This window comes from Lonchura striata, chromosome 13 (assembly GCF_046129695.1).
Source record: "Lonchura striata isolate bLonStr1 chromosome 13, bLonStr1.mat, whole genome shotgun sequence".
In the NCBI taxonomy this organism is placed as follows: domain Eukaryota; kingdom Metazoa; phylum Chordata; class Aves; order Passeriformes; family Estrildidae; genus Lonchura; species Lonchura striata.
The window spans coordinates 4143592-4387384 of NC_134615.1; the positions used below are offsets into that span (position 1 = coordinate 4143592).

At 44.9% G+C, this 243793-nt stretch overlaps 8 protein-coding genes across 9 annotated transcripts; 6 read left to right on the forward strand and 2 right to left on the reverse strand.

Moving 5' to 3' along the window:
• Positions 1-55275: 55275 nt before the first annotated feature.
• Positions 55276-59739, reverse strand: RRAD (RRAD, Ras related glycolysis inhibitor and calcium channel regulator). Its single transcript, XM_021548756.2, has 5 exons — positions 59658-59739; positions 58795-59132; positions 58590-58663; positions 57807-58011; positions 55276-56284 (listed from the first exon to the last, which is right to left on the reverse strand). Exons 2-5 carry the CDS (start codon positions 59126-59128, stop codon positions 56007-56009), a joined length of 891 nt encoding a protein of 296 aa, XP_021404431.1. The 5' UTR covers positions 59129-59132; positions 59658-59739; the 3' UTR covers positions 55276-56006.
• A 15678-nt stretch (positions 59740-75417) lies between these two features.
• Positions 75418-77865, reverse strand: CIAO2B (cytosolic iron-sulfur assembly component 2B). The gene is made up of 5 exons (XM_077786255.1): positions 77685-77865; positions 77529-77606; positions 76603-76728; positions 76097-76142; positions 75418-75637 (listed from the first exon to the last, which is right to left on the reverse strand). The coding sequence occupies exons 1-5, from the start codon at positions 77817-77819 to the stop codon at positions 75540-75542; spliced, it is 483 nt and encodes a 160-aa protein (XP_077642381.1). The 5' UTR covers positions 77820-77865; the 3' UTR covers positions 75418-75539.
• A 1178-nt stretch (positions 77866-79043) lies between these two features.
• Positions 79044-90165, forward strand: CES2 (carboxylesterase 2). The gene is made up of 13 exons (XM_021548757.2): positions 79044-79210; positions 79737-79941; positions 80264-80402; positions 80666-80799; positions 81247-81400; positions 81657-81758; positions 84099-84197; positions 84677-84817; positions 86012-86092; positions 86910-87057; positions 87675-87824; positions 89481-89553; positions 89702-90165. The coding sequence occupies exons 1-13, from the start codon at positions 79132-79134 to the stop codon at positions 89889-89891; spliced, it is 1695 nt and encodes a 564-aa protein (XP_021404432.2). The 5' UTR covers positions 79044-79131; the 3' UTR covers positions 89892-90165.
• Positions 90166-95306: 5141 nt separating this feature from the next.
• On the forward strand, positions 95307-106818 carry LOC110473813 (fatty acyl-CoA hydrolase precursor, medium chain). The gene is made up of 14 exons (XM_077786256.1): positions 95307-95434; positions 96834-97026; positions 98765-98909; positions 99397-99530; positions 99865-100018; positions 100910-101011; positions 101821-101925; positions 102054-102107; positions 102583-102723; positions 102806-102892; positions 103867-104014; positions 104202-104333; positions 104650-104722; positions 105143-106818. Exons 1-14 carry the CDS (start codon positions 95362-95364, stop codon positions 105315-105317), a joined length of 1716 nt encoding a protein of 571 aa, XP_077642382.1. The 5' UTR covers positions 95307-95361; the 3' UTR covers positions 105318-106818.
• A 3700-nt stretch (positions 106819-110518) lies between these two features.
• On the forward strand, positions 110519-126890 carry LOC144247052 (fatty acyl-CoA hydrolase precursor, medium chain-like). The gene is made up of 14 exons (XM_077786257.1): positions 110519-110640; positions 112383-112575; positions 113220-113364; positions 113812-113945; positions 114280-114433; positions 115132-115233; positions 116044-116148; positions 116277-116330; positions 116822-116962; positions 117045-117131; positions 124671-124818; positions 125006-125137; positions 125460-125532; positions 125953-126890. Exons 1-14 carry the CDS (start codon positions 110568-110570, stop codon positions 126125-126127), a joined length of 1716 nt encoding a protein of 571 aa, XP_077642383.1. The 5' UTR covers positions 110519-110567; the 3' UTR covers positions 126128-126890.
• A 1183-nt stretch (positions 126891-128073) lies between these two features.
• PDCD2L (programmed cell death 2 like) lies at positions 128074-133653 on the forward strand. The gene is made up of 7 exons (XM_077786432.1): positions 128074-128200; positions 128244-128427; positions 128533-128602; positions 129617-130002; positions 131003-131116; positions 132857-133005; positions 133497-133653. The coding sequence occupies exons 1-7, from the start codon at positions 128074-128076 to the stop codon at positions 133625-133627; spliced, it is 1161 nt and encodes a 386-aa protein (XP_077642558.1). The 3' UTR covers positions 133628-133653.
• A 1331-nt stretch (positions 133654-134984) lies between these two features.
• UBA2 (ubiquitin like modifier activating enzyme 2) lies at positions 134985-152285 on the forward strand. Its single transcript, XM_021536707.3, has 17 exons — positions 134985-135160; positions 138589-138672; positions 138942-139012; positions 140133-140197; positions 140585-140685; positions 140831-140952; positions 141616-141683; positions 143933-144054; positions 144833-144932; positions 145466-145626; positions 146543-146636; positions 146728-146840; positions 147290-147445; positions 148029-148125; positions 148689-148794; positions 149574-149710; positions 150970-152285. The coding sequence occupies exons 1-17, from the start codon at positions 135017-135019 to the stop codon at positions 151251-151253; spliced, it is 2025 nt and encodes a 674-aa protein (XP_021392382.1). The 5' UTR covers positions 134985-135016; the 3' UTR covers positions 151254-152285.
• An 8606-nt stretch (positions 152286-160891) lies between these two features.
• Positions 160892-243173, forward strand: WTIP (WT1 interacting protein). 2 transcript variants are annotated; one of them, XM_077786258.1, is made up of 9 exons: positions 161834-161902; positions 162312-162420; positions 190587-190688; positions 220041-220108; positions 232755-232817; positions 235207-235337; positions 236411-236462; positions 238148-238216; positions 241005-243173. In XM_077786258.1, the coding sequence occupies exons 2-9, from the start codon at positions 162396-162398 to the stop codon at positions 241155-241157; spliced, it is 663 nt and encodes a 220-aa protein (XP_077642384.1). In that variant the 5' UTR covers positions 161834-161902; positions 162312-162395; the 3' UTR covers positions 241158-243173. The 2 variants fall into 2 exon arrangements, with proteins under 2 accessions (XP_021392381.2, XP_077642384.1); XM_021536706.3 differs by having other exon boundaries at positions 160892-162420.
• The last annotated feature ends 620 nt before the right edge of the window (positions 243174-243793 follow it).

The following is a 243793-nucleotide window of genomic DNA, read 5'->3' on the forward strand; positions in this document are numbered from 1 at the left end:
TGAATGTATATATATATATATATTTAGGCACATACAAAATGAAAATGTGTAGATTTGGGAGTACATTCTAACTTGCCAAACAGGGTGCTAAGGGATCATTGCTAGTTTACTGAGCAGATTGCTAACAGAAATTTGTCAATACAAATGCATTTGTACATCAGTTGAAAACATCAATACAGTGCTTACCAAACTCTTCCTCAGTTCCAGAGTAAACATTTGAATTATTGAAGGTGTTGCACCATTCTGGGGATGGAAAAAGGTTTAAAAATATGCTTCATGTTTACATTCCTTGTGTAGAGTGGCTCTATTCTCATTTTTGGTTTGTTTATTTAATCACTCGTTGCTCATTTTTCAAGCTACTTTTAGACTGGAAACTTGTCTCACTTGGCCCCTTTTGGGCTGGTGTTATTTCTAGGTCTGGGTAAATATTGCACATTTCCACCATGAAAGCAGAAATTCTGCACGAGAGGCTGAGACGAGTTGTCAGAACCGTCAGCACATCCCTGTGAATGTCTGACACCTGAACTGCCAGGATTTGCCTTTTAACAAATGCAATTTCAGCTCCCCTAACTGCTCACTGCCTGAATGCTGAGCTAATTCTGGCAGAATAGGCTTTCTGGACTGCTAAAAATAGGAAGTTTCACCTTAATGGCTTCAGTGGAATGCTGATGCCCTGGAGACACTTTGTTGAAGTAGTTGGGGAAGCTTTTGGTACATTTGAATAAAGAGTGCCTGGCTGCCCAAAGCAAATGCCATAGGGCTCATCAGTGTGCTTTAATTAATTAGGTAATATCATCAGAGTTATCGGCTGAGGCTCTGTAGTTACATTGGTTACATTTTGTGTAGCAAGGATCTTGTTTTGGAAATGACAAAGAATGGACTTGCTCCCTTCCTGCCATGAACCTCTGATCTATCACTCATGATCCTTTGATCTTTCATGCCAAAGTAGAGTTGTTGCTCATTTCCTGTTTGCTTAACCCAAGCTGTGCACTGTAATAATAAAGTCTATTTTTAATGTGAAGTTAATAATTATTTACACTCATACCCTTGAGGATACTTCTGAAATGGCATCAGATTTGCTTAGATTCTCTCTACAGAAAACAGGATTCTCCAAAAGGCTCCATCTAAACTGTGTGCCAAGAAACTTGGTTCACTTGTAAGTATTACCAAGTACACTTAGAAGTGAGTAAGAGACTTGGTTCACTTTTAAGTATTACCATTGTAAGGAAATGAATATTCGTAAGAAAAAGGGAATCCCTGAGTATCTCTTAAGGGAAGTTTTATCCAACTGCATCAAAACTGTTGGTCAAGTACATTAATGATGATTTTGCTGGGGAATACATCATTTTCCTGAAGCAAAATGTAAACCAAACTGTCCTCCACCTGATTAGCTTCTTTAACCACCTGACACAGCATGTTCAGAATCCTGTGCCAGGGAAAGATACCAATATTTTCCTGAACACTTCACTCTGACTTGGCAGAAATATATGCTAGAAGAAAGCTAAAACTGTTTTTAAGTCATTAGATTGCTTTTTCAGAATGAGGATCCCTGGATAAGGAGGGAGAGTGTTCCTCCTGCTCTGAATGCTCTTCATTTAAATTAAACTTGGTCCTTTTCTGAGTAAGCAAGATGAAAATTTCATCCAAGTTTTCCCTTCAAACTTCTGTCTGCTTTGTGGAACCTTTTTATTCAAGGTGCTAGTTCCTCCTCTCCCAGAAAAGCTCATTGGAATAACTTAAAGAAGTTTCTACCAAGTAGGTTATTTTTTAGCATTTTTTTATTTGGAAATCTCTTAGACAAAGCAGCCCCTCAAGCTTCCACAGGTTTATAAAATTAACTTCCACAATATTTCTACCTGATTTCAGTAATCTTTTTTTTTTTTTTTTTTTTCTAGATTGGATTTTTTGGTTCCAAAAGTGACTGAAAACTCTTTTTTTTTTCAGTTTGATTTCTGTGCAGGGTTCAGTACTAAGCCTAAACAGAAAGTGCTGGTGCACTTCCACTGTCTCTCTGCCCTATCAGCTGCGGCATTTCAGTTGCATTTCTAGTTAAGATTTACTAAAAAATAGGTTCAGACATACAGGTAGTGGATTTAATTATTTTAAAAGTTCAAAACTCTGAAATCAGCCTCAATTATAAGAATTATTTCCCCCCTTTATTAAAAGACAAGGGAAATTCCCTCATACAAAATTCCCTTCGTTGATTCAAAGGTGCAAAAACCATTCAGGATGGGTATTTATTTCCTATGAATTATAAATGAGAAGTCTTCATTCTCAAAGGCAATCTCAGCTGGCTGCCTGTATTTCAGTTTCCAAGGAGCATCATTCAAATGTGAACCCAGCACAAAGGAGCTGAACTTCCATTCTACTGCCCCAAAGTGCCTCTGTAAGCACAGGCCGCATTTACTGAAAGTCACTCCCTTCAGGCACTAAAACTAATTTTTCTGATGAAAATTTAGAGAGATTTCCACAGAAATCTGTTGATCATGGTCAACCTTAGGATTAGATAAAAGAGGAGACACTTAACTGCTACCATGGACAAAATGGGTGTTTGAATTCTTGCTGCTTGACTCCAGAGAGTTCTCTCTGTTCAAATCCCTCTTTCATTTGGAATATGTGGTTGCTGGCTTCTGGCACAGAAACCTCCACTCTGAATAGTTATTCAATGTATTTCCTACCTTGGGCTAGTGAGGCAGAATGTTCTTCTTTGGTTAAAAAGCTGTAGGTGCCAGTATACCTTTTTCTGGCGGATACAAGAGGAAGGGATTGACAGGTACAGAACACAAATGTAATAAAAACAATTCACAGAACCACAGAATCAGCTGAGTTGTGGGGAGCCACCAGGAGCACTGAGTGCAGCTCCTGGCCCTGCACAGAGCACCCCAGGGGTCACAGCCTGTGCTGTTTAGAGTGGAAGGGAGCAGGAAGGCTGGCACACAAACCAGCTCAGCTCTTCACGACAGCAGGTGTGAGGCTCTCTGGTTGTTGTCCTCAAGGAACAGGGGCAGTTCCTGCTGGCTCGGGAACCTCTCCTTTTTGGAAAAATTAGGTCCTGTGCATGTAGCTGAAAAAAATCAACCTCCCAAACACTCTGGCTTGTTAAGAGATGTATGCTAGAGCTGTTTCAGAAAGAGGTACCCTTATTTTCCCACCAAAACACAAGTTTTCCTTACATCCACAGATCCAGGGGTCTTGGGCAGCTGTCATGTGAATACCACTGAAGATCCCATGTTGTTGAAAGCACTTCTCTGGGTTTGGAGGAGATTTCCTCCTTTCTCCCCAGGTGTGCAGGTACAGATAAACATCTGTGAAGTCACTGATCTGGTTTGGCCTGAGAAGTCACCATCCCTCAGCTGACCTGCACCACGGCTACCCCAAAGCACACCTGCAAAGGAGACAGTTTAAGTTTACCCTGGTTGACTTTTCTCTGCAGTCAGGACACACATAAAATGTGTTTGTGTTGTTCCAAGTGACAGGAGGAGTCTTTGGAGACAAAGCAGCAGCAAACCTGTCTGGCTTCAGTTACAGAAGTGTTTCCTTGGCCACTTGAACCTTTGGATCATTGAACCTTTGGATCATTACATGCTTTTAGTGGTTTCTAGCTGATGCTTTAGGACTGTGGAGAACAATGTAGAACAAGAGTGTTTCTTACTAAATTTCATTACTGAGGGTGGGATATTGAAATGAGTGCTGATGCTGCTGCTTTAATTTCTGAGGATGCTTATCCATTGCCTGGCATTTCATGGGTACAGTTTAGGAGTAACCAGGGAGATATTTAGTGAACAGTTTAGCTTACAGATCACTTTGCTTATCAGATGAAACCAATCGGTCATTTCACTGCAATATTGAGTAAATCTTATTGGATTTATACAGTTTATAAAGCAATATGTTCATAAGCACTAATCACCAGTTCTGTTGATTTCCTTTGTGGTCCATAAATTTACAAAGTTGCTAAAAAGCTTCCCAGACAAATCTGTAGCTCTCCAGTGTTACTCTTTATTAAAGCAAATATCCTTATTTCAGAATTGTCCTGGACTATGGAGATAGAGTATTTTCTCAGCTGATAGTTGATACTATCAGGAGCAAGAAGCAAGGGGTAGAAAAGAGACATTCCTGCTTGAAGAGAGAGGGGTGAAAACCTTTTTAGCTGTAATGGTTGTTTAAGAACCCAGCCCCTTGTACTGTGACCAAGTACAGTGGATTACCCATGGCCAATGTGATCAGGATGTTCTATTGTACCACCACACAGCAATGCTGCTTTTCTCCTCAGGGGCACAAGGCTATTTTCTAATAATAGGTACCTCATGTGGGAGAAAGGAGAACAAATTCTGCCTAATTAGGCTGCCATGGAGAGCACACTAACTTCTCCTTTGATCCTGTCTTGAGCAAATACACTAAATAGGAAAAGCACAAGATCAAATTGGTTCTTTCCATGCAGCTCTGGGACTCCAAAATAAGGATGTGGAGCTGATGGAGCAGATGCAGAAGAGGCCACAGACATGTTTCAAGGGCTGGAGCCCCTCTGCTCTGGAGCCAGGCTGGGAGAGCTGGGGGTGCTCACCTGGAGAGGAGAAGCTCCAGGGCTCGGGCTCTGAGAGCTCAGAGCCCCTTCCAGAGCCTAAAGGGGCTCCAGGAGAGCTGGAGAGGGACTGGGGACAAGGGGGAATGGCTTCAAACGAAAAGAGGGTGTATTTGTAACAGGTTTAAGGAAATAATTGTTCCCTAGAAGAGTGAAGAGGCCCTGGCACAGGTGCCCAGAGCAGCTGAGGCTGCCCCTGGATCCCTGGCAGTGCCCAAGGCCAGGCTGGACACTGGGGCTGGAGCAGCCTGGGACAGTGGAAGGGGTCCCTGCCATGGCAGGGGTGGGATGGGATGAGCTTTAAGGTTTCTTCCAACCGAAACCGTTCTGTGATTCCATCTGGAATCACATTCTTGTCTGAAAACCTGGAGACTAAACTCCAGCTCTCTAATAAGACTGAGGTGGAGCTGTAGCTCTTAACAGAAGGAGGTCCCACCTGATAAAGTCCTAATACTAATAATTATTAATAGTCACCCAAACCTTCTAGCTCTTTTTGGTCATTATTAATATGCAGCAAGATAGTTATTTATACCTCCTTTGCCAATTTTGGAATAGGATGGAAAAAGATATGTGCAAATGTTTCTGAATAGTCACAGAGTAGAAATCCCCAGCTGGCAGCAAAATTCACCTTTGATTTTTTTTTTTGGGTTGTGTTTTTTGTGTTTTTTGTTGTTGTTGTTGTTTTGGGATTTTTTTGGGGTTTTTTTTGCAGATGAGCAGCATAGCCAAGCACAAGTGAAGACCTGAACACAGGGACCTGGTTTGGTGTGGACTTGGCAGTGAAACTTGATCTTAAAGGTCTATTCCAACCTAAAAGATTTTGTCTTTCTCCACAATTCCAGATGGATCAAAGTCTAAAAGACAGCTAAAGGCAGGGTCAAGCTGCACCCTAGTGCAAGGAGGAGGAGGGGGAGGACAAAAGAGAAGAAGGAGGAAGCAGCTGCCATGTGAGCAAGTGTCACACCAGGTGCTGTGGTGCATCCCCTTCTTTTGAGGAGAGCAGAGTCTTCTCAGGCTGCAATGGAACTTTATTCACAAGTCAGGAGTTTATCATTCAGCTTCATGGATTATTTTTTTTCGTGTTTCTTCACCCAGCCTCATTCCCAGCCAAGTATGTGGTTGGGCACACAGGATGTCAGCTGTGAAAACCCCTGACCATTTCACTGCCCTCACCTACTGCCCCAGGGGGAGTGGCAAAAATATTCCATGTATTTTTAGCTGTGACCAGCAATGTGACAGGCAGAGATACAGCAAAGGAATTGCTGGTAAAGTTGTTTTAAAATAGTAAAGAACTTCTTCAGCATAACGGCTTTCCATCCCCACTTAGCACAGTCAGCTGCATAAACCAACATTTTTGAAGCAAGATCTTGGATTAGGCTCAAGTTTATATTTAGCAGCCAAGTTTCAGTTCTGAGAATGAAGGTTTAACCCTAATATGGGGTACTACTAGACATTGTTAGAAGTGGATGAATGACTTGAAACAATTAAATAGTGATTTCTAGTTCATGTATTGCCTGCAAATGTCTGCACCTATAAAACTTATTGTCAGTCAAAAACATTTGGCAAATGTTTTGCAGGAGGAAAAAATAGCTCTGTTAGACTCCTCAAAACCTACAGGGAAATGATAAATAGATCTGTTAACTCTGATTTGAAGGACAAAAATAGTCTTTCAGAATTCAATCAGAGACCAAGTTATGCCAGAAGTGGAACACTTATTATATAGATTTTACAAATGCACTGATCAGTCTGTCTGTGGGAATTTGGTCCAAAATGCTCTTAACAAGGAATCCCTTTGTCTGTGTAGCACAGTGAATCCTAACCCTTGAAATTTAAGGACTGAGAACTAAGATTCAAAAGGAGTCTAGCTCTGTATATGGGCAATGTGTAAATTTACACTGGTTGATACTAACACAAGTTTAATTGTGTTCATCTCAAAGCTAGAGGCTGGAAGGAGTCTCCCAGAATTTATGGCATCGAGGTGAAGCTCTGGTTGTCACTCAGGGTGGCTGTGTGGGGTCCTCGTGCCACTGCCCATGAGCTCCATGAGCTCTGGTACCTCTCAGCTGGTGCTGGAGGCAGTACAGCTCTGATTTGGTAAAATATGCATATTCATATCCACAGAATCTGGATCAGGATCTTGTCTGCAGCACTGGGAGGCCATGTTTGGAACTGTCTGGTTTCTGCAACAAAGCCCATTAAATGAGATTTTGTGCTGCCTTTCACAGCCCCTTTTTGCTAACACAAGAACTGGTTATCAGATCTGCACAGTGAACTCACAAGCAGTTGTGGAGGGAGAATTGTGTAAAATTGAGGGAACTCTGTGAACTAACTTTGCTTCCAGGAGATGTGACCTGCACCTTCAGGATGTACTGAGAGCAGGAGCAAGAGGCTGATGCAGCTCAAAATCATGTTGGATACAGCTGTGGCTGAAGCAACCTCACTGTAAAATAGATGCCTGAGGATAGAAGAGTATTTTCTTTTGTATTTCTTTATTTCAGCATGGTTTCAGCACACTTTCAGTATTGCAAGTGTCATAGAATTGTGCCTCTGAATTTTTTTAATTAATTTACTTGTTTTAACAAGTTAATTATTGCTCCATTTTATTACTTTTAGTGCTGTCTTTTTAAAACAAGAGCTGTATGATAGTGATCTGATTTTACGTGACTGAGACACAGTAGAATAGCAGAGCATAAATATTAAATGTTTCCATTTATCTTTTCAGAGTGTTCACACTTAGATTGTTCCACTTAACAACCCTTAAAATAGCTACTCCAAACGATTCCCCTCCAAACAAAGAAGAAATACATGCAGATGAATCACTGTAGCAATTTTTATAACAAACATTAAAACATTAAAGGGACCATAAAATGCAAACATATATTGAATCATGAGCCCTTAAGAATAAGTGCCTGCTGACCTTGTAAGAGATAATTGGGCTTTGAAACATCTTAGAGACTCAGCCAAAGCACGCCGCAGTGCATTAGCTATTAAAAATCCTAAGCTCATTAAACTGGCAAATTGTTTATCAGACCATCCTGCAGCTTCATCTGTTTCCAGTTCATGTGGAACCTGAGATCAGGACCTAACTGAAAAAGAAATCTTATGGAATAATGGAATTTCACGACAGATGTGGTCCCTACAGCTAATGTGTCCTCATTATCAGGCCCTGAGTAATCACCGTGGGGTTTGTCCATGTTTTGCCTTCACTTTGGTGTCCTTATCCGTCCTTCTCCACCACCAGGACTGCCAGGTGACTCCAGAGCAGTGCCAGGCAAGGCCCAGGACAGAACTTCCTCGTGTCCAGCTTTGCCACCAAGCAGGTGGCAGTGGGTGCAGTGGCCCAGCTGAGCAGAGGGGTCCAGAGGAGCCTGTCCCCCAGGCAGGCTCCTGCTGCAGCGTGGAGCAGCCAGCCAAAGAAGGGAGATTCCATCGTCCCTCTGTTCCATCAAGCTGTGCTGCCAAGGGCTGGATGACTCCTTGGTCATTCTGGTTTCCTTGCTGGCTGGTGCTGCTGGGCTGATTTTTCAGGAAGGCACTGAGAGCTCAGGCAGGCATGGTTTACATCCTGCACAGTCCATGTGGGGTGAGCACAGGCACAGGACCTGAAGGGGGCTTTGTTTCTGGCATTTCTCACACTCACAGACTGTAGGTGCCCAGTCTGAGTTGGGAGCTCAGCATGGCCCAGAAGAGATCAGCTCTGGTTTTCTGCAATTACAAACAGGGCCAGAACACCTTATCTGAAGAAGAAAATACAGCCTCATTCCAAGAGGAACTCTACATGATAGATGGTATCAGTCCCAGAGGTGTCACAGGAGGGCTTCCTTTGGATTTGAGCCCGTGGAGATGCTGAAGGTCATCAGGGACAGTGGACTCCGTGGCTGGTACATTCCAAACTGTCCCATGAATGGAGAAACCAGACACCAGAAATCATCAATATCCTGGAAATAAGGAAAGGACAACATAGAAATCATGTAGGAAATAACATTTTAGATAGATAACACTCAATCTGTCCTGGATGGTGGTTGTGGCTTGGTAATACCCTATGCTCCAGCTTCAAACTCAAATGAACTTATCTAGCAGCCCTTCCTAATTTTGCATTTTAGTCCTGCCTTTCATGGAAACAGATATGAGGTCTTAATCAAGGACAATCAAGGAAGCTCTGCATAGATAGCAGTTGAGTATATAAGAGCAAAACAGGTCACTGACCTCTTCTCTGGGTGGAAAAATTTTCTTCATCTGTGCTGCAACAGTAACAGTCCTTGGCCTTTCCACTCTGGTGAGTATGGGCCTGGAGAAACTAGTGAGCAATATTTATAAATGGATCTTGTAGGTCACTGACAACAGCAGGGAAAAAAAAAAAACAAACACGTTTGCTATCTGTTCTTAATTCTATTTTAAGGTGCCACGACTTCTTTAATAGCAGATATAACAACTTGGTCCTTCAAGGCCAGAGGCAAAGGTCAGCATGCAAGATAAATTAAAGGCTGTTTTCCTTAGACTCATGTGATACAGATGCTGAAAAGTGCTGTGGTGCAGGTTCAGATGAGGGCCCATTCCAGACTTCTGTCATTAGTCCTTTTTCATATTTTACTGTTATATTCTCAGTATTGTCCTGTTGTTACCTCCACTTGGTTCTCCACAAGGCTGCAAGGCAAGAGATGTCTTTTCCTGAATGTGGATTATGTTATTCCCTGCCTTGGCCAGCCTCCTGTGTTCTCTGCAATTGCCCTTAAATAAATTTAATTAAGTCTGTTAAACAAGATTTACTATTTATGTAGACTTGTTTTTAACAGCTTAGATATCTTAGTTTTGTGATTTCATCCCTTATTTATGTGTCAATCTACCAACAAAAGGACACAAATTTCTCCTTCCCTCCTGCTTGCTTAGTAACTCATTTGTCTTCTGCAGTCCCTCTCTGCAGGTGGATACCACCACTGGAAACCCTTGACATTATGCCCCCAGTTTCTCCTAAATACACTTGAGCTGTTTTTCCACCCAGTTATCACTGCATGTACTTGAGTCTATAGTACAGGAAAAAAAATTGTTAATGGAATTATTAAGTACATAAATTCTATAAAGAGTTTTCATTATTAAAATGTGGTTTTTTAATTAAAATAAAGTATATGAACAGATAATTAGAATGGTGTAGTGTTGGGACATTGAACACACTTAATCCAGATTGAGATGCAAGAGAAAAGAAAGTCTTGGACAAGATTTATTCGCTTCAGTTATTTCCCGCATTACAGGTGTCAAGACAGGAACAAGGACAAGAAAGCAATTTACTGTCTAGATTCTGCTGAAGTTGCAGGTGATTTAGCAAATGCAAAGGCAGCTGCTCAGCAGCAACATGGAGATATTAGAGTTTTTGTTTTGGGACAAGGTGACAGAGAGCTCCCATGGCATGCTGTCAGATTAACGAAACTGCTTCTCCAAAAACTCTGCTTTGGCATGGAGAACAGCTCTAAGCAAGGCAGCCAAAACAGCATCAGTGAGAATGCATGGAGCAACCTTAACATAAAGCTGCCAAGAAGGCAGGGCTATAACATGCAGTTCTCTGAATAACATGTCTGGGGTTTTGTTTTGGTTTGCTTGTTTGGGTTTTTAAATAAATATATAGATATTTATCTAAATAGTCCTCAGCTTTTAGGGAATGAAGTGGGAAACCAGTTTCTTTTGGTTTGGAGTCTGGACATTGGGAAGCTCAGGAGGAGTAGGCAAATCATACAGACTAGTGAAATGTTCACTTTGAAGAATGCTCTTATTTCATAGATATAGAGATTTTAAAGGCAAAATGCACCATTCTGATCATGAGTCTGGTGGTGCCCTATGTCTCTGCAGGTGCAGATTAATCAGGGAAGATAAAGGAATGTAATTTGCCAAATTAGCCAAGTGTCCTCTGAATATCCCAGCTCACCCCTGAACATGCATTATAGATAGTAGAGACAAATATTTAACTTACCCACTTCTCTCTGGAGGGTGTACAAAGAGCAAAGGTGCTCAGTGGAGTGTTTGTGTGGGATTTCCACCTGTAACTGCAGCTATGGTGGGATCCTAACACAACCAGTCACTAGGAAAGGGAACAACATGAGATTTTTCCACCCTTGCCATCCAATCTGGCCAAGAGAATCCCAGGAACTCGACTGCTCTTGCACATCAGTGCATTTCCTAGAGACTCTTTCAGTGTGGGCTTTCCAGAGCAAGATGTTCACTGTTCCTTAAATACTTAAAACTGCAGGAAAAATACTGCAATGGTCTTTTATAGAATACCAATCCCACAAGAATAAATCCTTACTTGCACACACACAATCTATGGATTTTAATGTCCGATATTTTGTAAGCATAGATTTAGAAGCAACAGCTGAAAATGCAGACTCTGCTGTGTCATTCCAACATTGCTAAAAGAACTCTTACAATGTCTATATGACTCATGTCTCAGGTGATGTCATGTAATGTCTGGAAACAGATTTTGAAGCAGGAGAAAAATAATGACTTTTTGTGTTGCATTGATCCAACTTCATTTAAAGGAATATGCATAATGCTAGCCTCCCACACTGCCACCTTGATTAAATCAGAAAGCAGAAACAAGGGCAGAGAAAGGATGATCAGAGGACTTCAAGAGAAGTCTCTGCCATGTGAGTCCATGGATTCCATATGATTCAAGCAGTGTCTGTGATTTGTGTTAGTATTTCTCAAGTTACGAATATAACTTACATGTCCAACAAATCTCTTCCAAAGCTAATGGACAAAAAAGGGATCCAAAACAAGCAATGAATTCTTCTTATTTGCCAACATGAACAGGTGATGGAAGGAGTAGTGTGCTGCTCCCCTTTGAATCTTGGACTGGGATTGACCTTTCAAAGAAAGAAAGTTTTGGATTAGCAAAAGGAACAACCCAAAATCTGTTAGGCCAATGTGCCTAATCCTGCTCCCAGTACCCAAAGTTGTGAGTGAGCCCTTGGAGACTTCTTGGGAATGCAAAGCTCAGCTCCTTCCAGTCCTGATTTTAAAACTGTTCAGGACTGGGTTTTTGGAGTGCTTCCTATTGATACTCAGGAATGAATCATCCCATTTCATTCTCACTGCAATTGTCTATAAAGAAATGTGGTCATAGTCCTGCTGTTGACCTTGCCCTCTGCAGTCCATTCTGGCAGTGCTTTAGCAGCTGGGGTTGGCTGGGGGTGATTTGAGTGCCAGCCTCCCTCCACAGCAGCTTGCTGTGGCACAGGCAGGTTTAACTCAGCACTGGTCTCACAGATGGTTCCTTCATTTACAACAGCACAAGCAGATTCCCCATCTGCTGTCACAGCTATTTGTGATTCAGAGGCTGGGAAAAAGCATTCCTGTCCAACTTGGAGGGGTTTTAAGGTAAACTGGTTGGTGATGTCACTGTGTGTGAATCAGTGGGGAGAAGCGGCTCCTGGAGCTGGGCATGGCTGGAGCTCAGTGCTGCAGGGGCAGCCTGCTCCTCACACACAGCCTGGCACTTGGCACGGCTCTTCACAGCTTCCCCTGACTGCAAAGCAGCACCTGGGGAGGAGAAGTCACTGGAGTTTTGATGTTTGTGACACTCAGTGTAATCTGGACGAGATGGCTGCCACAGCCTTGACTCACACAAAGGAGAATTTCCAAGGTGCTGCTGTCCCAGCCAGGCGGGCAGGAACGCACTTGGGAATCAGGGGGAATTGCTGCTAAGGCCTTAAAGCCAGCAAGAGCTGTTCAGCTTTTCCTTGGGTGCATTCCTGATGGTTCTCATGATATAACACATTAAGGGACTCTTCCTCAATTTCGTTATGAAACAGCAAACTCAATTTTAAAACAAAGGAAAGGGCTACCAAAGAATACTTGTTTTGTGTGAAAGAAAATTCTTTTAGTCACATGGCTATAGGCTGTTGCAGTGAATTTTCTCTGTTGTAATCAGGAATAAACAACCACACCAAAAGTTTCTAATAACCCTTGCAGTACCCACAGTGCCACAAAATGCTCATCACTGATCTAAATGTGTGCAGGTACCCTGCCTTTCTAGGAATAAATAACATACAAAGGAAGAATTCTATGGAAAAAGGATCTCAAATTAGTCAGGAGTTCTCTATCAATTTTGATAATTTCATCTAAGGACAGAAAATAGAGGCCAGAAACCTCTATCTTCATGTTGCCCTCAAAAATAATGGAATCATAGGAGTTTCCCATGTTCATTCTCTCATAATGTTCTTGGCTATTATTCTTTAGTTTGATTTTTTTTTAAATGTCCTGGCTCTTGAAATAATTTTGCCATCTGTATATTGGGGTGTTGGAAGCTGGACGATTGTGTGTAATACATCCTTTAAAACAATTTTTTAATTTGATTGTCTGCCTATGAAATAGTTATTACAATTCCTGAAATTTTTCTGCACTGGACAATGACTGTAAAGGGTTACAGCTCCATCACAGCAGAGAGCTGTGCTGGGTTGGTGGGATGCCCACCTCTTTTATGTGGAATTGAGATGTCCAGAATATTTGAAATGGTGGAAAATGCAAATCACTGTCTTAGATAGAAGGAAGTTGAATTAAGGAGCTTGAAAAGGAAGAATCTGTACTAAGCAGTCCAGGAAGAGAAACATCAATGCTAACAAACTTTAAGTCTGAGATAAAATGCACATGTGGTAAATTACATTAAAAGGTCTACTGCTGGATTGGCAGAAAAGAAAAATCCAGATTTCTTTAAGTTCCTTTGTATGGTATTCGCCTGTATTCAATTCCTATTAACCAATGATTTATCTGCTCTGAAAAGAATCTATGCTCTTGTGTTAATGTTGTTTGGGCACTCATTCCCAAGGCAAATAGAAAGGAATTTGAGTTCTAGATTGTGCTTTGAAAGAAAGCAATCATTATCTCATTAGTGCCTGTGTGCTTACTGGCAGAGTGCCAAAGCATCTCCTTCAGACACTGCCTCAGTTCCAGCCAGAATTCCAGATTTGTGCTTTTACCACATGGGAAACCTTTTCACTCTTACCCTGGGTGCTCTTTCAACCATTGCTGTGTCCACTTGAGGTTCTGTATAAAAAAAGAAATATAAAAATGAAATGTGCTGTGCTATCAAAAAGCCTGTGGCCTTTAAGGCTGACCATGAGTGTGATAAATGTTTCCAGAGAATCAACACCTTTTTCATCCTCTTTCCTCAACTGGCAGCATCCAGGTGCTACTGGAAACAGCTCAGACTCTTGTGTGGATCTGACAACCTCCCCAGCATCATTAAGGAAACAAAGTCCACACATCCTTTTGAACAAAATTGTTTCTCCAATTGCTTGCCTTATTGATTTTGGCTATTTTAATCACTGGACAGCAAGATGTACAAATAAGGGTGTAAGGAAAAGTAAATAATACATCAATGATCTCAGCTACAGCTCTGAATGAACCCCTCATATTGCAGCTCTTGCCAGAACAGCCTTTACTGCCAAATCCAAAACATTCTTCATAATTTATTTCTCTGCCTCTTGATATAAAGCTGTAACTTTCCATGAGTTTATGGAATAGATACATAGATTTGACTAGAAATATTAGTGAACATGCAGCAATGCTGTTGCTGGTATTGATGAACCTGTCCATAGCCCGGCTGTTCTGCATGGAACAAAAGTGACTTTTGCTTCAGATGTCCCATGTACTTGACTGGCTTTTAAAGGACCACATGTTGCATTTTTAGCATCACTGCCCAAGATAGTGCCAATTAAGATAGTGACAAAATCATTAGCAGGAAGAGGCACTTTCATCCCAATAGTTCCAAGAATTCAAAAGACTGACATTTAATGATGTTTCTCTCATTCCAGAGGAAAGAACCTGAAATTCACCAGGTGAGTGTGGCCGGCAGGTCTATCCCCAATCCCTGATGGGGAAAAATGGGCTTGATATAATTACAGAGAAGAGTCAAGGGTATGGTCCCATTTTCTCCTTGGGCCCTTCTACAATTCTGGATGCTGTTTATGCTTTTGATAATTTAATGCCTTTGTTTTTTTTTTTTTTCAGATATCACAATTAAACATTAAAACCTTCAAATTAAATCTTAATTCCCTCTACCTAGCCTCTGTCCTCTTCAGATAAATATTATTCTGAAGGAGAACAAAAAACAGTAAAGCAATTGGATGAGTATCTCCCAACTAAGAAACACTGGCTACAAATGAAAAATACAGATCAGAAGCAGTAAGGACAATTTGTCTGAATATTACAATAATTTGATGGACAAATTAATTCCCAGCTGTCTTGGATGGGATGATTTATCTTCAGAGGTACCTGGCTTGGCATCAAGGCAGTGCACAAACCACAGTAAAATTGTAGAGACAGTGCAGAATCATTTTGGCTTACCAAGCACTGAAACAAAGTCAGCATTTGTCTCAGAGATGGTAAATGAGGTTATGGTAATATAATCACCCTCACTCTTTGAGGGCTGCTCTGTAAACAGCTCATACAAACTCATGTGTGCTGAGGGACCGTATTTGGGGTTACCTGTAGCCACCTGTGGCTTTCTGTGATTCATGAAAAAGTGGAAAACAATTACTGTCTACCCCAGTTTGGCCAGTTTTAATGGCAGTTACATAGAAACACAGAGTGGGTTGGCTTGGAAGGAACCTTAAAGGTTTGTCTGATTCCAACTTCTGTAGCACAGGCTGGGAACCTCCCCCTTGGTTTTAACAGCAATGACCTGACCACTTGTGTTCCTGTGGGTCCCAAGGAACAGCCTCTGCAATCCCACAGTGAAGGCACAGAGAATTCAGGAGGACAGGCAGCGTGCTGGGGGACCTGTCACAGGCACTGTGCCACCTCAGCTCATCCCTCTTTGCTGCTTGCAACTCTCCACCTGCCATGAGACAGCAATTCCTCTCTGGAGCTCTCAGGGGCAGGATGGTGAGAATGCTTTTCCCCTTTGGATATCCTCCCCAGAGAGAGAAAACTGACTGTCTCTTTCTTAGGAAGTTACAAATTTACCCTTCAAATTCTACACCTCAGAAATCTGAGCTAAGCTCATTGAAATGAACATAATTAAGCACTCTGGAGAGTAAGACAAATGTAATGTAGTTTAGTTTAGGAGAGTGCAATGGATTTCTTCCTCAGACTTTGGGATCTAACTATCTAAACTCCATTCAGGAATTTGCCTGATTCCAACCCAGCACTTTGTGGACCACTGGTATGTTATTTATAAGTGTGCTGGTGTGTTTTTTTGAAAAGCACTTTAGTCTTTTCCCTTTGTTTCTAAGCTTTCAGGCCCTGGCACACATTTCCCACTGGGAATATGTTGAGCCCCTTTGGATTTATGTTTCCAGGCCTGCAGTGCATGAAAACACAATCTGATGGAGAGCTGCAGCAGGGCATTCCCCACATCCTTGTGTGAGTGCAGCTGAGAGCTGGAACTTTCCTGCCCCCAGGTTATGCCATCCTCTGAGAGAGAGACCAAGGGAGGAAGGCAGCCAGGAGTGGCATCTGAGCAGAGAGATTAAGGTCTGGGGAAACCTGTGAGGCACAGGTAACTGTCATTTTTTAGGTATTTGAAAAGTACTGGCTCCTGAGGCAGTAGAACCACTGGATAAAAATGGATTTTCGTAGTCAAAACCATGTCTCTTGGATATAATGTTTGCCAGCTCCTTGTTTTACTGCAGAGTACTTCCTGGAATCTGCTGGGATTCAATAGGTTGTGTTACATGTAAAACACAAAATGTCTTTTTAGTCAGCAGCACCAAGCTCTGTACTTTTTTAATTTGCAAATTGGATAAAACACTATTTTAACTTTTCAGATTTAACCAACCATTTGAAAGCTCAGTTCTGAATGAACAATTTGTGTTTTGAACAGTTTGTACTAAAATTTTACTTGATAGCTGCCAGCCTGTATTTACTAAGTTATTGACTGAGAACGTGCTGGGTACCTGGGTCTAAATATTCTCTTTTACCTTATGCCACTATTGTTAGAAGCTAACATTTCTTTGAAGGTGACATGCAGGGACTAAATACAGCCTGTTCCAGCTGACCTCACCAACAGGATGTCATCACTTACCTGGCTGGCTGCTTAGGAGCATTAGCACTTTCAGTGATGACACCAAAAATCCCAGGTTTTACCCTTTCACTGACGCCAGCAGCAAGGCAAAGCTGGTTCACACAGAAATAAACCAATAAGGATGTACTGCATTACACAATTACTAAAAGATAATCTTTATTTTTCATTGCCTTTATTAGTGACTCATGTGGTCCCAGGACAGAACAGACACCGTGGTTTAATGACTGCTGTCACTGCCACTTAAACCTGAAGGAAAATGAATCTCCAGGGCTCAGTTCCTATCCCTCACCCAGGAGCATTCCAGCATTGGGGCAGAGGTTGCACCAGGAGTGCTGGGCCAGGTATTCACAGCCCCATCTACTCAAGGGGATGACTGTAGAAATAATTCAGCTTATTTTAACAAGAGCAATGACCCATTGGTTTACTTATTCTGCAGCATCTCTTGCCACTTCAATTAGAGCCAAATTGCCTGATTAAAGTAGAGGAAGAACTAAACACTAATTTCCAGGAGCTTAAGGCTATATTTTAGGAAGGAGATAATTTAATTTTAATTTTTAATAAATAAGTATTTATATATCCCTTTTTCCTTTTGTAGCTTTATATCACATTGTGCTCTTTTCCACACAGGAAAAGGGGGAACAGTCTGGATTTCATATAAAAGTGGACTTACCTGGAAACTAGATTACAACAAGCTGAAGGATTTTTGTTTTGTTTTGTTCTTTTTATTTTAATAGTGTTTCAGCTCCATGGAGAGGGATAATGGCTGGCTGTGATTCCAGCAGACTCTAAGTGATACGCAGGCATTTTGTAAGGACTGTTGGTAAATCAGAGTTCCAGCCTGGAGCTTCATCCAGTCCTTCTCTCTACATTGCAGGACCTCTCCAGTTCTGGTGTTTGATTCACCCTGATCAAGCAGAAATACCAGTACAGTAAATGGTTTGGAATGGGGACTTTTGTCCTGCTCTGTCTTTGCAGAGTGCCAAAGTCAAAATGTCCTGACTGTGGAGCAGATTTTCCTGTCACAAATACTTATGAAAATGGTACTGTGACAGTAAGAGCAGGGAGATATTTCAGTGCATAATTAATTGCAGCAGAATGGATTGGGAAAGTTTAAGCAGAACTCTGCCTGCTCTTTTTGGCAGCAAGCCACTCTCCATCTGCTTTGGGTTTGTGTAGATCCTCATCTCAGGTGGAAAACCATGGGGAAAAACCTTAGTGATAAAGATGGTTTAGGATTTGTTTCTCAGATATTCCTCCTGAGACACCAGGCATGGGAAACATTCCTTTTAAAACACAGGACAGGGAAAAAATCTCTAGGGCTTTGATTTCACACCCACATAATTGTGGCCTTTATTGTAAGTAATTATTGTAAGTAATTTTATTGTAAGTAATTATATGTGAGCTAAATAGAGAGTAGAAAATATTAAAGGTAAATTCTAGGAGACGTGAGCATAATTCATACCCTGGGTGAGGCCATAGTGTTGGCCTTGGTTACTGTATTTTACTGTAAGACTAAAGTGCCTTTTACCAGAGGTTTGGTGTTTGTTTTGGGGTTTTTGTTTTTGTTTTTGTTTTTTGGTTGTTGTTGTTGTTGTTTTGCTTTTTTGGGGGAGGGGAGAAAGGGTTGTTTGTTTTCTTTTTAATTGCTTAGTTTTGGGTTTGGGTTTTTTTGGTTTTGGTTTTTGGTTTTTTTTTTTTTTTGTGAGTTTTCCCCCCTTTTTTGTTTTTCGTTTGGTTTGGTTTTTTGGGGGGGGGCATTTTTATTGTTGGGTTTGTTGGGGTTTTTTTTGTCCTCAGAAGGTCTTGTGTTCTTTTCCCTACACACAGGGAAAAACCACAAAACCACATTTATAACACTGAAAGCAAGGCCCAAAAGGGTCATTAAATCATTTTCACAAACCCCAATTGTTAGAATCCAAAGTGCAAGAGACTCTCAGAACTTTAAACCTGTAAACCAAAGCTTAGAATTAAACACAGAATTTAATCTAAGGCCTTGAATAAAACTTCCAAACTTAGGTAATAGAAACAAGAATGTGGATTTATAGTTTAAAGCAAAGATACATTAAATTAAGAAGAAAAAAAATTCACATTTTAGAATTAAAGATGTAGAAAAAACAAAAGTAGTTACAAAGGTAAAGAAGTTTAAAATACAGTATTATAAATTTGTGTATCATAACATGATCAACTAAAAAATCTTATACTGTAGCATAAATTCATAAGACAAAATATTTAAGGATTAAGTCAAAAACATACACATCCTTATTAGCAATGTTTTATTCATCAAATCCTTAAAAAATATAAACATAAATCCTTAAAAAAATGTATAACTAGGGGTCTTGTGACTTTCAAAACCATACAATAAAGGTGTGAGGTGAACTCACCCTTCCTACCTACGTAGAAAATAAGAAAATAAACCACATAATCAAAAATAATTCAAAAGTCCTATCTCTAACTCATTCAAAACTCCTTCAAAAATCCCCATATCTGGTTACCTTAAATCTTCAGAAAAGAAGATGTTCAGGTTTAGAGGCCAGTCTGAACTGCTTCTAAATATCCCTTATTGGTCTTATGCTACAAAAAGGCAGGAGTGATGTACAAGATCAGCCCACAGGCTGGTAAATATCTTGGAATAATAACTTAGTTTGTCATATTCAGGCAGTTTAATATTTATATAACCTCCCTTGTTATATGGTACTACAGTAAGAGCAAACTATGGACAGAGGTGATTGAATAAAAATGTAATTTAAAAAATTATCATGCAGGTATTTCTATTGGGGTTTTTATGCATCCACTGTTAGAAATAGCATTTCTAGTTCTATAGCTTGTATTAGGAGATGCCTTTATTCTAGTATTTATTAGCTGAATTAGTCTAATATCTGAGCTGAAAACACAGTAAAATTCTGTTTTCAATTCCAAGAGAAACCAAGACTTACTCTACAAAACACAGTTACTCTGGATTGGGGTTTTTAATGGCACTTTTTATAGTGGAATTTACTGTCTAGCCCAGAGGTTTAAATGGAAAAATTAATTTACACTGGCAAATCTCTTCTGCTAGACACTTTGACCTGTGAATTATCCCATCTAAAAATACCAACTTTGCAATGCAAGTGTAGCTTCCCACTTTTTATGTATCACAGCACAGGTTCCCTAAGTCTTTTTAAGGACCAAGTATACAAACAGCTCCTGGCTGAATTCAGGCTGTGGTTTTAATCATAACCTCTTAGTGTGAACAAATTTTAACCCATTGGTTCACAAGCTTCGAATTATTTTGTCCCTGACTCAAACCCTGTGGTACCTTTGCAGACAAGGTCTCACAGTGCATGTCTGTGGTCATTTACACTTTTGAAGGTTGTCAGAATCTGAGCTATTGATGATCCCAAGATTGTAGAAAGTCTTTTTCTGCCCCACTGCCAAAGCAGAAGCCGTAATTGGTCTGTGCTGGTTCCAAGGTTGTTTATTCTGTTTCTCTCTCACATGTTCTGCTGCCCTGCCCAGCTCTGTCCTGCAGGGCAGCGTGTGGGGCTCTGCCCTCAGTGGGATGTTACAAACATTAAATACCAGAAACTCCCTGGGCTGGATTTACAATAACATGCCAATATCTGTCACCTACGTTGGACAGTGTGTCCCCAGCCTGAACCAACAGAAAAATGCCAACACCACAGTGAGACATGGAGGGCATGAAGAAGGAGAAAAAGGACAAGGCACACCCAATTTCCTCCAGCTTGTCCCCTTTGGGCCCCTGATCTAGAATCCTAAAATTTTACTTTTGCACCTGTGCCACACTTAATTATTCCTTATATCAAACACTCAGAGCTTGTAATTCATCCTGTAAGATTGAAAACTCTTTTCCATGGACAGAGATCACAGCCAGTGTCTCTGGGGCCTCTGTCCAGGGGGATTCCTGACCCCTGCCAGGGTCCCAGACCTGCCAGGGCAGCCAGAGGGATGCCCTGGATTCCCACAGAAGGTTCCACCATCAGAAGAGTGAATGAGCTTGGCTTTGCCTGCTGTGTTCGTGGTTGTTGTCAGCCCTGCTCCTGCATCCTCACAGGAATGAGTCACTGCTTCACTCTGGGCAAGGTTTGTGCCTGTGCAATCTGATTTCCAGCTCGGAACTCAGCTCTGGGACACAGCACCACACTGCCTGTGGAAGAGGTTTTACAGCAGCTTCTGTGAGCCAGAGAGAAGTTTGATAAGAGGATCCATGTTTACCCCTGAAAAAATTTTCTCTCAAGGTCATTGACATAGAAACCAAGAAAGAAAGAAGGATAAATAAGAGAAACCTGCAAGTCTCTGTTCCTATAAGCACTTTGTCTTTCCTGACCAATGAGTAAGGTGTAAACTTATGAGTTTTTAAAGAATGTACAAAAAAGCATGTATGCTATAATAAAATAAGGTTTAAAGCCTTCTGAAAATGGAGTGTGTTGCTTTGTATTGTGACCATTTCAACTGCAACAACTACAACTGTGGGAAATGGATTTGTAGAGAATTCTCAAAGCCTGACAGAAGGCTCACACAGTGTGCATCTGTATGTAAACCTTGAGATAAGAAATGCTGACTTAGAAATGCCATGGAATAGGACAGACATGGTTGAGAGAGAAATGGAACTAGAAACAAGTTTCAAAGGATGGCCTTGCAAATGAGACTGGATACTTTGGAGAAAGAGAACTATGAAAGATGGATTGTAGTAGGACCCACATTTACAGCATGGTGTGGCAAAAGCTGACAGGCCAAGAAACACTTAGAATGTATTGAAATTAGGAAATAGTTGGCTTCTCATTGTGATGGCATGAATTATAACACCTGCATTGTCTCACCCTTCTCATGAGACTGAAAATGGAATAAAAGTTTTTAAAACACCTCTCAGTATCCCCATCTCTAAATCAGAAAAAGCCATAATCCAGCATACATCTAGCCTGATTCTTCTCCCAGTGGAATTAATGAAGATTTTATCACTGACTTTAGTGGGAACAAAGTCAGGTTTGCCCTTACCCTGTGTCACAGCTGTCTACGTGGAGAAGTGCCTAAGCTGGCAAGTGGATGAGCACCGTGGGCCAGTGCAAGGGGAGCCCTCGGGGGTGTCAGCACTCCTGCCACAGCTGCCTGTCACAGCAAAGTTTCCAGTCTGGGGTGTTAATCTGGCCCCTCTGAGATCAAACACTGCACCTTCTATAATAAGCCTGACAACATCTTAACGGGTCAGATACTTATCAGGGGTGCTTGGAGCCACTGCTCTGCTCTGAGCTGGGTTTATCTTGGCCTTAAGCCCTCACAGGCTCTTCTAAAAACAACAGAGAAATACTGACATTGTGAGAAAGAGCTGTCAATCTTACTGAAGCTGTCAAGCTTACTGAATTCTCTTGGTTTTCAGAGCATTTTTCTAACCCGAGCAGGCCATGTCTTCAGAAACCAAAGGAAAGGAGACCTTGACACGCCTGGATGTGCAGGTTAAAACTCTGATCTGCAGTAAAAACCTCAAGACACTTGGTATTTTGTCAAGTACATACAGGTGTGTAGATATCCAGGCTGGTATGCCCACTGCTCATGCTGTTAAAACCTTCTGGAGGCTGGTACTTTAATAATGTTTTAACTCCCACAGGCAGCGTAGAAGTGTGAATCGATTGAAATGCAGTGCTTTTAAAAACAAACAGCATTTTTTCCCCCTTCTCCCCTTCACAATTTGTATGTAAATGTGTCTCTGTGTGGATGTTGGACTTGGAATAATGTCATGATCTGGGAGCCTTCTCTCTGATGTTTTTAACATCCAGAGATGATTATCCATGGTGCAACTCACCCAGTCACTACTGGGTGCACAATCTGTACAAGCAGATTCTTGACTACATCAAATACAAGCCCATGCAAGAACAGATAAATCTTCCTGCCTGCCTGCATAGATGGTACACACACACTTCCCACAGCAGCAAATAGATGGACTGCTAGCAACAGAAGATACTGAAATACATGCTTAAAGGTGCAAAAGCAGACCTGTGAATGTATGTCCAGTCCCTCCAGCCCCAGACTGTGCCTCTGTACAATCACAGCCAGGGCAGCTACCCATGCATTGGCCAACTGGTGTGTGCCTATTAACTCATAAAACGTTGGCTTGTTGTTCATGGCTGATAAGTTTATTCTAAATTTGAGTCCCCATTTATTTCCCAGTTCATTGGACTGTTCAACAGTGTGTCTGGGCTTGCTTCATACACAGAACAGAGAGGAGACAAGCCCACGGCTGCAATGATAATCTCTGTGGAAGCTGCTTCTGGGAAGCCTTTGCAGCAGAGAGCACCTCCTGGTCACTAACACAGTGCTGTGACAGCACTCAGCACGCTCTGCAGGGCAGGAATTCCCTGACAGCAGAAGAGAGCAGTCCTTTGTGAGAATGTGGGAGAGTTTACCTCCACCTTATTAAGGAAAATGTCACAAGAACTTCTAAGAACTGGCAAGGAAAGTGAAGTGAACTTCTTGAGCCAAAAGGTTTTTGCAGAAGCAGAGGTTCTTTAACTGTCCTGTCTACCAAAAGGTCTGTGAGGTTGCAAGTTTGACAAGAAAGAATCTGCTCTTCTGATTCAAGATCTGTTCTAGATGTGATTTCAAGAAGGTCTGGTTAACAAAGTTTGAGTGATCTGTTGGGTCAGTGCAGTGTTAATTGTAGAATTATCTGTAAGTGTAGAATTGTGTCTGCCTGTGGATACTCTGTGAAAGGGATTTGTGTGCCAGGCTGGGCACTGCAGTGAGTGCCACTGGTGTTTAGCAGGTTCCTGCAGAAGTGCTTGTGTCACTGGAGCTCAGCAGGGCTCTGTGCCCAGAGCAGGGATCTGGAGTGAGGATTTATTCCTGCAGGCACTGCAGGATCCTGCTGTGCTCAGAGCCAGTGCCAGGGCTGCTGCTGAGCAGGGAGGGGACGCAGCCCTGGCACCCACACTGCCATCCTGCAAGGTTATCTCTCCAATTTCCGTGCTTATCATTCAGATGTCTCTTTTAAATGAAAAGCCATTTGATACCTGAGGCTTCTGGCTCAGTATCCCACAAGCAATTAGTCTATTAGTCTTTGAGTCATTAATATTCTCTGCTTGCACCGTGATGATCTCACTTCTTGCAAACAGGAACACTGAGAGTGAATTAAAAAAACCCAAACAAAAATACAGCTGGTAGAAAGGTTGTTTTAATTATGTATATTCTTTGATCACTTCTCTGCAAAAAAAAAAGTTGTTTGGAGTGGTTTGAGAGGTTTTATAACATATATTTTATAAAGAAAATGATAACAAACTGCCTTGTGGAAATATAATTAAATAAGATTCTTGTTAAAAGAAACAGAAATGAGAAATAAATAGTGAGTATTCAGGAATTGTAGATTCATCTCCAATTATATTAATGAGGTCTTTCATAATTTTCAGTAAATGTTTTCCCCATTGCTGATCTCTAAGCTTTTCCTTAAGGGTTTTTTGTTACTTCATGGATGATTATGCCTCTTGTAGATCAGAATCAATGAAACTTCAAGTGCTCTTCCAAGTCCTGTGCAAAAACCACTGGGATTCACTGGTTTCTCTCATTTAGCCACTTCTAAGGGAAGATTCTTACTGAAGAAAGTCTGTGCAGCTGAGTCCTAATTACTACTCTTTCTCAGAGTCGTGGGGGGCCCATCCTGATTTCACAGCCTGAGTTACTGCTTAAAAACCATTCTCACGTTTGGCTGTGCTTTTTGAGTGCTGCCTGATAAGAGTCCTGGGTGGATGCTGGCAGGTTCTCATTCCCATCCATCCCCATTATCAGCACCTCAAGGGGGTCACTGTACAGCAAGTACAGGGCTGTACTTGCTGTCCCTGCTCCCAGCAAGTACCTGAAACTCAGTCTGGTACAGCTCAAATGAATGAAAACATTAATTTATATGTTTAAAATGTTCTTTTTTAATTTTACCAAAATTTTCTATGAATAATTCCATTTGTATTAAAACTCTAATGTGATCTGCAGTGTAGATATATATAATATTTATCTGACTATTAATACTAAAAAAAATTTGTAAAAATGGTAAGGACATGAAAGGCATTAAAATTGTTAAAGTTCTATGTGGAGCTGCACAGGCAGCTTGTGTTTTATAGATATATAAAGATAAATATCTATATTTATACATGTATATATTTATATTAAAATAATGCATAATATATTATAATACTATATATTATGTATCATATAATGATCATATATTATATATATAATGTATAAGATATATGATATATGATATATTATATCATATACATTATATCATATATCATATATCATATATCATATACATTATATTATATAATGTATTATCTAAGATATATGTTTTTATATATTATATATATATATACACATAAGTTATTTTAATAGATTGCTCAAAGCCTGGTGCTGTATTACCAGAAATAATGGAAAAAAGAAGAAGAGAGGAGAATGCAATAGGGGACAGCTAGTGTGTTTAAAAGAGGAAAATTGAAAAATTTTTATATTTCGTCCTTTTTTGCCTCTGTCAGTTGTGTCTTCAGTAAGAGGGAGGCATAAAAATTCACTCTTCAGCTAGTCTATGCATTCTGTGGGCTGTGCTGGTAGATGCTCTAAACCAGGGAGCCTGTCTGCTCTGGAAATGAAGCCTCACCAAAACAAGCTGTCAAACAGTCTTGTCCAGAAGCTCAGAGTCTTTCCCATGAGCTGGGCTACAAAGACAGAGCTAAAAATACTTTCTATTTATAAATCTCTCTGACAAGCATTGATCCCATATCAAATGACCCTGTGAGAGTTTAAAAATTAGAGTTTGTTAATAGAGATCTTCAGCCACAACTTGGTTGCATGCACTGTTCTCAGTTTCAAGGATTCCAGAGAAAAAACTAAAGTTCCCTGGATGCCCCCATCCCTCAGGGGTGTCCCTTCACCCTCAGCTTGGTGTCACCTATGGGAATAAATCACGTGGGGCTCCATTTTCTTCATGGTGGACAAAGCTCCTTCTTTATTCACTTAACTCCTTTTTATACAATTTCACAGGCCTTGTGTGTGACTCCCATTGGTCAGGAGCTTTCTTGCCAATTACTTTGTTGATTAATAACAAGTTGTTACCCTCTGTTGATTGGTCACTCAAACCCCTGGAGTGTACGTGTAGGAAAAGTGATAGTTTTCATTTTTCTAACGGTGTAAAACCAGTTTATGGGAAAAGTGATAGTTTTCATTTTTCTAACGGTGTAAAACCAGTTTATAGAGGTGCTAGTTATTTTTCACTCAGGAATAGATTGTCATGTTAAGCAACTGCTCACACCAGGATTCCACATGGGAGCTAGCTTGACAGGGCCAGGCACATTTTGTGTGATTTTATGAGACCTTTTTCTTGTAACTTTTCTACCTTACTGCAGCATTACCTGCAGGGTGCTGAGATGCCCTGTCTGTGTCAGATGCAGACACTCAGCAGCACTGGGCCAGCACAGACCCCTGGGGACACCACTGGCCACTGATGTCCAGCAGGGCTCGGAGCCTTTGGCCACTGCACTGCCAGAAAATGACTCCAGAGTCCCAGATGGCAGCTTGCAGGCCTCCCTCGTGCATGGAGGTCCCAGGGCTCTTTCTAAAAATATCCAGGACCATATGTTCCTGCATCTCTGAAACATCACTAACTCTTTGCCCTTACATCCCTTTGGGAAAGTGGGACAGGAGCATCATAGTTAGGACATCAGAAAATCTGAGACAAGATGGTTTGGCCAGTAATGTCTGTACTGTGTGTCTACCCAGCTCAACATTTGGCTCAGTATTCTTGCTTAATAACACTTGTTATGGGCTGATTGATTCTGGGATCAAGTTAAGGAGGACATGAAAGAGTATTTAAATCCAGATTTGGAGCTGCTGCCAGACCTGTGCTGCTGCAGGACTGCCCAAATTGCTTTCTGTGCTCTCCTTGCCCTCAGAGGGCCCTGGGCAGCACCATTAATCCAGAACATGTTTTGGTCCCCACATTAATCCAGAACATGTTTTGGTCCTCACATTAATCCAGAACATGTTTTGGTCCCCACATTAATCCAAAACATGTTTTGGTCCTCACATTAATCCAGAACATGTTTTGGTCCCCACATTAATCCAGAACATGTTTTGGTCCCCACATTAATCCAGAACGTTTTGGTCCTCACTGGGCCAGAGGCTGAGGCCTTCATTCTGTTCTCAGGTTAAGTTACAGTTGGTATCCTTGGTATTTTGGGGGAATTGTCACTAATTTCATAGTAAAATATCACAAGATATAATCCCATGGAAATCATTATGAAAGAACTATAAAGGAATGCAATAGTGTTGTAAAACCATACACAAAGTTAATGCTCTAAATAAAAAAAAAAAAAAAAAAAAAATCTGAGTTATATGTGAGAAATTCACTGGTTTCAAAGGGCAAATCCCTCTCATAACCCAATCTGCCTGCACTGGAAAGTAGATCTGCTTTCTGCCATTGGTGTCAGGAGCTTATTCCTCCAGGGAGTTGAGTGGGTAAGCACTGAACAGGGAATAATTCCCAGGTGAGTCACTGCCTGCCTGTAGGAATTTGGGTGAGCAACTCTACCTGGTGCCTTTCCTTTGCAGGATGAGATAATTGCATTTCCCCACTGCCCAGAAATGCTGAAGGGCTCTCCATTAAGGTGAGCATTAGGGTGGCAGGGGCAGAAATCCGACTGCTGTGAGACAAGGAGTTATTAGCAAGCAAAGGATTGTTTTCCTGGCCTTATCTTTCAGAACCCTATTGTTTCACAAATATGAAGTTTCCTCAATCCATATTAACAAAATCCTCTCTGTACTCAGCTGTTCTGAGCAGTACTTGTAGAAGTCATACTACAGCTTTAGACCATTCCTTGTATTGTTCCTTACCTCTGCCTGACTTTCTCTGTCCTTAACTCTCTGGTGCTACATAAATATTTTTTTCCTGAGGGAGCTCCCCTTCCAACTCTACTTTGCCACTGAACCTGGATTCATGGGTAAAGCCTTAATGTAAATGGAAATAATCCAAGTTAAAAAAAAAAAAAAAAAAAAAAAAAGGAGAAAAGAAAAATATTGGAATGTTTAAGTCTCAAGGACAAAGGGTCCCTCAGAAATGGCATTAAAATTTTGCTGGCAGCTGCAGGAAGTTGCTGTTCAGAATAAGCAGGCATAGAAATGAAACTGCCCTGCAGAAATCATCTACTCAGTGCACTGCCCTGTACTGAGTATGAACCAACCTTGTCTCTGGTGTTAGCAGCACTGGGTTTGTTCTTATCAAAAGATGAATTAATCTTTTCTCAGTTACTGTTTTTGGAGAGGCAGCAGACCTCAGAAGGAGGCTGGGGACAGCAGAGCTCTGGCATCTCCCTCCAGTGCAGGGTCTGCTCCCAGAGCAGCTGTGATGGAGGCTGTGCCAAGGGCTTGTGCCAGCAGAAGCTTCTTAAGCACTTTATTTTATCCAAAATGTTGAGATGTGGTCTGCTGGCTACAGAAGGCATCTGGGAATCACAAGTGCTGGGCTTGGCTCATTCTGGGCATCAGTAAGCAGGGTAGTTATGACTCTGAAGTTAACTGGTTTGTATTGCCTTTTACTGGATTTGTGAATGAATATCTAAATGCCCTGCATCAGTATAAAATATAATAATTTATGCTTGTCTTCTGCAATATTGCAGGACTTTTATATGCAATTTTTTTCAATCTGCTTTGAGATACTTTTGAATGTGTAAAGATGCTATTACTCAGACCTCTGAAGATATAGTGCAAACCTCCACAATTCCCCAAAGAACAACATTTTATATCAAATTCAAATGGGTAAAAATTAAATTGAAATGAAATAATGAAATAATGGAATTATAGAACTTTGGGATGCATTTCCATGTTGTTACATGGTGTCATCTTTCCATCATCACAAGCCAAAGCAAAACCAAATCAGTGAAAGCTTTGCCTGACAGCCTTTGGCAGACTGAAAGGTAACTCATTTTCAGATTGATTTGAATATGAAATTAAATTAGTTGAGCTAAAAATATTTCTGCAGTACTGCACTGGTGAAAAGCAATAAACCCTTTTATGCTAGATGGTCTGTGGAAGAATGGACAGCAACCTCTGAGAAAATGATAACCCTATTTTTGCTGTTACCATAGCAATGCAGCTACAAATGCTTTTGAACTGTACAATCCTCATGAAATACAGCTTGTCAGTTCTTTTAATAAGCCATAAACCATTTCAACTCCATGGATGCAGAACAGCTCCTAAGAAGGAGAGAGGAGAAGGGGACCCATGGGAGGTGTGCAGGTCCTCATCAGTCCTCAAAATGCCAGGGCAAGGCCCTGATAGAGGCCTCATTCTAACTTAAACACCTATTGTTTATGCATTAATGTGTTTCTTGGGTCATTTTGTTTAGATTTTGTGCCTCTTAACCCCTCTGATCGTGTTCTCAAAGTATGTGGGAGCTCACCCCCCTCACTGCATTACTTGCTGCACTATGAGGAAAGTCAGGACAGTCTCTAATCCATGCTTAAAAGAAGATTGTTATTTTAAGCAACATTTTCCTACCCCTTTTGAATATTTGTGTGCTTGTGGGATTCCCTTTGGAGTCCCAATAAATAAACCAGCAGGCTTTACTCTGCTTTGGGCAGCCCTGTGCTTCTGTCACTGCTGAACAGGCAGTGAGGGCTGGAGCGAGATCCTGGGAAAATGAGCAGTGAATTTAGTTATTCCCAAGAATGTAGGGGTCAGAATGCAAAACCGTGGAGTTCAGCATTTCTCCTTTAGCCAAGGAGAACAACCAGACTGTCAGCCCAAAACACAGGCATGTAGATGGTTTTAAAGCGTTCCTGTGAGTGAACCAGGCTGCCATTTCTGATCCCCCATTAAAATGGGTCACGTTCCCCTGCTGCCACGTTCCCCTTCTGTTTGCCAATGTGCAGCCCACAGCAAATGTGCCTTTCATAACAAACCTGTGCACATGGCAGCATTTCTGCAAATGTACAAAAAAGGGCTGAATTTAATGGGGTTATTCATAAGCCTAAATTAATCACAGGTTTACAGCATCAAAGCCAATGTTCCTAATCCAAAGGGTTTACCCCGAGTAAATTTAAGAGTAGATTTAGGATTGTGGGACAATCTCAGCTCATCTGAGCTTAATGATCTTGAAAATCAGGGTCTCCTGAATTACCTTGGAAATTATCTGAAGATAACTCATCTTCAGAAGTACTGGAGGGAAAATGGCACCTGAATATTCTCCATAATTGCAATTTCCAGTGTTGCTAAGGCACAATTTCATCGAGGCTGATGCCCCAAATCTTTGACTCACACAATCAGATGACAATTGCTGACCCAGGATGTGTCTAGCATAAAGCTGTCTACAAACAAGGGAAACTTATCAAATACATTTATAATTCTTTTGCAAATGCATGACAGCTGGTCCAGGAACATGGAACTAAGCTGCCTTTCTTGTTAATTACCGCTTAATAATTACAGCAGCTACTGACCGTGAGGGTGTTTCTGTATTCTTGAGTTTGTGTATTTTTCTGTATTTCTGCGCTCATGGTTGACCCCACTTTTCTTACTGCCAGAGGCAGCAAGGTCCTGAGGAAGCAAGGAAGAATTTGGGGTATTCCCGGGACATATCTGTAGCACAGTTCCCATGACACCTGTGTGTCATTATTGGCCTTTCAGGGATGTGTAATGATTACACTGATCACCCACTGGTGCCAGCCCGGGGTTCTGGGGCTCAGTGCTCCCTTCCAGGTGCCTGGAAGGGGAGTGAAGCCCTGTCAGGAGAAGCTCTGCAGGAGAGAGACAAGCTCAGCTCCTGGCTCCCAGGACAAAGCTGCTGTGCTGAGGGGCAGGGGAAGGGGCTGTAGGTGAGTGGGGAGCAGTCACCCCAATTTCAGACTGATCTGGTCCTGGCCAGGGCCTGGCCTGTGCTCCCCATCCCTCCCCGGGGTGTGGTGGCTTTGGTGACAATGCGCCTGCAGCCCACACAGCCTGGAGCTCTGCTCTGCTGCTGCTGCAGGCAGGGGAAAGAGCTCCCCGAATCTGCATTTAGGGAAGTGCCCCTTCCCATTTCCAGCGGAGGGATCCATTTGGACAGGCTAGCAGCAGCTCTTGAACCCAGCAGCAGGATGTGTCTGATGAGCCTGCAGTGCCGGTGTGAGGGTGAGCGAGGCTGCAGGGATGATGCCAGGCTGACTCAGGGTGACCAGAGCTTCCCCAGGGAGGGCAGCCTCAGACCCTGAGCTCCAGAAGTTTGTCACTGCTGCCTCCTTCCTCTCCCCCTGCCCTTCCAGCAGAAGGTAGCCTTTCCCTTCCCTTCCCTTCCCTTCCCTTCCCTTCCCTTCCCTTCCCTTCCCTTCCCTTCCCTCCCCTCCCCTTCCCTTCCCTTCCCTCCCCTCCCCTTCCCTCCCCTCCCCAGGTGCTCTGCAGCTCAGGACTTTGCTCTGTACCGGTGATCTCTGACTGGAGTGAGGAATGTCAGGTGTGGGAGGGGGTGGAGGGCTTAAGATTGTCTTGAAGGAGCCTGGAGGGGGGACAGTGATTTGTCTTTGAATGTTCTTCCCTCCTACATTTCTGTCAAGCTGGTGATGCAGCTTTCTGTAATGACTCTGCAGTGACTAATACCTGAAAGCCACGGAAATTTCTCTGAACTTTTGAGTGAGGGAAGATGGGCACTGCTGTTATCATGAGGGAGGCAGAGGATGATTTGCTTTTGTATCAGAGGTGAGATTGGTATCAGGTTGCTGTGTCAGTACAAAAGTTATAGCAGCCAGGAGAGAGAAGTTTTGAGAGCCTGGTGTTTTTTCCATCTGCTCACCCAAAACAGAGTTATCTGGATGATGTGTTTCACTGTTAAACTGTTCCTGGAACAAAGGAAATCAACTGAAGGACAGCTGCATTTTACATATAAGAGGAGCAGTATTAGACTAGAAAACTGGCAAAATCTCTCATTTCACGTGAAGCTTTCTTTTTGGTGTTAGTTGCTTAATTTGACACACATGTTCAGTGGTAGTTAAGTTACAGCCTTCCTATAACCTAAGAAACCATCAGATTGTCAGATTGGACATTGTTCCTGAGCGTTACTCTGACCTTTAGCTAAGGCCTTTATCTAAAACATAAACAAAGATCTCAAGTGATGGCTATCAGCTGGTTTTCCATCAGAGCAAACTCTTCTCCCAGTTCCATAAAAACACTTAAATTACTGTCTCAGTATTGGGATTTTTTGAAGTGTTCTTCTCATTGTGGTGGTGAGCCTTGCATAGCATAGGGAAATGTAAAAATAAGTGAAAAATACATTGAGAAGCAGTTCACTGACCAGCACTTTTAATTTATAATAATGAATGGAAGTTTTCCATGCTCTTGCATAAAGAACATGGAGAGATGGCTGGTGGGTTGTTGTAACAAAATGCAGTGCTGTACATTTAAACAGGGCACTGTGACCTGGGTTAGCTTCTTAAATGCTGAGATTATTCTGCCTTACTAGTTCTTTCCATTATTGTTTTGCATTGTCCTGTTCTACATTACAACTTTGAGTTACTTTTCTCTGTATAAAAGGTCATTTTCAGAATGTCCAAGGAAGGTGAATCTACTACAGCCCAGCTCCTTGAAGCCCAAACCAAAACATTCATTCTTCAGGCAATATAGCATGTAATTTAAAAACTTCCTAGGCTGGATATCCTGTTTTGGGGAGCAGATATTTGACTTTTTTAGATCTCTCTTGCAATGTTTGACATTTATTATTTCAAGGGATTTTTTAAAGGAATGTATTTTTTCTCTAAGTATTTTTGCTCCCTTTCCCTTCCTCTTTTCTTTCCCGCTGATGTAAAATAATATGCAGTTTGTTGGCACAATTCCAAATTACGGGTTTAAAAAAACCCAGATATATTTATTTAATCCTCATCCCATACATCTATCTTTTAACTGAACTTTCCAGAACTTCTTGTGGTTGTTATGTCAGCATGGATTTAGTCTTTCAAGAATCTCATGCAGCACAATACAACTGCAGGCACACAAAATGAACTTCAAAAAAACCTTTCACTGCACTATAGAACAACTCAGTCATGGGTGGTGGGGCACTGTGTGAGTGTACACAGAGCACCAGGCAGTGTTTTTCAAGGACAACAATCTGCACATTCTCAGCTGTACTTTATGGTCTGCAGATTCAGAAAAACAACCTACTATAAAGTAAAACTTCCTGGATTTTATCCACAAAAGAAATGAGGGTAGGACTCATCAGGGCAGCATCATCTGGTGGGAGGTGCACGGGGATGCAGTCTGGTGCACAGCTCCATGCCTGGAGTCACGAAAATCTCAGTATTACTGAGATCACCGTGGAGCCCCAGCCAGTGAGTAATGCCAAGGCATTGTGCTCCTGCTCCTTTGGTAACCTGCCATCGGGACCCAAAACCTGATGGAAAATTTTATATCACAAATGACTAAAGGGCCTTGTTTTCATACAAACCCAAGGAGTTCTGTGATGTCACAGCTCTGTTGGGTGCTCTTGTTTCCCTGCTGTGTGTGAATTTGGTTATTCAGGGTTTTATCACTGCAGCAGGGCAGGAAGATTAGGAGGTTTTCTTTATGTGGTAGCAGCACCCAAACAGCTCTCCAAACCTAGAGCCTTACTCTAAAAGAGACAGTACATCCTTGAGCCTCTAAAAACATTCCTTTGTTTCGTTCACATGCTTGTCTGTGCCCTACAGGGTCTCAAAATAGAAAATTGACTTTTGTTTCCTAAGACTTAAGATCTATAATTGTTCCAACACTTCAATACAAACCAAGAGAGAACTACCCAGCTGTATCTTACCTTCTACAGATAAAGAAATAGCTTTTGTCCTTGAATGTCTCTGAACATATGCTCTGAAGGGTGACTTGGAGCCTGTGGGAGGGTTTTGTACCGTAACTAAGTGTTTGGTGTGAAGTGTCGTGGTTTAAGCCCAGCTGGCACCCACAGCTGCCTGCTCACTGCTCCTCTCACCCTCAGTGGGATGGGGAATGGAGCCAGGGAAAAAGTGGGCTGAGATAGAAACAGATTAGTAGGCCAGGAAGTGAAGGGAAAATAATCATAATGATAAAAGAATGCACAAAATGAGCAATGCATAATACAATTGCTCACCACCTGTCCCCAGGCACTGGGGATTCCTGCCCCATGGCCAGCTCCCCCAGTTTATGTGCTGAGTAGGATGTTCTGAGGTCTGGAATATCCCTGTGACCAGTTCAGGTCAGCTGTCCTGGCTCTGCTCCCTCCCAGCTCCTTGTGCTCCTGCTCACTGGCAGAGCACGGGAAACTGAAAAGTCCTTAACTTGGAGTATTGGCAGCAGCTGAAACATCAGTGTGTTACCAACATTGTTCTCATACAGAATCCAAAACACAGCACTGGACTGGCTACTAGGAGGAAAATGAACTCTTTCTCAGCCCAAACCAGGACATCCAGGGGAGCTGAGCCAGTGGCACAGCCAGGCCTAAGGATGCTCCAGGCTGAAGGGCTGCAGCTGGCTCGAGTGGCACAGGAATTTGTCTAAAACCCATGGGGTCCAACATGATAAATCCTTTGTTTTCCCAGTGAGCATCTGCCTACTCTGAAAGCATTAAATGCATTGTATTTATTCTGAAAACATTAAATGCATTGTATTTATAGGCATTTTGTTTGGGTCTTTGGTGTTTCTTTTCCAAGTGGAAAAGGCAGAGCTGTGTGTTCCCTTCCCATCATCACTGTGTTCCAGCTGATCCTGCATTCTCTGCCTGTTTATTTGATTCTTTTTTTAAACTTATGTCTCTTCAGTTCTTAAATCTTGGGGCTGCCTTGGTTACCTTCTGTAAATGAGAGACTCCAGCAAGAGAATATTGACAGCACTCTTTCTCTGAGGCATTCGAGGGCCTTACTGAGTTCCTTACCAGCACCATCTTGGAGGCTCAAAGTTTCCAGCTCTTACAGTATTTGCTGTCTTTCCCACTAACTCTTGCAGTATTTGCTGTCTTTCTCACTAACCCATCTGCTGACAGTTTTGACTGGGCTGTGATGGAACAGCAAGTTTTCCTGATTGCACAGAAAACCTTTAAAGTGCAGCCCGAGGCTCTGGGCACAGGAGGTTCTTTCCAGTTATTGCTCTTTAAACCCTTTAGCTCCGCTGGAGGTGTTTCTCACAGGGTGTGTCTTGTGCCTTGGAAACATGTGGAGATCTTACAGACAGCTCCTTGCTGGTTTTGTTCTTAAACTGTCAGACAGAAAACTTAACCTGAGAATCTGGGGTCAAAGAACTTCCTATTTCTTCTGTTATGCTTGTATGTGTGATGTGTGGAAGGAACCCAGCAGTAAATAGGACAAATTTTCAGTCACCTGTGTCTGTCTCCTTGTGCCAGCAGAATCTCCTGGTGGCTCACCAAAGGTACAAAATTCAAACAAAATACACTGTTTAGTACAAATGATGGAGATGCAGGACACAGATATTGGTGAGCCTCATCATCATCTGCACCCCCCCCATTTGGGATGGAGTATTTCCTGCTGGATCCATGGGGTTTCCTTTTGCCCTCACTGAGATCAATTATGGCACAAGAAGCCCAGCAACAGCTCAGACATCAGTTCAGGTCAAGGACTCTCACTCAGGGATGGCAATATTTCAAAAACATTCATCTTCTGCTCTGAGTGAAACCAAATTCTCCCATTTCTCTAGTGAAAGTGTGAAGCGGCCTCCAAAGAGATGTTCTGCTTAGAGTGTTGGTTTAACTCAGTAAGTTTCTCTGATGTGAACAATGTCCATTCTTTCCTTTCTATATTTTAACACTGTGCTCCTTACTCTTTCAAAATTAAACATAGCTTGAAGTAAACAGTCCCATTTTTGTCTTTGTGTGTGCACTAAACAGCTGTTAAATGGCTTTTGTGCTCCACACTAGAGGCAGCTGTTTCTGTGGTCAAAACCTAGCCACACTCTGCCTTTGCCTACGTGCCAATGTAAGTGGGATTTTCTGGACGTTGTGGAGAACTTCCACGTGTTTGTGCCTTATGAAATCAAGTAATAGTTGCTAAATGCAAATTCAATTGTATTGTTGGAATCATGGGGTTTGACATTGGTGGGGAATCCCAAAGGACCTGCCAGGACAAAAATGTGCCTCTTCTTATGTAGAGCAGTGCAGGTCCAGCAAAGTTGTGCAGAATGGCTTTGAGGTTCAGCATGAATAAATCACCCAACCCAGTACAGTGTATTTGCACTGATATGGAAGTGCAGACAGCCCCTGGGAGGGTCAGGACTGGGACCAGCAGTAATATTTAGCAAATGGCTTTAAGAAAGCACTGTTGTATGAAATGTCAGTAATGTAGCACTGTGGGTTGGAGTCCTCCATTTCTTTACCCATTTTCCCTTTGTTCTCATGACTTTTGTTCCATATTGGAGCAAATGACAAATACCTATTAAAACTAATTTAGCCTTCACACTATGAATCCCTCTGCTGCTGTGTTGGGAAGTGACTTTTTCCGGTCTTGCAAACATATGGAAATGCACAGCAAACCCTTCACAAGGTCTACAATTTAACAAATATTGCTGTCAAAAGCCACCTTCTGTGACAAAATAATACAAAACAGCATGACCAGTGCAAGCCAAAAGAAGATATTGAGGAAACCTTCACACTGAAGACAACTGAGTATTTCAGACAGGAAGAAATTTCTTGTGATTAATCAAGGATATTATTCTCTGGCTTACACCTCATTTCCATCAGTATAATAAACCAGAGCTCGGTGGAGTTACTCCTGATTTATAACAAAGCAAGAGGACCAGAGTAAGTACCAAGTAGGTCACATTCTCTGCTGATTGCTACCTCACATCATGACTGCCTGACATCTCTGCTGGCTTTAAAATACTTTCTGTTTCATGTAGGAGCTTTTTATACCATTTGTACTTGCTATGTAGGGGAGAGGAAAATTAATTGCAGTCTAAATTAACTCCCTTTGGCATGCATTTAGATGTGACTAAGAGGACTTCTAAAAATATGTTAACTAACATGCTCTATTGGAAAAAAAAATAGAACATTTTAATATATGCTTGCAGGTAAAGGTGATCTACAGATTGAGCGTGCCTTTTGGGGATCAGCTCAAGAAATTAGAGTATTATCCCGACTATCACCTCTCCAGTCTTTGACAATGTCCATCATTTGCTATCTAAGGTGGTGTTAAACCACCACTTGTGCTTTGTGGTCCAAACACATTCTTCTGTGTTGTAAACATCGACAAATAATAAAATCAAGTGCACCTGATTTTGCTGCTGTCTGCCATTATCAGACCACAAGCAGACACAGTTAATTCAGTGGAGCTTTTTGCTGGGAAGCTGACAGATCCCTCCAGTTTAGCTCTCTGGAATGTTTCCAGCAGATGAGTGTCATGCCCTTTGCTTGCTGTTTGGAGCTCCTGTGCTGGGACAGTGAGCACAGAGGGCCCCTCAGGTACCCCAGGTCCCAGGGATGGGAATCCCAGAGCAGGGGGCCAGCTCAGGAATGTGGCACAGGAATCAAGTGCAGGGTCCTGGAGCTGGCTCGGGGCAGCCCCCAGGGTCAGGGCAAGGTGGGGATGAAAGGATGGAGAGCAGCCCTGGGGAGAAGGGCTTGGGGCAGTGGGGAGGGAGGAGCTCCGTGTGACTGGTGAGCCTGGAGAGCCAACCCTGCCCTGGGCTGGGGGGACTCTGCCCCTCTGCCCCTGTGCTCAGGTGAGACCCCACCTGCAGAGCTGCCCCAGCCCTGGGGTCAGCCCAGGAGGGACCTGGGTTGGCTCCAGGAGAGGTGTTCCCTTCAGGGAAGGCAAGGCGACCTGGTTCCAAGGGACAGCACGGCAGCCCGGCCTCGCCCGGGCCACTCGGGCCACCAACACACACTGACACCAATGTGGTGGATGGTCAAATGGCATTTATTATCTTATCTCATGGGGTTAAATAGCCTCAGGGGACTTTGCTACGTCAAAGGAAGAAGGTAGGGTCTTCTAGGATTAGTAAGGAGTGGAAAACTACTGATTTAGGTGGGGTTATATGTGTTGGGGGTAATTGATCACGTATTACAGGATGAGGGGGAAGGATCTTGCTTTCCGTCACATCCCGAGATCTTCCGTTTGCCTGTCCCTATCTACCACAAGAGGATTACAAAATTGATCTGAGGGCTGGAGCACCTCTTCTGTGCAGAAAGGCTGACGAGGTTTGGCTTGCTCTGCTTGGAGAAGAAAAAGTTCTGAGGCAACTCCATTGTGGCATTTCAATAGCTAAAGGAAGCTTGCAGAAAGATGGGGACAGACTCTTCAGTAGGGCCGTGGTGACAGGACAAAGGGCAGTGGTTTCCAACTAAAAGGTGGGGGGAAATCTTCCACAGTGAGGACGGTGAAGCAGCAGAACAGGCTGTCCAGAGAGGTGGTGGATGCTCCTTCCCTGAAACATTCAAGGTCAGGTTGGACAGAGCTCTGGGAAGTCTGATCTCACTGAAGATGTCCCTGACCACTGAAGGACTCCATGGCTTTTAGAGGCCCTTCCAGCTCAAATCATTCAATGATTCCATGAATTCCTTTTACTGCAGAACTGAGACTTAGCGAGAATTTGGCCCTTGTTTACCATTCCATATAATCTGAATGCTTACTTGAAGATAGATAATCTCCTTTCCACTTCTGATTTATGTCCTGAAAATTTAGACTTATATTTTCCCCATTTTTCTGACAAGCAGAATCATTTTAACATAAAGGCTTAAATACAGCAGCAGCTTAAACCACCAGCCTAACGAGTTTAAAGTATCTCCCCTAAATGAAACACTCTCTCCTTTTGACTTTACATTTGGCTAAGGAAAAACATTTGCTCTTCAAAAATATGTTGGGAAGTTTATCTATAGAACTAATGATAGAACAGACCATGTTTCTAAAATAGTCTCCTTTTAGCCTGCTTATCTCTTCCCTGACATTTCTTACTGAGCATCAGTGAGCAGCAGCTTTGTACTGACATCTGAAAGCAAGGCTCCAGCAGCAGCGTGCAAAAGGCTATGGAACAAGCAGTCACATGGTTTCTATATTTTCTCTCTTTGTTTACTGTGCTCATAATGCCAAATGGCAAATTAAAAGAATGCCCTAATCCCAAAGAATAAAGCATGGTATATCTCCTTCCCACATGGATGGTTGTGATTATCTTTGGGGAGGGAAGGCATTTTATATTTAGTTTTTTTCCTAATGTTCTGTTCAAGTCTTATCCCTGGTAGTGCAAATAATTTCTGAACTTATTAGTATAAAAACAATGTAACATATAAAGTGAATTATTATAATGAAATGTTTGACTAAATTTAAAAAGATTCATGTGTGTGGTCTGCAAAAACTTTGAATGTAGGAGAAGACACAGGAATGTCCCTTTTTAGAAAGGAGCTGAGAGGTTGGTGTTACTTTGCTAAGTTTTGTTAAGATCTGCAGAGAAGAAAGGCATCTTTGGTCATATTGCCTTTTTTCATCTTTTACTGCTGTGGTTATGGTCACGGAATTCAAAAATTCTGGCTGCTCACCTTCATCTTTTCCAAATGCCAATTTTTAAAATGAGTTTTATAACACATGGTGGTACTAGAGCAGTAGGAAAACTAATATCAGCTACTACTAATAAAGGACATGTGATGTTTGAAGTCCAATTAAGAATATATTTAAAATACAGGGAAAAAACCAGAATGAGGTGTGGAGAGAGGCTTTGTCCTGTCTGAATCTGTCCCTCATCCCCCCCTCAGAAAAAGATGATGGGAACACAAAACCAGGCTCCAGCTGAGACCTCCAGGCAGCAAAGTCTCTGGACAGAACTCTGGAATTGCGTGGGGCTGCTTGGTTTTTCCACCCAGTGACCTCCAGGGGCAGGGCTTCAGGTCTGACAGGACATGACAAACACAAGAGAAAAGGGACATGGATAGAAACATACTTTTGATACACATGGGCAAAGCATACGTTGGTTGTAATAAGAATTTCCGGGGATTTTTGCACAATATGACCTTAAGGATTTTGCCTATATTCAATAGCTATAAAGTTTACAGAAATAGATGCATCTGAAAGTAATTATAAGGAGAAGGCAAACTGGTATCAATTTGTCATTTAAAGGGGTTCCATTAATATTTTTCTGAGTTGTCTTTCAACAAAGATCCAAAATATCTCTAGAAATACTTTTCTACATGCATTTAATGTCTATTTCAGTGCACAAAACTCTGCACTCACACTTGGACAATTATGCAATGCAAATTCACTTTTAGCTCATGAAAACATTTTTAAATCCCCTTTTAAAAATGTACTTTGGTTTCGGTCTGTGAAAAATAGCACAGTTGTATTTGAATTATATTGTTTCTCAGAATTCAGAAGAGAACAGGTGGGGAAAATAGTATAAGATTGGGCATAAAGTCCCAGCAAATGTTACAGAGACCTGGAAAGAGTTTTCAAGGCTATTGACATTCTCAACGATGACTTTAAGGGTCTGAGGAGCTGCTGCAAAGCACAGCAGCAATAAAATTGCAGTGTTCTGTGCAAAGTCAATTTAAGTACAGATTAATGAGTCACTGAAACACCTTTGAAATTGCAGATGGTGCTTATGGCTGGGAAGGAGGATTTCCATTTGTTATTTTAGCAGAGGGAGGTTACTGAAGTCAAACTGGTTGTTAGGAATTAAAAGGCAAACAGAATCAATGGCATTTGTTTTGTTTTGGTTGCAGGCTCCATGATAAGATTATGCAGGAAGAGAAAATTTAAGTTAAGGGGCTACATTTTTTTTTTTTTTTTTTAATGATTGTGGTGCTTTCTGCAAAATCTCTCTGTGCCTTATGACACCCCAGGTACCCATTATCCATTGTTTTCAAAATGTATTTTAAGTGAGTGACTCCAGTCAATAGCATTTATCCTTACAAATGTAGGATATTGTGGTTTATTTCCACCATTTCCACATTCATTGTGCAAAGGTTATGAAGTACAGTAATTGTAGAACTCAAGACAGGCTGGGTATGTAAAAATCTTCATTGAAAATGTGGCTGCTGACTAAAAACTGAAAAATTACAGCTCCAAGTAGTAATGAATATATTTGGGGACCCTCAGAGCCTTCTAGAAAGTGCTCTCTTACAGTTCTCCTCTGCTCTTCTGATGTGGAAGAAGCAGGAACACTTTGGTGCTTTATGGCTCTTGCAGTAGAAGAGAGTATGAACAGTGATTTCTTGGAAATACCACAGCAACAAATTCAGACCCAGGTTTTCAGGAGTTTTTTTTAAACTATTCTGTGAAATCTTTTTTTAATGTTTATGTGTTTCTGTTGATATTTTTTTTGGAGGAAAAACGTTTTCTAAATACTTATTTTAAGCATTTAAATATTTCTTTTAAATAAATAAAGACCAAACAAAGCTTTTGTAGTCCCTTATTTACACTGAACTTTTATTCAATGTTATCAGTAGAAAAGACTTTTTGGATATAAAGCACACAAGAGGCTGCTCAGGATAGAGATGTTAAAATCAATATATTTTTATTTGATACTAGTGGCTTTTTCATGTATTTCCTGGATACCAGCCGTAGGGACCTGGAAGAACAGAAGGGAAAGCTCACAGCAAGCTGAGATTGAAAGTTTCTCTTTATGTGTTTGAAAGGTTTCCTGTCAGCAGCACCAGACTGTGAGTGCGGGTGAGCCAGCTCCGTTGGTTTGGCTCATTCCTGGGTGACAGTGGTGCCATTTCATGGACTTGGGGGTGCTGCTAAACTGGAAATGAGGGGAGAACAATAATTGTGTAGTCCTGGGTGGGTTTTATGGCAGCACAAGGAGCACAGTGAGATTGAGGCACCATACCCTTCAGCTTCCTCCACATATTCTAGTGAGATCTATTGTCAATAACAGCATAAAAGCCTAAAAGATAAATTATCTTCTTAATTCAGGAAAAATCAATTGCAAATAACCTGAATGATGTCTTCCCTCTCAGCAATGAAACCAGTACCAAATTCATTCAGTGCCATAACTCTCTGAAAATTACTCCTGTTTTTCTGAAGTTGATTGTCAGGGATTAGAGCAGACCTTAGTCTTCCTATCTCCTCTTTCTAGTCAGAATAATTGCTTTTTTATTTGTACAGTGCCCCTAAGCACAGAACAGAAATGATCCTACACAACAGAAATGTTTGCATAGGTTTAAAAGTTAAACACAACTTTGCAAGTTTAATCTTCCCTTTAAATGTGACCCAAAGGCTGAAATCTGGCTGTACTCCAGGAAATGTCCAGACTGTTTCTGGCAGTAAAAGGATAAGCTCTGACTGTCATAGAGGATTTAATCTTGAGTACTGCTGGACATGGACAATGTCCAGTGAGTCACCTGGCATCCAGAATGTCTTTGTGTCAGTTACTTGACCTCATCTGCCTAATCTGGAGCAGCTTTTGATGCTCAGGAATGGGCTCTAGACCAACCTGTAATTGTGCATTTGGGTTTGGTCTGAGCTCCTCAGTGTCTGGCACAGGAACCACCACAGTCAAGTTCTTGTGCTCTAATAAACTCCACCTAGCAGGTTACTGTAGTTACAATGGTCAGAATAAAAACTGAGCAATAAAAGCAATAAAAACCCTGCATTTCTGAAAAATTCTGCCTCAGGGTAAGTTTGTGGTTGATGATCATCTGAATAATCACCACTGACCTTAAATCAGGTCTGAATAAAGTCTTAGGGTAATTAAACAGACGGGCAGATTACACAGGTGGCTGCTCAAGTGACAGCATTCTGCACTTGTAAGGGTCATGTGGAATAAATTCATCTCATTGCCATCACTGCAGAAACATTTGTTTGTAAAATCCCTGACCATCAGATGACATGAGGAAGCAGAGAATACTTGAACTGGGAGTCTGATAGGCATTGCACTTCCATGATTTGGTTTTGATGTTTTCCATGGATTACATCCTAGGCAAAAAGCATAAAGAAAAACTCTGAATTGAGTCGCAAACATTTCATCCCATTTAATAATATAATGTCATTAGGACTCCTTGATACAAACACCATTACTTACACACTGCTAAGACATTACTGGTATAGCTCTGTACTAGTATAAACTGCATTTCTCAGATATGGGGTCCCTATTTGAATTAAAATAACCCACAGGAAAGATAGGATATCCTACATTAATTGTAAGTAAGTTACCTCCTTTTATTTACTCCCTAGCTGGGTTAAAAATTCTATGCAGAGTAAACAGTGAGAGAAAAGCTTAGGCCATTACCACTCCTCTAAATGAAGGAAATAGGGGTTTAAACAAATCCTGGATAAAACTTTACATTGTACATTTGTATGATGCTTCTCCAATGAAAAAAATGGGTCAAAACAGCACAGAGTTTCCCTATCCAGAAAGAAAAATTTGGAAAATAACTTTGTGTCTATTTGCTGTATTTTGAACTACCACAGAGAGAGAAGAAGAATATGAATAATTATGGGCTGCTCCTGTAACTCTTTGTAAGGATGAAGAGACCTCACAGGAGTGGTGTAAATCTTTCTGTAATACCCAGAAGGTGTGAAGAGCAGGGAAATGGAGGCTTTGCTCCTTTGGTGCTGATGTCACCACACAGGCAGACGTCAGCATTGCAGGAAATACCAGTGACGTTTATGGGATGAATCTTCCCCTCTTGGGAAGTGAAGGGAGACAAAGCACAAACTCACTCCTGCAAAGCCAGAGAGTGGCTGTGGTCCAATATTCTGTCAGCTGTGAGATTTACTTCAGTCTTTGTAAGTCTTTTTTATGATCTCCTACAGTGTTATCACCTTATTTTCATAATTTTCTGCTTTACTGGGACATTGCCTTTGTCATCCTGCACTCTTTTATATCTAATTATGGAACAAATGCAACAATAAGCTGGCTGGGGATAGGTGTGATATAAGACTGTAACGATGGGGTTTCTTTTCATGGTTCAAACTCCCAAAGCAGATTCATTGTGACTTTAGGGACAAAACCAACTCACACCTTTTGTGATCCAGGAAGGTTATCTGTGGGACAAAGCACTCTTTTGGTCCCCTGTTCCTGTCAGATCACAGTGTTATGATCCAAATATCCCTTTATTATTACTGTGAAGGGGTATCTTGTCTGAGCACCCTAAATTCCTGAATATTTGTGTTTGGCTGGCCCTTGCTGAGACCTCAGTCTATTCAGAGAGCCCAGGACTGAACTGTCCCAGCTCTTTCCCTGCTGGCACAGCATTCCGTGCAGTGCTGGGAAGCTGCAGCCTTGCCACGTGTGAGTCTGGCTGGCAGTGGGGTGAGGAGAGAGGGGTAACCTGCAAAAATGGGATTTCCCAGAGATTGCCTCCAGATCAGGAACAGCACACCCAGGCCTCCCTTCCTCTGCCCTCTTTTATCAGCTGGCACCTCATCCCAGCCCTGAAACTCCCTTTGCATAAAATATAAAAGAGGAGTACAGAAGGGGTCCCTGGCTATTCTATTCTGATCTCACAGCAGTGTGAGTTCAGCTCAATAGAATAACTCTTGATTCAAGCCATGATTCACCCATTTCTTCAGCAGGCATCCGGTTTTAGGCACATGAATAAGGCAACTACTCACAGGAGGATGACAGCCCTGCGGTGGATTTTTTTTGTTGGAAGGGACTTTCCATCTTTAGAATGGAGCATAGCTGGGATCATAAATCTGTACTTAACACTAAAAGCTTATTTCCTTATTTTAATGCTCATAAAATAAGTTGAAAAAATGAATGCAGTTTTATTTCTTGTCAGTGACAAGACCACACCTATTATAATATTCTACTACTTCTCTTAACAAGGGCTTCTGTTGAAATTCCTCCCTGGGAGGCTGGGTGGGATTCCTCCCTGGCAGTGCCCAGAGCAGCTGTGGCTGCCCCTGGATCCCTGGCAGTGCCCAAGGCCAGGCTGGACACTGGGGCTGGAGCAGCCTGGGACAGGGGAAGGGGTCCCTGCCATGGCAGGGGGGGCACTGGGTGGGATTTCAGGTCCCTCCCAATCCAAACCATTCTGGGATTTTGTGATTGTTTGATTTTATGCTGCACGTGGAGTCCCACAGTATCTACTCTGTGGAATCCTAAGGTATGTGTCACAGCAAACTGCTTATATTTCCAGGTGTGGAAAGGAAATTATCAATAAGTGGTCAGTAACTTTTATTTAAGACACTCTGAAATGAAACAAAAGAACATAATTAGAAAATGTTTATCCTATTTTAATCTTCTGGTTTTCTTAGAAAAAAACTAAGAAAAAAAATTCAAAATACATTAATGGAGTAAGACGCAAATAATACGTTAAAATTTTATCAAAATACATATAGTTGCCCCTATGAAATAATAAATGAACTAGGAATATCCAGCACCTAAATAAGAAATAGGGAGGATTCCTGCTTACTCCACTGGCAGTAAGTATCCTACTGTGCACACATCTAGTGGTAACTCTGCTCTTTAAATTTCCTCTTGAACCCTTCAGTCAAAAGAAAGAGTAAAGAAAATAAACACTGACTTCCTTCTAGAAGACCTAACTCTAACCTACCATGGTTCTGGATTACTTTTTAATTTACAGCTTCAAAGAATTAGTTTCTTTTGGGGGCTTGGAGTTTTAACTAAAACAAAGCAATCCCCCTTGAGCAGCCTTGAACAGAGGTGTCTGCCAGGGGAGGATTTATCAGGGATCTCAGCTGCCACCTGCTCCTTCCAGGGGGGCTGAGCTCCCCAGTGCTGGGCTGGACATTTCTCTATAAATGAGGCTGGTGATGGTTCTGTTGGCACCAGCCACACACCTGGAACCTGACACCTAAATGACCCCTGAAAGGGATTTCAGGCTGAAATAAAAGCTCATTTATACCAGATAATTGGAAGTAGCAATTTGATCAGAATGGAACAGTAAAGAAGAATATTTATTGTAAATACTATTTATTAAAATTAAATGGAGGATTATTAGAGTTGTGTGGAAATGCTTATGTTTACTGAAAGTGAATGGTAAAACAACAATGTGTGGAAAAATTATTTTTAAAGCCAGCTGTGCCTACTCTCTGGCTCAGTGTCAGAAAACTGGCTTAATTTTACCCCTGGTATAAACTAAATTAAAAGAATTGATTAAATTTAATTGACCATTCCCATTCCCATAAAGCCAGAAAATCCAACAGCAGATGTATGCTTTTGATTTCTTCTGTTTTCATATAAATATTGGGCAGCATTTTAATTTATCAACATTATCCTGATGTCTTTTAAATAAATTATTCTGAAATAAAAATATTGCTTTGCACAAGATGAAGAGCAACAGTGCAGTGGATGTTCTGCTCAGTCATTGGAGCAGCAGCTCTGCAAACACATATGAGCAAATTACTTTGAATTTTATTCAAGTAGCATGGAGCACAAGGCCAAATGTCAGCAAATCAGGGAGGGAGCAATAATAAAACTGCATTTAGTAAAGCTGCCCATCAGTTTCAGCTCTGATGCATCCTCTAACACACACCAGGCTGTGCAGGAGAGCTCAGCAGTGACAGCTGAGCTGTGGGGAGCTCTGGGACACTGCTGAGGATCTCTGAGATGCTGTTCACAATTCAGGATGGCACCTCTCCGCTGAGGAGCACCCAGGTCCTGCTTCAGCCCTGCTTTTGCTCTGTGCCCAGGGGTGTGGGGAGCAGGGAATGCTCCTGCTGGCAAAGAGGTGTGGGGGAGAGAGCTGGGGTAGGTCAGCTCCCCTAAAACCCCAGCAGATGTTCAATTTTTTTAAATTAAAATTGTTCCTCTGAATTCAGCAAAGCTCTTCTGCAGCAGGTAGTGTGGGGGAAGTGTTTGTCTGACCTCTGCTCTATTTTTAATCAAAATAGAATGAAAGACCTGTCCACAGTTTTGTTGTTGTTAATTGCCTCCCAGACATAGAAACATACTTTTGCTTTTAGTCATTCAAATATTTGAGATGTTGGAAACAAAAATAATCAGGAAACATTAATTTTCCTAATTTCTCTGTCTGAATGCATCCATCTGTCAAAACATTCCTTTACAAGACACATAACATGAGGTACAGGTTTCAAATTCTTTCTCTGCACAGTTTGCCATTTTGTCCAAAACACCCTTGAAAATAGAAGCATTTTTTCCATTTGTGTTTTTGCAAGGTACTGAATCTTTGCTGAGAGGAAATGCAGCTATAGTCAGGTCTAAGGGAAAGCTCTGTGTCTGCACTGGGGTGGTGTTTAACACATTGCCTGCAAGGCTCAGCAGGAAACCATTGTCCTCCTGCTCAGTTCTTGGGGACATTCAGCTTTTCTCTTATTCCCAGCCTCAGGACAGCCCCCCATAGATTCTCTCTTTGCATTAGAGGACTGGAAGAATCCCATCAGGCAACAATTCTGGAAGCTACAGCAGCTGGATCCAGAACCGTCCATTCTCAAAGATGCCCTTGCAATGGGTCTGAATTGAAAGAATTGTGTCTGAAAGAAAAGAGAAAAACCAGAGCATTCACCTTTAAGGCTCAGAATGTTCCTCACCAGTGGAGGAATTGTTTGGCTTTGGTTCTGATCAGTTTGGAGAGCTCTGCTTGCTCATGTCTTTGTCCCAGTGTGGTTGTGTCTCACAGAAATTGCCCTGCAATTATTTTGTTTATGAAAGGCAAATGTACCTCTCATTTTCACTAGGTGATGAAGACCCTCTCCCAATACCAAGTTCTATTTTTGTTTTTTCCATAGTGTAGCAGTACACAACTCTAAACTGACAGCCTCTGAAATATTAATTCAGTTTTACAGATGTAATGCACTCTGCTGACAGGACACAAGCGCTGGTGTTTCCAAAAGCAGGGCTGGAATCTGCTGACTCCCCAGGAAAGAGCAGGGTCTGTCCTGTGATCCTAATAACATTATTTGCATAAATAATACTGGGCTGAATAAGGAATTACAGAGCTGTGTGTTCATCTAACACTGGTGCTGTGCCTTCTCTGCCACCCAGGCAGGGACAGGAGTATTGGGAATTTCAGCCCGGGATGTTCTTACTGCTCATCCTTGTGGAAATGATAAATTGAAATGCATTCAGTGTTTTTTGTCCATATTCACCAAGTGACCTTTATAAGCATTTCCAATGTCATGTAAAATGTTTCAGAGATTTGAATGGTTTGGGCAGTTTTTCTCACAGAAATAGAGCACGATTCAAGGAAGGGTGCAGAAAACTGCCTGAACTTCATCTCCTGGGTCAACCAACCTCATCAAGGATTTATTTCCTGAAATGGATGGATTTTGCTGGATTATGTTAGTACCAGGTGGAGTTTTAATTAAACCTCCATCCTGCTGTTTGGAAACAAAGCTTTACAATCTGAATAAAAAATAGCTTTCTTGGGGGAAAGAGGGAGGGGAGAGTAGGAGGGATGGAGGTGATGCTTTGAGATGCAGGAACTTCCCCACCATGGCATGGAACAGCAGACTCCTCTTAGAGCACTTTGGGGACTTTTCACTTGGTCTTCTTCAGGCACAGCTCCTTGATGAAGTCAGCAATCCTTGTGCTGTTCTTGGGGCAGCTCAGAGACCAGGAATTAGTGCAAGTGGTGCTTGTATTGCTTCCCTGTCCTGCCCCAGCCCCAGAAGCCCTGGATCAGGCTGTGGAGCTCGGCAGCAGGAGTGAGCCAGGTGCCCAAAGCACCTGGACCTGCAGGATTCCTGTGTGTCCCCTCCATCCATCCAGCTCCAGCACCACAAACCCTGCAGCTCTGCCCTGGCGTGCAAAATCACAGAGCTCACCTCAGTGCTCCCCTTCCTGCTCTGCCTCTTGTGTGTCTCCAGTGGTGCCAGCACGGGGCCAGTCTGACCGTGACACCCAAATTAAAAATCCCAGAAAACTCCATGTCAAATAAATGTTATTTTACAGAAATACTTCATTTTTGAAGCTTGCCACCAAACTTACCCTGCTCAGCACAAAATTGAAAATTTAGACTACTTGAATGCTTACAAGCTCTTAAATGAAAACAAAGCTGCAAAATACTGACATATTTTCTGTAATGACTATACATTTATTAGTGAGAGTACTCAAAGTCTTTCTCCAGCCAAGGATGACCTGAAGTTACCACTCAGAATACTAATTTGCTTTTACAGCACTCAAACTCCTGTCAAAATTTGCCTGTGGTTTGTTCTTTTGGACTGGACATCTGCTCTACATCAGACTCCTCAGATGAATACTGTATTAGCAGTAGTCATTCAAAAAGAAATGAAAAAGCAGAAAGGCAGGAAAAACATTTGACTGCAGAGCTCACTTCAAAGTCTGGAGATGTCCTCACTCACACTGGAGGTAAAGGGGTCCAATCCAAGCCAGCAAAAAAAGAGAAAGTCCACCAACTCACAATTTCTGTGGTTAAAATGCAATAGTACTTAGTCCATCTTACCCTTGAAGTTCAAAGCATTACTTTGGGACTGAAATAATAAAGATTTGTTTATTAATTATTTACTCAGTAGAGAAAAATGAACCAGTTACTAGCCAAGCCAAGATCTGTAAAATTTAAATAATAATTTATTTTACTACTAATTTTCAGAAGGCTGAGTATAAAACTGTTTGTTAAAAACAGTTTTTTATATATATAACTGTATATATATCACTTTATATATATATAGATATATATTTATAATGCAAATATATTTTAAAATATTATGTACAGTTTTCTAGAACCCTCAAAACCTTTCTAAACAGAGCTGGACATTCTGCTAATGAAATCCCTGGGAAGGTAGGAGGTACAGTGATGTTTATTTGCAGCCTAAATCTTTGTGCTTGTGGACTTGGCTGTTCAAGAGTTTTGCTCTGGTACTTGGCCAGTTCAGCCTTTGGATAAATGTTGTGGAGAATGCAGGGTCTGAAAACCTGACACTGAAAATGAGACAGATGTGCAGGAGGCATCATTTGCTCACTCACTGCTGTCTGCTGCCTTGTTTTCATGCTTCTTTATTTTTGTGCTATAACTTAGACCTCCATTGTTTTATTTTTTTAGATTACTACCTAAGAAGAAAAAAGAAAGGAAAGCAGTTCAGCAGTAATGACCACATACAGATGCATTTGTTGTGTATTTATCATACATATGAGTTGAGGGTCATTATTTGCACAAGTGAAAGCTCGTTATTGTTAATGACAAAAATGTAGATTGGAACAGCCTGGTCCTGTAGTTTCCATTTTCTCTACTTCTGTGCAGTCTACTACAGACTTAGGTCTGCTGTAGAGTATCAAGAAAAACACAGAAACATTTATTATTGATGAAGACTAATAGTTATGTGTTTTCTATAACATAAACTTTTTTTTACTTTAATAAGCTACCAAAATGCTGTAGACTGTGATTTATAAACCCTGCACAGAAATGTTGATTTGTTGAATAAAATGCTTTTATTAGTGCCTTTCAAAATAATGCAAACTTTGCAATTGCTCATATCTTTCACTTTATTTGTTTTCCCTGAGATTTCATGTGTTAGACTTCTAAGAAGATTTTCTATATGGGACTGGGCAGGAAGGATAGAGATCCAACAATTCATGAGTAGTGAGAGGGCAGAAGAACAATATTCAATAGCCAAAGCTATTTCCATTGGAAAAAAAATGGCTGGAGGGTAAAAATGAGAGGTGACTATTGGATTCCATAAGTTTTTCTTTCTTTTCTCCATACACAGATTAGCTGGAAATCTTCCATTCCCTTTGCCTTGCAAATACAACCACAGCCCTGACATTCAGGAGGAAAGTAATTTAATTAGCTATGCTGTCTTAACCAGGGACTTAAGCGCAGCAAAATGTGCCATTTTTTCCCCAGACAATATTCTGTACAGCATGAGCTGGGGCCCAGGTTGGTGTTGCAGCTGCTGACTCCCAGGAAGTCAGGCAGCAGCAGAGCAGTGCCAGGGTGGCAGAGATAAAGCTGCAGCTGCCATGGGAAGCATGGGACAAAGTGCCCCACAGCTGAGACACCAAAGCTGAAAAATCGGTGAGAAAGTCATCCAGCACCTGGCTGATACCCACAGCTCCACTCTTGTTTTCATTGAGGGACAGTGCTGGACTCTCCCCTCTGAATTCCAGGGGCAGGCCTGGGAGAAAATAATGGATTTAAAGCTGCCTGTGTGTGAGAGTCCAGCCAGGCACCCCTGGCCTGCAGGAGGGATGAGCAGGGCAGGAGCTGCAGGCAGTGCCAGATCCCTCAGCTCTGGTGGCCCCAACGCCTGCAAGGAGCTCCCTGAGTCCCTGCCCCCAGAAATGCAGAGTTTGCTCCCGTGGAACGCTCCCAATTCCAAACTGGAATGGAGAGTTTGCTCCCGTGGAACGCTCCTAATTCCAAACTGGAATGGAGAGTTTGCTCCTCTAGAGTACTCCTAATTCCAAACTGGAATGGAGAGTTTGCTCCTCTAGAGTACTCCCAATTCCAAACTGGAATGGAGAGTTTGCTCCCATGGAACGCTCCTAATTCCAAACTGGAATGGAGAGTTTTCTCCCATGGAATGCTCCTAATTCCAAACTGGAATGGAGAGTTTGCTCCTCTGGAGTACTCCAAATTCCAAATTGGAATGGAGAGTTTGCTCCTCTGGAGCACTCCAAATTCCAACCTGGAATGGAGAGTTTGCTCCTCTGGAGTACTCCAAATTCCAAACTGGAATAGAGAGCTTGCTCCCGTGGAGCACTCCAAATTCACCCTGCTGCTGACTCTTTGGTTGTCCAACAAGCTTTGCAGCCAGCCAGGAGACAGGCAGATGTGGGGCCCCTCTGCCTTGGGGCAATGGCATTCCCACCTTTCTGAGGCCACCACTTCACCAGGGGAGTGTGGGAGTGCTCTGCTCCTTTTGCCAGCTCCTTTTGCAGGGCTGCATTTCCCACTCTTTTTTAGGCACGAGGCATTACAATAATCCAATTTAGACATGGCAAAAATTACTGTCCCTATGCCAAGGCATCTCCTGAGCTGAAAACTGTCATTCCCAAAGAAAGGGTCACAGCCTTCAGTGGGGCTGCAAGCCTAACATCATCATAATAATTTATGCTAACAAAGTGAGGCTGATGGAAATGGGACTTACTGCCAGGAACAAGATGAGGAGATTTTCCTGGGTCTTACCAAACTGTTCTGATCGGGAGCACTTGTGGTCCAAATCCTTTCCTTTTTCCAACCCTATGTAAGAACTTAGTGAGGCTTTTTTAGGAGAGTGGACAAATTAATATTTTCAAACAAATTCTATTTATCCCTGTCTCTGACCCCTAAATTGTTATTCAGATTAATATTTTCTTTATTTCTTGTGATAAATATGGGAATTACTAGGGGAAAAAAAAATCATCTGTAGGCTCCTAAATTGGTTTCTAATGATTAATTCAGCAGCACGTTTATAAATAGGAAAAAAGGGGAGGAGGAGAAGTCAGCAAGAAAGAGGAAAGTCTTCAAGACATACAACTGCCATTTTAACCAGTGGCCAGAACATTTCTGTGGTATTAACTGATACTATTTTGTTGGTGAAGTGGTTGCTTCCCACCCTCTAGTGCAGGAAGCCTTAGTACATTTTTAAGTTAAACAAAACTCCCTCCTGAATTCTGAACAGTGGCTACAGAAACATCATTTGCAGACATTCAACTGGGAGTTGTTCTCTCTTTCACTGCTCTGTTCAACATCCATGGCATAGAGCACAAGGACAGTGGATGCAATTCACTATTTCAAGTTTTAGGGATTCATATCTTCACCAGCATTGGTGTTCAGGTGCTCCCTTGTGCACAGAGGGAGTCAAGGTGCCCATTACAGGCCAGAGGTCTGAAAGGAACCTCCTGGAATGCACAGACATCACCTTTGATTGCAACTGCAGATCCATTCAGGTCTCTGGGATGCACTTGAAATTAAACCTGTATTGTCTTTCAATAAAATTAAAGAGCCCTGAAGTAAATTTCAGCATGATATAAGTAAGTATTAACTCACTTTTTTTGGGCTACATCTCACCAGTTTTCTGTCATATGCTGCATTCTTAATCACTGTCAACTCACTGTATTTTCCTTCTCAGTGAGGAATGCTGATGTTATGCAATGTTACTATGTAGATCATGCTCTGCTTTTTCTACTCCTATTTTGAGAAAATGCTTCTGAGTAAAACTTCATTTTTGGCCAAGTCTTCCCCAGCAGATAACATTTTGTCTATATTTATGTGACATGATTTTATGCTTCATGGTTTTGGCAGGTGGAAGAATGCTATTTTTCACATTTTTCATATGGTGAAGAATGTACAGAGTCTAGTTTAGCACAGCAACCACAGAGGGTTTGATTTGTTTTCCTAGCACGTGTGTCACACATAAAAGGCAGTGTCCTTGCACTGTAGTTGTTAATAACTGGCTGCTCCAGATGGATTTGTGCCAACACAGAATCCACCACCACAATTAGCAGTAGTAGGAACTTCAGCTGGCAGCAGCAGAGAAAGCAGTAAAGATTAAATGACTGTGTGAACTGTCTCACCAAATTAAAAATGATGTGCATTGGCAAAAAATGAGAAAACTCACACATTACTTCTTATATTCTGTTCTATTTGGGTAATAATTAGAGAAAACATTGGTGTCTGGGACTCACTATTTTTCACATGACACATTCGCCCATTAATGACAAGAGTCTGAGTAACCATACCAGGAAAACATCTCAAATTATAAAAACTTATAGATGACTTTCAAATGCTTGAGAATACAGATAACCTTTTGAAGAAATTTGATTTTTAGGGACATATCTTAGCCTGTTACTGGTTTTTATCTAGTGCTGCATATGTACTTCCAAAAAGTCTGGCTGGAAATTCCACTAAATTGCATCCAATAATTTTGTTTTCCTGGGAAAAATATCTTCCAGGAGCTTCAAAATCTCTGCAAAATAGTACTCATGATAATACTTCTACAGCATAGAATATGATCTTGGTCTAGAGCAGATAATTGTCAGAGCTGCAATAACAACAAACCTTCCCCTTCTCAAAAGCCATGGCTGAATTATGCTAATACCTGTACAAACAAATGAATGAAAAAACTTAGTACAATGAGGATTTGAATAAGTTTTATTGTACAATATTAACTGAGAGAAGATGTTCTAGACTAGCCTATGTTTCTTTAGAGTGACTCACAGTTTATTGTCTCACAGAGCCCTATATGACATACATCCAAAATACTAATTCTCTTCTACAGTTTAAATGAGCCACTAGGAATGTGCTAGAGCTCCTCAGAAATGCCTTAGGCTTAAGAATTGGCCTAAACTGACCTTTGAGTTCATGAACAGTAAAAACCATCTGATTTATATGTCAGTGTGCAAAATCACAGCTGGTAACCACAGCCTTGCAGAGGTTTTGCAGCTGCAGTGATGCAACACATCATTGTCCCTTTGTGAAACACCCAGTCTTACACTCCGGGTGTGCATCCCATTCCTGGATTTATTATGGACAGGATTTCATCCCATAAATCAATCAGGCAGCTCAGTCCTTTCCTGGTCACTGTGAAAGCAAAGGGCAAGCAGAAGACCCAGGCTTTGCCAACACAATGCAGCTTTGTCATTAACTTGGCCCATAGGGATGTGCCAAATTTTGGGTACTCTGGCTGTAGAATTGTCAGGATTAGAGCAATTACTTTGGTGCTGACATTAAAAGCCCCCAGAGATACCTGGTGCCATAATCTGACAGTGTTCAGATGTCCCAAATGGATAATAATAGAAATATAATAGATAATTATAGATATGTAACAGAAAATAGCTTGCCAGGAAGCAAGGCTAGTGGAAAAATAAAGCCAAATCAAATTAAAGTGTCTGCTCAGGCAAATGTTAGCTTTGACTGCAGGACAGAATCATTCACTTTAGACCACTCAGAACACAAAGGCAACACTTCTTTTCACAAGAAGTGCGACCTGTTAGCAGCAACACAAGCTAAACTGGGCATGTAACCAGCCAGGCTCGCCAGCAGCACAGCAGGAGCTGCTAATTTGCTAATTCTTGCATTCCCCATGGGAATTCCTGCACTGCTCCCTGAGGAGTGCCTGAGCACTGGGATAACTCCATGGAGAGTTGTTTGCCCCACCTCTGGAAACCCAAGCTATGAGACCTGAGGAAGCCTCCCAGAGCTTTGGGAAAGCTCAGCCCTCTAAAGCCATGGACAAGCTGGGCTCCCAGGCAGCTGGAACAATCTCTAATGAACTGAACTCAGGCAGGGACAGTGGAAAGAGGCAGAGGAATGTGTGTTATATGGGTTTTGAGAACAGAGTTTATGGATTATTTTTAAGAGAATGCATCCTATGAAGCAGAATTTATAAATAAAATGCCGTAAGTCCTAGTTATTGTACTGCAGTGTGTTTGGTTTTAACTTCATTAATAGCAAATAGGGAAAAATCATGGAAAAACACCAGTTATAACACACTAAATTGCCACAAAAGCAGCACTGAAGGCCACTGTACACAACTGAATCCTACAACTCCTTCATATACCCTTGCCAACCTGCTTTGAACTTCTTGAAACCACTGGAAGCTATCTACAGGAGTGGGACTAGATTGGACAATTATACTGCTGCCAAAAAAGGAAAAAAACAACCTCCTGCATTTGCTTATTGGCTGTAACACAAGACCTTCAAGCCAGGAGAGGACTTCAAACATTCCAGGGCTCAATTGATCAATACAAACACAGCACATCAATCTCACTAAGGCAGTATACAAAGCCCTGCTCCTGCTAGAGCTGATGAGAACCAGGTTGAGGATGAACAATAATATGAAAGGTCAGGGGCTCCCTTCCCAAGAAGAGCTGTAGAAATAGTGTTCATAAAAGCAGCGTTTACTTCTTAAAGAAACCCTCTATTAAAGAAAAGGACAAAGGATTTTCCCAATTCATCTTGTTCCAGAACTCTATCACATGTGAAATCTTCAGTCTATGTGTAACATTTTGTACAGTGGAAAAAGGTCAGTATAAAAATACTGTTCTCTCATTCTTTAACCACACTACGAGAAAAGCACAGTTTATTATAAGAGGAAATAATATTTTATTATAAAATCTGCATGTAAACAAGTAACCAATTAATTGAATAACAGTTAATGGAAGTGCAAATTAACTTAATAAAATCATATCCGTTCTGTATTTAAATATATATATACTTTGATTTCTCCCATTCTACTGTGGTTCTACTCCACCCTCCCCACATTTAAGTTTAAAAAGATTTATCATTGCTTGCTTTATACTTAAAAAGAGTGTACGAGCCTGCGTACAAGTTTAAGTTTTGCTCTGCAAATGAGACAAGTCTATGGTGATAGTTATCCTTTCTTATCTTTGCATCTCTGGTATCCACAAGACAAGAAGATATAGAACATATGTACACAGTGGGCATGTCAAGCCTCATATTTCAAGTTAGTTCATTTACTTGCACACACTGAAACTTAAACCATTTATCAATGAAGCACTGTAGTGTAACTTCCAGACTTGCTTGAGCACCTTAAGGCATTAAGGAGAGTCTCAGTGGAAAAGCCACGGCTGTTTCCACCACGAGGAGCATCCACACGCTGCCGGGCAGCCAGGGGCTCGTTCATCCCGCGTGCCTGCCCTCGCTGAGGGCTCCTATAGCACCGACAGGTCATGGCAAGATTTGGATTTTGCTTTGAAAGCCATCTTCTTGTTGTTCTTGGCCACAATTCTGCCCAGGAACCGCTTGGCCTTCTTGCTGATGCTCTCCCTCCGCTTGGCGTTGGCCATCCTGCGGGCGTTGTCCTCCTTGCTGTCCTTGCGCAGGCGGATCTGCCGCACGATGCCCTCGAACAGGTCCTGCACGTTGTGGTGCAGCGCGGCTGAGGTCTCGATGAACTTGCAGTCGAACACCACGGCACAGGCCCGGCCCTCTGCACGGAAAGACACAAAGGAAGATCAGGGGAGGCGTTTTCTCTTCGCACACACCGTCGGAAAAGCAAAACAGGAATTGGCTCTAAGTAAGGGAAGTGCCTTCAATGCCATGAAAGAGCTTTTACTGCAAAACAGGAAAACCCAAATTTGCTCTTCATGGTTTTGCCCCCTTACTCTCCTTGGTCTTGTTGTGCTGTGGTCAGAAATCTCATTCGATCAATGGAATTGAACACATGCCAGCAATAGTCCTTCAGGCAGACTGTGCCTGTGCTGTTTAAGAGCTAAAGCTGATGTAGGAGAGGCCCTTGGAAGCATGCTTGCAGTCTGATATGGAACAGTGAGAGAGTCCTGGTTTCACATTAAACTGACTTTGGGTAAATGCCCCCTACAGTGATGTACAGAAAAAAATGGGGTTTATTTGGAAGCTGTTGTGCAATTCTGCACCTCTGCCTTGCTGTAACAAGTGAGTTTTCCACACCAGTAGAAGTAGAGCTGATACAGGCCACAAGGTCAAGTCATTGAACACATCAGTAGAGGTCACAACGTTGTGCACCACTGAATCTGACCAGGGCTGAATTTGAAATAAAAGATGTTCTGTGTTCTGGGCATAAGCACTTAACCCTGGAACATTGCTGCAGCACAGATTTCCACAGCCAGCTGTGGTAAATAATGGCAGAGTTGTAAACCTGAAGAAAGTACAGATGTCAGAACTAGAACAGTCAACAATACCCTGCCTCAGCCTGAAAAAATAATCGTCTGTGAACTCCAGTCAATTCACTGGGAGCATGGCAAACCAGATAGGGAGAGATGGTTCATCATCAAGGCACCAATGTTTCAGAGTATTCTTTCCAGTGGAAAACAAAAAAACCTACCCCAAAACAAAACCCAGCCAAAGAAAAAGCCTCACAAAATGTTTCAATAAGCAGAATCGAGACTGTGGTGTTGGCAGTGGTTTCTGTGCTCTAAGTACCCAAATGCCAGCTGGAGCTGGATGAGAGAATTCTCACTGATCACAGCTGAAGAACACAAAAAGACTTTTGAGTTGTATGAGCCTGGTCCCACCAGCTCAGCTCAAACGTGATGGAGTCACCTCCAGCAGAAAGGGCTGCACAGGCTGTGTGGGATCCCCTGCCCTGAGGCTGCCTGGCTCTGTGACATGGCACTGTGTCTCCTAAAGAGCACAGCTCAGACTGTCACAGCCCAGGCTTGGCAGGTGCTGCTGCACACATACCACACAATTGAAGCCTGCCTTCAGTAGTCCTGTGCTGAAGGTGCAGCTCGGGTGCATTTTTCTCTCCCACTGCAGCTCAGAGCTCTGCAGCCACACATCTTGCCCCACACCCATCTCCAGTGCTTCCTGTGGTACCCAGCCCTTCAGCCCCAGCCAGCTGGCTCCATTTCCCCAGCAATCCTCAAATCTCACATTTTTCTACATCAAACCAGACCATTCCTATTGGCCATGATCCTGCATAGCCTTTGCTACTACTTTAGACAGCACTTGTAAAATTCAGTGTCTCTTACCATCAACAGAGACCTCCCGGGACCTGACCAGGTCACTTTTATTTCCCACAAGGATAATAGGAATATCCTCTGTCTGCCTTGCTCTTCTCAGCTGGATTCTTAGCTCAGAAGCCTTTTCAAAACTAACTTTGTCTGTCACCGAGTAGACAATAATATAGGCATCTCCCATTTTCATGCAGTGGTTCTGGAGCCATTGGCTGTCATCCTGAAACAACAGACAAGAAATGGATTAATTGTGCTGAAAAATCTATTTAACACTGAGTGATGATTTATTACTCTAAGTGCCTTAAAGATTATCTTCTTAGCTTTATTATAAAAAATAAGCAATAATAATAATTTACCTTTATGCTCTAATAATTAACTTTGCTTTTGACTTTATTATAATAAGTAAAAGTAAGCCAATCTCCTAAAAATTCCAAATATTTTGTTATTTAAAATACAAAACAAAAGAAATTTCTCTTGTTTCTAGAAGTAATATCAGATCTGCACTGCTCAGATTGACAACCTCTAATTTTACAGCAATTCCATGGGCTGCTCATGTAAGATAGCGGTTATTCAAAGCCTTAAGAGAGTCTCACTCAGCTCTATTCAGGGTTTTAAACTGCCTGCCTAGCTACAAGAAATTAATTGCAGAGAGAACAAAAACCAGTATGAATTCTGATTTTTAATGTCACTTATCTGATTGAACAAAAAGGCATAGTTGCTCCATTTCTACTTTTTTTTTCTTAAGAGTACTACAGACCAAGCCATAAAGCAAAAGCATGAGGAAAGAGCTTTAAGTACCTGCTCCCATATATCAAACACCACGAGAGATGCTTCTTCTCCATCAACTATAATTGATCTGTCGTATGTATTTCCTACGGAGAATTAAATAAAATTTTAAAAAAAGTTCAGCAAAAGAAATTCTCCTCCTCCATCCCTGCCGGTCGCAATAGGGGATGCTCCGAGCCGGGTGTCCCCGGCACCTCCGCGCTCGCTGTGCCCTCACCGGCCTCCTCCGCGTCCGCGCAGTCCTCCACGCCGCCGAAGATGCGCGCCAGGCTGGTCTTGCCGACGCCGTGCTCGCCCAGCAGGATCACCTTGTAGAGGCTGCCGTCCGAGTCGCTGCCCGAGGAGGTGACGGAGTCGGAGGAGTCGGAGGCCCAGCTCTGGCGGTGCTCGCCCCCGGGGCTGTACGAGGTGCAGCGCACCAAGCCCGACAGCTCGTCGGGCGGCAGCGGCCGCAGGTCGCGCTCGTCCACGGGCATGCTGCGGCGGTGCAGGTGCTGCTGCGCCGCGAACGGCGTGCTGCCGCGCCGCTTGTCCCCGCGGTTCAGAGTCATCGGGCTGCGGGCAGGGCACGCCTGTCAGCCCGGGCTGCGGCACAGCGGGGCCGCCAGCGCCCCGGCCCCGCACAGCCCCGGCCCCGCACAGCCCCGGCCCCGCACAGCCCCGGCCCCGCACAGCCCCGGCCCCGGCCCCGCACAGCCCCGGCCCCGCACAGCCCCGGCCCCGCACAGCCCCAGCCCCAGTCCCGCACAGCCCCGGCCCCGCACAGCTCTGGCTCCTCGCAGCCCCAGCCCCGCATAGCCCCAGCCCCAGCCCCGCACAGCCCCAGTCCCGCACAGCCCCAGTCCCGCACAGCTCTGGCTCCTCGCAGCCCCAGCCCCGCATAGCCACAGCCCCAGTCCCGCACAGCTCTGGCTCCTCGCAGCCCCAGTCCCGCACAGCTCTGGCTCCTCGCAGCCCCAGCCCCGCATAGCCCCAGCCCCAGCCCCGCACAGCCCCAGTCCCGCACAGCCCCAGTCCCGCACAGCTCTGGCTCCTCGCAGCCCCGGCCCCGCACAGCCCCGGCCCCGCAGCCACGCTTACCTCGGGGCGCTGCGCGGAGCGAGGGCGCGGTGAGGGCGCGCTGAGGGATCAGTGAGGGATTCCCGGTGGCCGCCGCGGGAGCTCCCCGAGCTCTGCTGCCGCCACCGCGCTCCGCGCCGCTCTTTATGTCCCGGCGGAGGCGCGGGGCCCTCCCCGCCGTGACGCTCGGCGGGCGCTCCGCCAGCGCATCCTCGGCAGCGCCGCCGTCCCCGCGGGCTCCGCCGCGCTGCGCGGGGGCGGCGGCGGCGCGGGGAGCCCGGGAGGAGGCGGGAGCCCCCGGGGGTGGGGGCAGGCACGATCTGCTCCGCTCCGCTGCCAGCGCGGGGGTCCCGCCCGTCGGTGCGGCTCTGCCGGCAGCGAGCGCGGGGGGAGGCGAGCGCCGGCCCCGGAGCACGGCTGTGCAAACCGTGGGGCTGCCCCACCGCCCTGCCCTGCCCGGCCCGGCCCTGCCCTGCCCCGCCGCCCGGCGCCCCCCTCCCGCTGCCCCCCGTGCAATGCCCGCAGCATTTGCTGTGCGTGTCCCTCGTTTCCCTTCCCAGCCCGTGCGAGGGAGCCTCCCTCGGCTCTGTCACGGGCGGGAGCTGGGGCGTACTCCTGGCGTGTACAGCAGTGTTAGGGGGAACAGCCGCACCCTGCATCCCCAGGCCGGCTCTCCCGGCGCTCGGGAGCAGCGCCCGTGCGCGGCTCACACGCACACGCGGCCGTGCCGCGGCCCCGCGGGCGGGGTGAGCGGCCCGAGAGGCCAGCGGCGACATAAAGGTCAAATTCTCCTCTCGCTTTCACCTGAGCAGCAAAGCGAGACAGTGAAAGTCTTATCTCATGAGTGGCACAGTCATGCGCATGTGATCGGGTGAAGAAAGGACTCAGCAGATAACTATACTCGTCTCCCGCATGGCTCACCCGGCGCCGTGTATACAGTTTGTGGTTCACCTAGCAACCGAAACATGTCAGACATTGTGCGGCCAAAATAGCCCCGGCCTCTGCTCCCGAAAGATTACAGCCCCAGCGGAGCGGGAAAATCCCGGTGGCTCTGGACAGCGACGGCTGCCATCAAATGCGTGTCACTTCTAGGCTTTCCAAATCAGCGGCAGAAACAAGGTTAAAGAAGGCAAGAGGGAGGGAGGTGATGGAAACGAAGATAAAGATGTAGGGAACAAAGTAAGGGAAAGAAAACTGTGCGATTTGGCTTAGTGGGTGAATATCCTGTTATTTTCAGGAGCCAATTATAATTCTCCAGTCTACACTTTTGGGGTGGTTTTGGCCGCTTCGCAATGATAAACTGCATTTGGGAGTGTTAATGTGTAGTTAAAGATCATCAAGTGCTTGCAGCAAGTTGTCCCTGCCTGTCTCACAAAACAGCAACCAAAATAGCCTTGTCAGTTCAAATAGACAGAGTCTGGTGGCAAAACGTGCATGCTTCAGCTAACTGAACTGGGTTAGAAACCTCTGGCTAGCGTTTGGAACCATATGTTAAATTAATTATGGGTAGCATTGGAACTACCCTGTGGTTACTTTGGTTGGACAAACTGGAATCTCCCAAGTGGCCTTGATCATTCTAGATTTCTAGACAATTAATTATGTAAATATACTTCTAGAATATGGCTGGTCTTCACCTGACTTCCTTAAAACTTGGGGGTTTTCTGCCTAAAATTGTCACCTGAAACTATTCTCAGGGAGTTTTTATGTCTTTTGCTCCAGATTATGTTGCATACCTTTACTGTATCAGGGTCACACTTTAGAAATTGACATAGGAAGTGGGGGTATTCTAAATTATTTTCTGTGTGAAAAAAGAAAAATCCGAGAAGCAACAGAACCAAAGAGACAGTGCCACTTCTGTGCCACATAGAGCACTATTGGATTGGAAACACACTAAAAATAGGGACTTCATTGACACAACTTAAAGAAGTTGCATTTTATTCCAAGCCTTTTGCTGATGAGAATTATGAGTATTTTCATTATGTAAATGTGAGATAGACCACTTGCAGGAAAACTATCAGGAAAGGTAGATGTGAAAGTGATGAATAAAAACTTTGAGAAAACAGTGTTTCAGCAGGAAAAGGGACTGAAAAGAAAATTATACCCAGTGGAAATCATACAGAAAATTCAAGATTCCATGACAAACACTGGACTATTTTGCCAGCACCCGGGTACAAGTAATGAATTAACTTGGGCTATAGAATACCACCATGGTCACAGGATCTGGCTCTTGGAGTGTCCTTTACTGGAAAGTGAGATGGCTTTGGACTGTGCTGGTTCCTGGAGGGATGAGCAGCACGGTGCCAAGGCTGTTCCTGCTCCCCTCTGCCTGGGGCATCACAGGGATCACCAGCTGGGTCACCTCCTTTGATCTTAATAGGGCCAGAGGTTCTGTGAAGCTGGGAGGAATTATCTGATAATTCAGGTTAATCACTTGAGAAACAACATGTCTCTTCACATAGCAGGTAGTTCAGTTTGCTGGTAATTATTGCTGTATTTTTCTTCTTTGCTGGTAATTATTGTAATTATTGTATTTTCATGTACACATTACTGTGGCACTGATTTCAGTGGGATGCATGAGTTCACAGGCTTCAAATGGTGATCTTGCAGTTTCTTTGAAGGGCTTTAAGATCATCTCCTTCTCACCTGCTCTCCATTTCCACTTTTGCGCCACCCTGCTTCTAACAGATGAACTAGAACTTATTTCTATTTAAAAAGATTTCCATTACTTGTTCTTTTCTACCCTTAATTTCTATTGTTCTAGCTTCTACTTTTCTCTGAAAAGGATATTACAATTTTTGTCTTTTCATCTTTGCATTATTTTAATTTTCCTCATTTCACAGACTTTCCACTCAAGGTGCTTTTTTCTGTATTTCACTGTTGTAGTATACCCAGTTTCTTTTTTTCTGTTATCTCTTTCCTGTTCTATTCTTTCTCTGTTTCTTTTCCCTCTCACTGTTCCTCAAGCTTTTGAGAAGTGCCAGTGTTCATTTCTAGTGCGCTCTCTCAGCCTGAGTACATTTCATCACCTGGAAAATGCAAAACATGCAGTTTGATCCTGTTTTTCCAGTTATGTCTTCCTGGGGTAACAAAACCAAAGGAGTTCCTTTATTCTGTATTAGCTGCAGGGGGCATTTCATGGTCTTAATGACAAGCACAACTTTGCAGGGGGTGCACTGATAAACTAAGTTAAACTAAACAAAACTTAACTAAACCAAACATGTAAAACCTAACACCTAACACCCTCCCCTTTGAATTTTCAAGTTAAAAAAGAAATATTTGGAGGTTGAATGAACTTTATGTGATTCTTCCTCATCAGTGTTTGTTCAAGGTCAAATGCTGTATTATAAAGAGCATTTATATTTTTTACACCAAATTAATATTATTACTGAATTCCAGTTTTTGGGGTTGCTGCTGTCTTACATCTGATTTTTTTCACAACTGATTAGGAATAATAGGAATATTTTGAACATTCCGAAGGCTGGATTAGCAGCAGTGAGGTTTGGGGGTCAGCATTGTTCTCGGTGTGGCTCTACACTGAAGTTGTGGGTTTCTCTCCTCCTTACTTTTCAACTTAATCTGCACTGCTCAAGTCTAATTAATCAGCCATTATGTGGGTGAAGTTATTTCTATGGAAATGGCAGAGATACCCACAAGTGTCTGTTCTTGCCAAATTACATGAAGCATTACTCCTGCAGAAGCCTGAGCCTGGCTACCTGCCAAATACCTGGACTGAGAAAGAAATAGCAGCATTTATTATTATTTTTTATGACAGAACTGACACACAGGCCACTGGGAGAAGAGACAGAGGCAGCAGCATAAAATATGTTGGGTTTTAACCTAAGCAAGAGAGCTAGAGGTACAGGGAAACGAAAAACCTTTTTTTTTCCTTATCCTACAAGAAGTAGGATATAGTGCAAATATGGTATCAAGTTTTCCTCACCATCACCCTTAAAATCACAGATTAGTGTGAGCTGAACAGCCCTGGGCTAACTGGTTCAGTCTGTATCAGACCTTTCCATGTGAGGCTTATTTATATTCCATTGTCTTGCAGTTAATGTATGGGGTAAAAGCAAGGGGCTGTTTGAGCTGTACAATAACCAGCAGAGGTGGAGCTTTCAGCCCTGCACAAACTCCTCTGTGGGAGGGTGACAAATGTCACATCCACGCTGACCCTGCCTCGGGATGCTGCCAAGGGAAGGCAGCACAACCTTTCAGCCAGGGGCCAAGCTTTTCCTCATAATTACTCTTGGATTTAATGGCAGGTAATATATTTGATCGAGTAGTGGTAGCCATGAATTGGGGCTGAAACAATAATTTTGGAAATATGAGCTTTGGAGTCAATAGAAATCTATACAGTTTAGAAAGCTCACGCAGAGTGCCAAGGGCGAAATGCAAGCAGAAGCCCGACTAAATCCATTGCTATAGCTACAAAACTAATAAGCCTTTCATGGTTGCTGTGCTTCCTCTCACCTCCAGACCAGAAATTCTAAAGATCACCACAAAAGAATGCAGAACTGTTTGCATTTTCAGGTAGAGAATGATAAAATAGGCACATTTTAAGTCCACGGCTCATAATGTAAAGCAAAGGCCTGTCTTTCTTAAACTCTTGCAAATGAGTGCAAAAAAAACCTGGGACAAGAGTAACTGGAAATGTGGTTCATCTTTCAGCTGCTCTGAATTTCTCACAGCTTTGAGTAAGCTACAAAACTTCCAGTACTGGATAAGCTGGTGACCAGTGGAACCAGGTGAATCACAGCCCCGGAAAAAAGGAGTTGCACAAGGGGCAGCTCCAATTTCACTGTGCCCATGGAGTTTCTCCGCTTCCTTCCCACATTCTGCTAGTAAACTGCTAACATATGTTGGGGTATACCTGGGGAAAGCATTCTGCCTTCGTTTAACTTCAGACTCCCAGTTATTTCCGTTTTTCAGGTTTCCTTCTCAGCTCCTGCTGCCCCGGCTGCTGGAGGCAGAGCCTGGGACCCCCCTGGCTCACAGCACGTACTGGATGTGGTCAGCTGCTTGCCCCTATTGCATTTCAAGTGCAGAGTAAAAGCAGAACATGACCTAAGACATTTCCATAATTGTTTTCTTCAATCACCCCTAATTCCTCTTTTTCAGAATTCAACCTGTCATAGCCAATGTGTGTGACATACATCATCCCTCCGTGACTGTAATGCTAAATATCCCCTTACAATTCCTGCATGATGTATTCTCCTTGGTGGGGATTTCAGAGCCCCTTCATGAGAAATACCTGGAATTCAGAGACCATGAAAATGATTCTGAATTTACAGACAGTTGGTTTAGGGAGTGGGCAAAGTGGCTGTCTGTCCTACTGAGAATTACATAGTGCTAAGGAAGCAACTGAGAAAGGAAGATTTACTGTTGGCCAGCAATAGCTCCTGGCAAGAGGAATGAGTCTATTTACAATAACAAATTACAGGAGCCATCTGGGTCAGACTCAACTTACAGCCAGTTTCCAGCAGCTGTCTGTAGGAGATATCTAAAGAAGAATGGACAATAAGAACATGATAAACCCAATTAAAACTCCACACACACACACAACCACCAAAGGCTCTTGATGTAGGATTTTTCTACATTTTTTTTCTAATTGTTTTTTAACACATGTAGATTTTCAATACCCTATACCACCCCCATTTACTGTATGGTGAAGCATAAAATAAGATTTCCCTCGTGTCTCCTTTACACATGCTGTGGTTTTATGGCTTTCTGCAGCAGTTTTCTTTTGTGGCTTAGGAACCTGGAGTTCCTCACTCCATGTATAAACATGAATCCCTGCTTGCCCTTCTCTGTCTTAACTAATGCATCTTTTTGGACATTAGGGGACAGCAAGTACAGATTAGAAACATGGATTATTTAAACTATATGTTCTTGTGGACTTTCAGAGGCTTTCTGCTTTCTTTGTCAATCCCAAGAATTCTTAGCATCTGCCTACACTGTCAGTTGAGCACTAATATTTTTGCAGACCTACTTTGATTTTATTAAGGAGCTAAGCATTTAATAGCTAGCAAGCAGCCTAAAGTCACCCTTGCTAACCCACAGAACACATTTGTCCATACACCTGCAGGACAGAGTCTTCAAAAGTTGCCAGTTAGCAGCTCTGAAAATCTGGATAGAGTTGTCATAATGTAGATATTTCCATTAAAATGACAGGTGGAGAAAGAAAAGTCTCCCTGGACTGAAAGTCCGTAAGAGGAGCAGCCCTGTGAACCTCAGGGGAAACACCCAGGAGGCTTCCAGCAATCAGAGGTGCAAGGATGCCCTGCTGAGAAAGGACACAGGGCAGAAACACAACTTAGAGTTTTTATGGCAATATCGAGTGAAACTTCAGCCGTGCTGCCCTCTTCTGTGTGCCAGGTAAGGAAAAAGGGGCAGGGAATATTTAATGTATTTTTTTTACACAGGTGCCTTCAGTTCTGTGTCCAAATGTGCATTTGCAAGGCTGAGAATCACTGTACATTACGTGAGCCCCTGGTGGGGACCTGTGGGGGCAGAATCAAGCAGAGCTGCCCATCTGCTTTGGGGGACAAAGCTTGCTCTTGTCTCCTTTGAGGGGAAACCCCGTTTTCTTTACATTTCAAGAAATGAAACCTTGAAGTAGGGACAAAAACTCACAGTCACAGGAAAGACTTAGGAATTTGAATTGGAAAAGCTTTGTACTTCTTTATAAGCCAGTGCAGAATTTATGATGTCTTTTCCTGTGGTGGGTGGAATCACCCATGTAAAGTGTGTGGGAATTTGGATGTGAGAGATATTATCATCTCTTCCAGGAAAAACTCAGAATTTGTCCAGTTGGAATGTGCTGAGTTTGGCAAATTCCATATTTGCATCCTAGCAGTAAAAGGAACCTCTACTTCTTTTGAATGTCACGTTTCCTGCTTTACCTCTGCTGCTGTACATGACATTCTGGTAAAAACCTTCTAAATTCTATTTGTAGAGTTATACTAGAATTAAAAGAATTCTCTTTTTTTTTTTTTTTCCATTTTAAATTGCCGAATTTCTTTCTGATTCTATTCTTGAGAAATTATGTCATTATTATAATCAAAATATGCTTCATTATCCACCACTCTCTCTCAAAAAAATATTAACTGGTCAGTGTTTAGGCTCATGATTAAATACAGAGAGCAAGCACAAGCCTAGACTGAGGTAAGAGAATGGTATGAAGTCTGTTTCTTATATAAAGGGGCTTATAGGCAGTCGACTTGAAAAATGTTATCTTGTGAAAGCAAATGCAGATCTTAATTTGGAAGCCAGCCCTAACTAGATAAATCTGAATGAAATCTCCAGTGCTAGAAGTCTGTCAGTCCTAGAAACAAAACTGCAAAATCATGATGTGTATCAACGACATCCTACACCCAAACCAGTCACAATGAAGCAGGTAAGAAATAACTTTATTTCCCTGTTCATCTTCCCAGAGGCAAACCCCCACATTTAGGGAATAGCAGCACCCTGGAGTCCTCAGTGAGGCTTTCAGCTCAGCTCAGCTCACTCGGACATCCTGAGCTGCCAGTCAGTGAGAAAGTGGGAAAGTGATAGGCAGTGATTGCTCAGCTCCCAACCCCTGCACGTCTCATGCACGAAGATTTTCCAGTCAGAGGGTTTTTTGACAGGCACATTACCATGAAAACCTTTGGGCTTTAGGCTCTTAATTTCCCAAGTCATCAAAGCTGCTTATATTCAAGGAAAGACTTGGATCATCCCATTCTCTGTTGCTAACGAAATTCATCACATTGGTTGCTTTTCATGGCATTTTTCCATGTCACAGTTTTGGAAATGAGATCAGAATCAGGTCTCAACATTCTTTTCCCTCCTCTGCATTTACTCACAGCAGTAATTAACGTGAACCAGGCAAAGGTTTCCTTGGCATCAGACTCTCATGTTAAAAACATCAAGTGTGTGTCAGTCAGTCTCTGCCTGCTCATGTACCCCGGCCGTGGGGTGAAATGGTCTTTATTCAACAATTAATGTCATAAAAGAATATGACATACACAGTAAATTGCTTTGCTGCAAAGCCTTTCTTTCACACTCAGCCCTTTCTTTCATATCTTTACAAGGGTTATAAATTTGCATCACTCCTCTGTTCAAGCACAACAGCTCCACCAGAATCATTCACATGAATCTACAGCCTTCTAAGGTAACAGCAGCACGTAGCTAGGCAACAAAAAAGAATATAGTTTTTTACAGGAAGGAGGATTTTTCTGTATGATCTCATACAGATGCAGTGCTTTTTTGCCATATAAGAAGAAAATGGTTCATTGGAGAAATGAGTCTGTCATCGTGGCACCATCAAGTCATGTTGATGTATAGGATTCCCTTGATTAGCTGTGATAGAAAATAACTATGCAATCTATACTGTTTCTGTTTATTTCTCCATATTTATTACGTATTTGTGAGGTTTTTCTACAAAGACTAAAGCCACAAACGATTTTATGGTGGATTTCACTAACCATCACCCAGATTAAAATGGAATGCCTCAATAATTACCATGTCAGCTGAAATAAATTGTGTCTCAGTTCAGCTGAAACTATGTCAGCTTAAAAAAAAAAAAAAAAAAAAAAAAAAAAGGAGAGAGAGAGAGAGAGGTTTTATGAATGGAAAAGACATCCTGTTGTAAGAACAGTCCATCACTATATGCAGGAAAAGAGCTGCTGTGGATAGCATACACTGATTTTTTGCTCTTGAAGGGATTTGGTCAAGTGCAAGCGGAAAATCCGATCTGACCCAGCAGGATGATGCCTTGGATCCCGGATGAGGGAGATGAGCCCGGCCAAAGGCGCCGGCAGAGGTGCCCGGGCAGTGTCTGTGCCCCGGGGCTGGCCGTGCCCGGCAGAGCCGCTCCCGCGGCCGAACCTGCGGCTCCCGGCCGAGAGCGCAGCTCCACCTGCCGGGGACCCGGGCCCGCCCGGGGCCCCGTCCCCATTCCCCGTCCCCATTTCCCCATTTCCCGTCCCCATTCCCCGCGTTCCCCGCTCCCCGCGGGCCGGCTCTGCTCGGTCTGTCCGAGCCGTCCCACGGAGCCCGCGGCGCTGCCGAGCGGGGCCGGCCCGGCCGGGCGGCCCGAGAGCTGCGGGCAGATCCCAGCGGGCAGATCCCACCGGGCAGATCCCAGCGGGCAGATCCCAGCCCGGAGAGCTGCGGGCAGATCCCACCGGGCAGATCCCAGCGGGCAGATCCCACCGGGCAGATCCCACCGGGCAGATCCCAGCCCGGAGAGCTGCGGGCAGATCCCACCGGGCAGATCCCAGCGGGCAGATCCCAGCGGGCAGATCCCACCCGAGCAAATCCCAGCCCGGAGAGCTGCGGGCAGATCCCAGCGGGCAGATCCCAGCCCGGAGAGCTGCGGGCAGATCCCACCGGGCAAATCCCAGCGGGCAGATCCCAGCCCGGAGAGCTGCGGGCAGATCCCAGCCGAGCAAATCCCACCGGGCAAATCTCACCCGGGCAGATCCCAGCGGGCAGATCCCACCCAGGTAAATCCCACCGGGCAAATCCCAGCTCGGAGAGCTGCGGGCAGATCCCACCGGGCAAATCCCAGCCAGGACAAATCCCACCCGGTCAAATCCCACCGGGCAGATCCCAGCCAGAACAAATCCCACCCGGAGCGTCCCGAGCTGTGCCAGCGCTGCCAGCCCGGGCTCCTGTGGCGAGCGCTTTTCCCGATCCAGACCTGACTGCTGCTGACCATGACAGGTCAGGACCATCACATCACAGCTTGGCAGCTCTCCTCTCCTTGGCATCTTGTTTGATTTATGTATTCCAGAGCCTGCTCCGCGGGCTGCCTTTCATTCTTCCCAGCTGGACCGAGGCGCGGTTTGAGTCTCGCCCATCCTGTGGAAGCAGGGATTGCCCAGAGAGCCACGCCAGCCGGCAGAGAAAACACAACTCATTTGTAGCCAGGGAAAGAAATACTCCAACAGGATTAAGAGGCTGAAGCCTCCAGTCAGAGGAAGGTGCACCGGCTTCATGATGCTCCCAGCAAAATTCCTGCAGTTTTAAGGATTAGTAGAATATATTGCAAGGACTAATGTAATATGATGCATTACCTGATGTGTACAGAATTTGCATCTAGGCTGCAGTGTTTATTTATTCAGCCATAAAATGCAGAAAACCAGTTAATTGTGTGACTTGCTAACTGCACACAGAGGTGTGCAGCCGAGTGCTTAAACTACAGAAGAACTGAACTGTGTGCACCCAAATGACACACACACTTAAAGGAAGGCAGATACGACTGAAATTCAAGTTGATACGATGCTTACTTTTTGCTTGAAAAAATAAATTCACTCTCTTGTTTTACTAGGAATGGTCCAATATTGTCCTTACAAACAAAGATAAATGTGGTAAAACTTCATCACTTCTATGCTAAAAATATAATCCAGAGTATGACCTCAGTTAAAGGTCTTAAGTTTTCAAGATCAGACCTAAAATGCTAAGTGGGAAGGGGAAGAAATTTTTTAAGCAACAGCTCCTGTTTCAGGCTCCTAGTCAATTTTGCATTAATAAGAAGCATTATAAAGAATTTGACAGACTCTTTATAACACTGACTTATGTTTCAAAAGACCCAGTGCATAAATGTGTTGTTCTGAAAATAAGTCAGTACAAATTTGAAGAGAAACAATTTATGTGACTCAGTCCTAATTATTTTCTTTCTGCCTAAAAAGCAATTGTTTTTTTTTGTTTTTGTTATTTTTTTTAAATTGGCTGTAGTGTTAGTGAAACAGTTTTCTGATTTTCAGTAATAAAAACTAGTTTTGTTGTATTAGAACTGTTAGGGAAAAATAATGGAATCTCTTGGCATTGATTGTTTTTCTCTGCGAGATTTCAGATTATGTGGATGATTTATTTGTCACTTTGCAAGGGAAATAAGAAGTATTTTGCTGCTTAGATACCTTCATAATCCTTGGGCAGAGTATGTGCCAGCTCTCCCATTAGCAAAGTGGGGAAACCAAGCTTGAAGGGTTAAGCAAGCTCCTACCTCCTGAGATTATTTCAGTCAAAGCCACGTGTGGCACATCTGACCGGAACCCAGATGGAGCTAATTTGAGTAGATTAGGGGAAAAAAGTGCTATGACAAACAATCATCTCCAAATTACACCAAAATGAGAGGGCGGGTCAGCTCCAGAGGGGTTTGGCAGTGATGCCTCTCCAGCCACTCAGGCACTGCTCAGCTCAGCAGGGACACAGCTGTGCCCAAAACCTTTGGCCACTGCACTTAGAGCTGGCCAGTGGGGTCTTTGTCACCTAAAGCACGGGGTTTGTGGGGCTAGTGGCTGTCCTGACCCTCCTGCTGTGTGGCCCACCCCGGTGGGGCACCAATGCCCTGCAGCAGCACAGGGCACCCGGGATGTGCCACAGCCCAGCCTGGCAGGGTATGGGTGTGTCCTGGCTTGTAACACAAGCATGTATTCTATTGCCATCTGTTGGAGGTGGGGCATTTTTCTTATCTCTTCCAAGAACAATGTCTCCCTCTGGGGAGATCTCTTCTGTTAATGGACCATTGAATGACTCACTGCATGACTGGTAAAGTTCCATCATCCCATTGTGAGATGCTCCGCCCAGAGGGAGGAGCCAAACATTCCTACCTGCATAAAATCAGCAATTCGCTGGATTCCCAGAGGAGCAGTTCTCTTCCCCCTGGATCCCCAGAGGAAGACCAGGCCCACCACTCCATCGCCAGACCTTCAGAGAAAACCCCACCCTTCTACAGAATCACTGCTTCAGCAGCATTTCATCTGCCACTCCAGGAGGAGCAGCCAGCATTTAACTGGACTATCACCAACACCCTGACTCCTCAGGGTGTCAGGTTTCTGACTCTATCACTAGTTTTGTTTGTACTAATTACATTTTTTAAATTATTTTTATTTACTTTTTTTCCTAGTAAAGAACTGTTATTCCCATTCCCATATCTTTGCCTGAGAGCCTTTTTCAAAACTGTGGTAATTGGGAGGGAAGAGGTTTACCTTTTCCATTTCACAGGAGGCTCCTGCCTTCCTTCACAGACTGCTGTCTTTGCAAACCAAGACAGGGTGCCAGGCTGGGCTGCGCCCTGGGAGCCTCCCTCCGGGCAGGCAGCCTGCAGGGAAGGAGGAGAGCAGAGGGAGCTGCTCAGCACGGGGTGGTGGAGCTCACATCTTCCCTGCCACCAGGACACAGCCCGCTGTGAGCGCAGCGGCAGCACAGGGAGGTGGGGCACATCCCTGCCACTCCTCTCTCTCTTCCCAAAGGTCCCTGCCAGCAGCTGCTCCTCATTCCCAGGTCGTATTTTTTCCACAGATTTAGTGGGAATTAACCTCTGGCCTGTTCTCTCCCTCCTGTCCTGCTCTGGAAGCTGAGCCACAGCAGGAAGCAGAGTCTGTCCCAGCTCCTGCTCAAGAACCTTGCTGAATGAAGGCTGGGAGTGCTGCAGTGAGGTGCTGCAAGGCAGCAGACTGATGAGACAGCTGGTGAGAGACCCTGAGCAGTGGTAGAATTAAACTGGGAGAGCAGGGTTTCATCCATCCTAAGAATCAGGATGTCTTCATCACTGCAGACAGGGCTGTTCCCTAGATCCACAAAAGAGAAGCTAAGGAATGGAAATAACTTGTGTGCAGTAGGATGCAAAAGCTCTTTAGAGGTAGGACATAAAATAATAAATGTGTGAATTGATAATAAGAGATAGGTAAAAAGGTCTCAGAGGATGACAGAATGTCTTCTGCAGATACTGAAGTGTGTTGGACAAAATGAGGGCTCTCTGCTATTTGTACATTTTGTAAAAATGCCCTGTATATTTAGCATTTTGTGAAATGAAAATTTTCTGTGCTATTAAATGTTGCTGGCAAATGGCTGTGAGACCAGCAAACTCAAACACACCTCAACTTTCCCTACTTTGGTTCTCTTTACTGTTACTTAGTAATATCAGAGAGATTTTACTACAAACTTTTGCCTATGGAAGAACACTGACTGCCACTTCTTCAGTCTGTATTTATGCCAAATAGCCCATTTGGTACAGGAAGGGAAAGTGGTCCAGATCTCTGCTTGACAGGCCAAAGAGAAATGCTTTTAACAGCTATAAAAAAATTGTAAAACACAGAATTTATAAATCAAAGCTCCAGAGGAAGATCTTAATCAAAGCCCTCTATTGACGTAGATACATCACTCTTGAGCATGGCCAGAATACTGAAATAGCTTTTATTAATTAACATTTCCAGTGTGTGGCACACACTGCTCCACCCAGGGCCAAAAGAAACAATGCCATGCAAGGGTGAAGCTCTTCCATGGACAGTTCAGCTGCATCTTTGGACACAAAGCTGCTGAGCTGCTTCCCTGCCACTGCTGAGCCTGGGGACGCAGGGGCTGCAGCAGGTTCAGACCCTGGCACAGCACAGGGACACGGTGGCAGCAGAGGGGCTGCCTCAGTCTGTGGCTCAAACACTCCCCAGAGCAGGGACAGCACAGACAGCTGCCCTGGCAGCACCCTGGCAATGGGCAATGCCATCCAGCTGCCCTGGGAGCACTGGGAGTGGGGAATGCCATCCAGCTGCCCTGGAAGACTCTGCCCAGAACTCAGGAATGCAAAGCAGATGTCTGCTCCTGGCATTTTTCCTGGACTTGAATGAGGCTGTTTGGATTCAACACAGCTGCTCCAAAGGGTCATAGTTTCTCATGGAAGGTGTCCTATTACAAAGCATTCCAGAGACTAAATTTAGGGGTGGCATTTTGGCCTAATAAACATTTGAAAATAAATATTTCTAACAAATTAGTGTTTTCTTCTCCCACTTTGTCTCCATGCAATAGGAACCAGCTAATGATCTTCAAGAGCAGGATGGAAGGTTTCTACCAGAACTGGTGGTACATTATCAGCAAGTACAGAGCTAAAGGAGCCTGGATAGGAGGGCCTGGGCCTTCAGCAAAGCCACTGTGGTTTGTTCTATGATAAATACAACATCCACATCACTTAAACACACCAGATCTAAACTAATCAGATTCTCCATCCCTAAACAGCAGAAGTCAGACCTCTGCTTTGAAAATCATCCCTCAATGATTAACGGTAAATGCAAACCATCAAACACATTCTATTGCTTCTCTGAGAAGGCAAATGGTCCAAAGTGCATCCCCGGGGCTGCTGTGCACAGTGTGTTTCATAAGGCAAGTGCCAACATTCCAATAAATTATTTAGCACTAGTATTATGAAGTGATGAAAGCCAAGCAGAGAGCTTCAGCAAAGCACCATTTACTGATCCCTTCTCTGTTTGGAGTGCAGGTTGAAGCAATCTGTTGTCAGCTTAGTCATCCTCCTGTATTCCCCCTGGCACATACTTGCATTTCTTTCTCCCCCCAAAATTTGGGGGCAAAATTTATTTTCTTTGTAAAAAGCCACCAAAAACCAGAAAACAAAATCAAACCACCCAAGCGTGGTGCCTGGGAGCTGCCAGCATGCATTACCATGGCTGGAGTTTCATCTGTGGTGCAAATGCTGGCAATGTCAGAACTAATCAGTTCAGTGACTCAATAAGAGGCAGAGCAAAGCTGGGTTGTTCTGTTCCTTGCCCAATATTAATATTACATAAATACTGTCTTTATTTGCAGTTTCATTCATACATCCCAGCCCATTCAAAGGCTGCTGAGCCAAACGAGCAGGCTGAGGCTGCTGCAGAGTTGGCTTTCTGCAGCCCTGTGCAGACAGGGAAGCTCAGCTCTGGACTGGGAAGGTCTGGCTTTGTTCCTCTCCTGCTTTGCTGTGTGACTTTGGACGTCACACTTGGAGCACTCAACTGGACTGCCAGGCTGAGCTTCACACAATGTCCATAAGCTTCACCCTTTTCAAACAGCATCTGAGACCCTCCCAGGGAAAATACTCCTGGAGTGCAAAGCACTGCCATCAAACTGGTGAGCACAACCTATATTTTTAGAAAGTGTATTTCTTATTTTCCAGATAACTGATGGCAAAGAAGGCAACATCGCAATGGATGCATGTACCAAAACACCCAGCAGGATTTCTCAACAGGTTGTTATTTTTCCATGTGGTCCAGGACTAGAGACATCCTTTACAAAAATTCAGATTAATTTTTAATGAGTTTTTCTATTGTCAAGGTCTACCAAAGACAACAGTTTAATGAATGGCGCAGTTCCCAAATAGGAACCAGAAGAATAAGTTGAGTTTTAGCATTAAATCTCAAAGCACTTAGAGCAAAACTTGTCAAACACTGCCAAGACAATCTTTCAGCAGAGCCTGCTGGGCTGCTCATACTGAGAACTGGTAATGACTCCTGTATTGCAGGTGCACAAATAACACCTCTTCAAAGATACTCTATTTCCTACCACAATGAAGCAGTAATTAAAAATAAATCATGTTTTACACAGGTCTAAAGAGCCCTCCACATTTGGCTAATCTAAGGTAAGATAATTAAAATCAGACGTGATTTGGAAGTGTGGACACGTACTGCTAAATGTCCTCCAACTCTGCACACACCAGCTTGTACAACTTGTGATGTCTGAAAGTGAAACTGTATTAACAGTCCGAAACTGTCACAGGAATGTAAAGATTTTACCTAAAAGTTATCTTGGTGTACTTGTGAAATGCAGTGTGCAAAATCCACTTCTAAGATGCAGTTTATAACTTATTTTTAATAGTGAGAAACCAGTTAAAAACAGGTTGAAAAAAATGGTTAATGGAAAACTGTACCTATGCAATTACTCAATACAATTAAAAAGCTCATTTTTATTATATTTTTGTAGCTGTCTGTAAGCTAACTCCCCACACAGTATTTTTTAAAAGAGCAAAGAAGCATTTCCTCAAGAGAATTTAAGTGATTTTATTTTGCTCACAGTTTTATATAATTTGTAACATCACCGCATATATACAAAATTAGTTAAGTAGATCAGAACACCAATGATTTCCTCACCAGGCAATTATGACCGAGCAGACAAACACTGATTCACCACTTCCAGCAGGTGAGAGTTTTCCAAAGCAGCTGCCACACGTTCCTTATCAGCGAGCTGTTTATTAACTGTGCAGGAAAAAGCCCACGAGAAACCAGTCAGGACACTGGGACTCGCTGTGCTCACGCCGAGCCCCACCATCCCAGCTGCAGGGCTGGGGATGCCCAGGGCACCCAGCTGCTGTCTCAGCACGGAGCCTCTCTGGCACAGCAGCTGTGCAGGAGCTGCCTGGGATTCAGCAGCAGGAGCTGCTCCACGGGTGTGACACAAAAAATCCCCGTTTCCTCCCCTGTTCCCAGTGCTCAGGCAAATCAGCAGTGATGTCTGAGAGCACAGGCTGCCTGAGGAGATGTGCACAGAACACTGCAGCACTCCATGTTCTGTTGTGGAACATCCCCCAGAATCTGACGCACAGAAAGTCCCAGGCACTGAGCAGCTGCTCTGCAGCTGTGGGAATCTCTCTCCTCACTAATTTTCAAGATTAAAACAAATATGAAGGCCACACGAGAGAGGACTAAAAGTCTTACCTGCGTGCTCAGAGGCATGTGTTCCTGGTGTTATATGAACATCCAGCTGAAACAGCAGCACAAAAGAAACGGGATGAGTTTGACAAAGCATCGGAACATTAAGTTCAAACTAATACAAATGAAATAGTAACAAAAAGAAGAGAGAAAGGACATTCTTGCCACTATCAATTATTCTATATAACAGAATAAAACAGAAGTGTACAATTGCAGAGCATTCTGCATTTGTACACGGTTAAACCTGCTTCAGACAAGGGTGAGAGCTCCCCTCCTGCTGTGCTGCAGAGCACTGCCTGCAGTGATTGCCCCTGGCCCGTGACAACCCCCAGAACTGCACGCTGGTATTTCACCCACTGCCCTCTCTGCTTCCTGCAGCACCCCTCACACCAAAAATGAAAAAACCTCTAGTTATTTTTCACTGCAAGCTGCTTAGCTTTTCTTTTTTTTTTTTTTACCTTTTAAAACTTTTTTTCCAAACACAACCCCCCTCTTTTGCTTTGACTGCTCACCTTGAACCTGTCGGGCAGAGAGCGGAGCAGCTTGACCTTGATGGAGAGGCCGATGAGGGTGGCCATGCTGCAGTGGGGGATGGTGGGCGTGAACTCCACCGACACCGTGCTCTCAGCATCGTTCACCTGCGGGCACAGCGGCTGGCACCACAGCCCCGAGCCCCGCTCGGGCACCGTCAGTGCTACCTTTACGTGCTACCGTAAATATAGTTCAATACTATAAAACACGAGAAGTCTATTTGAATGTTAGAAATTATTAATCGACAAGTACTATGTTCAATATATTAAATATATTAAAATATTATATTGTAATGTGATCATTAGAATTATAACTATTGTAAATACATTTAAATATTCTATATTTAAATATTATATTGTTAATTTATTATATATTCAAATATTATATTATATCTTATTATATAATAATAGAATATAATACAACACAATAATATAATATAATATAATATAATATAATATAATATAATATAATATAATATAATATAATATAATATAATATAATATAATATAATATAATATAATATAATATAATATATATTATAATATATAATATATATAATATACTATAATACAATATCTAATATATATTATAGTATGTATATGATATTATATTATATATATTGTATCGTATGATAATATAATATTTATAATATAATATTATAGCATATATATGGTATTATAATATAATAGTATATTATATATTATATTATAATATTACAGTATATATATAGTAATATGATATGATATGATATGATATCATATCATATGATATCATATCATATATCATATATCATATATCATATATAATATATCATATATCATATATCATATATCATATATCATATATCATATATCATATATCATATCATATCGGACGGCTGAGGCAGCACATCCCGGCGGGATCTCACTTTCACTCGCGCTTCCTCGACGACGTTGAGCTCCTCCAGGGTGAGCGGGTGCTCGGGGTCATTGATGGAGCGGATGAGATGTGCGGGTTAAGGAAAGCGGCGCTGCCCGCCCCGGCCCGCCCGCCCGCCCGGCCCTGCCCGCCGCTCCCGCAGGATATCGAAGATCTCCCGGTCGTCGATGGCGTCGGGCAGCTCGTCGTCCTCCTCGCGGGCGGTGACGGGGCGCTCCCCGGAGCGGCGGTAGACGAGCGGGTTCGCGTTCTCCAGCGGCGGCGCGCCCGGGCCCACCATGGCGGCAGCGGAACCGCCCGCACCGGAACCGGCCCGGAGCGCGATGGGCTCCGCCCCGCGGGGCCGGCAGCGGGGCGGGGCTGCCGGGCGGCCCGGGCCGGGCGGGGCTGCCGGGCGTCCCCGGAGCTCCGACCGGACCGAGCGCCGGGTTGGAAGCCAATGGAGTCGGCGGCGCGGTGTCCGCCGCTGGAGATACACCGACGCACACAGACACAGAGGCACACACACGCACATACACGCACACACAGACACGCGCACACAGACACAGACACACAGAGACACACACATGCACACACACACAGACACACAGACACATACAGACACAGACACAGAGACACACACATGCACACACACACAGACACACGCACACACACATGCACACATACGCACACACAGACACACACACATGCACACACACACAGACACACGCACACACACATGCACACATACACACGCACACACAGACACACTTCAGTGTCCGCCCAGCTCCGGGCTGGGCCTGGCGCCGCCAAGGATGCTCCCATGCGACTTGTTGAAATGTTCTCTGCTTTGAAAAGTCAAACAAAAGAACCCCACGCAAATTTAAACTGAAGTGGCAGAGTGTAGTAATGACACGCTTTGGCTTCATACACCCCTCTAAAAGGGGATTAAAGCAAGTCTTAACTATTTTGATTTGGTTTGCTTATTTTTCTATTGTTACTTTTTAGTTATTTGCAATCTCTCCTCCCGGTTGTTGGGGCGCGGAGGGCGGATTAGGGGTTTTGTTGCTTTGTTTTGCTTGTCGTGGTGTTTTGGTGATACTTTTGTTGTTTTAAGAGGGTTTTAAAGAACTTCATAGTATTTAAGCTCCGGAGTGCGTTCAGACTCGCCCTCTTTCTCCGCCGCCAGCACGGACAGCCGGTGAATGAGCTGCGATTGCCGCTCCGTGGCGCCCGCCGGGCGGCGCTGGGCACCGCCGGCACCGGGGAGCGCGGGGCGGCGGTCGGGGCCGCGCCGGTGATCGGGGCTGTGAGGGTGATCGATCAGGGGCTGTGCGGGTGATGGGGGGGCCGTGCCGATCATCAGTCAGGGGCCGTGCCGATGATCAGTCAGGGGCCGTGCCGATGATCAGTCAGGGCTGTGCCGATCATCAATCAGGGGCCGTGCCGATGATCAGTCAGGGCTGTGCCGCCCCCGGGTCCGGCACTCCCGTTTGCCTTCGCCCCTCTCGGGGCGTTCCCTGCAGGTTCCGTGCCCCGAGTGCCCTCGCTGGGACCTTTGTCCCCTCCTGTTCCGCAGGAGAGAGTCCCCGGGAGCCCCACCGGGGCTGAAAATGTCTCCTGCGAGCCCGATCGCGTGGCTTTGCGCCTTGTTTTGTAGCGCAGCCTTGTTCCTCGTGTGCGGGACAGAAGGTGAGCCCCGCGACTTGCTGCTGCTGCCGGGGAAACCGCTGCACCAGCTCCCGATGGTTTTTACGAAGGCGGTAAATCTCTTGTGCCTTGGTTACCAATCTGCAAAAATGCCTTCATGATGCAAAAATTACTGGGTTTGAGATGATAAAATGAAAATTAAGTTTTCTGTCCTTTTTAAAAAGTAGAAAGCAGCAACATTTGTGAATTCTCTAAACAAAATATTTTTAAGATCTTGTTGAATGATAGATTTAGCAAATGCCAATGGTTTTGCTGTTTGCTCTGAAATTTGTTCTTGTATAGTGACAATATCCTGCCCTACATGGCTCCAGGTATAAATGGCAGGAGGGTTTGGCAGGGGGTGTCTCTCACTGCACCAAAGCAAAATGAAAACTGAACAAAATTGAAAGGAATAAACTGAAATGTTCTAAATTAAACAGTCAGTTAAAAATACTTAATGGGATAGTCTGTGAGATAATTATGAAGATGCAATTTAATTCATTATTTTTTTATCTATTGTGTTACTTAGGACAGAGTGGTGCTGAGCCAGAGGTGACTATTGCACTTGGACGGCTCAAAGGAACACAGACAAGCGTGAAGGGCACAGACAAGCTTGTAAATGTTTTCCTTGGAATTCCTTTTGCAAAAGCCCCTCTTGGATCCTTGAGGTTTTCTCCACCTGAACCGCCTGAACCCTGGAGTGGTGTGAGAGATGCAACTTCTTACCCACCGCTGTGAGAGCAGTTCTTTTGTAGCCAGAAGCTGCCCGTGCTGCAGAGTTGTGTTTATTGGGGTGCAGAGGCTGCTTCTGCTGAGTTGTTGGTACTTGGTGGTGGATACACTGCCAGTACTGGAGTATTTCTAGTACAGGTGTGGAGATGTGCTTTTACAGGCTGTACCTCTCAGTGATTATAGGTAACACAAAATTCAAGCACCCTGTGGGGATTCAGCTGGGACCAAAAGAAATGTGTTTTCTCTACTGTTGTTACTTTGATGCTATTGTAGGTTTAGTACAAATAATTGTGTTGTTTTTTTTTTTTTCTTCCCTTGGTGAAGCTGTCCTCAAGATCTGTCCCTGTTGAAAATAGCTGAAAAAAACTTTAAAGAAAAGCACCTTGCATTCCAAACTTCTGAGGACTGTTTGTATCTCAGTGTTTACAGCCCCGCTGGCTCAAGCAAGAAGGACAAGTTACCTGTATGTAAACCATTGAACAAACTTGTGATTTATAAAGCTTGCAAGTAATGATTGCTCTTAAGAGAGTTAATTGCTTTGAAAATGTGATGCTGCACAAGCAGAAATAATATTAGCATGTAAAATTCCAAGATCACCAGTCTGAAATTCAGCAGCCATCGTGCTTCAGTGATTTGGTGTTCCTAATTATCTGACGTTGTTTTCCTTTTTCAAGTGAAATCTGCAAACCAGCGCGTTAAGGTGTGTCTCACCCTATTGTTTCCAAGGTAATGGTGTGGATCCATGGAGGCAATTTTATATTTGGTGGTGCTGCTCGGTATGATGGCTCTGCACTGTCAGCCTACGAGAATGTTGTGGTGGTATTAATTCAGTACAGACTGGGACTCCTTGGGTACTTTAAGTAAGAACACTTATTTCACTTTTTACAAAGTACTTGCTGTCACGTTTAAAGCACGGGTAGTTCTGTTTGCTAAATGTGCTGAACTTTTATATCAGCTTCCCACTGTTAGAGTGGTTTAAATGTACAAAATTCACTGACATCAGGACTTCAGAACACCAAGAAATGTCTGTGCATTCCACCTGCATGGCCATGTGATTGCAGCCTGCTTATTTGATGCTGGGCAGGATGTTTGTTCTGGCCTTTGCTTCCATGCTCTGCTGTGTAAAGCAAAGCCTCGGGTGGAGCACAGGCCAGGGGTCTGCCTGAGCCGGGGTGGGCAGGGGCTGAGGTGTGAGCGTGGGGGGCTGGAGGTCCCTTTGCAGCAAACACAGATTGCTGGGGTGGCCTCTGCTGTGCCACTGTCACTGTCACTGCTGCTGAGGAGTGGCTCTGCTGCTTTCCTGTCAGCACTGGTGACGAGCACGCCCGCGGGAACTGGGCGTACCTGGATCAGGTCGCTGCTCTTTGGTGGGTCCGAGGAAATATCGAGCACTTCGGTGGAGACCCAGCATCTGTCACTCTCTTCGGGATATCTGCAGGAGCTTGCTCTGTTTTTGCACATGTAGGTATATAGTAGATAAAAATAAAAGTCTTTGAAAGCTTAATTAATGTAACATTTCATGTTTAATCTGGTTTTTGACCATAAATTTAACAGCGCATTGGGCTAAATCTGGAGATATAGGAAATAAAGATGTATAAATCCCAAGATGTATAATTCCCAACTGAATCCATGAGTTAATAGACTATAGCTAGCATTAAGTTGTAAGGTAAGGATGTTAATGTAGAATAAATACTTTTTGTTCTTCCCTTCTTGGCAGGTGTTATCTCCTTTATCTAAGGGTCTCTTTCATAAAGCAATATCAGAGAGTGGAATTCTAATTCCCCCCAGCAAAAATTTACATCTTTCAACAGATCTTGAGGTAAGCTCATTGTTTTGCATTTAAAGTCTTTATAGCCTAAAATAGGCTTTTCCTATGGGTAGAGGAATACTAAATATCTATCCAGGATATCTAAAGGATACTGAAGTATAAAGGATATATAAGGATATCTAGGGGATACTTCTATGTGATAATTTGTTTAAAAAAGAAAAGGGGAAAATGTCATTGTATATTGTGCAAGAAAGTTGATCCAGTTCATTGTTGCAGCACACCTGTTTAATTTTGGTCTGGTTGGTGTTAGAAATAGATTGGACAACTGTATGATTCTAACAGTTGTGGGCTGACAAAGGCATTTTCAGTCACACAAATGCCAAGCTAGGCAAATGTTCATTTTTATATCCACTGTACTCTACACAGTAACGGTGGCATTTATTATGGAAAGCTTAACAAGAAGAAGAATTCAGTTTTTTATTAATCTACAGCCCTTTAAGGAGGGCCTTTATGTGAAGTAAATTAATTAAATATAAAAAAAACCCAACAAACAAACCAAAAAACAAAACCCAAACTTAAAATAAAATCACTTTCTATAAGTTCCTTTTAATATCTTTTCCTGTCATGCCAGATAGTAATAATGTAAATGTTTCTGAGTTTTCTTTCCTTATCTGGTTTATTCTACAAGCTTGTATTATCTCTACAGAAAAGTTTGAAAAGACAGTGAATGGAAATACAACAAGAAAGAGAAGTACACCGGAATGATTTCACTTTGTGATTGATATGGTTTGACACTGGCACAATGCCAGTGTTTTTATGAAAATGTGATTTTTACTTTGAATGCTGTAAAGTGGAATTTAGAATACAATAAAGTAGGCTTAAATTTGATAATAGGAAAAAAAACTTTATTAAACTACTATTACAAAAGAAAAGAGAAAACTAAAGAAGGGAAAAAAAACTACACAAAGATCTAAATGAAAACTTTGCAAAACATTCCTCCCCCCACCACTTAACTCCAACAAACTACAGTGAGACACAATCTGGACCCCAATCAGGTTTCTACCTTTTAAGCAATTGATATTCAGTCTATTAAGGGAATAGAGTTTTTCCTGTGCTACAGACCTCTCAAGAAACACAGCTTTATATCTTGTGTTTTTATGTTACACATGGCACTGCCTGGAGAAAAAGTTTGCCATGGTGACCTTTCTCCTTTCCATGCACAGTGCTCTTACTATTAATGTATGGATGGTCACTGCCTTTAGGATTTTTCCTTTTAAGGATGCCCTGCCAAGAGGGGAGAAAACAATAGTTTAGTTTTTCATTTTTTTGGGACCAGAGTCCCCCCCATTTTCCCTTGGGGCTGAGGGCTCAAGAACAGAGATCTTCTTCTCTTCTCTTTTTTTTCTAGGGCAAGGGGGCGCTACTACAAACCTCCTAACTTTTTCTTTGTTCACTCTACTTTTGTCTTTTTCTTAGCTGAAGTAGGTTTCTTGACTCACTGGCATCCTCTTAAAACACAGTCCTTCTTGAAGGAGAAGATTTGGTTCAGGTTGTGGCTAACATGGAAAAGTCCAGCTAAAAGCTACTCCTTGTCCCCCTCCTATCTAGAATTCCTCCTTCCAACATCCCATCCCAGGGTCCAAGGTGTCCCTCTTCTTTTTTTTCAAACTGAGGAGGGGAAAGGAAAATTCATAAAGCTTTTATTTCTCAAGGAAGGGTTAAAAGTCCGAAGTCCCAGGACGGCTCGATGCCCAGACATCCAGCAACTCCCACGCGACTGGGCACCTTGCAGCAGCTCCCCCCGCTCCTCCTTCCTTGCGGCTTTCTCTCTCCCTCTCGGGAGAGGAACTCTGAGGGAGGAAATAGAGACATCCCAGATTTCTTCCACCCTTCTATCTGCAGGGGCCAGCCCGGTTCTAGTCTTTTTACCACCCTTGGGGCTTTCGGCCTTACCTTTCTCAGGCCATGGGAGCTTCCCCTCCCCCACCCAGCTCGTGGCTGGGCAGGGGAAAATCTACACTGCACGCTGACTGGAACTAAAAAGAGCAAGTTTCCCTGAAAATTCTGCTTTTAACCCCTCTGTGTTCTCAGAGACGTGTCTACTTTCAATTAGTCAATATCTAAATTGACCTCTTCTTTCCAAGAAAAATTATCTTTCCGTGTCAAACCACGACAGTGATCAAACTGTAGCATTTCTAGTAAAATAAAGTACTCAAAGATCTATCAAGCTCACTTAAATCTGCCACTAACAAACTGTATAATATACAGTATATAGTGCTGTATATTATACTTATAGTGCTGTATACATACTGTATAATGCTGTATAAATCATTATATAGCAGCATGTATAATGATTTTATAACAGTGCTTGACTTTGTTGATAATTTTCAGAAAATTGCCAGTATCTTCAAGTGTGAGACAAGCAGTTCCCTCTCCCTGCTGAACTGCTTGAGGCAGCAGGAAGCAGAGCACATAGTCCTTAAGAGCAAGGTAGGTGAGGCTTCATGGCAACAGAACTTTTTAATGGCTCACTTGCAAAACTTCAGCTCGGCCTCTGATCAGAGTTCATTGATGGTCTGTTCCAAAGTTGATTTTTCTTATCTTTTGTTAAAATACTCCCTAAATGTTGAAGTAATTTCACACATCAGTTCTTTCTGGAAGTTTGGCAGTGTCACAGCGCCTGTGACGTTGTGAGCAAGGTCTGAGCATCCCTGTGTTTTAATGTCAGAACAGCACAGGATGAGGAATCCATTACATTCCTCTACATCTTGACCCAGCCAGGCCTGCATTTTATACTCCTGTGCCAAACTAAATTTATGTTACAGTGGCCGTAGATACCTGAATTTCTTAAAGCACTTTTTTTGCAATTAGGACATTTAATGTAGACATCATACATGATTTGAAGGCAAAATTGGAATTACTATTAACTACTGATTTGATCTTTCTTTTTTTTTTTCCTCTTCCTTCAGGAAATCTCATTTCTACCCTTAGTTTTGGATGGAGTGTTTCTTCATAAGCCACCTGAAGAGATACTGGTTGGAAAAGAATTCAATGCAGTCCCATTCATGATAGGAGTCACCAACAATGAATTTGGCTGGAATATTAGATCTGTAATTTAATGTCTATTCTTTATTTTTAATGTGTTTCTAATGTTTATGTTAAGTGATAGGACAAGTCTTTGCATTGTTGGAAATACATACAAGGTAAATATTGCTTACATCCTGGCTCTGCAGTGACCCAGAACCACTGGATCACAAGAGGGTGAGAGAGGCTTCATCCTGCAGCTTAAACTGCATGGACACATCAGTTGGAACATCAATTTTGTACAGTGTTTTCTTATCCTACAATTTTAATCCCTCATCCAGGCAGAGAGAGGAAAAAGAATGCAACAATAAAGGACTTATTACTGAAAGTCAAATAAAGCCAATCCTTTCCCCCACAAGGCTCAGTAGTCAGGGTTGATACACAGTGTGCTTAAAAATGTGCCACTGATCACCTAGACCAGCTTCCCCTTGGTATCATTACCACCCTGCAGAAAGAGCTTTCATTTGAAAATCTCATCTGGGGCAGAGTGAGGGGACAATGCAGGTGTCCAGCCCATTCTCCTTTCTCATAAGAACTCAATGGGCAACTCTAAAACATGAGCAAATGCTCTCAGAGCACAAAAACTGCAGGAGATAGATTTGTCCTCTCCTTTATTGTCCCTTTCTTTTATTTCCTAAATATTCAGGTTCCTTTGTGTAGTACCAAGCATTTGTTCTGAATCTATGAAGCAACTGTCTCTGGTAGTAAGTCCCAGAAGAACAATGCAAAGTGAAATCTGTTTGAATTTATTTTGCAGACAGAAGAATTTTATGTCATGCTGTAAAAGAGCATTAAAACAAGGAAGAACACTGCTTTATCCTTATTTCAAAGGTCTCAGACAACTGGACTAGAGACAGACTGCCAGTGACTTAAGATCTCCCCCAACAGAATGAAAATAATCCTGTGAGACAGAAGCAGCTTTTCACTTCAACTCTGCTCTCATGTTTTCTAGTCTTACAAGTTTCTTAATGTTGATTTAAGGATAAACTATGTATTAGGAGTGGTTTTTGTAGAAACCTTCACCAAGACAATATTTACTGCAATAAATACGAGTTTTCAAGACAGCTGCTGCATTGTGCTGCACTTTTGCATATGATATGATGCTTTAAAAATGAACACCAGTAGTAAGAATTAATGGAATAATGTAGTTTAAGTGTTTAAAATAATGGAGACACTGAAAGGTATGCTAATAACATTGTTTTTTTTTTTCCTCTGTACAGACATCAAAAATGAAAAGTTTGAAGGAAATAGGAGATAGAAAATCAATTGCCTCAACTGTAGAGGTTTTTCTACCAATGATTGTAAGTACTGCTGCACAAATCTAATTTGAGAAGTGAATTTTCTTTTTTCATGTATGGAACAGATTTGGGTCTCACTGCTCAAGTCATATTGTACTGAGGGCTGAGGTCATGGTAGGCTTGGGGATAATCCCAGCAAAGTTGACAGGACCAGGGTGTATGAAATTACACAGAAATAGGATTGAATCGGGCCTGGGATTTGGGAAAATACCTTTTTCATTCTAGACCTCAAACAATACTTTTATCTTGCATATTTGTGAGATTACTGCAATAGCTTCCCTAATGTTAAGGTATCTCATGGCTAATCTCCTGCTTAGAGAGTTTCAAGGTGTATTTTTCAGTATGTTTACATTAAATGAAGCTTTTAAAGTAGTTATTTTGCACTCCTAGCTTTGAGGTCCATCTTTCAACCAGCAAATTCTAACTTTGAAAATTTACACTGTGTTTGGAGATCCCATTGGTTTTGTCCTCTTGTCTAATGGTCCATAAATCTTTCAAGAACTGAGAATTTACTTTTGTGATTCCCATCTCTCTTCTCCTGACTAAAACAGAAGCTGAATATACTATCAGGAGAAATTGCTGGATCTACACTTATTGCTGTAGAGTTTTAACCCAAATAAATCTGGGGCAAATTTCACCTGAGGTGGTTGGTTTGTTTGATATTTTTTGCCTACAAAAAGCATGAATAGATTTTGTTTCCCATCAACATGGCTGCTGTCCTGGACAATTGTGCCTTTGCAGAATCTCTGAAGTTTAAGATGGCATTTTTAGCTACTAATTGAGACAGTGATTGTTTGTCTGTTTGTTTCTTGTCTCTTAGGATGTACCCTCAGATTTTCTGCCCATGATCTTAGATGAATATCTGGGAGACACAGAGGACCCTGCAGAGCTACGAGATGGATTCGTGGACCTGCTGGGGGACATGGCAATTGTCATGCCAGCCATTAAAGCACTGAATTATCACAGGGGTAAGCTGATCAACAGCAGTGGGACACTCAAACCTCCTACTGCAGGCTGGATCAAATGATGCAGACACAAATCCTTCATATGTAGGCAACCCTTCTTGAGACTCCCACTGGGAACATGAGGAATGACACAGGTCTGCAGGGTTGTGTACAGTCCCTTATCTCTGTGAAAGGGTGCTCATAATCACAATATATTGAGAGCAGAGCATGATAACACAGGTAAATATTTACTAACTGAAATATACAGGCTTGAAAATTAAAACATATCAAAGCAACCTTTGTCCTTTGGCCCATGGCTATTTGGGAAATCAGCAGCTCTGTGGTCTGTACATTTTCTGGTGTGTAGGTGTAGGCAAGCCATGCCATGATACTCAAAAGTGGAAATAATTTGATATTTTGTTTTCTGTACATTATCTTAGGGTGGATCTTCCAGTTTTTTCTGTGCAAGTGCCAAGTTCTTAATTTTACATTAAAAGTAAAAGTACATATTTGAATGTAACAATTACACTAGAAATGTGCCCAGTAAAAAGCTTATTTTTTTAAAGTAGTGTTTTGAACAGCTGATGACAGCTGCAGTTTATGTATCTCTTCTGTAACTCCCTGTATGTTATGTCTTGCAGAGTCTGGAGCTCCTACCTACTTCTTTGAGTTCCAGCACCGGGCCAGTGCGTACCGGGGTAGCAAACCCGACTATGTGAAGGCTGACCACGGGGATGAAGTTGGTTTTGTCTTTGGGGGGCCTTTTCTGGCTGGGGACATCCAGCTCCGCAGTAAGGAACAGACACCATTCACTTAGGAATGAGTCCTGTAACCCTGGCATTTTTCCGTTCACTGTTTTATTAATTTTCATCAGATTAAGGTGCATATATTGGCAGCGAGACCAAGCCATAACCCTTTCTCCTGGCATAATTGGTTTTATGCATTTAACCATCTTCTCCATCTTCTCTCCTTTACAGTTTGCTTGGTCTGAAGCACAGTCAGTACCACATCTTGTCAGCAATTCAGCAAATAGGCTATTTGCTAGAAAATTCACTGTCATTATCCCAGCACTGTGCATGAATTTGCCAAATGGCTTTGGCTGAAAATGAAATTGAAGGAAAGGTCAATTAAACTTCCAGAGTGCTTGGGAAGAGGAAATCCAGGATCTCTACTTTGCCTGAGGAGTTTAGGCCAGTGTCTCCTCCTTTCAGGAAATCCCACGGGCTGTCAGGCTCCAGAGAATGGGGGACTTGGCTTCTTTTGCAGCAAGTGATTCCAGCTGTGTTCAGAGCAAGGCTTGGAATTCCATGGTTTCATTTTCTGTGTGAAGATCTCATGGTTATGTCTGTTTTGTCTCACAGTTCAATTAATGCTTGAGCATTTATTCAAATGGAACCAGTCCACTGAGGGAGGATTAAGGGTGTACTCCCAAAATTTCCATGGGATTCTAGAAATTCCTTCTGGCAGAATCCCACATTGTTATATTCCCAATGAATCTGCCAATCACTGAACAGTTAAGAAACATGATGCCACTTCCTAAGGAACATCATTAATCCAGCAATATCTTTTACTTACATGTGCCTAAGACAGTAATACTCAGCATGAAGTATTTTCTTTCCTGTGGGACAGATTAGGAACAGTTCTTATTTTGACAGAGACACAAAAATTCTGCTTATTTTAAGTGAATTCACTGGGGGTTTTTTTCTGCTTTTATTTTTGTGATTTGCACAGTAGTTCATAGTCTGGTCAAGGCCTACATAAGTGAAAGTATTTCCTTTTACTTCTTTGGAGCTGTCCAGCTATGTTGCAAAGCCCTTTGTTAATCTGTTACCAGAGCCTTTTTCTTTTGCCTTTTTTTTTTTTTTATTTACATACCTTTGACACTAGGAAACACTGAACTGCTCTTTTCTTCTTTTCCTGAATTTATCAAGGGCTTGAGATGCATTTATAATTAAAAACACACAGGAACTGAAATAATTCTCACCTAGTGATACAGTGAGCTTATGTGTAACTGTATTTAAAGAAATACTCTTGAAATGCTGAGAAATTGACTGCTCTGAATAATAGGGAGAATTTCAGTCCCACAAAACAAGAATGGGATCCAAGAAACACAGCCATGTGGCCCATTCCTGGAGTTGTACTGGGATGCAGAACACATGTTTTGTTTTTTTTATTCTGCTCTGATTTCCTGGAAGGTTACAGGCACATCATCTTATTTCCTTGTTCCCAAATTCCCTGATTTCTACAGGAGGGTAGTGATGCAAGTGGTTGCTGAGGAGTGCTGAAATCCCCTGATGCTTGCTGTATTAGTGATGTTGGCCAGTGGGGTGTTTCTGTTGCAATTGCCAAACTGTTACAGCATATTCACACACGCAAATGCTGCTGCTGTAGCAGCAATGTCTTGATTTCTGCCACAGAGAGGAACTATTCTGTATTTTGTCTTTCAGGTGAAGTTACAGAGGAAGAAAAGACCCTCAGCAGAACTCTAATGAAGTACTGGGCTAACTTTGCTCGAAATGGGTACGAATCATGAAATTCATGACAGATATTGCTGCTTTTCACTGACTCCATGGGGAATTGGCTGGTTTATTGATTCAGTCTTAACTTGTATGATTGAATTCCCCTGTGACTGAAAAGGGCACTCACTCTTCTTTCCTCTTGCTTACAGAAATCCTAATGGAGAGGGTCTGGTTGAATGGCCATCTTACAACCTAAATGAAGAATACTTGCAGATAAGTCTACAACAAAAGAAAGACAGAAAGTTGAAAGAAAAGAAGGTAGAATTCTGGGAAAAAGTAATCCTTGAAAAGGCAAATAACAAAAGCACACAAAACAAGAAGTTTAAATTAGAGTTATAGTTTACAGTCTAAACATGCACATAATATGCAAGCTATTAGGATATTTTAAAAATTAATTGAAGTATATTTGAGGATAAAATTGCATTTCCCTCACCTTTTCTTCATTGTTGTCATACCTGCAATTACTCACTGTAATAATTCCAGTTAATCCTGACTTGTCAAATAGAGCTGCCAAATTTCCACAATACTCAGGTTCTTCTGACAATCCCCTATGACTGAAGAGAGAATGTAGCAACCACGTTGTTTTAATAAAGTGAAATCAATGAAGACCCAATTTGTAAGACTCTCTTGATGCCAAGTTTGTTGGAGGCACAAAAACTTTGGTGTGGTGTAGATACAGAAATGTCCTCTGTGGAAAGAAGGTGAAACTACAGAATGTTCTGTTTTGTCAGTTGGTTTTACAACTGAGACAGGATGGTACTTAATCTGTAATAGTAGGACTGGAATTAAGACTCCTCCCAAATGTTAGAAGAGGGAGAAAAATTCTCCAGTACCCATAAGTCTCTGCTTTTGTATTTAGTTGTACATCCCCTACAAGGATTAATATTTCTGCCTTTTTCCCAGTGCTTCTCTCTGTGCTCCAGGCTGTCCCCTGTGTCGCCAGTCAGTGCCACTGTTCCTGTTTGCACTGGCTCACAGCTCACTGCCAGCACTGGGTGTGTCCCAGGGCCCTCACCTTGGTGCTTGGGCTGCCAAGAACAAGGCTTGGGCTCTTCATGGCAGAGTTGTCCATCACTTCTCTGCCATGTCTTTGTCTCCTGTACCTGGCTCTTAGGCTGCTCCAGCTATCCCAGCCATTTCTGGTCACACTGGTGCCTCGCAGCAGTGCTGCAGCTTCACAGATCCTATAGGGCCATGAACATCAGTTCCCCCTCCCTTCAGCTCCCCTCTGTATCTCTGGAAGAATTTGAAATTCTTCATGGTTAGTAATGTCCTAAATGCAACTAGCTACCCATCCCCTCTTTCCAGATTACTTTACTGGAAGGAGTAGAGTGGGTAGTTCTGTTGCCAGGCCAAACTCAGGAGCTGTGATATTTGTCTATTTTTTTCAGCTATTGAAATCTGGACTGGTAGCAGTTTATTACAGTACAAAGAGGCAAAGGTCATCTTGTGGCAGGATTTTTTCATTGACCCTTAACTTATGCATTATTCACTGATTGAGGGCAAGCTGCAAAATCTCTTTAATACCAGACAGGATTCAAGAATCATATTCCTCAGGTGTGTAGTACTGTCCTTTTGTGACACAAGTCTGTCACTGAGTGTTGTGATTTAGAATGGGAAGAAAATTTAGAGAAGTAATATAAAACTTTTTGAGTAACTGACAGTTTTTTAAATTACTGAGGATCCGGACATGTTTTTGTGAAGCACACAAAAATAAAAGATAAAAAACCCCAAGAACATTTTGTTTTTCCTAGTTGGTGAGGGGGTGGCAGCCTCAGCCCCAGCCTTTGTCTCGGCTGCGCCAGGCTAGTTGGTTCTGTTGTGGGCTGGGTTCTTTTTCTTTTTTTGGGGCTGTTTGTCGGTTTCTTTTTTATTGGTCCTGTTTTGGTTGGGTTGGATTTTAGTAGCTATTAGCTAGGAAGGTGGGAGGAGAGGCTGTGAGCCCTAGCTGGAGCAGGGCTGGCCACAGCTGCTAAGATTTTGCTGTTAAGTCTCTCTCTTTAGCGTGCCTGAGACTAGAGATCTCTGCAGCTTGTGTAGAGTGCAGCTGGAATGGAACACAGAGAAAACTAAAGACTAACTATGAAGCGAATCTTGACACAGCCCAGCTGCAGCTTCTACTGCAAGCTACTGGTGGGTTAGGTGACTATTAGTAAGTTTTAAGTGTAACGTTAATTCTTTTAGTGGTTTAATCTTCTCTCAAGTGAAAGAAAGGAACAAGATACAAACATATAAAAGAACAACATAAAGACATTGAAGTCAGTGAAGAAAAAGTTAAGTCTCAGATAAGAGAAAGGAGAAGATGCTTTGATCTTAAGGCTGAAATCCTCTTGTAAGCCATAGAGGAAAAAACTCTTTTTTTCTACAACACATGAAACTATAGGCAGATGAAATTGTTCAAGTTAATATCAAGCAAAAACCTCCATGCTAAGATAAGCAGATGTTAAAGTAACTGTAATCCCATGAGAAATATGAACAGAGAAAAAAAAAAAGTAGTCCTGTACTTCCAAGAAAAGAAGATCCCTGTTCCCAGGGATAAAGATGATTTTAGAAATAGATAATAAGAACTTTGAAACAGTGCATCTTTAAAACAATACCCCATAAGTCAACATAGCCCATAAACAACCTGTAAAAAGACTTGTAAAAATAGGGAAGACTTCACAATGTCAGGGTTCTCCAGGTGTGGCAAAATTAAGAGCCATAAGAGAACTGTTTTCTCCTCTTGTGGAGAAGTCTCCATAACTTTAAAAAGAGAGACTTCTCTCCCTTAGTAAACTAAAGAAAATCTATTTTAAATGTAGCAAACTAACTAGAAATCTTAAGTTTCGTTTCTTTACATTGTCAGTAAAAAAGAAAAAGTTGTGAGGGGAGGAGAAGTATTCTAAAAAGTTTGTTTTGATTCTTAGTATTTTTTTTCTTTAGTAACTTTTGATAAAATTTTCTTTATACCCTTTTAAAGTTTTAAATCTGCTTTACCTTTCTCTTAATCCTATCTCACAGCAAGAAGTAAGTACCTTAGTAATTAACCACACTCATCAACACATTAGTTAAGAAATCTCAAAAATAAAAAAATCTAAAATTAACAAACCAAAACCACTACACTGGGGTAAGAGTCTCCACATTTGCAAAGCATATAGGCCATGCTTGCAGAGCCACCAAAGTATCTCCACACAAGCCTGTAGGGATCTAAAGTCCCATTTTTTTGTTATCTTACAAAAAAGGTAGGATTGGCAGGGTTTGCAGAAACTGGTCTGCACACATACTGCTTTAAAAACAGCTGCTTCTCTAGGCCTGTGGATGGGATATGGACTCAGATTTTTTGCAGAGTGGATACTTGAGAGAGAAGTAGTGAGTAGAACAGAGATTGAAGAGAAAAGCTTGGAAATTAAAATAGCAGTGAAGGGGGGAAATAAAAGGAAAGTAAATGGGAAAATATGGAGTCTAGTAAAATCAGCAAAGATCAGGTCATAGAAGATAAACTGGTTTTGGAAATCAAGTTTGTTACAACAAAAGGAGAGAGCAGCAGGTGCTGTATTCTACTGTACTTCTATCCAGGATATTTGGCTTTGCAGCTTGTGGGTCATGAGTGAGATGAGACGTGAGATGCTCCCAGTGTGAGAGCTGAGCCACACCTTGCATGGAAACAGTTTTCCCTTGCTAGGAACCAGAACAGTGCCAGGTAAGAGGAGACTGCACAGCAGCACCCAAGCAGGCAAACAAGAGTACATTTTAGTCCTGTGCAGTGCTTCTGAGGTGTCTCAGAAATCTTCATCACACAGATAGAGGTAAAAGATAACTTATTCTCAGCTCCATCACTGGTACACCAGGCTCCTGTGCCATTAATTGCAATAGACAATGCACACATTTATAATTACTGTAAAGACTGTATATTCAAACAGTACAAAATACTCCTAGACCTGTTTTATTGACCTTTAGTGTCACTCCTGAGAATTAAGGCAGAAGGTCTGACAGGGAACACCTATAGTGCCACAATTCATTGTTATTCTGCAGCAAAGCTTTTGTCTTCATTGTTTTCTTCCCCATCTGCCAGAGTCCAGTGAGCCCTGGCCGTGCCCTCAGCCTCTGGAGCTGCACCCCAGCACAGCCTGGCAGGGCGTGCAGGGCACTGGGGCAGAGCTCAGGAGCCACCACAACCACAGCCCAGGCTGCACACACAGCCAGCACTGCTTGGGCTCACCTGCAGGGCCTGACACCAGTTTGCTCTGGGAGCAGCCAGGTTAAAGGTGACTGGGGCTTCTCTGCAGGGGCTGTAAATCACACCTGTGCACCACACGGGGGAAGATTTGGAGTAAGGTACACGAGGAGCATTTGGAGGAAAGCGCTCAAGCACAGCCACAGCACTCAGGCTTAACAGGAGCATAACAGATGTCCTAAACTAATTGAAAGACTGTGGGTCTTGTAAGCCACTGAGCTGTAAAGAGAGGTGTGAGCAGGAATGGATCTGGAGAAATGGAGCACCTCTCCTGTGGAGACAGGCTGAGAGAACTGGGTTGTTCAGCCAGGTCAGGAGAAGGCTCTGGGCACACCTTAGAGCCCCTTGCAGTAGCCCAGGGCAGCCTACAAGAAAAATGGACAGGGGCATTTGCCAAGGACATGTAGCAACAGGACAAGGGGGAATGGCTCCAAGCCAACTAAGGTGGCTTTAAATCACACAGACAGAAGAAATTCCTCCCTCTGGGGGTGCTGAGGTCTGGCACAAGCTGCCCAGAGCAGCTGTGGCTGCACCATCCCTGACAGTGCCCAAGACCAGCTTGGACAGGAAGGTGTCCCTGCCCATGGCAGAGGTGGCATGAGTAGAACTTTGAGGTTTCTTCCAACCCAAACCGTTCTGTCATCATATCCTCTGATTCTTTGAAATGCTGTTTCTGACAACTGAGAAGTCCCATGACCTGAAATTGCACAACTGCCTTTCTGGGGCAAGAGCTACTGAGTCAAGGGGGAAAAAAAAGAAAAAGGCAGAGCCTAATGCTTGCATAAAACAAACACAACCTCCTAGCTAATGTGAGCAGAAAATCTCTACTCAGCTCATCTGTTCTCTCCTTTTCATGTCATCCTTCAATTATGGATGTGAAATGTATTGACATAAATCCTCTGGATTTTCCAGAGGCTTTAGATGTAGAGTTACCACGCAAATTACCACTCACTTAATATTGCTCCCACTTTACAAAAGCTGATTAATTCGTCTCATTGTTGTTACTGTATTTCAACACTATTCCAACCGACCCTGAGCACACAGAACTGAGTGTCAGGTGTCTCCTGCACCCTGCAGGAAGAGCTGTGATTTTTCTAGTATTGGTTATTTTGTCAGAGAATAGGCTTTCCTGAGAATACAAATCGCTCAATCTTCCTTCGGTAAAAGTACACTTTTCAGGGGTATCGGTTTGGCCTTGGCTCTAGTGTGCTCGTCACCCGGAGACCTAACAGCAAGTGAAGCAAGCGTAAGAAGTTGGAGCCGAGGCGCCTTGCAGGCGTGTGCAGGGTGAGCAAACCGTCCCCTGGGGCGGCAGCCGGAGGTGCTGCAGCACAGGCCAGCGCTCCGGGAAGGCGAGGGGCTTGCGGAGCATTCGGAGCCCGCTGTGCCCGGGAGCGCGGGAGCGGCGTTGGGAAGGAGCGGCGGGCGGCAGCGGGACCCCGCGGGGCAGAGCGCTCCCCGCCGCCGGCCGAGCGCGCCGCTCCCGGCCTGGCTCGCGGCCGGGCACGCCCTCGCCTCGCCCGTGTGCGCCTTGGGTAGGGTGGCCCAGGGCGAGCCTATAAAGGCCCGGCCTGCGGGCTCGGTGCCAGCGGCACCATGGCAGCTGCGAGGGACACGGCGCTGCTGGCCTGCGTCCTCTTCCTCGGGGGCACGGCGCTGGTGGCCGCAGGTAAACACCGGGGCTACTGCCCCCGGGCATGGAGGGCGAGGGGCTCCTGCAGCTGCCTCCCGGAGCCACCCGGGAGCAGGGCTCAAACCTGGGCAGGGATGGGCACAGACCTGGGCAGGGATGGGCACAGACCTGGGCAGGGATGGGCACAAACCTGGGGAGTGATGGGCACAGACCCTGGGGAGTGATGGGCACAGACCCTGGGCAGGGATGGGCACAGACCCTGGGGAGTGATGGACACAGACCCTGGGCAGGGATGGGCACAAACCTGGGCAGGGATGGGCACAGACCTGGGCAGGGATGGGCACAGACCCTGGGCAGGGATGGGCACAGACACTGGGCAGGGATGGGCACAAACCTGGGCAGGGATGGACACAGACCCTGGGCAGGGATGGGCACAGACACTGGGCAGGGATGGGCACAAACCTGGGCAGGGATGGGCACAGACCTGGGCAGGGATGGGCACAGACCCTGGGCAGGGAAGGGCTCAAACCCTGGGGACACCTAGGCACAACCTTTGGGCAGAGATGAACAAAAACCCTGAGGAGAGCTGGGCACAATCTCTTGGCAGAGCTGAACATAAAACCTGGGCTGAGCTGGGCACCATCCCTGGGGAGAGTTGGGCATAAATCCTGGGCAGAGATGGGCACAAACCCTGAGCTGAGCAGGGCACACAAACTGAGCTGCAGTAACAGTAATTTCATTTCAGTTTTTACTCTGCTTTCAGTCATTTGTCTTACTTGCCTTCTTTGCAAATAGCAAAATCAAATCCCTGTCCCAAAACCTTGCCCGCTGAGGCCAAACAGCCACAGTAGCATGTCTCTAATTTGATGTTTGAATTTTCACACAGATCTTAAAATGATTCTTGATTAAATGTTCACAGGAATTGTTTGTGCCAGACTATTTCAGCTATGTTAGAAGCTTTATCAAGGGTCTGGAATATATTTTCTCTGATTATTGTCTTTTCTTAATGAGAGCAACCTTATTGGGTTTTTACGTAACAACCCAGCGCAAAACAAAACATTAAAATCTATATGCAACCACTAAAGTGTGTGTGGTAAGACAGTGCAAATTACATACCTGAAGGAGATTGTACATACAGACCAATCAAAACGAAGGCTGAAATAATGTCAGCTACAATGATTTAATAAAGGTATAATAAAAGTGTGTTAGAATAAATTAGTAAATCTAAAATTTAAATGAGTAAACACTAGTAATGAAATTAGTAAAATAAAATAGCAGATTAGAATAGCGTACTGTTAAATCTGATGAGAGTATGTTGAAGCTTTACGTATAAAAAGTACTTGTTTAGGGGAACAAAAGGTGTATATTTAAGTAGCAAATCTAGCAATTACTTTCAAACAGAGCAATGATGTGATTTTGTGCTGCTGTCCCACAGAAGAACCAGAAGCGGAGACCAAATATGGGAGAGTGCGAGGCTACCCATTCACAGTGGACACAGCTGAGAGGACTGTAAATGTCTTTTTGGGACTTCCTTTTGCTAAGCCTCCGCTTGGATCCCTGAGGTTTTCTGAACCCCAGCCACCTGAGCCTTGGGAAGGTGTCAGAGATGCCACTTCCTACCCACCAATGTAAGGCAATGATCAAACCACTGAACCTTTGTAGATGTTATACTCTGTGCACTTCCCTGACACTGACGTGCACACAGGGCCATCCACAAAGACAAATTCCTTGGTGCCCTCTCGTTGCACCTGCAGCTGTTCCAGTGGATGCATTTCTAAAGACACTCTGTGAGCTCACGCATTTTCTGCTGTGAGCTAGGACCAGGGGGAAGTCAAAGCAGGCTCAAAACATTAAAATAATATAAAGAAAAACTTATTAACAGTTACGAAAATGAAGAGTAATAAGAATCAGAACAAAATTTTCAGGATCCCTTTCCTCTCTCCAGAACCTTTTCTTTCCCAATGACAATGTAAAGAAACAAAACCTTAAATTTAATTTTACCACCTCTAGAATAGTCTTTTCTTTAATTCACTTACAGAGAGTAGTTCCTCTTGTTAATGTTATGGAGTGTTCTCCACAAGAAAACAGTTCTCTCGTGGCGCTCTTCATGAATAGCAGCCATCCATGGAAATCTGCAATCATGAAATCCTTTCCATTTTCCACTAGCTTTTCCCACAGCTGTGGTCATGGGCCATGTCAACTTATGGAGTACTGTTTTAAATTGAGCTATTCAAAGGCAAAGGTTCTCATTATCTAGCTCAGAAATCCTATTCTTCCTGGGGGCACGGGATTTTCATCACTCTTCTCTCCTTCTCTGTTCAAACTTCTCACAGGATCACAGCTACTTTAACATCTGTTTACTTAGCATGGAGGCCTTTGCTCAATATCTATAATTGGGGCAATTTCAACTCCCCATACCTTCATGCGTTATAGGGAAAAAGTCTTTTCTACATAGCTTTACAAGAGGATTTCAGCCCCAGAATCAAGGTATCTCCTCATCCCTCCCATCTGGGACTTCTTCACTGACTTCTGTGTTTTCATGTTGCTCCTCTACATTGCCTTTTGTTATTTTCTCTCACTTGCGGGAGGATGGAAGCACTGAACAAGTTAACGTCTCGCCCGGGCCTGCTGATGGTCACTGGCCCGGCCGGGCTCGGGACCTTGCAGCCAAAGCCGTGTCTGGGGGGGCTGATGGCTTCTCCTCCCCCTCTGCAGGGGTTGTGGCTGAACCTCAGCAGGGGTAGAATCCTGGCTGAGCTGGCCCGGCCCAGGGCTGCTCCTGGGGGCCGGCGGACTCGGCCTCCGGGCTGGCAGCACGAAATGGCAGCCGTGGCCCGGCCCGGCCTCGGCCCCGCGGGCTCCCCTGCCCTGGCCGGCCCCGATGGAGCGGGCGCCCCAGGAAAGGGTGCCCGACCAGGGCTCGGCCCCGGCACCTGTGTGCCCACCGGAGCAGAACGAGGAAGTTCCTGCATTTCCTTCGACTTCAACATGTGTCCATCACAGAAACGTGTACAGATTTGCAGAGGCTAGAAGCTCTGCAGCACTTCCGTGAATGCCTCCCATGCAAGCCACCACACCATATGTATTTCCTGATATAATTCTGTGATATTTTGAAACATGCTAAAGTGTATCTACATGTCACTGTGTACTGCAGTGGCTTTATTTTTACAGATCTCATTAATGACTAGTCAAAGAAAAAAAATATATTAAAAGCAAAAAAATACTATGTTTGCAGTTGTGACCAATCTAGAAGTGTGCTAGAGATCGGTTTCTGGTTGGCACTTTGCTGTGGAAGTACAAAAAACTTCTCTTCACAACTTTCTGGTTTTAGTCAATTCTCTTGCTTATTACTTTCCATTTATTTAGGTGTCTACAGGACCAAGTACAAGGACAGAATATTTCAGATATGATTACCAACAGAAAAGAGAAAGTTCCTCTGCGAGTGTCTGAGGATTGCCTGTACTTAAATGTGTACACACCCGTTTCTACAGGAAAACAGGAGAAGCTGCCTGTAAGCAAAAATCTTACAACACCTTGAGCAAAATTTTCTGATAGCCAACACTCAGCCTGTGCCATGAGCAGACGTGCAGGGGCACTTTTGTAGTGATGATCAACTTCCATGCTTGACCCCAGCAAATATTAGCTGAAATTGAAAAGAGACACAAAATCTTGTTTTACAAGTAAAATTGTATTGTCATTCTAACTAAGCAGCACTTGATTTAATCTAAATGATCTGTCCAAAGACACAGGGCACTGACACAGTGTAGGCACTTAACAAAATCAATGCCACTTTGTAGACCTGCAGGCCTTAGATTTCTGTAATATCTGAAAGATTTCTGAAATATCTGTAATATCTGAAAGATTTCTGTAATATCTGAAATATATTCTGAAAGAATCAGGATTGAAATAACACAAAATATTATATCTTGGGCTATAATTAGCGTTTATCACTGGGGGCTCTTACCTGTGCTGGCTTGATGCTGTTTTTCTCTTCCCAGGTCTTAGTATGGATCCATGGGGGTGGATTAGTTGTTGGAGCAGCTTCATCCTATGATGGCTCAGCAATGGCAGCCTTTGACAATGTGGTGGTTGTAACAATTCAGTACAGACTAGGTATTGCTGGATATTTTAGGTAAGTTGGTTGATCTATTTTGCCAAAGTGATTTCCAAAAGGATGTGTGCAAAGCCTTTGTAAAGAGGAGTGCAGAAGAATTGCTTATGCAAAGAAACATTTCTGAACTGCACCTGCAAGCGTTGGGGACAATTTCCAGTCCCAAGGCAGCTTCCAGATCTGTTCTTGTGGGGCTGCTGCTCCAGTCTCAGGGCTTCCCGAGCCATTCATCTGTCAGTTGTGTAGGGAGGTTCTGTGTAGAGAATGGCAGATGATTACTCACACCACATATTGTGTTTCTTTCTGCCTCTTTGTCTGCACTGAGCATTTGAACAAAGCTGTTCTGTCCATGCAGCACTGGTGATGAGCATGCCCGAGGTAACTGGGGATATTTAGACCAAGTAGCAGCTCTTCGGTGGATTCAGGAAAATATCATGCATTTTGGAGGAGATCCAGGATCTGTCACCATCTTTGGAGAGTCTGCAGGAGGAATCAGTGTTTCTGCTCTTGTAAGTTCACAGTAGTATGGAACTTGAATTACTTAGAGGATAAAAACCCCTCCATCCATTTGCAGTATCTGCATGAGAAGTCAGTGAGAGAAAAGGGATGGTGTTACAGTGACACATCACCTGGGTATTTGAGACAACAATGAGGCAGCAGTACAGCAAAACAATACAGATTTTGAATGATAAAAATGTGTAATTTTCATACTCTAAGGTTGTAGTTAAGTAACAATATGTTATCCTTTATCTGCTGAATTGAATTCTGCTTGGTTTGGGTTGTTCTTTTTCAATGTAAAAAACCCTCAAAGTCTAACCTCATTGAGAAAAGTGCTTTATGAGGAGTTGTGGGCTTGTGCCCATTTTCTGTTTGCTTTGACAGCCACTTATGCAAAGTGATGGAGGTGAATACTCCTGGTAGCTGATGCAGCCCTGCAGTTTGTGACCCAGTGCTGGTGTAACATCTTTACTCCAGCACAGAGCACACTGGCTGTGATGCTCCCCTTGTCCCGTCCCTCCCACTTTGGTACAGATGTCACAGTGCAGCCAGGCTTCATTGTACATGGCAGACAAATCCCTGTTTCCTCTGGCCAGAAGCTCTTTCCTGCCCCTCTGCAGCAGAGCAGACTGCCTTGGGCACATTCCCTCTGTACCTGCCTTGCAGGGTGGTGCCAGGAACCTTTGGAAGCAAAGTGCAGTGGGAGGAGAAAGGCACTGAACTCCTGGTCCCTGCGAGCGCTGCAAAGAACTTTGCACAGCTGGACTATGGTCAGAGGTTACACAAAGACACTCTTACCACATGGGCTTTCAAAATGCTCCAAATGGCCACTGCTGATACTGAAATCTAAAATCCCTGGCTAGAAAACAGTGCTTGACATGCTTGTTCTTGCTTTTTCACAGGTCTTATCTCCCCTGGCCAAAGGCTTGTTCCACAAGGCCATTTCAGAGAGTGGCACTGTAACCCTGGGCTTGTTCACTGACCAGCCAAATGAGGATGCACAAGTGTGTATTTGTGGTAATTTTAATTACTTTTCCCAGCTAGTTCTGTGTATCGTAAATTGTTCAGTCAAAAGTACAGAAACATGGTTTCTTTCTTGTGAATCAAAGCAGTCACTAAAGACAAACAGTGTGCAAACAGTACATGTTTAAGGATGTGTTGCTATTCAAACAGCCAGATAGCCAGAAAAAGAAAAGAATGAAATGTAAATGAAAAATCTCATGTAGTGTCTTCAAGAAGAGTCCATTTACACCTTTTGCCTGGGAAATTGTATCAGATTGTGAATACTCTTCTCTTCCCCTCCCATTTGATACCTGTAGTCTGCCAATAAACAAGTCTTTATTAATTTTTTTTTAAATTTGAGAACTACAGGCTTCTACTCTTTTCTTTTCTCTTCAACTACAAGGAACAATTTCCAGAAACTGGGACCTGAAATAAAAGAGACAGCTCTCTCTAATGACAACTCTTGCTGCAGACAATAAGTCATCACCAAGAGTGGCAGAATGTGCTCTCTGTTCCCCTGCAGATGGTTTATTCTCTACCTCCTTCATGTCACCCAGTCTCCTCAGCCCAGCCTGTTATTTACCAGAATTGTCTTAGAATATTTCTGTATCAAAAAAACTTGAAGGAAGAGGTTTTCCCCTTATGCCCAGCTCATGGTCTGAAGGATTGTGAGGGCTTCCAGTGCCCTCCCTCTGGACCTGGAGCAAGCCAGGCTCCAGCAACCTTTGTGCAGGAGCTTTGCTGGACTCGCTGTCTCATAGAGCCAGACACAGCAAATGTGTTCAAAAATGTTTGTTCTCACTGCTTGCAGAAAATTGCTGCTGCCTCTGGCTGTGAAAAGTCCAGTTCAGCTGCAATGGTTGAATGCTTGAGAGGAAAAACAGAAGAAGAATTACTACAGATAGCACTGAAAATGGTAGGTGAAATGATACTTTGTGCATTTCAATGACACCTCAGACTTTTGCATAACAGAGAATGCTCTTTGTGAGCTTTAATATTCAAACCTGAAGTGCATGTAAATTGTGACTTTTCTTGATTTTTCAGGACATGACAGCATTGCAGGTCTGCAAGGACACCTCGCCTGAAAATTGCAAACAGGTTCCTGTCCTGACCTTCTATTCTGCATGCACTTGGAATCACCTGTGGTTTGCTATTGTGCTCTGCCAGGGCAAGGAAAAGAAAATGGCACAGATGATTCTGGAGAACTGAAAATCAAATCATATATTATGTCCAACTTAAAAGTTCTTATCATAATGCTTATGTTCCTTTGAAATTTCAATACAGAAGTGGTTTTTCCCCACTGTTCCACACATCCATGCCCATATTGAACTAAGAAAATATGTAAATTCAACATAATGACTTCTGCTTCACAAACAATATAAATATCTTCACAGACCCTCCTGCCTAGTGCAGAAAATCAGTCAGAAAACACATTTAAAATGGCTTGGATAATATTATTTGTTCTATTTATATTTGGCTTCAGTTTGGAACTGCAGTAAAATCTGAACATCTTTAAGAAGCAAAATGAATGTTTTAATGAAGCTTTCTTTTTCTTTATTCCCTTTTTGTTCAGGATTTCTTTTTCATCAATTCATGTGTAGATGGTGTATTTTTTCCAAAAAGTCCCAAGGAATTACTATCTGAAAAATCAATGAATGAGGTCCCATACATAATAGGAGTAAATAACTGTGAATTCGGATGGGCAATTCCTATGGTAAGAGAATTATAGTGTTATTTAAACATCATTTTTTAAATAGTGGCTGTTTTATATAAGTATGATTGTCTGTGTCATACAGGCGATGAAATATCCTCCTTTTGCGGATGGTCTGGATAAAGATGTTGCACGTCAAATTTTACAGAGCAACTTAGCAGTACTCAATAAGGTAAGAGACCAGTTTCAGAATAACCCAGTGCTGCTGCTTCTCTGCTCTGGCTGTTATTACCCCTGGAAGAACTCATTTCACAGGGAAATGCCATTGTGCTGGACAGCTCCCTGAATTGGGGCATACATGGGCACAGATGTGCTGCATTCCTGTTACCTCTAGTGACTGGAAATACTCTCTACATTTCCAGCCTAAACGCCCCTCTTCTTAAAAAGGAGTTCAGTGGCAATCCAGGAGTACCTAAACACAGGTCACCTGGGACATTTTAGATACCCTCAGGTTGTGCAAGATGTGCAGAGTACCAGCAGGTATGGCAGGAGACCTATGGGACACGACCTCCTAAAGCAGCAGTTGGGCTCTGGAAAGAAAAGCCCGAGAGGTTTGGGGAGCACTGACACCTTTGTTCAGGTTTCTTGAGGTTTTGCTTCTCTGTAATTTATAAATCTCTTGGCTTTGTGGTGGCTTTGTGCTCTCCTGAAACTGCTAGCTAGAGAAACACAGATTAAGAGGTAAGAATTAAGGATCTAGAAGCAGGGCCAGTACTTGCAAGGATCATTCATTCAATGACACCAACCTCCACCATGACCTTGGAAATGCAGAGCCCAGGCTTGTTCTGAATGGGAGAAATTATGGTCTTCTACAACAATCAATGGAGTTTATGGAATCCAGCAGGATTTCTGTGCTGTTATGAAGGTGTTTCCACAGTAGAGAGAACAATCAGCATCACTGACTGCTGTTTATCTGAAGGTGGTTGATCCTTTGATCTTGCATCCCTCTTTTCCCTGAGATCACCTGTACCCATAGCTGTGTAACTGCAATCCTGAGCTCCAAGCCACACTCTGGCACAGCTGAGGGTTTTCTCTGAAAGCTGTTGCTGAGGATTTGCCAGGGATGTGCAGGTGCCACACTCACTCACTGCTGTTCCTCCTTATAATGCTCATCATCCTTACAAGTACTTTTTCTTGCTGTTTCAGGGCCTTACATCTGAAGTTGTTGACAGAGTGTACAGGGAGTACATGGGGCATGCAGAAAGCCCTGCTCAGGTCCGAGATGGCCTCCTGGATGCAATGGGAGATGTCTACTTTGTCATCTCAGCTGTGGAAGTGGCCAGATACCACAGAGGTAAGCCAGCAGCTTCAGAACAGCTGTAGAACTCTATCTGGGGCTGGTTTGGCCCGTGTGCAGCACTTTTCACTATCCAGAGAACCGGCAGTGTTTTCATTTAACCAAAACAGTTTTTCATGGAAGTTTATCATCTCTGGAGCAGGTATTTTCAGCTCTCAAAGCAGCACTTTTCTGTATCCTCTAGATGCTGGCAACCCAGTCTACTTCTATGAATTCCAACATCGACCGAGTTCAGTGGAAGGTGTGGTACCAGAGTTTGTAAAAGCAGATCACGGAGCTGAGATTGCCTTTGTCTTTGGAAAGCCATTCTTAGCAGGTGATGCACCCATGCTTACTCCTTATTCCTTTTAGAACCTCATTATTACTCACTTCAATCACTGCAGGGCTTTAGAACAGAATTTCTCTCTTTGAAGCATTATAAACAATATATTTATATAACTTATATACCATAAGCTTTATAACGATCATCAACATTTTCTGTCTTCACTAGTAGGTACTTCTCATTTTATCTGCAGGTCTCTTCCAGGAAAAACTCCCAACAGCTCAGGGCAACCAGGAGAAGTGTTGCAATTGATATAGCTGATACAAATTATTTACTTTCTAATGTGGCTGTTTCATCTCTCCCTTTGCAGGAGGGGCTACAAAAGAAGAAAATAAACTGAGCAGAACTGTTATGAGATACTGGACCAACTTTGCTAAAAACGGGTGAGAATCACAATGCTGGTTGCAGCTCAAGTTTCGTCTGTGCTGCCCAGAACATACTTACCTGCCTGAAGCACTACTTATATGGTGGTTCCTGGAAATTTGGCAGAATTTAAGTTAAATATTGAAGCAATTTCTCTTCTTAATGGTCTTTTAGAAGAACCTGCAGACACAAGGAAATAAAAAAATCTAAGAGCAGTTACTCCATCTGCAATGGAGGTTTAGATCTCAAATTAATGGCAGCTCTTAGACTTTTGCTGTTCCACTGATGAGCATTTTCATAAAATACTGTCCATTTATTCAGGTACCAGAATCACATCATCTGGGCTCATCTGTTGGTTTTCTGAAATGCTCTGAAGCTGAGCAGTCAGAGAGCAATGGATTGGCAAAGAGAGAGCTAACATTTCCTTCTATTATTTCCAGAAATCCCAACGGAGAGGGCTTGGTCCATTGGCCACTGTATGACCTGGAGGAAAAATACCTGGGAATAGACCTGGAGCAAAAGGCAGCAGAGAAACTGAAAGAACACAGAATGCAGTTTTGGCAACAGCTCATGAAACAAAGCCAGACTGGAAGGGAAAAACACACAGATTTATAAGAGCTGTGGAGGGTACAGTTTGCTTTTAAAACCCAAGGGAAAGTCAAACAAACTTGAGGTTTTTTGGTTTTTTTTTTGCACACCTGTGGATCTCAAGCAGTGTCATCTGCGCTACCTGGCCACCCCCTTTTGTGCATTTTCCACAACTTGTGAAGAACACCAGTTGTGGCAATTAGTAACAGCTCATTGCAGCAACCATACTGCCACTTCTGTCACACATTTCTTACCCCTTCCCTTGTTTTGGTCTGACACAGCCTTTATGTCCATTAGTGGTGTGTTTGTTGAATCAATGTGTCTGTCCTTGTACATTGACAAAAATCATTATCCTAACAGGACAGAAGAAATGCCGTGTCTTTGGGAATGCAAAGCCATTAAGTACAAGTCCTGGGTAGAAGGAAGGTCTCTCATTAGGCACACATGATAACAAATTCATTTCTGACTGGGGAGAGGAAGTGTTCTGTCCATCTCTGGATTTCAAACCTGTCTTGGTTCGACAAGACAGGAGTCTGTGAAGGAGGGCTAAAGCCTCCTGTGCAATGGAGAAGGTAAACCCCCTCTTTCCGAATTACTAGGATTTTTAAATTAAAAGGCTCTCAGGCAATGATATGGGAATGGGAGTAACAATTCTTTACTAGGAGAAAACTAGATAACAATTTTAAAAGGCAAATGCAATCGGTACAAACAAAACTAGTGATAAAGTCCACAACCTGAGGAGTCGGGGTGTTGGTAGCAGTCCGGTGGGAATGATAGCTGCTTCTCTTGCAGTGGCTGATGAACTGCAGCTGCAGTGGTGATCTTTAGAAGGGTATAGTTTTCTCTGAAGATCTGGTGGCAGTTGGGCCGGTCTTCCTCTGCGCCGGGGCCGCCTCCGAACTCCGCCGCCGCTGCCTCACCGCACTCCGGCCGCTTCTCTGGGAATCCTGCCGAAGGAGCTGCTTCTCTGGGAATCCCGCAAAGAGAGAGCTGCTCTGTCCCCCAAAAGGTACCCCTTTTATCCAATAAAAGAGTGCTTGGCTTCCCCCTCTGGGTGGAACATCTCATAATGGGATGGTGTTACGTTACCAGCCCTGCATTGAATCAGTCAATGGCCCATTAACAAACCATTACCTCTTCGGAGCAAACCATTGTTCTTGGAAAAGATAACAAACCTGCCCAACCTTCAACAGATGGCAAATTGAATACAAGCTTATCTTACAACCCAGGACAAAACCCCAAATATAAAGACTGGGACACTGTCAAAGAGCTGGGAAAGGAATAACACCATGGCCACATTGAATAGGCTACATTTAAACAGCAGATACTTCCATTATATTAATTTTCTTTTACTCATTATATGTACATTTTATTTCATGGCTTTAGTATTCATGGTCCCTTGGGTCAGATTCCCAGCTGCACCTACAGTTGAAGAAATTGTTAGCACTATATTTGCTGATTCTGTTCAGCAAACACAGCTGCTGTTCTGTTCTTCACATTCTGTCAATAAAAGCCTTAATCTTTTTTTTGAAGTTTATTTCTATTGTCCCTTATTACTATAATTGCCTTTCCAAGGTGGTCACCAAGTATGATTGTTCTGTGCCAGTCCTGCTTCTCACATCATCTTGTTGCTAAGTGGGAAATATGCAAATTTGAATTGAGATTGCATGTTCTTTGCTGTTTGATCTTTGTAACCTGCACACCTGATCAAGAAGGAGGGAGATTTAATCTGTGAAACAGAGCAGCCAACAAGCTCTGAGTGATGTCCAGCTCCAGAAACACAAACTCCTGGCCAGCAGAACTGCCCTGTTAAGGTTTGGGGCCGGACGTGTTGCAATGACCTCAGCCCCTGGGGAGGTTCACAAAGCTCCATGTGCTTCCCTTGAGCTGCTTGGCCTAAAGGAAGCTGTGAGCAGCAAGGTGGAGTGTGCATCCCAGCTCCAGCAGCTCTGTGGTACTGGAGTCCTGGGCTGACAGACAGGGACCTTCACTTATCACGTTCCACTTAGCGCTGCAGGCATCTCACTGGTCAGGAGCTGGGCTGTGGGAGGCTCAGGCCAATGAGCTGTCTAGACCCAGGAGTTTCGAACTGCCTATAAAAGAAGGGACTCAACAATAAAGCTCACAGTTTATCACATGAAGCCCGGGTGTGCATGTGTCAGCCTGTCTGCCTGCCTGTCTGTGTGTCTGTGTGTCATCCCTGTCTCTGACCACCAACCCCACGGAGCACGTAAATTCCAGTGTAATAGAGATCCACCTGTCAGAGCCTGCCCATGGTGCCCATGGACACCCATCCTGCAGCCAGTGAGGACATGGATGGCCCAGGTGCCCAGGACACCCATCCTGCAGCCAGTGAGGACATGGTGATGGCAGTGGCTGGCTCAGCTCCTGTGTTCCAGCCCTTCTACGTGAATGTGGTGGATGAGGAAGACTACATGGGTTTCCTTGATACAGATCATGCAGATAAGCTACTGAAGGAGTATCAGCAGAGAGAGGGTGTTGATTTGGAGCAGATGATGTCAGAAAGGTGAGAACAGGTCTGGATTTCATGGTGAAACTGGAGGAATTGTGTCGTTTCCTGTCTGCTGTTGCAGCATCTAAATGGGACACTCATTAAACCTGAATGATGTTGTCTGGAAGCTCCTTTAGGAACCCTTGGGGTGCTGTGCAGGAAGGACAGGACAGTGCACCCAGAGCTGTCAAATCTGGAGTTACTCAGAGATGGTTTTAGCTCAGCTATTTCTGAGGGACTGAGCAGTGTTCATGGGCTCCAGGTGGTGCAATGGATGGTTAATCTCTGAAACAAGATCTGTGTCAAATGGCATGACTTTATGTCATGGCATTTTACTCTTTTTTCTTTACAGGGCTAAAGCTTTCTTACAATTCAGTTGCATTTTTAAGAGTTTAATGTTTTAGATATTTTGGCTAGAGAACTGGGTGAGGGTAAGACACCTGAAGGTTTAGTAAAGGTTGCCTGAAAAACAGTTGTTGAGCGTGGTTACTGAAAATATTTTCTTAGTTTAAGTATTTTTTCTTTAACTTAGGAGGTCATCGTGAGGACTTTCAGCCACTTGTGCCTGGATTGTGGACAGCATTGAATTTGTTTCTAGCTAAAGCTGCTGTCAGTTGCAGAATCTGCATAGGAGACTTGTCAGCAGTGTTGATTTTGGTTGACCTTTAGAAAATTGTAGAACTTTAACTATGCTCAATTCAGAATTGAAAAAGACAACATCATAATTATAAAAGCACAAAAATGTTAAGAACGTCTTATGGGTTTTGATGGAATACAGCAGGCATCTGGTGGATTTGAGTCCCACGTGATAGTTGAAAACACTGTTGGTAATTGTAAGTCATCAGAAACCAAAGAACTAGACACAAAATGTTCACTTGCAAGCTCTAACAGGAATTTTCTCTTAACTTGTATATCTTTTTCCAGTGTATTCATCATAATTTAATGTGAGTTTCTAGGCCTCATTGTTTTCTCAGCAGCTCAGACTCACAGTTTTCCCCATCTGCCAGAGCCCAGTGAGCCCTGGCCGTGCCCTCAGCCTCTGGAGCTGCACCCCAGCACAGCCTGGCAGGGCGTGCAGGGCACTGGGGCAGAGCTCAGGAGCCACCACAACCACAGCCCAGGCTGCACACACAGCCAGCACTGCTTGGGCTCACCTGCAGGGCCTGACACCAGTTGGCTCTGGGAGCAGCCAGGTTAAAGGTGACTGGGGCTTCTCTGCAGGGGCTGTAAATCACACCTGTGCACCACACGGGGGAAGATTTGGAGTAAGGTACACGAGGAGCATTTGGAGGAAAGCGCTCAAGCACAGCCACAGCACTCAGGCTTAACAGGAGCATAACAGATGTGCTAAACTAATTGAAAGACTGTGGGTCTTGTAAGCCACTGAGCTGTAAAGAGAGGTGTGAGCAGGAATGGATCTGGAGAAATGGAGCACCTCTCCTGTGGAGACAGGCTGAGAGAACTGGGTTGTTCAGCCAGGTCAGGAGAAGGCTCTGGGCACACCTTAGAGCCCCTTGCAGTAGCCCAGGGCAGCCTACAAGAAAAATGGACAGGGGCATTTGCCAAGGACATGTAGCAACAGGACAAGGGGGAATGGCTCCAAGCCAACTAAGGTGGCTTTAAATCACACAGACAGAAGAAATTCCTCCCTCTGGGGGTGCTGAGGTCTGGCACAAGCTGCCCAGAGCAGCTGTGGCTGCCTCATCCCTGGCAGTGCCCAAGGCCAGCTTGGACAGGAAAGTGTCCCTGCCCATGGCAGAGGTGGCATGAGTAGAACTTTGAGGTTTCTTCCAACCCAAACCGTTCTGTCATCATATCCTCTGATTCTTTGAAATGCTGTTTCTGACAACTGAGAAGTCCCATGACCTGAAATTACACAACTGCCTTTCTGGGGCAAGAGCTACTGAGTCAAGGGGGAAAAAAAAGAAAAAGGCAGAGCCTAATGCTTGCATAAAACAAACACAACCTCCTAGCTAATGTGAGCAGAAAATCTCTACTCAGCTCATCTGTTCTCTCCTTTTCATGTCATCCTTCAATTATGGATGTGAAATGTATTGACATAAATCCTCTGGATTTTCCAGAGGCTTTAGATGTAGAGTTACCACGCAAATTACCACTCACTTAATATTGCTCCCACTTTACAAAAGCTGATTAATTCGTCTCATTGTTGTTACTGTATTTCAACACTATTCCAACCGACCCTGAGCACACAGAACTGAGTGTCAGGTGTCTCCTGCACCCTGCAGGAAGAGCTGTGATTTTTCTAGTATTGGTTATTTTGTCAGAGAATAGGCTTTCCTGAGAATACAAATCGCTCAATCTTCCTTCGGTAAAAGTACACTTTTCAGGGGTATCGGTTTGGCCTTGGCTCTAGTGTGCTCGTCACCCGGAGACCTAACAGCAAGTGAAGCAAGCGTAAGAAGGTGGAGCCGAGGCGCCTTGCAGGCGTGTGCAGGGTGAGCAAACCGTCCCCTGGGGCGGCAGCCGGAGGTGCTGCAGCACAGGCCAGCGCTCCGGGAAGGCGAGGGGCTTGCGGAGCATTCGGAGCCCGCTGTGCCCGGGAGCGCGGGAGCGGCGTTGGGAAGGAGCGGCGGGCGGCAGCGGGACCCCGCGGGGCAGAGCGCTCCCCGCCGCCGGCCGAGCGCGCCGCTCCCGGCCTGGCTCGCGGCCGGGCACGCCCTCGCCTCGCCCGTGTGCGCCTTGGGTAGGGTGGCCCAGGGCGAGCCTATAAAGGCCCGGCCTGCGGGCTCGGTGCCAGCGGCACCATGGCAGCTGCGAGGGACACGGCGCTGCTGGCCTGCGTCCTCTTCCTCGGGGGCACGGCGCTGGTGGCCGCAGGTAAACACCGGGGCTACTGCCCCCGGGCATGGAGGGCGAGGGGCTCCTGCAGCTGCCTCCCGGAGCCAGCCGGGAGCAGGGCTCAAACCTGGGCAGGGATGGGCACAGACCTGGGCAGGGATGGGCACAGACCCTAGGCAGGGATGGGCAGACACCCTGGGCATGGATGGGCATAGACCTGGGGAGTGATGGGCACAGACCTGGGCAGGGATGGGCACAATCTCTGGGCAGGGTTGGGCACAGACCCTGGGGAGGGATGGGCACAGACCCTGGGCAGGGATGGGCACAAGCCTGGGCAGGGATGGGCACAGACCCTGGGCAGGGATGGGCACAAACCTGGGCAGGGATGGGCACAGACCCTGGGCAGGGATGGGCACAGACCCTGGGGAGTGATGGACACAGACCCTGGGCAGGGATGGGCAGAGACCCTGGGGAGTGATGGGCACAGACCCTGGGCATGGATGGGCACAGACCCTGGGGAGTGATGGACACAAACCTGGGCAGGGATGTACACAGACCCTGGGGAGTGATGGACACAAACCCTGGGCAGGGATGGGCACAGACCCTAGGCAGGGATGGGCACAAACCTGGGCAGGGATGGGCACAGACCCTGGGCAGGGATGGGCACAGACCTGGGCAGGGATGGGCACACACCCTGGGCAGTGATGGGCACAGACCCTGGGGAGTGATGGACACAAACCCTGGGCATGGATGGGCACAAACCCTGGGCAGGGAAGGGCTCAAACCCTGGGCAGGGATGGACACAAACCCTGGGCAGGGAAGGGCTCAAACCCTGGGGACACCTAGGCACAACCTTTGGGCAGAGATGGACAAAAACCCTGAGGAGAGCTGGGCACAATCTCTTGGCAGAGCTGAACATAAAACCTGGGCTGAGCTGGGCAGAAGTCCTGGGCTGGGATGGACAAAACCTGGGCTGAGCTGGGCACCACCCCTGGGGAGAGTTGGGCATAAATCCTGGGCAGAGATGGGCACAAACCCTGAGCTGAGCAGGGCACACAAACTGAGCTGCAGTAGTAGCAATTTAATTTCAGTTTTTACTCTGCTTTCAGTCATTTGTCTTACTTGCCTTCTTTGCAAATAGCAAAATCAAATCCCTGTCCCAAAACCTTGCCCGCTGAGGCCAAACAGCCACAGTAGCATGTCTCTAATTTGATGTTTGAATTTTCACACAGATCTTAAAATGATTCTTGATTAAATGTTCACAGGATTTGTTTGTGCCAGACTATTTCAGCTATGTTAGAAGCTTTATCAAGGGTCTGGAATAGATTTTCTCTGATTATTGTCTTTTCTTAATGAGAGCAACCTTATCGGGTTTTTACGTAACAACCCAGCGCAAAACAAAACATTAAAATCTATATGCAACCACTAAAGTGTGTGTGGTAAGACAGTGCAAATTACATACCTGAAGGAGATTGTACATACAGACCAATCAAAATGAAGGCTGAAATAATGTCAGCTACAATGATTTAATAAAGGTATAATAAAAGTGTGTTAGAATAAATTAGTAAATCTAAAATTTAAATGAGTAAACACTAGTAATGAAATTAGTAAAATAAAATAGCAGATTAGAATAGCGTACTGTTAAATCTGATGAGAGTATGTTGAAGCTTTACGTATAAAAAGTACTTGTTTAGGGGAACAAAAGGTGTATATTTAAGTAGCAAATCTAGCAATTACTTTCAAACAGAGCAATGATGTGATTTTGTGCTGCTGTCCCACAGAAGAACCAGAAGCGGAGACCAAATATGGGAGAGTCCGAGGCTACCCATTCACAGTGGACACAGCTGAGAGGACTGTAAATGTCTTTTTGGGACTTCCTTTTGCTAAGCCTCCGCTTGGATCCCTGAGGTTTTCTGAACCCCAGCCACCCGAGCCTTGGGAAGGTGTCAGAGATGCCACTTCCTACCCACCAATGTAAGGCAATGATCAAACCACTGAACCTTTGTAGATGTTATACTCTGTGCACTTCCCTGACACTGACGTGCACACAGGGCCATCCACAAAGACAAATTCCTTGGTGCCCTCTCATTGCACCTGCAGCTGTTCCAGTGGATGCATTTCTAAAGACACTCTGTGAGCTGCTCTTTACCAAAAGATGCTCTTTCACAGGCATCAGTGTGAAAGAAGGTCACTTTTGAAGTAAGCTGGAGCAGCACATTGCAGACAGTGCTGTGGCTTGGCAGCACTTGGCCTGCAGTTAAACCTCTGGAGCAGAGGCAGAAAGAAGCTGAGGAAATGTTGGAATACAACATTAGGGGGAAAATGCTGAATCAAGTGCTTAAAAGGGCACATAAGAAATGCACAGTAATCCTAACCTATCTTGTAAATGTCTCACTCCCCTTGTCCTACTGCCCTTGTTGTGTGATTAAGCCAAATGTCTAGAGATGTGAAATGATTAGTTTATCTTTTCATATATATTTCAAATACCAATCTAGAAATGTGTTCACATACCAATCTCAATCAGTTTCTGGTTATCACTTTGTTGTGGAAGTACAAAAAACTTCACAACTTTCTGGTTTTAGTGAATTCTCTTGCTTGTTTCTTTTTCATTTATTCAGGTGTCTACAGGACCAAGTACAAGGACAGTATTTTTCAGATATGATTACCAACAGAAAAGAGAAAGTTCCTCTGCGAGTGTCTGAGGATTGCCTGTACTTAAATGTGTACACACCCGTTTCTACAGGAAAACAGGAGAAGCTGCCTGTAAGCAAAAATCTTACAACACCTTGAGCAAAATTTTCTGATAGCCAACACTCAACCTGTGCCATGAGCAGACGTGCAGGGGCACTTTTGTAGTGATGATCAACTTCCATGCTTGACCCCAGCAAATATTAGCTGAAATTGAAAAGAGACACAAAATCTTGTTTTACAAGTAAAATTGTATTGTCATTCTAACTAAGCAGCACTTGATTTAATCTAAATGATCTGTCCAAAGACACAGGGCACTGACACAGTGTAGGCACTTAACAAAATCAATGCCACTTTGTAGACCAGCAGGCCTTAGATTTGAAAGATTTCTGCAATATCTGAAATATATTCTGAAAGAATCAGGATTGAAATAACACAAAATATTATATCTTGGGCTATAATTAGCGTTTATCACTGGGGGCTCTTACCTGTGCTGGCTTGATCCTGTTTTTCTCTTCCCAGGTCTTAGTATGGATCCATGGGGGTGGATTAGTTTTTGGAGCAGCTTCATCCTATGATGGCTCAGCAATGGCAGCCTTTGACAATGTGGTGGTTGTAACAATTCAGTACAGACTAGGTATTGCTGGATATTTTAGGTAAGTTGGTTGATCTGTTTTGCCAAAGTGATTTCCAAAAGGATGTGTGCAAAGCCTTTGTAAAGAGGAGTGCAGAAGAATTGCTTATGCAAAGAAACATTTCTGAACTGCACCTGCAAGGGTTGGGGACAATTTCCAGTCCCAAGGCAGCTTCCAGATCTGTTCTTGTGGGGCTGCTGCTCCAGTCTCAGGGCTTCCCAAGCCATTCATCTGTCAGTTGTGTAGGGAGGTTCTGTGTAGAGAATGGCAGATGATTGCTCACACCACATATTGTGTTTCTTTCTGCCTCTTTGTCTGCACTGAGCATTTGAACAAAGCTATTCTGTCCATGCAGCACTGGTGATGAGCATGCCCGAGGTAACTGGGGATATTTAGACCAAGTAGCAGCTCTTCGGTGGATTCAGGAAAATATCATGCATTTTGGAGGAGATCCAGGATCTGTCACCATCTTTGGAGAATCTGCAGGAGGAATCAGTGTTTCTGCTCTTGTAAGTTCACAGTAGTATGGAACTTGAATTACTTAGAGGATAAAAACCCCTCCATCCATTTGCAGTATCTGCATGAGAAGTCAGTGAGAGAAAAGGGATGGTGTTACAGTGACACATCACCTGGGTATTTGAGACAACAATGAGGCAGCAGTACAGCAAAACAATACAGATTTTGAATGATAAAAATGTGTAATTTTCATACTCTAAGGTTGTAGTTAAGTAACAGCATGTTATTCCTTATCTACTGAATTGAATTCTGTTTGGTTTGGGTTGTTCTTTTTCAATGTAAAAAACCCTCAAAGTTTAACCTCATTGAGAAAAGTCCTTTACAAGGAGTTGTGAGCTCGTGCCCATTTTCTGTTTGCAGACAAATCCCTGTTTCCTCTCGCCAGAAGCTCTTTCCTGCCCCTCTGCAGCAGAGCAGACTGCCTTGGGCACATTCCCTCTGTACCTGCCTTGCAGGGTGGTGCCAGGAACCTTTGGAAGCAAAGTGCAGTGGGAGGGGAAAGGCGCTGAACTCCTGGTCCCTGCGAGCGCTGCAAAGCACTTTGCACAGCTGGACTATGGTCAGAGGTTACACAAAGACACTCTTACCACATGGACTTTCAAAATACTCCAAATGGCCACTGCTGATACTGAAATCTAAAATCCCTGGCTAGAAAACAGTGTTTGACATGTTTGTTCTTGCTTTTTCACAGGTCTTATCTCCCCTGGCCAAGGGCTTGTTCCACAAGGCCATTTCAGAGAGTGGCACTGCAGCCCGTGGCTTGTTCACTGACCAGCCAAATGAGGATGCACAAGTGTGTATTTGTGGTAATTTTAATTACTTTTCCCAGGTAGTTCTGTGTATCTTAAACTGTTCAGTCCAAAATATAGAAACATGGTTTCTTTCTTGAGAGTCAAAGCAGTCACTAAAGACAGTATTTCTGTGTGCAAACAGTACATGTTTAAGGATGTGTTGCTATTCAAACAGCCAGATAGCCAGAAAGAGAAAAGAATGAAATGTAAATGAAAAATCTCATATGCAGTGTCTTCAAGAAGAGTCCATTTACACCTTTTGGCTGGGAAATTGTATCAGATTGTGAATACTCTTCCCCTCCCGTTTGATGCCTGTAGTCTGTCAATAAACAAGTCTTTATTCATTTTTTTTTTTAATTTGAGAACTACAAGCTTCTACTCTTTTCTTTTCTCTTCAACTACAAGGAACAATTTCCAGAAACTGGGACCTGAAATAAAAGAGACAGCTCTCTCTAATGACAACTCTTGCTGCAGACAATAAGTCATCACCAAGAGTGGCAGAATGTGCTCTCTGTTCCCCTGCAGATGGTTTATTCTCTACCTCCTTCATGTCACCCAGTCTCCTCAGCCCAGCCTGTTATTTACCAGAATTGTCTTAGAATATTTCTGTATCAAAAAACTTGAAGGAAGAGGTTTTCCCCTTACGCCCAGCTCATGGTCTGAAGGATTGTGAGGGCTTCCAGTGCCCTCCCTCGGGACCTGGAGCAAGCCAGGCTCCAGCAACCTTTGTGCAGGAGCTTTGCTGGACTCGCTGTCTCATAGAGCCAGACACAGCAAATGTGTTCAAAAATGTTTGTTCTCACTGCTTGCAGAAAATTGCTGCTGCCTCTGGCTGTGAAAAGTCCAGTTCAGCTGCAATGGTTGAATGCTTGAGAGGAAAAACAGAAGAAGAACTACTACAGATAGCACTGAAAATGGTAGGTGAAATGATACTTTGTGCATTTCAATGACACCTCAGACTTTTGCATAACAGAGAATGCTCTTTGTGAGCTTTAATATTCTAACCTGAAGTGCATGTAAAATGTGACTTTTCTTGATTTTTCAGGACATGACAGCATTGCAGGTCTGCAAGGACACCTCGCCTGAAAATTGTAAACAGGTTCCTGTCCTGACCTTCTATTCTGCATGCACTTGGAATCACCTGTGGTTTGCTATTGTGCTCTGCCAGGGCAAGGAAAAGAAAATGGCACAGATGATTCTGGAGAACTGAAAATCAAATCATATATTATGTCCTACTTAAAAGTTCTTATCATAATGCTTATGTTCCTTTGAAATTTCAATACAGAAGTGGTTTTTCCTCACTGTTCCACACATCCATGCCCATATTGAACTAAGAAAATATGTAAATTCAACATAATGACTTCTGCTTCACAAACAATAGAAATATAATGTTAATATTCACAGAACCTCCTGCCTAGTGCAGAAAATCAGTCAGAAAAAAAAATTAAAATGGCTTGGATATTATTTATATTTATATTTGTTCTATTTATATTTGGCTTTAGTTTGGAACTACAGTAAAAACCTGAACATCAAGAAGCAAAATGAATGTTTTAATGAAACTTTCTTTTTCTTTATTCCCTTTTTGTTCAGGATTTCTTTTTCATCAATTCATGTGTAGATGGTGTATTTTTTCCAAAAAGTCCCAAGGAATTACTATCTGAAAAATCAATGAATGAGGTCCCATACATAATAGGAGTAAATAACTGTGAATTCGGATGGGCAATTCCTATGGTAAGAGAATTATAGTGTTATTTAAACATCATTTTGTAAATAGAGGCTGTTTTATATAAGTATGATTCTCTGTATCACACAGATGATGAAATATCCTCCTTTTGCGGATGGTCTGGATAAAGATGTTGCACGTCAAATTTTACAGAGCAACTTAGCAGTATTCAATAAGGTAAGAGACCAGTTTCAGAATAACCCAGTGCTGCTGCTTCTCTGCTCTGGCTGTTATTACCCCTGGAAGAACTCATTTCACAGGGAAATGCCATTGTGCTGGACAGCTCCCTGAATTGGGGCATACATGGGCACAGATGTGCTGCATTCCTGTTACCTCTAGTGACTGGAAATACTCTCTACATTTCCAGCCTAAACGCCCCTCTTCTTAAAAAAGAGTTCAGTGGCAATCCAGGAGTACCTAAACACAGGTCACCTGGGACATTTTAGATACCCTCAGGTTGTGCAAGATGTGCAGAGTACCAGCAGGTATGGCAGGAGACCTATGGGACACGACCTCCTAAAGCAGCAGTTGGGCTCTGGAAAGAAAAGCCCGAGAGGTTTGGGGAGCACTGACACCTTTGTTCAGGTTTCTTGAGGTTTTGCTTCCCTGTAATTTATAAATCTCTTGGCTTTGTGGTGCCTTTGTGCTCTCCTGAAACTGCTAGCTAGAGAAACACAGATTAAGAGGTAAGAATTAAGGATCTAGAAGCAGGGCCAGTACTTGCAAGGATCATTCAATGACACCAACCTCCACCATGACCTTGGAAATTGTCTTGGTTCGACAAGACAGGAGTCTGTGAAAGAGGGCAAAGCCTCCTGTGCAATGGAGAACGGCAAATCCCCCCTCCCTCTGAATTACCAGGATCTTTAAATTAAAAGGCTCTCAGGCAAAGATATGGGAATGGGAGTAACAATTCTTTACTAGGAGAAAACTAGACAACAATTTAAAAAGGCAAATGCAATCGGTACAAACAAAACCAGTGAAAAAAGTCCAGAACCTGAGGAGTCGGGGTGCCAGTATCAGTTCTGCTGGGACAATTGCTTCCCTTGCAGTGGCTGATGAATTGCAGCTGAAGTGGTGATCTTTAGAAGGGTATAGTTTTCCTCTGAAGATCTGGTGGCAGTGGGGCCGGTCTTCCTCTGCGCCGGGGTTGCCTCTGAGCTCCGCTGCCGTCGCCTCAGCGCGCGCCGGCTGCTTCGCTGCGAGTGCCGCCAAAGAGAGCTGCTTCTCCGGGAATCCCGCTAAGAGGGAGCAATCTGCTTCTCTCCCCAAAAAGCTACCCCTTTTATACAATAATAGAGTGCTTGGCTTCCCCCTCTGGGTGGGACCCCTCACGGTGTTACATTTACCAGCTCGGCAGTGAGTCAGTCAATAGTGTATAAACAAACCATTGCCTCTACGGGGCAAACCATGGTCTCTGAGAGAGATAACAAAAACTGTCCGACAGGTTTGCCTTCAACAGATGGCAAATAGAATACAAGCTTATTTTACAACCCAGGACATTATCCACCCCTTATTCTATTTCCATCTGCACACCATGAAATCTTACACCCAGTTCTCACTTAAGACCAAGTTTTCCTGTGGTACACAGCGGGTCTCCCCATCTTTCTGCATTACCCACCAAGTGTAACCAGGTCCTTGAGCAAAGACAATCCCACGAATGGGTTGGTCTTTGCCTGAGGTGGGATTAATCCAAACAGTTTTCCCTAAAATACCTTTCATATGTACTACAGGGACCTTATCTCCATCTACTGCGTGTAAGGGTTCTGACTGGGCAGGGCCAGCTCGATTGACAGACCCCCGGGTGTTGACCATCCAGGTTGCTTTTGCCAGGTTAATTTCCCAGTTTCTAAATGTTCCCCCACCAAGTGCCTTCAGGGCAGTCTTAAGGAGTCCGTTGCACCATTCAACTTTGCCGGCAGCTGGAGCATGATAGGGAATATGATATATCCATTCGATACCATGTTCTCTGGCCCAGGTGTTGATAAGGCTGTTCTTGAAATGGGTGCCGTTGTCAGACTCAATTCTCTCAGGGGTGCCCTGTCTCCACAGGACTTGCTTTTCCAAGCCTAAGATGGTGTTCCGGGCAGTGGCATGAGGTACAGGGAAAGTCTCCAGCCATCCAGTGGTGGCTTCCACCATGGTCAGCACGTAGCGCTTGCCTTGGCGTGTCTGGGGCAGTGTGATATAGTCAATCTGCCAGGCCTCCCCATACTTGTACTTGGACCACCGCCCACCATACCATAGGGGCTTCACTCTCCTGGCCTGTTTGATGGCAGCACACGTCTCACAGTCATGGATAACCTGGGAAACACTGTCCATGGTTAGACCCACCCCTCGGTCTCGTGCCCACTTGTAGGTGGCATCTCTGCCCTGATGACCTGAGGCATCATGAGCCTATCGAGCCAGGAACAACTCCCCCTTATGGTGCCAATCTAAGTCTATCTTTGACACCTCTATTTTTGCTGCCTGATCTACCTGCTCGTTGTTTCGGTGCTCCTCATTAGCCCGACTTTTGGGGACATGGGCATCTACATGACGGACTTTCACCGTTAGCTTTTCCACCCGAGAGGCAATGTCTTTCCATATATCAGCAGCCCAGATTGGCTTTCCTCTACACTGCCAGTTGGCCTTCCTCCACCTTCCCAGCCAGCCCCACAGAGCATTGGCTACCATCCATGAATCAGTATAAAGGTAGAGCTTTGGCCACTTCTCCCTTTCAGCAATGTCCAGAGCCAGCTGAACGGCCTTGAGTTCGGCGAGTTGGCTCGATCCACCTTCTCCTTCGGTAGCTTGTGCAACTTGGCGTGTGGGGCTCCATACGGCTGCTTTCCACTTCTGGTTCATCCCTACGATGCGACAGGAACCGTCAGTGAAAAGAGCGTAGCAGGTCTCCTCTGCTGGTAGTTGGTTGTATGGTGGAGCTTCTTCAGCCCTTGCCACTTGTACCTGCTCCTCATCATCAGTGAGACCAAAGTTTTCACCTTCTGCCAGTTCGTAATTATCTCCAAAATCCCAGGGCGATCCAGGTTTCCAATACGGGCGCGTTGAGTGATGAGGGCAATCCATTTGCTCCATGTGGCATCAGTGGCATGGTGGGTAGTAGGAACCTTTCCTTTAAACATCCACCCCAGCACCGGTAGTCGGGGTGCCAGGAGGAGTTGTGTTTCTGTGCCAATAACCTCCGAGGCGGCTTGAACTCCTTCAAAGGCAGCCAAGATTTCCTTCTCTGTGGGAGTGTAGTTGGCTTCAGACCCTCTGTAACTTCGGCTCCAGAATTCCAGTGGTCGGCCTCGAGTCTCCCCAGGCACTTTCTGCCAAAGGCTCCAGGACAACCCATGGTTCCCGGCTGCAGAGTAGAGCACATTCTTGACCTCTGGTCCCGTTCTGACTGGGCCAAGGGCTACAGCATGAGCGATCTCCTGCTTGATCTGGGTGAAGGCTTGTTGCTGCTCAGGGCCCCAGTGGAAATCATTCTTCTTTCGGGTAACCAGATAAAGAGGGCTCACAATCTGGCTATACTCAGGAATGTGCATTCTCCAGAAACCTATGGCACCCAGGAAAGCTTGTGTTTCCTTTTTGCTGGTTGGTGGGGACATAGCTGTGATCTTGTTGATGACCTCAGTGGGAATCTGGCGCCGTCCATCTTGCCATTTCACTCCCAGGAACTGGATCTCTCGGGCAGGTCCCTTGACTTTGCTCCTCTTGATGGCGAAGCCAGCTTCTAGTAGTATCTGGATGATCCTCTCACCTTTCTCAAACACTTCTGCCGCTGTGCTCCCCCACACAATGATGTCATCAATGTATTGCAGGTGTTCTGGAGCCTCACCCTTTTCTAGTGCAGTCTGGATCAGTCCATGGCAGATGGTGGGGCTGTGTTTCCACCCCTGGGGCAGTCGGTTCCAGGTGTACTGCACACCCCTCCAGATGAAAGCAAACTGAGGCCTGCATTCTGCTGCCAGAGGAATGGAGAAAAACGCATTAGCAATATCAATGGTGGCATACCACTTTGCTGCCTTGGACTCCAGCTCGTACTGGAGTTCCAGCATGTCCGGCACAGCAGCGCTCAGCGGTGGAGTCACTTCATTTAAGCCACGATAGTCCACAGTCAATCTCCATTCTTTGTCAGATTTGCGCACAGGCCAGATGGGGCTGTTGAAGGGTGAGTGGGTTTTGCTGACCACCCCTTGGCTCTCCAGCTCCCGAATCATTTTGTGGATGGGGATCACGGCATCTCGATCCGTCCGATACTGCCGGCGGTGCACTGTCAAGGTCGCAATTGGCACGCGTTGTTCTTCCACCCTTAGGAGTCCTACTGCAGAGGGGTTTTCTGACAGTCCAGGCAAGGTGTTCAATTGCTTAATGTCTTCTGTCTCTACAGCGGCTATTCCAAAAGCCCACCTGAGTCCCTTTGGGTCTTTGTAATATCCGTTCCGGAGGAAGTCTATGCCTAGGATACACGGAGCATCTGGGCCAGTCACTATAGGATGTTTCTTCCACTCCTTCCCAGTCAGGCTCACCTCAGCTTCCACCAGAGTCAATTGTTGTGATCCCCCTGTCACACCAGCAATGGAAACAGGCTCTGCCCCCACATGTCCCGATGGTATCAGAGTACACTGTGCACCAGTATCAACTAAAGCATCATATTTTTGTGGCTCTGATGTGCCAGGCCATCGGATCCACACTGTCCAGAAGATCCGGTTTTCCCGTGCCTCTCCCTGGCTAGAGACAGGGCCCCTCTAACACTGGTTATCATTCCTTTCCTGGGCATACATACTAGAGGTCCCTTCAAGGGGGTCTGACAGATCGTACCCACAAGCTTGGTCACGGGAGGTTGAGGCTACCTTCACTTTGGTGGAACTCCCCCGGTTAGAGTTTCCCTCCTTAAGTTGACGGACCCGTGCTGCCAGGACAGAAGTGGGTTTCCCATCCCACCTCCCCATGTCTTCCCCATGGTCACGCAGGAAGAACCACAGATTAGCCCTTGGGGTGTATCCTCTCTCTCTAGCTGGGGATTGTTGGGTGCTGATTCTGGGGCCTGTGACTCTCACGGGTGCTGTATTAACCTTCCTTATCTCCTCCCTCATCTCCTCTTTAAACTCCTTAATCACGGCTGAGATATGAGCCTGCATTGGGCCATTAATCATACTCTCATAATTCCTAAGTTTGTTGGCAACAGAACCTATTGTCTCCCGGTGGGCGTCAGCATTGATTGTTGCAATGAAGGTGGTGTATTGAGATGGCCCAAGATTTGCCAGACTCCACAGCATTTGTCCCGTACACCTGACCTTGTCAGGGTCATTATTGTGTCGTCCATCCCTCCCAAAGAGTACCTCCAATACTGCCACTTCCCTCAGCTGTTGGATCCCTTCCTCGAGGGTCTTCCAGCGCATTCTATGATGGCGCTCTTGCATTCTCTCTCTGTGGACAAACCTCTCCCTGACACTCATTAAGAGCCGCTCCCAGAGAGAAAGGGACCCTGGTTCCCTTACAAAAACCTGATTTATACCCGAGTCCTGGGTCAAGGGTCCCAAATTCCTTTCCTCACCACCGTCCAGCTGCACGCCTGTACCCATAAGATCCCAAACCCGGAGTAGCCAGGTAGCATAAGCCTCACGCCCTCGTCGCACAATGTCTTTATGCAGATTACGAAGACTTTCGTACGTCAGGGACTCGGTGATGATAGCAATCTCTGGCTCCCCTGTGGGTTGTGAGGTTCCTCCATTCCTGTCCCTATCTGCAGGGTGCTCTGCTTTCACCTTAGACTTCCTTGTTTCTACCGGGGCCACTGCTGCTGACCGTGACTGCCTTTGTGGTTCAGCTGGAACCTGGACAGTTGTAACATTAGTGGGTTCCACAGCTGTACTATTAGACTGTCCCTCCTCAAGGCAAAGGGCCGGTTTCTCACCAGCTGGGGAAATGCACTCCTTCAGCATCTCTCGTATCTCCTTAACCAGAACCCTCACCCAATCTGGGCGGTTCATTTCTGAGGTGGGCTGTGGGGCAGGGTCAGGCTCTGGAGCAGCAGCATCTCGAGTCTCTGGTGTAGGTGTGAGGGTAGTTATCCAGGTTAATCTTCCCTTATCTCTGAATGCTAAATATAACAGGACTATCAGCAACACCACCCATTGTATGGTATCATTAGCACTTATAAAGGATCTTAACCCTTTGAGAACTGGTGGAGCAGACCCAAAAAGATGGTTAAAAGGTTGAGAGAAAGTTTGCCCAGGTGCTATTTCCTCGCAGTAGGTACCGTTATTAAAGTAACCCCAAAAACATACAGTTAACGTGTGATAGCTATGAATCCATGTACCTGCCTTCCAGAGGAAATTAAAGATCCATGAATTCCTCACCCAATTAACCCAGAAGCCAAACTTGATAACAGACACCGTAGCCTTAGTTATAGGACCCATTTTTAGATAAGGGTCTGCAAATGGGAAAAGTATAGCTACGATCACATGCCACCCAAACCAAGGTAAACTAGACCACATGGTGATGCTGAAGATGTTTTTACACACAACAAAAAACCAAATTACTTAAGAACTGTTAATCCTTTTTCCCTCTCAATGCCCTCGAGCCCCACGTTGGGCGCCAAATTCTGTCTTGGTTCGACAAGACAGGAGTCTGTGAAAGAGGGCAAAGCCTCCTGTGCAATGGAGAACGGCAAACCCCCCTCCCTCTGAATTACCAGGATCTTTAAATTAAAAGGCTCTCAGGCAAAGATATGGGAATGGGAGTAACAATTCTTTACTAGGAGAAAACTAGACAACAATTTAAAAAGGCAAATGCAATCGGTACAAACAAAACCAGTGAAAAAAGTCCAGAACCTGAGGAGTCGGGGTGCCAGTATCAGTTCTGCTGGGACAATTGCTTCCCTTGCAGTGGCTGATGAATTGCAGCTGAAGTGGTGATCTTTAGAAGGGTATAGTTTTCCTCTGAAGATCTGGTGGCAGTGGGGCCGGTCTTCCTCTGCGCCGGGGTTGCCTCTGAGCTCCGCTGCCGTCGCCTCAGCGCGCGCCGGCTGCTTCGCTGCGAGTGCCGCCGAAGAGAGCTGCTTCTCCGGGAATCCCGCGAAGAGGGAGCGAGCTGCTTCTCTCCCCAAAAAGCTACCCCTTTTATACAATAATAGAGTGCTTGGCTTCCCCCTCTGGGTGGGACCCCTCACGGTGTTACATTTACCAGCCCGGCAGTGAGTCAGTCAATAGTGTATAAACAAACCATTGCCTCTACGGGGCAAACCATTGTCTCTGAGAGAGATAACAAAACCTGTCCGACAGGTTTGCCTTCAACAGATGGCAAATAGAATACAAGCTTATTTTACAACCCAGGACATAAATGCAGAGCCCAGGCTTGTTCTGAATGGGAGAAATTATGGTCATCTACAACAATCAATGGAGTTTATGGAATCCAGCAGGATTTCTGTGCTGTTATGAAGGTGTTTCCACAGTAGAGAGAACAATCAGCATCACTGACTGCTGTTTTTCTGAAGGTGGTTGATCCTTTGATCTTGCATCCCTCTTTTCCCTGAGATCACCTGTACCCATAGCTGTGTAACTGCAATCCTGAGCTCCAAGCCACACTCTGACACAGCTGAGGGTTTTCTCTGAAAGCTGTTGCTGAGGATTTGCCAGGGATGTGCAGGTGCCACACTCACTCACTGCTGTTCCTCCTTATAATACTCATCATCCTTACAAGTACTTTTTCTTGCTGTTTCAGGGCCTTACATCTGAAGTTGTTGACAGAGTGTACAGGGAGTACATGGGGCATGCAGAAAGCCCTGCTCAGGTCCGAGATGGCCTCCTGGATGCAATGGGAGATGTCTACTTTGTCATCTCAGCTGTGGAAGTGGCCAGATACCACAGAGGTAAGCCAGCAGCTTCAGAACAGCTGTAGAACTCTATCTGGGGCTGGTTTGGCCCGTGTGCAGCACTTTTCACTATCCAGAGAACCGGCAGTGTTTTCATTCAACCAAAACAGTTTTTCATGGAAGTTTATCATCTCTGGAGCAGGTATTTTCAGCTCTCAAAGCAGCACTTTTCTGTATCCTCTAGATGCTGGCAACCCAGTCTACTTCTATGAATTCCAACATCGACCGAGTTCAGTGGAAGGTGTGGTACCAGAGTTTGTAAAAGCAGATCACGGAGCTGAGATTGCCTTTGTCTTTGGAAAGCCATTCTTAGCAGGTGATGCACCCATGCTTACTCCTTATTCCTTTTAGAACCTCATTATTACTCACTTCAATCACTGCAGGGCTTTAGAACAGAATTTCTCTCTTTGAAGCATTATAAACAATATATTTATGTAAGTATAACTTATATACCATTAGCTTTATAACGATCATCAACATTTTCTGTCTTCACTAGTAGGTACTTTTCATTTTATCTGCAGGTCTCTTCCAGGAAAAACTCCCAACAGCTCAGGGCAACCAGGAGAAGTGTTGCAATTGATATAGCTGATACAAATTATTTACTTTCTAATGTGGCTGTTTCATCTCTCCCTTTGCAGGAGGGGCTACAAAAGAAGAAAATAAACTGAGCAGAACTGTTATGAGATACTGGACCAACTTTGCTAAAAACGGGTGAGAATCACAATGCTGGTTGCAGCTCAAGTTTCGTCTGTGCTGCCCAGAACATACTTACCTGCCTGAAGCACTACTTATATGGTGGTTCCTGGAAATTTGGCAGAATTTAAGTTAAATATTGAAGCAATTTCTCTTCTTAATGGTATTTTAGAAGAACCTGCAGACACAAGGAAATAAAAAAATCTAAGAGCAGTTACTCCATCTACAGTGGAGGTTTAGATCTCAAATTAATGGCAGCTCTTAGACTTTTGCTGTTCCACTGATGAGCATTTTCATAAAATACTGTCCATTTATTCAGGTACCAGAATCACATCGTCTGGGCTCATCTGTTGGTTTTCTGAAATGCTCTGAAGCTGAGCAGTCAGAGAGCAATGGATTGGCAAAGAGAGAGCTAACATTTCCTTCTATTATTTCCAGAAATCCCAACGGAGAGGGCTTGGTCCATTGGCCGCTGTATGACCTGGAGGAAAAATACCTGGGAATAGACCTGGAGCAAAAGGCAGCAGAGAAACTGAAAGAACACAGAATGCAGTTTTGGCAACAGCTCATGAAACAAAGCCAGACTGGAAGGGAAAAACACACAGATTTATAAGAGCTGTGGAGGGAACAGTTTGCTTTTAAAACCCAAGGGAAAGTCAAACAAACTTGAGTTGTTGTTTTTTTTTTTTGCACACCTGTGGATCTCAAGCAGTGTCATCTGCGCTACCTGGCCACCCCCTTTTGTGCATTTTCCACAACTTGTGAAGAACACCAGTTGTGGCAATTAGTAACAGCTCATTGCAGCAACCATACTGCCACTTCTGTCACACATTTCTTACCCCTTCCCTTGTTTTGGTCTGACACAGCCTTTATGTCCATTAGTGGTGTGTTTGTTGAATCAATGTGTCTGTCCTTGTACATTGACAAAAATCATTATCCTAACAGGACAGAAGAAATGCCGTGTCTTTGGGAATGCAAAGCCATAAGTACAAGTCCTGGGTAGAAGGAAGGTCTCTCATTAGGCACACATGATAACAAATTCATTTCTGACTGGGGAGAGGAAGTGTTCTGTCCATCTCTGGATTTCAAACCCCAAATATAAAGACTGGGACACTGTCAAAGAGCTGGGAAAGGAATAACACCATGGCCACATTGAATGGGCTACATTTAAACAGCAGATACTTCCATTATATTAATTTTCTTTTACTCATTATATGTTCATTTTATTTCATGGCTTTAGTATTCATGGTCCCTTGGGTCAGATTCCCAGCTGCACCTACAGTTGAAGAAATTGTTAGCAGTATATTTGCTGATTCTGTTCAGCAAACACAGCTGCTGTTCTGTTCTTCATATTCTGTCAATAAAAGCCTTAATATTTTTTTTTTGAAGTTTATTTGTTGTCCCTTATTATTATAATTGCCTTTCCAAGGTGGTCACCAAGTATGTTTGTTCTGTGCCAGTCCTGCTTGTCACATCATCTTGTTGCTAAGTGGGAAATATGCAAATTTGAATTGAGATAGAATGCTCTTTGCTGTTTGATCTTTGTAACTTGGCACACCTGATCAACAAGGAGGGAGATTTAATCTGTGAAACAGAACAGCCAACAAGCTCTGAGTGATGTCCAGCTCCAGAAACACAAACTCCTGGCCAGCAGAACTGCCCTGTTAAGGTTTGGGGCTGGACGTGTTGCAATGACCTCAGCCCCTGGGGAGGTTCACAAAGCTCGGGGAGAAGGATTTCCACTGATACCCGAGGAATGCAGAATTCTGGGGCCACGAGGACATTTGGCAGAACCCCCAGATAAGGACAAAATAAATCAAGGGAACTCAACAACTCTGTGGAATCAGCTCTGAATGGGTAAAGGGAAATTCAGGGGCAGGTCAGGAGCACCAACTCCTGGAGCAGCACCCAGGAAAGCACCGAGCCGAAGGAGGAGAGAGAGCGTGGCAGCAATTAGCAGAAGCGAGAGACTCATTAACCAATAGAAGAGAGAATAGGAATTAATAAGGGAACCACGTACCTTGTAACCAATGCATAGTGGTATCTTTGTCTGCTAAAAGGTGGAAAGTTGTGCCGGTCGTGCTGCTCGCTTCGTGGAATTGCCGCCCGGTGCCGTCAGCGCAGAGGTGCGGGTGAATCAGTGCCGGGTCCCGGCCGGGCCGGGAGCGGGGCCGGGGCAGGTCCGGGGCCGGGCCGGGGCAGGTCCGGGGCCGGGCCGGGGCAGGTCCGGGGCCGGGACAGGTCCGGGGCCGGGCCGGGAGCGGGAGCGGGGCCGGGGCAGGTCCGGGGCCGGGCCGGGAGCGGAGCCGGGGCAGGTCCGGGGCCAGGGCAGGTCCGGGGCCGGGGCAGGTCCGGGGCCGGGCCGGGAGCGGGGCCGGGGCAGGTCCGGGGCCGGGGCAGGTGCGGGAGCGGAGCCGGGGCAGGTCCGGGGCCGGGAGCGGGGCCGGGCCGGGAGCGGGGCCGGGGCAGGTCCGGGGCCGGGCCCGGCGCCGCCGTGAGGGGAACGCCCGGCCCGCGGGCGCGCGCGGCGGCTCGGGCGCGCACGCGCGCGGCGGAGCCATGGCGGGCGGGCCGCCCGTGCTGCTGGGGCTGCGCGACGCCGCCATGGCGGGGCCGGGCCCGGCCGGGCCGCTCCCGGCGTGGGCCACCAACAAGCTGGGCGGCACCGCGGTAGGGCCGGGGCTGGGTGGGCCCGGCCGGGGCGCGGGGCGGCCCCGGCCGGGCCTGAGCGGGGCTGTCGGTGTTGCAGGACTGGGCGCCGGCCGTGCGGGCGGGCCCGCCGCGGTGCGCGCGGTGCGGGCGGGCGCTGCTGCTGCTGGTGCAGGTGTACTGCCCGCTGGAGCGCGGCCCCGCGCACCGCGCCCTCCACGTGTTCGCCTGCGCCGCGCCGCGCTGCTGGGGAGCCGCCCGCAGGTGAGCGGGGCCGAGCGCTCGCCGCTGCTGTTGTTGTTGTTGTTGTTCCTGCCGCTGGCCAGCCGTCCCCTCACGCTGTGTTTCTCTTTGCCGGGCACATGGAAGCTGGAAGGTGCTGCGCTCCCACTACTCGCAGGCCCAGGATAAGCAAACCCGAGCTCTCGGCGTCCAACAGGTACAGCTCCGCTCTGCCTGCCCGGGCTGGGCCGGGAGTGCGGGAGGGATGCTCTGCCCCGGAGCCGCATGAGCAGGATGAGTTGCACACCCTGCATCTCCTTGTTTAAATAACCGTGACCTTCCTCTAGAAGCTGCACGTTTCCAGTCACGTTCTGTGGTTGTGTGGAGAAGTCGTGAGCACGGAGTTTTTGTCACAGCACTATACTGTTTACTCTAAGACAGTTAAATAGTATGTAAGCTACTGTTTGTGATCTATGCCAGGCTGGTTTTAAAGGGGATATTGCATTCCAGCTGTATGGCCAAAACTGATACTTAATATTTTAGTTAGTTCAGCTGACTAAACTTTATTTGTCAACTTCAGGTGCATTGGGCTATACTGTTTAGGTTTGGATCTTTAACCTGTTTTCTTTGCCTTCTGTTTTTAATTAATCTCTTTAAATTTAACACAAGCTTTTTAATTAATGTGACTCAATAATTATTAATATACTTGTGAGGAAAAACAACCTATTGGCTAAAGCAGGTTGGAAGAGTAGGGTGGCACCAAACAAGTGGAGGTGGGCAGGGAGGGTTTATTCAGTTGGTGCATTTGTAACGTGGAATCTTGGCCTGGTAAAATGATGGTGGTGTTATTTTTATTTCCTTGTGTGCTCTGCCGTTTGGATGCAGAATTGCCATTGGGTCCAGTAAGCTGCTTCAGCTGGAGCTGCCCCCGCAGCTGGAGGGGGTTGTGCCACAGCCAGGCCATGGCAGCAGGAGGCACAAGGGCCTCTCAAAGGGCTGATGAATTTTTGCCCAGATGTGAGGTGTTTTTACCATAACTGCTGGTGTGGGAAGTAAATGTGGGTGTGTTGGGAACTACCATGGTGAGGAGAGTAGGCGCAGTAACACTGAGCTTTAGGTTAAGGTCTGAGTTCTTCCATCTGTGAGAAGCTGAATTTGAAGTGTGTCATGTTGGCAGACCTTGGCAGTGTTTTCTCCCTGTTTTTTTTGGTTTTTTGTTTTTGATTCTCAGAAAAAAGAATTGAACTTTGCTGCAAAGGATTGGTGTGAAGATGCAGATGACTGGGGAGCATGTGATGGAGCACAGGCTCCTGCATGTGCTTCCCTTGAGCTGCTTGGCCTAAAGGAAGATGTGAGCAGCGAGGTGGAGTGTGCATCCCAGCTCCAGCAGCTCCACCTGTCAGAGCCTGCCCATGGTGCCCAGGACACCCATCCTGCAGCCAGTGAGGACATGGTGATGGCAGTGGCTGGCTCAGCTCCTGTGTTCCAGCCCTTCTACGTGAATGTGGTGGATGAGGAAGACTACATGGGTTTCCTTGATACAGATCATGCAGATAAGCTACTGAAGGAGTATCAGCAGAGAGAGGGTGTTGATTTGGAGCAGATGATGTCAGAAAGGTGAGAACAGGTCTGGATTTCATGGTGAAACTGGAGGAATTGTGTCGTTTCCTGTCTGCTGACTGAGAGTCTAAATGGGACACTCATTAAACCTGAATGATGTTGTCTGGAAGCTCCTTTAGGAACCCTTGGGGTGCTGTGCAGGAAGGACAGGACAGTGCACCCAGAGCTGTCAAATCTGGAGTTACTCAGAGATGGTTTTAGCTCAGCTATTTCTGAGGGACTGAGCAGTGTTCATGGGCTCCAGGTGGTGCAATGGATGGTTAATCTCTGAAACAAGATCTGTGTCAAATGGCATGACTTTATGTCATGGCATTTTACTCTTTTTTCTTTACAGGGCTAAAGCTTTCTTACAATTCAGTTGCATTTTTAAGAGTTTAATGTTTTAGATATTTTGGCTAGAGAACTGGGTGAGGGTAAGACACCTGAAGGTTTAGTAAAGGTTGCCTGAAAAACAGTTGTTGAGCGTGGTTACTGAAAATATTTTCTTAGTAAAATATTTAACTTAGGAAGTCAAAGTGAGGACTTTCAGCCACTTGTACTTGGATTGTGGACAGCATTGAATTTGTTTCTAGCTAAAGCTGCTGTCAGTTGCAGAATCTGCATAGAAGACTTGTCAGCAGTGTTGATTTTGGTTGACCTTTATGAAATTGTAGAACTTTATGCTCAGTTCAAAATTGAAAAAGACAACATCATAATTATAAAAGCACAAAAATGTTAGAGAAGTTATTACGGTTTTTGATGGAATACAGCAGGCATCTGGTGGATTTGAGTCCCATGTGATAGCTGAAAACACTGTTGGTAACTGTAAGTCACCAGAAACCAAAGAACTAGAAGCAAAATGTTCACTTGCAATCTCTAACTGGAATTTTCTCTTAACTTGTATATCTTTTTCCAGTGTATTTAGTATAATTTGAGTTTACAATAACCATTTCTTATTTTAAACATTTATCCCATGTTTAAAACTTTACTGCACAGTTTGTTTCTTGTTTTCATACAGTTATGCAGGTGAAGATGGTAATGAAAAATATGAGAAGAGTGAAGTCAAAAACTGGGACTACACATTCCATAAATTCCTGAAAAGAGTATCTGTATGTCCTGAACAGATTCTAAGGTATGCTGATAATCTGGTTGTAACAGGGAGATACAAATCATTGGCAGGGATGGTTGGTACATCAAAACAAATTCTTTAATTGGAAATACGTCTTCGAAGCCTCACTGAAATCCAGGCAGAGGTTTCCAAGAGACAGAAGTGTAACACGGTGGTGTGCTGTCGTGATACATTTCCAAGCTATCTGCTCCTCTGAAATATTGCAATCTCTTTGGAATTTCTAATGTCTGTCCTGCAAGGAATTTCTTGTTTTAAAGCCCCAGGGCTGCAGCTCATTGTGGACTCCCATCAACACCCAGCAGTCTTCAGGCTGTTTTTCCTAGAGCAGAAGCAAGTGTAACCTCAGAGTAGCTGCTCTTCCTGAGAGAGGAGTTAATTCTGGATGGGAGTATAGCGAAGAGTAGATCATAAGTCATTCATAGTACCTGAAAATCCAGGTTTTCATGGATCACACCAACTGTTCCAGGGAGTCCAGTGCTGCCTGTGTGGTTGTCTCAGTGTAGTGACAGGGCTTTTGTTCACCAACTTTCAGGTACTGGGTGGAACTAACTGGGCCCTTTTTAATGAGGAGTTAAAAGTCTGAGTGGCTGCTTAGACAGAAAAGAAACATGAGAAACTTTAATTGTCAAAGATTATACAGGAGATTTTCTAATGCAGAGTGCAAGTAGCATTTTCAGACAGCTTTTCACTGGTTCTGTCACTTTGTATTGTAAATGCAGGCGAACCCAATGGGAAGAAATGATGATATCTGACTCAATTCAGAAGGCTGAATGATTTCTTTATTATAACTATGCTAAAATACATTAATATACTATATAAAAGGAGGATACTAAAACTACATACTACTTTCTCTGACTCTAACCCCAACACAACTCGTGACCCCCTCTGAGAGTCCAGCCCCAGGTGGGTTGAATTTGCCATCAGGCTCAAACAATCCTCACCAGAATCCAATCAAGCACTCACTCCAGGTAAACAATTCTCCAAACACATTCCACATAGGAAAAACAAGGAGCAGAAATAGAAATTGTTTTCTATTTCATTTCTCTCTGTGCACCTCTATGAAAAATCCTGAGAGTGGGAGAAATGTGTTTGCCACAACTTTGCAGTATTGTGCTCTTTGAATTTGCTGCTCCTCTGAAACATCAGCTTTGGTGCTCCCTGGGCTGTCCTCCCTAGCCTCCCTTTGCCCTCCCTGGGGTGTGCTCTTACACTCCCATTTCCCTTGCCTGCAGAGCACAGAATCTCCTGCTTGGCATTCAGTGGAAACCATCCTTGGTCTTTGTTTCGTGCTAGCTGTGAAGCTCTGATAGCTCTTACAAATTAACCATCACTTCTGAGCTATGACTACAGTGATTTTGAGACCAATTTGGTACTAAATCTTGTTGAATTTTATCTTTTATTGCCACTGTTCAGGATTGCATTTCCTAGGAAAGTGTAGTTTACTTAATGAAATTATTCTAGTACAGCATATTTTGGAGGTGTCCATTCAAAGCATTTGTCTTCTCTAAATCCAGCTCTTTCCTTAAGATTTTCCAAGTGTTAACGTACCAAGTATTTCCCCCTCCATGTCTTTATTTTTTGGTTCATGACTCCTTTGAAGCTTCTGACTCACAACCATGTTTTTTACTTGAAGCAGGTTCAGAGATCTCAGCAACTCCTGAACACTGTTGCTGACACATAAGATTTCCTATCAAATTTAGATATTTTAAAAATGATCATTTTTTCCTTCATGTCTTCTCTCAGATACTCTTGGGGTGGCCAGCCTTTATTCATCACGTGTCCTCCAGCCAACCTGGACCAGGCTATTCCAGCCTGCAGTACCTGTGGAAGCAGCAGAGTGTTTGAGTTCCAGCTGATGCCCACGCTGGTCAGCATGCTCCAGAGTGACTCAGGTGCTTGGCTTGGTTGAATCAATATTTCTAACAGTCTCCTTTTTGGGAAAATGCAATGAACTGCAATTTGAGTTGCTTTCAGCTACCAACGCGTGCTTAACCGCAATTCAAAGAATCTGCTGTCTCCATTACAGATTTCAGTGACCAAAGAGAGAATTCTTCTTCATGGAGACTCTCTGGTTACAGCTTTGAGTTGTTTACTACTGAACTTTGATTACTGCAGTAGGGATAATTCCATAGCTGTATTTGTCTTTATTGCCTCTTAAAGGAGGCCTTGAAAGATAATAAATGCTGTGAAATAAGATTGCAGACACTTAAAAATCCCTTTGAAAATTCTGATTTGGCTGCCTTTAAAATGTTTAACATTAGAAAATGATGCTTACATAGGAGACTGAATTAATCTGTGCAAAGACTGAAGTCTAGTGGTAAGCACTAGCCCGTAATTATGTCACTTTTCATACCCTTATGTACCTGTGTTGCTTTGTTTTTAGATCTGTCAGTGGAATTTGGAACCGCTATAGTTTACACGTGTGAGAGAAGCTGTTGGCCGACAAATCATCAAACTCCTCTTGAAGAATTTATTTTTGTACAAGAAGACCCGGATCAGAGATTATTTAAATAAATTGTATTTCTCTGCATAGATCAAAAGTCTGGGGTGTTTTGGTTTCTTTTACTAGAAGTGTATAATTACATAATAGAAATTTCCTCAGATGTGGTAAAAAATTAAATTTGATGTCATTGTGCTTATTTCCAAGAATAACTGATTGAAAGATATTAGCAAGCCTCTAGAATGTGGTGGCAAAATTTGCATACTTCAGTTACACATGGAAATCAAAATGTAGAGATTGTTTCACAGCTCTAGTTACTCTTGGCATTTGGGAAAGAAATAAAGGAGAAAACCTTTTCTGTGTACTATTAGTATCCATCAGCCACATAGATCCCAGTTTTTAGAAATTCTTAGCTGTGGAGAACTAAATGCCAGCCTGATTTTAAAAAGCAATTCTGGTTTGATTTGTCCATGGATTGAAAATCAGGAGGGGAGTGGCTGAAGGCCCTTCAGCCTTCCAACATGAAGCTTTTCTGTGTTTTTCCAGTGAAGGAAAGGTTCCATTTGTGTGGTAGAATGAGCTGTGGCAGTGCCATGGGTTTGTGTGGGGGAGAATGCAGGGGTGAGTTAACCCTTGTGTTCTCACAGGTACAGAACTGGGGTGGGCTCAGCCACCTGCCTTGGTGCAGGGGGATTGTGCAGCTTTAGTTAAACCAATTTGCATTCTGTGCCTTCCCTGTTGGCTTAGGCTGAACTGCAGTATCTTCACTGATTGAGGAAAAGTAATTTGAGTTGCCTTAGAGCATTCTGTACAGGTTTAATGCTGCAACATAAATTAATGCACTAAAAGTATGGATTTAAAATAAGGGAGATGGGCAGGAGAGGAAATGACACATGAGTGATGGAATGCTGGCAAAACTGTGTTTTTAAGGAATTGTAGCTCACCATGTCAACTTCTGGAGGCAAGTTAGTTCACTTAGGTGAATTCATAAAAATAAATATAAAAAATAAAAATATATAATAAATATATTGAAATATATTTTAATATATTTATTAAATATATATACGGAGTTGGAGGGGACCCATCAGGATCTTCAAGTCTTGGCCCTGCTCAGGACACCCCACAAATACCAACGTGTGCTTGGGAGCATTGTCCAAATCCTACTTGAGCTCTCTTTATAATAATATACTTTTAAAATCTTAAACATATCAATAAATATGTATATTTGAACTATAAATGTGTTAAAAATCAGCCCAACCACTATGAATCTCCTGCGGCACCAGGAGCGCGGGCGCTCTCCGGCGGCAGCGGGGCTCGAACCCGCGGCTCTCCGGCCCCGCCCCGCCGCGGCGGGCCCGGGCAGCGCGCGGCCCTCCGGGGCGGCAGGGGGCGCTGCGCGCGCGGGCGGCGCGCTGCCGCGGCGGGCCCGTGAGGAGGCGCGCGGAGCCGCCGCCGTGTCCGTCATGGCGGCGGCGCTGTCGGGGCCGCTGCGCCCCGAGCTGGCCCAGGCCGTGTCCCAGGCGCGGGTCCTGGTGGTGGGGGCCGGCGGCATCGGCTGCGAGCTGCTCAAGAACCTGGTGCTCACCGGCTTCAGCAGCATTTACGTGGTGCGGGTCCATGGCGGGAAGGGGGCCGGGGCGCTCCGGGGCGGGCGGGGGGAGGCCGAGCGCGGGCGCCGCGCGGCGGGGCCGCGGTGCCGGCGGGGCCGCTCCGCCGCCGCGGTGGGTGCGCGGTTTCACAGCGCCCCGGCCGCCAAAGCCGCCGCGGGGCCGGGGCGCCACAAAGGGGCCGCGGCCTGCGCGCCATCGCCGCCCGCTCAGCCCCGCTCCCGCCGGGCGCGGAGCTCCTCCTTCCCGCCGGGTCCGGCCCGCCTGGCAGCGCCGTCCATCTCCGCCAGCCCGCGGCTGGAGCCCCGCATTGCCGCGCTGCGCCGTGCTCGCTGCCCGGCCATGGCTTGAAAGTCTTCGGTTTTGCCCAGTGCCGCCTTTGGCGGTGCCGGGGGTGGTGGCCGGTGGTGAATCACAGCGAGAAGCCCCCGGAGAGTTGAACTGGGCTTTCCGATCCCGGGCTGGAAACCTCTCAGTGCTGGCGCTTCCCGCGGGCTCCTGCTTTCACTTTTGCTTCCAGATATTAATCTGTGGATGCTACGGGAAGGGCAGATGTTAGAGGGTAGTAACGAAAAAGAGATGCAGAAAAATACTGTTGGTGGAACTATGATTGCCTGGTGTCCAGACCTTTGTTGGCTTCTTATTGTCTAAAAAGAGCATATGGTTTTAAATCCAGCTAGAGCATAGGTCTGTTTCCTTCAGTACCTTTTTACTGGCGTGCCCAGGAGTCACATCGGAGAGTTTTGAGTGACAGGTTCTGAGGAGTTGGGGTTTGCCGCCAAGACTTGTTGAGCAGAGCAGCTCGTATCTAAAACCATACCAGCTTCTAGAAGAAAACAGTTCGTTATTCTTACAGCTTGGGCTTTCCTATTGGAATGCTTTTTAAACTTGTAGAATGTGTTTAATTCCAATTTTTCCTTTTGGTTTGAGAGCTATCCAGTTGAACATTGCACCAGGGAAATAAATAACTGCAGAGAAATAAATAACTGCAGTGCATTTTCTGCACTGTTCCTCTCTTTTCCCTCACTGCTCTGCTGTGTCAGTTATGTACTCCTGCAGTCCATTATAGCAGAGTTTAAGCTCCTGATTTTCCAGTTGGTCATTAGACATAAATCTCATCGGGGTGTGCTTGTTGTTTCCCTTGTTATAGTTTAGGGTTGGTATTGCCTTTCCAGGCTGACTTGGGGGAACTCCATTGATTTAAATACATATTGGGTCTGTCTTCATATGACAGTATTTTATGCAAGACATAATGTTTTGATAATATAGGGAACAGGTGGGTACAAGACAAGGTGAGAGCAAAAGAAGACTTGTTACACAAAGAGGGAATTTGCTGTTAATAGAGTAAATTGATTTTGTCAACATTTGTGATATTGTTGAGTTTTCCTGGGTTATTAAATATTAACAAACTTGAACATCTGACAATACTTTTTATAAATAAGTTGTGATTTTTAAAAAATAATACTAAAATAAAATCAGTAGTTCTGAGTACTAGACAGCTAACTAATATGACTTAAGTATAGTGTTGAAAGGCATACCCTTGCCCGATGAATGAAGAACAGAATTATGTTTTTTCAGGATCCAAGTCTGAATTAAGAGCATGAGTAAATGTTGTTATGATGCCTTTTCTTCCAGGTTACCAAAATGGGAACAGTGTAGTTGTCTTATAAGTGAGCTGTTAAATTCCCATCATTCTTAGGTAGACTGAAGCTTCTGTTGAGGTCTAGTGGTCTCAGGTTTTCTCTCTGGAGAACTCTCTTTGCTCCCTTTAATGCTGTAGTTCTTGTTCTCAGCAGGAGCTGATGTTGCTTGTCTTCCTCTCAAATTGAAATATTCAAAGCTTTCTAGGTAGTGAAGTTTTTAACAGAGTTTTGCACTTTATTGTTTTCCCTTGAAGTTCTTGGGCTTTCTGGCTTTGAACTGAGCAAGCTTTCCGTGTATCTTTTGAGGAAGCAACAGAGGTAGAAATGTGAATTATGCAAATACTATTCTTATTACAAGAGACAAGGCCATGTGTAGTTACTGTGATACAGTGGTAGGAATATTTAACAACTCTATAATATATTTTCAAAATGTTGTATCTTTTGTTTGCTCCATATCCAAAAGTATTTTTATTAACTGTTTAAATAAAACTCTGTAGCTATTGCAGTTTTTAGTATGTTAAAACTTAGTCCTTCAATTGAAAATATTCCCTTCAGAAAAGAGGCAGATTAAATCCTGGGGTTTGGATCTCTCACGCAGAGGATGTTCACTGAGTGTGTACCATGATTTTTTCATAATTCAGGTTTGATTAATAAAGTCAGAAGCATGTGACAACACCCTGAGTACATCACATTTAAACTTCACACTGCACAGGCAGTCTGAGAGTGCTCTCTGGGTAGCTGAAGGTGTTACTGTGCTGAGTATGTCAGAATTACCTGTGGGAATTTGGGAGAAATATCTCATATATCTCTGAAATAGCTCAGAAAAATTCTCACTCTCCTCCTTAAAATGTTAAAGACAGGAGAAGACTTCTGAGAAGAGTTGTTGATCAAAGAAAGAAATTGCACAAAAAGTAGTGATAACAAAGTTAGGAATAAATATCAAAATTCTAGTTAAATCTTCTTAATCCTTGTGGGGGCTAAAGATACTGGAATTTAGGCTGTTCCTGTGTATATAATAATAAATAGAAACAGCTGTTAGGGGAATTGCAGTCATGGCATCCATTGTGCTCTGTGCTGTATGTTTTTAAACATTTTGATTGTGTGATTGGATTTCTATTTTTATCAGCAGACTTCATAATTTGTTAATGTGCACTTAGGCAGTTAGTCCTGGGCAGTAAAAGGCAGTAAAAGCTTTTGCCCTGCAGTGTGTGTGTAAGATGGCTGTGCAGCTCTTGATTTACTGATTCAGGTGCTTAAAGCTGTGCTCTGTAACGTGGAAGGACCAGTTGGTTTGGGGCAGCCTTTCCTGGGCCTGGGGGAAGCAGGAGCCAGGGCTCAAGGTGGGCGGTGCAGGGAGAGGCTGGCTGGACCTGCCTCGATGGATTTCTGCATTTTCCCACCTGAGCTTGTGCTGAGCTTCTCAGGAACTGCTGCTAAAATCTTCATCCTGTGCAAGCAAGAGCATTTCTATTGACTCTGCTCACTGCTGTGGGGGTGCATTTTCAGCAGGGGCTCTCTGCAGAAAGTTTGTTCTCATGTAGCCCTGCACTTTTATCATGGTCCCCTGTCAGCAATCATTGATAACGTGTGGATTCCTGAAGAAAATTAGGTGACCACTTGTGCCTCTTCAGTTGCTGTAGGTCTGATGTGAGACCTGAAAGATCTGAGAAGGGGTCTGTAAAGTTTCTGCATTTTGGCCAGCTGTCTTTTCTTCAAAATGTGTTAATGGTTTTTGTTCCTTTTTTTTTCCTGTGAAAATGAAATGCCTCTCTTGTGTGTTTATAGATTGATTTGGATACTATTGATGTCAGCAATCTCAACAGACAGTTTCTGTTTCAGAAGAAACATGTTGGAAGACCAAAATCACAGGTGAGGAAAAAGTCAGAGCTCAAGCCTCATTGCTCAGTATTATTTTACGGATATTGCTAGAAACATGTCACATTTTATTTGCTGCTGGGAGGAGGTAAGTGTTGGTTGGCTGATCATGGCTATCCACAGCATTTCATTATTAAAGTATTTAAATCTCTTAAGGTAGTCAACTTATTCGATACACAGCTGGTATCAAGTCTGTCTTTTAGAAGGAAGGAAGAAATAATAAGTGTTTTTTTTGTTTTCTTTTTTTTTTGTTTTGTTTCTAGGTTGCCAAGGAAAGCGTGTTACAGTTTTGTCCAGAAGCTAATATTATAGCTTACCATGATAGCATCATGAAGTATGTTTGGTTTTAAGCTCTAATTCCATGTTTGATTTGCAAGTACTGTGTTATTTAAATGCTATAATGGTGTGCTTTAAGGTATTTTACAAAGCTTCCTCAGTAAGGAGAAGTAGCTGTAAATATGAGCTACCACACACTTGAGTGGGAGTGTGGCTTTTGCATGGGTTTTAAGCTCTGGTAGTAAGCTGTAGTCATTTGTTTGTGTCTGTTTTTCATTTTATTGGCAACATTTGCCATATGACTTTCTACTCTGTAAGGACGTCCTGATGTCTTGAGCAATAATTAAATTAAGAGACACGTGACTCTTGAGTCTATGATTTAAAAAATTAAGTCTTTTGTGTGTGTGTGTAGATAAGTGTCATTTCTATACGCCCCAAGCTGTTGAAATTTAGTCTTTATGATCCTCAACCAATGAGTAGAATACAAGATTATGTAGGGTTCCATTAGCAGTTCCCCGTGTTTTAATTTATATTTGCCCCAGTTTCTAAAAAAATGAATATTCTGTACCATAGAGCTTTGAACTCTGATGTTGCTAGTAGCCAGTGAAACACTGACTCTCTGCATCCTCTTCCTGAAACTGTTAATCCTGTTTCCTCTTTTCCCTCTCTTCTTCTCCACCTTCTTCTAAGTCAGAAAAATGCAACATAAAGATAAGTGAAGTGTCAGGATTTAAGTCCCATGTGTTGGCTCCTCAGGGTATGGCCACACAGTCAAACCAATGGAGCTATCACAGCACAATGAATTATGCACAGTCTGATGAGCTGTGGTAATTACAGTGTGCATGTTTTAGCTACAGCTGATGGTTTTTAAGGTCAGTTACCACAGCTCAGCCAATTTACTCATTAGGTCAGAGCAGTTTAATCACTTTCCCTTGTCTGCCCGTTTCATTGGTCAAATTAGTACTAATTGCAGTAGCTTCCTTCCAGCAGCATAAAATTCATGCTTTCACCCAGCTTTAAAGTGGGCAGAAGACAAATGGGGCAGTTAAAGGGTAGCTAAATTGATAAGATGTGTCATTTATCACCCGAACATTGGTTGCATGTGTAGAGTTTCTGTTGTGCAGTAATAACCAACAGCTTGGATGTGCCATTTGAAATGTTGTTTTTGTTTTCCATAGCCCTGACTATAACGTAGAGTTCTTCCGCCAGTTTACGTTGGTTATGAATGCTCTGGATAACAGAGGTGAAGTTTCCACTCTGTTTTTATATTGCAGATACTGCTTGTTCCTTGCTGCAGTGTTGTTTGAATAACAAGTATCCTCCTAATCCATCTTGCAGTTGGACTAAGCCTCGTGTGCTTTGCTAGAAACTTGCAGGGGGGTTAGTGCTTCTGCAGGTGTTCTGAAAGGAAATGTGCACTGCTAATTGCTGCTTCATGGGAACTGCTGGGTACTGTGGGTACGATGTTGCTTTAGTCAGCTGAGTTTGCTGTGTTTATTAATGTCCATGTATCTTGTGAGAATGGGAAACTGGGCTTAAGTGCATAGGATGCTAGTTAGAATTTGGAGAAGGAAAATTTCTTGTTTCTTAACTATTCAAATTTTTTCTTTAAAACCCTCTTGATTTGCAGCTGCCCGTAACCATGTGAACAGGATGTGTCTGGCTGCTGATATTCCTCTTATAGAGAGTGGAACTGCAGGCTACCTTGGACAAGTAACTGTTATCAAAAAGGTTAGGTGGTGTGTTACTCTTGTCATTGGCTATTTTAAACAACAGGGAGTGGGTGTTTGGAGATAGAGTTACAGTTCATCTGTTAATAGCCCAAACGATCAGTAGCCTTCTCAGAGTGACAAGTAAATGCTTCATTTTTCACCAGGGAGTGACAGAATGTTATGAATGTCAGCCTAAACCAACTCAGAAAACTTTCCCAGGCTGCACAATCCGAAATACGCCCTCGGAGCCTATCCATTGCATTGTGTGGGCCAAGTATTTGTTCAAGTAAGTGATTTCTTTAAAGAAACGGGTACTATGGTTCATTCTTTTGGTTTCTAAACATGCAGAGAAAGAAATAAAATTGACACACTTAAAAAAATTATTATTATGGATTTTAAATTAATTTTAAATTGATTTAGATGGATTATGGTGAAAACCTCCAGTTCCTTGACCTGGGTTCTGGGGTGGTTATAAAAATGGAAGGTTCATTAGTATTTAGGCCCTGCTCTAATAGCACAAAAAATCCGGCAGAGTAGTTTGGCACAGCAGTGTAGGTTGAGGTTGCTTTATTCTTCATCATTGTATGAAATAAACACATATTTCAGTTTAATACATGTTTTAACAAGTTTGTTGGAATCATGGCTAATCCCAGAGGTTCTAAAAAGGCATTTAGTACTGCAGTGTAAATATTAGGCTGAATATTGGGTGAGCTACTGAGTGAGTTATACAGAAAACTGTGTTGCTGAATTCATTTTTGTATTGGGCATTTTATGTTGTCCACGTTAAGTCCACGTGTGATGAATCCCAGCGTTTTAAAAAGCAATGTATGAAGTGGCAGTCTCTCTGAAAGCAAGAATCATAAAATGAATATATAACCATTAGAAAATATATGTGTCTTTAACCACATATGCTGAAATTCTAATCATGTTGTTCTTAATTGTTATATAGCCAGTTGTTTGGAGAAGAAGATGCTGATCAAGAAGTCTCACCTGACAGAGCTGATCCTGAAGCTGCCTGTGAGTGTGATATAAGCCGGTGGCTTACCCCTATTACTGAAATGTTCTGTTTTGGAGATTACAACTCCTTTCTGTACATTTCGTAAGGTTAGAGAGTTCCGTTCAATTTTCTTTAAAGAAGATTCTGCTTCTGGCCTCTGGGAGGCTTTTATTTTGAACAGAGTACTGAGTGATATTTGTAGTCACTGCATTCCACTCCTAGCTGAGGGTTTGCAAGGAACTTCAGAAATTGTGTGTGAGCTCTTTTAGCCTGCAACACTTCAGCATTAATCTACATAGGCAATATGTCCATTTTGAGTTTTATTTTTATAGTTATTCAGTATTTTTTGTAAGGACAGTAATGGTAGTTACTATGAGGTGAGTGAGCATCGTTGTTGGTTGCTTCTTTTGGATCCTTTGAGAGATGATTGGACTTGGGAGGGGGAGCTTAGAGGATCCTTCGACTCTTCAGATTCTTTCAACATCAGATAGTGATCACTGGACAGGTTGTTCCTACAGGAAGTGCAGAATGAAATGGGTGAGTCTTAAAGAGTGGCAATAAAGTCACTTCAAACAATGGCTGCTGGTAGTTGAAAGGTAGCAAATGCAATGCTACTTACTTAAGTAACTACAGCAGGGCAGTTACAGGAGTGCTGAGCTGGTGTCTGCAGTGACAGACTGCCCACGGTCAGGGTGCTGTGGTTACATGGGGGTGGCAATGTCTGGCACCCATCTGGCAGCTCAGTACTGCACAGCCCTCGCTCACTGCCCCGCCCAGAGCAGGGAGAACCACACAAAAAGGGAGCCTCACAGCCTGGGATAAAAACAGCTAATAATGGAAACACATATGTAATACTATTGATCATAACTGGAATAAAGAGAGGGGGAATAAAACTCCAGACAAACAAGTGACACAGTTGCTGACTGCCCAATGGCCAGTGGATGCTCAGCCAGTCCCCAGGCAGAGATCAGCCCCTCCCAGCCAACTCCCCCAGTTTATGTGCTGAGTAGGATGTTCTGAGGTCTGGAATATCCCTGTGACCAGTTCAGGTCAGCTGTCCTGGCTCTGCTCCCTCCCAGCTCCTTGTGCTCCTGCTCACTGGCAGAGCACGGGAAACTGAAAAGTCCTTAACTTGGAGTATTGGCAGCAGCTGAAACATCAGTGTGTTACCAACATTGTTCTCATACAGAATCCAAAACACAGCACCAGGCCACCTATTAGAAAGAAAAGGAATTCTCTCCCAGCCCAAACCAGGACATCCAGGGAAGAGTTAATGCAGCATTTATAAGGGAAGTCATGCCCAGCACGGGTCTGTGGAAGGAATCAGCAAGCCTGTGCAGAGTGTGTCTGGTTTAGGCTGTTTTGAATGTCCAGGGGACAGATCCAAAAACTGTTAAGTGGTACCTGAGGGGCATAAGCAGCCAAGGGGACAAAAAAGGCTGAAGATCCTGAAGTGGATAAACTACTTGAATGATAAAGATAAATGGTGATTAGAGGAGTCTCAGAACAGTACACATCTCCTGTTCAGCACAGATGATTAGGCAAAGTTACTCAGTAAAAAAGATGAGGAATAACTGCAAAAAGTAGTAGAAAGCTTCACAGAACAGAATGACTGGGCAATGATAGATGAGGCAGGTAAATATGAAATAATGCAAATGATGCATTGGTGAAAGGGCGGAAACATTCCAAATTTACGCATAAAGTGATGCTCTCTGAGTTGATTTTACTCAGTTAGTTGAGAAATAGATTGTTCTGTAAAAACACCAACCTGATTATTAGAAATCTTGATAGCAATTTTTGGATGTGACTGAGAAAGAAGAAAATTATTAGCATCTTTATAGAGAATTTTTTTTGTTTAAAAAGAACCAGAGCTAGGAAACCGATTTTTTTTGTTGTTATTGATTGTTTTGAAATCCCAACCAAACTAAGACTCTTTAGCCCGAAAAGAGACTGCTAAAAGGGAGTGGTAAGACATTTCTGAAGTAGCAACATTATGTGGAGAAAATCAGTGGGAAACAATTGTTCATTTTTTCTGCTAGTAAAGGAGTTGGGTGATACCAAGTTAAATCTGTGAGTTGCATTTTCAGAAGCAAAGAGGAACAAGCACACTGTGCCTAATTCAGCTTTTGTTGAGTGCAGTAAAGCCATGTTATGCTCCATGCATAATTTTGGTAATTGACTCTGGGGGTAATATTTGGATGGGATTCTTTTTTTTTTTTTTTTTTTCTTTTTTAAAAATTTTAAATATTGGTTACCACTTTGTTAATAGGGGAGCCAGCAGAAGCAGAAGCCAGAGCACTAGCATCCAATGAAGATGGTGAGATTAAACGTGTTTCAACTAAGGAGTGGGCTAAATCCACTGGCTATGATCCAGTTAAACTTTTTACTAAGGTATCTTCTTTACCCCGAATAAATGTTATTATTTGAAATGTATGAGGTGCTGCAAAGTTAAATCAAACCTGAGCTTTGACATGTAATGCTAGCCATCAATTTTGTGTTGTGACATCCACCAGTTTTGCTGTTGTGTTGGTCTCTTGCAACATTTGCTTGTTTTAAGGATTCCCTCTGCATCTGTAGAGATGGCTGCAGCAGCCTGGCCACTCTGTGCAGACAAAATTCCGTTGCAATTACTTTTAATGGGAAAGGGGCTGTTCGACCCCTGGAATTGCACTGGGCATAATCAGAACCAATCTGAGGATCTAAAAGCTGTCAGTCATCTGTGCATTATCAGGCTCTGGCATAAGAAAAAACAGATTTAGGAGTTTTTGTTCTAAATAGTTACTGAAAGTGGATAAATAGAGGAAATGAGCTTGAATGTAATGTTTATAGGTGGTAATAACTTTTCTTTGGAAATTCATTGGCATGTTCATTCACCTGTCTCAGAGGTCATACAAAGAACTGTAGGGGTGGCTTCAGTAGACAGGTAAACCACTGTTAGAGCTACTGTATCTTGATTTTTCACTTTACTCCTCCCCAGATTAATCAGAGCTATATCTGCTCTATGCAATGAATGTTAGAGAGTAGGGAATAAGATTGTAGAATCTGTTTTTATGTAGTTGAAAACATTGTCAATGAGAAAATCAAAACCTCATCAATGTAATGCTGATTTTTTCAGTGTCTTTTATTTCCCCCCCTTTAATTTAGTGGGGTTTTTTTCCATATTTCCTAGCTTTTCAAAGATGACATTAGATATCTGCTGACAATGGATAAGCTGTGGAGGAAAAGAAAGCCCCCAGTGCCACTGGACTGGGCTGAGGTACAAAAGCAAGGTAATTGTCCCTCCTCCTACTGTACATTTGTAAATAATACATGCTGTTTATTAATGCATCTCTGTGCATTTTTTTATTGCCACAGTTGAGATCTGATAATCAACATATTAATTCTTTATCCTTCCTGAAGATTTCAAATTTTTCTCTATATAGACAACACTTTCTCTAAGACTGTTTTGCAGTTGTTGTTTTAGATGCTCAGTATTGGCTGTAGAAAATACACGTTTAACAAAATTATGTCAGTTTATTCTAGGACACCTTACTGTAAGCACTTAAAAGATCTATCTCTGAAAGTTTTTTGATTGAAAATTTATGTTCACTCTAATTTGTGCATGTTTATAATATCATAGCTATAGTTGCAGTTTTAAAAGCAGATTTGTTATAAAATGTTTGGGCTACTGTAGTTGGTTAAGGATATCGTTCTTCAATTTAGAAAATACTGAATTCTGCTGAAATTGGAAAGTTATTCGAGAGAACTTCTGTGGACCTTACAAATATTCCTGATCTTATTTTTTTTTTCTTTTTCCCCAAAGAGCAAAACATTCCTGACCAGCAGAATGAGAGCTCTGCAGTGCTGAAAGATCAGCAGGTTCTCAATGTCAGGAGCTATGCAGACCTGTTTTCAAAGAGTGTTAAAACCCTGAGTCTTCACCTGGCTGAGAAGGCTGATGGAGAAGCACTTATATGGGATAAGGTTAGTTTGCCATTTATAAACTCTACACATGTAATACAATTATTAGTTGGGCTCATTCACATTCCTTCCAAAATGATACTTCTTAGAACAAAACTATCTGTCACCTTATGGAAACAGTTTCCATATGTAAACAAATATATTCTTTAAACCACTATTGTGTAACTCACTGAGGGTAAGGATTACCTGCTGTGATATGAATAACTTAATTCACCGAATTCTCCAGCTGATAAAAGCACAAACTCACAAGTATTTGTCGTGTTTTGACTTTTGAAAATATTTAAATAATGCAACTTCATTTTTCCCTTTTTTTCTGTCTCCAAAACATGCTCTTAGCCAGGTGTCAGTAGCTGGGGTTTTACTGAGGTTATGAGCAATCAGCTGGTGATGGGTGTGCAGTACAAGTTCTGTTGAAGAAAACAGGAATTTTTTATTTTATCCCCACACACAGTATCACTTCCAGTCAGTTGTCATTTGGTATAAGAAAAAGTATTCTGTAAATGGGGGGATGGAGGTTAAATAATGAGATATTACTACGACCAATAGTGCAAATACTTCTCTCTGAAACAACCAGTGTTTGAAACTGATTGAGATTTAAATTTCAATGTTGAAAATGTTTGAAACATTGTAAGACTTAGGATTTAAACATCTTTATAACTTACAAGGCATTTTATTAGTATAGATAGACTAATTTGCTACTAAAACACATGTTTAGAAACTGTAGTTAGTATTTAAAGTGCTACTGCTCTGAGTACATCATCTGAAAGAGGAAGCATATTGACTTTGAAATGGAATTTGGTACAGATTTTTTTTTTTTTTTTTTAATTCTGTTTTTTAAGGTTTTAGGAACCATGTATTGCAAACTCTTTCCAATGAGTAATCTGATTTTTAAATGCTTTTTGTATTAACTTATTTTTAGGATGACCCTTCTGCCATGGATTTCGTTACTGCTGCTGCAAACCTCAGGATGCATGTTTTTGGAATGAATATGAAGAGCAGATTTGATATCAAGTGTAAGGATAAAATGTAGCACTGTTTTATTTAAATTTCAATCTTCTTGTTTTCATCTGCTGTTAAAAATCTGCATACTGGTTTGTTTTGCAGCAATGGCAGGAAATATTATCCCAGCTATAGCTACTACCAATGCAGTGATTGCTGGGCTGATAGTGCTGGAGGGTTTGAAGATATTATCGGGGAAAATAGATCAGTGTAGAACGGTAAGTGGATATAAAATACTTTTGCTGTCTTGCTATTTATTATGTGTTCAAAAGTTATATTTAACATTTTTTCACTGTTGTGTAGTTTTACTGTCCCTCAGTTTTTACTTCAGTAGATTCTGAACATGCTGGGAACTTTCAGTCACAATGAAAAGAGAAGTGCAGGTCTTAAGGATCAATAAATTCCTGTGAGTTAATAAAAATTTGCTGCTGGATGTGAGAGAGAGCCAAGCTGCCATCCCTTGCAGTGTGGTTGTTTGGTGTTAGAGCTATTGGCAGGAGCTGCTCAGTCAGCACGGGCTGCACTGGTCGTGTGAGACTCCTGCTCAGCAGAGAGGATTAGGAAACAGGACAGCCTGTCAGACCAGGACAAGAAATCTGCAGGAAAACAGGATTTAGACATGCTGGTAACTACAGAATAACCTGATTTCCTCTTGTCTGTCTTCAAGATTTTTCTGAACAAGCAGCCAAATCCCAGGAAGAAGCTATTGGTTCCTTGTGCTTTGGATCCACCAAATCCCAATTGTTATGTATGTGCAAGTAAGCCTGAAGTGACTGTGAAACTTAACACACACAAAGTTACTGTGTTGACACTCCAGGATAAGGTAAATCTCAAGCTACATGTACAGCTTTCATTTTGAATCTAATATTGCAAATTATTAAAATTAGGTATTTGCTGTAGTATATTATACAATATATACAGTATATTTTGACCTTGCATCTCCTGTTTATATTTACTCTACATTTCTCTCAGCTACAAGAGGAGCTGATTAGCCAATATGCTTCTTGCTCATGTGTGTTGTATGTCTTGTGAAAGAATGTTTGCATTTTATAAATTTTGGTGGTTTTAAAGCCTCTTCATATCTAAGAGCAAAAAACCAAAATTTGTATTTCAGTTGAAAGTTCAGTAGCTACATTACAGTTGTGGTCAAAATTGATTTGTAATTCTGTCATTTTATGAAGTATTCTAAAAATGTTTCTAGCTTATATGAATCTGTAAGTATTAGACCTCAAAAATATAATAATTTTGTTTATGGAAGTGAACAAAAAAGTATAGGCTTTCAGTAGATGCCTGAAAATGAGCCAGAATAATAAAATCAACATAATTCAGGGTTCTTTTTTTAATAAATCTTTTTAAGTCAGAGATTGAATATATTTTAATATATTTTAATATATTTGTATTTTCAGATACTGAAAGAAAAATTTGCTATGGTAGCACCAGATGTACAAATAGAGGATGGAAAGGGAACTATCCTGATCTCTTCAGAAGAAGGTGAAACAGAAGGTATGTGTGCTCCTGAGGGTTTGGGATAAGAGTACACAAACCCTTGGAAGAGACTCTACAGAGTAGGTGTATAGCAGATGTGGCAGTGCTCACCCTGTGGACTAGTATTTGAAGAGGACTGGGTGTGCAAGTGTTTTGAGTGGCGTGAGGATAGCCAGGGGTATTGTGTGCAAGCTGCATGTGCAGCTCAGCTTTCCTGCACAAAGCACTGCTCAGCTGCTGTCAGGATTCCTTTCAGGAATAGATGCTGCCTGCAAGCCCCCTGCATATGCTGGCTTGTAGACAGTGCTCTGTTCATGATGCCAGAAAGCATCTCCAAAATGTTCCCAAACACAGTAATTGTGAAGTGCTTGAACGTGATGGCCTGAGGAGTAAATAAATCAAACATCATAAGTCGCTTTAACTCCTAATAGGCTTAAATACCAGCTTTTAATTTATATATAGCTAATATGTATTAATCTTATGTTCCTACATAAAAGTTCTGGAGTACTCCATATCTATTCAGATGTAAAGATCTTTCTATAAATAGCTTTATACACTGCAGGTTTTTACTGTTTTTGTAGCAAATAACCACAGGAAATTATCAGACTTTGGAATTCGAAACGGCACTCAACTACAAGCAGATGATTTCCTCCAGGACTATACTCTGTTAATCAATGTGCTTCATAGGTAAGTATTCTCAAATGAAGATGTTTTGTGTATATACATAGAGTGGTTCCACAGGGAATTTTTCACTCACAATTTAAATACCTGAATGAAGTTCAAAGATTAAGCTGCTGAGGGGAAATACAGAGGCAAAAGAGGAATGGTTATTTTTTTATTAAATTAAGGGTTTTTCTTTTGTTTTGTGTCTTTTTTGTTGTAATCTTGTTTTGATGGGGTTTTGTTTTTTACAACAATAAGTGAAAGAGGTTTATTTCAGTAATTTGTTGTTACACAATGTAAGAATACATTGCAAAAACAAATTAATGTTTGGGGCAATGAACAAGCAAGAAATTGGCATTTTAAAAAACCCCTAAAATTTAGAAAGGCAAAAAAAACCAAGCCTGCTAGGATAATAGATCCTCTACTTGACTACCTGTGTTCAGAAGTCCCTCTGAACTTGCTGGGGTGTGTATTTAACCCTGGGTAAGTAATAGACATACATAGAAACTCACACTGCATGTTCAGTGCAAGCAGGGCTGTGCTCTAAGGAAGAAAGGTAAGCTCAGGCAATGGTTTTTCTGGTTCCTAAGCATTTGGAGTTCATAGCACTGGCTGGAATAGAGTTTAGGAATAGACAAGGCATAAATTATAAAAGAAGACTGAACAGGACTTTCCTCTTTTTCAGTATGTTTTCTCATTTTGTCACAGTTGCAGGGTGCTCTAATACTTGAATGGGGATTTTTGTGTAAAAGACAGGATTTTATTTTCTGGCTGTTTAAAAGAGCATGTGTATTTTTCTGCAGTGAAGACCTAGAAAAAGATGTAGAATTTGAAGTTGTTGGTGATACCCCTGAAAGAATTGGCCCTAAACCATCAGAACCAACATCCAGGAACATTAGCAATGGTAGTGATGATGGAGCACAACCATCAACATCAACAGGTAATCAGCAGTAATCAATATTAAACAGGACAGTCTTTCTCTCATGCAGTCCTGTTAAAGTGGTCTTCAGCTGGGTGATATAACTTGGCCAATACACAGTAAAAGGCATTTAAGTTGCCTCTGTATGTAACTAATACTAAATAGAAAAATGCATATTTACAATTTTTACAAAGAGCACAAAAAGCACAGAAGTTTATAGTACATACACTTTAAAACTGTTATTTACCTGGTGTTCCTTTGCCTGTAAGATATGTGCACAGATTTGAGACACAAAGTATGTAGTCCCTTCCCTCCTGTTTGAGGGAAAACTAAATTTTAAGAGTATTGCTAAAATTTCCTCTGAATTGTATTAAAAATTGCATAATTTCACATAATAAGTTTTTACAGTGAATTTGAGTTTAAAACCAAACAAAATCCACTAGATGTCTTGAAAGTTCACATTTGGTTCTCTGCTTTGTCATACTATCTATCCATTGTTATCCTTTAGCTCTGTAAGTCTCCTCACCCTTCCCCTTCTCCCTCTCTTTGAGACTTCTCTCTCCTGGAATGTGGCCTCTCCTGGAGTTCTGCTGAGTGCAGTAGGGAAAGAAAAGGCTGCTCTAGAGCTTGGTGTGTGCAAAACTTCTTTTCCCAACAACTGCTGCAAACAGCAGCAATTCTTCTGCTTTGTACATGCATAAAAAAGTCCTGCTAACTAACGCATTTTGCATATTTTTGGCTTATTGCAGTATTTTCCACACCTGTAGTGAAGAAGCAATACCAGTGTGAAAACCATATTTTATAGTAATTTCAGGGACATTTAAGATACTCTTGTGTGGCTGTGGCAGTCTGGTCAGAGAGAGAGAAAGCTAGATAAGCTTCCCCATTAATTGGTCTGAGGGAGCTGGAGAGAAAGAATTGTAAACAATCCGCAGGTGTTTTTCAACAAGCTGTTTTCCCATAAGGATGTTTACCAAAAGGGTGGTTTCTTAATTAACCAATGATGATTTGATTAAAGGACCAATCAGGTCCACCTATAGTGAGCTAGAATATAAAAAGGAATGAGTTCCTAATAAAATTATTATTAAGCTTCTGAGAATGCATGGAGTGTGCATACACTCATTTATCCATGTCATCTCTGACTCAATGGTGACACTCTTGCAGTTGCATGGCAAAGAACGTGGATAAAGAATGCTCCAATTTTTATGTAGGGAAACTGGTTTGAGAGTAGAATGGATCCATTGCAGGATCCATTTGAGTCCCAAACACCTCTTTTGCAGCTCCAGAGCAGGAAGACGTGGTGATTGTTGACTCTGAGGACGAAGGTACTTCCAGCAACGCTGAGGATGTGGAGAGCAGGAGCCGCAAGAGGAAGCTGGAGAAGGGCTGTGAGTGCGTGGGGGCCAAGAGATCGCGCGCCGAGCAGGAGCAGGACGACCTCATGATCGTGGAGTCTGAGGATGAGGGGGCTGCCAGCAGCCTCGGGGAGGAGGAGAGCAGGAGCCACAAGAGGAAACTTGAAGAGAAAGGCTGCGAGTGCATCGGGGCGAAGAGCGTGTGCTAAGAGCAAGATGAAGAGCATTTGGGGGAGCCGCCAAAGGCCCCTTGACAACGTGATTTACATAAGGTCATACTGTAACAGCAAATTGTGGTGGGATGTGAAAAATGTCCAGAACTAGACTAACTCTAAGGCCTTGGTTGAAAGTGGATATCAAATCGCTGGCTTAAATAATTTTTGTCTGTTTCTCTTGATGATAAATCTCTTGTATCAATAGACTCAGAAAGTTTTCTCCGTATTCCATATATTAAATGTAGTGGAAACATAGTCTATGAATACCTACAGATAAGTATTTACCTAAACAGTTGTGAAAACAGCATGGTATTTTTGTGTAAATACCATTTAGGTATCATCCAACAGGACAAAAAAAACCCTGCTTTTGTTTAGTGAAAGGGCCCACATTTTGGGCAACTACATTTTTTATTTTTCAGTCATTACCTTTGAAGTTTCCCAGCAGTGGCCTGCCTGCATATTTGCTTATCCCTTTCTGAGGCCATGTTGCAAGTGTGACTGCTCCACCTCCAGCATTCACAAAATCACAGATGCTTGAAGAATAACATTTTTTGCCTAGTCCTAAACATTTTTCACACCCTGAACAAGCAAAGAAGAAAATCCAACAAAGCAAATCAGTGCCACATTCTAACAGTGTTCTGAAACATCAGCTGGCACTATGTACATTACTGTAAAACTGTTAATTTACTCCAGTTTTTCAGCTCGTACTGCCTGATATGTCAATGTAAGAAGCAAATTTTTGTGTATTGTTACAGTTTCAGGTTATTTATATTTGATGTTTTGTAAACTCAAGATACTACTACTATACTGTACATCTGATGGACCAAATAAATAACATCTGAAATACTTGCTATATTTGCTTGCACAGTCCAGAATTATGCTGACTTATGGGATTTTACAATGTATAGCCTTCAAAAATTACTGTATTATTTCCATTTTTCTAAACATAACCTAGTAGTACAGAACTTAAGCTTCACTTGTTTGAGGTGAAAGGGGAATTTTTTTAATAAAACTTTTGTGAATGTTTTTTTTTCTTGGACAATCAGTTATTGTGCGCTTCAGCTGCAGCAGATGCGCCACCGCACACACTTTCACCACCTCATGCCTTCAGAAGGAAGAAAGCTCTTGAGTTTTACATATCACACTTTGTGTGTGAGACAAAAGTGTAATGTTTAGAATCAGTGTCTTAAATCCTACTGTAGTTGTGTTGGTAACTCTCAAAACTGTCACTGTTGGTTTTCAGAATGCATTAATTGGCCATTTCTATCGCTATACCAAAATAATCTACTTTTGTGCCAAGGACCCAAAACTGCTCCCAGTCATAGGTGAGTGTGCAGTGAGCCTTACAGAGCACAGCAGTTGAGCAGCATGATGTAGTCTGTTACAGTTTGCAGACTGACTAAGTTGTAAAGCAAATGTGAATTTTACAGAAGGAGACTGTTAACAAAACAAAGTCCAGCTCATTATGTTAAAATTGCCAATGCTGTGCAAAACAGCTTCTGTGAGGCAATATTTTATTTCTTCTTTTAGGCAGTAATAGTCATATGCAGTGGTTTTTTTGAGGCATAATAGTTCACAGTGAAATCCTTTTGAGTTAGTTGCTGCTTGGCTGGCAGGAGTGAAGACTGAGGTAAAGATGTAAATAAGGTATCAGAGAAAGGACTGCAGTGCTTCAGTGGAAAACTTCCTGCCATAAACAGCTGAAGCAATAGAATTTAATGTCTAATGACATCTTCCAAAAATTAAGGCTGACATATTTTGGGTTTAAGCTTTATTAAAAATAAAATTACTGCTTTATTTCAATTTCTAACTTTTTTTAAAACACCAGTAGAGGTTATAATCGTGGTAGCTTACTGCATTAGTTTTAGTGAAGTTGAGAGTGGAGTTGGAAGTTGAGTGGAGTACGAGCTGGACTGAAATGTCACCGACAGATTCAAGGGTGAAAAAAGCAAGGGGGTGTTCTGTTCTGCCTCCCTGGCTGCTCCTCAAGTTATTACTTGTTTATTGTTCCTTAACCTTGTGTCCCCATTTGGTTTGCAGCATGAAGGGGCAGAGTGAGCTGCACAAGCCATGACCTGGTGATGTATTTGGAAGGTGCAATTGTGCTGCCCGTGCCTGGGTGATGCAAGACTGCTCCTGGAGCCCTCCTGTCACGTACTTTGAAGTGAAGGATTTTTATGTATTTCCTTTCCACAGGCTGCTCTCACAGAACGTGGGACAGCTCTTGGCTGCTCTGGTCAGTTCTTTGGAAGTTTGGCAATACAGAACAAGCCACTAAATGCAAACTGCTGCTGTGCGAGATGAAAAGCTGCTTTTCAGAACTGGTGGAGTATGAGTGTCCTTAATTGGCTGCTAGTCACCAACATTGTATTAATGGAGAATTTTCCAACTTAAACTTTCCTTTGCTCTTTAGAGAAAAATATAAATTGAAAAGTGTTTAAGTTTTCAAGTAATTAAAAAACCCTCAATTTTTCAAATTACAATTTGTTCAACTCCTAATAGCAGGAATGGTCATATGGAAGGAAGTTTAGATGCAAGGCACAAGATCTAAATGTTAAAATGGAGGAGAAATTCTTTCCAGTTCTTTGGCTCAGCAACCTAATGTAGGCTCTGTCTTCACTAACAATTTTGGAGCCCAGCTCATTAAATCAGTCTACAAATGGCTATTTTCAGTGATATATATTGTCTCTGCTGTCACACAGGGTTCTCAAATTGTTTGTTTATCCTCACGCAAAATTCTCTAATGCAGATAAGCTTTTCTGTCTGCTTTTATAGAGACATTTATTGATGTTTGCATTTTTAATTTACTTAGCAAATAGAGTGCCATGTGTGGATAAGAAAATACAGACTATTACAGAATGTACCTAGTGTCTGCATGCTTTTAATTTAATATGCCTTTTCTGCAGCACAGCATGGAAAGGAATATTGACCATTAATGATCGACAACAGTTAACCAGAGATTCATTAAGCTGTTCTGATGGAGGGTGAAGGAATTCCCAAAGCATTGAATCACCTTTATGAGGCAAGTGATAACTATTCAGGAGAAAGAACTCTGGGGCCCTGGTGACAGACAGCCTTGTGCTAGCCCTTTGCTAAAGAACCACTGCAACTTGTAGGTGACCATTTAGTGTTTGTGGTGTTTCTGTGACATTTTAGCTTTCCTTTATGAAATCACTCCATAGCTGAAGCACAGAGAGAGGTGCATACTTTCCTCGTCTCTCGCCTCTGACAGCTGGGAGCAGATTGATGTGCCATTTCAAGTTCTGACCTTTACAACAAAGACCTCTTACTAACCATTTATTAGATTTCAGAAGATAAAATCAGCTTCTATCCAGTCTGTAGATACCACTGATATCTGCTTCAAGCTCTACTTCTACTGCCCCAAAATTTAAAATTTGGGTTAGAAAACTGAATAAACACAGAATTAAGGGAAATAGATTTGGTGTTCTGTTTCTGTGGTAGACATATTTATTTTCTTCACAGCTAAAAGGACAAAAACCCCTCCATTTTGTGCATCTAAAATAGCAGAATGTGTAAGAAAGCAGGAACTAGGCTCAGGATAATACAGCAAATTGTACATTTGTCAGGTATCTGGTTTTTGCTTGCCTGAGATTGTTTCTGGGCTGGTGCCTGAGCAGAATGACTACAGGCAGCTTATACCTGCAGAAAAATGTACATGAGGGAGGGGCAATGTTTTTTTTTTGGAAGCCTTGATGCTTTTAAGGGAGAACAGGATAAAGTAATTACATGTACTTGTAGATATAGCTTGGTATCTATTACATTGAAAGGAGATAATTGCTGTTTAGATACATGTCATCTTGCTCTCTCCCATTGGCAGACTCCTTCAGTCTCATCAAAAAAAGTTAGAAGTTTGCAGAACAATTTCAAGAGAAGATACAGGATTGCTCTCAGTCCTCTTCAGCAGCACTTGAAGAAACCTGCAAAGGTTAAGCAATTTCAACCCTGCAATGCTGGAGAAGGGACAGACCCCCAGAAAGTTCTGTGGCAGCACTTTGGCTTTGGAGATGTGGGACTGACACCTTTACTGCTGAGAAGTGCAGGGCCAGAGCTCTGTGGGACACAGGGCTCACTGGACTGCAGCATCACTGGGGATTCGGAGAGGAGCTACAAGCTGGAGAGTGCAGAGGATGCAGAATGCAGAGACCAGACTTTATTAGTTACACTTACAGAGCAGCTTTATCCTTGCACATTTGTTTATCATTTTCAGTTAACGAGTGATACCTCTATAATACCTCTAAAATACAACAAAATGTAAATGTAACTGGTGTTCTAAACAAACCAATGTCCTCTTCCTTCTGAAATGATCCTTCTCATCGCAGCTGAAGTGTGTTGTGTTGCCAGGTCAGGAGGTCAGTGCTCGTAGCCTGCTTCATTTCTTTAATGGGTATGAAGAGGCACATACAGTCAGGCTGATACTTCTCACCACCAGAGCAGAGGGGGCTGCATGTCTGGCAGCCTGACCCTCATACAGTGTTTCTGTCCTTTATTCAGTGCACTAATGCTCTCTGGTTCCTTTGCTGGATGAAGGTTTGCAGTGCTGTAATCAGGACTTTATTTTTATCATATCAAGAGAAAGTGTAGCTCCTCCAAGTCTCTGAAATCAGAAGATATATAACTTCAGACCTCTTTAAAAGTACTCAGCGGGTGCACTGCTAACTGAGCTGGCCAAGTAAATGATGGATTTATGCAAATGTCGTGGTTGCTAACTGATGGCATTGGAATATACAGTGACTGTGTCCTGTGAGTGCAAGGAATTATGGCCAGTGCCCTGTGCAGCCTCCAAAGCATGAGCCCATAAACCGTGCTGTACAGAAGTGTGATTATCTGAAATATGTAAGAGAAGTGGAAGATGAAGCTATAAAAGAAATAAGATACATATATGGTGCATTAATCATAAGTGCTTGGACAGATGTTGTCTGTCTACCCCAGCACGTTCACAAAGCGCCTGTTGTGACTGGAATTTTACAGGGTCTGTCCCAAGTTATGTTTGTGCAGCACAGTGAATAGCTGCAGTTGCAGTGAATAAGAAGAATGTAAAAAATGTTAAATAGTGTTTTATTGCAGATTTAGAATGAGAAATGACCTGTAAGCCTGCGGAGTGGTGTTAGTCAGAAATATTTTAAATAGTTGTGCCTAGCGAGGGCAGCCGTTCAAATACACTGTGTGCTGTCTGCCAGAAGATGGTGCCCTAAAACGCACTCTAGAACTGCAATTTTTAGAAGCTGCGATCAACTGCAAATGATCATTTTAAAATACAGGTCAGAATAGAGTGATTTTCAAACAAATCACCCAAGTCAAAAATACATATTAATATCCAAACTTCCTATTCTGAAATGTTGGCTTATACTTAAAAGTATGACAACACAAATTAACAAACGGGACCCAAACATGCAAAACAAAGCAAGATAAATCCAATACAGCTACCACTTCAAAGAAAATCAAAGCTTCAGTTGCCCATCCCAAAATATAAACACTTCAAATTCTTTTCTAAATTAATTTCACAACGTTTTTGGGGTTTTGTGTTTGTTCACGTTTGGTCTTTTTTTTTCACCAGGCTTAAAACAGACCAGAGATAAAAGAATAATTATTTATGTTCCTTACCAAGAAACTGATCAATTTTAAAAGTGGAAAACAGTTACCTTGTGGATTTCAAGGTATAATTTCATTGATTTCTTAATGCTGGAGACAAAGAAATGAAATAAATTGCAAAAAAGCAGGCAGCATCCAGTTCAGTAGGCAAATCTGAAGCTTGTTCAGCTGATGAAGTGAGACAAAGAACTCCCTCCTGCATTGTGTCAGGTCTGATATAACACACACACACCACAACACAAGTTGTGGGATTTTTGCCATTGTCTTCACCCGAGCTAAAGTTTCCACAGGGAGTTCTTACACTGACAGCTTCCCTGCCTTGTTGGTAATAAACTGTTTGCAGCTCGGGGAAGCAAAGGGCAGCAGAGCAGCAGGTCTCCCTGCCTCGGGTGGTGCTCCCGTGTAGGCGCTGGCGATTACAAGGATCAGGAGAGCTCTGCCTGGGAGGCCAGGCCAGCTGATATTCACAGATCAATAACTCCACCTGGCTGGTTTGCTCCCTTTAAGTCTTAGACAATGGAGTTTAATTAACAGAAACAGCTGGCTTTCCTTAATGTCTGATTTTCTGAGATAACTTAAATTCAGGCATAAGGATAACCACACCAAACCATGAAATGAAGTTCAGCTTTAATGACACTCCCGTAGCTCTTGTGCTCTCCGTTGCAGAAGTGTCGGTCTTTTTGCAGTACTGCTGGTTGCTATAATTAAGCAAGTATTTTGAAAATTAGGTAGGGAGAAAACCACATCAGGATTGTCAAGCTGTAACCACCCAGTATTTTAGATTTTCATGTATCTAACAGTGAAGAGAATGATAAGACTCAGTACAGCAACAGCAGCTTTAACTCCAGTCTTTGTTTGCACAGCCTGGTACAGATGGTCCTCTGTGAGCAATGCAACAGCACTGTGTGTGCTATGTACCACTGCAAGCACATTTATTCCACCTGTATGGCCCACACCTGGGGCTGTACTGCAGATAAAGGTGAGCTTCTTCATGTGTGTGACAGAAGAACAACGCCCTGGTGGAGAGAGGGCCAGAAGCATTGTCCCTGCAGCAGGGCTGAGCTGGGAACACAGTACTAGGATGTTACTTACCAAGTACAAGCTTTCTAACAGTAAAAGTAAGTGATTTTACCATTTGATCCACATTGCTTACTAAAAAGGGCTGTTTCCTTAGACTCCCCAGTATGTTTTTCCCTTAAGTTCATACCCAACAAAGTCCATGCTTTCATGACTCAAGTGCCAGTAGACTTAGTGCAGAAACCAGCTGGCAGCAGAAGCAGCACAGAACTGAGTGGCCTCAAAAGGCAGAGCAAGGGCAGATTTGTGGCTCAGAAGAACAGAGCTACAGGAGGACACTGTGTTGCTGTAAGCTGCAGCTTCAGCTCTGCAGTTCCTGCTGTAAGGATACCTGCCCAAAATACTTCCTCACATGAGCACATGGGCAAGGGCTTCCCAGCACGTCCTACCCACTCTGTCAGATTAATAATAAAGCTATTGAATGTTGGAAGGTTAAATAACCAACAAAACAAACAAAAAAATCCCAAATGAAAAACAAAACAACAACAACAAAAAAACAACAACAACAAAAAAAACAAACAAACAAAAAGCCCCCCAAAACAAAACAAGATGTCCTTAAAGCAGAGTATGTTTTCTTGACATGTGCTCTGACAGACCAACCTTCCAAGCTGTCCATGAGCCACTCTCCCAGTTTCTCAGGAAGACAACCTTACGGAATCTGGCACTAAGTGGTGCTTAACCACTTAGTTAACAGGAGTTAACTAAGAACAGGAGAGAACAGCCTCGTACAGGCCCCAGGAATGAAGGAAGGAGCTCTGCAGCAGTATACTTGAGGGCAGCAGGTCATGAGATGCTCACTGCCACAAACTTCATTCCAGGTGGAGCAGATGAAGCCTCAAGTTAAAGGTGGTCTCTGTGTGCCCTGTGTGAGGAAGCTCTCTGTTCTTGGAAGGGATGGTCCACATTGCACAGTGACAGCACCGTTTTTATCTGTGCTGACAACTTTACCAGGGTCCATGGCTTGAATGGGACAGGGACCTGAGCTGCTGCTGTGATCCCCCCACAGCTGGGGCACATTCCCTGGGTGGTGTTTGCTGCTGGTCCCTGCGGGAGCAGCAAGGGACCGCACCAGGACACCCTGCTGCAGAGGCACCTTCCACCAGCACACACCTGCAGGCTACGGGTGACATGTAACTTGTTCCACTGGTACCACACGTGGTAGCAGCTTGCTTAGGAGATGGGCAAAAAGTGTAGTGAAAGATGTGATCACGGAAAAGAGCACTTGATTCCCAAGAGTGGTGTTTGCTTATGTATGTTCACATGGACATGGACTGCCTCTGTCATGCCTAACAGATTTGTTTTTCAGGTCTTTCTCTGCACATTTACGTGGCTTGTTGGATTTTTTTTTCCTGCCACCCGTGCACACACAAGAAAACCTATTGCCAATCAATTGCCCTCCACTGCTGGGGACCTTTTTGAGTACACAGTTGCTTTTAATGTTTAATTAGGTCTGATAACAGAATAAAATGTTCTTGGCACAGCAGTGCCTACAGCTCAGACCTGAGCCATATTTCTCTCCTTGCAGGGTGCTCAGCACCCAGCAGTATAAGGACACCCATCAGATACCTGTTAGGTCTTTGTCAGCATTTCTGCCATCAACACAAACGATTGTCAGGGAGCTGCAGCTCAGTTACAAAAAAAACCCCAAAATCAACAACAAAAACCCCCCAAACCTCTAGGCCACTGTTGAGTATCGGAGGTCTCATTCAGTTGCCGTTTTGAGGGGTTGTTTTCTGACACTCTTTCCCGTGAGCACACAGATGTAAATAGCAAGCGGCGCCAGGGTGTTCATCAGCAATCAACAGACGAAGGTCTTGCAGTCACATACACACAGTAGCTGCTTTTTTACACTCCAGTCAGTTCACAGATTGCTTTAGGCCACAATATGTTTATCATATGTCTTAGGGCTGCTTTTTTTCTTTTTTTTTTTTTTTAAATAACTGGCAACAACCCTCAGCTGCCATGCTACAAACACAAGTCCTTTCAGCGGAGGCGCCTCGCCAGCGCTGGGAGCTCCGCACAGGTGCGGGGCTGCCGGTGCTTGTGTGGTGCAGCCCCGGCCGCAGGCGGGGCAGAGCCGCCCCTTCCCCACGCAGGACGAGGCCGCGGGTGCTGCCGGAAAGTTGCAGCGAGGGGCGCGGGCAGCGCAGCCCCCCGGGCCGGGACCCCGAGCGCTCCCGCCCGGGCGCTCCGTGCGCGGCTCCCGCGGCTGCCGAGCCCCGCGTGGGGACCCCGGCGCGGTGACAGCCCCGCCGCCAGCCCCGGGCCGGGCTCGGCCGGCCCCAGCCGAGGAGGGAGCTGCCGACCCCGCCGCCGAGCAGCGCCGCGGCCGCCCTCTCCCTGACTGACTCGGGGAAAATCATTGTTTGGCTCCGGCATTAGCTACATTCCAGCGGGACGCAGCGCCCAGTCTCCTTCCTCGCATTCCTGCCCCACACAAAGGAGTCCCTGCCTCGCCGCGCCCCGCGCCGCGCTCGCCGCGCCGCAGAGCCCCTCCGGGCCGGCCGCCGCCTTCGCCCCCGCCCGGGGGTGCGGGCGGGCCGCGGCCCCGCCGCGGGGCGGCCGCCGGGGGCGGCGGGGGCAGGGACCCGCCGAGCGCAAATTCCTCCGCGCAGCGCGCCATTGACTGGACCGAGCAACTTATTTAAGGCTGGAAAGTGACACAGGGGCGCCTCGTCTGCGCCGGCCGCGCTCCGCCGGGCAGCCCGGCCGCACCGAGCCCAGCGCCGCGGCGCGGGATGCCGCCCGGGTGACCGCCCCGAGCCCGGCCACCGCCCGCCGCTCTCCGGACGAGGAGCCGCGTCCCGCCGCTGCCCCACCAGGACCGCGGGAAGGGGCTTTCTTTTGGGGTGCTTTTTGTGTTGCTGGATTTGGGAAACTTTTTTTTTTCTTTTTAGATTTTTTTTCTTTTTTTTTTTTTTTTTCTAATTTTTTTTCTTTTTAGTCCTCTCTCCGCTCCGGGCTGCGCTTTCGCGGAGAGTTCACCGCCCTTCCCCGCCCCGCGCCGCCGGGCTCCGGCAGAGCATGGAGAAGTACGAGGAGGACATGGCACTGAAGGCCACCAAGTTCATGGAGGACCTGTCTCTGTACGAGCCCAGCCCGGAGGGTCCGTACGGCCGGGGCGGCCGCCGGGACCTGATGCTGCACCCCGACCTGGAGGAGACCAAGCGGGTCATCGCCGCCCACATGACGGCGGAGCAGCGGGGCCGGAAGATGAACGGCACCGCCGGGCCGCCGCCGCCCGCCGAAGGCTTCCCCGCCGCCGCCCCCTGCGGCAAAGCCGCCCCGCTCCGCGCCAACGGCCGCGCCGCCGCCGAGCCGCCGCCGGGCGCGGGCCCGCCGTGCTGCGAGGAGGGGCTGTGCACCCGCTCCGAGGTGGCGCTGCCCTGCTACAGCGGCTTCGCCGACAAGGGCAAGCGCTACTCGGCCGAGGGCTACCGCTACGCCGCGGGCAGCGCCTACGAGGCCGGCTACGTGGCCAAGGGCGGCGGGCGGGCGCCCGGCGGCCCGGACGGCAAGTTCGGCGCCGCCAGCCCGCGGGCCAGCCTGGCCGCCTCCTCGCCGGGCCCCGCCGCCGAGCACGGCAAGTTCTCCAGCCCGCGCTCCAGCCTGGGCGGCGCGGTCGCGCTGCCCTACGAGAAGTTCTCCAGCCCCCGCTCCAGCCTGGTGGTGCCCGGGCAGGACAAGTACGGCAGCCCCCGCGCCAGCCTGGTGCAGTACGACGGAGCCGCCCTCAGCCCCCGCTCCAGCTACGCCAGCACGGCCAGCGACACCAGCAAACACTCCAGCCCCCGCGCCAGCCTCACCGGCTACGACGGCGGCGGCAGCAAGCCCAGCAGCAACCGCACCAGCGGCATCAGCATGGGCTACGACCAGCGCCACGCCAGCCCCCGCTCCAGCACCGCCAGCCAGTACTCCTGCACCGCCAGCCCCCGCTCCAGCTACTCGGACTCCAGGTACGGCCCGCCGGGCAGCGCCGAGCCCGAGGGGGCGGGCGGCACCGGGCTCGCCCTGGCCAGCCCCCGCTCCAGCCTGTGCGGCCCCGAGGGCCGCGGCTCGGCCGGCCCCGCCGTGGTGAGCCCCCGCTCCAGCATCTCCAGCCAGAGCTCGCGGAGCTCCCGGGGCTCCATGAGCGCCTATCCCGAGCTGCAGCTGCCGTCGCCCCGCTCGTCCCTGCTGGGGCCCGGCCTGCAGGAGGACGGCGTCGTGCCCGAGCTGGGGGATGTGTACCACCGCATCCATGCCCAGTCCCCGCCGCGGCACGACCAGCAGCACCCGGCCGGCGCCCCCGAGCCGCCGCCCCCCTACGCCTACAGCCCGAGCAAAGGCTCCGCTTCGGCTCCCAAATTCAAGCTCCCCTACCAGGTGACGCCGTGCCGGGAGAGCGGCCCCAGCCAGGCGGAGAGGCGGCTGGAGGCGCTGACGCTGGAGCTGGAGAAGGAGCTGGAGATGCACATGAAGAAGGAGTACTTCGGTGAGTGGGGCGGGGGGAGCGGGCGGCTGGAGGGCGGCGGTGTGCGGGGCCTGCCGAGTCGGGCGGCTCGGCCGTGGAGAAGGCCGGGCGTGCGCTGCCCGGGACTGCTCTGGACCAGGCGCCTGCTGAAGTCTCACATGGCCACAGTCCCTGTCTGGTGCCGAAGCGCCTGCACCGTAGTTCACTCCCGGTATGTGAACTCTATCTCGTCTCTTCCTAACGCCGTTTGCCGGGATGTGTGATTCTTCCCTTTCCACGTGCGGTTTGGGAGACTTGTCTGAAGTGTGACGAGAGCCGCTTGTGCACTCGGGGCTTACAGTGACTCTCTTCCTCACGGGCTGCTGAAGCTTCTCTGCTAACTTCCAACATCCCAGAGGATGTGGTGTTTGCGATCCTGCTCTCAGTCTGTGGTAACTTTTGTAGATGATGAGCGTGGCTGGTGGGGCAGTTCTTAGTGCCTCGTTCGATGAAATTTTTGTGCTAGTTCAGAGTACCTGTGGGAGCCCAGCATTGTTCCTGCCCCGCGAGGCCTCGCAGGGACATCCCTAGGACCACAGGGGAGTTTGGAGGAGGGGAGCCCTTGGCCCTTGCTGAGGTTAAGTCGGTCTGTTGGTCACCTCCTGAATTTTTGTTGCTTTTTTAATGGAAGAAAAGGAACTTCTTGAAATGTGGATATTCTTGAAATGCAAATGAGTGCACGTGTTTTATAGCCACAGTAGTTAGGATTAGGCTCCCCTGCCTGTCTTGCTGTGTACTGGATGGTGAAGGCTAAAAACACCTGTGAAAAGCTGATCCCGGAGCGTGCAAATACTGCCCTGGCTGTCCTGCAGGTGAGCGGCAGCTGCGGGACCGGGCGGCCCCGGGAGCAGCTGGATCGCTCCCTGCTGGAGCAGGGGAAGGTGAGGGGGTGCGGATGGGCCGGCCCATCCGAGCCCTTGGAGGGAATGGCTCTGTCCGTGCTCTGTGTGCGTTGCTGGGGATGGAGCCGTGTCACCCCGCTCGCTGACCCAGGCGCGGGGCTCGGCGTGCATTCGGCGCAGCGCTGGGAGCTCTGCAGGGCAGGAGCTGCAGGGCTGCCTCCATTGTCTGGGAGAGAGACCTGCGCCGTCAGTGCAGGTAGCTAAGTGAGCAGCAGCCTCTCTACCGAGAAAACCTTCCTGTAAACTGCGGTGGCAGAGTTTCTCCGAGCTTTTGTGCCCAGACAAAGGAGGCTGAATGCAGTGCTTAGTGCCTTCCTTCATCCGTCCGGGGCTGATAAGGAAGCTGATGGATCACCCGCTGGATCTTTGTTGGCACCTGGCACGATGCTCCTCAGCAGCTGAGGGCAGTTCTGGTTCCCTTCAGAAGCTGTGCAGAAAGCTGGGTGAGCCTTTTGTAACACATGAACTGCAGGAAATGTTGCCTTCAACATTTCCACGGTCTGCAGTGAGAGACTGAGGAATAAAACGTAAGAGTGAGAACAAGTTACCTGTCCTGAGCTTCTGGGAGGTGTTTCCTGTGGCCTGGGAAAGCTGGGAGTGCAATCAGGGGCTCAGGAGCAAATGTGGGGGATCTGTGTTGGGGATAGAGTCTCATGTTTGTCAGAGTTTGGCAGTTGCAGATGCCCTGCTTGCATGTGTGCTCCCAGCCTCGGGAATGCACCCAGTGCAGGATGAGCAGTGAGCCTGTGCTGGGCTGCTCTGGAGGCTCCTGCTGTGGCAGCACTGAGGACCACTGATGTGGCTGGAAGCAGATGAAATCCATAAAACTGGGGTGCTTTGAAAGAGAAAGTTCTTGGAGTTGTTGAAGTTTTGATAAATCCTGGTGGATTTGATCCCACCTTTTTGGTTCAGATGATCCATGTTGGTGAATGCTGAGTTTTGGCTGAGCCAGTGCATGAGAGACTGGCAGGGCTGACCAGAGGCTGTTGGGTCAGAGTGAAGGAGAGTGAGAACAGAATAGGGAGAAGTCTGGTTTTAGTTTGACTTGCCTGAGAGTGTCTTAAGTTAATAAAGGGAAGCAAGGAAAGTGCCTTGATTTTCATGGCAGTTTGTACATGCTGCAGCTGTGAGCTGTTTGCATAGCACTGGTGAATGGCACACTCCAGAGGCAGTGGTGGGTGCTCCTTGGTGCCTGTGAAGAGCAGAAGTGTTGAGCCAACAGGTCCAGCAAGGTGGAGGGAACAGAGGAGATGCTTTACTGCTTCTTAATTAGATGAGCTCAATTGTCTAATGAGTAAATGCTGGTATGAGGACACCAGGTATTTACTGTGCTCTGTGTTCTGTCCTCATGTTGCTGTTGCCTGCCCCCCACACCCCAGTAAAAAAGAAAAATTGAGCAGTGTGCTATTTTGAAACTGAGGTCCAGGGACTAGCCAGCTCTGCCTGGAGGAGGAGCAGCTCTACCCTGCCTCCATGCTGGCTGTGGGTCAGTTTGTGTGAGTGCTCTCCCAAGGGTGCTGCTGCTGGCAGGCCCTGGCTGCTCTCCCACACCTCCCTGCTCTGCTTCAGGAGGGATTTGTAGTCTGGGACAAATAAATACGAGATGGGGGAGAAGTGCAGGGTGTGATCTCCAGAGAGGCTCTGGGGGAGCCAAGCCAGGCAGGGTGCAAGCCCTCAGGTCTGGTGCACTCCCAGCTGTCTGCCTGTGCTGCTCTGCAGGTCCTGACAGTGCTGTGCTGGCAGCTTTGCTGTGCTAGAGCTTTGCTTTACTGCTCCAGCTTCTCCATCCTCCCCTCCTCTCCCAGGCTGCAGTGCATATGGAGAGAGAAGGAAGATGCCCTCCTACCCTTGGTTTAATCTGAGTAAAGATGCCAGTGGTGCCAGAAGAAAGGCTCTGCATCTGCCCAGCTGCACAGGTGAAGGACAGCACCATTCCACTTCCATGTGCTCCCTCCAGCACCTTGCAGCCACCTGCACTCCCTGATCTGAGTGAAACAAAGCCTGCAGAGAAGGAGGGAAAAGAGGGAAGGTTGTTTGGGGCTGGATTGGTGAGTTGCTCCAAGACAGAGGGTGCAGACAGGGATCCAGGAATCCGAGACCCTTCCTTTGGCAGCAGCTGAACTGGGTAAAGCTGTGAGACTTTGTTCCCTTGTAGCTGCTTCCTGTGCATTCCCTGTCCAAGCCTCTTCCTCCTCAACCCTCTGAAACCCCCTGTCAAGGTAGGTCAGTTTAGTGAACATGCTAGATTTAGTGGCAGATGCTGAGAAATGAGGTAATAAAAAAGTACTTTCACTCATTTTCATAACTCTTTTGAGCTGAACATTCATATGAGATGAGGTAAAAGTTGTTTCAGGGTTGTTTTTTAAATGGGATGTTCATCCCGAGGTGTCAGCAGGACATTGGTGGGTGTTGGAAAGTCATGAGCTCAGGCACTGTCTTAAAATCAGTTTTCTTTGCAGAATACTTCAGTGTGATGTCTAGGTGTTGGAAGAAAGTGTTAAGGTTAAAGTTGTGTTTTGGCACACCCATCCAAGTCGTGCATCCTTGTGGGATTGACCGTAAACCTGTGGCTTGTCCCCTGCCAGGCAGGGAAAGGTGCATGCTGAGCACTTGGGCTGATCTGGCTGGTGTTTCTGCAGCAGAGCTCCTGCTGGTGTGTTGTCAGCAGTGCAGGAGGGGGTGCAGGGGAGCAGGCAGCAGTCACACACTGCTGGCAGCCCCTGCTGTGCTGCAACATCCCCCAGCAAGGGTTCTGCTCACCTTGGCCTCGGTGGTGGGATCCAGCACAAGAAGGGACTTAATGGTCACCTTGTCCTCTCCTGAAGCTGCAGGAGGTGCCTGCCTGTGCAAAGTCCAGAGAGACAAGCAAGTCTGTAGCTCTGCCTTGTCCTTCAGCTCCCCTTGTGCAGGCAGTGCCCTCTGTGAATGTGCTTCTCCCCATCTCTGCACATCCAGAGCCCTCCCCAGCCCTGCTGCCTGCTCACCCCCCAGCTGAGATGCAGAACAGAGTTCAGACCAGGTGTGGTGCTCCCCAGCCAGAACAAGTGATCCTGTCCCAGAGCTGCCACCTTCCCTGCCTTCCACGGGCAGCTTTGTCCTCATCCTGCAGGAAAAACCAGGGCTCTTGGAGGAGGTTTGCCAGGGGTGTCTCAGGGTGGGACACAAAGCCTGGATTCTGTTAATAATGCAGTCCTCAGTTTGGCAGAGCCCTGGTGAGTAGCCTTGACTTTTGAGAGCTCTCTCTTTCCAGAAAACCATCCAGCAGTACCAGCACATGTTTTTTGGAGCACCACCAAGAAACAGTGCTGATAACATGGTGTTGAAAAGCCTTTGGCTTGGTGGGTGAGGGAAGACTGGGTGAAGGGAGGAAATAAATCTCTAGACCCATCTAGGCCCTCTGCTCTTTATATGCATAGTCATCCATGTAAATCTGGATTTGAGCCTTGCAATATGCTCATGAATTCAGAGTTGTATGTTTGTGCTTCTTCTGTGTGTGCAGGTTGATGTGATGAAAGGGTGTTTATGCAAGTGAGATCAAGGTAACAGGTAACAGTGTTAAGTCTCTAAAAGCTGTATTGCATATAAATGAAATTTGAAAATTTGAATGAAATTTAGATAAGCTTACAATTGGTGAGCAGAACACTTGAGAGATTTGCTATGGAATTCAGTCTTAAGAACTCCTGAAGGTTTCTTTGTGAAATATTGTTTCCTGTTTCCATCAAAGTAATGATTGATACATCATATCATTTGGAGGGATAAGCAAAGGTTTATTGTCTGGTAATTACTTTATATTTCTCTTTTTTTGGGCTTAGAAATTCATTCAGTGTTCGTAAGCAGCTGATGTCCTTCAGCATTTGCAGTTGAGGCTGCCTGGGAAAAAATTGCCTTTGACAGGCAAACACTTAAATAGAAATAAACTCACATGGCGGGGTCCCTGAAGTGTTCAAACAAATCTCCCTATTAGAGCTGGAAAATACATTGCTGAAACGAATTTGAGAGTGTCAGGCTTTTCTGGCCAAAGAGCAAGAAAGCCTCAAAGGGGGTCAGGCGAGGGAGGCGTGTGTTCACAGGGGAGGGTGCAGGAGGAGCTGTGTGGGAGCTGCTGGGTACCTGTGCAGTAGCAGCATCCTCGTGGCCAGGAGCCTGACCCCTGAATGAGGCAAGGAAATCATGGTAGCAGTGAGAGTCTGTAGCTGGAACATCAGCCAGAGGGAATGAGGAGAAGGAAGGTGGGGGGACAGAAAGTAGAAGGAATTAACATGGAAAAAGCATGGGATAACACAAGTCTGCAGAGCTGGCAAAAGGGAATTTTGTCTGTGGCATGAAATGTGCTATGAGGGATGCTCCTGAGATGGCTTTTTGCAGTCCCTGCTAGCCATGTGCATCCTTATGACTCTCCTTGAAGTTGGGAATTGATGTAATAACAGCAGGAGAGAGTTGTGTGTGTGTGGTTTTGTTCTACTAGGTACTAGATACATGTAACATGTACATTTAACATGAAATGGGAATTTGGATGGCTGTAATTTGGATAGAAGACTGTGTTATGAATGGGGACAAACATTTTCTTCAGTTGCAGGACGCTTGACTGTGGATGGGATATTGTTTCATAGCAAATGGGATTTTTTTGTTTCTTTTTATTGCACATGCTTTTACTCTGTTAAAAATACAAACACTGTGTGTAAAAGGAAAAGGAGAAAAACCTTCTTCCGAAGAACTGCCACGTGCTTGATTAGGGGTACCAAGGTGAGGTTTGAGTCTGTAGGACAGGGGTGGGTGGGGGCAGGAGCAGTGCTGTGCTGGTACAGGTTTGTGAGCTCCTGTGCTGCCTCAGGGTTTAGGGATGTTCTGTGAGTGCCCAGCAGGTTTTGGGGCCAGGCTGTGCAGCAGTGAGCCAGGGGAGGGAATCTTTGTGGGGCTGAGGGGAGCCTGTGCTGCAGCTGGGTTTGGAGTGGCAATGCTGTGAGAAACACTGAGCAGTTCATTGCTTCTGCCCAGCTTTTAGGGCTGTCACAACCTCCAGGCCAAGGCCATGGTGCTTTCCTCAAGAATAAATCCCAGAAGTAGCAGGTTTTTTAAACATACTCTTCCCCCTTTGCCTACCCTCTCATCCCAAAAAAAACCCAACCCAATCAGTTCTGCTCTCTCAGGTGGGTCAGGGAGACATCCTGAGCAAGACTGGAAGTTAAAAATGGCTCTGTAGCAGAGTTGAACTTGCATTGGCAGTTGTTTCCCTCGCCTCTGTGCTGGATCTTCCACAAAGATTTTTGGGTGTGAATGTCCCGTTTGAGGTCCAGTCACTCACTGGAGGTTCATACACGGTGGTGAACGGGGAGGAAATCCCAGTTTAGTGACTTTAATGGGTTCAGTGGACCCTGTAGTTTGCAGAATAGAAATGCTACCCTGCTGTGAAGGAGCAAGTAACTGTCAAAGTAGCTGTTTTTATAGTTTGATTGAAGTTGACTTTTTTCCAGTGGAAAACATCCTTGAAGTTGTATAATTTTTACATCTGAAATGTGTAAATGGTACACATTTGTGTGCTACCACTGATGGCTTCATGGCAGCAGGCCTAGGTTGAAATCCTTAATATCCACAGTTAATAAATTAGGATGTAAGTGGCTCTTAGCTGTGTAGATATTGGGTGCTTAGAAAACACTCTCAAAGGAAGAGAATTTGCCTAATTCTAAAGTGATTTTTTTAAATGCTAAAATTATTATTAAAAAATGCCCCAAACTTGGCAAAGTAATTTTCAGATATCTGTTAGGATTGTTCAGCAATGGAAAGAAAGTAAACTAACAGTGATAAGCCAAGTAGTTTTACTAAGACCTAAACATTTATACAGACATTTAATAAGCTCTACACTTGGCCTTCTACCTACATCATATGTCCCAAATATCTCACTTCACAGCACATTGGCAGAGTCTGGTTGATTGTTAATATAATTGTTAAATAGTTAATATGATTGTTAAATAATTTCATGTTCTGTGGCTGGAGAAACTGAGTGTCTTAGAGTGTGATGTGGTGGTTGATCTTTGTGCCCATCCTGGACAAAGTGCCTCCTCTGTGACAGGGATGGGGATGTGTGAAGTAAACCCAAACTGAAGCAGGCAGAGGGATGGGATGCAGGAATGTGCATGATGTGTGTAAGTTTTATTGTGAGCTTGGAAAGGCTCCCTTTGGAGGGCTGTGTTCAGCTGCCTGAAAGGTTCAAGTCCTGACAGGACCATCGTACCTGGGGTTGTGATGTGGCATTGCTTGGAGCTGCTCCAGGGGTGTGACAGCTCCTGAGGCTGGCAGCAGGATTCCTGCTGGCTTATTAGCCTTCAACTCTGAAAAAAATTAGCAAATGTGCTAATGATCAATCAGTAAATGTGGTGTTTGGCTGGATTTTTATGTGATTTTTCAATGTGCCGGTGTGGGTTTTCTGCTTTTTTTTTTTTTTTACACTGGAGCAGATAGTTCCATTCTGTGGTATGTGTTATCTCTTCTTTATTAACCTCACTGGGTTGTTCTAGCTCCCTGTCAGCAGAGCCTTGCTTGTTACTGTGCTGAGACTGAGCACAAAAAAGCAGCCAAGCAAGTCATGTATATCTTCCAGCTGGAGTATTTCACTTTGTGTGAAACTTCATTCCTTGTTTTCTGGAGCAGCTTTCACTAAATCTCCCAAGTCACATTTATGGTTCCAGCAAACTTTTAAGCCAAGGCCAGTGGCTGATGCAGGAACAAGCCCTGCACCCAGAGCACAAACACTCGTGAATGCCCAGCTGAGAACTGGGCACACAGCGTGGAGGGCTTGCACAGGGGCTGGGCTGGGGGGTCAGCATTTATTGCAGTGACACCTATTTCCAAATTCGAGCTGGAGAAGTTCTTATTGGCAGGTTTTGCATGGAAATCAGTGGGCAGTCGAGTTTGAGCCCCTGTTCTGTGGGGCTGGGCTGGGGCACAAGGGCCACTGCTCCACCCTCTGCTGCTGGGGAAGGGGCTCCAGTGGCACCTCTGCCTGGCCTGGTGAAAAACCACCTTGGGCTGGTGCTGCCCACCAGGGCTGAGCTGCCCCGGGGCCCCGGTGATGCCCTTGTGCAGGTGGGTTCAGGGACCCCTGATGGGTTTTTGAGCAGAGAATTGAGTTCCTCGGGTGCCAGGGATGGGAAATCAAGTGACTTGGAAAGAGGGATTGTGATTGGGTTGGAATAACAGCACAAATACTTATTGATCTCTCCCAAAAGGTGATCTCCAGCCTTAATTGTAATAGCAGGCAGCAGCAGTGAAGTGCATTTGGTGTCTGTGAGGTTAATGTGTGTGTTTGGGGGTGTGGGGAGAACTGCAGGGAAGGCAGTGTGCAATGGTAGAGTGTCAATATCAGAGGTTGTCATGAAATAGGGAGTGGATCAAATGGATGACCAGCAGGCATTTAATAGGTAACAAAAGATTGTGTCTCGTGTAATATTATTCTTTTAAGAATTTGGCTGAAGAAAGCTCATTTCTGTTCAGAATGTATTTATCGTTTTTTGGAAAAGTAGATGACTATTGTGGAAGTACTCTAGGGACTTTCATTGTTTCCCAGCCATCCAAACATTTATTTAATTGGTGAACTGTTTCGCTGCTGACACCTCAGAACTCCTGGAAATAGAAAATAAGATGTTTTCTTCCTTTAAAGTGGTCACTTGAAAAAATTAGAAAATTTCAAAGTTAAAATAAAGAGAAACAAAAAGCCATTCCTAAATGCAGTTTGACAGTTGTACATGTTTAGATGCTCCAGCTGGCTTGGATCATATTTCCTGTGGTCTGTGGAGAGCCTGTGGCCTCTCCCAGGCATGGGAAATACCCTTTTGCTCTGGTGGTCATGGCACAAACCTTTCCCTGTGCTGCAGCCCTCCCCAGGCGTGCAGGGGTGCAGCTCCTGGGCTGGGCGGTCCTGCTGCACTTCCTCAGTTTCCCTCTGTGCTGGCACTGCCCCAGGGGGGCACCAGGTAGGGCAGAGCTGGATGGGCTCCGTGGTAGGGTCTGGTGCTGGTGAAGCACAGTTCATGCATGTCCCAAACCTTAATGCTGGTAATTTGAAGCACCTTTTTGTGTGTGTGTCTCTGGCAAGGGCAGAACTGCAGCACGTGTGGATTGGAAACCTTTGGTAGGAAGGGATTTCTGACCAGGTGGGAGAAGTGTGGTAGTGACTGTGATAAATCAAACGTGGGCTTGGCTGGACTGAGCCAGCTGCAGGCTCTGCTGCTGTGGCTCTTCTGCTTTCTTGCCCCTGTGGATATGACATTCCTTTCAGTAGGGTTAGAGTTAGAGCAGGATCTTGGTTTTCTGTATTTGCTGGTGTGAAATTCCTGCTAAATACATTTGTTTGGGTCAGATACTGAATGACAGGAAAATAATCACTAATGGAGTGGTTCTGAGCAAGGAGACAGGGAATAAACTTTGTCACTTACCTGTGGTTTCCCCTGCTCACAAAAGTGAGTTAACCTGGCCACGTGCTGCTCTCTGCCTGTTCTTGTCACCAACATGAAATTGGGGCAGCCAGATCAGCCCCACTGTCTGTGGATGGTCTCACCTGTGACTTCCCATCTCTCCATAACTCTGCTGGTTCAAAGGGAATGTTGATTTTTGGCTTTGTTAAAAGAAAAAGGGAAGAACCAAAAGATACTGGAGCGCAGTCTCAGCTAAGGCAAGGCAACTGTAAAGTAGGCAGTGGAAAGAGCTGCAATTGGTAAAATCTTGGACTCTGTGTTTCTCTGTGTTGTGGGAGCTGCTGTTAACCTGGAGCATCCCAGATGTAGGTGCATTCTCAGGAGTAGATAGGGCAAACTGGGAATTCCTCAGGAAGCAAGGCAGAAGTTTTGATGAATGGCAGTAACTAGTGCAGCTCTATTTTTTTGTTTTGTTTTGTTTTTGCCAGGCAGTTATGTGAAAATTCCCTGCAGTTGATAGGTTGCCCATTTTTAATCAAAGCCATGTTTCCCAAATCTAAACAGTCAATAGAAAACAGACCTGCGCACCAATCAAGTGTGTTAGAGTCCATATTTGGAGCTGGTTTCAGAAATAAGCATGTAATTTTTTTGAAGTGTATGTCAGTAGCTGCTTGTCTTGCGAAGTCTCTTGGCTTGTTGTACCTGTTCCTGGCTAGAGCAGAGCTGGACTTGGCAGTGCAGCCCTGCAAAGCTGCAGTGGTGCAGAGCAGATTATGCACTTGCTCTGCTGGAAACGCCCCATGACTTGGGTGCAGACCTCTGCTCAGCTCAGGGGGGTGAAATCCTCAAGACATCTCAAAATAAAATTCATGCAAGGTATTTAGAATTCTTGCAGTTCTATTTAGAAGATGGAGCACATCAGATGAATCCAGTGCTGCCTCATGAATGACAGTCCTGTTGAAGTCATGGGTGGCATGACTGACTTGTTTCTGGCAGCTGGGAGTCATCTGGAGTTGTTTTCATTACACCACAGAGATCAGGGAACGAGTAAATTCACACCAGTGCTTTTTCCTGGCCATGGTTCTCTGCCTGGCTTGTCCAGCAGCCCCTGCACCTCCCAGGCCATGCCCAGCAGGGAATGGTCACTGCTTTGTGCTGGGGCTGAAGCAGCCATGTGCTGTTTGCCTGGGGAGCTGGTGTTTTGACAGATAAATACTTGTATGGCAACTTGCAGAAACTGGTGGCTGTGAGCAGGTGGAGTGGGTGCTGTGGGACAGGGCTCTGATGCTCTGTGTCCTGCTGGCCTCTTTCAGCTCGTACAAAGTCACTTCTGGGCACAGGGCTCCCAGATTGCCCTGCTCTCAGGGCGGGGATGGAGGCTGTGTGCAGATGAGAGTTGTGCATCCTCTGCTTTTCTTGTAATCTGCCCAGAGCAGGGGTCCTTAAAGGAATCCAGAGCTAAGGCTGGAGAGGAGGTGCAGCTCAGCTCCAGGCACGGACAGGGTGATGCACATGAGCTGCAGGCTGTTCTGGGGATCACCCTTGTGCTGCCTGTGCTGAATGAGGTGCTGGGACTCTGAGGACTCTTCCCATTTCATTCATTTGGTTGCCTTTTTCTTTTCTTTTACAGCAAAATAAAAGGTCTAGCTTGTTCTTACTTAATGACTTTTTATGAAATCTTGGCAGTCATTAGGTGCTAGACTCAGATGCTGTTTCACAAACAATTAGAAAAAAGCTTGTTTTGCTTTGCCTAGAAAGAGGATCTCCCAGTCTTTCCATGTGTTTGTTTTGAGGGAGACTCCTGTGTGAGGGTGGTGAGTGACAGTGCTGGGAGCCAGTTCGTGGAGAGTGGGGCAGCCACAGCAGCAACACCTGCAGCTGGTCCCTGCCCAGTTCAGAGAGAGAGAAGAACTCAAATCCATGGCATTTTGTTTTATATATTACTATATTCTAAAACCTTAAACTCATATTTTTTCTACCATATAATGTTACACACTTGGTTTTAAACTACACACCTGTAATCTTAGTTTTGTTACTCAATTTTGGAAGCCTTCTCCACAGCCTCAGGTCAAATGCAGTGTTCTCCTGGGGGTCAGTGTCTGTCAGCACAGAAAGTCTAAAATTCTCAGTAGCCAGGGCTCCAACAGGTTTGGGCCTGGGGCTTTGAGCCCAGCATGGACGAGGTTTGCCCCTTGCAGGAGTTTCTGGCAGAATGCAAATGTGGCAATTCACTCACCAAATCCCACATTGCCTGAGAGCAATGGGGCAATTCCACATGGGGCAGAATGACTGGAGTGCCAGACCACACCTTTCAAAAAAGCAAACCCAAGAAACCTCCCTGACCTATTAAGAAAATGTATAAAGAGAAGGGATGGCTTGGGTTAGGCTGGGGCAGCCTTGCATGCTGTGTAGGAGCAAAGTGACTCTTTTGGGAAAAGGCTTTCCCAGCCCATCTTTTCCCACCTGGGAGGAATCCAGGCCACTGAAGAAGCAGCCCAGAAAGAGGTGATCCACAGAGCCCGCCCCAAAGAAAATCCTCTGAAGTTGTGCCAAGTGCAGACTTGCAAATCAGCTTCCTGGTGTGCCAAGTGTGTGAAGCTCTGCTTTTCCCTGCTTCCCACCCTGCTTCCCACCTCCAGGGGCTGTGTCTGACTTCCCCTGGGGGTGGCAGGAGGGACCAGGAGGGATGACAGGCAGGAGCAGGGAGCAGCTCAAGCCCATGTGGGGGCCTGGCTCTGGCTGGACACCACATCTCACTTTGTCTAGCTGATTTACTTTTGTAACTCACCAGAGGGGAGTAAATGAACCCACAAAACAAAACCCCCCATGCTCCTGAGCTGAAGGACAAATCCTGGACTCCTTTGTGGCACAACTTCCTTTGAAATTACTGGGTGTTTTGCTTGGTTGGACTGGCAGAATTGGGAAACCTGGTGTTAAATTATTATAAGGTCAGAGAAAAAGTGCATTTCAAGACTGGGGGAAAGGACTTTGTTTTGTTTTTCTGACAAAGTACCCCTTGAATAGTGAGCATTGACTTAGAGCTCTTCTGTTCCCAGCTGGGTCAGTGCCTGCCTGGGGAGTTTCCAGCCCTGCTCCAGGTGTCACTTCCTCCAGCTCTCAGCCCACGTCCTTGGCTAAGGGTGATGTGCACTGGCTGATCCCCATGGTCAGAGCTCCTCTCTTCTTCTCTTTGGTGGGGGCGTCCCTGCTTTGACTCCTCTTCCCTCTCAACATCCAAGTGCAAGGTCTGTGTGGGCTTCTTCAAGGACTTGGCTGCTCTGGGGTCCCCAAGGTTGCTGTGAACTTGGCTGTGATATTTAAAAGCAGAGAGGAAGAGACGTGCACTGAGTGGGGAGGAACATGTCTTCAGAGGGTGAGTTTCTCTGGGAGTGCTTACTGCAACTGGGTGCTCACCAGTCTGCATTTGGGCAAATTCTAACTTAATATTCCCTATTCCCATGCAATGTGGACAAGGCAAGAGAAAACTTTGATTAAAAAAAAAAAAAGAGAGGCTGCTGAGATTTCTGGCAAATACATGGTAATATTTGCTTAAGTTTCTGAGAAAATACATTCTTTCACTTTTATTATGAGGCTTATGTCTGTGTATTTGCATCCCCCTAAGTGTTTTCTGGGCTTTTGCCTTTTCAAGGCAATGTCTGTTGGTCCAGAACTGCCAGCACCAGGGCTGAGCTGCAAGTGGTATAAACTCACTTTGTTTTTAATTTGAGCCATTTTCATTTTGATCAGGGAACCAAACTATAGGGCCACTGTGAGGGAATGTTAGGTCATGACTTCAGTTTTGCTTGTACATGTTGTAAATTTGATTGGGAGTGCAACCGTAATGCAGTGAGATGAATGAGTGTGCCCTTCTCCAGAGACAAGAGCTGCACAGCCAGGTGACTATGATGTGTAAAAACATCTCCCTAAAGAGTGGACTTTGATTCCTGTTTTGAAGGAAGATCTGGGAGCTGGATGTGCTGCTGGTGCAGGCACAGTTTTCATGCATTGTTTTCTGGATGCTGGAACACTACTGTTCCCCCAGAAAAATAGCTACCAGCCAGAAAAAGTGTCCAGAAGTGTCTAATGAGCCTGCAAATCAATTGCTCTTTGAATTTTTTGGACCATGCAGCTTGCAGTTTCTCACCAAGCAGTTGACTTAAGTAAGTGTTGTCTCAGGGTCTAAATTAAGTAAGACTGACTCGAGGTCAGGTGTGACCGCTGGGGACAAGAGCTGCATGTTTGTGCTCATCCTGCAGCCCAGGGCAGGGCACAACTTGAACACCCAAAGGAGGGAAGAGATGAGATAAGTGTGCTCTGTGCAGGCTGGAGTACAGAGATCAGAGCAGGTGACAGTCCACACCAGGAATAAAGCAATTCAGATGCTCTTCTCTCAAAGAGCTCCTTGGTCAGGTCATGGAGAAGTGGTGGCAAGTGTTGTGCAGGGGACAAAGTTTGGAGCCTGGGGGACAGGCAGGTGCTCAGGTGTGAGCTGGGGTGCTCCTGCTGTCAGCAGTGAAGGGCTGGGTGCTGGCTGGGCTCTCAGCCTGGCCTGCAGAACACAGGGAGCAGCAGCTGCCCCTGAGCACACTGCTGTGGCTGCCGGGCCAGGGAGGACAGGAAAAGGGATGCATGTTCCTCCTTGCACAGCCATTCCTGCCAGCCTGAGTCACTGCCTCCCTGCAGGATAAAAGCTCTGGCTCCACCAGCTGAAAACCAATGGGGAACAACCATTTTGAGTGAGCTCTCAGGGGTTGGTTTTTGTTTTTTTGCTTTGCTTGAAGGAATGTGTCTCTTGCAGTGGTGGGAGACAAGCAGAGAAGATGTTTTGTGACTGGTACTAGAGGGAGGCACAGTCTGTTTTAGCTGAGGATCAACAATGATTCCTTCTCTAAGAGGGACAATTAGCTCATCTGGAGGAATTATGAAATCCCTTATCTATCAAAGGCACCAGTGGGAGAAGCAGGGGATGTGCAGGCACCAGCTCAGTACCAACTCTGTACTTCACTCTTAACCTTACAGAGAAAGCACAGTAGAGAGTTTCATCATTGATTTGGTAAAAGCTGCCCTTATTTTCATGAATATAATTATAGAAGAGGTCACATTTATCTGCAAACAAAGGCTCTAGTATTTTTTTTAAGGCAGAAATAAATTTTAAAACCTCCAACAACTAAACTAATTCTTTTAGCTAGTTTTAAAAGATAAGTTTTGTGGGTTGTGTTAGTTGCTTTGTTGGTTTTTTTTCAAGGAAGCATTGAGGAGTCCATTTCTTGGTGAATATAGTGAAAGGAGAGATTCCAAAAGGGCTTTTTTGCAATTAAGGGAATGTTTGCATTAGGTTGTGCTGCTGTGATTTAACACATGAGAAGGAAAAATCCCAACTGAGTGATTTACACGTGGATCTCAAATGTTTTGATCAAAGGTCAGACTCAGAAATGCATTTATGCTTATTTTTAATTCCAAAGAGAATCCAGTGGGGAGTTAAATCTCTAAGTAGGCATTTAATGTGTAAATATTCACAGGTAGCTCTTTACTTAGCCATGTCATTTTGCTGTGAGTTTAGACAGGGCAAGATTTACTTGGAAGCTGAACTCCAGACTCTGCCACCTACAGCAAGGGAGAGCATTTCTGTAGACTGAACTGACTTCGAATATTTCACATATAAATTCTGCATTTTAGTGGCTTGCAGGAGCGATAAAGTAGGTTGGGAGAAGTGAAAAGGGGTCAGGAAAATTGGCTGACTTTTCAAGGCTTGCAGTCTCCAGGTTCAGGAATGGTCCATCCTGACATGCAGAAGTGGCAAGAGGCCTGAATGGGTGAGCAAGGGGTTCTGAAAAAAGCAATGGAAAATAAATGTGTAATATGTAAGGGGTGGAAGGGGGGACAGGTGACCTGAGGGAATATCAGGAGATACAAGGCTCATCTGGAGCTGGCCCTGGTGAAAGACAGTGATGTCAAGATGTGCTTCTGCAGATACGTGAGAGAAAAGAAGACCAGGGAAAACATGGCTAGGGGTGCTGGATTGGCCTTCTGTGATGAAAATCTTGGGGAATTAGAGGAAAGCAGTGGCGCTTGATCTCAGCTTTAGTAGAGCTTTTCAAGCTGTCAGCTACAGCATCCCTCTGCACAAACTGGTGATGGTGAAGTACAGGCTGTGAGATGGACTGAAAAGTGGCTGAGCTCAGGTGTGACCAGCAGGATGAGGCTGAGATGGAGCCAATCACTAGTGGAGCACCTCAGAAGTCCATGCTGGAGCCAGTTCTGGAGTCAGTAGTGTTTGACATCTTCATTAATGACAGGGGAGATGGGACAGAGTACCCCTCTAGCCAGGCTGTGAGTTGTACCACCATGGAGGACTGCTTGATAGACTTGGATGGATGTCTGAAGCAGGGCTGGGGGTGGGGTGTGCCAGCTCCGGGGTGGATCTCCTGGGGGGACGGGCAGCTCCCGGCCAGTGCCTGGCTGGAAGGTCCCTCTGCGTGCTGGGAGCCTGTGAGGAGCTCAGCTCTCACCCAGGCTCCCCAAGGCAGCCCCTCCAGTGCCCACTTCTCAGGTGCATCCCCTGAAACCTAAAAGGGCACCAAACAACTGCCACGTACTTCCTAATCAGATGTGAATTGTCCTTTATTGCTGTGTCGTGATCCTAACGTGAAGCAGGGCTTTAGCAGTAGGGAAGAGAGCACTGGCATTGCCTTGGGCCCTCCAAGGGTGGGTGACAGGCAGCAGCTGAGGTGGGAAGGGTTGCCTCTCTTCATCACTTCTCTGTTTTGCTGCGTGTTTTAATTAAAACCAGAGAGAGGAAAATTTCTCACGATGTTTCCAATTTTTAGTAGTTTCACCTGCTGTTGAAAATTGCATCAAGACATAATGGTAAAGGGATGATGCAAAGAGGAATGAATGCTCCTTTTAGTGGCTATGAATAGAGCTTCTCATATCAGTTAAGTGTTGACTTATAATTATGAAAAGATTATAGCTTTCTGTTATTTTTTAGTCAGTCCTCTAACACATAAATTAACTAACATTTCATCACTTCATGTAACCTTTCAAAGTGGAGAAGGGAGGTTTGGCTGATGAAATTCATAAGATCTCATGTATTTGGAGATGTTTACTGTAACTAACAAAGTGAAAAATTACCATTTTCTGTATGCTCACTCTTTCCCTGGTTATGCAGTCCTTGAGGAGGTGATTTTTGGTGTTGTTCTAGAAAGACTTTTAAAGAACAATGATACCAGTGTGATTTGCTCTTCAACTGTGCTTTAGTTGTGTTTTTTAAGAGTTGCTAGAAATTTAGCCACAAACTCCTTTGCTGTCTCATGACTGTGGGTGGTGGAGCTGATGAGTTACTAAATAAGAGATGTTTGGGTGCTGGGGTGTCAGGAGTGGGAGAGAAGAGCATCTCGTGTCTTGTTCCTCACTTGGTCTTGAGGCTGGCATCCAGTTTATAAGAAGCAGAGTCCATCTTCCCAAACCCATCCTAAAGAGAGGACGCCTGTCCCTCTTGGCAGGGGATGGTGAGTGTGGAGAAGGCATCCAGGGCAGCTCTGGGGACTCTTGTGAGTGTGGTTGGGTGGCAGCTGCTTTGTGAGGACAAGACTCGGTGCCAGCGCTGTGCACAGGGATCATTGGCAAAGAGAAATCCTTTCCCCCTCAAGCATATTGCTCTTTGACAGGAGCCATTGGGGCTGGGGGGGGTTTCCCTGTTTGCATCTCAGTGCCAAGTGCTCTGGCAGGACACGAGTTCTCTGCTAGCAGCAGCTTGGCACTTCAGCTGAGGGGCTGCAGGTTTCTCTGCAGGGTTTGGCTGCAGGTGCAGTGGGCAGGCTGTGAACAGAGCAGGTGATGCCCAAACCCTGGTGTAGGTGAGGGCTGCCTCAGTGCCAGGTGCTCTCCAAGCTAAATCAGTGTCTTGGACTTTCTCCCTCAGTGCCCAGGTTTTGCAGAGCAGCCAGGCACTTGTGGCACTGGTCTGTCTGTGGGAACTGAAAAGGTGGGAGGTAAAAAGAAGTGTGCTTTTAGACACAGTCTCCCAGCTCTGCCTGCTGGTTTGGCACTGGCTGCGGGAGAGCTCATAACTGAGGGCACAAGCAGATTTAACATGTGCTTCTTACCTGGGTGTTGTGCCCATACCCACTTCACACCTTTTTCATCAGAGAAAACTACCATTGTGGATTTCTTTCTTTTTTTTTTTTTTTTTTTTTTTTCCCAATTTTTGCCCTTTTATACCAACTTTGTTCCTGTTTCATGTCAAAATGACAGTCTAGGTCAAAGCAGGGGAGAGAGATGATCCTGAGTGTAACATTTGTGCATTTCTGGATCATTCATTGATACTATTTGGATGTGGATCAAGTGTGTGTTCACATTTGTATCGAATTAGCCAGACAGACCACATACCCTGGAGTTCATTCCAGCTGCTGGAGAGCAGACTGTTACCTGATCCAGGACTGACAATACCTGATCCAGCAAAAAGCCAAAGCAGTCCAGACAGAAGATACCTCGCCTAGCAGAGATCCCACCAAGATGAAGTTAACTATCAGTACTTCTTCACACTGTGTGGCATCTTTTCCTGTGGTACTAAGAGGGGTAGAGCTGGCTTTATTCAGGTGTTGGAGCGTGGCCTCCTGTGCTGCTGCCCTGTCAGTGAAGGTTCAGTGGCCACTCCTGCAGCTCTGGGTGCTGCTGGGGGACCAGTCCCTGAAGGGACAATGCAGCTCAGGGCCTCTCATGGCTGTGGGAAGCCCAGAGTTGCCCTCTTGCAGGAATCATTGCAGACAGGAGTCTGACCAAAGCTGGGAACAACCCCTTGCCTGTGGTAAACACATTTTTTTTCTCTTTCAGGATTTTTTCATAGTGGTGCACAGAGAGAAAGAAAGAGAAAACAATTTCTATTTCTGCTCCTTGTTTTTCCCATGTGGAATGTGTTTGGAGAATTGTTTACCTGGGGTGATTGCTTGGTTGGATTCTGGTGAGGATTGTTTGAGCCTGATGGCCAATCCAACCCACCTGGGGCTGGACTCTTGAGAACAGGGTCATGAGTTAGGAGTTAGAAATGGTAGTTAGAAAAAGTAGGTTTGTAGTATTAGTATCTTTCTTTATATAGTATATTAATGTATTTTAGCATAGGTATAATAAAGAAATCATTCAGCCTTCTGAACTGGAGTGGGACATCATGATTATTTCCCATTAGGTTCGCCTGCATTTTACAATACTTGCCCACCTTAGGTCAGCCTTGGAGAGCAGCTGAACACATGGGCAGTGTGTTGATTTTCTGACTTTTACTTTTCCTCCCCAGTTGAATTCACAGGCAGGAAATGAACCCACATCTACAGCGTTTAGTGCTGCTGTTTCCCAAAGGTAGAGGAGGCAAAATTAGAATATCCTGTTTACATGTCATTCAAGCTGTATTTGGCCAGCTGTCCCAAGGGTTTTCAACTTGCTAGATCGGGACAGGCTTTTCTTACAGTCTGAGCATCTTCCTGTGTGAGTGGAGGAGTGTGGCTGTTTTCACTGAGCACCTCCCTAGGCCCAGCCTTACAGCTGCAGGGGAGACAACTTTTCACCATCACCAAGGTGGGGAAGCTGAGGCTTGCCAGGCCCATCAGCACTAAAGGTGGGAGAATCCTATGGAAAATTACTTTCTGAAATGGTTGTTCCTGTACCTTATAGGAAGGTACAGTCCTCCTCTTGATGTTCTCAAAGCACCCTTGAGTCACTGGACTTGAAATGTCTGAGAAAAAAACTGATAAAGAGGGCTGAGGTGACAGATTTTTAAGTCACTTCCAGCTTTTCTTAAGTGAATAGTTCAGTCTTTCTAAATATTACCTTGGTATAGTACTTACCTATATGCATGTTTGTGTTTGAGCAAACCTGTTTATGCTTCTGGGAATTCTGAAGAACCTCCCTGGGGCAGGTGTGAGCTGAGGAGAGGTGTCAGCACGTTTGTGGGGTGGGTGCTGGCACTGTGGGGCTGGGAGCTGCTGAGTTTGTACCAAAGGTGGTTACGTAATTCCGTGCCTTTTCCAGGCTGTCATGCTCGTGCTGGAAATAGACTGTTATCTAAGAAAATAGCCCAAGTGCACCTGGAAACTTTTAGACTAGTCTCCTTGTTTAATCATGAACCCATTTGAAATATGTTGAGGAAGGCAGCTGTAATATATGACCTTCTTCTGCCATATATTAGAGTGATGACTCACCCGTGCAGTGTCAGGAGAATGTAATGAGCAGTCTCCATCCAGGCTGACGTCTGTGCAGCTGAGGTTTGCAGCTCTGACGTGCTCTGGAGTTCAGGGGACTTGGGCTGCATCCTGAATGCTTTCAGCATCACTGTTCTTACCTGCTTGCACAGATTTCTGTAAGCTGAAGTATTTAAATTGATTCTGTCTTTTCCATGTCATCTCAGAAGTTTTTTTGTCTGAAGAGCACAGAGGTGTCAGTGACTCACATTTAATATAGAAAAGAGCCAAGACACAAACTAAAGGTAACTAAGAACATCAAAACTGGAAATCGGAGCTGGTGCAGTAGGTTTTCTGACAGGTTCTGTTCTGTGAACACTGTCATTTACATAGAAAAAAATCTGCAATATGTAGATAAATGTGCTTTTACAGAAAGGAAAGACAATGACCATATGAGCTCTAAATATTAAGTTTCTTGTTTATTTGCTGTAATAAAACTGCCTCAATGTCTGTAAATGTGTCACTGGAAAATAAAACTTAATAAAAGCTTAAATAAAACATAAAATGTCTACAGTCTGCCCTGCATTGTGCCAAAGTCTGAAGTAATGGCATGGACAAGCATCTCGGCCCAGAGCTCAGGTGATCCCCAGTTGGTTTAACCAGAAACTGGTATAAATTGCAGTATCCATGATAATTAAAAAACAAGTAAAATCTTTTTGATTATCTCTTCTATCACCCTCTGTGAACTGCCACTTTTTCTGTTGCCCATTATAATGGGATGTACAGTGTGAAGGCCTGCCCTCTTCCTTGTCAGTTTTTAGTGTGGAGCTGGGCTGAATGCCCCTGGTGCTTCTCACCAGCTTCCTAACAGGGAATTAGCCCAGGAGCACTGTGGAGCTTTGGATGTTGGTGTTTGATGAGCCTGGACTGCAAGCAGGAGCTGCAGGAGCATCGCTCAGTTCTGCTGGCTCTGGATGTGTGCTCTGGGTGTCTGCTGGGCTCACTGAGACTCTGGCTGTGCTGCTGTGTCCTCCTCTGCCAGCAGCTGGAATTTTGGCCATAGCCTGTCCTCCTCTGATTGCTACTACACTGCTGGAAATTCAATGCTCCTCAGCTGACTGCATTCTAAATGTGATTACACTCACTGTGCTCCAGGCAAAATAGGTGTGGTTTGAGCTGAAGGGGCTTGTTGGCCTGGTCCCTTTGGCCTGTAATAGGGCTCATGTCCACAGCAAGACCTCAGGTGTTCAGCAGTGGAGGGGCAGCAGGACAGGAAAGTCTGATTTACAGACTTTCCCTCCAAGTTATTCATGCTCAGTGGTGCCCTCCTTTACCTCCCCAGCTGTATGTCTCCTTGCTTTGACAATCTCAGTCATCACAAGGTACTTTTAGAAACAGGAATTTTTTCTGTCTTTATTTGGCTTAGTACTTTGGTTGCTAAAGTTATGAACAAGTCTCCTTGTGCTGTGGTTGTCAGTGTGAGCATGAGCCTGGAGCAGTCAGCTGAGCTCTGAATCCCAGACAAACCACACAAAGTTGCACAGCCCATGGAACAGCCAGGGGAATGCCTCTGTTTCTGCTTCAGTGCCTCAGTGGCACTGAAGATTTTTCTATAAATGCCAGATATGAATTACCATGGAACTGCCATGTACTGAATCAAGACAGAGCAATGAATGAATATTTGTAAAGCAAGCAGGAGTGGGCAGAGATGGGGCTGTGCTCAGCCTTGTGCCGTTGCACTTTTCTTACTTTTCTTAGCCTGTCATTTCCAACCTTAATTCAAGTTGTGGTGTCTCCTGCTCTTCCCTGGGGCAGAGGCAGTGCTGGTAGCTTAGCCAGGCAGTCCCTCCATCATTGCTAGCACAGGATGTTGCTGCTGAGTGTCCAGGTTGTATTTATTTATAACTTATATGTACCAGCTTTCATGTTAGATACTGAATCCCTGGTACATTTGCAAGGTATCTGGCAGGTAGCAGATGAAAGCCCTGCAGTGAGAGCTGCAGAGGCACCAGGCTTGAGCCCTGCAGATAGTGTCAGTAATTTCATGCTTCAGAGCAGTAATTTCACATTCTGTATGAAGCAATAAGCATTTGCTGTGCTGGCTGTGGGCTTTCTCTGTGTGGCAGGGTGCTCTGCTTCAGCAGCAACAAAAACCTTCCAGTCTGCAGCAGCTGCTCCTCGGGGCTGCCAGTGGCTCCCAGGGTCTGTCCCCTGTGCAGTGCTGGCCTGGGCTGCTCCCATTCACCAGCACACACTGCCCTGGCCTCAGAGCTGCTGAAACAGGGGGTCAGGGAGGCTGGCATTTGTGAATTGTTTTTGTGGCCACTTGCCCATCACCTCACCCTGCACGTGAGACGCCAGGAGGGTTAAGCACAGAGCAGACCAGGCAGCATGGATGGCTGCTTTCAGAGCCAGCAGGAACGGGCTGAGCCTGCTGGCAGTGCTGATCTCTCAGGCAGGTACAGCTTGGCTCTGAGCAGCACTGTCACTCCTGGAACAGGTCCCAGTCCCTTTGTGGCCATGACCTCTCCCAGCAGCTTTGTCCCTCGCAAGCCTTGTTAAGCAACAGGCAGAGTGGAGGTAATGAAAGTTTTTGCAGAATCTAGAACTTTGTTTCTGCAGAACTTCCAGCGAATGTGAACTTTACTGCATTTGTAACCAAGCATAAATTATCTCAAATTTTGATTTTTCTGAGTAAATTTCTGCACATGCATCCCTCCTGTATACTAATTGAGTGAAGCCTCCTGCAGCAGGCAGGCACAGAAGTGATGGAGATCATTTTAAATCCGCAGATGCATATCTCAAGGGCCTAAATAGTTTATTATTTATTCCTTGAGGATGAAAGTAAGGTTGGGGGCAATCTCAAAAAGGTTTAACAGTGACAAGAAGTTTCACAGTCCACAGGCTCCTTCTTGCCTTGCTTTGCTTAAGCTGTGAGTTTTGTTAGGTGTTGTGACCCCTGTTCCTCTAGTGTAGTGTACTCCAGCACAGTCACTGCAGGGAGCACGTGGGGACTTCCAGGCTGGAGTTGGGGTTGTGCTGCTGGATGGGGTCAGCTCCTCATGGCTCCTGGGTTTGGGGTGCCAGGTGTGGATGGGCTGGGGCTTGGAAGGAGAACCTAAAACATTTACTTGAGCATTTCTCACTTTTCTTAGCCTGTCATTTCCAACCTTAATTCGAGTTGTGGTGTCTCCTGCTCTTCCTGGGGCAGAGGCAGTGCTGATAGCTTAGCCAGGCAGTCCCTCCATCATTGCTAGCACAGGACGTTGCTGCTGAGAGTGCCCAGGTTGTATTTATTTATAACTTGTATGCACCAGATTTCATGTTAGATACTGAATCCCTGGTACATTTGCAAGGTATCTGATGAAAGCCCTGCAGTGAGAGCTGCCCATGGTGGCGAGGCTGGGCAGGTTCCCTGGGCTGCCTCCCTCGCTCTGCCTGGCTCTGCCCTGTGCAGGTGCCTCGTGTCTTCTCCCTGTGCCTGCCTGGGGGGTGATGTGGGTGTTGGAAGATCCCTCCTCCTGTGGTTGTTAGAAGGAAAGGAGCATTTTTCTCCCCTGAAGTCACCTCTTGGATCCAAGGTGCCGCAGCCCAGGACGTGCCCAGGAGCTCAGCAGGTACTGCAGTGGCACAGCTGCCTGGGCTCAGGGCAGCTCTGGGGCTCTGCTGTGTACCTGGCTTCTTAGCAGGGCACATTTTACAGGTAGTAGCAGCACCTGTGAGATCACAGCATCTCCCCTGGCCAGGAGCACCTGCAGGTGTCTGACACAGCCCCTCCACAGCCCTCTGCTCTTGTAGCTCTTGCTGCAGTTTGGCTTCTTGTCTGGAGCTGAGGCTTCCCTCCTTGTTTATTCTTCCTGCTTGATGGCAGTGGGTGTCCATTTCCTTGCCCCTGTGCCATGGATAGGCTGCAAGTGTGGAGAATCTTGTGTGGGGCTTGTGTAGAGATGGTTTTCCTGTCTGATAGAAGAAAGGGGGATTTTGCAGTGGCCCAGCTTGGTGTTCATCCACCCTTTTCCCAGAACTGCAGAGGCAGGGAAGGAGTCATCTGTGCCACGTGTTTGTTGTTAATTTTAGCTTTACCATAACTCTTGATGACAGGGCTTGGTTGTTTCCTACTGTAGGCAGCATGTAGCAGTTATCCTGGAGGTATGGTGTGGCTGCAAGACAGTGAAGCTGCAGCTCATCCCTGGGCCATGGTGCTCAGTCTGTGGATTCTCCCTGCCCACACAGCTGCTGCCTGCTGGAGTTGAGGGGCCACATGGTACCATTTTTCTTGCTTTCGTGCTAAATCTTTTTTTTTTTTTTACATAAGGATGGCAATTAGGCACAGGCTGAATTCCACCTGTGTCTGAGGCCAAAGCTTGGCCCGAAGGTGGTTAAATATCTGCCATTGATATGCATGGCATTTATCAGGTTTTTTTTTCCTAATTCTGGCTGCCTGGTGAAGTCTGTATAAAGTAGCAGCCTGTACTGGCACGGCCAAAAGAGCATTATCAGATCTGATGTACAGGTCCCAAACTGAACTTCATGTGCTAGCACAGGGAGCTCTTAAAAGTACCAGCAGGCTGAAAAATAGATTGTTCCCGATACCTTTGTAATTATAACGCATTGCATTTGATCTCAGGTCTGGAGCAAAGTCACTGAACACATCAGAAAGTTCCTGTCTGATCTGCTGCTGCTGCTGTGAGCTCCCCAGGAGCTGTGCCTCTGATGCTGTGCTGCCATGCAGCACTGGAGGCTTGCCTGGCTTGTGATGTTCTCACTGATGTGCTCAAGCTCAGTCAAGTGGACTGGTTAAAGATGTGGGGAGCACTGGCCATGGGCTGGAGTCCAGCAGGGAGTCTCTGGGAGCTCCTTCTCTTTCCTGTACCATTTCTGTTGATGGTCCTTTGCTGGGCTCCAGGGGGTGTTCCTTCAGTCTCACTCTGTTTGGTTAAACGCTCTGTTTGGTGTGAACGTATCTCCACCCCAGCCAAGGCCTCTGTGGCACTGTGCTCCAGCCTCCATGGCAGCTTTCAGTAAATGCAACATCTTGTAATGTATTTTTCTGGGTAGAGACACCAGATCTGTAGGAGAGCTGATGACCTGGGTAGAAACGTAGCAGCTGATGTGTTAAAGATCTAGGGTACAGCTGACTGCTCGGAATTGAGCTGTCAGGAGGGGCAAGGAATTATATAAAGGCAGAAGTTGTTCTGAAGTCATGTCAAGGGAAGTGTCAGAAACGAGACACGATTGCTCTGCTACAGAACATTCTTCATAGGTGGTTTAACAAGCCTTGGAATTAGATCTGGGGAAGGAGGGAAAAGTGATGTAGCTGTTAGGTCAGGGCTTCACAAGCCAGCAGTGTGCAGTCTGGGCTGTGACTGGTGGAAAAGCAGACCTGAGCAGCCATGTAATCAGGGCTTCTCCTAGGCAGTTATGAGCTCACACTAAACTCACACTGCAGCTGCATATATATTTTCCAAAATACACTTTTGGAATTTTACATATACTTTTTTAGTATGCTAATCATCGCTGTGGTCATTCCTTCCTGGAGTTAATGACTACTCTCTTGGAGAAAACAAGTTAACAAACTGACAGCTGCTCCTAACAGATCACTTGCTTGGAGAGGCCACTGCAAGTTTAGCATCCACAATAAATCCTTCTTTTGCTTCTGATGGTTCAGTGTAGCAATGTCACAGAAATGAGGTAATAACTTGCATTAATCAAAGCAGTTTGGACGGTAGTAGATTTGTGCACAAGAGCCCAGAGACAGAATTGCCAGAGTTACAGACTGTGGGTTCCTGCTCTACTTTGAAAGCCTTTAAGCATAGATGGGAAAACATAGTTCAGTAATCAATACCCATCTTTGATCAGTTAACTTTTAACTCATGGCAAATAGAAAATGTTTTCCATAACATTTGGTTACAAATAAATGAATAGACTTGGCAGCCTTGGATAAGGCAACAAATGTTCTGACATTCCCATTTCTTGAATCATGGCTGAGCTCACCCAAGGACTGGTATTTTCTTAACAAGTTTGCAATAAACTGATGGATCTGGATGGCAGTTAGTTTGTCTCACTAGGTTTAGCTGTTAAAGTTACAGTTTTTGCTTCCCCAAATTTCTGAGATCAGGTTTAAGATTTTAAAAAATACTAATGGATATATTGGGTTTTGATATTTATAATTTGATTTGACAAATAGTCTCAAATAGCAACATTGTGCCAGAATGTTGAGCTACCTGAGTGAAAAGCTAATCTCCCTTCATGACATGAAATGAGGGAGTTAAAGGTATAAACATCAATAAACCCTGTGATTTAATGAACAGTCTTTCCATTTCAGTACTGGAATTTGTAGTACAGGCAGACTACTTTTTTAAAACTTGCCAGTATCCCAATTAATCTGATCACAGTCCACAGCTCATGCTGATGGCTGTGTTGATGCTGCTCTGAACTGAAGCAGTTCAGTTTTAGAAAGGGTGTGTTGCAATGGGGGCTGGCATGGGCAGGTTTGGTGCTGGTGGCTCTGTGAGAAGCTGCCAGAAGCTTCCCTGTGTCCAGCAGAGCCAATTCCAGCGAGCTCCAGGACAGACCCACCCCTGGCCAAGGTTGGGCCCAGCACTGACAGTGGCAGCACCTCTGGGAACACTTGGGAAGGGGGAGGAAATCCCCCTGGAATTGCAGCTGGTGGGAGCAGGGAGGATTTGTGAGAGGAGCAGCTCTGCAAAGCCCCAGGGCAGGGCAGGAGGGGCAGGAGCTGCTCCAGGTGCTGGAGCTGAGGTTCCCCGAGCCCGGGGAGCAGCCCAGGGAGAGGCAGCTGAGCCCCCCAGCCCTGGGCTCCAGGATGGATCAGGGATCCTTTCCTCCCAGCCCTGGGCTCCAGGATGGATCAGGGATCCTTTCCCCCCAGCCCTGGGCTCCAGGATGGATCAGGGATCCTTTCCCCCCAGCCCTGGGCTCCAGGATGGATCAGGGATCCTTTTCCCCCCAGCCCCTGGAGGCCCCACATGGGAGCAGGGGGTGCCTGAAGGAGCTGTGACCCCAGGAACTCCAGCCTGGAGCAGCTCCTGGCAGGACCTGTGGCCCCGTGGAGAGAGGAGCCCAAGCTGGAACAGGTTTGCTGGCAGGAGCTGTGACCCCACAGGGGACCTGGGCTGGAGCAGCTCCTGAAGGACTGACTGCACCCATGGGAAGGACCAGGATGGAGCAGCTCCTGAAGGACTGCAGCCTGTGGAAGCTCTCACACTGTAGAAGCTCATGGAAAAATGTCTCCCAAGACAAGAGAGGGACACCTGTTCATGATATGTTGATGTTCCCCCATAAAACTTGCATTTTTTATTTTGCATGTACTTACATAGAATGTGCACAGCAGTGGAGAATTCTGGGAGATATAAGCCTGGTTTTGTAGTTCTGTAGTTCCTGAGTCCTTAGGTGTATTAACAGTTTTGTTGCTGCCAATGATTAATGCCAAGCTTGTGTGTGCACTTCTGGAAACAGAGCCTCAAACAACACAAGGAACAGAGCAGTTTGTTTAGAGTTGCAAAAAAAAATTCATTTTTATTTTCTACTGTAGTACTTTAGTATTTAAAAAATATCACCAGCCTTGTGTTGGTGGATTGTCCTGCTAGGATTGAATAGAGACCTGTGGACATCTCAGAGAAACTTAAAAATCAGCAGTCCCAATTGTGTGACAGGAGGACATGGATTCCCCCGAGTTTAAATTCTTCTTCATAGGGATACAAAACCAAAGTGACCCTTGAATTAATTCCCTTCCTTGGTTTGAATTTAGAGAGGTTACGCATAGGTAGAAATAAATGCACAGGCAAAAGACTCTCAAAAATAAAAACCAAAAAAACCCCAAAACTTTGACGAAATAGGTTTAAATACTCCCCAAAACCAAACCATCCCCCAAAAACCCCCTTTGTAGAGCTTACTGAAATCATGACCTCCCTGTGAGTTTGCCATGTGTAGAGCTGACCACTGACTTGCTGCCTCCTGGTGCTTTGGTTTCCTGAGAGCTCCATGGGAGTCACCCCTGGCATCCCCAGGAGCAGGCGTGGGCCCTGAAGGTGCATTTCTGAGCCCACTGAAGCACACCTGCCAGCCTGAATTTCTCCATGTAAGGTGCCAGGTTGTACATCCTCTGTTCATGGGGAATTAAACAATTCCTAGATGTGACTGACAGATCCATTTTCCCAGTGGCTTTCACTGCAGACAAACGTGCTTGATGTTGTGTTTGTGGAGAGAGCCAAGGAGAAATCTTTTGGGCTCGGACTGAGTTGTTGTTTTATCAGTGGTTGTTGAGTGTCATGTGGTGGAGCACTTTGTTGGAAGGTCTCACTCAATTATTTCTTGGGCTGGCAGAGTCATTTGCAGAGAGTGTGTGGATTTCTCTGTCCTTTCTGGCTGCACCTGCATCCTGTGGGTTTGTGTCTGTAGCCAGCTTCAGTCTCCCTGCATTGAAACACCAGCAGAGGCTTGGCCCCCCTTAATTTTGGGTTGATTTCCATGCATTTGTTTCCCTGCAGCCGCCTGCTGCACTCTTGGGTACTTGAATCTATTCAGGGTGAGGAGCACATTGATTTAGGGTATCAATGGTGGGGGTATCCTGAGTGTTGTGAATCAATGGCCTGGAGCTGTTTTGAGGAGCTGTGGAGGATTTTAACTTTGATTCTCTTTCTGCTTTGTAGGTATTTGTATAAAATGTGGAAAAGGTGTGTATGGAGCGAGCCAAGCTTGCCAAGCAATGGGCAACCTCTATCATACCAACTGCTTCACGTGCTGCTCCTGTGGTAAGTCACATCTGCCATGCCCTTGTTCTGTGGCTTCCCTTAGCAGCCAGTGTGCTGAGACCTCATCCTGCCTGCTTCCCCAGGCACAATTCCCACGCAAGGCTCCAGCTTCAAAAGTTGTTTTTTATTTGCCATCTGTAAGTGCTCAATGATGTTTTCCTAAGCAGCAGCCCAGAAAAGTAGTGTTTGGTTGTTCGAAGGGCTGCATTTACAAAATGGCTTCAACCTGGCTGTTAGAAGCACTATATGCTTTAAATCACTTGTGTTTATGGAACTGTAATGTGCATGTATCATTTTTATAGAAAAAAAGAGGCAAAATTTGTTTGGCCAAAACCATATTTTTGTCACTTTCTATTTGCAAATGCAAGTCTAGTCAGGCGTGTATTTGTCATTTTTGTGTATGCACAGTACTCAAAAATTGTTCACTTATGGTTGAATATGACGAGAACAAATAGCAACTCTGTGTTGAAATGTCTTATGCTATTACAGGATTTTATTTTTGTGGGGAAAACTAGATGATAAATCAGTGTTTCCTTCATGCTGTTCTCACGACCTTTTTAGGTTTTCCTTTTAATCTGAAAGAAATGTTTCAGTGTGTGATTTGGGGAAGTCCTGACTTTACCAGGGGAAATGGAAAATTCAGGGCAGCATTTTCAGAAGAGTGCCTTAAATCAGGCATTGTGAACTTGAGTTGGAGATCTCCTCAGTGTCTTGTCTGTAACTGCTGAGAGCTCACAAATTCCCACCAAGCTCAAGGGAAGCATGAGAGCTCAATTTTCAGGAGTCAGGTGATTTTTCTTGTTTTATGTGCACATCTAGTGAGGTTCCTTATATATGAAAATATTTGCCTGGATATTGAAGATCTTGTTATGATACAGATACACAGCAAAAGATTTATTCTGAGCAGAATGTGCTGAACACAGATTGTTTCCAAAAAGGATTAATTAAGGATTAGAAAAAGAGTAAAATATTACTGGCATAGAACCAAATCAGTTGATAATCAGAAGAAGATTGTAAAGTTCACTTCTGAGAGGAGGTGTTGCCTTTTCTCCTGAGATTTGTACTGATAAATATTGGTTTAAAGAAACCTTCAAACTGAATGTAGAATTTAGGGACTTTTCTAAATTACTCTGGACCGTTACCAACTGCAGGGTTGAACTCATCTCAGACCCTCAGGGATTTGCTCAGGTCTGACAGTGAATTTGCTGTTTTACTGGCTCCCAAAGTGAACAGCATCCTGCTCAGCAAAGGATTACAAAACAGGATATCAGATAATGTCTATCCACAGCATTAACCTAACCTAATTGCATGGGTGAATTCCAGCTTCCTCTCTGGGGCAGAAGTTTTGTTTTCAAGTACTCAGGCTCCATGTTTGCTACCATGGGGTTCTGTATGCAGGTCACTGTTCCCTACAAAAATGTGTAAGGGACAAAAAGTGTATTTTAACATCAAAACAGAAACACAACTCAATTATTTAAACACATAACAAGCTTTTCTGACTGTTCTGGAGACTTGTGTGGCCAGTGCTCATCTACCATGGGGCAACTTGAGACATGTCCACTTGAAGCCTTGTTTGCCCCACCCTTCAGTGCCCTGGAATTTGGTGATTCAGGCAGCTTCCCGTGAGTCACCCCACGCACAGGGAGCTGCTCTAGGTTGTCTTCTGAGCCTCTCACTGTGCTGCTGTGGGCTGGAGAGCCCACCAGGACAGTTCACAGTGGGAAGGGCTTGGGTTTCCTTCTGCTTGCAGCCTCTGGTACAGCGTTTGGCACTGGAGAGGGGCTGTGTCCTGCTGGGGCTGCACTGCCCCAGGGCAGCTGAAACACCTGACCAAAGCTCAGCTCTAGGCTGAGTCCAGAGCAGAGCTCTTCTCTCAGCTCAGCTCTGAAACAGGATCAACATGAGCCAGCTGGGAGGAGGGTGTTGCATTAACTCTTTCATTTCTCACTGTATTCTGGGCTGCGCAACCCATGGAAAACCCAGAGTGCCAGACCCTGGGACCAGGGCATGCAGATCCTGTCTGTGGGAGCTGCATCCTTGACAATGGTGCTGAAAAGGCTTTGCAGGAGCTCATGAGCAAGCAGCCAAATGGAGACTTCTTACAGGACTGCAGTTTGTGACCAGGGAGTTCATTTTGTGACATTGCTGGGACCCATGTGAGAATCCTGAGCTGTAGGTTTGGTGCCCACCTTTAAATGGATGAGAGTAACCAGAGAGGGCCCAGAAGAACTTAAATAGATGATTAAAGGCTGGAGAAAAGCTAATCATGAGAGCTCAGTATATTTTGGGTATCTGAAATTATGTGAGGGTCACGTGTCTGGAGCTTGTAAGTACATGAACCATAAAACAGCATTAGAAAGTGGTCTCATATGTACTAGAGACAAACACAAGAGAAATCTTTCCTGGAGGCTGAAATTACACAATTCAAATAGAAATCAAAGACAGTTTTTCTGCAATGAGGATGATTAACTGCAAGAGAAGTGGCAGATCCTCTATTCTTTATTGTTTTCAAATTGAGACCAAACGTCCCTTTGGAGAATGTTTTAAGTTGAGCCAAGCTTTCGGTAACTGGGTGATCATTAAGGATCTTTGTTAGATGAGGGGTCACAGCACACACTGGTGCTCCTTCTGAGCCTATGACAGGAGAGTAGAGAAGCCCATTGGTTCTCTCTGCCTAAACCAGTGTCTGTGCTGTAGTTCCTGTGTGTGTTTATGTGGTGGTTGGCCCTGGCTGGACACCAGGTGCTCACCAAAGCCACTCTATCCCTGCCCTCCTCAGCTGGATGGGGAGAGGAGAGATAAGGAGATAAGGAAAGGCATAAGGGATAAGGGCAGGAGAGCTCCCTCACCAGTTACTGACACAGCAAAACAAAAAACCTATTAACAACCAAATCAGAGTAGGATAATGGCAAATAAAAACTAAATCTTAAAACAGCTTCTCCTCACTCTCCTTTTTTCCTGGGTTTCATTTTACTCCCAGCTTTCTGCACCTCTCCCCCAAGTGGTGCAGGGGGATGGGGAATGGGGGCTGTGCTCAGCTCACCCCAGGTTGTCTCTGCTGCTCCTTCCTCCTCAGGGGAAGGGCTCCCCACATCTTCCAGTGCTCCAGTGTGGGGTCCTTCCCACAGGAGACAGTGAGCTCCTTGAGCTGCTCCATCCTGGTCCTTCCCATGGGTGCAGTCAGTCCTTCAGGAGCTGCTCCAGCCTGGTCCTTCCCATGGGTGCAGTCAGTCCTTCAGGAGCTGCTCCATCCTGGCCCTTCCAATGGGTGCAGTCAGTCCTTCAGGAGCTGCTCCAGCCCAGGTCCCCTGTGGGGTCACAGCTCCTGCCAGCAAACCTGTTCCAGCTTGGGCTCCTCTCTCCACGGGGCCACAGGTCCTGCCAGGAGCTGCTCCAGGCTGGAGTTCCTGGGGTCACAGCTCCTTCAGGCACCCCCTGCTCCCATGTGGGGCCTCCAGGGGCTGGGGGGAAAAGGATCCCTGATCCATCCTGGAGCCCAGGGCTGGGGGGAAAGGATCCCTGATCCATCCTGGAGCCCAGGGCTCAGGGGGAAAGGATCCCTGATCCATCCTGGAGCCCAGGGCTGGGGGGAAAGGATCCCTGATCCATCCTGGAGCCCAGGGCTGGGGGGAAAGGATCCCTGATCCATCCTGGAGCCCAGGGCTGGGGGGTGGAAAGGATCCCTGATCCATCCTGGAGCCCAGGGCTGGGGGGCTCAGCTGCCTCTCCCTGGGCTGCTCCCCGGGCTCGGGGAACCTTAGCTCGAGCACCTGGAGCAGCTCCTGCCCCTCCTGCCCTGCCCTGGGGCTTTGCAGAGCTGCTCCTCTCACAAATCCTCCCTGCTCCCACCAGCTGCAATTCCAGGGGGATTTCCTCCCCCTTCCCAAGTGTTCCCAGAGGTGCTGCCACTGTCAGTGCTGGGCCCAACCTTGGCCAGGGGTGGGTCTGTCCTGGAGCTGGCTGGAATTGGCTCTGCTGGACACAGGGGAAGCTTCTGGCAGGTTCTCACAGAGCCGCCAGCACCAAAACCTGCCCATGCCAGCCCCCAGTGCAAATTAGAAATGTGAGAATTAAAACACAAGATTGCCTTGTTTCCCCTCAAATAAGAATGATCTGAGCTCACCTCCAGCAGTTTTCAGTTTTACTTTCAATAAAATGGTTGTAGAAAATAAAAGGCAATAACCAAAAAAAATACTTCTGCACCTGAAAATATCTGATTTAGATAAGAGCTTGATACTTAACCAGCTACAATTAAAATATAAATAAAATAATATTTCAAACCCTTGGGAAAAGTTGTGGTTTGGAGACCACTCAGGCTGAAATGTGATGATGAATGATGGGGCCTCCAAGGCCTCATTTCATCACTTGGCAGTGAGTGTTTTCAACTCAGCAAAGACAAGTGCAGTTGTGCAGAGAAGTGGAAATTCTGCCTGAGTCAGAGCCCTTTCTTAGGCACTTCTTTGAGTTTATCTTCAGTTTCAGTGCCAGGTGCCATCTGTCAGGGTGTCCTGGTTGAAGAGAGCAGTGTGTGCCAGGAGCCCTCCTGTGCCTTCCCAGGAGCTCCCAGTGCTCCTTTCCCACTCAGACTGATGCCTTGAGAGGCTGACCAGAACAGAGGCTGGATGAAGCTCAAGAATAAAGTAGGGATTTTTTAGAAGGCCTCAATGGATGCACCCTGGGCAGCACAAGAGCCCAGCCAGGGCTACACCCCTGGTGAACCCAAAATGGTCACAAAATGCACGACTGGTCACAGGGTCTCTCACTTTTTGCATATTGGAGTTCATTGTCCAATTACAGCTCCAGCCCATGAAGTCCCATCCTTCTTGATTTTCTCTCTTCAGCCCGTATTGTTTATTCTCTTGGGCCTGAGATTGGGATCATCTATCCTTGGTCCCCAGCTAGAGAAGGAATTGTTTTGTCTCCCTGCTCTGTGCAGAGTTTACTATCACCTAATATGAAGCTCACAGTTACAGGCTAAGGCAGTACAGAATCTGAAAAATATAAAAGCTAACAACTGAGGCTTCACCACCATGGTTTATCACATCATTGCTGGGGGTGTTGTGTTGCTTGTAATTAAGAGGAAACCCAAAACCAGACTCTCAGCTGTGGGCACCTCTGTGGGGGCTCCAGCCTTTCCAATAGAGGTGTAAGGATGGAATGGGGGTTACAGGGGTCTCCTGCAGTGAGGGTGGTGTCCTCTTTGAGGACATGAATGTGGAAAGATGAGAAAGTGTTTCAGGTACACAGTAAATAAACAGGAGATTTCTGTCTCCTCTAGACATTTTGGTAAAATGTCTCAGATGGTAAATCTCTCAATTGTTTTCTGAGGTTCTGGCAACGTTGGGAAAAACTCCCAGTAATATATTGATTCAGACTTTTACAGGATCTCCCCAAAAAAGGAGATTCCACAGTAAGCTGAGATTAGAATTAAAATGGAAAGGAAGAATAGATGACTTACTGAACACATTTTATGTTCTGCCTCTCAAATGTGTTCCATGGGCGCTGGATGCCTGAGCCTTGCTCTCATAACTGAGCAAGCTCAGCATCTCAGATCTTTGCTCTGTCAGTAGATTTTTGCCACATCTCTGTGAACTCCTACAACATTCTGCATAAAGCCATGCTCCTCAGATAGCTTTTTTTCAGAGGTCAAAAAATTCTCTTCGGGTAAGGTAGAAGTGATCTGATTTCCTGAGATCAAGTATTTAAATGTAGATCTTTATTCACAATCTCTTAGAAGAAACAACTGGATCTTGTTAGGATGGTTTTTTAATGTAGATTCTGTCTAAGCCCTGACACCAACAGAATATCTTTTAGCCTTGTTTCAGCAAAGCACTTAGATGTATTTAAATATGCTATATTAGTTGTATGTAATTGCATTTATGTATATTAGTTGTATTGTAACTGCTTTGCTGAATTTTAAATAACAGATATTATTTCAGGCAACAACTTAATCTGTCCCTTCTGTTAAGTATGAAATCTTGGCTTTGGCAGGAGTTGAGTTGCAGATTTTGCTTATGGAAGAGAAGAGCTGAAAAATAACTGCCTGAACATCTCATCATCTAATTCCTCTTGATAGTATTTCAGAGCATGACAGGATTTCTTGAAGAATAATTGCTGTAATGCCAGACTGCGTGTGTGATCTACATGCAGGTGAACAGTTGCAGGAATTAGTGGACTGGTTGATACTCGTTAAAGAAGAGAATTTCCCAGGTGCCTTCAGTTTGCAGATCATAATGTCATCCACAGTGTCTTTTCAGGCTGAAAATTTTAATCCAGTGGCAATGATGGCAGAAACTACAGTAAGATGAATCTTTACAATGAGGAGTATCAGTTTGCTGTTTGTAACTCAGAGGGTGAGAGGGAATGAGCTTTGCTCAGGGCATGAGCTTTGCAGAGCTAAGGGTTGGAAGGCTCTACTCTCAAAGCTGAGATGTATTTCACCAGAAAAACCAGGAACATGTTCTGCTCTCCTCTGTGAAAGCAAATGCTTGAGCATGCCGTTCATCTTTAGTTGGAGCTTTTGCTGCTGGTTTTAAGGCACAGAAAATTATGACAAGATGAACCAGAAGCTTAAAGCAAACTGTAGCATCCAAAGGGATGCAGCTCTCACCCGATGGCTGTTGGCAGCCCAGAGCACTCACAGGGGTCAGACAGCACTTCAGTTTTGAGGGTCAGCTGGTAAAGGTGTTTAGGTGATGATGGGCAGTGCTGCAGCCTTTCTTCAGCCTTCACAAGCTCATCCAGGTCTCTGAGGGGATCCCAGGGAGGGCTGACAGAGCTGCTGGTTTCAAAGGTCCAAGGGACAATCACAGTGGGAGTGCTTTTATTATTACCCTGAGGGTATGAAGAGCATTTCTGAACCAGCCTGTGCCCTCAGCTGATGGGAAAAGGGAGTCAGTTCATGACCACAACCTGCCTTTTCACTTCTGTCTGAGGCCACTCAGTGCTACTGGGTGTAGATGTCTATTAATAGAAGGTTGCTCATGTCCCAGAGAAGTTCCTTGTGACACTGGAATTGGTCTTCTGCATATTTGCTGCCCTAAGTTGAACCTTTGTTTGCTCTTGGTGGCAGTAAGGCACAGAACATCTTAAGGAAGCTGTGTCCCTTTGGTGTATATTTACAGCAGTTGGTGAGGTTTTTAAATACCCAAATTCCCAATGGAAGGTTAATTTTCAATTCGTATTTGTTCAGTCCCACAGTGTATTTATAAGTTTGACATGAGTCATTGCATCCAAATTGCACACTGCCAGTATTTGCTTTGTAGCTGCAAATTAAGTTGTCTGTAAATGTGACTTTCCCATAAAATAAAACAAATTCAGTGTCAAATCTGTGAGCTCTACAGTGTGTGTCCACCAGTGTTAGAGTTGGTAATCACAGTGGTACAAATGTGTGTGTTTATGTCAGTGGCTCACCCTTAGTGCCTCATGGCTGACTTTTCACTGACTTAGCTGCAGCTTCAGTATCTGTTCATCTTTCTGCAGCCACTTTGTGCAACACTTCTGGGCATCGAGGAAACCCAAGAGAAGCTGGAGGAGAGGGGCTGGTGGGCATTGCTGTGAGGGCTGTGCAGTGGCAGGCTGCTGGGCAGCTCGAGTCCTTGGGGGCTGTTCCCGGCCATTTCCTGGCCACATGTTGTTCCTGGAGCAGGCTGAGACGCTGGGATTTCTGCTCTGCAGTCCTGCCAGAGAGACTGGCTGATAGCCGTGCTCGGGGCAACGCTGAGGGTGCTCAGGGCCAAGCTGAGGGTGCTGAGGAGCCAAACTCAGGGTGCTCAGTGCTCAGGGCCAAGCTGAGGGTGCTCGGTGCTCAGGGCCAGGCTGAGGGTGCTCAGGAGACAAACTCAGGGTGCTCAGGGCTCAGAGCCAGGCTGAGGGTGCTGAGGGCCAAGCTGAGGGTGCTCAGGGCTCAGGGCCAGGCTGAGGGTGCTGAGGGCCAAGCTGAGGGGGCTCAGGGCTCAGAGCCAGGCTGAGGGTGCTGAGGGCCAAGCTGAGGGTGCTCGGTGCTCAGGGCCAAGCTGAGGGTGCTCGGTGCTCAGGGCCAGGCTGAGGGTGCTGAGGGCCAAGCTGAGGGTGCTCGGTGCTCAGGGCCAGGCTGAGGGTGCTGAGGGCCAAGCTGAGGGTGCTCAGGGCTCAGGGCCAGGCTGAGGGTGCTGAGGGCCAAGCTGAGGGGGCTCAGGGCTCAGAGCCAGGCTGAGGGTGCTGAGGGCCAAGCTGAGGGTGCTCGGTGCTCAGGGCCAGGCTGAGGGTGCTCGGTGCTCAGGGCCAGGCTGAGGGTGCTCAGGGCCAAGCTGAGGGTGCTCGGTGCTCAGGGCCAAGCTGAGGGTGCTCGGTGCTGTGCTGTGGGAAGTCCCTCAGCTCAGACCTGCCCTCGCTCGTGCAGGGCTCCGGCCGTGGCTGCGGAATGGAGCCTGTGCCCGTTTGTTGGTGGTTTCCAGGCCGTGGCTGGAGCTGGCAGCAGGTCCCGCAGTGCGTGGGGCAGTCCCTGCAGATGGGATTCCCGGGAAGAGCCGGGCGCTGTGCGAGGCGCGAGCTTGGCTGGCGGGGGATTTGGTGTCTGTGCCGCTGGCTCGGCCGCTGCAGACGTGTCACTGAGACCATCCCGGGCACAGCGCTGCCCGAGTCACCCTGCGTCTCTGGGATGAGTTACAGCCTGTGCTCAGCCCCATCTTCCCATCTCGCACCCAGCAGCACAGATGGATGAAGCCAGTTCCAGTCTGTGTGCAGCCAGCCCAGCCCAGCCCCAGTGCAGTGTTGCTATAGGACACGTGAAAGTACAACGCGAGTTACTGCTATTTGCAAGGTGAAAAATAGTGTTTATTTTTTGACTTTAGCATTTATACTTTTCTAAAGGTGACGGTGGATTGGAGAGTGAATGTGCTACTTTTCCAAAGACATTGGACAAACTACTAGTACATCAAGTTTCTCTACCCTTATGAAGGAATGTAAAAAAATAGGTTGCTTACAGAAAGTTGTGTGAGAAAATTTTCTAACAGAATGTAAACTCAGAAGGCTTTAGAAAATCTTAAGAATCAGGGCGACGATGCAGGGCTCAGGAAAGGAAGGTGCTCGCTGTAGAAAGGGGCACTGCATGGCAGAGATGGCAGCTGGCTTCACACACTGGAGTGCCCTGTGCAAGACTCTGAGCCATGACTGAGTCTCAGCAAAGGAATGTAATCTTAATTTTAATTAAAGGTCAAATTTGGATACCAGCCTATGTAAGAGCCCAAGTACCTTTGGGTACTGATTGCTAGAAAAATGTTTTATCTTGATCTATGGTTAGTCTGATAATATCCCAGGCTTTTAGAACAAAAACAGTGGGATGGAAAAGGGTCATCAGAAATGGGAGATGGGATAGACACAGGAAACTCTTCTTTATTTAAAATTTATGTCATTGAGTTTTGCATTTTAGAAGGCATTTTGTATTTCTCTGCATTGCTGTCTGTTGTCCCGGATAGCTCTGGCCCAGCAGGGCACTGATCTGTGTGCTAGGCTGGAAATAAAGCAGTCCATTGCTAGGTCCCTTCTACAGACTATGCTGTAAATACCATGTCATTCGATGCTTTCAATTCTGTGACTAATTTAAATTTAGTTCAGCTCTAGGAGAGAACCTGTTTTGTTTAGGGGTGGTTCATCTAATTGCTTTACTTCTATGGGGATCTCGCAGATATCAAAGATGCTTGTGCTTAAAGCTTTTTTGGTTGGGGGAGTGTGTGTCTTGGTACAGTGCCAGTCTGCTCTGAGAGCTGTTTTAGCAGCAGTGATAGAGTTGGAGGCTCAGCCTCAGGGACAGGTGGTGGGATCAGTACCTGGCTGACAGGGAACTGGGAAATGCTTCTCTATTTCTGATGATCAGAGGACATGTGATCAATAGTTGGCTGGTGGTTTGTCTCTGTCTCCTTGTTTCCTTGAAAGGCTATAATTGCATTCTGCTATTAATTACTCCAGGATGAAATACATGGCTTTTAATGGCTGTGGGTTGCCTGGCAACTCATGATGGAAACTTTATTCTGTGTTCATTGACTGACCATAGATGTATTCCTTCCAGAGCATTTTTGTACTCATAATGTGGAACCATTCACTGATGGCACCTGTGATCCTTTCAAGGGCTGGAAAACACACAGAGTACAAAAAATACGCTCAATTAACAAGGTTTTTCTCTCTGTTTTTTATTTCTGTAAAAACTCCAGAGAACCTAATCACTTCTTTGCATAGTTTTGTGGGTCTGAAATGTCACCTGTTGTCTAGAGTAATAAGATCTGGTCAAATATCCCCATTTCCTTATTGTCATCTTTTATCTGCAGGTCTCGATCCTCTCTGAAACCCGCATCTTTTGGGTGTTCAGTCTTCCCTTCTACTTGTTTTTTTTTTTTCCTTTCTTACCTTCCCCTGTACCTATTTAGAATGTTCTTGAATGCACCTCATTTCTACAAAAAAGAGATTCCCTTGGGCTGCTGTCCAGTTCATTTCTCAAAAGGGAAGAAATCCAGATAATCCAGAACAGAGCACAGGCAAGTCACTGACATTGTCAACAGATGTTTCTGTTTGCCATTTCCAGGTTCTGTAATCTCTAATTGTTACCAAAAAACAGGTGGAAGGAAAAAGTGGAGAAAAGAATGAATTAAAGGAGAAACACAGGGTTGGTTTCCTGTAGTTCTGTTGAACTGTTTCTCCTGTATGTTGTCCCTATGTATATTGTCAAGTGCAAAAAATGCTTTAGTGGTTTCCTTCATTTTTACTCATCTGAAAACTAAATGTTCAAACTAAACTCTGAAATAATTTCTTATGTAATACAGGTCATCATCAGTTCTTCTGTAAAAAGTCAATTCCATGTCCACACATGCAGTTAATCAGTTTTGTCCTTCAGCACTTAGGCAATCCGTTCTGCCCACAACCAACTGGTGGTTTCTTTTCTGGTGCCTGTCTCAGTACATTTTATCCTCATACAAAACCTGTCCATGTGTATAAACACACCCAGGCTCCTGTGTGTTAGCCCATCCTAAAGCCATGTATCACCTGGATCTTCTCCTGGCATTTGGATGACTCTGCACCTTTGCCTTGCCCTGGAGTTGATCTCACCATTGGTGCTCTGGACTGACCAAAGTGTGGTCTGTGGGCCACCATTGCCTGATTGTTTTCCTGGTGTGTTGGAAGGATTGAAATTCAGTTTTTGTCTCTGAGGCACCATGTGGGAAGTTCTCCTTTCCCCATGTGTTGTCTTTTTCTTCTTTCTGCCTGCATTTGCTCTGATGTGTAATTCAAACTTTCTTACTATTTTACATCTTTTGTTTTCCATCTCAGACAGGCACAATGGATGACTTTAGTCAATGTCTTAACTGCGTGTCAGTACCTTTTTCTCCAGAAAATAGTGAACTGCTCTAGCACCATTTGAAATCTTGCTGTACCCTGGTAATTTCCTGTTTTGTTATGCATATCTTTGGCTTTTCTTGGAATTCCCAGTGTCTAAGGACTGCTCATCATCCCCATATCAAGGAGGCAGGATTATACCACTTTGCAGCCATGGAAACTTCAGTCTGTCCTTCCTCATCAGCAAACCTCCTTTTCCAAACTTCAAAATAGTTTTCTATTCTTATTCCTGTTACATGTTTTCCTGCTGTTTCTAGTCTTGGACTTGTTGCTGTCGTTCCCTGGTGGCAGTGCAGGGACAGGCCCTCTCCCCTCCTGCCAGGCCAGCTCTCAGTCCAGCTCTGCAGGCCCAGCCTAACAAGGACTGGAGCTCTTAGCAGGGCACACAGCATGATCAGGAAATCTGGCATTTGCTGCTTCTGTTGCCTTCACTTCCCGTGCTGTCTGACAGGAGAGCTCTGCCTTTGCTCCTCAGGTACACCTGCTGTCCAGGCTGGGTTACAATCTCATCCTTAATTCTTGATTCTTGTTACCTGCTTCTTTCCAGGGAGAGTTGTCTGTATGGCCTGAAAACACATTAAAGTTCTCACCAGAAAGCAGCCTGGGTTTTACCTTGCAAGTTCATTTTACAGATCAAAGGTTTCCTCTGCTACTCTTCACCTTAAGGAGCTTTGACTTCTTGTGGGTCTAGAAAAGCTCTTTCCCATAAGAATCTTGTCATGTACAAAACAAAACAAAGAATTGTTTTTTGTTTTGTTTTGCTGAAGTTTGTCTTCACACTTATAAAATATGCAGTTGCAGCAGGCTTCAGCACTCTGTGTTTGAGGCTTTCTTCTGGCAGAGGATATTGGCAAACGACAGAGGAAAAATTCTTAGCTGGGAGGATTGGTAGGCTGGTGGTCACCAAGGGGTGGATCAGCCCAGTGAGGCAGAGACAGGGTTTTGCTCCACTTGCAAAGGCTTCCTTGTCCTCTTGGACAGATCACTTCACCCATCTGGCTTGGCCCATGTGGAAATCCTTCTCACCTCCCTCACCTGGGTGATACTGTGCTGCTTTCAACATGCTGAAATTATGTGGAGATCCTAAGGTCAAAGCACTGCAGAAGTGAGAAGCTTTGTAAATCTTTCAGTAATTATTGTTATATCACAAATAGATGCATTTGCTGGAGGAAACACTTGCAGTGTCTGGCAGCCAAACCATACAGCTGCTACCGCATGCTACTGAAACTAATTACTTGCTCAAATAATGCGTATTTACAGTTTATGGGGGACCAGTTTGAGGATTATATATCATTAAATAAATGGACTAATGCAAGATTTTAAAAAGCCTGCTTTCCCAGCACTGCTCCCAAGAGTCCGTAGTGCCTGGGCCACGTCAAAAGTGTTCCCATTCCTCTGTCCAAGCCCAGTGTTGTGTTTTTAATTTATTTTCAGTATCCAAGGAATGCTGTCTCCAGTATTCAGAGGGCTCTAAATCGGATGTGAGACACAAATGCACCAGAGAAGCTTATCAGAGAAACAGGCTTGGCATGAAGCCTACATAAACAACCATAAATTTTTCTCATTTAAATGAGAGGACTCGGGAGGATTGGCCGATTATAGTGGCAGTGGGCTGGCCTTGGGCACCAAGGAAAGTGCTTTGGTAACCCCTGGTATTTGACATGACCTGAATGCTTTGCCTGCTTATAAACTTACTGTTCCAGACTGACCAGCTTGGTTCTGGTAAATTCACTTCTGCAGGTCAAAGTTATTTACCAGCAGTGGATGTTTCCTCCTCTCCTTGGACTTCTCAGAAAATTTTAGTTCATTTTAACCCAGGTAATGAAGAGCTCTTTTTTTCCAACCACCCCTTGCTGCCTCACTCCCTTGAAACACAGAACAGGAAGAAACTCAGTAAATTCAATCTTGGCCAGAAAGCTATTTTTCTCCCTTGCTTCCAATAAATATCTCATTTCCTGAAAATCCTGACTTTGACCAAAACTTCTGGGACTTTCTAGATTTATCATCACTCATGGCCAAATCCAGTTTCAGTTAGTGTTGGGGTAGTCTTGAGTTCATGGAGGGCAGTGTGAGCTCTGAGCTGGGCAGCAGGAGCTTGCTCCCATCACACTGACAGTAATCCTGTGGTTTGTCCCAGGTGAGTCTCTTCCCTGTAGCTGTATAAAAACCATGTAATTTTGCCATATGGCTTTGACTGTGAGCACCATCCCAGAAACAGTAAGGAATTATTTTATGCGGGTTTTTTTGAAATTTCTATTATTTTACCAGCGTGAACCCTACATGTGGATGCCCTGCACTGAGCTGACACAGTAAAAATGGGCTACTGCCACACTTGCAAACGTGATCCCACAGTCTTGAGTTAGGTGCAGTGAATGCTTTCTGAAAGGAGACCTGGAGCAGAGCCTGCCGTGGCCTCACCAGCAGTCAGCACCCAGTCCCTCCTTATCCAGTGCCCCTCCCTTTATAGGGATCAGTGGCTCCCTCTGTTCCCAGTGTCTGATGGAGCAGAGACTGTGTGCTGTGCTCCTGGTGCTGTGCTGGAAATCAGTGCTGGGTTGTCCCCTGAACAGCCCCTTCTTGCTGACCCACCCTCTTGTGAGGGCTTGCCTGCTCTCCTGACTTCAGATTAAAGAGGATTCCTTTCTTCAAGAAGTGAAGAGAGCAGGAGTGTAATAACTTCAGGTGTGGTTCTGTGTTTCTCACTTGTCCAAAACATCCCTGCAGGCTCAGGGCATGCAAGGAGTGAGGAGGGAATGGTGTTGAGGTTCCTCTGGAAATGGCTTTGAGTGTTTGCTGGACACTTGGGCCTCTCACTCCCTTTCTCACAGACACTGGGGACTTGAGAACAGGTTGTGTCCTGTAGTCATGGTCTAGAGTAACATTCTACCATTGTTTTGGGGTGGTGGGTGCTCAGGGGCTTCAGCATTTCACCCACAAAAGGGCTGTTCCTGGGCAATGAATAACCCATCCTTTACACTGAAGTGGCAAAGAGCATTTCAGTCTCTGTCATGTGTCCCACAAAGCTGAGTGACAGGTGAAGATGTAGCTTCAGTGTGTTTGTGTGTGACATGCTTGGAGAGGCCTGGCAGCCTGTGAGCCAGGAGCTGTTGCTCCTCCTCTCAAAGCATCTTCTGCCCAGTGGTTTTCCAAATGCTCTGGACGCCTCGTGCTGTTTGGGAGAGGCACTTTGGGGCAGGAGGGTGCCTGGGAGTCTGTCATCCATCATGGCCTTTGCAAAGGAGTTTAAAGCACCCCAAGGTAAGCTCCATTGCTTCTGAAGTAACTAGGGCCCTGTAAAGCCATTCCCAAAATCCCCCATGAGTGCTTTCTGCCTTGTGGTGTTGGGGGCAGGCCTGGAGGACCAGCTTTCAGGTCTGACAGAGACCCTCTCTCTCCTCTACCCGTTCATGCCATGGGGAGCCGCTGGCACAGCAGTGCTGGGTGCTTGGTGATGGGGTCCCTCGCTGCTTTGGGCACTGTCCTGTTCTTATTGTCCCCACAGGCTCCTTCTATGGGTGCACAAACCCTGTGTTCCTTCCTGTTCCTGTTTGGGGCCCTGTGCAATTCCTCATGTGCTGTTCCTGTTTCTCAGCTGTGGCTCAGCCCTGTCCCTGCCCTGCCATCCATCCCTGCTGCTCCCTGTGTCCCATCCCTGGCCCTGCCATCCATCCCTGCTACTCCCTGTGTCCCATCCCTGGCCCTGCCATCCATCCCTGCTGCTCCCTGTGTCCCATCCCTGGCCCTGCCATCCATCCCTGCTGCTCCCTGTGTCCCATCCCTGGCCCTGCCATCCATCCCTGCTGCTCCCTGTGTCCCATCCCTGGCCCTGCCATCCATCCCTGCTGCTCCCTGTGTCCCATCCCTGGCCCTGCCATCCATCCCTGCTGCTCCCTGTGTCCCATCCCTGGCCCTGCCATCCATCCCTGCTGCTCCCTGTGTCCCAGCCCTGGCCCTGCCATCCATCCCTGCTGCTCCCTGTGTCCCAGCCCTGGCCCTGCCATCCATCCCTGCTGCTCCCTGTGTCCCAGCCCTGCCCCAGCCCTGGCCCTGCCACCCCTGGCTCCTGCAGCCCAGCCTGGGCCAGGCAGGCAGGCAGGCAACCACCACAGCTTCCAGCAGTGCTCCCTGCTCAGGATGCCCCCATAAGCTTGGTGCTTTCTCCTCCTCTCCACCAGCCCTCAGGCTGATTTTTTCTTACCTAAAGAAAAGGTTAGGTTTTCTTACCTAAAAGAAATGTCCTACCTTGCAGCATTAACTATTTGTTTACCAAACACCTGTGGACTTGCACTGTGTTTGGGGTAGTGGTAGTAAAAGTGAATGATGAGCCAGGCAAGAAACAGGAGGGAATTGGAGGAAAGACACTTTAAAAGTATCTTCTGTAAGAAGAACTTAGCATCAGCAGTGTCTCTGAGTCCAGCCAGCAGGGCTGGCTCTGCTGGTGTGGTGACTGTCCCAGCACACAGCCACCATTACCTTCCAGCTCTTTTAGCTGTGCCTGTGCAGAGTGAAAGGTGTCTAATTTAATGCATATTTAAAAGCAGTCTTTTAGCAGTCATTTTTGATTACTCACTGTTACATCTCAGCAGTTGTCTGTCAGTGTGCTCTAAAACACAAATGTGCTATGTCCTGACATTAAATTAGGTATAGTCACAGGACCTCAGTCACACAACTCCCCTGGCTGCCTGGGTACTCTGCACTGTCATTCTTCCAACTGCATTGCCTGCAAAATTTTTCCTGAAAGTAATGCAAATAACTTTATTGAGTGAGTCAGTGGCTTACTGACCTTAGGAACCAGAGCAGTGTAGATTCAGGCCCATGGAAACAGTTTTTGCTGAATCAGTATTAACAGTGCAGTGGTCTCTAGAGCAGCAGTCTCCCAAGCAGAGTGCAGGCTCCCCAGACAAGATGATCCTTTAGGGTGCAGGAAGAAAATACTTCACGTGTGGATGTAAATGATTTTTAAATATATAAAGGTATGTGTATTGGAATGCATGTGCAAACATCTTTTAGTGGTAGAAGAACACTGGGGGAAGTCCCTTGGACTAGGGGAAGAAAGCCTGAAGAACACACAGCCACCAGAACTTGTTTTGCTGATTCCATGAGTTATTTAACAAAGCAGAACATATGCACTTGGGAAAATAAGGCTGGAAATCATCTACTTAATCTCTTAAGAAAATATGTAGGTGAGAGCCAGAGATCATGTTTTGTAAGCCTTGTTTTTGAAGGGATGTTGTTTTTTATTACCCTGTTTAGATTCAAGTAGCAAATCATCTCTGTTGTTACAGTGTGCTGTTCCGGGCCCTGCTGCGTGAGGCTGGCTCACAGACAGGGGCCGTGGCTGCTCTTGCTCAAGTCCTCTGGGGTTTGGGTGGTGGTGGTGAAGATAATTTGGTTCACATGCAGAGATGGCAGCACAGAAGCTGGCAGACCATATAGTACCTGCACATTAAAACCTCAAGGAGGTTTCAAAATTTGCACAAAGGGGAAAAGTCTGTTCCCAGTGCAGTTCTGTAGCTGATCCTGTGCAGTTGCAAGTGATTAACTTTGGGGTCACGGGAACTTTTGATGTTTGTGGTTTGCTGTATAGCTGCGTCTTCATATTTGCCTCTAGGGCCTTCTCCCCCTAACCCAAATATTGGGCAAGTGAACAGGATATGCAAAACCCAAAAACCAGGGGAAATCAGGAGTAACCAGCTTTGATAGGAGCATGGCTGAAGGCAGAGGTTTGCAGTGCCTTAGTCACCAGTGGCTGTAGTGGAGAGCTGATGTCTCATGCTGGGTAGAGAGAGGAAGGAAGTGGATTTAGCAGAAAATTGATTGCATCTACTTGGGCTCTTTCCAGCTGAATCCTGAGTTAAGTACATTCATCCTGACCTAATCGTTGTGGAGAATTGGCTGAAATCTCACATACTTCTTAAAAGGAAAGCTAAGCATTAAAGGAACAATATCCTTATTGTACCTGAGTGCCAAAAGAAGTGAGTGTACTGTCAGGAGCTGTACCTATTCAGCCCTCCAGCTTGGGAGCTGCTTGTGGTTTTAGTACTAATGTGACCTGTTGCAGGAAGCTGTGGTCCAGCACAAAATATCAAGGGCAAGCCAAGGAGGGCTGATCTTTGATTAGTTGTCAAATTGGCTGAGCAAACCCCAGGCCATTTCAGTGATTGAGTACTATGATTTTTAGTTGTGTTTTGTTTACAGCAAAGAATATTGGAATATTGTCTAAAACACATATCTAAGGCCCTAGTGAGGTTTTTGTTCCATTATTAACATCAGTGTAATTGTTCACCAGTGTGGGCAACAGGAGGGTTGTTCTCTGTGCAGGTCTTTCAAATTTACAGCTAAATAATCTAAACCCAAAGAATGTCCTTCAAAACTAGCAGATGCTTTAATACTTTGTCATTCTGAACTTTTTTTTTTTCACTGTGTACTATCCTCTCTAAGTTTTCTTTGTGCTTCTGGACCCGAGGACCACTCCCTGACACATTCTTCCATTGTCCCATGAAGAAAAAGGTTACAGCTGTTGTTCGAGATGTCATTTCTAGGCACTGTGGCTCTTGACAATCTCACTTTATTGCAAAGATTTATCTCAAGGGGAGGAGAATTGTGCACTGTGAGCTTGATTTCACCAGCACGGGGTGCCGTTGGTGCTGGCTGCTGAGCACTCTGGACATGACTCAACACAAGCCCTGCTGGCTGTGGAGGGGCTGCCCTTTGATGCTGCTCACACTGGTGCTGAATCACACGGTGCTACCTCGAACTCTGCAAATCCATTCTTGTTGTGAGACAACAGCAGGAGAGAGTTTAGGGAAATTGCTCATCTCCCTTGAGGCTCTCCTGCATGTTGCCACAGGACTGGGCTGTGTCCACTCCTTTTGTTCAGTAAACTTTTCTGTATGCTAGGAGAGGTGACGCTGCAGCTTGCTCCATGCGAAGATGACATTCAGCAACCTGCCTGCTCTTCCAGCTCTTGTTCAGATTTCTCTTCATCTGCTTCAGAGCCTGGCTAAGCTGGGACTTTCAGTTGAAGCTGAATTCGAATGGAGAATAATGACTTGCAGGAAAGAACCTGGTAGCAATGGTGAGGGGTCTGCAGTACCCTCAGTCCAACAACCTCACCCAGTGTTTGCTGGTTGTCAGGTGGAGCCTCCAGTGGGTTCCTGCCCTGCTCTGAATGTCCACATGACACTGAGTACCAAACATATATTTTTTCTTCTTCCTTCTTTTCTTCCTTTAGTTTCATTGGAATACAGTAGCATCTTCTTTTGGATGTATTTCCATAGGAATTGCCTCCTGTTGTGTTTCTCAGCAGCTCACCCCTCACAAAGACTGCTCAGGAACTTGGGACGGTGCAGAACTCAGGATGTTTTTTCTGTTTCCCTCAGGCAGATCACACAGTGTGAACTTTGATTCAGGTATTCTGCTCCATTTGTGTGTCCCCACACCTGTGTTGTGCAAGGAGACCCGAGCGGAGTCTTAGAATGCTGCTAGATACAAACACCAGTTTGCATCCCATTCATACCCAGGTGCAGCTGAAGTTTCAGACTTTGACTTACAGAGCTATTTAGTCTGGTGGTGATGACTGCAGAGGCTGCTGTGTTTTTAGGATGCTACAGAAGCTTGAGATCAGCAGAGGTTCAAAACAAGAAAAGGGAACATTTTATACAATGCACAGTGAAATTGTGGGACAGTATGGAGGCCAAAAATATAAATGATCTCATAGAGAAATTAGACAAATTTGAGAAGAATTGGTCCAGGGAGGCTATTAAACATAATAGTTATGATGCAACCTGTGGTACAGGAAGGCCTTAAGTGCTGGCTGCTGGAGGCTCAGAGGTTATTCTTGGGAACACTGCAGCTGTGTGAGCCCTGTTTGTAGTGCTCCTTCCCAGTGAACTTCCACTTTTGGCCAGATCTGGAGCCAGGATGCCAGGATAGATGGATCCTTGTTGCTGACATCCTGGTGGCTCTTGCTGGAGGCTGAATGAGAGCCACCCCCTGGAGGCTGTGTCCTGCCTGGAGGGCTTGGGCTGGAGTGGGCTGCACCTTGGGGATGGATTTACTCTGCCATGGAATGGGCTGGCACTTGGACCCTGGCACAGTGTGATAACACAAGTACTCTTTTAAGTCCTGGCTTACAGGCAGCAGCTGGAAATTTGGAATTCTTTGCTGATAATGAACAAGAGGCTATGATGGAATGGTGAAAGCTTCCCACAGTGGAAGCTACCTTGGGGGAAGAGCTATACCCCCTGCCCTCCCAGCTTGTTGAGTGCTGGGGAGGCATCTCATGGTTTGGTGGGGGATTTTTGTATTTGTAAACCAAGCCCTGTGCAGGGGGGGAAAAAACATTAAATTGTTTTCAAACAATTTGTTTAAACACTTGGAGCTTTATTTTACATTTCTTGTGTTGCCACTTGCTGGCTTGTTAAGATATTTTAACACATATGTTAATATATAGACCCAAAGTAGCTGTTAGTTCAATGAAGGTAGTTGTATTTCTGATTTTAAATATATACTTGGCTTATGTTTTTGCAAACCTTTTTTCAGCATAAGTTCTTCTGTTAGAGCTCTGTGGAAATAATTTATGTGTTAACCCTGAAATTGATGGGTGGTATAGGATAGAATAAATACGTAAGTGGGAGAGAAAGGAAACATCTGCCAATTTAAACTTTAGCAAATTATATGGAAGCTTGAAAGTATCTGCTAAGTTTATAATACAGTCTGCACAGGAATGCCTTGCCAGAGTGCCAGAGGTCAGAAAGCTTCTTGTCCCTGCAGCTTTAAGCAACCTTTCAGTTAAATAACCTGACCGAAGAGTAGGAGGAGACAGAAAGGAAGAGAGAATTCCACACTAGAGTAAACATGGCACAGGAGATTATGGATGCCCTGCCAAGAAAGGTGGGGTTTTCCAGCAAGGTAACAAAAGATATTAGCTATCTATCTGCATAATCCTGCTGGAGGCATGCAGCCACGTTGGGGCAGAAATGTGCCCTGCATAGCTCAGAAATGTGCCCTCCACACCTCAGAAATGTGCCCTCCGTGTCCTCAGCACCTGCTGGGGGCTGTGTGGGCCAAGTCCCACAGAGGTGTGCAGTGCAGGATGCAGGGGTTGGATGCAGCAGAGGGGTGCAGTGCAGGATGCAGCAGAGGAGGGATGCAGGGTTGGATGCAGCAGAGGGGTGCAGGGCAGGATGCAGGGTTGGACGCAGCAGAGGAGCACCCACCAGGTACAGAGGTGTTCCCTTTGTGCCACGGCTGCCACAGGCCAAAGTCCCAGGGAAGAAAATGAAGTTTTTCACTTCGACATGGTGTCAGGTTGAGGTAAGCTGCAGAGGAGAGTCTGGACTTCACCTTGGGCTGCAGGCATGTCAGAACGCTGCAGTGCTGTGCTTGCAGGGGCTGCAGCACAGCTGGGCAGCCTGCGGCAGCCAGAGGTGCAGGCGGGGCAGGGGCTGCTCCTCCGGGAGAGGTGGCACAGCGCAGAGCCTGGGAACAGCGCAGGAGGGAGATGGTGCTTGCATTACACCAGAGTGTGCTTTTGTGAGAGTAAGAGCTGGGCACCGAAACTGGGAGGAAAAATAGTTAACTACCATCTGCCTCCCCGGCACAGAGCGAGGAGATGGAGAGCCAGAATGAATGCTGACTTTGTAGCCATGGTTAATTCGCACTGAAAAGCTCAGTTTTGGTGTACAGACATGAATTAGTATAGGAACTTAAACTAGAGAATGGTTTCCAATTATTAATTTGAAAATAATTTATTTAAAATTATAATTTAAACTATAGTTAAAATAATTTTTATGCTTTTTCCACATCAAAATTACTTGAAATCGAATCTCCTAATCTCTTTAAAGTGTTTGTTCATATCTTGCTATGTCTGCCTACCTGATGATAATATTTTATTAGAATTTGTTCACAGACTCTGAATACTCCTTCCTGAAAGAACCTATGTAAAGGGAGAAAACAATACACATCCTGTACTCCACCTTCATAGGCCTCCAACATACGATGCCACCTTTTGTTTGCAAGAGTTTAAATTTCAAATAAAATCCCAGCATTCTTTTGAAAAAAAGGAAAGGGCCTCTCCCCTGCTTAGATTGTCAAATCCCAGACTAGCCTGGAATTGAATAGGCCAAGTCAGTGACCTCAGGCAGAAAGAATGTTGGTTATTTACGTAGGGCTTCTGCTATTTTAGCAGCAAACCTTTTCTTCTGAAAGGACAATGTATACTGTTTTGTGTTTATGGCCGAGTAAAAAGCTTGTACATTTGAGATTTGCATCGTAATAGCCTTGTAACTCAATATACAGCATCCTCAAAAATAGCAGTGCAAGGCTCTGTTTTGTCTTAGCCAGTGCAGGTCTTTAGAGGCTTTTACAAAAGTTCTCTGAAAAACCGACCTTAAGATTCAGCTGCTTATACGTTTGCTTTGGTGGCTTTTTTTTTTTTTTCTTTCCCTGGAGTTTTGCTTTTTTTTTAAACCTAAAATTACACGCAGTTTCTTTAGGAGCTATCAGGTCAGTGCTCAAAATATTTTGATGCATCTCAAGCTAAGCTGTGCCTGCAGCTTGAAACCAGGAAAACGTGTGAGAGTGTGTGTGTGTGCAGTTCAGACACTGAGCATTTTTCCTCAAATAATGGGAGATCTTTACAGGCATTCTGGCCTGGTGGATGAGCCTGCAATTCCAAATGGTTTTTAAAGTGTGCCTTTCTCAATAGATCGTAACCATGAGGAGCTATTGTGTGAGTAAAGCACACATTTATGATCCAATCCTGCATTCCTTAAAGTCAATGGGAGTCTGAGCGTGAAAGGAATGCAGGATTGGGTCCTGGAACAGGGGAGCAAAACTGTGTGCCAGATTGCTTTGAAAAGAATACAGCACATCCACAGTAGCCACTTTTTAGTGTTTCAGATTTCAAACGACTGGAGTCTGTGAAAAGTGGCTTCTGCCAACATGCAGTATCTTCTATTCAAAGGAATTTGGCATTGATTGTTTTCTTCCCCTATCTTAAAACCCCTGAAAACCCTAGAAATTCACCCCTTCTTTCACAAAGCCTGAGCATTGTGAGGAGGGGAGGGGGCCTTGGCAGTGGGGGGATGGAAATTTCTCCAAGCCCAGAGGCTGGGCTGGAGCTCAGTCCCCTCCTGGCACCCTGACTGTGGTGGCAGCTTCATCACAGGACCCCGGCATGGAGAGCTTGTGCTCCATGGCTTTGTGTGAGTCCACTGTAGGAGACCGAGGAGAAAAATTTAATTAACAGTAATTGAGAGGCTAAAGCAGCCTCAGTTTGCCCGCTCGCAATGGGTGGAGTGGCACAAAGCCTGTGGAAAGAAACCTCTGTGCAGAGAGGCAGTGTAAGCCAGAGGGATGGATGGGGAACTGCAGGCCCAAACTCACACGTGAGTAGAGGAATGGTAACAAATAAAGAAAAAGTATTAGAAGCTTTTGTTTTCTTTTGGCACATCTTCAATTCCTAGGCAGGCAAACGTCCTTTACTGCTTAAAAGAAAACAACTCTCCTGGGTGAAATTCTCCTGTTTCAGCCAGAGGTGTCTGGGAAGAGGAGGTAGCAGGGGTGGCTTGTTATTACTTAATGTTTTCAATTATTTATTAGTTTTGTAGAACTTGGTATTTCTCTTGAAGTTTCACCTCCTGGACTCATCTGGTGACTTAAAATTTAGCTTCCACTGTTCATAAATAGTAGTTGTCCAACCTAGAGGTTTGTGGAGAGCTGGTTTGGGTTCTGGAGGTTTCACTTGCCCTTCAGCTTTTGAGTTCTGTGTATCCCAGTTCCTCAGTCCTCAGGTGGTGTCACACAGGTGAGAGGGACAGTCCCTGCTTGCATGCCAAGAGCACAGCAGCGTGTGCCAGAGGTTGGTGGGCAGTGGTTCCCATTGTGGTGCTGCTGTGGGCAGGACCTTTGGGAGGACCCTGGGCTGGAAAAGTGCCTTTGGGAGTGTAGGCAGCCCTGGGTGCAGCTCAGAATCCAAGTGGCCCCAGACCAAGAGCCAGGGAGTTTTGCAAAACAAAAGCCAGGTTTGGCCTGGTTAAAGTTTACATTTCACTGAACAGTGATGAAGAGTGTGGCAAGGTGGGCAGTGGGCAGGCAGAAGCATTTGCTCAGCTCAAGCCTCCTTGTGTCTGGTTCCACTAGCATGGGGCTTTGGGCAATACATTGGAATTTTCCTTCACCATTAAGGCAGCTGGGAAATATTTGAGCAAATGTTGTGCATTAATCCTGTGTGTGTGTGTGTGTGTGTGTGTGTGTTTACACTGTAGTCTGAAGGCTTTGGGAGACTGTCACTCAAGGTGCTGGGATGAGACAAGTCCTGGTGCTGGTGTCACATCAGTCACTGCAGAGATGGTGTCTGAAGCAGTTAACAAGCAATTAGGTCCATGTTTAATATTGCTAACTAAAACAGGCACAGTTCTTTGGTCAGCCAGGCATGAAGAGCTTGGGCTGCCACACTCAGGAAGCTGGGCAAGTCATGGACCAGAGCTCCCAGAGCAGAGATGTCACTGCGTGTCCCCATCAGCCTTAGCACTGACAGTTCATTAAATAGGAAGGAGGAAGAATCTCAAGGAGAGAAGCAATTTTTTTTTCCTTCTGTTAAAGAAGGATGCTGTGAATCTGTCTTACTGCTGTGAGACAAGTCAGGAGCTCCTGGGTGCCCCTTGGCCAGGGCCAAGGCAGGGAGCAGTCATTGCCATGCTGGAGGCTCTGGCCGGGCCCTGGTGCTGTGCAGGGCAGGGACAGCCACCCTGCCTGGTCCTGCAGCTGCCCGTGGCCTGCACCCCTCACTGCCTGCACCTCCTCTGTGCTGCACAGCCCTGTCCCCAGCCAACAGGAATGGCAGGCTCTGAAGTGATATTCCACAGTGTTAACTTGGGCTGTTCAGACTGTTAATTAGCTCTGCTTTAACGAATTTCCCATCTTTAGCAGTGATACCTACAACTGAACTCTTGGATTGCACTCCATATGGGAAGGTTTAATTACATTTTGTGGCTAAAATATATTATCCTTGTTCCACACAGCTGTGACATCAGGAATAACAGGACATTATTAGTCACTTCACTCTTTGTCCCCTCTAACACTGAGCCTTTCCCACATGAAGTTAAAAGAGGCACATCACTGTTGTGAATACCACGAGAGGGATGCTGGTGGTGAGGGGGTGCTCTGCTGTGGGTTTTTCCGCACGCTGCTGATCTCTGGGATGCACCAGGCATTATCTGGGAGGCAGGGCTGGGGCTGCAGCATTCCCATGATGTCAGAGGGGAGCTGTTTGTGTTTGAGTAGCGTCAGGCATGGAGACAATGCAGGCTTCTCACATGAACTTGCTTACTCTACAGTGCTACTAAATCATGATTACCAAAGGGTTGTGTGTTTTCAATCATCAAAGTACTTAAAATATTATAATAATGCTTGGCACTTTTCAACTTCAAAGCATGCTGCAAACAGTAATTAGGTCTAATAACCCTGCTGTGACAGTGAAACATTCCTATCTCTGTCTTACAGCAGCGAGGGGGTGTCAGCCCCTGATCCGGTTGCATCCGTGCTGTGTCAGACAGGAGATCTTCCACTGAAGGCTGTGATTGATAAGCTGACCTCCCCACAGGCAAATATTCAGCAGGGAGGGCTCAGAAGATATTTTCCTGGCTAGAGGGGAGGGGTCAGGACGCTTCAGTGCTCTTTTGGGCCGTGTCCCCAAAACTGTAAAACCTGGGCTCATTCACATTTTGTTCAATGGGGTCCTGAAGCAGCATTTGAGACAGCATTGGAAAAAAGCTTTTACTCTGTCTTGGCTTCCTGGCTGGTATGTTTTCACCACCCAGCAAAGCCTTGTGGAGACTGGGGAGAATACTTGTGGACAGACTGTGTCAACTGGGGGTCATTTTTCCTTTTGCAAGCTGTCTTTTGAGTTGTTCCTTTGATAACGGAGCAGCTCTCCCATTCCTTCCTTTTAGTTTATGACATGTAGGAGATAAAAATTGTGCAGGAAGTAATTGATACATTTAAATAACAGAGACTTATAAACTGGCTAAATGTCCAAACCACTGTTTAACACTTAGAGACGGTTCTGCTTTAAATTTTTTTAAGAGTTCCACAAACCTGCATTCTTTTGGATGTTTGTCATGTTGGTTGCAATCACCAGTTGTGATCACTCCTTGGGATATAGTAATTTCTAGCTTTCATTTGATTATCTTCTAGATTATCTGGTGAATGTTTGCACTGTTTGCTGGAGTGTTTGTGAGGTCTCTGCCTCCCACCCGAGGTGGTGGAACTCCTTAGCCTGCTGCAAGGTGGGGTGTCAGGAAATGAAGTTACCTGTTTGTCACTGGCAGTGCCACAGCTTTGTTTCCTCTGGGAGAACAGTGCTGAAGAGCACTCGGGGGAGAAGGGGCTTCCCCCCAAAGCTGCTGCTGGTGTCAGGAGCTGCCCACAGCCGCTGGCTCCCCCTGTGCATTCCCTGTTCTGCTGCTGCAAACTGGTCTGACAGGGCGGCACAAGGTGGGAATCCAGCAGGAGGAGCGGGGTTTGTGAAACCCCACACTCCTGAGCTCCGCCAGGCTGCTCATTGTTATTGTAATGAGCCGTCAGCAAGTTGCATCAGGTTTTGTCAGAAGCTCTTGACTTTTTTTGTTTCAATATTATGAAAGCAAATAGTAACCAGGCTTGGCTAGACGCAGTCATTCAAAGGAAAGCCAAGCAGCAGGGCCTGTGTGCCAGTGGGCAGGGTGATGTTACCTTCCCTGGCTGGCCAGGTGCTCGGCTCAGCTGGCTAAAGGAACATCAGAGGGGTTTAACTCGTAATTTCTGCCTAATTGACAGTAACAGATTACAGCTACACAGGACAGGCTGGTGCTGTGCAGGTCCCCAAGTTGCTCCAGGACCTTGAGAGCTGAAGCCGCCTTGTCCAGCACCTGGAGCTCAGGGCAGGCATCCCAACATCCCAACATCCCAGCATCCCAGAATCCCAGCATCCCAACATCCCAGCATCCCAACATCCCAGCATCCCAGCATCCCAACATCCCAACATCCCAACATCCCAACATCCCAGCATCCCAACATCCCAGCATCCCAGAATCCCAACATCCCAACATCCCAGCATCGAGGTGTTCCACCCACCCTGCTGCCCCGGGGCTGGGGGCACCAGCACTGCCTCTCCTCGGGATTCCTGACTCCCTGGCTGCAATTGCCTGCACTTCCCTCCTGGTTGCAGTCTGCACATGATGCCCAGGCACTCCAAGGGTGGTGTTTGACCATGTTCAGTGCTGTCATTTAGTCAGCCCTTCTGGAGGGCAGGGGAATGTACATTTTTGCCTTTATTTCTAAAATGCAGAATGTAGAAGTCAATCTAGGTATTCATGGTTGTTTGAGTGATAACTTGCTGTTTCTTGTTTATAAGAAAATTGTTGTACAGTCCCTGAATGAAACTCTTCTAAGGTAAAAGGCCTGTCAATCTTATTAATCATTCTTAGTAATAGTCATTATCATGTGAGCAAGCTGCTTGGCTACTTTATGAGTTTAGGCAGGTCAGTTCCCTAATAGATGTTTTGGGTTTTTTCAGCTGAAAAATGGGGTATTTTCCCTCAGTTTTGAAAGATGGCGTGCTGGGAGTGCAGTGTGGTGCAGAGATGGCAGGTGTAGGGCAGGGAGAGCAGCTCTGTGTGCTGGGCAGGGGGGCTGGCAGGGCAGGGATGCCACAAGTGCAGGGCTGATGGGGACATTCACAATGGGGCCAGGCACAGGGCAGGCAGCTGCCAGGTGCAGCTGACACCTGAGCTGTCTGAGAGGCCTTCCAGAACACTGGCTTTGCCTTGTTGGTTTGGTTCAGAAGCTTCCCACTCCATCCCAGTCCAGGAAAGCGCTGACCCCACTGGCTCCATGCTGTGCCAAGGAAAGAACGGGACCAGGATTTGTGCCGTTCCTATGAACCTCAGCAGGCTGAGCTAGAGTGGGAGCTACTCCTGCCCCTCCTGCAGTGCCCTGGGAGATGCTGGTGCCTCTGCTCTGGCACGTTGCTCTCGTGCAGAGGTCCTCCAGCAGCTGGCTCTGGGATTTGTCCCAGGTGAGCTCTGCTGCTTCCTCAGCATGGTGGTGTGTGCTGGCCCATGGGCAGTGCTCCTTCCCCTGCAGCAAACACCCAGCTGAGCTGCACCAGCACATCCAAGGCAGCTCCCTGTTCTGCGTGGACACTTCATCTCTACCAGCTAAGCACAAGTTGTGTGCCAAGCCTGGATCTGACAGAGACAACATGTCCTTTACAAAGTCATTCTGGCCTCTTTCCTTTTTTCCTTTCGTCCCATGTACTTTACCTTTCCCTAGAGAGGTTTACAAACAGCTTTGACAAGCAGGAGGGAAGATGTAGATGTGGTTGCTCCTTCAACAGTTGAGAGAGGCCCCAAGGTCCCCTGTCTGCTGTCCCTGTGCCTTGTTCAGGGATGGCCCAGTTTTATTTACCTAAGACTCTCAGAGGGGATGAGCATGTTACCCATGTCCCCAGGGTCTCGGTCCCTTCTAGAGCCACTGGGCAGCTGGAAAGACAAACAAGAGCTGACTCCACCTACCAGCAGTATGGAGACAGCAGCCTGTGAGATCGACAGCCCAAGAATGTGCACACAAAAGAAGCATTTCCCCCAGCCACGACAGTAAAACCACCAGACAACCACATGCAGCATGTGATTTCCCAAAAGCATCAGCCCAGATCCCAACTCCTTTGTGCCACACACTGTTTCCCAGGATCACATCACAGTGGCAATGTGTAAAAGGCACTTTCAAGCACTGAAAATTAATCATATTTTCCTCAACATTGTTTATGGAAACCATGGAGAGCACTCTGCCCCTCCAAGCTGGCTCAGCTTGCCGGCCCTGGGCGTCAAACGCTCCACAGAGATGGGTGATGTTCCTGGTGGAGCTGCAGGAGACATCCAGGCTGATTCCATGGAGTGAAGCTCTGGCAGTGGTCTGTGAATTCCTCTTGCCCTCTCCCCTGCCCGGTGTGGCTGCTGGCACAGCCCAAGGCAGCTGCTGCCCATCAGGGGCTGCTGAGAGCTCCCACACACCCGGGAGCTTTGGCCAGTGGGACCTGGCAGAGTGGGAATGAGGTGAGTTGGGATGAGTGTGGTTTCCCCTCTCCCTCTCTGGTTTTACACTGGTGAAGCAGCACTGCTTTCAACAGAGCAGCTCTGGTGTAAGACTGCTCTGATCTGCTGTATCTACAAGCTGATTGTGCTTGATAGTTCTTGAATTCCTGGTTTGAATCCTTTCTGTTGGGACTCTCTGGAGTCTGCTGTACATTTCTCCACTGTAAAGGGAGCCATCAGTTAATGACTGTCACAGGCTTTGTCAGCCAAAGGGAGCCATCAGTAATGACTGTCACAGGCTTTGTCAGTGAGTTCCACACGGGCTAATGAAATGGCAAATGTCAAAACTTGAATACAAAATCTCTTGTTTTCTGTGTGATTTTACTGCCCTTCACTCTGTCGTGTGTGCCTTGTACTGCTTTAATGTCGCAGGGAACTGCTGTGGTGTTGATTATTAATATTTCTGAGGGTAGGAACATCCATATGCAGTATCCTTTATTTTTCTCCTTTGGAGACAAATGCTGCTGCTGTTGATTGCAGTGGATGTGAGCCTGCTGGGATTTTACCTGCCAAGAAAATTGTCTCAATTTGCAAAGGAGCCTTTTTCCCAAAGTGAGTTTTGAGCTTAGATTGCAAGTTTTTCAGGAATTGTTATCAGCTGGTTTCCATAACCTGCACTTAAAGGTAACATTTAGTAGGTACCAACATTTAGCTGGTACTGGATTTGGTAAGGCCAGATAGGGCCAAGAGCCTGACCCTCAGCCCTGGCTCTGGATGGGCCCTCCAGGGAAGAGAGGGGCCAGGAACAGACCCCACAGACAGGTACAGGAGGTGTGCTTTTCACTTTGCATGCTGAACAACTGGGCTTGGGGATGAAGAACAAAATTCTGATGGTCCTGTGTTTCAACAGGGAGAAGACTACGAGGAAAAGCATTCTACAATGTCAATGGCAAGGTGTACTGTGAAGAAGACTTCCTAGTAAGTAAGATTTCAGGCTTTTTTTTTTTAATTCTTTCTAGAGCAAATTGTTCTTTTATGTTGGCTTGTTGTTTTGAGAGACAGTTGATGATGCAGGGCCTCCTGGCAGTGGTGGAATGGGGAAGCATTTGCCACTGACTCCTTGGTTTGAAGTGGTGGCTGTAAAACCAAGTACGTAACTGTCCATAAGCCATCACAAAGTGTAACTTATGAGAATAAACACTGGAGCTGCTCAAGCCTGGGACTTGAATTGCAGCCACAGAGACTTTCCTGCCAAGGCTGAGCTCGGAGTCAAACATCTGGGGAATACCAATCATAACAGGAGGGAGACGTTTGTGCCGGGAGCACGTCGGGGCTGTGCACAAAGTTGCTTTGTTGAGGCACAGTTTAATCACAGCTCTGCTCACGGGGCTCTGGGGCTGACTTGTGATTAGCTGGGAGCTGCTGACCATGGAGGGGCAACTCAGGTTCTCTCCCTGCTCACAGGGCCTTTGTAAATGCTTTACTTTAATGGAGACTAAGTCAGGAAAGGAAAAATGAAGCCTGTTGCTGAGCAGTGTTGTTCCAAAAATAAAATATTCGTGCAATTAAGGGTGAGAATTGTGCAGTGCACCACAAATAATTTGGTAAGTGCAGACCATTTAAAATTAAGATTAAGGATGGCATGGCTGAGAATTGCAATTAGAGAGCAATGATATATTTTAGCTTAGAGGAAGATGAATTGGACAATCAGTATGGTGAATTTATGCCACCTTATTTGTTGAAATACCATTAATTTAGAAGCTTGGGTCTTCTAGAACAACTTTCCATTTCTAATGAATATATAATCATGCTGTTTGCAAAGGAATTATTAGAAGTATATCCCACAACAAAATTGTTACTGGCACTTCAAAGTGCACAAATGCATTTCTCACAAATGCAATCTATAAAAAATCATGGAAATTTCTAAAAAATAAGCTATATTTGCCTTCATGTGTTACACTTTTACTGTGAGCTGGAGCCTGTTGGAAAAGAAACCAGAATGTGTTCTGTGCAGAAAATAAGCATTTGTTATAATTTGTTGTTGTTTTGCTTGCATTTTGGAGAGAAAATTCTTTTTTCTTCCTTGCTTTTTTCAGCTCTTTCTTTACTGTGTTTCTGCAGATGCACAAGGAGATGGAGAGAGATGGAGTGTGAGAGGGAGGGGCTCAAACCTTTGAGATTTTTCATTTGAACTGTGTTGGAATGTACTTTCCCCATGATCAAAACCTTTCATCCAGATTTAATGACATGATTGTTGTTACTAGCTTGTAATTTCAGCCTAAACACAAGAATTTTAAATCTAAAAATCTTAATCTTTTGGAGAACATTCAGTTTTCATGGGGTGACTCTTTAGTTCAGGCATGTTCTATAGTGGGTTTCTGAAGGAAGATACTTGCAGAGATTTTCCCAGGAAAATGGGAGATTAAGGACCTGATAGGAATAAACTTTCTGCAAGTTAGGGAACTGTTGGGACATTTAAGGCACAGATTTTAAAGCCCAGACTTCCCACAGGTGTGTTTTAGCAGATTCCCAGCAGCAGAGGGATGGGGGAGAAGCAGATGAAGGGACACTGTGTAAGTCTGTGAAGAAACCAAATTCTGACATGATTGCTGCTTGTGGTAATCTTGCAGCTTCTCAGGAAGTGACTGCATCTTCTCTCAGCTCTCCTGAGCAAACGTCATAGCAAGAATCCTAGGAATTGTATGGTATCACTAATGAAATCAAACAACCTTGCCTATTTCGCATTCTGCGAACAGGGAAAGCACAAAGCTTTTCTCAAAGTTGAAAGGAAACAGGGTGCAAAATAGCCATTAAAGAGGAAATTATTTTAACTACTTCATCTTCCCAGGTCTTCCTCTTGAACACTGAGAAACCAAATTCTTTCTAAGAAGAGGCATTTCCAGTCCAAATCAGAAAATGAAACGCCTTTTCTGTATAACTGCTAATTTCGGTCTCTACCATGACCCGTTCTTTAGTGCAGCTCCATTACAGTGCAGAGGGTTCCCTGCTGACACCATGGTGGTGGAATGTTAGGGAAGTTAAGGCAAGGGGATAAGAAAAAGATTATTTCAGTTTGGGAATGTAAACAGATACAGTCTAACTGCATTATAATTGTATTGCTGCTAAGAAAACGCAGCTTGCCGTGGGAGTCCTTCCTCTTTCTTGGCTTTTGTTTGTCTGGGAATTGATCAGGAGAGTTGGATGCTCCTGTTGGCTTGGGAGCAGGGTCACAGCTCTGTGGGCTTGCAGCCCCTCAGCCCGTGCCCAGGTTATTTCAAACATGGCAAGGGTTAGAAAGCAGAGCAGCTTCAGCAGGTGTGGCAGGAGGCGCAGTGCTGTCCCACTGGGGCACTGGTGACAGCCAGGTGGGCACGGGCTGTGTGTGCCCGGTGATCCTTCCAGGGACTCCCAGGGTCGGGCTGAGAGGTCGGTGTTCCCTTGCTCACAGTGTCACTGAGGCAGCAGTGGCCTGACTGAGCCCCTCATGTGCCTCCCAGCAAGGGGTATCCCTTGAAAGAGGGGAAGCTGCTGTCCTGTCAGTGGGGGACAGAGGTGGTGGCACCTGGAGGAGAGCCTGTCCCCTTCCCAGGGAGGCTGCCATTCCTGCAGAGCTCTGTCCACCTCCACTGCTGCCTCTGTTTATCCCATTCATTTGCTGCAGGTGCTTTTTCCCTGTCATCCCTGGAGGCACACTGGGAATGTCCTGCAGGCCAGGCCAGGCAGGACACAGTGATTTTGGGGCTGAAATGAGTAGCCCCTGAACAGTGATGGGCAGAAAAGCCGAAATGGCTCTTGATGTGAACGAACGCAGAAAATGATAGTGAAGATATTATTTATGGGGTTCTCCCTATTGTGGCTGCTAGAAATATTGAACATCCTATAGATGTCAGTATTTTATTTCTCCTGCAGTACCACATTTTGCTGTGCCAGACCAGCTTCTGCTGGAGCAGTCTCCAGAGCTGCAGCCAGTGGCTCAGATGGGATACCTGGTTCCTTAACTACCACTCACTCCCGACAGATCAGCTCTTCCACTCAATCACAGGTGCTGTGTGGAATTCACTGCAGTGTCACGTGTGCTCCCTGAAGCTAAGACCTTGAAAAATGCCTATTCTCTGATCCTTTCAGATGTGTGGCTCTTGGAAGAGCCCTCTTGGCTAAAGTGTCCCCCTCGAGGTCCAGCCAGTGCTGGGTCCAGCTGTTCCAGGGGTCTCTTCCATTTGCACTCTGGCTGTGAGCTCTTGTGCAGGTGGTATGAGCAGAGCACAGTTGTCACTTGAAGCACAGCAAGTGCCTGAGAGCTTTGGCTACTGAGAGCTTCCAAAAAAATCAGTATGTAAAAGTGTGGCATGAGGAGCTGCTGGCATCAAACTTTCCAAATTTGCCCCTTTCTTAGAAAAAATGCTTTTGATTTGTGGCCACAGGTCGTGGGTGAGCTGATGCTGGTGCTCCTGGTGAGCACTGTGAGGCTACCCCAGGACACCCCACACTGCCCCTGCGAGGGCCACAGGGTGCATCCTCCTGGCAAACAGTTTTCCCACATTTGCTCTTACTGAGGGCAGGGTCTCCACACCAGGTGGCTTATTCTGCTCTTTCTTTGCAGGGAAGAAGTGCCAGAAGTTTTTTGCCCCGCTTGTGCAGTTGTAGGTGGGCAAGGGATGCCACAGTGCTGCCTTCTGTGGGGCTGGGAATGGGCGGCTGGGATTCCCCTGCACCTGGAGGAGGTGGAATACTTCTGCTTCCCGGGTTATTCTTGTCAGCCTCCTGCTTCCAGCCCTGATTAGCTGCACAGTCTCTCAGTGCTTAAAGCCTTATTGGCTAATTGAATGAAGTGAATGAATCAGATTAAGAAAAATAAATACACGGATAATTCTACTTCTGCCTAAGAGATTGCCTGATCTGTGCCATTTCCAGTAGGATACTGCATGTGTGAGGAGCAAAAAGAACAAACACAACCCCCCACACTTTACATTGCTTTGCTTTAGCTCTAGGGAACATCCAGTTATTCTTTAAATGCCACCTTAAAGTAACAAGTCCAGCAATATCCAAGTCTTGCCCCAGCCCTGTTAGGAGCTGTTATTTCATGAAATGAAATAAAACAAATGACAGTTTAATCCTTTCCTGAAAGCTCTTTGGACACAGATGGCTAACTAGCCATAACAGAGACGCTGTTCCTGGTGAAGTGAACAAAAAATAAATGCCTTACTGTATAATAAATAATCCCAGTCAGATGTTCCTTTTTCATTTTGTTGATAAATTGCTGCATAATCATGGGTGAAGGAAAAATAATTTAAATTTGTCTTTCTTTTTCTATTCTTAAATATCATGTAAAGAAAAAAATTTTAAATACTGTTTTGCTTGGCAAACAACACTTTAAAAATGTCACCAAAGCAGCCTGAATCTTAGATCAACTATCTATCTCTTTTCTTTTTTTTTTCTCTTTTTGATAGGCTTTCCCTTCTTCTCTTGAGGTAATGAATATTATTGAGTGGGGGTCCAGCAGAGGTTAAGAAATGAGAGAATTTCCCCCGAGGGAGGAGATGAGAGGGAAAATGAACCTTGTGACAGATGTTAGTTACATTGCTTAATGCACTATTGGAAGAGGCTCAGATGCTGTGGAAATAACCTATTACAGACACCACAGGCTGCAGTGCATTGCAGTAAGGTCATCCGAAACTTCCCCTTTTAAGATTTTCTCTTTCACTCACTGTCTTAAAACTTTGCCAAATTTATTAATTTAGGCTGAACTTCTTCATGCTAGGTTTTTGCCTCTGGCTGACTTTGCTGTCATTAGTTGTTGAAAGTTTCATCTAGAGCTGTTCATCCATTTCAGTGAGTAAGACTGGAGGAGCTCTGGCCATAAATCCTCAAAGGGAAAGGCTCTAAAAGCTTCATTTTGCACATGGCAGCCATAAGGAGACTCAGTGCATTGCAAACCTGCAGGAGCCTTTGGGTATCCGCTGCCTGCCCTCCCCAGGAGGGTGCTCAGAGAGGGCTGTGGAGGAGGAGGGCAAGCAGCCCAAGGCCCCAGCAGAGCCCCTTGCAGCCCCTCTCCAGCCTTCCTTCTCCTTCATCCAGTCTGATGGGGTTCTGGATCTCCTTCTCCCCTACAGCAGCCACTGCTCCCCACCTGAGACACTTCTCTTTGCTGGGCTCTGCAATGCAGAAATTGGCTACAGAGGACATAGAGGGGCTTGTCTCATATCCACAGACATGAACGTCACAATGATACCAGAAATGCAAAAGTTACCAGGGTGTGAAAGAGCAGGAGGCAGGTGGGAAATGGAAATGCTCAGCCTTTCATGGGGAAGGGACAGGATCTCACCTCAGGAACAGCTGAGTGATGGGCAGCTCGTCAGAGCAGGGCTTGCACCTTCATCTCCTGTAGCACCAAACACAGCAAGACTCTTACCCCAGCCAGGGCCCCTGAGTATGGCTGCAATGTAAATATTAATACTAATGAGGCTTTTCTTCTCAGTTTGTGCACATGCTGTTTTCCAAGCCTGGCAGTGTGGGAAATGGCCTGTTCCACTTGTTGGGGCCCTCAGAAGATAGTTTTTATTTAGTGTAATGGAAGCTGGTGTCAGCTGGAGTCAGAGGTTTGATTTTCCATCTCAGTGACTATAAATGTTTGGAAATCCCCCTTGGGAGGGAGCCCTGGGACTAGTGCATTAGTCAGAGAGCCCATTTCTGCTAAGTGAGACTCTTAGAAAAAAAGAGACTCAGTTGAAAACGTGAGTGATTGAAGTTGCAGCTTGTGTCCATTTCCTATGTAATGGGACTCACAAAGCACAGGGAGTTCTAGATAACTGGGACGATGTTGTATTGAGGAGAATTGCTGTTAGAAGCCATATTCCAGTCAGAGGACAGACAAGGGAGTTTATTGATTTGTTTCAAGAATGATGGAATCAAAGCTTAGAAAGGGATTTGCTGCAATATTCCTGATATACAGAAGCATAAGGAAGTCTGTGAGTGCTTTCAAGGTGCTGGTTGCTCTAGGTTGGGACACAAGGTTCCAAAGGCATCACAAATGCCAAGCATTGCTGTGCTCCTGGATGCTGCCACTGAAAACAAAGGCAGACAGTTCATAGCATGTTCCTGACAGGGGCACGAGGGAGTGCAGTCGTGTTGCTGCTTGTGTATGTCTTGCTCCAGCCCCTCCCTGCCAGAAAAATTTGAATAATTTTCTTCCTTAGTTTTCCCTAAGTTTGTAGTATGCCAGTGGTCCTGGCTTTATTTCATAAATTAGTTTGACAGTAATGATGATTAATTGAGGTATTCTGAATTGAAGCATTGGGTCAAAATTGCAGATAGGCTTAAAATTCAAGTTTTGTACTGACTAGGGATATTGGTGAAATATTAGTCTGCCTCTGCAGTCTGGACTTGGATGTGAATCAGCCTGAAGAGTTTGTAGAGCTGACAATTTGGGTTTGCCCCTTATTGCAACACAATTCCAGAGTGCTGTATCCTGGATCAAGAAGTCACAAGTCCATTGAAACTGGTGGCAGAAGTCTCATTGTCTTCAGGGGCAACTGGGTTTTCTCCCGGGGATTCACCCCAGAGGACAGAGTTTTAAAGCTGGGGTCCATAAATGAGAGAGGCTGAGGGTGGAGGCTGCGAGCACCACGTGCAGGACTCACCACAGGGCAGCACTGGGGCCACAAGGGGAAACAACTGGAGTCCTGAAATATCTCAGGTTTATGAAAGAGCAATACACAGGCAGTGCCTGTGCCCAGGTGATAACACAGAGAAACACAATGCGATGGAATTTCAGGGTAAGTCTGTGTTCACTAAAAGGGTGCTCAGCATCTGCTGAACTGGGTTGCAGACTGTTAAATGAGCTGGAGGAATCACTCTCTGGGACATAGCAAAGGAGACAAGGAGAGGCAAAACCAGGCTTTTTTCTGAGATGTATCGCTACTGGCTACCTCTGTAACTCTCCCGTACATTACATTTGTTGGTGGAATGTTGGAAGAGCCTGTTACCACGTCCAGTTGGTTTCATGCCAGATAATCACTCCACTATTTCCTCTTGAGATGGTGATCCAAATAGTCAGCCTATCCATTTTTCTTAATATTACATTGGAAAGTAAATTTCAATAACTGAAGCACACTTAAAAGAACTAGAGCTCTTTCTAATTATGTCTTAACTCCTGCCAAACACTTGTAAGCAGACAGCATTAATTTTTTTCTATGGGAGGGTTTAGATAAAGACCCATGTAAGAAAGTGACATGTTTCCACTTTGGTAGTAAATATTGGTATTAGCTGCTGTTATGTTCTGAATTGAAATCTCTCAACAACTGTTTTGAATAAAATCCAGATAATTTTTGTTCCAGGAAGATAGGTTCTTGTGTAAACAGTTTCTTTCAGTGTATGCAGTAGATGGTAGCAGTGACAGTAAACAACCTGCAGCAGAGCACAGCCCTGTGCAGTGTGAAGTGCTTTACAGTGTGAATCAAGTCAGTAAATGCTGGGCTCTGTAATATGATGCAGAGTTAAAGTTGTTGATTCAGCCTTTTTTCCTGATCATTATCACTGAAACTTCCACAGGAGTTTGATTAAGGAAGATATAGGTAAGAAAATAATTAGTGACTCCTAATTAATCACACAGCAAGTAGCCTTGGTGAGTGCTCAGCCAGGGTCTGTGTAGGTACATGGCTGGTCTCTTCAAGGGCTGTAAAATGCCTGACTGGCAGAGTTCAGGATCAGAGGAATTCCTGGCAGAATTCTGTGCATGGCCAGAGCTCTGCTACCTCTGTGCAGAGCATGGAGTCCCTCCCTGCCCCGTCCTTGTCCTTCAAACATAACAAAGTGGAAAGACAGAAGCAAGAAGGCAAACTGCTGTGTAGTGTTTCCTCAGAGACAGCAAGACACAGTGAAGCAACAGGATATATGAAAGGGTTTCAGCAGGATCAAGAGTAAAGTTCTGGATTATATTCCTTTAGTTAACCTGTCACCTGCCACGAGGCTCCTTTATCTTTGAGCCTAAGAAGACCCTATTTTGTCCAGTTCATTTTAATCACTGCATTTAAATATGTGTGTAAAAAACAACAACAAAACCCCATCTGTGTGAAACCAAATTTGATATTTGCTCCCTCTCTTAATGCGATCCCATGAATTTCTTACATTGTTGTGTCTCATGTAGTAAGGGTCCCATGCAGAGAGCAAACAATACAGCAGTGAGAAGACAGATGCTCTGCTAATGGGAAACCAAGGAGCAGAGAATCTGTGAGGGATTACAGGCAGCCTGGGGTTGGAATACATTATAGTGTAGCACCCAATCCAGAAATTAGTTTTCAGAATTAAATGCCTGAAGCATTTTGGCAAAAACTCCTTATCATCCTGCTCAAAAGCTCTTAAAGCCTAAAAGAGTAGGAGTCTCAAGGCTGAGCAGCCGTGTTGGGTGACTGTGCAGTGCTGCAGCGGTGAATTGGAGATTTTACAGCTTCATCCCATTACCGGGGCAGCAGCAGCCACACCCACTGAAATGTTACCCACTGGCTCTGCTTGCACGAACCTTCAGCAGGTTTTGAACATCCTCATCAAAGAAGCAAAGGGGCCTGAATGAGATTCCAGGGTCTGTTTCCAGGAGGAAGGTTTTGTTTCGTTGAGTGCATCACAGCAGGGAAGAGCAGCAGCCCCTCCTTGGGCACAGCCAGGCATGTGAAGGAGGAGCAGTGACATGTCTTTTCAAAGGCCTGACATTGCCTAAGGTAGAAAGTTTGGGTCCTGAAGCCTTTTTCAGGCATACTATTTTCTGAATGTTTTTCTTTTGAAAACCATGATGGGAACATCAAACTTTAAAAGACCCTGGTAGACAACCAAGATTTGCTACAGGACTGAGAACAGGCAGGAGAAATTGTTTCTCATAGTACTTGGTGGGATTATCCTCCATGCATAATTGTTCATTATATGCTCAAAATTCATTGCTAATTTCTTTCAGATATATTGAATATTAGGCAGAAGAGTTATAAATCCCAAGATTATCACAGGAAGATACTATCAGGCCTAAGACAGAAGGGGTCTTGTTTTCCTCTTACATTAAAATAAAGACTCTTGAACAGGATCATTAGATTTTTTTTTCCTTTTTTTTTTTTTTTTTCCTGTTTGGTAATCAAAGTATATTGGACAGCAAACAAAAGAAAAGTTCAGCCAGCCAAGTCTTCTACTTTATTTTTACCCTTCTATTCTAATGTAATTAACATATTTCTCAATGTTTATTTAGCTTCCCAGAGACTTAGTTTATATAAGTATCATTGAGGAGCTGAATTACAAAGTCTTGATTTGTGCATATAAAATGAGATTTTATTATCCTGGTAGAGAAGACAAGGACAAGGTAAATAAGGGAGAAAACAGTTGAGACCAGACTTAAGAAATCAGGAAAAAATAATATGCCAGCTCTTCAACTTGCACTTTGTTTTCTTTGCATCCTGGTGTACCCAGCATTGTACTCCTGAGTCACAGAAGGGAGAGTAAAGGGAAACACTTCATTTTCAGTTTTGAATTTCAGAACTGGTCTTTTAATAACAACTTCTCTCAGTGTTTTTATGTATGCTTAAGGAGTATCTGTAATGAATATTAGGGAGAGTTCAAAATTACACTTCCCATTTGTTGTGGATTGAGTGTTCATGGACTTACTTCTGACTGTTCCCATCCAGACTGAGATTGGTCTGTATTTACATCACTTTACTGCTCTGCCAATAAAAGACTTTTTTTAAGAACCTGGCACAGAGGGAACCCTTATAGAGTAAGGCTAGAATTGAGTTCCACATTGCTTAGATCCTGAATGAAGCTGTGCCTATGAAATACCACGGGAGCAGGAACCAGAGCCGAGATTTGGCTTCTCCATGAGGGTCTTGCCTATCAGCCTGTGTCACTTGACTGCTTCACCTCAGCCTGTTTTTCATGTCTCCAGATTGGGAATGGGGGCTACTGTGCTCAAAAGCTCTTTTTACTCCTCTGACTCTGTCAGTAATAAGAAGGGCTCCGAGTCTGTGTAGCAAAACCTTCTCCTCTCTCGGTTAGCTGCTTGTGACCTCTGGGGCACCAGAGCTTCTCCCTCCCAGCCATGCTGGGAGCCACCCCAGGAGGATTTTGGTGTGCTGAGAGACAGCAAAGAGGCTGTTCTGCCTTGTCTGCAGTCTGGAGCAAGTCACAACACCTCTCCCATTGCACACACAAGATCTGTGAGGGTTGTTAATAATTGAGTGCTTCAAAGACAGATGTTGACAATTTTAATTAGTATTTTAAGACTTTTAAATTCTGCTTCTAAAATTCAAAGCTTAGTACAGTAGCTCTATTTGAACACTCCAAGTTAGGATCAAACAGTGCGAAGAAGCAGTTCACAGTAAGCTCCAGAAATGTTAAGAAAGTTATTTATTGCTTTTAGCAGCTGTGTCCACAGCATTGCCATCCTCTAGAAAACAGTGCTGCTGGGCTCTGAGGCTGTTACTCTTTTCCAGCCCAAATAGATTTAAAATACAAGCAGACCTGGATCCAAAACCCTGATCACACTGAACCAGACCTTCAGTGTACCTGGGACTGACCCTGTGACCAGGAGAGAGAAAAGTGTAGTGGTAAAGGACAGCTCCCTGACCCTGGGAAATATTTTGTCACTGCTGTTAGACTTACTGCCATTTTGCAGTGTCTTCTTAATGGGGTAATCCAGTTCTGGATGTGTTTGACTAATAACAATTCTCTTGTTAAAAACAAATCATGGTTTTAATTTAATAGGGTTACTTATATAAAGAGTGATTTTGTGTCAGCAAAGCCTTTCTTTCTTACAAATAGTATACTTTATGACAATCTAATTAGCAATAAATGCCATTAATCTGACCACTATGCCGTTCTTTTCCGGGGGAATAAGGTCCCTTCTTAATCAATAGCTGGGTGAATGCTCCTTTGCATTCCTTATCAAATGACAGCCAGATGGTACTGGTAAATTCATTCCAGCAGGATTTTAGAATTAGCTGGATTTGTGCTGTTGTTAATCCTCCGCTGTCTGTGTCACTAGGACCTGCCCACCTGTTTCCAGTAAGCCTGGAGTTCCCAGCCCTAGGAACAGTCTAGCCAGAGGGTTACTCAGCCATGGGGCAGCCAAGAAGCATCCCAAGCAGTGAGACCCTTTTTCTGCATCAGTAAGAAAAAAACAAAAAAGGAAATAAAAGTAGTATCCTGCAGAAATAGCCAGCTAGGACTGCCTGTATTTGTTCCTCAACACCCTGATCTCTTCTAGGGAGGTTTCAAAATTTCTTAAGACTGCATGAGCTGTGTTTCTTAGGGCACAGTAAGTTTTGGGCTGTGACAGCTGCTATATCATTTACTGACTTCTGCGCCCATCAAAGTGTCTATGAGACCTTTTCCTACATAATCACTTTGTTGCATAGCAACAATAATTTTGACTCCTACCTATTGATCCAACATAGCATGTAATCCCCTCACTCTAATAAAAAAGAAAACATATGGCAGCTCCAGGCAGGGAACTACAGGCTTTTGACATGGTGGGGGACAGTTAATCCCCACTAAACCAGTGGGAAATGGAGCAAGATATACACTCTGTTGGGCTCAGAGGATGCATTAGGTGCCTGAGCCAATTAACCTGTGTTCTGGGAGAAGTCTGGTTTGCATTCATCCTCTCCTTCCCCATCTTTTATGTTCTGCAACTAAAGCACATTTCAGGTGAGCTCTGCTAGAAGAGCATCACTGTGCAACATCCCCAGGTAGGTGGGCACCCCTTCCCTGGCAGGGGGGACACAGCTCTCAGCTGAGATGGGGCTGCAGAGGGTGAGGGGAAAGTTCAGCCCCTGCCAACACCAGTTTCAAACGTACTTGGCTGGAGTTCCTCAGGAAGATGTCTCTTGTTTGTAGGCTGTGGTTTGGTAGGTCAGTCTGATTACCTGGATGGTTTTTCTGTACCTCTAAACAGAGGCCTAAAAAGCAGATCTTGGCATCAGAAACAGGATCTGCTTTGGGGACAGGAGCACAAAGTTAAGGTCAGGACTGCTCAGGCAGGGAACACAGAGCTTTGGTCCCAGGCAGGCAAAGCCTCTCCCCACAGCTGTGTCCTTGGCACTGCAGCGTGGGCCTTGGACCATGCTTCTGAGGTACCTCACTGCTGCCCACACTGTGCAGTGAGCCCAGGCTCCTGTGAGTCCACTGCTGGATTCTTCCCTGGCTGGAAGGCTTGGTATCCACAAGGCAGCTAAATCCTTCTTGGGTCTGGGTTCATTTTTCTAGCTTGCAAATAGCACTGAGTGAAATCTAGGTCCAAAGTCTGAGATTGCTAATTTGAGCAGGATTTGGGAGAGGAGTCCTCTGTTATTTAAAAAAAAACACCAAAAGAGTCAAGTCAAGCTAGTTTCTGCATATCAAACACAAACTTTCCATAAATCAAACTTACAACAATACTGTTACCTGGAGAATCTCAGTGGAAATATTGCAGTGGATCAGAAGGCCAGACTGATCTCTGAACATGCTGCAAGAGCTGAGCAAAGGCTTCTGAGTCACTGTCTCCCAAACCTGTGTCATACACAGCACAGGCTGGAATAGCACAGTCTTCATCTAAAAGGTATTTCTATGGCTAGAGGAGTGGCTACTAATGATCCTTTCTTTTCTGTCATTTTAACAGTATTCAGGTTTTCAGCAAACAGCAGACAAGTGCTTTGTATGTGGACACCTCATAATGGAAATGGTAAGATACCTAAACTCCTAATGATGGGTAACTTGGGAAGTGCACTGTGAGATATCTGCTTTTCCCTACCCAGGCTGGTATTGTGTCTTCACTGCTGTCAACACAGTTTTTGAAACTGAGGCAGTAAATAAAAATACCTTCATGCTCTGCTACTTCTATTAAGTACAGAAAGTTGGGCTTCTTTGCTACCTGAGAACATGGAAGGCTGTTATTCTGCCATTTGTGAATTAAAATAAAGTAGAATTTTAATACTAAGGGAGAAAGTACAGCACAGCTTCGTATGAGAATATGGTAAAGGAACACAGTGGGTGTGCTCTCTAAGACAGTAGATAACAAGAGCTCAGTCATGTGGGTGGAATCTGGGATAGAGCAGAGAGGGACATATCAATAGTCCTGAGTTTGTCACCTGCTCTGTGACTTGCTTTGTTTACCCCCTGTTACTTGCTCCATGTCATTTAAAATGCATTATTGCCACTGGGATTTTTAAGGAGTCAGTAGTCAGAGCTACTTTTGTAATTAAAAAAAAAAAAAATCAAAGAGCTTTGGGGTTGACCAGATCCTGCTGGCATCATTTCAGTGGGTGAAAGTAAGAAGAGTTATGTGTGCTCTTCCTAAGCAGAAATTCCCAAACCAAGTGAAATGGTTTGCACAACGAAGAAGGGCAGACCCTGTTGTGTATCTATTTTTCTCTTGCTTTAAAGTGTGCATGAACCTCAGTGTGTCCGAGAAAAGTAGCTGGTGTGTTGCACACATGGAGGTTCAGTCAGAGCTGGAACAGGGACTTCACTAATGAGGATTCTGGCTCATATTCTGGCACCACTGGTTGGACAAGGATATTGTTCGTTTTAGCCCAAGAGCAAATTTCTAGAGTTGTGTCATGCTGGAAGGGGGAGGGGTATCCTGATGTGCATGTTTTGAGCTGGCCCTTAATTGCAGAATCCCAGGCAAGAGTCCATAAGATCTTGCTGGTGGAACTCAGTAGCTGGAAGCTTGGCAGGTGCTTGTCTGCTTCTCTCCCATCAGCAAGTGTGTTCTCACAAAAGGAAACAGCTCTGGGAGCTCCAGGAATTCAGCACTCCAATGTGGGTAATTCCAGCGTGCCTGGGAGCTCGGCCCGGCCCTGCCGCGTGCTGGCCCGGGGCAGAGCTGGGGCTCTGCAGGGCTCTGCAGGGCTCTGCAGGGCTCTGCAGGGCTGGCTGAGGAGCTGCCCTGTGCCCAGGCCTGTGGCTGCACAGCTGTGCCAGGCTGGCACCGCAGCACGCTCCTGCAGCAGCACCAACGCCAGCACAGGGACCAGCTGGCTCTGGCTCAGAGTGGCCTTACCAGTCAAACAGAGTCTGACACTACTGAACCACAGGGCTTCATCAGAGAGGGGGTAAAGATTAAATTAAATTGGCCTTTTTTTCCTGTATTTCTTTCTTCTTGGTTTGATCTTTATTCATAGAATCACCTATAGGGCCATGGGAGCTTGGTCTGTGTAGATTTTTCATGTCAAACTTTCCAGCAGCTCCAAGCTGAGCACTGTGCTAGCAGCTGCAATTTTGAAATCACCTTCCAAAGATACTTCTTAACACCCAAAATGTATGGAATTGGTCTTATTATCTACTGAGAGCTGCCTGAAAGTGATAATTGTGTCTCACTCTTCCGAGGGGCTCATTAATGGGCTTGCAGCATCCTCCTCAATGTCCCAGTACCACACTGAGTGTTATGTATGAAGATATCAGGAGTGGAGGATCTGTTCTGTAGTAGTGCAGCCAAGGTTGCATCAGACCTTTCCCCGAAACCTTTAAAATGCAGTAGGGAAGGTCAATGTGGGAAAAGCCTGGGCAGGTGCATGGATCAGTATCCAAACAGATGGATAGTGATGGAATTTTATCAGAAACTAATGGGCCCCTATGACTGAGTGATAACCAGTCAGTAACTCTGGGAGATTAGGATTGTTAGTTAATAAAGAGGCACCCCTTTATTTGCTTGTTTTGTTATTTAACTTCTTTGAGTAATGACCAGTTTGGATTCTGTTTGTCACAGCCTGTTAAGTTTTGTAAAGTAACCTCTGTATCCCAGTAACTTGTATTTGACATTTCCCCAGAAGTGGTCTGTGAAGCCATTTTTAATTTTCATTGGCAGTACTGGCCCTGCAGAGCTAAAGCTGATGGGCTTAGCCTGATTTTCAGTTCTTGCTCTTCATTGGGAGCATATTGAAACCCACTAAAATGAGCAAGTTGATTGTTTTAAGAGGCTTCTTGCTGACAGATCTACAGAGTGGTAATTTCATCCTGAAGTGATTTTCTCACTGTCATTATTAAGAATGAGAGAGACACAGTGGTTTATGGGGAGAGACTATCTCATGTAATCATGCATCCACTTATTTTGTTGTTTGCCTCATAAGATCTTACAGGCCCTTGGAAAGTCCTACCATCCTGGCTGCTTCCGCTGTGTGGTGTGTAACGAGTGCTTGGATGGAGTCCCCTTCACTGTAGATGTGGAAAACAATATTTACTGTGTCAAAGACTACCACACGTGAGTACACAAATCCACTGCATGCTCAGAAATATTACAGTAGTTAAATCATGGTAGTTACAAGCCTTGTGATAGAGAAAAAGGTCACTCCTGTTTGCTCAGGTGTCCCTCAACTGCTTCTTTCATGTGTTGCATTTGTAAAGTGTTTTCAGGTTTGTTAAGTAGTACCTTATGGGCCCAGTATGGCATACAGTGGTCAAGTGAGGCTGAAAATCAAACTTGTGTCAGAGGATGGATGGGCTTCTTGGGGGCTGTTTCTCTACTTCTTTCAGGACTACCAACACTAATTATACCAGACCACTTCTGCAAGTGTTGGTAGGTTCTGCTGGCTGTTTCAAGAGCAGAGGTTCTGGCAGTGCTTGACACAGGTGTAAGTTCTGTTAACTGAGACAGAAGACATGTAATAAACAGTTACTGTTAGAACAATTTGAGCCTTACCTGACAAAAGGTAGAGGTTTAAGAGATTGCTTTTGGACTCTTTCCTGATTCCACTCAAAGGCAATGGGATCCTGCTCTTAGCTCCAGTTCACCAATAACTCAGTTATGCAGCAGGAGTAAATCACCCTGGGTTCAACCCTGTTGGTGCCAGTCTGTCTGTGTTACAAGGACACATTGAGTGTTGGCCCAGTGACTGTCATAAAATGCAGCTGTGAACCATAAGCCTGTGGTAGATTCTGGCCATGATCAGCCCCTCTCCTGTTTAGGACACATGGTTATGTCTTTCTGATGTCAGATGGGAGTCCCTAAGTCAGGAGCTGCTTTGTAGTCAAGCACCAAGGCTCTGGAAAAATTTGAATGGTTTTATAAATAAATGAAGGAAAAAAAATGGCATATATAGGAAGAGGGGTGGATTCACTATGCCTCAAGGTCAAGAAGACCTAAACAGTAAAGCTGGGATAGATCAGCCTTTCCCAAATCTCCTTTTCACTGAATATCATCAAACAATTAGAGGTGTTTGAAATCCTGTGGATCTCCATTTTACTAAAAACAAGGCAGGATTAGAATGACTCTCTTGCTTCTACTTTTTGAAGATGCTTTAAATGTGATTGGAACACTTTCTTCTTGCACTCTAGGGTTTTTGCACCAAAATGTGCTTCCTGTAACCAGCCGATCCTCCCAGCACAGGTAGGTGTTAACATGCACCGACTCCTAGGGAAAACAGCTGTTGGCATTTGGGCACTTTCTAAAAACACACTAAAGGCTTTTCCTTCCTCTCCCAGAATCTCTGCTATGTTAGATACTAAATTAAACACAGTTCAGCAGTAAAGTCACTCCCAAGACTTGTAATAAAGGTTGTAATAGTCATACTATTTCTACAGCACAGTACTTTAGATCTCTAGGGTGCTTTCCAGGTCTTCATTAATGTGTTAGAAACCTCTTTTAATTGAAAACACTGACTGGGGCTCCAAGAACAACTCAGGGAGTAGAACCCTTGAAAAGGCATCTGATGGTTACTGACCCTGTGAGAAGGCCACATGGTCTGTTGTCCTGAGGTGGCAAAAACTGAAAGTTTTTAAAGGGGTTGTAAAGGCAACAACAGAAGTGGAACCAGGTGAAACCTGCCTGCAAACTCAGCCTGTGCTGACAGTGTTATTAGCCCAGAGTGGGCTCCTTGGTGCTCTGGTGGGTGCAGGACCCTCTGAGTTGCCTTTGCTGAGGTCACTGACCAGCTCATTTGTAAGCAAAGGCCTCAGCATCTCCCTGCTTTTCCTCTGGTCATGTTTACAGCATCAGAGCTTCCCTCCTGAGAGCTGCTGTGCTCCAGTGAAGCCTGATGCTAGAGCCTCTCATATGCCCACCTCCATCACTCTGCACATTACTCTCATTTGTCATTAGTATTTCTGTTAATTGGCCAAGTCTTACATAACCAAAAAAACCTATAAAGGCTGAACCAGAATTGCTTGTCTTGATGGGTTGTGAGAAGAAAATCTCTATGTAAGTGTCATTGAATTTGGGTCTGAAAAATAATTCTTTTTTCTTTTCAAGAAAGAAAGAAAAAGAAATAAAAGGCAGTCATAGTGCTGACTCACCTGACAACTAGCAGGACACACTCCATATTCTTTCCCTGGGAGATTTCTTAGGTTAGTTCAAGTCTGGCAGTGCAAGTGCTGACTTGCCCACAACTTCTCTCAGACATAGTCCACATCATATCTGGTGCTCCAACCACACCTGGAACTGGAAACAATGCAAAGCAACCAATTTAATGAGCTCTGTCTTCAGAGTGGATCAAGAAAAGAGCCTGTGAGGTTACAAGAAGGGTATGGGCTGCTCTGCAGGGCCTGAGGCTCAGCCAGGAATTGCACAACTCTGCTGCACCCACCCTCATGCTGAGGTTTAGCCTGTGCACATAATTACCTGCCAGACTGGTATGTCAGTCCCCATGGGGACATACAGTGACATGTGCATGGTTTGAGAGGAATGCAAGTCCTGGAAATCAGAGCAGGATGTATACAAGGAATAGTTACCCAGTGAGCAGATTTTTGACTGGTAATTTGTTCAGATTCTGGGTGCCTTTAGAAGATTCCTTATTTCAAGACTGATTTGTTCCTTGAGGATGAAGTTTTGACTACACTTCCCAAATGACCTCTGCAACTTAGATGTGCCAGACACCCAGACTGGTGCTAGACAGCTAAGGAGTGGTGTAGTGCCATGTCCCAGGGTCAAGACCTTCAGTGGTCACAGAACTCTGCATGGGGGCAGAGGGGATTCCCCCAGGAAAACAGCTCTCCAAAGCAACCAGCTGGGCACTGCGTGAAGGCTGAAAAAACCCTTCTTGGACACCACTGTCACTTTCTCTCTGCTCCCCCCAGGGCTCCGAGGAGACCATCCGGGTGGTGTCAATGGACAAGGACTACCACGTGGAGTGCTACCACTGCGAGGTGAGCCCTGGGCTCTGCCCACCCCAGGCAGGGTCTGCCCTGGGGGACCTGCTGTGCCTTGGGGGGACCTGCTCTGCCTTGGGGGGACCTGCTGTGCCTTGGGGGGACCTGCTGTGCGTTGGGGGGACCTGCTCAGCCCCTGGGGGGACCCTGACTCTCCCCACAGGCTGCACTTGCTGGCTCTTGCATAGCTGGCTCTGCCCCACAGCTCCTGGAGGAAGACAACCTGGTGAATGCTGCCTGGCCCAGAAGTGGTGCTGTCATTGCCAGTACAAAATTAGTTTAGGAGGGGTTTTTTCCCAATATATACTTCCCAGCTTCAAAGCTGGGCTTGGTTTGTTGGGTTGAATTTTCTCAATACTTCTGGATGGGGAGTGAGCAAACAGTAGGTGCCAATTCTCTTTTTCCTCATCTCTAGGTACAGTCTGTAGGGCTCTGATCTGAGGAGACTTGAATTTACATTGGCTGTGCAGGGAAGGCATCTCACTGGAAGGCCTTTCTAGGGGATCTGTTTTCTCCATGCTGAATGAATATTGATTCTTTAATAGGAAATTGACCAGGATACCATTAACTTTCTGTCACTTTTTGGGAGTAGTTTCTTATTGTGCAGAACATTTAAACATCTGTTGCCACAGATCAAGTTGTGGAATTAGTGCTCTTGCTTGAGAGGGGAGGCCTGAGTTCAACCTTAGTCCTGCATCCAGGAACATGAGAAGGGAAACAAACTCACTAAGTTGGGATCAACCAAAAACTTCCCTTTTGCTGACACAGCACACAAATATCCACACAGATCTTACCTGTTAGCACCAGGGGCAACAATACAGCAATGCTGCCTTCAGGCATGAAGGTTTTATGAAGAATCTTCTGTCTGAAAGAGAAAATAACAAAATTCAAGGCATCTTGAAATGTTATGTACTTAAATGTAAGGAAGGCCCCATCCACTCAGCTGTCTCCTTTCAACAGATACCTGATACTCCATCCATTTCTATTAATTTTTCAAGAGAAATCAGCACAGGAAATCACAGTATTTTTGAGAGCTGAACTTCCCTCCTCCTTCTCCCAGCTATTGCTTTGTGCAGGCTTCACCTAAAATGACAGCTCCCTCCCCTGCTCTCAGGCTATTGACTTTATGCTGGAATGTCCCACTGGGGGTTTATTTTCCCTTCTGTTTCATTATTCATTTCCCCATTCTCCTTCCCATTTGAGGCAAATCAAGCTGCCTCCACATCTGCTCAGAAAGGCAGAGTGCATTTATGTACAGAAATCAGGAGTTAGCTGTGTGTCAGCAGGGGTGGGTTACTGACTGAAGCCCTCAAAGCAGGCTCTCTGCACACTGCTGTCCTCAAATGCTGCTGGAAAAGTGAGTGCCAATACTTTGAGGTACACAAGGTAGGCACATGAAGATTTTAGCAAAGGCTGCCATGACTTGGGCAGCCACTTGTCATCTGCTGCTGCTGTCACCCTCACCTGGTGGCCACACACACTCAGTGGTCACATTGGACACTTTGCAGCTTTTCTGTGTCACCTCTTTCACGTGCAACCATTTGGCTTCTGTGGAGGAGTTCAAGTCCTTTTGCAGATCACTGGAGCCCCATTCTGAAACTGCAACCCACTGACAAGGCAGGCTTTCTCCTTGCAGAAAGGGAATTCCGTTTTGGAGAGGGAAGAAGATAAGAACACTTGGCACATCTGTAGGGCATCAAATTGGTAAATTCTAATTTTATGTCTGTATAGTATAAATTGCTAAAAAGGCATTCTATAGTATGTAGCAACACACAGGAAATTACCTTGGCAGATACTTTAATTAAGACCTCTCTAACATTTCAGTTTTAAGGCTTACTTTAAAACCCATTTTCAGTCTTATTTCAATATTGTAAACTTTGGGGATTTAAACTTTAGTTGTGAAAGCTGAAAAACTATACTCTGTGTTTAGTTAAAAGCTTTGCATTTGTTTTCAGTACTAAAACCACCTATATATCCAGGTTTTTCTGTTTGGTTTTGGTTTTTTTTCTTTCTGTTAATTGCACAGATAAATACTCAGAATCTCTGGTTTCTCAGAACTGATCACAGTAATAATTTCTAAATATTTAGCATACTTTAAACATTAAATCTGAGTACCAAACTTCAATGATTTCTAAATGCCCTCAGAATTACAGTGATGGCAGTTGGAAATCAAGATGGTCTCTATTGCAGTGTACATAAGAGTCACCAGGCAGGATCACTGTTAGCTGCTTTTCTGTTTATCTCTGTCTCTCTCTGTAGTTACATGTCACTTTGAGAGGTACCAGCATTTCCATTAAAGATGGACCACTGGCCTTGAAGTCTTTAATTTTTTTTAATTCCAAATTAGAGAAAGTGTAGACCTGCTCCAGAAGTAAGATATGTCACCTCTCCCCACTTTTCATTCTCTGCTTATGCTCCCCCACATCTGGCTTGCTGCCTTGCTGCAGAATCAGCTCCTGCTCGGTTCAAGCCTCTTCCAGGTTGTATTTGTCAGGATCAGCCCCAGGCCTGCTTTTAGGTTTTTGATTTTCATCACCATTTACTAGATGGAGAAGAGACCAGAATGGGAAAGAGTGGTGGAAAAAAAGGGCTGGGCACTACTACAGGCTGTTGGATTTCAGTAATGTCAGTGTGCGATGGTCAGGGTGCAGCTCCCAGGAGCTGTGGAGGCTGCTGGCTTTGGAGGCAGGGAGGGAGCTCTTGGGGCCATGCAGGACAGGGCAGCAGGGCTGTGAGAGGCCTGCCTGAGTCACTCACTGATCTGGGATTTCTCTCTTTCTTCTAGGACTGTGGCTTGCAGCTCAATGATGAGGAAGGCCATCGTTGTTACCCCCTAGAGGGCCACTTGCTCTGCCACAGCTGTCACATCAGGCGCCTTAATATCAAACTGCCATCACATCCACCTCCAAGCTACCCCATGCATGTCACAGAACTCTGAAAGACATTTCCATGATCAATAAGCCACTGGAAAGAGAAGACAAAAATCTAAAAATTACTTTCATGTTCCTTTAAAGATGAGGTTCCAGTAATAACCGTCTAAACCAGCTATTTATTTTTGAATCAGAGGTGAGGGGTCCTTTTCTGATCTTGTACATATGCATTCTTTTATCTAGACATTTTCACTGAGACACCGTCTACTTGAACAAACAATTACACTAAACTGTAGCTGTAAATGTCAGCATTTCTAAAAACAATGGTACAAAGGGCTGTTCTGCACTCCCTACTCTCTTCCTTCAGTGGAGATTTCACCCAAGTAAGGAGTGTAGAATTACTTTCCAAAAGTTAGCACCTTATCATATTGCAGCAAGCATGATAAGATAAATGCTAGCATTTTAGCTAGTTTTGTTGAATTCTGGTCTTAGAGAATACTTAGATTCCAGAAGTAGGGAATAGGCAGCAAGCAGGTGTTTTAGCCAGGGCAATTTTCAGCAAGGTTATAGAAGGGTGTTCTGTGAAGAAGTGTCAGGCATGTTCTCCATCCTACAGGATCCCACAGTCATCCAAAGACTAATTATTTAGCTTGTTCAAGAAACATGGCAAGCATCTGCTGTAAAACCCACAGTACAGAGGATTGTATCCAAAAGATTGGCACATGCAGGGTCAGCAGTTGCAGCCCTCTGTAATTGCTGGTTTGTGTAGCCATGGCTTCAAAATGCATTCCTATCAACTGGACCATTTGGCACTTACTAAAGAATTCATCTTTCAAACCTGTTTTTTGTTCAATAGGGTTCTATGCAAAGGTACACTTGTCTTTATACTGCTTGTTTTATCCAAGACTTCATTTGTTACCAACTGCTTCATGATTGTATGTTGAGACATTATTAAAGAGAGGCACAGTGGTTTGGTATTACCTTTTCAGCTTTGTGTTCTTTTTGAGAATACTTTTCAACTGATTATGGTGATTGTCTTCATTGGAAAGCAAAGTGCAGTATGGCAGGAATAGTAATTTAGAGAGTCAGACTATGAAACATCAGTGTTTACAAGTGTTAGCTGCACATAGAATGTACACACTTTCATGTTTTGCATAAGATTTTACAGTACCCTCAGACCTCTGGGGAGAAATATATGTCTTCCATATAGGAAGTTAGATGAATCTTTTTTTCTGGTGTTTTTTCTACCATGTGCTGATGTTTTACATGCAAATCACACATCTGTATGTCAAAAAAATTCCTTGCATTCTCGTGAGAATTGACCCAGCTTTCCTGAAGCTGCAATTTATCATTGCTGTCTTCAACCTGTATTCAACATTACAATAAAATAAAATTCTTCAGCTCCAGGGGAAGTAGAAATACCAGACTGGATTCTTGGCATGTGTAAATTGGGACATTTCCATGCCAGTTCTCAGCACTTGAGAATCTGCCTGATCCATTCGGAAATGATCCCGTGTTAAATTCAGCATGATGGAATGACTTATTTGGCAACACCATTGCAGTTTAGTTTCTTATGCTCCATTGACTTTTTGAAAGCCATTTGTGGTGCTCTTGAAAAGCACAAAGAGCATCCAATGGCCACTAATTCCTAAGTAGAATAATTAACTCCCTTAACAGAACTTTCTGATAGTCTGGAATTTCCTTATGAGGAAAGATGGGGGGAAGGGGAACAGGAAAAATTCCTGAGAACTATTTTTTCTGTTAGTAAGGAATAAAAGGGATGCTTTCTGAACTTCTGCCAGACTGGCCTAGATTAACCTGTCCTACTGAAGGCTCCTGGGCAAAGTAATTTTGTAGTTAATATATATCAGTTTATAATTAACATGTTTAATGAAAATGCCAGGATTTGAAGTAACTACAGTGTAGTCAGTGCCCCATTTCTGCACTGTGGTCCAAGAGGCCTGGCCTGCAAATGAGAGGCCAGGAGTGCCCATGCACCTCTGCATTTGCAGACACTCCTCCGTGTCCATAGTCAGCAGCCCAGCCTCAGGAGGAAGTGGAACTACATGTGCCAGCAAATGTTGGAGAAAAAATGTCTTAAACTGGATTGTATTACTAGATCAATTCCTTCAAGATACTACAAACATGGAAGGTGCCAGAGCTTCAGGATAAACTTTTAGCACCAGCTGCAATGGAATCCTTTTTCCATTGCGAGAGCGTGCTTTGTACCACATTTAGCTTTGAGGCATTTTCACTTGCATGTCTTTACAATATATATTAAGGGACCCAGATTAAGAAGATATCATTAAAATACATAGAGAAGGTTTGGGTCTTTTCCTGGGAACAAATAACAGTTACTTGCTGAACTGGAAAAATGCTTTGCCCTACCAGTAGAGTAGCAAAACCTTCACACTGACAGTGGACAGAGTTGGAGGTGACTTACGTTGGCATTCAGCCCAGTTCTCTGCCAGCACCTTCCTGAACACTTTGCCTCCATCAGGGGTAGGTTTAAGTTTCCAAAATACTTTCCAAGGGCCAGCACATTTTCAAACATGTACATACCACACCACTTCTTCATGGTTTTTTCTTTTTTTCTGAAACTATCATCCTGTAGAACAGAATAATATTTAATTTCATTTGACATGCTGATTTTTCAGTCTCTTGTAGTTCTGTGCAGTTCTGATCTGTTAAGTGTCATCATGGT

What these genes read in the sequence shown, in the direction of transcription:
- RRAD (XM_021548756.2), bottom strand. Translation starts at nt 59,128, where the DNA reads ATGACTCTGAACCGCGGGGACAAGCGGCGCGGCAGCACGCCGTTCGCG. An exon ending in CGCGGACGCGGAGGAGGCCG is followed by an intron (nt 58,664 to 58,794) that starts GTGAGGGCACAG and finishes AATTCTCCGTAG; the next exon opens with GAAATACATACGACAGATCA. An exon ending in CCGGGAGGTCTCTGTTGATG is followed by an intron (nt 56,285 to 57,806) that starts GTAAGAGACACT and finishes CTTTCCGTGCAG; the next exon opens with AGGGCCGGGCCTGTGCCGTG.
- CIAO2B (XM_077786255.1), bottom strand. Translation starts at nt 77,819, where the DNA reads ATGGTGGGCCCGGGCGCGCCGCCGCTGGAGAACGCGAACCCGCTCGTC. An exon ending in TCGAGGAAGCGCGAGTGAAA is followed by an intron (nt 76,729 to 77,528) that starts GTGAGATCCCGC and finishes CTGTGCCCGCAG; the next exon opens with GTGAACGATGCTGAGAGCAC. An exon ending in CTCTGCCCGACAGGTTCAAG is followed by an intron (nt 76,143 to 76,602) that starts GTGAGCAGTCAA and finishes CTGCTGTTTCAG; the next exon opens with CTGGATGTTCATATAACACC.
- CES2 (XM_021548757.2), top strand. Translation starts at nt 79,132, where the DNA reads ATGTCTCCTGCGAGCCCGATCGCGTGGCTTTGCGCCTTGTTTTGTAGC. An exon ending in CCTCGTGTGCGGGACAGAAG is followed by an intron (nt 79,211 to 79,736) that starts GTGAGCCCCGCG and finishes TGTGTTACTTAG; the next exon opens with GACAGAGTGGTGCTGAGCCA. An exon ending in ACATAGTCCTTAAGAGCAAG is followed by an intron (nt 84,198 to 84,676) that starts GTAGGTGAGGCT and finishes CTCTTCCTTCAG; the next exon opens with GAAATCTCATTTCTACCCTT.
- LOC110473813 (XM_077786256.1), top strand. Translation starts at nt 95,362, where the DNA reads ATGGCAGCTGCGAGGGACACGGCGCTGCTGGCCTGCGTCCTCTTCCTC. An exon ending in GCCACTTCCTACCCACCAAT is followed by an intron (nt 97,027 to 98,764) that starts GTAAGGCAATGA and finishes CCATTTATTTAG; the next exon opens with GTGTCTACAGGACCAAGTAC. An exon ending in ACTTAGCAGTACTCAATAAG is followed by an intron (nt 102,893 to 103,866) that starts GTAAGAGACCAG and finishes TTGCTGTTTCAG; the next exon opens with GGCCTTACATCTGAAGTTGT.
- LOC144247052 (XM_077786257.1), top strand. Translation starts at nt 110,568, where the DNA reads ATGGCAGCTGCGAGGGACACGGCGCTGCTGGCCTGCGTCCTCTTCCTC. An exon ending in GGTATTGCTGGATATTTTAG is followed by an intron (nt 113,946 to 114,279) that starts GTAAGTTGGTTG and finishes CTGTCCATGCAG; the next exon opens with CACTGGTGATGAGCATGCCC. An exon ending in TACAGATAGCACTGAAAATG is followed by an intron (nt 116,149 to 116,276) that starts GTAGGTGAAATG and finishes TTGATTTTTCAG; the next exon opens with GACATGACAGCATTGCAGGT.
- PDCD2L (XM_077786432.1), top strand. Translation starts at nt 128,074, where the DNA reads ATGGCGGGCGGGCCGCCCGTGCTGCTGGGGCTGCGCGACGCCGCCATG. An exon ending in CGCGGTAGGGCCGGGGCTGG is followed by an intron (nt 128,201 to 128,243) that starts GTGGGCCCGGCC and finishes GCCGGGCCTGAG; the next exon opens with CGGGGCTGTCGGTGTTGCAG. An exon ending in GAGCTCTCGGCGTCCAACAG is followed by an intron (nt 128,603 to 129,616) that starts GTACAGCTCCGC and finishes TTTGATTCTCAG; the next exon opens with AAAAAAGAATTGAACTTTGC.
- UBA2 (XM_021536707.3), top strand. Translation starts at nt 135,017, where the DNA reads ATGGCGGCGGCGCTGTCGGGGCCGCTGCGCCCCGAGCTGGCCCAGGCC. An exon ending in GAGCAGATTTGATATCAAGT is followed by an intron (nt 146,637 to 146,727) that starts GTAAGGATAAAA and finishes TTTGTTTTGCAG; the next exon opens with CAATGGCAGGAAATATTATC. An exon ending in ACAACCATCAACATCAACAG is followed by an intron (nt 149,711 to 150,969) that starts GTAATCAGCAGT and finishes CCTCTTTTGCAG; the next exon opens with CTCCAGAGCAGGAAGACGTG.
- WTIP (XM_021536706.3), top strand. Translation starts at nt 160,971, where the DNA reads ATGGAGAAGTACGAGGAGGACATGGCACTGAAGGCCACCAAGTTCATG. An exon ending in CATGAAGAAGGAGTACTTCG is followed by an intron (nt 162,421 to 190,586) that starts GTGAGTGGGGCG and finishes TCTGCTTTGTAG; the next exon opens with GTATTTGTATAAAATGTGGA. An exon ending in GACACCTCATAATGGAAATG is followed by an intron (nt 232,818 to 235,206) that starts GTAAGATACCTA and finishes TTGCCTCATAAG; the next exon opens with ATCTTACAGGCCCTTGGAAA.